The sequence below is a fragment of the Anomalospiza imberbis genome, chromosome 4, assembly GCF_031753505.1.
Source record: "Anomalospiza imberbis isolate Cuckoo-Finch-1a 21T00152 chromosome 4, ASM3175350v1, whole genome shotgun sequence".
NCBI classification, from domain to species: Eukaryota; Metazoa; Chordata; class Aves; order Passeriformes; family Viduidae; genus Anomalospiza; species Anomalospiza imberbis.
In genome coordinates, this window is record NC_089684.1 from 16,069,152 (window position 1) to 16,357,509 (window position 288,358).

General features: G+C 39.2%; 8 protein-coding genes and 1 long non-coding RNA gene across 11 annotated transcripts in view; 4 read left to right on the forward strand and 5 right to left on the reverse strand.

Moving 5' to 3' along the window:
- Positions 1-35,993: 35,993 nt before the first annotated feature.
- LOC137473362 (uncharacterized) lies at positions 35,994-36,943 on the reverse strand. Its single transcript, XR_010998719.1, has 2 exons — positions 36,506-36,943; positions 35,994-36,396 (listed from the first exon to the last, which is right to left on the reverse strand). It is a non-coding gene; the product is annotated as an uncharacterized lncRNA (long non-coding RNA).
- A 16,626-nt stretch (positions 36,944-53,569) lies between these two features.
- Positions 53,570-69,231, reverse strand: RBM46 (RNA binding motif protein 46). Of its 2 annotated transcripts, none has more exons than XM_068187238.1 (6): positions 69,061-69,231; positions 66,599-66,760; positions 62,606-63,073; positions 60,662-61,441; positions 56,515-56,574; positions 53,570-55,147 (listed from the first exon to the last, which is right to left on the reverse strand). In XM_068187238.1, exons 1-6 carry the CDS (start codon positions 69,089-69,091, stop codon positions 55,122-55,124), a joined length of 1,527 nt encoding a protein of 508 aa, XP_068043339.1. In that variant the 5' UTR covers positions 69,092-69,231; the 3' UTR covers positions 53,570-55,121. The 2 variants fall into 2 exon arrangements, with proteins under 2 accessions (XP_068043339.1, XP_068043341.1); XM_068187240.1 differs by lacking the exon at positions 69,061-69,231 and adding an exon at positions 68,987-69,020.
- Positions 69,232-83,767: 14,536 nt separating this feature from the next.
- On the reverse strand, positions 83,768-85,162 carry LRAT (lecithin retinol acyltransferase). The gene is made up of 2 exons (XM_068187224.1): positions 84,474-85,162; positions 83,768-84,002 (listed from the first exon to the last, which is right to left on the reverse strand). Exons 1-2 carry the CDS (start codon positions 85,014-85,016, stop codon positions 83,850-83,852), a joined length of 696 nt encoding a protein of 231 aa, XP_068043325.1. The 5' UTR covers positions 85,017-85,162; the 3' UTR covers positions 83,768-83,849.
- A 3,989-nt stretch (positions 85,163-89,151) lies between these two features.
- On the reverse strand, positions 89,152-147,449 carry LOC137473313 (uncharacterized). Its single transcript, XM_068189195.1, has 19 exons — positions 146,885-147,449; positions 146,557-146,657; positions 146,124-146,193; positions 144,963-145,093; positions 143,208-143,296; positions 141,957-142,056; positions 140,266-140,309; positions 139,025-139,102; positions 130,175-130,371; positions 127,898-127,962; positions 127,518-127,624; positions 124,287-124,398; positions 120,883-120,985; positions 110,269-110,308; positions 109,195-109,246; positions 102,884-102,995; positions 98,627-98,710; positions 96,966-97,089; positions 89,152-92,033 (listed from the first exon to the last, which is right to left on the reverse strand). Exons 1-19 carry the CDS (start codon positions 147,447-147,449, stop codon positions 91,913-91,915), a joined length of 2,295 nt encoding a protein of 764 aa, XP_068045296.1. The 3' UTR covers positions 89,152-91,912.
- Positions 147,450-155,399: 7,950 nt separating this feature from the next.
- FGG (fibrinogen gamma chain) lies at positions 155,400-160,584 on the forward strand. Its single transcript, XM_068187225.1, has 10 exons — positions 155,400-155,523; positions 155,619-155,663; positions 156,098-156,281; positions 156,394-156,487; positions 157,435-157,565; positions 158,202-158,335; positions 158,470-158,654; positions 159,286-159,563; positions 159,910-160,079; positions 160,446-160,584. The coding sequence occupies exons 1-10, from the start codon at positions 155,449-155,451 to the stop codon at positions 160,458-160,460; spliced, it is 1,311 nt and encodes a 436-aa protein (XP_068043326.1). The 5' UTR covers positions 155,400-155,448; the 3' UTR covers positions 160,461-160,584.
- Positions 160,585-165,206: 4,622 nt separating this feature from the next.
- On the forward strand, positions 165,207-171,909 carry FGA (fibrinogen alpha chain). Of its 2 annotated transcripts, none has more exons than XM_068187237.1 (6): positions 165,207-165,344; positions 167,138-167,266; positions 168,119-168,302; positions 168,587-168,732; positions 169,663-170,728; positions 171,074-171,212. In XM_068187237.1, exons 1-5 carry the CDS (start codon positions 165,294-165,296, stop codon positions 170,725-170,727), a joined length of 1,575 nt encoding a protein of 524 aa, XP_068043338.1. In that variant the 5' UTR covers positions 165,207-165,293; the 3' UTR covers position 170,728; positions 171,074-171,212. The 2 variants fall into 2 exon arrangements, with proteins under 2 accessions (XP_068043338.1, XP_068043337.1); XM_068187236.1 differs by having other exon boundaries at positions 165,208-165,344; positions 169,663-170,716; positions 171,074-171,909.
- Positions 171,910-173,670: 1,761 nt separating this feature from the next.
- Positions 173,671-180,390, reverse strand: FGB (fibrinogen beta chain). Its single transcript, XM_068187248.1, has 8 exons — positions 180,301-180,390; positions 178,590-178,793; positions 177,686-177,869; positions 176,868-177,095; positions 176,182-176,295; positions 175,521-175,643; positions 175,051-175,336; positions 173,671-174,184 (listed from the first exon to the last, which is right to left on the reverse strand). The coding sequence occupies exons 1-8, from the start codon at positions 180,373-180,375 to the stop codon at positions 173,956-173,958; spliced, it is 1,443 nt and encodes a 480-aa protein (XP_068043349.1). The 5' UTR covers positions 180,376-180,390; the 3' UTR covers positions 173,671-173,955.
- A 5,377-nt stretch (positions 180,391-185,767) lies between these two features.
- Positions 185,768-198,793, forward strand: PLRG1 (pleiotropic regulator 1). The gene is made up of 15 exons (XM_068187226.1): positions 185,768-185,902; positions 187,610-187,716; positions 187,940-188,082; positions 189,151-189,204; positions 190,434-190,527; positions 190,936-191,026; positions 191,223-191,324; positions 192,206-192,298; positions 192,649-192,798; positions 192,907-193,008; positions 193,512-193,614; positions 194,190-194,298; positions 195,778-195,917; positions 197,425-197,618; positions 198,588-198,793. Exons 1-15 carry the CDS (start codon positions 185,894-185,896, stop codon positions 198,645-198,647), a joined length of 1,551 nt encoding a protein of 516 aa, XP_068043327.1. The 5' UTR covers positions 185,768-185,893; the 3' UTR covers positions 198,648-198,793.
- Positions 198,794-221,319: 22,526 nt separating this feature from the next.
- DCHS2 (dachsous cadherin-related 2) overlaps positions 221,320-288,358 on the forward strand; it is a 104,249-nt gene continuing 37,210 nt past the window's right edge. The window contains exons 1-6 of the mRNA XM_068189196.1: positions 221,320-223,137; positions 264,440-264,631; positions 270,846-271,077; positions 284,142-284,378; positions 285,702-286,721; positions 288,086-288,261. Of these exons, the coding sequence (XP_068045297.1) occupies positions 221,320-223,137; positions 264,440-264,631; positions 270,846-271,077; positions 284,142-284,378; positions 285,702-286,721; positions 288,086-288,261 (3,675 nt within the window). The remainder of the gene's footprint in view (positions 223,138-264,439; positions 264,632-270,845; positions 271,078-284,141; positions 284,379-285,701; positions 286,722-288,085; positions 288,262-288,358) is intronic.

Sequence of the window (288,358 nt, forward strand, 5' to 3'; positions counted from 1 at the left end):
CATCTGCTATTCTACAGATAAAAAGAGCTTCTTCTTTTATTCAGGTGTGTGTAATGGCAGTGATAATAATAATAATAATTTGACACACATTATGGCAAGGACAGTTTCCATACTGTGTCCCCATAATTTTCACATCATATCTGCTGCCAAAGAAAGAATTTAGAATCCTTATCCTATAGTTCCAGATCCTGCTGACACTAGACAGAAGACTGAAAATCTGTGCTTGCCTTGCTTCCCTCTTCCTGGCTGGGATCCCTTCACCTTGCTGTGGGCACCCCCTTGACAACCCTTCTCTTGGAGAGAGAGGAACTGCACTTCTGGGATCCAGGACCAAAATTCATTTATTGTCTCTTTGGCAGGCCCTTTCACAGCTCCTCCATGAAACCTCCAATTTTTATTTTTTTTTAAATTTTAAAGAATATTCAACCCTTGCAGGAAATTAGCCTCAAGTTTGCAACTTTTGCTTTAAGGATCTCACAGTTTGCAGAGATTATAACGTCTGTTCTGTTAATCATACGGATATTTGTCATACTGATGTGGCAGACAAGTGTGTGTTCTTTATGCCCCAATCAGGTGAAGTTTTATCTTAGATTTATGAGAAAGCCACGGAATAAAAATACATCCTAAGTCTATTCCTCAGCTTTATCTTGGCCCAACATATGGCAGCATACTTTTAGATTGGTTAATCAGAATTCCTCAGGCATTTTAACCTGTCTAATACCAAAATCATTAATCTTGTGTCTGTAAGATACTCTGCAGATCTGTTATCACCAGGCACACTGCCTGTACTTAGTAAGCAACAACAGTGGATGAATTTTGTTTGCAAGATTTTTTCCAGACATATAATCATCTCATCTGATCTATGTTTCTTGCTGAGATTTCCCAATGTATTTTGTTGAAAATAACTGTAATATATCTACTTTTTTAGTAGGAAAATTCTAAGTATTAATATTAAAATGTGAAACTATGCTAAAGACTGGGATCAAAGATACACTTTGAAAAGCAAAATAAAGTTTTATCATTCTGTCAAGAAAACACATGTTTCTGTAACCTACTTAATTGGAAATAAGTTACTAGACTCTTAAATTATGGATTAATTTACATATATCTTCCCTGTGAAAAATGGGTATACGCATAGCAACTTACATTTTCCTACATCTATACAAAGCATGCATGCACATGAGGGTGCCAGTGTGTAAGGGTGGTAGACTCTGGACACATTATCTAACATTTTAAGCTGAACAGAAGCATCCCTTCTACCTTAAAAATGTCTTAAAATTTGCATTCTCTAAGCATTGCACCCATCTATCAACCAGTCTGCAAATATTTCACTTTCCCACAGAACCCTGAACAGCCTCCAAGTGTCAGCTTTGGACCTGGCATTGGTGTCGCACTGCTGAGCTGTGAAGTGTGCACTTTTCTTGACACAGGGCATCCTGATCACAGAGAGCTGCTCGTTGGAAAGGAGGGGGGTAACAGCTCACACGTGCTCATAGTTGTTCATATTAAGTCACTGCTCCCCTCTATTGACTTCTAAGCCAAGGAGCTGAAAGAAGCAGTTTTATAACGCTGCCTTAGCTAAAATCCAGCCAGACACAGGATAAAAAAATCAAAAGTTTCTGAGATCAGCCTGACAAGCTGTGTCATTTATCTTCCTGCTGGCACAAAGTCTATTACAAGGCTGATGGGCAGGCCCAGGTCGTCAGTGTCATCATCCCTCACACACCAGGCAGAGGTGAGGCTAAGGAATTGTGTTTCCTGTACAGAGGGCTGGCAGGACACTTGATTGAATACAACTACCAAGTAAAACAGTAAGGTGGCCTTTACACATCCCCTGACCCAAGACACACTGTAAGTGCACATCTCCAGACAATTTATAAATTTTTTTGCCCCTTTATCACAAATAGCTTAAAAATACACTTCTAGAGAATTTCAGTCATCATGAACTCTCTAGAAGTCAATAGAGTCAGTTCCTCTGCCAGTCTTCAGTTTTCAATGGTATTATGTAGAAAGGGAAGGCTGGAAAACAAATATAATTTTGTATAATTGGGCACAAAACCACATTTACACATTCAAGTATATTCCTTTATATATTCAAACATTCTCAATGCATTTCCTTTAGGACTGTCATTTGTGCTGTAGTCAGCTTGTTAAATTAAACCCAGGTTACAAAGAGAAAGGCAATTATCTCTATCAAAGGGAATTAAATTTAAAAAGGACTGAATCAGATGCTTGGATTAATGTGAAAATGCAAGAAGTGTTTATAATCTTTGCTCAAACAAGGACAAAATAAAAAGAGCAGTGTTGCTATCCATCCTTCAAAATATATCTGTAAAAATTGAAAAGTGAAGCTTTTGGATTGATGTGTTCTAAAACAGTTTGTATCACATAGTTGCCATCTATCAGTTGCCAAACACTTTTGCAATTTAACCATCATATATTGATCCTGATGAAACAGTTACGTGGAAAGAAGGATGTCCTTTCAAAAAAACTCTGCAATGAACTTCAGTGAAATGATTGTATAGTGCTTTGCTGAGCTGAATCTTGCAAAAACCAATTCAAGCACACATTTTTTTAAACGCCAAGTAACCAATTACAACATTTCCACTTCAAAAAGAACTATGGAAAAGTTCTGCTAAATGCAATTTCATTATTACATTAAAAAATCAGGAGGTAAATTATCATGGTAAATCAACTATGCATATAAAATACAGTACATATGTCAATGTATGATTAATTACATGCCAATATAATATAACAAATGTATGGTTAATTGCATTACTTATTGCAATCCTTACATTCCTACAATAAATTTAAAATTCTAATTATTTTAATAATTAAATCATTTTCAGAAACCCTGACACAAGAGGCAAATTTTTATTTTGATTATATTGCAATCAACCTAATGGTACTTCCTTTACACATCATTAAGCAATAATTTATGGTACAGTGCAAACTAACCAGATTAATCCTAAGAATATCAAAACTATTTACTTATTTTGAACATAATGCATATTCCTTTCGCCTGAAGGCAGTGAAGTGAATTTCTAGCTGATGTCTTAAACAAAATTTTTAATCTGATTTTGGTTTTACCTCCCTATATGTTTCCCATATACATCATGTTCAATGCAGAAGGGCAGAATGGTTGGAATTGGAAGGGACCTCCAGAGATCATCCGGTCCCACTTCCCTTTTTTTCTGTGCTCTTTTAACAGCTGCCATACAGTTTTAATCATATCTGTAGCATACTTCTAGCACCTATCAATAATTTAGCTATTTCTTATAAACTATTTAGAGATCAAGTCCTAGTATAAAATGTAGCCAAAACCACAGCCTTTTCCTGCCTGAAAACACAGAACATGGGCCCAAAGGTAGGTACAGGGCAGCTGGGTCTTGGGCTCAAGCCAAGGGCAGGTGAAAGACCTTTCAAATATCCTAACGTGCAGAAACACTCAACATCTGGATCTCAGAAGGATGACAGCTTGGCGATGGAGCACAATCACTGCATGATCTAACTAGCCCGCAGTGCAACGTTAATATTTTACTGGGGAATTTAACTGAATATTATGCTTAATTGACTTTATGGAAATACACTAGAGTGGTCCTTCATATGTACAGTTAAAATAAAGGTACTTCCTAGATTCCTAGACTGTCTAGTTTGTGCATCTGATACATTAGTTTGGCTAAAATTTTGGCTGATTTTTCCAGAATGAGCTGTAGAAATACCAGAAATTTATTATCTCATTTAATTTCATTTTTCATCACTAAAGAATCCATCTGTTACACAGGCTAATTTTAAATCTCCTGCACATGGTGAGGGAGCAAAGCTATTTGATTGTGGATGTCACTGGATTACACATTTCATGCTTTCCGTGTCCCATGGCATGCCCCAGGGACAGTACAATGGAACAATGCTTCCCTAAAGGAAGTTCTGCAGCTGGATATTAATACCTTATTCTGATGGAATAACAGTTCCTATTTGTTCAAAATATGATGTTTTGTTTGTTGTGATTATTATGGAAGTGTACTTCAGCGGTTTGGTCACCCTTTTAATAGGCAAGAATTAAATTTTTTAGCAAGAAAGGAAGTCTGCCATTTGTTCAAATTTGAGCATACATTGGTACATGCAATAAAATAAGCTCCACCACCATCAACTTCTACTCCTGTTTAATCATCCTTTCACAGAGGCAATGCTGGAGTAGGATTAACTTCTAATAATTATGAGCCAGTGAGAAAATTCACAGACAGGCTGTGGCTCAGAACATAAACTCAGCATGTGAGATACATCCAACGTGAATATTATCAGGTGAAGTGGTGGAGAAAGCTAAGGGTTGGAACTTAACATATTTTTTCAGCATACCAAAAAATATAAAACTTCCCTTTCTTTCAAAAAGATAGCTGCTTTTAGCACAGGAACTCTTCAGAAAGAGCTGAAGGATTTGAGAAACCTGGAATAACTCTGTCATTTTTCCTTAACTGCATGTCAGTGTTGAGGCTGTGATTTTTATATTTAGTTGAGCAAGAGTCTTGCATGTAACACAGTAACAGAAGAGCCAATTTAAGTCATAGTGTTGAAAGAAACAGCTGCTATTTGAAATTACGTATTTTTGCTTTTTCTCATGTTTTAAATGTTAAGTAAAATAATCTGTCCATTGCAGCCACACCAAAGGGATTATTTAGTCTAATGTAGCAATCAGTTGTTAATTCCCATTGCACCTTCAGTTCCTCTTGTTTTAATTTCACTCACCACTGCTCAGGGGGAAGAACTGTTTCTTAATATACTATCTGTGAATCTTTTCTACATCTACTAAGAAAATACTACTGAAGCTGCTCTGCTTTGCAGAAAATATTTAAATATTCCCAAAATAAGAATTTAGACCCAAGCCTTAATATGTTAACCATTGGACCAAAGTGTCATTCGAATTCTCTCCTGACAAACAAAGATTCATAAACTTAAAGAACTGGCACATCTTTGGCAAAATAAAGTGAAGCCCACCTTTGAGGACTCATAGTTCAATGGTTAGGCACTGACCTGAGAGGCAAGAAACTGCACCAGATGCAGTTCTTGCTCCAGATGCAGGCAGTTCTGGGCCCCAGTAATCAGGCACAAATTTGGCTCAGCACTAAAAGCCTATGGCATGAGCTCTCCAAGGTCAAAATATTAGATGCCACTGATTTAGTGAACAGGGTGTTCAATTTTTTACTTAAAGCTATAGCATTAGTGCCATCTCTTAGAAATTTAAGCCTTTTTGTCTCTTTTTATGCATGATGTATTTTTCAATGTATTTACTGTTTAAAACAGAGGTCATTTGCCATTTGGTTTCTCGGTCTGTTACTGGTTTGCTTTTTGAGCTTGAGTTAGTACTTCACTTTTTTCAGCCAGCAGAATAGATATTATGCTATTTTTCACATTCATCCATTTCTGAAAGCTAAAGTACAGCTGGACCCTAAAGATGTTGTTCACAAATTTACAAACCCTTAGGGTTTTCATGGACACTGTAGTTTCTGAAAGACATTTTGAGTAAATGAAGTACAACATCATCTTCAATAAACACAGAATTGCAACCAAAAAATCTTCAGAGAGCTTTTTTTTTTATATATCCATTCTCTAATCTGCATGATTTTAATAGAAAAAAATAATATAGACCAAGCACCATGCCATACAAATTTGTCTTGAGCAAAATAGAAACACATTGCTGTGGGGGAAATGTTCATTTAAATTGTTTCCATTGTACCCGCTTCCTCAGGTGCCTCCTACATAATCCATCTTGGTATTTCTGCAATTAAGTCAAGTTCTTTAACACAGTAGCTTTCTTTCTTCTCTCCTCCTGTCAGTCAAACCATATTAAAAAAATCTTCTACCCTAAGCCAGGTAGCTTGCTGTAAAGTGCTTGCTTTTCTCTTGAAAAACAGACATGATGTGAAACCCTCTGCTTGGTACACGCTGTCATCAAGTCACCTGTGTGGCATAATCCCCACCCTGCTATGCAAGAAAGGCATCTTGTATTCAGCTGTCTGTCACTTCTTTATGGTCGTTAAAACTTTGATGGAGTCAGTGAGCCAAAATAGAATGTGAAAAATAGATGATCCTTTGAAAGCTTTATGAAAGGGTACCAATACATGCAGTCATTTAAAGAAAAGTGTAGTGTTTAAGTATGAAAGGAAGAATGGCTATCACAGAAGAGGCACGCTGTTTTTGCTTTCTGTAAGAATAACATGCTGCATTTTTGGTTATATCTTAATGAAGATAAGTTCTCTGCAGCTCAATGGCAAATTTCTTGTAAACTTTATGCAAATAAGTGAACTCGAAACAACTAAACATTTTCATTCTACTAATTCATTTAGGCATTATAGTGTAAGACAGAAAAATCTGCCCTTCTTAACAGAAGGAGGAAGAGAGCAAAATTTCCGTCTTGGCTTTCTTCATTAAATTATGCACATTGTCTATTGATGCTATAGACACTACTGAGACATGTTGCACTACTGTCTATTGATTACATACATAATTTTATATATCTGCATAACTGAGACCCTTAGATCTATGTCTACAGTTATTGCATATATTAAAAAATAGAAAAATACAAACCCAGTGTCATAACAAAGAATGTCTTTCACTATATGAGACCTTTTAATGAAAGCTGTTATTAATGGGACTCAGAGAACTTCGATTTCCCAAGTGCTGAAGAAAAATCCCCAGAACATGTAATTTCTTAAACATTTAGTTAACTTCTGTTTTAATTAAGAAAGCAGATATTGTGTGCTCCTGAATTTGAGTTTCCACATGCATGTTTTACATGGTTTCAGCCATCTTTCCCTGCAGCCTTGAGGACTAGAACATTTCTATCCTTATAATGAAATCTGAGACTCATTAATTCCATGCCTGCAGAATTTGTCATAAATGTAGCTGGACTGTGAGGTTACCAACAAAATCTTGAGAACTGGCCATAATGGCACAGCCCAGTGTACTCAGAGTAGACTAATGGGCCAGGTCTGGGCTTCCTACATCTTCACAGGCCAACCCAGCAAAATCTTCCCTCCAGCTGATTATCTCACTTGGGTTTTATTTTGGTATCACCTCTCCAGTCAATTCATTAATTGATGCTTGTTAACTAGAGAGTGAGTTTGCAGTAAAATGTGGGACATTGAGACATGCAGGAGCAAGAACTGTAAAAATGCTTAGCATGTGTGTGTCAATTCTTGAAATAAGAAGTGAGCAGGACATGTTCTCCTGATATTCGCCGAAGGTCAGTATTTTCAGAAGTTGTAACTGTAAGACACTAGAAAATGTAGACATTGCACTTCAACAATCTGCAGTTATCTTTGGGATTCAGAGAAGATGATATCATGAAAAGAAGAATCCTTTATCCTTCCTCCATAAAGAGCTATCCTAAGGAGATATCCTATCCATGTTTTTGACTTAAGTATCCTTTTACCACAAAAAAGATTACACACTAATAACTGTCCACCAACATACAAATACCACTTGTGAGACAAGTATAATATACAAGTTTTAAAGATAACAGCTACTTTCATCTTGATAGTAGAGCTGAAGCTGACATGAAGAACCCATGAATATGAGCATGGTTAAACCTAGAAATTACCTTTGAGTAAGTCATTTGGTCTCTTGAAAATTGAGACCAAATTTCTGCAATTTAAAGCAATAAATATGGATGATTAGAGATCTGCTTCAAAAACACACTTCTGACCTAACCCTAAAGTACTGGAGTACTGTACTAAAGTACTAAACTTTAGTACTAAACAGTAGTAAAGTACTGTTTCTCTCCTTTACATAAGGTGCTCAGCAGTATTTATCCATAATGATTAGAGGTAGTGTGCACAGTATTAGAGAAGGAAATCAAAAGGACACATTTATTGCTTGCCCTACTGGCTACATTCAAGAAAGTAACTAGCAACAAGACAATGACAGTTTTTAAGGTGGATTACAGATTCTTTAATATATATTTTCATGTAGTCAGCATCATTACAGCATATATTTCATTTCCTCATTTTTTGGCATACAGGTTTTATCAAGGAGATGTGAGAATTTTTCTTCCAAAAAGGTGTGAAGACATGCATGGGCAAATTCTGATTACAGCTGAAGTGTGCTTTCACACCTCTATATTATGTTTGTTTGGTCATGTATGTAATGACTTCGCTGGAAATTGTGTACAGTTTGGTGGTTAAACAAACACATCTAAAGCAGGAATAAAAAAATGAAATAAAGGTATTGAGCTAGAAGAGAAAGGCCCAGTGTTATATTTTGGAGATGAGAGGAAGCAGACTGTGTAACATGGGAAAATGAGAATGTGGAGGGTATGGCTGTTTTGTGATTGCATGCATGGCATCTACGCTAAGTACAGCAGTCCCTGTTCATTAGAAGTATAAACAAGTAAATCTGCTGCCATTAAAAGTATATAACAGAAGCATTTTGTGTTACCTTCTTTTTTCCATTTCGCCAAACACAGTACAGTAGGTATCGTGTGGAAACACAGGCAACTAAACTCTTTCTCAAAACCTTCTCTGTTCAATGTCAATTAGTTAAATTCTTTAATTGAAGGAATCATCCTTGATTTACCTAAAGCTAAATGAAATATTCAGCCATTAAGAACATTTCCTTCCTCCAGCAATGGCTTTCTTCTCATGGACAGCTCTTTGTCACTGAGTTTCTCCCACATTAGTCATGGATTGTTGCTCAGCAGAAATCCTACTCTGTATATACTACAGCAACCAAAATATCTGATTATTTTATCTGTATTATAGTTTTTAAGCTACAGAAAAAACCCCCCAAAAGTACCTCTTTTCATGCTGCTCATTATATACGTATATGCAGACAGGAATAGGCAGTGGAGTATGAGGAACACATAGCAAAGCAAAAAAACATGAATGGGTCTCATATTCCCTTGTTATGAGTTTGGTATGAAAGCAAGAATTACAAGGTCTGATATGCTCTTTGTGAAAGCCATCGCTGTTGCACAATTCATAAAAATACAATTATTCCTTTAGGCTGCCACTTGTTTTAACTCTGCACTTCTACTATCTTGTACAATTGGAGATGGTTACAGACTCGTGAATATAGAAGGTCCACCCACTGCCTCAAAACCAGGATCTACTGTCCTTAGGCCATTCGTTGCACATTTGTCTGCTGAGTACTTCTCATGGTGGGAATTCCTTCACCTTCCCAAGCTACATACTCCAATGCTTTGCTTATCCTTGCTAGCACAAATGCTTAATGTGTAAGCCAATTCCCTGTTGCAATTAAAGACCAACATGTCTTGTCCTACCCTTAGCAGAGACAGGAGTAAAACTTGTTAGTAAAGACTAGATTTTATCTTATTTACTGCAGCCCCTCATATACTGATTTTTTTCACATCCTTTCCTCTCTTTTCCCTTCCATTCAGTCACTCCTGACAAAAATATACCCTCTAATACACTGACCCTCATCCCTCAGAGAGCTTGCCTCGGCTTTGTAAATTAACTCATGTGTTTCTTACATTTGGACATTCAGCAATGAGTACCCTTTTTCATTAAAAGCCCAACACGTGCTGAATAGAGTAGGATTCTTTCACATGCTCCATAGATTACAGCCTCATCTATCCATTACCTTGTGGTGCTTGCCTTGCTCACTGCAACATGACATTGGTGACCCATAGCTGATGTGAGTCAGAGTAAGTTTAAGATCTTTTCTCTAGAAAAAAAAAGGCATTTCATTAAAGTAGTGAAAGGAGCTGCCCTTTCACAGCAAAACCTAAAGTAATGATAAACCTAAAATGACCTCTTCTTAGACCTACAATTTTGCACATGGAATTTTGGATGCAAAACCAGAAGAAACACAGTAGAAAATCTTGCATGTTTTTATTGACTCTTGAATGGGAGTGTTTCTGAAAAACACTTGTGCTTGAAGTTTTGCTTTTACAGGACTAGAATCTATGTTAAGGCAAAAAGCCTTATCATTTGAAAGCCCAAATTTCAACACTGAAAATCTTGCCTAGCAAGTATCAAGTCGCGAACTTTGGCATTTCAAAACCGATCCACAAGAAATGAAGCTGACACATGAGGAATGTATGAAGGCAGAGAGAAAAAGGCAGGGAGTTAGAAATTATTAAATGGGTTTCAGTTTGAATGAAGTTCTTACTAAAAAGGAACAAAAAAATACATACACTGAAGGCTTGGAAATGGATCGTGCACAACTCTTCAGTTCATCTCTCTTATGTCAGCAGTTTTCTCTTTTGGAGAGGTCTGCTTATCCTGTTGCCAGAAGGTGCCTTGTAGATACTGCCAAGATGTGCAAATCACATCAAGCTACTTGAGTCCAAGCATTCTGACAGCCCCACTGCTTTGGCAAGGGAGCTGAGCAGGACAAAGAATGAGGAGCTCTGCTCTCAATTGCGAACACACTTTGCTTACAAGATATGTGTTGTTTACTGATCTCAGCCCAAATAAATTCTCCATTGGCTCTCTGATGGAAATTTTAACCAACTTGCAAAATTTTATGTTGATTTTCAATTCTTTGTCTTTATTACTTTAGTGTAATCCTAGGGTCATCTCAGCAAAAAGCGTGTAGGTCTGTTCCTGGAATCTACACCTATTTTTTCATTCACTTCAGGTACCTCTAGGAATAAAGTTGAAAACAGACTTCAAAAATTAAATAAGAAACTTAGTAGAAGTTTCTAGAAGAACTTCAGTGGCTGATAAAAACAATTCCTGAGCAGTCAATTAATTAATCATATTTCAGAAAGGGATTGTGATTGATTTTGGTTTTTTTTGATGCTTGCAGGCATGATAAATAAGTAATCTGAGGACTAAAGTCAGAAGATGAAGAGTTGTTTATCTGAGCAGTGACAGCAGCACTGGGAATACAGTAAATAATTCTAATAAGACCCCTGACTGCAGAACTGCTGTCATAGTGTTCCATAAATATACCACAGCTGTAAAAATACTGAATTTATACTCTGAAAAAATTCCTTATGAATAGTCTCTTCTACTAAAACTTTTCCCCAGCATTAGCATCACACTTTCTTGTGGACCTCACTAAGAGGCATAATGCCCTCTAATTCAGTTCCAGCATTACCAAAAATCTGGCACACTAAAGTTTGAAAAATGTGTTCAATTGTCGCATTTTCAGGGCTGAGTTGTGCAGAGTCTGAGACAGTGAAATCCCTGATAGCTTTAGGAAATACAGGAGAATATAATTTGAATTTCCAGAAGAGATCCAGCTCAAGACAGTCTTTCTGGACTCATTTGGGCAGTCGGATTGCAGGAGCAAGCTGGCGGTCTGTCCTCTGTAAGCCTTGACTGCCAGGCATCCATCTGCCCCAGCTCTGCTCTGTGCCAGCTCTGCTCCCTATGTCTGCCCGTGCCAGTGGGTGGATGTTGCAAGCTACAGCCCAGAGACAGGCCCAGACACCCAAAGGCACATGGCCACGTGTGCAAAAACACATAGCTTGTGATTAAATCTGTCTGTAGTTACAATAACGGCAATGGCCAGACCACCAAGGATAAATGAATTTCTGTGGGTGTGACCAAATTCAGCGCAAAAGGCCACAGGGTGAAGCTGTAAGGTCACAATTGCTGAGACTTGATGGCAAGGAGAAGATAAGTTAGCAAATTAATGGGTCTGCCTTCTTCCCAGTTCCATCAGTAAGTGTCTTTAATGCTCTTTAATAACCAAGGTTTCTGCTCTAGGAAATCACGGAGGGTGCATTTGAAGAATTATTTCAATCTAGCACTGCTCTAAAAATTGAGGACAGATGCTAAAGCTTTAAGGTGTCTTTTTAATCCACTAAAGAAAGAAGAAAAACTCCTAAGTACTTTCTAGACAATGAAGAAATATTAAATTATTAAAGGTCTGTGTTACAAGGTTCTACATATCATTATGTTGTAGCAGCTTGGGGCATATGAGACCATATCATGGACAGTATTGGCATTTAAATATACATTTTCTTTCTTGTATCTATCTGATTCTTCTTCTAGATCCATAATAATAGTAGTAGCAATGGTAATAATAATAGTAAAAATGATTCTTACATCTTTATTTGAAAGAGGATGAGCAGCCTATCCACATGGGATCAAGACATAGTGATACCAACAGTGATGGGAGAGTTTATAAAATATATCCTGGTGTTATTGCACCCACTCAAGCTCCAAAGAAAATTATCTCCAATATTTTGTACTGAACACTTATCAGTTGCTTTAAGGACATTGCTGTTTAAATTTTTTAACTACAAAATTACAAATAATTGAAGATCAAAAGAATTATATTAGCATGTAAACTTTGTCTATCTAATAAAATTAATGATAGCAAAGATAATTGACCTGCTAATGAAAAATAGTTGCCTCTGCAGAAGAACAGCTAATGCTATATTTATTAAATAGGGAGATTAAGCACACATAAGGATTCATAGTGTAATAAGCCATATATGAACTGGTATTGTGAGAAAGTCATGTAAACATGCTGTGTTCATTAGTAAGATTCCATTTTTAAGATTTCCAGATTTCTGTAATTGAAAAAATTAGAATGCATATTTGTTTAATAGTTTAAGCATATTTTATTGGATCTTTCATATTTGTACAATACTTTTTGTTATTAGTAATAATCTTAAATAATTTGTTTTAAAATCTGAGTTGTGTCTTTATCAAGGAAGTTCAGTTATCTTCCACTTTTCATCTATTGCCTTGCTAAAAGGAAGAAAAACTGATTTTTTTGGGAAAAAAAAAACCAACTTAGTAGGTCAGGAAATTCATCCCATAGCCTAAAAACACAGTAAGAAAAAAAGAAAAAACAACCTCTAGTGCGCACCTTGAAAAGAAAGCCTCTTATTGTAATGAAAAGGAAGAAAAAATTAGCAAGTGTCTGTTCTTCCAAAGCTCATTTCCAGCTTTGCCATGCTCGCCATCCCTGCTGTAACCCTGTGACCGCACACAGCAGGCAGAGCTGCTAGGGAGAGTGGCAGTGTAAAATGAGGATAAATGGCTTACATGCAGCCATTTGTGCAATACTGGAAAGCATTTCCTGCCAGCAACCATTTTCAAAGTACAGAGCTGGAAATGGGCAGAAAGCATGTGCTTTTGGGAGAAGAGGAGTTTTGTAAAGTGCTGCCACGCGGCTAAGGGCACAGAGAGCGCGTGGTGCCAGGCCGAGCAGGGAGTAAAGAGGACAGCCACCATCTTGCTCACAGCACGACATGACTGTGCAGCTAAAACCCACCAATTTCGAGGGCTTAAGACGGAGCTGTGTCTGTGGGGACCCTGGCACCGTGCCTGGCCTGTAAGTCCCAGCGAGGGTAAGCTGTGTCTCAGCCTTAGACCAGCTCTCAGGCTTCCTCCAACAGCGCAGACCTCAGCTGGTTTCTGTCAGCCTTTCCAGGCAGACAAACGTGCCGACCTCCCGAGAGCAGCGCTCCTGGCACGCAGCCGTTTGTCTGTCCAGGTGTACGGCTGCACACAGGGCATCTTCCAGCAGGAAGCACAGGCCCCTGTTAATGGAGCCAGAGCAGCTCCTGAAGGAGAGCTCTGTCTCTAGTGAAGCTCATGCGTGGCTCCGTTGCCTGAGGCGTGAGACGTCTCACCTCATCAGTCTGTTTAGAGGTCTTCTGAAATGGATTCTCCAGACGTGGCATACCTGCCACGTAAGGTGCGGCCAACAGAAGGGAACCGCTAAGCACACAGCTTTTCCAAGAGTCTCGTGAGTGTCACCCTTTCAGTCCAATACAGCACAGCTCACCAGGAGAGGAAAGGACAAGACCTTCTGTGCAGTTTTCTGGTGTCTCATTCCAGCCCTTTAACCCTGTGTCCGAGTATCTCCCTGTATTACTTCAAATATAATCTCTTTTACCCTCACTAAACTATCCCAATCTTGTTCCCATCCAACCTCACACTCCTCATTTGGTGCTGGGCTGCTGGTTGCTACCTCTGAGCAGCGCCTGGCATGATCCCATCTCCAACATCTCCTGTTACACTTCTATAAAAGCATTTTCACGCCTTTCCTCATGCTGCTTCTTACTTTAGGGAGGCCACAGACACAGCTATGGCGTTCTTCCCCTTTAAGTCCCTATTTAAAATCTTTCTTTGTCTAGAAGCTAACAAAGCAATTAGCCACAGTTATGCAACAAGGATGCTGTTGGCTGTCAGGATGGCTGATCTGATAACATTTTTACTTATATAATTTCCTTCTTTTTTCCATCCTCTGTCTCCCTCAAGTACATCATGCGTTGTCAGCTGTTGTGGATTTCAAGCATAAGTCACTATTTAAAGTCCTATTTTCTTTAGGTTTTGTTCTGTGCCTATCACAGTCAGGCCTCTAGTGGTAGCCTGCTCTCCTTTACTACTAAAATACAAATTATTCTGTTTGGAGAAATGTTAAAAATACACCTAATATTGAAATAATTCAATAATACAGTAGCAATGTAATTAGCATATCTCCTTCTCCTTTCAGATTAGTTATATTATTTCTCTGGAGCCTGATAAGAGATGATGAGGTACAAGAGAAGGTAAACCCATCAATACTTAACCCACACAACAACACTGTAAGGGAGACTTGTCAGAGTACCAAATATTTCTGTGCTGTGGGAATTTAATTATGCCTTGCCTGCTTCATGGGAACAGTAACCTAGATACAGAGAACAACTGATAAACACAACTCAATATTTGGCATGTTCTGAACATTTGTATTTCAGAGGAAATTATTTGAATTCATTTTTATAGATCATAAGCTTGAAACTAAATTACAGCCACGGATTTTGGCTCAGCAGAGTTCTCTGAACTGTAACAGCAAAGTCTAAGATAGGGTCTGGAGTTTTTAGCCTTCCAGAAAATAGAATGAAACTTCCCTTTCTTCTTATAACATCAACCCAAACCCTGTATGTTTCACTCGATAGCAACATTTTTAATTACAAATGTTATTTTTCCATAAAGTTGGACTAAGTGAAAAAGTGCTCCAGGCTTAAAGGAATTGCTACAGGTTGGGAACAAACGATAAACAGTTTTGTTCAGTCATTTTATTTGTGTACAGGAAAAAGAAGAGATTCAGACTGATTTATTGGGAATATGTCCACTTCATAAAGAATAAATGCGACTGCTTCACACTTTGTTTCCAACCACTCGAGATTTTCTGATGAACATTATACTCTAATTTTCATGAGCAAATACAACTGGTAACTCTAATTGTAAAAGTATACCTTCCTTTTTTTTTAATCATCCTTGCAAGTAAAGTGTCTTCAAGCCTCTCTGATTGATAAATGAATAATGAATTTAGCTCACTGTGACTCAGCAAAGGAAAATACACAATGTGAAAAAATCAAAGGTACTACTAAATTGTCAAATCAAACATAACCAAGACAGTTTCCCACCTACAGATGCTGTAGATTAGCACTTGGACCACATACTTATCTTGAGTATTTACAACTTCACAAGCAAAATGGTAAAAAAGCAACCTAGATTTGAAACTGTTTTTATCACTAGTTTCTTATGCAGAATTACAGCACCACAGGAAAAAGGGACTACACCACAAAGTCCCTTTCACTTTGCTTGAAATTTTGATAATATCACAAAGGAACTTCAGTCTGACACGATCTTATTTGTATTTCTTAAAGGATAATTAAATTATTTTAAAATTTAACACACTTCCTGTATCAAATTCCTAAATTCAGCTGAGCTGCACTCAACACTGGGCTTGCAAGGAATCAGAAGAGAAAAATTATTTTTGTTGTCTTCACCTTCTCTGGGTCTGACAGCTGCAAAAGCGTCTTTCAGGGCCCACTCATTTCAAGGTGCTTCAGATTTCATCTGTAACATTTCTGTTTATCCCCAGCAATTATACACTTATCAGGCTGACTAAAAAAAAATTCAAAGAAAAAATTTGTTCCACTCTGTTAATGAGTTTTCAGTATATCTGATATAGAAGTTATGTAGTTATAAAAGCCATATAATCCTGCAATTAATTATTTTCTTTTCTTCTATAAATGATGCATAAAGTTTTATTACCAAAAGAAAGCAATAGTACTCTAGTCCCTGAGACATTAAAACTATTCGGCATTTAGGTGAGAAAATGTATACTTAATTAGGATTACCACTTGAACTTTCAAAATACAAGGTATTCAAATTGTTAGTATCCACTCTAACCCACCTGCAGGTTTTTTTTTCTTGTCTGATCAAGCCCAAAATAATGCTATTTTTAACTTTTTATTTCTGGCCTTTATTGCTTTTTATTTGCAACAGTTGTATGCCCTGTTTAGCTTTAGAATGAAACTTTACATAGTCACTTGTCATCTTTCTCCACATTTTTTCTTTTTTTTTTTCAAATGATGGGTCTTAAGACCGCCAAGCTTACACTTAGGAGAGATTGGTGAGTGAAAGCTGAAATTTCTTAGGGGTGGGTACCCCATGCCACCCAGCCTGGAAAGACACAGTGGTTCTGGTTGCAAGGTAGAAAGTTGTGCATGCCTGTGAGAGTGCAAAGTTGTCATGTAGGCTAGAAATCAATTCTTGTGCTGATACCTACTCACAAAAATTCACCCTCTCTTAAAGAATCCTCCATTTTAGTGTTTTACTACTTTGACACCACATTTGGTAAGTTCTTATGTATCCTTGTCCCACTGTCTTGCCTAAGGAACCTAAAACATCAGGAAAGAAAACTGCCCAGTGTTCTTCAACGATCACAGAAATACACTCTATTTTCTACTTCACAAGACACTGCATCACTTTTGCATGAAGCAGAATTTCATTATTTTGTGCCTCATTATTTTTATACTGGGTTAGCCACACAAAAGCCATGCAAACGTTAAGTTCTTCCCACATCCAGTAAAACAGTTCAAAAGCAGATGCTGAAGGGATACTTTAATCATTGGTTTTGCCGAATGAAAATCATTCGTTTTGCTGAAATAAAAGCCAAGGCTTTCACTTGTCTGCTAATAATTAAAATTAAAACTGAATTGCCACCGTTAATTAAAGCTAAGTCACAGATTCCACTGTATTTCAAGATAACTGTACTGTTACATTCCTCAAGACTGCACTTTCTTTTTGGAGAAGCAAGAGTTATAATGCTGCCAAATAAATTTCTTCACCTTCCATGGAGAAGTATGTAAACAGTGAAATGGAAAATGTTATATAAAAAGAAATGAATCATCAGGAAAGATTTTTTTTTTTTAATTCATCAGCATGAAATTATACTAAGTTGGAATCTAATCAAGTCTTTGCTATAAGCAGAATTAAGGGTCAACATGGTATCTCCTTCAAGTTGGATACATTTTGAGTGTTTTCTGTTCAAATAATTCATTCCATTCATAGGGTCCAAGGTCAGCATAAAACAACTTTTCTGAGTAATAACTAAGCAGAAACAAATTATATATTGCAGAAACAACATTTAATCAAAGATATAAACGTTTATCCAGATATTTAACTCAGGTTCTGAAGAACTGTTTTGTGTTGGCTTTTATTCATTCATTTGAAATTCAGAGCGGCCTTAACGTAGACTAAAATGACAGATTGAAAATCAAACTAACATTATAGAAAGTAACAGATGGGAAAAGGAGAGGTTTAAACACAAAGCTAAATGCCACTGCTGGAAATTAAGCACCACCAGAAAGAACAAAAAGGAATTTATACAAAGGATAAAGTCCAGCAACTGAATGGTAAGAAACTCATAAATCCTTCAGTACAACATTAAAAATTAAAACATCTGCTTTTACTATAATTATTACAAGCACCCAGGTCTAGTGATTTTTATGTATAAGGCCATCTCTCTAATCAATACAGAAGCAGCTCTGCAGATGTGGTATCCACTCCAAAGGTTTTGTGCAGTTTGAAATCTTGCAGAATTTTTATATACTTGAGTTTAGTTGTTAATGAATATTTGGGCTGTTGCTTTTCATCCAACTTCTCTCTGTGGCCATGCTTTCATATAGGAGGTTTAGTGTCAAATAAAGGCCAAACTTTTAGTCTTGCAACAAAGTCAAAGACAGAGGCGGGAAGAAGATACCTTATGTAGGAACTTTTTTTGTTATGGTTTATTTTGGGGTTTTTTAAGTGAATGGCTGAGCTGTCATCACTCAGGACTGAAACAGATCTTCCTGGAGAGACTCCCTGCTGCTTGGTGTGCACCACCCCACCTACCCTGGGGAAGGGAACAGAAGGTTTTAGCTCAGTGACCTGTTCCAGTGGCCTGTCCTAGCAAACAAACACCCAGCACAGCTGGTAAATCCAAGCACTGTTCTGTCCTCCAGGGTAGAGCAGACTCTCCTACACTGCAAGAATCAAGTTTAGGAAAGTGTAGCAGTATTAAAGAGGACTCACAAAAAAGCCATCAGTACTGTGTCATTTCTGTGTGCTTTACACTTTTCTGTCCATATTTTGATATATATCTGATGGACATTTTGACTTGTACTAATCGATTATGACATCGTAAATTAAAAATAAAACTGAAAAACATAAATTATAATCATGCCTACAACTGGCTAAATAGGGGAACATGAATTGGAAAAGCTGCATGGAGGATATAAAAGGAAAACTGGTGATTCAGAGTGAACCTAATTTATCATAGGTATGCATGCAATTGTCTGCAGTTGCAGCATTTAATTAGGACCCTTGTCCTCGGGAAAATAAATTGAAAAAATATTCTTAAGCCTGTCCTTTAATAGACAGGAAAATAAATGTAAAAATATCTTTAAAGTTTTTAACATTCAACTTTAATGTATAATTTAGTAGGGCAAATAAGGCAATTTATATTGAAATTTTGTTATACATAATAATTTTTTAAAAAATAATTATGGTATTAACATTGTGGCTAATTAACATTGTCAAATAAATTTCTTATGTAGTTAGCTACCACCAGCCACCTTCCTATCTTATTGGAATTTTTTTGAACATATCAAAATTGAAGTATATAACACAACTGGGATGATAAACTTTCAAAAGCTTTCCTTAGTCTGGAATATATCAGGAAATGTACCAGGAGAGTTTCTCATCACCAAAGATCATTCAATGCCTTTTGTTCCAATCAAAGGACAATGAGACTATTCTGAAAAAAGAGTTTTTTTGAGTTTTTTGTTTCAAAGAAGGATTTATTCTAAATTGTCCTTGTTTAAACCTATTTGCCTAAACAAAATTAAATACCTTTTCAGCTGTCTTAAAAATCTCAAGCCTCTCTTCAAACCCTTTCACTGTCTTTCTTTCATCCACTGCATTAGATTTTATCTCTGTGGATGAAATCCTGTTCCATACACACATATGCATGTGCTCTCTTCAATGTCAGGAAACCAGCTCCAACTCAATCTGGGTGGTTTAATCCTTTCCACAGAATATTTACTACCAATATATAAATCCTGCTTATGTTCTTCTCTTACCCTGCATGTGCTGACCATACTCATCCCTCTCTTTCCAGTTTATTATTTCTCTAAAAAATGCTTTCCTGCACTTCTCTCCAAAGAAATGCTAATTTAATAAAACAATGAAGGTCTATAATAATCACTTTTATTAGAACCACCATTGTTTGTATGGTTACACCTACTCTTTACAGCTCTTTAGTCCATGAAACCCCTAAGAGCCACAGCTCTGAGAGGAGCAATTGGTAGCATTTCTCATGCTACGAGATAGCCTTGGGTACTGCTGATCCAGTCATCCATCAAGGATTCCAATTCCTGTTGGTATCAGTCACAACTTCTTGACCTTGCACAGTGGATTTACATGAAAGGATCTTCTCTAAATCACTGCTTTATACTTTCTGTGGCAGAAACTTGATGAACATTTTGACATGGAAAACAGATGCTGGACCTCAATGAAAACAGTCATTGCATTTAGGAACAATGCATTCATACTTTCCACACTCCAAAAAATTGGTACATCTGGCAGAAGTCTTCAGATTCATTCTGACAGGCACATGCTACTTTTTCAATGTACATAAATTTTCCTTACTACTATGCTCTGATCTACTCATGTGGTATGCAAGGTGCATGAACACTGGCTGCTCTCTACTTATCACAACACTAATAAGGCTCTTTCCAGACCTGGATCCAAAGATTGGAGGCTGAGCAGGGATTCCATTGCAATGAACCAATTTCTGTCCTCAGGTCTGCCACCACTCGTCCAGGTACAGCCAGTTGCATGAGGGCAAATGTGCTCATGTCTTGCCTGATGCCAATACTGGTTCCTGGAAGCAAAGGACTGTATAAATTACCTATGTATTTTAGCAGATTGATAGTGTTCTAGTCTGTCTTAGTATTCAAAGCAATTTTATTTTGCCTGTTTCACAGTTAACTCAGAAAATGTGTGCTGGTGGGTGATTTATTCTTGCATGTGACTGAATAAACTAATCCTTCATTTGAAAGAGGTTTTAGGCTGTTAATAGGGAATACATTTCCTATATAATAAGAAATAACTTTTTTTCTCTTTCGTACTTAGGCTTCAGCTTACAATGTATTGTGTTTCTTGATTGCAACTTTTGTGTGTTGGTCTTTGTGAGATTTCACAAATGAAACCTCTTGCTGTGAGGTAAGTCACTGTTCAATTACCAAAGAACAGTTTTGCTAGAGAATATACTACATTTCTTATTGTATAGCTTTTTAAAATTCAATATAAAAATATCACAATACTCTGTGATGTGTTATATTTGTTTTTCTTGAATTCAGTGCACATTAGTAACCCTTTCACTGATAAATATTTTCCACAGCCACAGAGTCCTTGCTCACACTGGCTGAGATTCTGCTGTCTTTCCTTGTGAGAGCACTGTAGGCAGTGTAGCAGCATGCAGTGTGTAGCGCTTGCTCAGCTTCCTAGAGGACCTTTGTTCTTTCAAGAGTGTGCAGGTTTTCTTCCAAAGCTACATCTCATATCCAATATCCCTTGGGAAGCTGCTGCAGAGACTCCCAGAAGTTTTTCCCTAGGAGGAGTCTTTGCTGTCCACTTCATATCATGGTGTGATTTCTAAAAGGTATTCATTGCACTATCCATGACCCATGAATGTGGGTCAGTTTAAAATAAATTTTTGTAACAACCAAATTGGAATGTAGTCAGCATTTAAAGGAAGGGGAAAAAACCTCAAGACTCAGACTCATTCCCCTTCATTACTTCACACCCCCTCCCTCCCCAGAACCAAAACCTCAAATAACCAAAACCAAAAAAAAAAGCAACAACAAACAATAAACACGTAAGAAGATGTGGAGGAATATAGTCCATCTATGCCAGAGGTGGGTGGCAGGTGAAGATGATGGGAAAAGGAAAAGTGGTAGATGGCTTGGATGAAGGAGTCCATTTACATTTATTGAATAAAGGTCCTTGCAGCTGAACAAGGTCTCCCCTTGAAAGTATTTGTGTCCAGTAAAATATGAGAAAAATGTATTTGTCTGTGCTATTCTGGTTCCCACATTGACCTTATAAAATGAGAGTTTCAAAATATCACACTTCTAAATGAGAAAAATATGTAGCAGCATAAAAAGGCTTCCTCTGAGACAGAAGGAGAAATGTAATGCATAAGAATTTATGAATGTAAAGTGGCAGTTTAAAATCAAATATAGCACAGATATTTGAATTTCTAGCACAGGAAAGATTAAAACCCAAAATATCACCAAGTTTTTCTAATAAATAGTTTTTATTTGCTACTCAGAGTGCCTTGTAGGAATTCTCCAGAACTGTCAGAAATAAGCAGTTATCTCCGTTGGCAAGTACGTTGCAACATATATTCACTATAAACTGTGAAAATAACTAATACAAGTGACATGTACTTCCCATTCTTGTCAAGTACTCAGATTGGCAATTTTCATAAAGATCAAGGAGGCAGACAATGTTTAAGATTGTTGTTTCTGTGTGTGCACATATTTTCCTATTTGGTCCAAACAGATTTCCTACAAATCGCAACATTAAATCACTTCTGTTAATGAACCATAGGGTGAAACTCCCCTACTGGTCTTACAGCTATGAAGCAACAAACCCAGTCTGGCAGAGTGAATCATAATACTTAGCCTCTGAAGAGATAACTCTAAAAAGAGAGATGTAAAAGTCAGAATCACATTTATAGACATTTCCGTCTCCTGTTTCTCCAGCTGCACCGAGTGTGAAAGGATTTAAGGTCAAATCCTCACCAGGCAAAGCTGTGTATGCTAGTGCAGCATGAAACGACCATCCTTATTATCACAGAACCCGCTTACAGTGAAAAAATGAAAAATTTCAGTAAGAACAGCTTTATCAGAAAAGGAACAACTAATTCTAAGAACATTCATGGGTGAGTGGTGCTTCTCTAAAGATGATAACAATGCCTCAACAGAAGCAGTGCCTCCTTGGATCAGTTCATTGTCTCCCTTATCTGTTACTTCGAATATCTTGTTATTTACTGTCAAATATTACCATTTCTTTTCAGCCAACTAAAAATTAACTGAAGAGTAGTTCTTTTAACCAGTAAGTACACTTACAAATGAAAAGTTTAGCAATAAAACTCTCAAAAATTTGGAAGTCATCATTATTCTGAGGGTATAAAAAGGAACCACTTCTTCTGATTTATTTTCACTGTACTCTTAGCTATAATGGATTCACAGGCTTTTTTTTTCCCTTCTGTGAACTCTTTGCTCTCAATTCTTCTGCGCTTTGTGGGATCTGTGTGGATGTGAAGAGCATGCACAGCCCTGGCTGAGTGCTTACAAACACTAGCAGTACACATGAAGGAAGCAATGAACTATGCCCACCAGCTTCCACAGACTCTATTGTAGAAGCCATAATTTTTTTTTAATGTCAGCAGAAAATGGTGTTTTGGGCAGAATAATAAATTCTTCAGCTTTGTGACTTAGGACTGAAACATGCTTTATGAAGAGCTTGGTCCATGTTTGAGATTTTTACTCAATATTTTTTCCTCTCCAACTTTCTGAAACTTTGGTGTTTGAGAACAAAATTCAGGTCCCCTCCAGATCTGATATTAATTATTCATAACTGGTTGGAGTGCTCTAGAAGGAGGCTTGGCATTGTTGCACCTCTGAAGATGCCAAGAGCTGAGGAGAGGGGTTCTGGCTCTGACATTTCCTGGCAAAAGACGACAAACATCTGCCAGCTCCACCACCAGTTTGAAATGTGCTGGAACATCTTGTCTGTATCCTTCCCCAAGCTGTTGTCTTGCCACCTTACACACATCAACATTGGGACACCTAGATGCTGTGTCAGCTTGGACCCCCAAGAGGACTGTCACACACCCCCAAGCTTAGGACCTTCACTTACACTCTCCAAGAACCATGCTCTGTTTTCAGACCTGTGGATTAGCATCTCTAACTTGCACAAGGAAATAAAGGAAGGCTGAAGCTCAGACACTGCGAACTCAGGACAGCCAGTGGGGGTACCAGGATGTTCCAAAGGATCTGCTGCTTCAAATCCTCTCCTGTCTTGCTGTGATCTACACCTTATGGTAAGAATGAGCAGCAGTAACATCCTCAGTTCAATCATTGCTCATTCAGGGGAATGGCCTTGTTAACAATTTATTTTTGTAACAATATGTAAAATAATTGGAATAAAGAAGCAGTGTAATTGAAACAAAAAGAGTGGTGAGATGCTTCCATGATTAAATACGGCCATATCATTTGGAGTTAATCCAGTCACCCTAGAATACATTTTCGAAGCTAATAGCTGAATTTCCACGTTCAGAAGTTTGTTATTCTTTATATGATCAGTGGGTTCTGGTGGTTTTATTTGATTGTTAGCTTTATAAGTGAGAATTCAGGGAATTTAAATAAAACATGACATTTTATCTATGGGAAGAATGATCTTACTTTAAAGATTAACCTGAAACGCTTTTCTACTCTTTCATTTTCGTGGACGGGTCAGAGAGTCAGGCTCATTTGAAAAATAATCCTGGACAAAAGAGGAATCCTAGAGGTTTAATTCAGTCTTTCCTTAACTTCACTGGTACTAAGCCCTGTCCTAGATGAGCCATGGAAGCAGATCCTCTTTCCGTTCTTGTGCCTCCAACAAAAGCCTAAATACAAGAGATCAGCATCAGAGTATCACAGCAGTGACTTGAACACAGAGAAATCCTGGATGCAGCTGGAGATATGTATAGGCACAAAAGATATAAAATAAGTTAGGGACTGTCATGCAAAGCACCTTCAGGGACTTGTTTTTCCATGAATGCTGTTTATGTGGTTCATGCAGTGATATTCATTAAATATTCTGAAGGCTATGAAAGGGTCAAAATTTTTACTGTTGTTTTATCTTGCTTTCACATGATTAATTACTGCCTACTTGTTAGAGTGTTGGAGCAGCAGCAGCTCCTGAGGGAAGCCAGCCTTGACTGGTTGAATAAGCACTTTGCCAGACTCTAGCAAAGTGGAAGCAAACCGCCTCTACAGCAAAAGTGCCTTCTGACTTACCAGCCACATTCAGACTGAAGAATTTTGCCTGCTTCCTCCTCCTGTGAAGTGTCAGGCTGTCCCTTCAGAAAATGTGGGTAGTAATTAGTGCAAAACCTAAGCAGAAATGGTCTTGTTCTGAGTCAATACCACTCCACTTCGAAAATCTTGTAGCCATCCCTGTACCAGACCTCAAAGGCTGCTCACAAGGCTGGCACAAGAGGCTGCCCAGACTCTGATTTCTCCTTATGGGCTCAGCTCCTTGATCTAACATGGGAGAGGAATGCAGCAAGGGCAGTAAAATAACTTATGCTGACATGGTAGCATTGCTAATAATATCTGAACACGTGTGTATGGTTATCAAGAGAAAAAAAAAAAAAAGAGAGCCTTTAGAAGACAGAAATACTTCACAGGTACTGCTAATTTCCTTTAGAATTACACAGTGATCACAGCACCTTTTTTATTGCTTTGAAGATATTTATCTTAATGCTACTAATTCTTACATAATTATCTTTTTATTGAAAAAGTGTTTGTCTAAGTAAGAATCAACACCATGTATTAGTAAACACTAATACTACTCAACTTTTAATTACAATACTGCATTGATTAAATTAACTCGTTGATTTTTTTTCTCAGTGTTTTTATCTAGGATCTCAGCCATCTTTTTTACATTTTTAAACAGTTACTGAGCCACATATGTCTATATGTACATATGTATTTTTACATGTAACAATTAATTGATTAGAATTGCTGCAATTAACAGCCTACAGTGATGGCCCACACAAAGGAGATAAACATCACTTCCACGTCATAAAAGTAGTCACTTAAAATAGCACAGTAAACAAAGGACAGATCAACTGTTGACCAAATTAAGCACCTCAGAATGATCAGTGAAGACAAACCAGTGACATAAGCTATCCCTAATGCAGTCTTGGAAGAAGTCCGACAAGCCAGAGCAAAAGCCACACCTTTGAAACTTTTCAGAAATATCAACACTCCTTTAAGAAAAAGAAACAAACAAGAAGACAGCGACAATTGGCTGAACACTGTGCATTCTAGAGGCAGCTTAATTATATCAACTTTGGATTAATGTCAGGGATAACAACACTGACAGTATCAATCATTGCTAGAGCTTCTTTTGTGGATTTTACATCAAGAATAGGCTTTCTAACATTAACTTCAGTGAGAGCTTGCTGCTGAAATCTGTCTTCCCAGTTAAAAAAATGTCAGGTGTGAGAAGTGGAAAATAAAATGCTCACAATACCCTTGTGTTTCTCCTGGTGGAGAAACACATTACAGACCCCAGTGGCAGGCGATTTCTGCCTGAGGATTTTTGCTGACAGCCAGTGCATTTATTGATTAACACCACATGAAGCTCAACAAAAGGTCTAATAACAGACTACTCAACACATTACCTGGGGATCTATCTGGATGCTTAAAAATCTAGTACAGGCATTTGGAAAGGATTTGTCAGGGCTCTGGTTCTGTGGGACCAAGTTCTGCTGTGGTGGCGATGCCTGGCCCTGCCTGCCCTGGCTTGACCCTATTGCTGCCCTCACCTCCCAGCTTTCCTTCCCTGGGGAGGAGCCCAGATTTTTCTGCATCCCCACAGAGTTTTGTAGGAGATGATTTTAGAACATCTCTTTTAAATGTCAAACCGCTTTCCCCAGCTGAACATGTTACATGGTAATGGGTTATTTCTTGGCCCTTGGTTCAAGGCCAGACAGCACATTTTATGCTCAGTGTGGGAAAAGGAGTGAAATTTTTCTTACCGTCCTGTTTCCATTCTGTTTTGTTCTGTAAGCAGAGTGATTACAACCATACACCAAAAAAGGCTTTCCAGCTGTGGAAAGTCCCACAGGAGAAATTTTGAGGAAAAATTGCCTCTAGAGTATTTTGCTAGAGGGTTGATCTCTGCTTAGTGCACTGTCAATGCAGATAACTGACCCTCTGAGAAAAGCACTGCTACACTGAACTCCAGATGTGACAGCTGGGAGGATAAAACAACATTTGTGACATTCACATGCCATCAAACACCTGACCCTCAGGAATATCACCTGTCCCAGTATCTCCAGTGGAAACATGATACCAGGCGTGGCCCTTCCCAAGGTGTATCTCAAGGAGGTCTAAACATAAGAGATAAAAACACATAGTGCTAAAATGGTGAAAATGACCTAAAGATATTTCCAAGAAACCCATTAAATGCTCAAGATGTGCTAGGCTTCTGACAGCAGCTAGCCACATCCAGATGAAATAGAACTGCAGCTGCCAGAATACAAGGACTGTGTGATTTACAAAATGATTTCTGGAGGTCCTAGCCTTGGGCTCAATATTGATTCACTTTCTATGTCCCGGACAAAGAGCAGTGCTCAGAGAAACGTGTGATGCACTTTTCTGAAGGCTTCTTATCATGGGACCAGGCCAACTCTTATTTAGGGTGTTTCCAGTAGGATTTGCTCAAAGCCTCTGTCAAAATATCTCAGCACTGCTCTCAATAATGATTAGAGATATTGAGAGGTTTTTCATGCATATATAGATACATGAACAAATACAGATACATCATCCAAATTTCCAGTGTTTTTATCTTTGTATAGATTGCAACACCCTGTGATAGTATTAGATAAGAGTAACTTGATACTCAACACTTCACCTTATACCTGCACCCCCGTCCCTAATCCATGGGACCAGCCATGGACAGCACTACGATTCTCAAAACACTGAAAAAATTCTAGCAGCTCCTATCCCCTCCAAAAACACAATTTAGCAGAATTATGTTTTCTTCTTCCTTTCCAGATGTTCAATTCACACAAGCTCCTGGACTTCCCTTCCCCCAAAACCTCCTGATGTGAAGGCTGGATTCAGTCCAGAAGCAACAAGACAAGGAAGAGTTACTGACCAAAGTGCAATTTACTCCAAGTTTTCTACATCCCTTAAGTCCACACTGAAACCTTCTGTCCTCTTATTCAGAAAAAGGATAATGCTGGAGGCAGTGGGATACCAGCAAGAGGAGGGGAAAGGCAGGGGTAGGCAATGCTGCAACCAGGACTGATGCAATGAAATGTCCTAGCTCCCACCTTTTCTTTCTGGCTCCAGACACAGCTTCAAAACATCTGAGGCAGCAGGAAAAATTCAATCCAGCAGTAATTTGCAAGGGAAATACAATTAGTGCATCAAGATTATTTTACTAAATGATTTCTTTTGCTCCATCACAATAGTGCCTTCCCTGACTGCTGCTAAAAAGGTCTGTAAACTCCACAGGGCTCAGGCTGAAAAACACCACTAAGAGTTACTTGATGGCTGGCTTTTCTCACAGAAGCTCTGCTGGAGTCCTGTGTCTTTGAGTAAAGCATGTGCACCACTACCACACACTAAACCTTTCAGAAAAGCTGTGGAGAAAGAAGGGCTGCCACTAGGATGTTTGATATGCAAGCACTTTTCTGCATCCCAGGGATATGGAGGACATTTTCCATTGTTTTTTGGGTTTTTTTTTTCTCCTTTTTGTTTATTTCCTGAACCAAATTGCAGATTATTTTAAAATCTTTTATTTTGAACTAGCAGTATGAATACTTTTTAGTTTATCTAACTCTGACATCTAGTGCCTAGGTCCACATCACTTATTAGCAGCAAGAAAAGCCTAAGGCAGCCCTAGAGACTAAGACACTTAACAAAGAGAATATTACATCAAATCTGTGTTGTCTTGCACAACAATCTCGCACATCAAACCGTGTTACCTTATAGTAAGTTTGTTCCTGAGTTCTCCTACCAGTTACACTGGCTTTCTAGAAGCAGTATCAATTTCAATAAATATAAAGATGTCTAGTGGAAAGAAAGTTTCAAGCTTTGTACGAGAGTTCTAAATGTTTTAAGGGAATGTCACTTTTCAAGAAGTGACTGTGTTCTTACATAACTCCACCCTGCTGGGATCCCACCTGCAGTGCTGCATCTAGCTCTAAGGGTGTCCAGCACAGGAAGGACAGGGACCTGTTGGAGCAAGTCCACAGGAGGCCACCAAGCTGATTAGAGGTATGGAGCACCTCTCCTACCAGGAAAGGCTGAGAGAATTGGAACTGTTCAGCCTGAAAAAGAGGAAGCTTGGGGTGATCTAATTGCAGCCTTCCAGCACCAAAAGGAAGCCTAGAAGAAAGATTAAGGGAAACTATTTACAAGAGCCTGTAGGGACAGGACAAGGGAGAATGGATTTAAACTGAAACAAGGTAGGTTTAGATTAGCTATTGGGAAGACATTCTTGACTGTGATGGTGTTAAGACATCGGAACAGGTTGACCAGAGAGAGAAGCTGTGTATGCCTCATTCCTGGCAGTGTTTAAGGCCAGGTTGGACTGGGCTCTGAGCAACCTGGCCTAGTGAAAGGTGTCCTTGCCTATGGCCAGCGGATTGGAACTAAAGGATCTCTGAGGTCTGTTCTGACCCAAACCATTCTATGATTCCATGATAATGGCTTTCTTTGCACTACAGGTACCAAAAACATGATTATTTTTGTGCTGATAATTCTTTTTCACAGAAATGTTGGAAGATTCATGGAAGAAACTGTTTGAAGAAGTTCATTAGCAGATACTGTCATTATAAACACCGTTTCAGCTGTGCTTTATAGTATGCTACATACCAGTATTTCCTGGGACTGGCCTCTGAATCTGAGCTTTCTTTAGCAGCACTCCAAGTTTTTGACATAGCTTTTTGTGTGACTAGTTTATCTTAACTTTCAAAGTAAGATATATTGTCAGCTACTCAGACTTATTATAGCTCCTACCACCTCTTTCTCTGATAAAACACCAAAACAGATGCACATTAGAGGAGAAAGGAATTCCAGTAGAAAGAACATGAAAGCAGAAGACAAGCTGTCCCCAGATACAGCCATCTGTGATAGGCACAAAACCTTAGTATTTAGTATATTTAATACAGTTGTATTTTTACTTAGAGCATATTTATATATATATATGTTTATGTTTATGTTTATGTTTATGTTTATGTTTATGTTTATGTTTATTTTTACTTAAACATTAGTGATTTTAAACCATATCTTTATTTAATCATTATTTAGTCTAAGACACAAAACCTTAGTACTTCTGAGCTGCAGTGAAAACTATGCCCCTTTGTTGCATATTTCCCATTACAACTAAAGTAAAACATGAGTTACCATGCAGTCCCTTCCTGCAATCCAGTGCCAGAGTCTGTCCGTCCATCCATCCATCCATCCATCCATCCACCCATCCATCCACCCACAGATCCGTGCAAGAGTGAGTGAGCCTTTTCACTGATCTCATGTCACAAATCTACTGATGGGAAGGGCTCAGATAAATTAAGTTACAGGGAGTAATATAACCTGGAGGGCAAAGAACATGAACTCCCCACACAACTGTTTCTGACCAGCAACAGTGACTGTAGGAATTCACCCATTCTTACCCTACGGAAGTTTGAAATTCAGAAGAGGGAGAGGAAAAGAGAGTGAGGAGCAGGTTGCATGCCTTGAACACACCACTGGGTCAAGAGCATACTCAAGCAGTTACCAGAGAACCATTAGAGCACTGTAGATCCATGTTTTAGCTTGAATTATAATTAGTGCTCACATAAGACCTGTTGCTAATACAAAGAAAATTATTTGCAGTTGTAGGAGGCAAACAAAGGGACTTGGGCTCTGCCTGTACCTTGGACTAAGATGCTAAAGCCCTTTGCTTACTTACAGAATATCATATCAAAAGAGCTGACAAGAAATTTGTAAGAGTTAACTTCTGTGGAATTAAAAAATGCTAGAAATAAAATCCTTTTACCAAAGATGGAGACGACTTTTCAATTCAACTGTTGATTAATGGCCTGTTTTGATCAAATATTTAAGCCATTCTTGTCCAAACTGCATAAAGATAGAAAAAGACTTATTAAAAGAGCTCTCTGTGTTTCTTGGCAACAGATTGTTTGGTTTGTCAGAGTGAAATGCATTTTCATAGGACCTCTGGTGGAGCTTAGTAGTAAGGTCACACACACAAAAGTAATTTGACTTGGCAGTCCAAACTAAATGATTGCAGAGTGATAAATGATAACACTACATTTTCATATTTATATAGTATTTATATTATTTGTATAGTAACTTTTAAAAATAGTAGCACTTCTAGATTTTCTGTAACAGAACCCAAAGAACTTACAGTACCCCTAGAAAGACAATCTTGTGCTATGCCAAAATGGTCAACAGGGACTTAGACCTGAAAGGAGTCAGCCTTCCCACAGGCTGCAAGATATTCTTGGCTTTTCAATTATATGAAAATCTGGGACACTACAAGAAATAGATGTGTCCTTTCTCTGTATTTCCTCCTCCCCATTCTTGAATGAATAAATTGGGACTAATCTTCCAAATGTTACAAGCACAAGAGTTCACTGCCCTTCCCGTGCTAATGATACGGTGAGTGCATGGTGTAGTATGGCAAAGAACACAGCATGTGATCAAGGCTATAAATACTGTGAGCACAGACACAACTCTACACATGGCCACAGCAGCACATCCTTGAAAATTAATCATTCCTTATATAATATATACTCCAAACAAGTCACCTCCAGATATTTGAATATAAATATTTGTGGCGTTACAAGGTTTTATGATCTCCCACATTTATCAGTTGTTCATTCCTAGAGCACAGGACTTTGAAAGAAATCAAACCTTTCGTTACAGAGAGGAACTCAGCCTTAAATGGTCCTTAGGTCTTCCCCAACAATGGACCTTAACAAACAGACATCACACCTTAAGCAGACAGACAACAGACAAAACTATATGTTACATCAGTCTTTCAGATTTTCTAGTTGTGGCTGAAGATTGTCACCAAATGCAACCTCTGCTGAAAGCATCATCTCATCTGACTTTAGACCTTGCTTTTTAGCTCAGCTAAGCAGTTCTAGCAATAAAAAGCCAAAACCTACAAGCAACTTCTCTGAACACTGAAATTTCGGGGTCAGCTCTGTTGTTGAGATGAATTTGCCTCAGCTGAGCCATTCAAGGGAGTAATTGTCTCCTTGAAAACCAGCAAGTCTCTTCCACTTAATAACAACTGAGCTGCCAAAGCTTTTTGTAATCTTAAACCCATCAGCAGGTTTTTCAGAGAAGATGCCAGACCAGCAAACCCTCCTGCGTAGTGTTATCTGTGTGCACCAAGTACAAGAGTGCAGCCCAGAGGAGGGGTGGCGGCAGGCACCGCAGTGTGATGCACAACGCTGCAATGCCTCAACATTGCCCTGGCTTGGGGGATTGATTTTGGGCTCCAGGGCAAACTGAAAGCAAACAAAAATGCATTTGGGGTCAATCCCAATGTTTCCCTCATCAATATTTTGATATTTCTTAAACACCACCACTGATGAGCTTGGCCTTGGCCAGCAGTGGGTCTGTTTTGGAGTTGGCTGCTCCACTGGACATAGGTGTAGTTTCTTGCACCTCCTCACAGAATTCTGTGCCCACCCCCTCCAGCTACCAAAGCCTTGTCTCACAAACACAACACAGATAAAGAAACTTTACATCTGAAACCTTTTTACCAAACTTTAAAAACTAGTATAACTTGTACATTAATGCTGATTTTCTATAAACACATTTAAAATTTAAATTTTTGAAGTTTAGGGTTTTTCCACTATGTCAGAGAAGATGGTGACGCCTTCTCTCCCAGAGAACCCAAAATATAGTTTGTATATTATTTAAATTAATAACAAATTACATAACTAGTAGAAGTAGTTTTATGTTACAGTTTGGGAAGGAAGCAGGAAATACTGATACCTTAGGGGAAATGCAAATAGCAAAATGTAATTAGTCATATTAATTTTTGGCCAAAATAATAGATTTTGTATCTACACACATTAAAATTTTACTAAGTGACAACAACTGGCAAAGATTTTCTAATTGTAACCAAGAGACAGCAATAATGATGCTTGGCTGTTGCACATCTTATGTCAGGCAGTGCATTTTCTGAAGTGCTGAGGAGACTTTGTGATGGGTCTCAAGTCAGGTCTCAGGAGACAAAGCATCTTTTGAAAATCCAGGATCCATTCTTGAACCACTCTAATGCTGTTCCCCAGCATTAGTCTGACTGACTTGTGATATCTAATGTGAATGCGTGATCAACTCACAGCAAGGGAACAGAAGCTCTGTCATATTAAAAGAAAAAGGGAATACTGTACAAAACTGGCTTTTTTCAGTGAAGATTCACAGCACTCTACGACTGACTTCTGTTTATACTCAGTGCCGCTCATGGCTTCTCCAAAAATTTAATTTCATCTGAGTGTAAGAAACCACTGCAGAAGTAAACCTTGCTGGCCACTCACAGATAGTTTCAGATATCTCCTGCTAGTGATGGTACCAAAGTGCAGCTTGGCTCTGCCTCAGAGCTGATCGGCTGAAGCAGAGGTTTCACACCTCCTGCACACTGTTTGGCACCTCTGCAGACTGCAGCAGCTAACACATGCAGAAACCAACCAGCCAACCAGCCCATGGTCTGGCTGCATGGGGCACCTGGGACTTTCTTCTCATGCTGGAAGATCTTTCAGACACAGTGTAGGGCTACCGAAACCTCTGCAGCCACCAGCAGAGGTGTGACAGTCCTGGACACATCTTGGAGCCGTTTCTCAGTCTGGGGGAAGAGCTGGGATTGCTTGTGGCAGAGCTGGCAAACAGCTTAGACTAACAGAACAATTTCAGAGTTAATTTCTTTCTGAAATTGGCACATTTCTCAATTTTCATGTATGTACATGTAGATTTAGACATAGTCTTAAGCAACTGTTTTCCTCTGTAACAAATGCTGTGAAGATAAACTCCCTGTATCAACACTGGTAGGCATCGTCTGCACAGCAAGGGATCTTTAGTTTTTCCTTATTCAAAGACTACAGGTCCACTTGCCTGCTGAGTCTTCATCAGACCGGGATGATGCCAATTTACAGACTTCTTTTTGTTGAAGAAAATATGTTGATACATCCTACCAGCTTCATTTTTCTTCCTATACTTCTTCTGCACTTTTTTTTTAAATTGAAGCAATAACACTGAATGCAAAGGCAACCTGTGTAATTGTAAATACTATTTCTAGTTGTACTATGAAGAAATATACACTTGCACTGTTGTCATCAATATTAAAAACATACATATGAATTTCTTTTGGAAAAAATAAAATATGGATATACTGATGGTGTACTTCAGGGCTAACCATCAAAATGTGTAAGAGTAATTCAGGTATTCAGAAACTGATGCATTGTTTAATCATATATTTCAGAAACAACACTTAAAACCCAGCCTTAATAAATGCAAAATAATGAGTGCCCCTCCAGAATTTCTTGAAAAGTTCTTGTCCAGAATAATCAGATTGAATTCATCTCTGTGAAGAAAGTAAAATTCCCCCCATGTGAGCAGAAGCTTTGGGGGGTTTTAGTCAGGATGACGGAATTTCCAGACAAATTACCAAGAACAGCTATCCTTACTAAATAACTCTCCAGTTTTTCTATGAACTTGGACCAAAATCCATAGTTAATAGTCATGTTTTCCTCAACCCATAACTCAGGGCAGCAGTACTAAAATGTACTAATTTGAGCTAACTCTGCTACAGGATTTCAAGAAGAATGCTTATTTTTTTCCCCTTCCTTTGGGAGGTTATTTTAAGGTGTCAATTTGAATTTTTGGTACTACATCAAATCCTTCTGCAGAAAAGCTGTTTCTATTCTCCACAGGACTCTTAAATGTAGAAGGAATACACTTAACTCTCCACAAATTGTAATTTTTCCATCATCCTATTACTATAATTTTCCACGATGGTCTTGACAGCCTTCTTGGCTCTGCCTTACCAGAAGAAAGGGGTTTTATTTCATTTGTTTTGTCTTGATAACTTTTTCACCATGAAGGATGTGGCAGCCTTTGGTACACACAGCTTGCTTTGCAGCAGAAAAGAGAAGAGCAGTAGCTGTGGCTACACTGTGAAAACATATCTATTTCAGAGCTCTGTATTTCATGGGAAGAATAATAACTGCAGCAATTATAATAATGGCAATAATGTGTGCAGTGACATTTTACAACACAGGAAGATTTTCAGACCAGCCTTGACTCCAAGCATCCCTGTGTGACAAAAAATGCCCCTTAATGGTCCCTGACTGAAATGTCCTGTGTAGATGAATAAGGATCCATATTTTTTCTCACAAAGGCTACCATCTTACTGCAATAAATCCCTCTATCAGCATGTCTCTCTGGACAACATGTGCTGCTAAATGGCAGTCGCCCTTCATAAGCTCAGAAAATGGAGAGTATTAAGTAATGTAGCAATATAAAGCAATTCACTAGGAAAATGTACAATGCAACAAATCTGTTCTGCCAATTTTAGATGCTTCATTGCTCCCTAGTGCCTTCCTCCAAGGTCTGAACTGCAGTGGTACTTCAGGTAATCCCAGTTGGAGCAAGGCACTCATGGAAAGTGAAGACTTCTGACCTGAGCTACCCAGGATTCAGGCTGTGTCCAGCAATATTTCCTCTGCAGTGTAAATTATTCTTATTGTGTCAGCTCAGGACACTGGGAAAGCAAAGCATTTAGAAATGGGATATCATGTCCAATTTACCATCATAATTGTTTGGGAGAAGAGAGACAACTGCTGTGCTTTTTCCGCTTAGCCAGGAATGAACCTGCCATTTTGGATTTTAAAGCCAATTAATCATGGCTCAAATCAGTTTTGATCAGTAAGCAAACGTTTCATTTCATTCCTTGTATAACTTTATTGAAAGCAGGAGTCAGATTTTTAAGACTTTTTTGGTTGGATGGTTGGTTTTGAGAGCTATTGCCTTCCAGAAACAGCTGTTTAAGAGGTCAGTGTGTGCTGGCAAAGGTGAGCACAGCAAAACTCCCAGGCAGTGAACTGCAGCATCTGCCCTGGGGAGATGGCAGCTCTCCTCATGGAGCACAAGATCATCCTACCATTGTTTCCTTCAGCTTTACAGTCTCAGAGAAAGCTTCAAACTGCATCCCTTGCCAGAAGGCATTGAGAGGGATTACAGGAGAGACTGGACTCTCAGCAAAGCAGCTTGAAGGACATTTGATGAACTTCCTACAATCAGGAGCTCACAGCTAGTCTTGTGCAAGGAGAAGGTTTTAGTGGGTTTTGTTGCCCCTGCACAGGATTCAGAGCAGCTGGTAGGATTAAACACTTACCATTCCTTTTCTGCTGCACCAACAGTTTTTGCCATCTGTATGTTAACATCCTTAGCTTTATAACATTCAGTGTTATAATTGTATCTGGGAGCTGAAAGATGACTGAAATATAAGCTTTTATAAAATGAGCATTTTCCAAATCACTGTGCCATGAAACAGTCACTTAAGCTAACTGGAGAAAAAAGATACCAGTTCAGAAGTTCAGATGAACTTGAAAACAAAAGATCATACATGAGGAGATCAAACATCTCATTCTGTTCTGTTGAATCAGTACTCCAGTGGGACAAATGGCTCAAAACTGTGCTAGAAAGCCCCAGAAGAAAAAACGAAATCCATTCCAGGCTCAGTTTATACCCATACTGAGCCTGACAAGAGATTGCCCGATCAATTAGTGCAGGTCCTTACTCAGCAGGCAGCTGCCTTGTAGGTCCTGCAACAGTGAAAGCCTGTTAGCCCACCTTGAGCATCAGGTGTCAGCAGAAATAGCTGCATGGAGGGGCCAGCAGCTCCACACTTGCAGGGTGAATGGAAATACTCAATTTCACTCGCACTTGCAGCACAGCACTGCTGCATTTAAGTCAGTCCCCAATTCTGAAGGCCTTGAAATAACTGTGCAAAATTGTAAGGTAGTTATTAACACTGCTGGGGAAAGTAATGCTGTAAGAACCCCTCAACAGGTTCATCTGTTCTTTTCTTGATCTTCCTGCTTTAAAAAGGCTGATGACAAACAGAGGATGATACTCTTTTGCCTACTGAGAGATCCTGTGTATTGAAGCTTCAGCTCAATCATCTGTGAAGCTTTTCAGAAATCTTCAGCACTGCAGCAAAATTTAGCATGGATTAGCTTCCAGCTGGGAAAATAATAGGTAGAAGTTTTCTGCCTTTATTCATGGGAGAACAAATACATGGATATCTCTACATGATTTCTTTTCTGTGTATAAATAATTGACGATAAGTTGATGGGGGTGAAGGTGGTAATGATTTTGAAATTCAGCCCTGTACCTGCAACAATAGTATGCTTAAATCTTTTGGCCTCATACCTATATTTAGCCTTACTCCTTCAACCCAGAAGAGCAAAGAAATTACTACAGTGAGCATTTTTTATCTGAAAATTTATTTCTAGGTCGCTGCAGCATTTGCAGCACCTAAGGTTACATAGAAAGAGAAACAAAAGCTTGATATTTAAATTCCATGGCCTCTTACAGTCTGTTTAAATTACTGCAGATCAAAACCCTGTGTAGCCACTGTGAATTACACTGGAAATGAGCAAAACCTGTGATTGCCTTGCTCAAAAATTTAAGGTCATATCTGTAACAGTTTCACAGAGTTTTGGCTCAGGCTAAGCATGCTTAAAGCACAATTATGTACCTGGTTCTCCTACAGCTCAGGCCAGGCAGCCCCCTTGCACAGAGCCCTTATGGGAACATTGTGAAAATCTCAGGAGTGTGCTGCTTCTTTTTCCAGAGAAAAAGAACATTATGCCAAGTCCTCAGCACCAAAAAAAAAAAAACCCAAACAAACAAAAAATAAATTCCCTGGGGGTCCTACAGGACAAGCTACCCATTGCTGTCAGCTGGGGCTTGGGTGGGTCAGGACCCCAGAGGGATCTGACAGGGCTAACAGTTTACAGCTGAGTGAGGGGGTAGGCAAGACCCTGCACTGAGCTGTGCTGGTCCTCAAGGAAAAGAAGCCACAGAAGCATATTTTCTTATTGCACTTGGGGAGTTATGATGGATGTGCACTTTTGAGAGCTCTGTCAGGTAAGGGAATACCATTTTTATGTGACTTTTTTCCTGAGGTGGCTTTCCCATTCCTTGTAGAATGCTAGTATACTTTAAGCATCCTTGGTTCTTGTGATGACTGGATTTTACTGGTGCTCTAGTTCCTACCTATGTTGTGTCCCAGCAAGTTAGTTCTCAAAGCCATTGCCAGTGAAGAGCATTTTCACCAATGCTCTGGTCCATGATGTGGTTAAACTGGGCGTTAAATTCTGGCTGCAGAAATCCTGTTGGAGCAGGTGAAAAAACAGCTTATTTATAGCTGAATGGTTTGAGCACAAAGTACTGGTTGTTTACTTGCTATGTAAACTGAGAAATATGAATACCCAAGCTCTGTTTTTTTTCTTCCATGGTTGTACTTTTTTAGCTGTTTTGCTATGATGCTTGCACCTGACAGGTTGTGCTCTAGTGTGGGAGGAATAAGTCGGAAATGTCGTCCCAGAATATCCCTCTCTGTCAACATTTAGGGTTTTTTCAGTAGGTCTAGAAAACTTCACTGTTGGGAAGGAGAGAAAATGGTCCACCCTAATGTTTTTTCTATCTGAGGGAAACACTGAGGGAAAAAAAAGTGCCTGTGCAAAGCGTGTGGGGGGTGGGGAAATGTGGGAAGAGAAACAATTCACATATTTACATTCTGGGATAAGGAAATGATGATATTCCCCAACACTCCAGTTGATAGTACCACAGTGGTAGCTGATTAGAAGAGGAAGCATTTATGTTAATGATCTTATTTTGTGATTCAATTTCTTTCAAATTCTACCATCTGTTTTAAAATTCATGTTTCTCTTAGGACACTAATAAGTACACATGGTTTAATGCTGCATGCTAGTCACCAGTAGCTCTTGCTGATTTAAATGAAAATTGTATTTTTCCTCAATCTGGTCTGCTAGATCTGGTCCCTGTTTGAATTACAGTTTCTGGAAACTGCTGGAGGGAGGAAGATATATAGCAAGATATGTTTGCATGTCTCTTCTGCTGTATTTGGAAATGGTCTGTCAAAAATGAGACTGAACTTTGTAATGTTTGGAATTGTGTTTTGGGCCAGGGGACTCATTTGTGGTAGGCCAGTGTCTGGCTTTCTTCATTAGCTGCTGCATGGCAGTTTTCATGATTAAAAGTGGCACTGTTTGGGTATTTGTTTTATAAGTGAAAATTTATCTGGCTATTACTAAACACAAGTCTTCCAAAATGGCCATATAATTAATCATAGCCAGATGATATAATTAGTCATAGCCAGATAACTAATTTATTGGTGAATGAGAAGTTTCTTCCCAAGCAAGGAAGGAAGTCAGTGGTTTTGTGAAACTCTTATTAAAAAGAGGTGAATACTTTGCCTTCAGGTTTTGTGCAAAACTTTTAATATCTAAGACCTTTGATGGCTATGACACAAAACTAGTCTGATGGTGGAAGTTTTCAGCAACATCACACCCCCTCCCCTGAATGTAAGAGTTTAAGTTTTCATTTAAGGCTTTACTGCAATAAAAGAGCTTGTGTGAATGTGTGTGTGAAACATTTATTTATGCAGCTGTTCAAACTGATGGCATGGACCAGGCAGGTAACAGGAGCAAATATGGGGTCCTCAGCTCAGTCCCACAACAGAAACAGAAACTAGAAACTTTTTTTTTTGATAGCCATGTGAATGGCCATCACTTTTCTCTAGAGCCTGCAATAAGCAAAGAATATAGTCAAATGCTGAATTTGGCTGGTTCCTGCAGATCTCTATGACTCACCTCTGCTAAAATTAGCTAATCTTCATTTGTAACTTCTTGTTGTAAACACAGTTAAAAAATCCTAGAAGACCAATCAACATCAAGGGAAGGTGACGATTTTTTTTTTCTTGAAAGCAAACTTGAAAATTTATGTCATTTACTGGTGTCTCTGATAATATCACAAAATGGAATGTGCATGAGCAAGCTGCATTATTTTCTATCCCTCCCTGGTATCACCTCAGACTCACTGCTGCTGGGTGATACGTGAGAAGATATAAACCCTAAACAGGAATTATTTTGCTGTAGGTTTGAATCCCCATAGACAGTACCTTTGTTCTATAGCAGATGGTGCCCAGCATAAAAATGTAAAAGTTAACATTAACCTTGCCATTTAAACTCTTAGTGACAGACATAGTCATTATTTTTTTAACCAAAATAAACTTCAATAAATATATATTTTAAAAGTTAAGGTCCTTCTTTTAGTTGTTTTCATGTGAAACCTTTCTCTCTTTGAAGGCAATTGTTGAGATAATTTTTGCATCTGAAATAACAGCTGCACTAGCCAAGAGACTTGTAACAGGTTTTGTGCTACAGAAAAATAGACACATCTTCTCAAAACTATGGATTCCTTTTTCCTAAAAGAGTGACCCTTAACTCAATTTTAGCTCAGTTCAATTCATAGTTGGACATTAATACTAAGCAGCTGAAGAAGATCCCTGGATTTGCATTTTTATGCCTTTTTTAGTACCAAAAAATCATCATGAGTAATTTCATTTTGAATGTAATAATAAAACTTAATCAGAAATAACTGTCTTTAATTCTGAATGTTAGAAATCATATACAACCTCATTTGCAAAGAGGATTAGATGGGATCTTTTAATGCTCGTTGCATTTCATCTGCTTTACTAATAAAGTATAAATACTCATTTGAGTTATGTCAGGCTCACTAAGCACCTGATCCCAAGAGATGCTGAGTATCTGGGCCCATGTGGACCGCCACTGAAGTCCAGCTCCAGCGCCACTCCTGATTTCTGAGCTGCCTGCTTTAGCTCTTCTGCTGTCTCTTGTCCTGGCTTTGGTTATATGCAGTCAGCGTTCCAAGCTGGCCTCCAGCATGCTGCAGTTCTTTTGATGTTTGCGCTGAAAAAGCATGCCGTAGCTGCAGCAGATTTCACAGGGCATCAAGCCTGTGGGGGCATGTCTGTACTTAGGTTTCTACTTTGTGTAGTCACTTGGGCCTTACATGTGTGCAACTAATTCTCTGTTTCAGGAGGCATTGTATAACATGAAGTGAGATAAAGTTTGCAGGTGTTTGTGTCCTGCTGGCGGTCATGGGTGGGGAGTAGAGAACAATCACATGCACAGAAAAATCTGGGATTTCAGCATCAGTACTGAGTGAGTCATGCAATGTAACCACAGCAAAAATTTGTCCACTCGAGGTGTCGCCAGCCCCCACCATTTGATAATATAGACTGTTGGTGGAAATGGTGAGAACACTGCTTTGGCATGTGTCATAGTCAGGGGTTTGCAAAATACTACTAAAAATGCTGCTATGAGGTGAGACCTGAAATGGGAGTGGGTGGGGAAACAGAGGAAGAGGACAATGTGTTGGGGTAACCAGTGCAAATGGGACAGTGATGGCATGAAATTGCTACTGCTACCTCTGCAGTGAATTCAGTGAACTGCACTTTCATACAGGGAACTGGAGTACAGAAACAAGCTGAAAAGCATATTTCAGGTAACTCCATCCAAGCAGTTTTCCTTTTAGTGGTTTTTACATCACTACAGTGCAGCACTGTGCCAATAAATGAGATTGATAGCCGTTCTCCTGGATCAAAGTGCCTCAGCAATTATCCAGGATAGCTGGCCAGTTTTCCTGGGTCTGCCAGAAATAGGCTCTGAGCCACATGTGGCGCCTTTGGAGCAGCAGGACACCCTGGAGGTTTCTGACTGTACGAACACAGGGACACATCCAGTCGTGAAGTGGGAAAACTGAGGAAGTCATGAAGGAAGAAAACAGCTGTAAGTTGTTTGCACTGAAGAAGGGCTCACCTGATATACCATTATCACCAGTCTCCCCTGGAGATTTTCCTTAAGAAAGTGGGAGCCATTGCTTGAGATGAGATGGGCAGCATTGCTGGAGAAGGTCTGGTGGTGGCCAAATTCTCTTTCTTGGGACAGACTGAGAGGTTTTGTAAGTCAGAAGCAGTGCCCTTGCTGTCCTGGGCAGGTTGAGCCTGGGAACTTCCCTGTGTGTGTCTCTGCTGCTACATTTGACAGATAGCTCTGCTCAGACAACTTGTAAAGACAAATAGAAACAGTCTTGGAGAAGTGGGAGAAAAACTAAATGGATGAAAAATACCCAGAGAGTCCTGTGTTCATCCAACCATGCACTTACTGCAATATTACAAACTTCTGAGACACCTCAAATTGTATTAAAATAATATACAGCATGCTTGATAAAATTTTATTTCTCTGCTGGTTTTTGAGATGCCGGAGTTCCCCTGAGGCATATTTACAAGTTTCCTTTGTAACTAGTTCAGTAGGAAAACATTCCTTAATTAGTTAGAGAGGGGGGTTTTTTAGCTCCAGCAGCCAAAGCTCAAAGCAAACCCCGTGACAAAAAGTTTCAACATATTGATAAAAGTTAGTGGTGTTGGGGTTTGAATTAATTATGTATGTACTAGGGCAAAAAAAAAAAAAAAAAAAGGTTTGCCCTTCCTTTTAGTACAGGGGGATGGAGTTAATTATTGCCTGTGAACTTCAGTGAATAGACAACTATGCAAACTACCTAGGCAAGAACACAGGAGGAGTAAAACTGACCATAATTAAACTCTGGTTGGAAAATGTGAGAAAGCCCTAACTCAGAAGTGCTAAGCTCTGGGACAGACCCTTGTCATAGGAACTGAGCAGTGGTGGTCAGCAAAAGGAAGGGGACTTGGTCCATGGAGGGAACAGATTTGGGCGCTCCACTCCCTTCACTAGCATCCTTAGAAGTCTCATGGTCTTCTAAAAAGAGAAACCTCTACTGTGGCAGCTCCCTGGTGGTGCTTGTTTGAAAAGAGCAAAGAGCTGCTAAATCAAGTCAAAAATATTTCAACTGTCTCATTTTATCTCCATAGTAAGAGACTAAAAGTTTCTTTGAGATACAAACCAATAATGATCTATGCAGTAGGTATAGAACTAGGTATCTAGGTATAGGTAGGTATAGAACTAGGTATCTAATAAAAGACATAATTATGTTTGCTAGATTGAGTCTTTTGTAAGCATGTCCCAGATCATGCTGAGATGCTGATCAGGCATGATATCAGGAGATGTGAAAAAGACAGAAGAAAAATATTTTTAACTGGTTTAATCTAGCTTGTAGCCCTCTGTTGTTCTGTATTTAAAGCACTAAATATTTCACAGATTTCTTTTTTTTTCTGGTCATATAAAACAAATATTCTTTGGTATAGCCTGTGAAAGCAGAAAGTGGACTTCAGCTATGCCCTCTAAATGAAGACTTGTACAATCACTTGCTACAAGAAAGGTTAGTTGGAATTTCCTTTGCTCCAACCCATGACCATTGCTTCTTGTGTTTTCACTGTGCACCTCCAAGAAGGACCTGCCTGTCTTCTGTACATCCCTCCCCATCCTAGTGCTGGTGGCAGCCATCCCTCAGGTCCTGCCTCAGGCTGAGCATGCCCAGCTCTCTCTGTGGCTCCTCGTGCCTGGAGTGCTCCAGCACTCGACCATCTCAGGAGCTCCCCACAGAGCTCCCTCTCTCCTCTGTACACACAGACAGCGTGCTGCAGCTACCCAGCAGGGCAGCTGGTCTCCCGGGTTAGGTGCAATCCTTTGCCCCACATGCTGAATCCCTTTTTGCTGAACCCCACATTTTCCTCAGTCACGACCTGCACTGCTTTGTAGGCAAGATCAGTGCCTACATCTTGCTGAGGATGACACTTGACAGAAGAGAAGTACTTCAGAGTGATACTGGGGTAATTTGGGATGAGTGAGCTGCTCCATCTTCTTGTTGGCATTCTATGCGTAAATAATATGCCTTTGACCTACTATTCTTGTAAACAGTGGCTTGATGATGTTCCCTCAGTAGATCAAAAGGCTGTGACTTAATGTCTTTCCTAATGTAGACAACATCTGACATGTTATTGCTGAAATGCATACTATTTATAGTTTTACTTGTGCTTTACTATTTTGTTCTGAACTCCAGGTGACTATTGACAAAAATAAGACTACTTTTAAACACTCTCCAGTAGGCTTCTCCTAATTTTTTTTTCATGAGAAGTTTAAAACAGTTGCTTGTTTCCTTTTCAGTTGGAGGCAAAAAAAAAAAAAAAAAAAAAACCAACCAAAAAAAAAAAAAAAAAAAAAAAAAACAAAGAGCATATTTCTAACCCATTACCTCTTCAAAAAATATTAATGATAAAATTTCAACATTGAAATATCAGATCACTGAAGTCAATGGCAGCAATTTTATTGCTGAACTTTTTTACACTCTTTTTCCACTAAAGGAAAGGGGCTGAATAAGTCAGAAATGTGAGTATGTTGCCTGTGGGAATTTAGTTTAATTCAGTGAAATCCTTCCCTATGACAGAATCATGTCTTCCCCCCTCTTTTGAACCCATTTTTTAGCCTATTTCAATTGCATATATGATCTCAGATTATGCAAGTGTGGTATCAGATAAACACCTCCACAGTGGCAATACTACTTAGACTATAGGGCACTTCCTTTAATAAACTTGGCTGTCACCACTGGAGTGGTTCCATCAGGCTGGAAGGATCTTTTCCAATTTCTTTAATGAGTTATAGGGGATTGTCTGGAGGTAGAGAAATAGTAGCAGGATGGATCCTGCCACAGGAAGCAATCTTACTCTTCTTTCCTTGCTGCTTGCATCCATGAGTAAACTCCCCCATGCTGTAGATTTGGCCGTCTTCTTCCACAACTGGATGGATTTCAAGCCTGAGGAGAGCAGACTGAGAACTGGGGAAAGGAAAAGAGGCAGGGGTAGGCTTTGTCCCTCAGAATACAATAGCTTGGATAAGTCTTTGGTAACCTATTTACAGCAGACTACACATGTAGAGGGGAGGTAAATTATTAAGGGCATAGAGAGCTATGACTAGCCAAGATTACTTACATCTAAAGGCTGAATTTGCAGCATCTGTGCTAAAACTTTTCAATCAAACCTTTTTGGCTTCAGTTAATATTCCTGATGAAATCTGAGGGGCAAGAGACACAGGAGATGGTGCTGATGCTGCAGGGCTATCCCTTGGGAGTTGCTTCCTGCCCCTGACTAAAATAAGCTGGCACTTTGAGCATAATGGTGTAACCAGGACCCAGGGTGTGCCTCATTTTTCACATCCCAGGCTACTGCAAAATTATAGTTCATCTGTCTGGGCCAATTAAGTCTGATATTTAAAAGGCTGGGGTTTTTGTTTTCTTGTCAGATGAATCCCTTAGCCAAAGAGTTAGAATTACTACTTTTCACATTAATATTTTAAAAGTTCATTTTCTGTGCCTGTGTGTTGAGCTGTCAGTTCAAAGCAACAGCAGTGTAATAAGTTGTTCCTGCTGGAGGCAAGCCAGGGGAGTTATTCAAAACGTAGTGAGAACTGATAGAATCTGGCTGCCTTAGTGCCTTGAAAAGGCAGTCTTAATTTCTTTTAAAATTGGAAGTTAACCAAATCCCTACCTTTTGAGCATTAATTTTGCAGTTGTGGGGTTCTGCATATTTACTGTCCCTGGGGTTCCCACTAAGGCAGGTATTTCCATGGAGCTGTCTTTGGCTGCCTTGGAGACCTGGCAATGGCAGCATCCCTAGACCCAGCTCGGGAGGGCAGCACCCTTCTCTGTGTCCTGGGTTTCACCTGTGTAAGGATACTGCTGGCTTTCTCTAGTAAACTTGTCCTCAACAGAAATAATTCAAAAATTATAAAAAATCTTCAATCCAAGCCTTGCTGCTTTGCCCTTTGTTTGGATATTTCAGGGTATGGAAATGTATTTATTACACATTTACATTATTACACATTAGTGCACATTTTTCAAAACCAGACGTTATTTTAAACATTTGACATTGAGTTTTGGCTCTGGGGTGTTCTACTGTATGCAGGCTCTGGTCCATCACAGATGAACAAAGCCATGGCAGACTTGACACTGATTTTGTCATCCTTTAGGGTTAGTGAATGATAGGCATTCACTTGTTATAACTGATTAATTAGTTGCAGAACAGAGGCTTTGTCCAGTGGAAGCCTATTCTGAAATGTTATTGCAGTAAGTGTCTTTGATTATGATAATATAATACTTCGTGAAAAAAAATTATTAGCTCATATTCATAAGAGAGTCTGTTTCCTGAAAGCCTCAAAAATTCTTCACTTAGTATCAGGCATTGCGAAGTTGGAGACAAAAGTAGCCAACATTTTTTAAAAAATAGACATCTTTCATTTCATAAAGCTGTATGTTAATTGAATAATCAGAGCTTTCATCGTCTCCCTAATTTAAATCACCATTTGTCATCCTGTCATCGTTGGCTGATATGAGTAATGACTGTTAAATACTGCTTTGTCTGGTACCTTGCATGTACAAGGATTCAATATGGTACCGTATTTCACCTCTTACATAACCGCTGCTTTTAGTCCTGCCACTGAGCTCAGCTACCTTCAAAGCCTACCTTGAGCTACTTTTTCCCATGATTTCCATCAGGATTTTTTTAATAGGAATAGTGTGGTCATATCAGAAATTCAGTTTAATGGTAACAAGGTTTTGAAAGCTATGCTGTCAGGCTTGCACTCACATTCTTCCCAGCTGAGGTCTGCGGTGCTTTTTCAGCACAAGTCAGCATGTGGTGTGAAATTTCTAGTTCCACAAAAAAAAAAAAAAAAAAAAAAAAAAAAAAAAAAAAAAAAAACAACCCTGGAAGAACCTAGCACAGAAGTCACAAGCAAGCCTGTTTTCTTGGTATTTTGTTTTGTTTTGTTTTGTTTTTTCCATATTATAGGATAATTGCTTAAGACTTTAGGATCTGATTCAGATAGGACTTAAGAACTGTCTTTTATGTTTTGATAGGATATGTAAGAAATCAGTGTCTTCATTTTGCTCTCCAAAATTCTGATGTGTATTTTCTGGAAAAAATAGTTGTAGAATTATCTCTTTTTCTCTTACTAGAGTGCTTAGGCAAATATTCATGCTTAACTTTCATAATCTTTTCTCTAGTCCCTCTAGAATTACCACCCCTTTGACAGTTTTCTCCAAGCTATATAAGAATGTCCTTGTTTTGGACTATTTTTCCTCAGGGGTAACATTTTCATATTTTCAGGCCAAGGCATCATGTTACTGTCTGTCCTGCAATCTTTTCTCATTGATGACTGGAACATATCTAGGTTGAGGACGCTTTGTAGCCCTAATAATATGTTTATTTTCTCATTTAAGTCAGGATTTTAGATGGGGATCTGGAATTATCCCAACTCCTTGACACCCTGTCTTTCCTGCAGTCAGATACGTGAAACCTCTCTCTCCCTTCCTCTGAGCTCCATGGTGCATCACGGACTGTGCTTAACCAGATCTGGGTAGTCCAATGCCTCTGGGCATCAGGAAGCATCAGGCATGCCCAAGAAGACAAAGCTAAAAGAGAATGAAAATGCAGAGGCAAAACCAAGCATGTTTTAATGTGTATTGAATTCTTAATTTGTACATTAGAAATAAAATCCAACTGTGACTAACTGGACATAATGCAGGAATGGATGTGAAATAGCATGGAGATAGAGAGCATTGCTGCTCTTGCCCGGGCTAAGCAAGACTGGCAGAGGCATTTACACTGTGCTGGGGACAGGATGGAAGTTTGCAAAGAAGGAAAGGAAATCCACCACTAAGCTTCCCCTCTTCCATAACCAGGAAAGATCTCGCCCTACTGTTCTAGCTCTGCATCTGCTTTTGAAAAACTTCAATTGACTACCACTTAGAGGCTGATTTTACAGGAGCAAATTTCTTTCTGTTAAATGGTAATTTCTTTCTGTTACGAAGTCTTTAAAGTCTGACAGTCCTTCATCAAGTTGGTTCTCTGGAGAAGTGATTTCTGTTGTGCAGCATGAGCTTTTTAGTGAGAATAGCTAACATGAACATTGTGGAAAACTGGCTGTGTCCTGGGTTAGGGAATGCAGCCTGGGACTGTTAGCAGTGAACTGGACTTGCATGGTCTGTGTCCTTCTGTTTGAAATCTCATTTCAGAAAGCTGTTCTTCACTTTGGGGATTTTTACCCAATATACCTCTGCCACTTGGAGACCAGTTTAATGATGGACTCATATACTTCCTCTACGCTTTGATTCTAACTTCTTGCAATCCTCCACTTCATTTTCAGTAGAGACTTTGTCTGCCTTTGACCTGAGTTTGTTTTATACATTACTCCATCCACTCCTTGTATCTTCCAGAATTAGCCAGATAATGAACACTCAAAGTGTTCATTCATCAGGTGTTTAAGCAATTGTGCTTGCACACTTAAAATAATTCTACAGACACTGCACTACCACAGTACTTGTTTATAACATACACTAATACAAAATATATGCAAAGATCACATGGGACCATTTTTCCACTTGTCAAAGGCTTAGAGAAATGGTAGATGCATTAAGCTCTCCATTTGTAAAACAACATCTGTAAAAGATTACTCACCATAAGAAGAACTAGATTACATTCGATATTCTGCAGAAATTTGTAATGTAAGCTTCCAACAGCACTCTGTTGCAGACTCTCAAGGATATGAGAAAACATAACAAGTGACAGGCACAGCAGAACTGGCAGGAGCCCATGTGCTAGTGATGCAGAATTCATATTCAAAGTGATATTCTGGTACCTTATCTCAAAAGCACTCTTAAAGATGGACATAGTCTGTTTGAATTAGTCTGGAAACACATGAGAGAATATTTTGATATGAAACAGTGTAACTAAGAAACATTGGCACTGATTTAAGTAAAAGAAACAGAATAAATATGCTTGAGGACTCTCCTGGGGTTTGCTTTTCTTTTTAAAGAAAAAAAACAATGTCAGTTGACAAGGAAAAACTATCAAATAGTTTTCACTTAAATACAGAAGTAGACTGAAGCCTATTGTGAAAGAGTAATTAAGGATCAAGGTCAGGCTGGATGGGGTGCTGAGCAACCCAATCTAATTGAAGACGTTCCTGCTCACTGCAGGGCAGAGTGGACTAGATGACCTTTGAAAGGTCCCTTCTGACCCAAAGCATTCAATGAATCTATGACACAGAAAAATATCTGAGGGGGGAAGAAATGTCAAGAAAGGCCCACAGAATTATGGATAGCAATGAGGAGAGGAGAATTTAGAGAAAGCTGATGAGAAAGGCAGTTTGAGATTCAGCCTGGTGGACTGTCTTGGTAATTAGGCCAAAAAGAGAAAACGTACAATATAGTGAAAATGCTGATCATAGTTCAGTTTCAGAAGCTGTAATATATCCAAGTCTTATCTAAACTGATTTAGATTGTTTGGGTAGGATATTCTCATTTAGAGTCAAACATCTGCTTTTTCCTAGCATTATGAATCCTAATAATCCAACAGGTTTTCAAATGTTATGAAATAGTTATCTGTGTAATGCAATTAAAAATGCCTACTGGTACTCTAGATTTTTATCCCTACTTTTCTCATATTCTCTACAATTCCCTCCCATGCAACAGTAATTAAACAGTCTTTTTATTTTTTAAATTAACTGTTAAACTGCCACAAATATGACTAAACTTTAATTAAAGTGGAATTTTAAAAATGTTTCCCAAAAATCATTCATAACGTTTTTAACACCATACTGATATGAAGTTTCCTTGAGTTACATTGGTTGTTCTCCTCAGGCTGCTAGTACATATATTATTCCTTTATTAGATGCCTCCCCTATCTCTTCTGATTCCCGTTTGACAAACCATACACTAGGATGTGAACATATAAAAAAGAAATCTTTTCACTCTGTCTGGCAAAAAAAAAAAAAGGTTTTAAATTACTGATGGTTAGCTTGTAATAATGAAATAATGAGACTTTTAAAACCTTGTGGGGTGTCTGATTAGGTTGTCCTCTGTAGTGAAGACTTTCACTATCCAGAATTGTCTGACATCTCCCTATCTCAGCGGGCTCCTGAAAACTTAAATAGCTTAGCAAAAATGAAATCATATCTCATACAGGAGAGTGACTTCTTTTCATTACAGAATGGTGGTATATCAAGCAGTTGAAATGGATTTAACAAGCTCAAATTCAGCATGAAATGGAACAACATACTTTTCTGGCAAAGAATTCTAGGGTAGAACAGCAAAATTCAGCAGACTCTCTACTACAGTAGAAATCTTCTGCTAGCCTTGCACCAGCCCTAAAAGCAGCCATGCCTGCTTGATTTTGTCAGGGTTCACAGTATGGGTGAAGAAAACTGGAAGCTGAGCTTCCTGAAGACTGTAGCACTACAGTCTTGGCCAGCTGTGTACAGAGGCATTTGAGGGTTCACTAAATGTCTGCCCTAACTGGTACAGCATGCACTACACCTCCCTCACCCCCTAGCATTAGAAGAGCCTAAATAAGAATTGTTTACACTAATGACAATATCTGAGCCCTTAAAGAATTCCTCCTCTGCATTCAAATGAAAATATTTAATAGTCTTAGATTTTTTTTAAATACATGTATTTGTTTAGATGACTTTCTCAGGCAGCCAGACATACTGTCCTGTGAATGCCTGCATCCACATTTATCCTGAACTCTCCAGTGAGAGCATCCAGCTTCATTCCTCTCAGAAAACTGAGACCAGTGTTTCCACCAGCAGCTTAGCCCCTACGGTCTGGTAAATTGGAGGCCACACCCCTCTTTCAGAAGAGAGAAATCAAAATCAGGGGAGCAAGCTCTGCTAACACCCAGCTCTCACCAGGACTAGCTTGTAAACTCTGCTGCACAGGTTCACTAGAGCTAAATAGAGTTGAACTCCATCTGCTCCATGGTTTGCTGGAGTCCCCCTATAGTGTTATTTACAGTTATTTTCTAGTTACTTATATTATATACTAATATTTAAGTGCCCCATGTGGTGGTGAAAAGACAAGCAGGAAAATACAGCTGACAGCTATTACCAGTATGTAGAGCTACTGGTACTAAGAGGTGGTTTAGAAAATTTCTTAAGCTCAAAGCCAGAGTGGGTATCAAGAGTTTAGGAAATACCCTCTGAATGCTGGAGAAATCAGGTATTTTTGCAGTACAGTACTGTGCCTGTTTAAAGTTAGGATACCCTGTACCAATTAATATTGCAAGATTCAACTCCTTGTGGACTTTGATGCCTTTCTGGAAGCTGTGCTTTCATCAGCTGTTACTGAGCTTGCTCCCGGGCAGCATGTGAAATGGGATGATGTGTTTGGAGTGCTGGACAAACTGGGTGATGTGACTGTTTCCTCTGGCCCTTATCTACTGCCTCCATAGCTTGAATTCTTGACTAGGATGAATGGATAAAATAAATATGATTTCATGGGAGCTGAAAACTGTATGGGTTTTTTAAGGAAAAATATGTAGTGAATGCCTTAAAGAATGTTCAGGTAGTTTTCTCTCATGAATGTTGCTTTAGATAGTAGAGGTGAGCTTTTGGAGGATGGGGGTTGTCTTTTTTACATTCTTGTCTAGTTTCAAGAAAAAAAATAAAACCCTTCATCAGTGTTCCTATGATCATTGTTTTCACCCTAAGACTTTGAAAGCTGCTCACCACCCCTCCTTACAAAGCTAGTGCTACAAACCAGCTGTTAAACGTTTTCTGACTTACCTCTATCTCTGGCATAAAAACCAGCACATTAAAACCCAAACATTTTGGATTCCATGAACAATATGGCCTTCCATTTTCTTCAAGAGATAACTGGAATTTGGTACTTAGACCTTTTTCTATGGTCCTCCAAATCGGTTGCCATCCTGTAGAGATCCTGAAATGGTTTGCTGTTTTTTGCTTGCACCCAAGCTCTTCACTCTTGAAGTTTCTGAAGCATATCCTCCTTTGTCAGAACTACTTAATTCCTGGAAGACTGATTGTGATAGCTTCCTGCCCTTTCCCAAGAGAAGCTAGTCTTCCTTAATTATGCTGAAGTTGCCAATGTTAAATTAGGTACCTACAAAAACAGTGTCTGAATCCATTCTCCTACTCTTGTCTTCCCTAGGAATGTGCTGCAAATACTAAACTCTGCCTGTGAAAAGGTACTGAGAAATGGGAAGAATTGCTCTTTTCCTCCCTTGCTGTCAAATGTGTAGAGCAGAGACAGAAAGACCTGGCCGCTGCAGGGACCAGTATTTGCATGAATTTTGTTTTCATATACTAGTGAATACTTCCCTCTGCAGGAAGCTTTAAGCTGATAGCAGCCACAGCCTCTGGCAGTGTAGGAAAAAAAATGCTCAAAGCCTGAAATGGGATCTTATAGAAGATATTTGTGTTCGGAATTTCACCCACCTTCAAGCAGTACATAAGATTTTCTTTCCATTCCCATGAGCAGCTATTTGTATTCTAGAATTCTAAAAATTTGACCTTACTTGACAGTGGTTGCATTGTTAAATGCTTCTCCATGGTAGCTGTGCAGCATCTGCACTGTATTGAACCCCTCAGTGTTACGACATCCATTTATTTTTGGAAAAGGCCTGTCCCATCTAGGTCCCACATGCCTGCTGCCATTCCTGCTAGCAGGTCCCATCCTGGTGGCTTGAGCAGTGCTTTCATGGCAGCATGGGCCTGGCTCCTGAGGAGATTAAGGGCTACTGATGCAGTCTTTGATTTTACTCTGTCTCTTAAAGTTTAGCCACAGACAGCTTGGAATGATTTCTAGCCATGGGGGCTCCTTGTTAGTACGGTGAACAACTGGTTGGTAGAGAAAAGAATGCTCAATGACTGCTTTAAGCCTTCCCTTTACCTGGCTGTTTGGGGCCTGGAAGGCTCTAATTGCAGGAAATCTGTATTTAAGACTGCTGGATCATTACCTCTTTTCTTTCCCCTGGTCTAAGTTGGACACTAAACAGAGTGAAGAGATGATAAACTGATCATTCTTTGTTATACATGGCAACTGCTGTCAAGAAATTTGTTGAAAGAGAGGACTTAGAACAACTGACTTCTTGAGGATTGCATTTACCTCAAGAGTGTGCATTAACCCAGTATCTTCCAAGTGACTTGCTCTTTAATGCTGTTTCATATTTAACATTTTTAAATTCCCATTAATTTACTAACTCTTGTTCATTGTTACACAGGATGCTAAATTTGGTTCCCCCATTCCAAACAAGGTAGTAATAATATTAGAGAGAGGAGGGAAAAAAAAAGGCAAATAGATGAAAATGGTAACAGTAAGAATAATTGAATAATTACCTCCTTTTCTTATTTAGGGCAAGTTTTTGATGCAGTGGGCATAGCTCAAAGTAACAGAACTTTGCTTCACCAAAGTCAGTGACCTCTACATTCAGAGGGCCTTTTAGTTTCTACACCAGTTACAGGACAGGGTCATACACCAATTTACTTTTTACATTATACAAAAGTATGCAAAAAAAAAAAAAAAAAAAAAGGTAACACCATATTCTATCACAACCTTTTCAGAAGTAATACATGGTGGTTTATTTTCCAAAGGTTAATAAGCTCCAGTGAGATTTTTGTAAGCATGAAAAATATGTTTGCAATTCCACACTGATTAGAGATTTCTAAAGATGTATTCTAAATAAACTTCAAAAAGCCTGAATTACAGCAACAGTGTGCTACTGCTGCTTCAGCTGCTTATTCCTTACACCACTGTTCTTAGCTGTAGAACAAAGAAAAATTCTGCTTCAGGGTTGTATTTGGCTGGCATCAACCTAGTACTCATTACACTCAAATGCTTGATAATGGTTTAGTGCTGTCATTGAAAATAGTTGCCAAGATAAATGCTCATGTTAATAATAATGGGATTTGCTAGTTTGTAGCAAAACTGGTTTGTTTTTTTTTTTGCCTCAGTTGGAAATCTGATCAAGAAGGATGTTACACACCTGAAAAATGCAATCCCCTGGCTTTCCACAGTACTGGGCAGTACCTCCTTTTGTTCACTGAGGAGATACTTTTGTTTGCAGCTCTTCTTCTGGTATTCACTCTATTATTATGCAATCTTTGCACACCTTGGCCCACAGCTCCCTTAATTAGATAACAATACCAATTTTACCTTGGTTTGCTGGGTCCAGATTTCCATCAGAAATGCAAAAACCTGCATCTTCATCAAGACACTTGAAAAATAAAATGAAGCTTATTTCAGCAGTCTGTAGACTAGAATTCTCAGGCTGCCAGAAAAATACTTTTACATTACCAACCCATGTCTTATCAGCCTTATACTGTGTCATTCTATCTCAAACTGGTTTTTGTCTTGGCCTTAGGAACCACTTGGTTTAAACGCGGATTAAACAAGTTCCCCGTTCCCTCTCCTCAGGAGTTTAGGAAATCCTAATCTTTTAACAACTTTCACATGCGATAAAAGCTAATCAACTAGCTTGCTTTTCAAGAATTACTTTTCTTTTTTCAAGTCTTCACTCAGCCACTTAATCACCCTTCCTTTTTTTCAGCAAAGCACTGGAGCTCTGACCAAAGCTTGTTATTACACAAAGCAAAGTGAATCCTGCAAAGTAAGTTTGTGAAAGTACCATGTCTAAAATAATAATTTATTTTCCTTTTACACACACCAAATATCAACAGCATAAATTTAATATAAATGTTAATTCGTGTACAGAAGTCAAACACATTATTTCAACATTAGAAATTGCAACATGTAAAAGAATTATTATGGAGCTACTATCAAATGCAAATAAAATGAAACTGCTATAACTGCACCTAAATTAACAGCAAAAAGGACAATTTAATATGGTGATGAAATACACTGAACCAAAATACATAGTGGACCACAACAGTTGATTCCTTTTAAGAAAAATTATTCAACTTGAAATTTTTCCATTGCATTGTTTTCGGTCTACATAATATTCCTTTCTGACAAACAATTTTCAGATCCAACAGCTTACAAACAATTCCTGCATAGATGAGGCCCTTAGACATTTTAACCACCTGGTCCATTCCTTGTCAAAGAACTAAAACTACATATAAAATTCCAAAAATAAGAATGGTCTACAGTATTAGTTTCAGATTGTTAAGAAGGTAAAAAAAGGTTGTTTTGTCATTCAATAAATAAAGCACTTGACTGAGAAATGCCAAATAGTCACAATAAAAATAATGATGGCTCACTCAAAATCTATTACATATATCTGATTTTAAAAATCAAAAACTACTTTCAGTTTAATGCTAAACAATGTTTTTTTAAGAAGAATACGGCCTGATTAGAAAGTGAGCAAGCTGCTGTTCCACATGGCTACCACAGGCAAGCACAGGTGCTGGTTTCAAGGGACAGCCTGGATAAAAGCAAGGCCTTTATGAATTGGAAAGCACATGTTTGTCCCAACGGGGAAGTGCTAACAACAGGAAACACAACTTAGTGAGCTCTACATAAAAGCACGTGTAATCTGTATGTCAAGACTTTTTTTTGCCTGTTTTTGTCTCCAAGAATTAACTAAGGTATTGAACCACAGTGTTATGAGTTCAGTAATGTAGCCTGACGGTAGATTCATGAAAAGTCTTTCAAAATACCAATTTTCCATTGATGTACTGCTATATCAGAAGCAAAGATTTTATTGGATATGTTCTTCCTATAAAATTTTGCATCAAGTTAACGGAAGCAAACTTGCAGATGGTATTTAAGTCTCATATTATGCATGTTTATGATTGCTAGAATGGTGTTCATTGTTTTGTTGGTGGGGTTTTTTAACATTTGTTTAAGATTTATTACATGCAATAGAAGCTGAAAAAATTCTGTGTGAAAATACAAGAATAGGAATTGTAGCAAATTGTTTCAACACTAAATATAAATTACTGGCATATAGACTATTACAGGTAATAAAAATCTTTTAAACAAATTATATTTTAAAACCCAAATTTAATCAAACTAACCAAAACAACTTAACATTCGATTTCACTAATCTTTAAATTGAAATGCTTAATACACACGCTTTGAAGAATTATTCGTCAATAAAAATGGAATGTGAATTTCCAGTAATTACGTATCATCGGGTTGTTCTTTTTCTTTTCATTACAAGATCCAAAGCAATAAATTCCAAACTCCTCTTCTTCAGGGATATTCAAACCAAGTAGGGTGTACAGTTGGCTGTGGAAAGAGAGGGGGAGGGGGAGGAAAGAGACTTTGATTTGAGCAAACATACTGCATTATCAATTTCAAGATGGACTTAATAGTTAAGATAATGCTAAAACAAAAGCATTCACAGTCTTATACCAATGCTGTGTTCTTCCCTTTCCTCTGCAGCACTAACACTAACTCAAAATAGTTAGGAAACTGTTTGGTCAAAAGCTCAAAGGGTTGATTTTTTTTTTTTTTCCTGAGAGCCTTAATAGTTTTGAGAGACCCCATTCTTCAGTACTGAATGCATTTTCTCGTCATATATACACACACACACTTTTAACTGAACTTCAAAATAATAATCCTTTGTTTCACCTTCACTGAATGCAAAATATTAATGCAGACAACCCTCAAGTGCATATTAGGTCATTGTTCCAAGCTATATTAACTACATACATTATACATATTATAGCAGCAGTCATTCATATTGCATATTTACCACTTTAGATCAGAGTCTAAACTCAACTAAGCACCAAGTTCTGTCTGATGAACACTGCACAAACAAAACTCAACTTCATTGTGATCATCAGTGGGGTAGAAGAAAACATGTTAATTATGTCCTGTTTTGAAGTGACTGACTCTATGGAAGGCAGACAAGTTATTTCACAGATAAATGAAGTCTGACGTTGTTGTATCTGTCTAACATATTCATTTCCAAGTTCTCTTACATAGACCAAGATTTACAAAATCTGTATTCCCTGTCCATTAGCAGCAGCTGAAAAATAACTGAACCTTTGGGAAATGTTCTGGGTGCCTGGGATTAGAAGCTTCCAGCAGTAAAGTTAACACAGAGCATGGATTTAATGCCATTTTCAAACTGCCTTGTAAGCTTTCAAAAATCATTCTCACGCCACTCCAAAAAAAAAGAGAGGCCTCAAAAGTGACAGATGTACACACTTAAATTCATCCACAATAGCATATTAAAAAAAAAAAAAGTCAGAGGAGACAACAGTCTCTTTTACATGAAACTGACTAGCCAAAAAATAGTCCTCCAAGCATCCAGAGTAGTAAGAACTACCACTTTTGTACATGAATTTAAACCCAAGCTGAAAGGCAAATAATTAAGAAATGACTGAAAATTTACTCAGAGACATTTTAGGAATAAAAACCATAACCTTCCTTTGTGCTGCACAACCAAGAAGAACATCAAGACTGTGTGATCCATCAGCAGGTATAGGGCAGTAGAGATATGGTCTCCTTTGGATCTCTACAAGCCTTCTTAGAGCTGTGTCTGTGAGGGAAGTACAGCTTCAACAAACAGTGCAAACAGTGCAGCTAAGACAATGTCACTGAGAGGGTAAAAAGCCACAATGAACAATCCTGAGAGGCTTACTCACCTTTACTATCCCACCATGCTGCATTCAGGGACAGCAATGTTACGTATGCTTGTTCAGGGGCTGTAAGAAAAACCATTATATGTAAGTGATCTGATAAGGATTTCAGATTTCTAAATTCATACTGTTAAAAAACTTCTTATACTACATTCCGAGCCTTTCTAAAGATCAATAAAAACCTCCAAACCATGAATTACCACTTATCATCTGTATTTGCTAAACAAAATCAGCAACTTCTGTATTTTTTTCAAATATCCTACAATTTGTGGCTGTTGATTGTTCCAAGAGCAATATAATTAACTTTGATAAAGCAAACCATGGCAATGTTTAAGTAAAGAAAATTCCTACAACGAAACATTAAAACCATCTCACTTGACCTTTAGGTTTGATGTCCAAAATCTAGAAGAGCAATCTACAGATACATTTGTTCTGAGACACAGATGCTAAATACAGACTCTTGAAGTAGCTTATAAAAGTTATATCCATGACTTGTAAATTGCTACTGCATGCAGTATTTAATATGTTTAAACAAGTGAATTCATAGTAGTAAGATACAATGCCTCCACTTATTTAAGTACCATTTATTCTAAAACTTATATGAGGGGAACTGGAAGGAAACTATTATTTATGTACTATAGTTAGTTATTAAAAGGCTTTTCCTTGAAGATTTAGCCATATATTTTTCTTATAGATACTTTAAAATATTCTCTTCTACCTAGAAAAATAATTTCATAAATTGTTCTGGGAGATATAACATGAAATAGCATGTGTGAAAGTGCAAAGAACACCCTATAGTGGAACACCCATTTAAAACCTGGCAGATCCCTGAAACAAGAAACTTTACTGAAACTTCTCCCATTTTTCCCCATCACCCTTAAGTCAAACTCAGTAGGGAGAGAATTTCCCAAGAATCAGCCTTCGCTATAGAGAGTATTATCTTAAGGACTAGAAATAGGTTCTGACATGTTCTGGTATTTCCTTAAACCAGTGGAATTCCACTAACAGCAAGTGAAAACCAACCAACCAACCAACAAATAGTTTTCAAAAGAAGGCTCTACTTTCCAGCCTTCAGATATTTACTGGTAATAAAAAAGGGAGGTGGGAGTTCTCCAACAATTCAGAGCATATCTACGCAATTTCACATTTTCCTCTGCCTGTACTTTGAAGACATGGATGAGCCAGTTTGGTTCTGTAAGCTACAAACCTACATTACCAATTCAAAGGACCTGAATGATAACACCACCTCTTATTCTGGGATTGACTCTGTGCTAAGACTGTTTCTGGACCACAGTTGGACTATCAAGTGTGTGCTAATTACACAACTATACAGTCTCTGAACTGGAGCTGCCTCACATTTAGCCAGCCTCCTACAGGCAAGAGTACGAAGCCTTACATGTTTTTCTAACTGGATGCCACATTTAACAGCCAAGCACCATTTTGCAATTGACATTAAAGTGTTGTTTAACTTCTGAAGGCACAGAATTACTTGTGCAGAAAAGCGATTCAAGTTAATAGCAGAGGTATTAATTCTTCTACAGGACATTCAGGTGTTTCCCTATTCTGTTCCCTATCTCCCCACTCCTCCTCCTGACAACATTCACCTTCTGAAATTTCAACCTGTAGCTCTGCTCCCTTTCTCATAAATGGACACCCAGACATTTCACACATTTAGCCAAGCCTGAGTGTTTCCACTCCCTTGATCTGTTGGTGATTTGTCTAGTAACATTAAAATACAACTTATTAATCTTTCCCTGACAGCATAGTTTTCTGTTTTCTAAAAACCATGATTTTCAAAATATTCAGGCGACACCAAGTGGTTAGTTGTTGTACTGCTATCTGCTCAGGACTGCTGTGTACCAGTAAGGTATAAAATTGTGTAAAAACCAAGTATTCTGTAATGTGTGAAAGGAAGTACAGAAATGCATACAACAACAAAAAAAAAAAAAAAAAAAAAAAAAAAAAAAAAAAAAAAGCCAGAATGCCTTGAGATGCCTTGAGATTATTAATCAAAGCAGCCCCTTCTCAATTTACTTACAACAGTTATATGCTTTAAAAAGAAAAATAACAGTACAACCCAACCTGTATACATCATCAAAAATTCAGTGGCCAAAAAATTATGTTCCCGTAAGAGAAGTTACTTACCGGAAAGAATGAGTCCCTATGTCATCTTTGTACACTCATGTGTATAGTAAGTTGCTTCCAAGAAACACACTCAGACTTTTCTCAAATCACTGCTAGTTATCAAAAAAACCCCAGACAAAACCCCAAACCCCAAATAAAAACCACAACCCATACATCCATCAGCAGCATCAGCATCATTCAACACTTCCACAAGAAGGAAGGACTCTGTCACATCTAGCAAATTGTCTTTACCTGTAGGTATTTCTTTCAACATAGAATATATACTAAACTGGAACAGAAACAACTTCTTTAGATTAGATAGGGAAAAGAAATTGTACTTTTAGACTCCTTAAGTCTATGTTTTAGCATCACAACAATTCCAACATCAAAACGGGGTTTTTAATCAATGTGAAAGATGTGTATCTTTTAAAAGTCAGCCTTGCACGTTTGCTTCAAATCAGGGCTCTGTATGCTCTTTTCAGGCCCAAATCCTCATAAACCAGAATGCACAGAGGCCAACAAAGAAAAAAAAAAGTGTTATTCAAAGATAACAAGACAGCATTACTAGCACTAGGCCATTAGGTAAACAGCTGTAAAAAGCAAACCTGGTATTTGGGAATTCTGCTAAATACCAATTCACATTAACTGTGATTGTATGGCACAATCAAGTGTTAAAAAGCTTTAGAATACTATTAATTTAAATCCACTTTAAAAAGTTTTCCCTACAGCATTTGTAATTATAACTGAGGAGATAAAAATCTCAACACGTACTTTCTTCATTTTTTTTAATAGTCTGCATTCAGGATTTGCCCACAGCTGTGAATAATCACTTTTAATCTAACTTTAATTGTTCTCTTGATTCTTTCCCAGAGAAGTACAAGAGAGAAAATAACTTTAGGTAACAAAAGGAGCAAACTGGGCAGGTACACATGGTCAAGCACAAAACCTGTAACTGTCTTTATTCTTCTTTTAAGGAGAGCCTCACACCACTATTTTGAGTTTTGTACCCTTTTTATCTTTGTATTTAAGATTACATGGGTTATAAAAGTGTGGCCCTAATTTTCCTAGCTAAATATGGAAACAGACACTCAACTAGTCAAATGCCATGTGTACAAAACCAGACACAGATACTTAGCCATTTATTATTCAAAATCACTTTGGCCATCTGAAAGCATCACCTTCTAGAGGTGTCCCACTAATGTAAACCAAGCACACCACTGCTGAAGTGGACACAATGTATAAGGCTTTGTGCTTCAGAGGTTCTCCTTCCTCTAAGACCTTTTGGCCATGCCAAATCCAAACCCAAGGAGAAAGTAAGCAAGAAGAAAAAGCTTGTTTACAATTTAGTCATGCATTGCAAAAAAAACAGCATCACAGTCCAGCCTGAAATAAGTCTGCTGTGAACTTATCCAAAGGAGAAACCTCACCACAGCCGACATACATCTCAAGAGACTTGCAGAACAAGTGCTAAGTAGCAGTATTAGGAAGAGAATAATGGTAACACTATTTTAACAGTGTACTGCAATCACTTTTCCAATTCACCAAAATTAGAACAGGTGAGGGAAAAAAACCCAACCAAAGGAAAAAAATCCCACCACCCTACCTACGAATTCTATAATATAAAAACTCTCCCCTTCTAGTAATTGCATTCTGATTTTTAAAAAATGGAACATATATAAATGAAGATGCTAGAACACAGACTTTCAAACAAATTTTCAGCACCATAGTCATGTCACAGATGACCTTAAACCTAAGTTACTTACACGTCATCTAATTCTTCCTTATACATTATTCCAGTAGATAAATGTAAGCAAAAAAATACCCTGGCATTGGACTGCTTAGATACTTACAGTGTTTTCTCAGTGCTCTCATCTAACGGTCCAGACTCAACTGACACAAGAACCAAGTCTTCTGTAGAATACTTTATACAAAACACGCATGTGCACCAAGATATGTATACCAAGAACAATTTAAAAGTAACTTTTATAGCTTCAGTTCTTCATATATAATCAAAAATGTTTGTGCTTACCTAGGTGTGAAAGTGTGAACTGTGCTGCCAATTCCTTTGCATCTTCTACTGTTGTACAGAGTTTTTCTGGCATGAAATAATTCTGGGAATCATCTGCAATACTAGAAATAAGCACCCTGTACACCAAGAGTATTTTCCCATCCTGACTTGTGGTTGAATACAAGCAGTATTCTGGTGGTGCCCAGCTATTTTTATGGCAAAAATAATCCAGATGCATTACTGCAGAACTGAAGTGACTCAGCTTTAAAGAATACATACTAATTGGAGTAAGCTTTATTCCTGGAAAAATGTGGTATGTACTTCTTTCAACTTCAGGAGGGCCTGGACTGTGCTGACCATTCAGACGAACTGAAAGACTTGCTGGTTTCCCCAAGGATTTTTGAGTACCATCTTCGTTAGGAAACCCTAAGAGGTTTTCAGAACTGGGACTTATCTGACCATTAAAATGTTGCTTCCAAGAACCTTCTTTGTTAACTGGCTTTGCCAGTGTTACCTCAATACTGGCTCCATCAATGCACTTTCCATTCATTATAGACATAGCAGCAACTGCATCTTCACGGTGGAAAAAATGAACAAAAGCATAATCCCTCAACTTCTTCACACGTTCAACTACTCCTGGCTTAAATTTGTTGAATTCAGCTTTAATTTTGTCCTCTGTAGTAGATATCATTAAATTTCTCACATACAATACTTTGACTTTCTGCATAGTTTCTTCATCAACTACTTTCTCAGGATCTGCCCAGTCTACTTGAATAGTATGACCCCAGGGCTGGAATGTTCCTATAGCAAAGAAGCATTACATAAATAAGAAACATGCAAAGGAAAGCAGAATCATTCTTATCCCCTACCTCTACAAAAAGCAAACATGATGCATACCACAAGAAACTGGGTTTTGCTGCCTACATCTACTAAAGTGACCTGAAATTGTTGAAGTAAATGAGACTCTGCAAAAATGACAAGTATTCTGATACCCTGGGGTTCATTAAGCACCATAAGCTGCCAAAACACTTTGTGACATGCACATACACACACACAAAAGGAGACCAAAAGTAATGTATTTAACTAGCTACTAAACACAGCCTCTTCAATAATACTACCACTTTAAAAAGCATGGGCAACACCTGGAAATAATAATCTAAATGTACAGATTCAGAATAACCCTTACTCTATGTTGCAGCAGATGCCAGAACTAAAAGAAAAAAACCAAAAACAAACCTGCTTTGTTACTCATGTCAACCCATTATTTTGCATATCATACTGGTTTATTTTCCATTCAGTGATCTGGAGGTATTTCACCCACCACTTTGCAAATATATATATATAAAATATACCAATTACATGTTGAATATATTACATATTATTACAAGTATTATATTGATATTCATTATAGATTTGTTATTTTGTATATTGTATATACTTTTGCATATTTATTTTCTTTTTCTTTCAAAATTATTTTCTAGTAAAATATTAAAGACCTACCTTTTTTAAAATATGAAACATTCATGTATTTCATAATGATGAAAATAACATTACTCAGGACAACCCACAGAAAATATCGGGCACATTCAAGGCACATTCCTTTCTAAGCTCACTTCTAAGAGAATTTGAGTGCAGAGCCTTGTGCATGTAAATGAAAACTGAATGTTTGCCCATGCAGATACCTATTAGCATAAATACCTAAATTACATAAAACTGATGTCTATTTTTTAATTTTCAGAACTACCTAAGTTACAGCTTCTTAAAAAATAAGTTAAAAAAAACCCAAACCACAACTACAAAACATAAAAAATAAAATCATCCTTAGCCAAAAGGCAATACTGCAGTTTTGTAACTCTCAAAACACCTTAAAGAATGCAAAACAGAAATGATCCACTATCTCATCCCCCCACAATATGGAAATAGATGCTCTCCATAAAAACTCAGTTTAATTACAAATAGTTTTACCTGGGATTAGCTGTCTTCTAGCCATTGCAGCTGCTCTGTGAGATTCATATTCTACAAAGGCAAAGCCACGATTTTTAGTTTTGTCAGTGGCATTTGGATAAACAATGACATCCACCACTCCTTCTGTAACTTTTTTCATTTCATTCAGTATTTCTTCTTTCTTTTTATCTTTAGGAATTGCTCCAATAAACAGTCTGCAGTTGTCCAAGCTTACGCAGACACCAATAAACTTCCCTGGACGAATTTCAAAATTATTAAGAATCTTGATGGCCAGCTGGGCTTCCTCTTTAGTGGAGTACATCACAAAAGCATAGCCTCGGTTCTCACCACTGAATTCCATCATCAGTCTGAGCTCATAGATCTTCCCAGCTCTCTCGAAAACAGGAACTAGCTCATCTTCATACATATCACGAGGAATCTTACCCACAAAAACTTCACATCCACGAGGTGGTGGAGGACCTTCCCAACCTTAAAATAAATTGTCCAACAGCAATCTTAGTACAAATGCACATTTCCCCCACATCCAGTTCAAATGTGGGAGTTATTTATTTTTGGTCTCAGCTGAAAACTAACACATTCTCCTCTATTACGTCTTATTTCTTTTATGTTTAAATTTTTTAAAAATGCCAGAAACCCACATTTTGTATTTCTAGAGTTTCTATTTCAATCATTTTATGCCACTTACAATTTTATTTCAGTTATTAATAAAACTGATATACCTAAGAAAGATACCTAGGTAAGAACTTCAGTTTTATTTTCCACTACAATGCTTTAAAGTTACAAAATGTTTCTCTGCGCTTCTTGTCCCCGTATTTTTATAAATTTTGCTAAGGTCCCCAGTGTAGCACTTTTTTTTCTTCCTTGACATCATTCAAATACTGCAAACATTTTGCTTCCACCTTCATTCATCCAATAAAATACGACTCCCTAAGAAAAGCAGGATACAGAGCCAAATTTCCTGCAACAGCCAAAAAGACAGAACACTTTTACCCTAAAAACAGACCACAGTTTTCACAGGCAGTAGTGGATGGTAGGAAAAAAAGAAGCAAAAAAAAAATCCACACAACAAATCAGTCTTTGGCTAACATCTGAAAACTGCAGAACATCTATGCTTCTCTCCTTAAGCCAAGGACATTTAAACATTCTTTTATATCGCTGCCATATATACTGAAAAATATGTTCAACAGATAATGTAAAGGTGTATTTATGCATTGAATATTATGGAGTTTTAGTCTTCAAATACAGCACTCCATTTTCTCAAAATAATAAACAAATAATTTTTTAAAAGTTTGTTTGGCTTTGTTTCTTTTTTTAAATTAGACAAATCAGTTAGAAGGTTCATAGAAGGCAGACACTCAAATCATGACTAAAAGCTTCTCCTAAAGGTTTTGATGAGGAAGGTTTTCTACAGGAGAAAAAGCAAGGAGTACAAAGATGGTAGAAACAACTAACACAAAACTTAGTGAATACTAGTATGAAATGACAAAGCATAACAAGGCAAGGTGAAAAATAATTACTCTTAACAAGTTAAGGCAAGAAGATAATTAAGTAATATACTTTGGTTTGAAGTTCAGAATATATTAGATTTAGATGATTTTGTAATTAAAACTTTTTCCTTAATGTATTGTCAGAGAGCCTGTAATTTACTGTTGAAAAAAATTAGCAGAATTGAGATTTTTACCTTCTCACAAAATCATTTTTTATCTATAAACTGTACAGAAAGAACTACATGGCACACAGGGAAGCTACCAAGGCATCAGAACTGACATGCATTTTGGAGTTACACTGCCATGACTTATCTAGGAAAAAGCTTGGCTCTGCTCTGCACAGCATTGCACATTTTTATCGTTTTCGCCTTTATAAACATCTCTGACCACTTCAGCTGAGGTCTGACTGGACATGGCAGCTAACACCATTTGCAAGCTAGTACTGCCATCACTCACATCGTGCCAGTCCCTTTCCACATAAAAACAAAAACCAACTGTACACCATTTAGGAGCTCCAAAGACAAAGGCAACTGCACACCTCAGTAGATAAAAAATGTGCAGGAGTAATGAAATGAAATAACAATCTCTATTTATTAAACTAGATAAACTTTTACCATCCTTCTCAGCCCAGTAAATGAACAGTGATTCTCAATAAGCAAAAGCCACTTATCACACAAAAATCCCCCCTTCTAATTTTAAAGCTGCATACTAACCCAGCAGTACAGCACATTACTGCCAACTGGAATTAGCCTCTGACTCCTGACTTAAAGAAAACTGGTCTGTGCCACATTTGCCAATGAAGGACATGTACTTAGCAAAGCAAACACGGAAAGTTAGTCAACAGCATTCCACAAGTAGCTGACAGAATTTCCTTGACTGGGTACTTGATTCATCGCTGGACAACAGAAAATGGGACTCCTATTTTTGCAGCAGTTCAATCAACATTAGTCATATTCCCCCCACTGTTAAGTGGCCATGTCATCTTAAACTTCTATATAATTCTAATGACTCACGAGCCTAGTGACATCACTGGGTCCACTGCTTAGACAGCAGCAGACATTGAAAATTCACTTTCATCTTTTTTTTTTAAACACTGTACAGATACATTTTTCACAAGTGGCATACACTAAACAAAAGCTGTGCCAGGTAAAAACCTGTAAATTTTTAGGGCAATTGTCAGCCACATCTGCTGAGAACAGAGCTGACAGTGAGATTATCATCTGACAGCAACACAAGCTTACAGAAATCACATCTTAAACAAGGAAAATTCAGAATTAAACACTTCATTTATAAGATACTATAATTTCCTACAAGCCATCTCAAACATTTAAGTATTACCTGGCCTACAGCCATTTATAGTAACTCAGAGTGACTTCCAACCTAAACCAAAAAGCATTTTCAATGTCCTATGAAAATAATGAAGATTTGAAGAAAAGATATATACCTAACATCAATAAAGAGACTGATGGAAGAGATACCTTGTCAAACCCATCTAGTTTCAGAAAATATTAATAAAATTAGCTTTGCTAAACAAACACACTTAATACCATCTAATGTTCTAATTAAAAGACATTATTAAGTAAAAGATGTATAATAATTTAAGAATAATTAAGTTCTTTTTCCAGTGCCATTTTCAAAAGAGTTTCACAGGGCTTCCTTTTGCTATTTTATATAGGCTTAGTAAAAGTAAAGACAAAATGTAAGACAGAAAAACTTCCAGAGAAATAATTTTGATGCAGCATTTACTTAAACTCCATACAACAATGAGTAAATAAAGTTCATGCTTATGAGCGTAACTTATAAAGACATGGGATCACAGGCCACAAGTGAAAATGAACTGAAAGAGCAGCACAAGAAATTTTTCTTCTTTCTGCTTGTCTTAGTGCATAATCTGAGTCAGAAAGAAGAGTTACTGTATTCCATGTCATACAACCAGGCTTAGTAGCAAAATTCTTGTACACTGCTGATGTCAACAACACTGGAAAAATTATTCAAAATAAAAGAAATATTTTATTGTCAACTGTGAAACAAAATGAGTTAATCTTCACTGGTGCTCTCTCAGAGAACAAAAGCAAAAAAAAAAAAAAAAAAAAAAAAAAAAAAAAAAAAAAAAAAGCTTTGGCCAATTCAAGTGGTAAGGTCTAAGAGAAGACACTAAGTAGGTTATGCCTCTGTCACCAACTTGTTTTTCCCTTCTGTGTCCCTAAATGTTTTGAAGCATGTTTTCAGTCAAATGGAACACACTTGGCTTTGGGAATTCCACATTTGCTTTGCTACCTGTCAACTTTAGCTAGTTTTAAAGCTGTGACTTTTTAAGTGCACCAAAAGCAAACATTCCACACAGTCTAGCTGAAGAGATCTTAAATTGCTGGAAACTGTAAAACACATCAGGACCCTCCCATATGTGTTGAGTTTCTTAGACTGTTTCCTCAAGCTTCTACTACTGGTCACTCAGTATACACAACAAGAGGCTACACCAATTTTCAATGTCAAAAGAAATGCTTACCTGGTGGAGGACCACCAAATTTTCTTTGCCCATTTTGCTGAACCATGCTGTATCCAGTCTTCTCCATTAGGGCAAGTAAAGCTGCCCCATTTTGAACACCACTTCGGATTTTGTCACATCCATTTGCTGCAGCTTTATTGTCCTGACGCATACGTGCAACAGCTTCAACAGAATATCGCAAATATTCCAATTCAGCAAATTCTGAGTTGCTATGTGCATACAGAAACTACCAAAATATAAAAAAACACTGAGGCTATACTTGCCTATTTACTGCAACTTTGTTTAGCATGAAGCCTCAGTCCTATATCCAGACACTATCACCTGTGTACTTGCTTTCAGACCATTGTTCTGTAGCTGGAATAATCTGGAACTTTACCCACTACAGAAATATGTAATGTATTTTTCCATAATCTATATTCAAACTCTCCTAAATGCTATCACAGCTAGCACAACCTAAGTAGCACAACTATTTTTAAGAATGCTGCCCTTCAAGTAGAAGAATGAATTCTTTCATAAACCATGTCATCACAGTTGTATAAGGGACCAATAAGCTACTCCAGGTGACAAGTTCCATTTTCTTATTACTATATTTTATAAAAATGCCAACTATTTCAAATTTGTATTTTAGTATTAAAACACTGGAGGAACAACTTAAGTCCATGCCCAGTTACTATAAAGAAGTCAAAGAACTCATGAACATAAATAATTTTGTTAATACCAATGTAAAATTAAATTAGGCAGAACAGTCTGGCAAAAGTAAAGGTTTGAAATAATCCCACCCCTGGAATCCCTATTTTCATGGCTTTATCCATTTTCATAATTTCAAAAACTAAACCTTATCAATATGGTTGCTGCTGCCCTATCTCCTATTTCTCTGGCATGCCAAGATCTCACCCAACAGCTTTAGGTTTCTGTCACCCAGGTGATGAAATACCAGTTGACAATTACCAATTTTACTAGTCAAGCCAATAAAAAAAATCTCAAGTCAGATGTTTCTTTCATTGCCTCTTATTCCTTCTGCAATTTTATTTATTCTTTTCCCAAGATTATCTGCCCTAAGGTCTGCTTAGGCAAGCAATCTTTTTCATCACTTCAATCCTTTGTCCAAATGCCATTTCCAAGTGCTATGCCACTTCTCGAGAAATGCTGCCCAAAAAATCATCACCAGAAAAGTAAAGGTATCACTGTTGTTCAGTGCCCCTTACATTTTCAGCTTTCTTAGTCTTCAGGCTCAGGCTCCAAAAGACAATGTCCTGAGACATCAACAGTTTACTTTTTATAAGAAAAACATTTAAAAACAGCTTAAAGTTCACACAAACATTTCTTGACAACCCACTATTATTTGCTGAACAAAACTTAAGTTTTTAAATATATTATAGACCAAATTCATGGAATGATGAAGTGCCTGGTCCCCTACTAGATTTATGGGTATTATGCAATGATATTACTAACCAGAGGTGACGCTGCAGCTTATTTTCCCCACTCCTGCCCCAGCTTTATAATTTCAAATGTGCTTTAAATCAATGTCATTACTAAGTGCATTTCTTTCACAACAGCCTTCACATGACAGACCCCACAAATCCTTCAATTAGAACAGTGTTAACAGTTATTTTTCCCACCCTAGGAAAAGAAGACTTTTGGTGGGGATATATTTGTCTTTTCATCAAGCCAGTATTCACTCTGGGGCAGGAGTCCATGCAAGCAACCACTCCCAAGTTTAAATTGTATCTGTCACAGGGCACTAAAAAAGCCAAGTTTTTAACCAAACTCCTGGCTTCATCAAAAGGAGATTCCAGAAAGCAGCAGGGCAAAGCACACACAAGACAAAAAAAAAAAAAAAAAAAAAAAAAAAAAAAAAAAAAAAAAATCCCCGACAAGTACGAGCAGAAACAGCATAGCTCCATAGCTCCCACCTGCTAGAAATGGTGTCCCATCTCCTTCCAGCAAGTGAATTACACTTACTGCGTTTCACAGCCCACAAGCTGCACAGTGATTATACAATTAGGAAATCTTTAGGCAGCTTCAGGCCTAACACGGTACGGAGATGACAATGAAGCTGGAGCGAGGGAGAGGCAAAGTCATTTTCTCTTTGTCTCGGCGAGTTCAAACAGCCGGGCCCGAACGTCCTTACGTTATCTGCAAGGGCAGCAAGCGGGCACCAGACCGGCACCGCGGGAGCTCAAAGGGGCGAAGCGGCCCGGAGGAGCTGCAAGAGGCATGGCCATGCAGAAGCAAGGCAACCTCGGGCATGCCCCGGGCACAAACGCGACGAACGCGAGGAAACACAACTGCATAATAAGGGAATAATAAGGGGTGGGATAATAAGAGAAGAGAATAAACTCAATCGCCCCCCGGAATCTCCCTGCGCTACTCCCCGCCAACGCGCACTTTCTCCACACCGCTTCATCCCTCATCGCGCTGCCTCCGCCTTTCCCCGCGGCACGGCAAGGACCCGAACCCACCACTGCCCCCAGGCAGACGAGGCCAGGGCATGACTCCGACTCCCCGCAGTCCCGTCGGGAGCCGAACGGCACAGAGCGCTGCCCAGCCGCCGGCGCGGTCAGCGCCTCATGCGCCCGGGCCCGCGGGCACGCGTGGGGTTTCCCTCGCTCTTCACCGGCCCGGCCAATCAGCGGCCGCGGAGGGCGGGCACGGGCACAATTGACAGGCCGTGCCAGCCAATAGCAGCGGGGCAAACGTGCCCGGCGCGCGAGAGCTCCTTAAAGCGGGCGACGGTTGGGCGAGGGGGGACGCGCCTGGCGCGCGCGCCGCAGCCGCCGCTGGAGCCGTTGGGAGGGCGCGCGCTGCTCCCGCCGTCGGGGCGGGCGCGCGGCGGCGCCGCCTCAGCGCCCCGGCATTCCCATTCCCATTCCAGCCGCCTCAGCGCCCCGGCATTCCCATTCCCATTCCAGCCGCCTCAGCGCCCCGGCATTTCCCATTCCCATTCCAGCCGCCTCAGCGCCCCGGCATTCCCATTCCCATTCCAGCCGCCTCAGCGCCCCGGCATTCCCATTCCCATTCCAGCCGCCTCAGCGCCCCGGCATTCCCATTCCCATTCCCGTTCCAGTCCCGCTACGCGGCTGGAGGTGCCAGCCTGTGAGCGCGCCCTTACCGTTTTCACAACCTGGCTGGTGTTTGTTTTTTTTTTTCCTTAGGCTTTTATATGCTCCGAAGTGGCATATTTGGGCCTTTAGGATGTGCTCTGGCATGTACTTGTGCCTTAGGGAGTGTTTAGTCTTGTTCAGGTCCGTGTTGCCAGTAATACCAAAGTGAAATATCACTGATTCAGTGAGGCTGGAAGAGACCTCTGAAAAAGCCAAATCTAGCCTGAGACCCAACACCATCGTGTCCGCTAGACCCTGGCACTAAGTGCTGCCTCCTGTCTTACACAGGGATTGTGGCTTGATCACCTCCCTGGACATTCTATTCCATTCCAATATTTGATCACCCCTTTTGTGAAGAAATCCTCCCTAAAGTCCAACCTAAACCTTCCCTGGGTGCAGCTCAAGGCTATGTTCTCTTCTCCTGTCTCTGGTGGCCTGGCAGAAGACATGTCTGGTTTCAATCCCTGTTGGCTCAGTTAATATTTCAGTCTCTCAGAAATGAACCCCATGAGCTTCACAACAACTGCAGCCACTTGCCAAGCCCACTGGGTTGGAGGCCCTGCAGTTCTGGCACTGCTCTTGAGCTCCCACCACAGCTCCTTAGGGCTCACATAGCAAGGCACACAAAAAAATGTACCAGGGTTAATACGGGGTGTGGGATTAGCTTGCAAGTTCGTCAAGTTGTTATCATAATGTTGTGGCCCGTTTCCCCCATCTATCAAATTAAAGTCTTTCAAAATCAATATGCTTCCACCAAAAACTTCTCCCCCTCCCTCTTCCTAAGGTTAACATGCTCAACTGGACTTAGTAATAAGGCAGAGAAGCCACGAAATTTTACCTTCAGGACATGCAAACTCATCTTTGTTATGAATATGTTCCAGAGCTTTTAGGAATCTCACTTTAAATGTGTACTGCCACAGAATTGCCACATTGTCATATTTGACATTTAGTCATTTGAGTTTGCTTATTTTTTGAAGAGAATGCATGTTACGCTTTTATTAATAATGGCATGTTACACTTATTGTGTAATTTACAGATGGTATGTCTCCATTTAAAAGTTCTGAATGGCCAACATACCAAAGCTATTGCCTTCAAGATTAAATTTCACCACCTTTTCATTTCAGGTGCTTGTTCAGTTTTTGTTTGGTTATTTCCTTCCCCCCCCCCCCCACCCCGCATCTAAATCAGCCACGAAGCCTCTTGTAGGAATCAGTTTGTGGTTTATTAAGTCAAATAAAGCTTGTGACATTTTGATTGCAGCTGTGTGTCCCTGTTACCTTAGAGACTGCTCACTCCCTGGCTGAAAACTCCATGTGTCTCAATTGTTATTGGTGGTGGGAAATACTGAAGGAATACAGGCAGTCTCTTTTAGATGAAAAAAAAAAAAGCCACCCAAACCCACAATTCCTCAGCATTTTCTTTGTATTTCATGTAAGTGACACTTTACTGGATAGGTTGCCATGTACAGCCATTTCTGGAGTATAGTAGAAGGTCTCAAGGAAAACATACAAATTTGCAATCAGGTTTTTCACTTTATGGCATGAATGAAAGAGAATGTTAAAATCACTGAAAAGTATTCCATGTTTATAATCTCTTATTAAACATCAAAGGTGAACATAGGAGCTAAAGACCCCTGCCTTTCTGAAAGAAATTAATGATCCTTTTCTTCCTCATGTGCTAGTTGGGTATCAGAGTTCTAAATGCACCCTTGCCCACAGGTGTGACCTGCTTTTCTTTGACGATCTGACTGTTTACTATAATTAGGCTTTTCTAAGAACAACTGTTTATAACCTGTATTTTTCTTGGATTTTGCTGTGACTCGTAATAAAAATCTGAGCTAAATATTTGAACTCTTTTTCCCAGTAAGGCATAATTTACAGGGGAATGTAATATTTTTATTAGGAATTATATCAGATAACTTCAGGTCTTCAGAAGAGATTTTACACACCTGAAAGTTTTATTCACTTGTTTTTCATGAACTTTTATGAAAGAATGGGAAAAAAATACCAGGCCCAAAACATGTTTTTGGTATTTATCACAGCATTTATTTTTTTAGTGCTCTATTGAATCAGTACCTTAGGACATAGCTGTTTAACTTTCAAACCTGATAAACAGAAACTTAGTGTAGGATTATTGTACAAGAATTACAGCATAATTTACCAAAAAGCATTTGGCACCAATTCTGGTTAGAAAATTACCTTAAATTGGAAATAATATACTGTTTGCCCCAAAGCTTTATACAGTTCCTTTTAACACTGAGGTCGTTTCCTTACTAATGTCTAGTTGAAACTCTCACGAATCTGATGAATGAGGAATGAGGGCAGAGTCTTGCCAAGATTATGACATAGATTCCTTTGGCTAGATTTGAAAATGTGAAAGAGGTCTTTTCTTACACATTTTATTTTATAGCACTGTACCAGACGGTGCTTTTCCTTCCAAGTTATTTTAGGTAGCTGTAACACAGAAGTCCTTGATATTTAACTTCTGTTTTATTACAGTGCTAGCAAGTGCCACCATATATATTCCTGGAGTGGGCAATTCCTGCAGTTGTAATATAATTTCATAGAAGCATTAGATTTTTTTTGTCGTGTAAATTTTGCTATGGCCTGGAGCAGAAGAAGAGCGTATGCAGTATTTCTCTGCACTCTGACAGGTTTGATATGTAGGTAGTAGAAATACTTTAAAAGCAACCAGACATCCTTTGAAGTATAGACAAAGGTCTCTGTAGAAAACCTAGACATAATATGATTGTAAATCTAATTATAGTAAACTGTCTGGAAAGACTTCATTTCAGTCAATCAGTCCATTTTATTTTGGATTCCACTTTATCAAGCACTGCAATACTTGTTTATTAGGATTCTCCTAACAAGGCATCCTAGTGCCTAAAGGGTCTTTCATCTTGAAAAGCATGATTTGTTCTCATTCCGCTTTCTGCCTTAAAAATTGGAATCTATTTTTATTATAAAATTACAAGATCTAATATTGCTGAAATGAGCATTTGGGGGGAACAGAATATCAATTATAGGAAAAAATATAATACAGACTTCCTTTTTGGTAAACCACTTCGAGACACATGCCCCATGATTTTAACATGCAATGTTAAAAGATATACAATGAAGATGAAAAACTGGATCCTGGAGCAAGTTCTGTCTTCACTTAGATGAGTACAAATGTCAACAATTGCACTGATGTAAATTGAATTAAATCAACTTTAATCCAATATTGCTGAGTGTGGAGTGATGTAAAATGTGCATTAACAAAATGTATAAAATCTCTTTTCTTGTTTTTCCCCTCATTAGGTCCAGAACTATCGCTTTCTGTTCTCTCTAAAAATCTGTGCCCTTCACAATAAAAGCCATGCACTTTATCACTGAGCAAAATGGCAGTTTTCTGGCAATACAGCTAAGCCTGAGAGGGAAGGAGCAGAAGGGAACTGCTGAAAAAGTAACACCATAGAGGGTTGGTGGGAAAAGTGGTGAATGTCAGGAAAGTGAAGTGAGGGAAGGGCCAAGGGAGACACAGAAAATCCTGTCCTGACCTGACCACAGCACTGTGGTCTTTTGATGTTCCACCATCACACAATGCTTTCCAGTCTGCTTTTTAAGCAGATGTTCAAAAACATTCTGAAACAGAGATATATCCTCTTCACCTCTGTAGAGGAGGAATTGAAGAGGATTGGCAAGAAAATGGCTACTGCCTCAACAAACTTGAAACCAGTGTTTTCTCCACAGAAAGATGTGAAGCACAAAGAACTACAAATCAGGCTTCCTTCCTCACACCACTGGTGTTTCAGTCCTCACCAAAGGGCTACAAAAGCACAGTGCCCACTCAGTTTTTTATTTCTCTGTAAATATTGCCAAAATTACTTGAATTTACAGTATTTTCTGTGAAAATCTTAAAGCATATCTCAGCACTGAAACCAAATAGGTGTTAAACTGTAAAGTCTTTGGTCATACTGAATCTGACCTAGACATTAAGTGGAAGTTTATCAGGGAGTCTGAAGACTTTTATATCACATTAGCTTTTGAATATTAAATAATTATGGAAATAAATTACATTGAGTGCAACACTGGAAAACAAGATTTCATTCTACTTTTCCTAAATTTAAATATTTAAAATACTTCTTGAGTAATTTGAAAAGTGGAAAAAGAGTTCAGTGTTTCTTTAGATTGCTCATACTTGGCTTTGAATTCCTGCTTATACTGAGAATCCTAAAAGGTATTGATGTATCCAGTTCACATCCTCGAAATTTGCAGTCCAGCTGCTGTGAGTGGCTAGCTGGCTTTTAAGTCAAGAAACTCTTGACTGTCAATACCAATTGTAGTTGAACAACTTACAGTGCTCCTATGTAATTTTCTTTATTAGGGATTTAGTGCTCTGCTTGGAGACAAAATTAAGGAAGCCTGAAGCAATGTTACCTGTAATTTTGGGTGTTTTTTTCATTTCTATATACACACATATTTTTATATTTTTTTTTCTTATACACACACAGAATACCACAATTTCTCTTTAAGGTTTCTTATGGTATTAAGTACAGCTAATAGAACGGTTTTTAAATGCTTTTCTGTATCTAGTTATTGTCTATCCTACAAAGCCTAGGGACACAACTAAAACTGTGGTGAAAAACTAAACTAAGAATCACTAACTACATCGTGAGCAACTATATACTGTAGTAATACCTATAGTACTAACTATAAAATCAGTGTTATGCAGCTTAACTGTTCCTTCCCGATTTCTGGTTAGATGGTACACCAGTGAAATAGGAATTCAAAACAAAGGTTTCTAGAATTACTGAGAAGTTATATCGACTTAGTAAATATCCTACTTACTCGTTCTATAAATGCGAGATCCACAGTTAACTTCTCAATTTGCTGGAGACGGTGCATTTTCCTGACTGTGTGAGAGCCACTAGGTGGGAGTATGTTACCTTAGAAGGCGCTTGGTCAGCCACGGCAGCTGTAATTTTGGAGGAGTTCCACCTCTCTCTTTTCCTAGCAGCCGGGAGATGCTGCAACTCTCTTCACACCATGTCGAGGTGGTGGGGATCGTTTTAGCATTTTTCGACGCTCGTCTCCACACTGGATGCTGGAGAGATGCTGCCTGCCTCGCTGCACCTCTGGCCCAGGAGGACATGAGCTGGGGCAAGCAAAGCCAAAGACTTCATAGAATCATAGAGTGTCCTGAGATGGAAGGGACCCACAAGGATCATTGATTCCAACCCCTGGCCCTGCACAGGCCACCCCAAGAGTCACATCCTATGCCTGAGAGTGTTGTCCAAATGCTTCCTGAACTCTGTCAGGCTTGGTGGTGTGACCACTTCCCTGAGGATCTGTTCCAGTGCCCAGCCACCCTCGGGGTGAAGAACCTTTTCCTAATATCCAACCTAAACCTCCCCTGATGCAGCTTCATGCCATTCCCTCAGGTCCTGTCACTGGTCACCACATCACCACAGAGCAGAGATCAGTGTCTGCTCTACCTTGACCACTCACAATGAAGCTGTAGATCACAATGAGGTCTGTCCTCAGTCTCTTCTCTAGGCCAACCTAAGTGACTTCATATGACTTCCCCTCCAGACCCTTCACCATCTTCCTGGCCCTTCTTTGGACACTCTCTAATAATACTACAAGTGCCACCCTTCAAAAAGTCCATCTTATATCCAGACAAGGAACACAAGCTAATTACGTAGACAGTTCTGAGGACCCAGGTGAAAATAGATTCAGAGGATCACCTTGCTAACATAAAAGCTAAATATAACAATTTTTTTAAAAGCCTTGTTAAAATATTATAAGAGCCAGGCATTTGCCAGAGAGAGAACTGGAAGGTGATAAAAAAAGGGTCTTTTGAGGAATTAGGCTATAAAGAAAAAAAAAGTTATAGTAATATTCAACACAAAAATGATAGAGCAGTTTTCAAAGTAAGCTAGTTCTTCTAGTTCTTTTTCTAAAGGAACAGAGCCTTGCATTAGTTCTAAACTGAGAATACAATAAAAGGCATTTTAGTACAGATAAGTAAATTCCAAGTAACGACTGAAGGATGTGTGTGTGTTCAATTCTAAAGATCCAGGATGAGACTGTTGAACTAAGAAGTGTAATGTGTAGTACATTTTGGAGGGCAGCCATGGTAGTAGAAAGATGGTGCCAAATGAGCTGTTTCCCAAAGTACAACTTTGTGGAAACAGCAAAAACTCTGATTTTTACATCAGGAATATCTGAGCTGTAAGTGGAAAGACTGTGAGTGGAAAAAAAAAGTACTGCAAATGATTATTCATAGTTTCCTGTAGTACAAGAATGGGAGGGACAACAGATTTTTAAAAAGTGCTTTTTCATATATCATAATTTATCTTGCCATAGAGTCTTTCAAAGGTCAGGCTGATAAACTAAAAATTAAGTAAGATAAGTTCACACAGGGTAAGAGTACTAAATGTGATTAAATGAATGCAAGCTCTAAAGCTGGAAGTTTGCAAATTTTAAACTTCTGAGAACATATCAAGAATCCATCTGTACCTGTGCCCTGTCCTCAAGTGTTCAGTGTTGCTTATCAGTGGAGAATGATACTTTGCTAAACTGACTTTCAGATGTTGCCAAGGTCATTCCCAATTTCCTCTGATGGTAAAAATCTGGCCCTCACCTATAAGCTCAAGGTGCTCAAAGGTAGTAAAGTTGTTAACAGTGTCTGGTTGTCTTGCTGCAGCTCTGGATTGAAAGTCCAGTTTTCCTAAATAATAATGGGAGTAGATTTGTTCACAGAAAAAATCTCAGAAGCCACATAAAAGGTGCATTGCGTAGACCAACAGAAAATTTGGTAGAAAAAATGGCGGCATTGCAAAACCAAATGTGACAGCTGCCTGAAAAGATTTGAAAAACTACAAAGTAAAAAAACAAAGCTGCAGAGTTGTTGATGTGTAGGATTCTTCTTTCTATGTAAAGTTCATTATTACTGGGGGTTCATTTCTGAAAATCATTGTTAAATTTTCGCAGGTACAAGATTTTGCAGAAGTCAGGGAAATGGTGGCAATATTTCATATTTAATTTTGCTCTCTAAGAAGACAGTAACAAAGCTCCTATTGGTTTTAGCTGGAAGAAACATAACCCAGTGATTCTGTTGTAATAAAGAAGCCTGGAGTACTACCTAATTATAAATGTAATGCTATAACTTTTTAACTGTGCAGTCCTAATTATGGAACTTTTTTAAGACATTTATCTTATGATTTTTTTTAATTAGGGTCAAATGTTTTTTGTATAAATAGATATCTTGCTCACACTCCATGTTCTCTTCCTGCTCAGTTATATACTGAGCTCACAATTAATGTCACAAATCCACTGTCTTTCCCATAAGAACAGACTGTTGTTGCAAGTACAGATTTGTATTTAATTGCCGCATTAAGCAGTCTGTTAGTGAGCTTTCAATGCAAACATTCCACAAAATAAAAATTGCAAACTAGAAAATTACTAAGGGAAAGTAACTTCTATAACTGGTTTGGGTGGATATTTTCAGCTTGCTAGTAAAAGTCTCTTTGCAAGTCATAAAAACCTCATTACAATTTTGAAACACATTTCATGACTATGCATCAGCTCTACTGCCTGTGCAGTTCTCAATGCTTTAACACTATTAGTTACTGGAATTGCTCAAAGTCATCAGAAATAGAAACACTGTTCCTTGCTGGAATTTCAGTTTATCAGCCAAGCAGAATTACTGCTTTCTCCAGGCAAGTTTTTGAAAAGACATTATACCCAGTCTACACCCTGTCTGTCAATACATGATGAAACTGTCATTCTAAAATAGTTACTTGTACACTGGAGTGGTTCTTTCTTGCATACAGTGTGACCAAACTTACTTGCTGCCAGAAACTGGGAGTAGTAACTAAAAGAATACAAACAGCTGTCTTTACCATGCAATCATCCTTGATAAATGGCTGAAGTACTGGATGAAGAAATGTTATTTTTACCTATTTGTCAAGGCCATGTCCTAGTTTATTAAACATTTGGATTTCCAGAGGAGCTGAGGTTTGTCTACATCCCAAGGGTGATGAAAAGATGAGTAATGGGATGTAGTAACATGACTGTGGATATCACAGGCTACATCTTCATGTATACTTCAGGCTGTTGCAACCTTAAACACTTGACAGTCTGAGATGATTTGCAGCCCTAAGTGAGACCTTCAGGCTCCTCTTCCAAAATTTGAAATACTTTGAAAGGAACTCCTGAGATACCGTCAGAGCTGCAACGTGTGTAATTCACCCAGGAATAAAATGAGGCTTGGGATGGAATTAAAACAGTCAGAAGTATATCTGCATGATTCAGATCTCTTGCTTCAGGTGAGCAGGTATGACTGCAATACAGGACAGGGTCATGAAACGTTATCTGTTCAGGCTCCAAAAGAGACAGAGCTGGGATAGATGAACAGCCACCTCCCCCTAGGGCTAAATGCACTGCTTCTTTTGTCATCCTTGGCTCCAGGCTACTTACACAGTGCTCTATCATGTCATTTAGACACTAAATAAAGCAGTTGAAACCAGGTGCCTCCCTTCTCCTGAATATTCACTTGGAGCTACCTAAAATCCACTCTGCAAATATAAATGTCAAAATTTACTCTGTTTAATACCTAATATTTCCATCAGGAGTGCCGGAAACTCCTCATTATCTTCACATCCACATATCTTCACTTTTGATTAGAACTAATTACTAATTTTCTGCAAAACTGCAAAGAACATGGGTGCAAATCTGAGTTAGGTCTCAGCCTATGCACAAACAGAACATAAGGTGGTTTGGCAAGTTAAGCAGAGCATTACCTTTCATTTGAATGTATTCATAATTACGTACTATATTATGCCTTCTTAGCCTCATAGAACTCTGGTTTCACAAGCAGAGAAAATGCCTTCTGGGGAGAAACCATGTATTTTATTTATTTGGTATGTCTAATGCAAAAAAACCTACAACCTTATGCAAATAAACTAAGTCCTGGAAGTAGCCAGAAATCAGAGAGATGATTGTTCCCACATCATGGGGGCCAACAGACCATGAGAAGTGACACCCTCCTTTGGAGATTCCAAACAGAGCCTGTTCCAACACAGAGTGGACAGAGAGCCATTCTGCACTTCTAACTCAGTCACAGGTGTTGCCTGACTTTGTTAAAAAAAAAAAATCAATAATCACTGTTCTGACCATGAGACTAGAAATAAAAAAGGTGAAGGGTAGCCACCCCATAGCCTTATCCAAAGTCTTGTGAAGTCCTGCAGGATGGACTGAGAAGGTCCTAGGAACAAGTCTCCCAAATCCCCAGAAATGCTGTAACCATCACATTTTTTTCCACTCTTTGTAAATTATTATTGCTGTTTCCATTCAAAGTGCTGCTCAGCCGGGAAGGGGCTCAAGGTTTTGGTAACAAATGGGGATGCCTACCTTAAAATTCTGGCCAGGATTATCAACTAAACAAGGTCGCAAAATAGGTTTGCACATTTGTACATGGTCATCCATGTTTGCATGATTCCAGTTGCAGCACCTGGCAGCTGGTGCTCCCTTGGAGCATGCCTTAGGTCAAGGCAGGCCAGGGAGGGCTACTCATAGCCAGCAGAGGTGAAACAGTGGAGTAGTTCAGCAACATACAAGAGTCACAGTGTACCACCACACAGTCAGAAGATGGACCAATACCTATTTTATTTACTAGGTTAGATTACAGCCTGTGGCATTGATGGTATACTTCAATTTAAGGGAAGGCAAGTTAATCCTTTTAATCTCTGTGCTAACATGCAGCCCCACTGCAAGCCTCCTAAACTCCAGCTGGGCACAGGAAGGCAGACAAAACACTGTGGCCTGCATTTGAGTCTTCAGGCACACACTTCTGCATTTACCAACTGGTCCTTCACACCACACTTAATATGCCCTGTCCTTGCAAGTAAAATAAATCTGTATTATCTGCCTATCACATTCCCACTGCTTTGTTCAGACCAAGCACCAAGTTGTAGGTGTTGTGATATAGTTGTAGGGGACTGTGCAGCTGATTTGCTCCAAATCACACTAGCACAGAGCAGCCACCAACAGTTGTACAGTTTACAGACACACAATACAGAAGAGGCAACTTCTGAAACAAAGCCACACAGCTAAACAAAGTTCTCTTATAAACAGGGAAAGCATAAAAAGCTACAGAAAGTCTTACAGAAAGTTTTCTACCCTGTGAGACCCAAAACAGTAACTCCAAATCCCCGGTTTTGTGACAAGACAGAACGGTGGTATTGGAATCAATTTAATTCTGACTTAAGCCTCCTAAAGGTCTCCCCACTTGCCCCCCTTCTCCCACACTCTCTGAGCACTCAGGACCATATCCTAAATGTTCTCTTGACTTCAGAACTGAAGCTACATCACAGAACACACCAGAATAATTTTTTTAAAAGAAATTATGCCTAAAAAAGCCTTCAAATACTTTTAGTGTTCCATTTCTGCAGGAGAGGAGATTGTTTATTCTACCAGCAGAATGCTCTGAAAGATTTTTGTAAAGCTGACAAGAAACTGGAATGCACTACAGCAAAGAGCTTCAAAACTTCTAAGCTTTTCTATCTTCACTTCTCATTGGAAAGCTCATTCATGACAGTTAAGTACTCAGATGAATAAAAGTCCAAAGCTATTACAAGGTACAGTGAGGCAATGCTCCAAGTCACCCGAGAACTTTCATTTCAGTGGATAAAGGAGATGCTAACTAATGACTGTCTAACACAGTTCTGTATCATCCACTGGTGTGTGATGCTTTATTTAATGTGAGAACATGCAACAAATAATACAGCACCATATAATTTCTAGAGATCACTGTTCTAATGTTTCTTGTTGCTGCAGTTTGTATTCTAAAACCTGTCTGGATGATGTCAAGTCACACACAAGTTTAATTCCCTCTTCCCTACCCCCTCAGCCTTTAACAAGTATTACTATGATTTTGTTTTCATTAAAAGCCTCAACAGTATTTATATGTAGCATTCTCCTTCAGCACAGAATACAGAGTGAAATCAAGCAGCAGATGACTGTTCACCACAGAATGAGTAATCACCTTATGTTCCAAGCTAAAATAAATGCAAACAGAAAACCAGAAAGCACACTGTTCTAATGTCTTCATTCAGTAACTTACCTTTTTCGTTCATTTCTTTTAAAAAAGGGTTTTCTAAAAACATTTTGAACCTTACTCATTTTATTTTTGTTTTCCTTGGAAAGCCTGAAGTGAAACATCTATCCTTTAAACCTGATATCTTCACTACTTGCCTTTTCCAGTGGCAAGGGGTGATGGTTATCCTCCTTCATTACGTATTCTGGTTTAACCACACAGCTTTTCAAAACAGCCCCCACAGCTGTGGCTCTGGATTTACACTGCCCATCACCATCACTTACAGTTACCAATGAACAATTTCACTTCTAAGCACATACATTTCCCCAACAGCTGAACTGCTCCACAGTTTTCTGTGTTTTTCTTATTATAACTAGCTCCTTAATTTCAATGGCATCACAGTTGAGCTCAAGTCTGAAATGCAATGCTCCAGCTAGTGCTTATTTTTACTCAAGTAATTACAGAAAAAAAAGTTGACACTGACATTTACCAAAATATTTCAGAGCACAAACACCACCCGCTGAGCTGAACACGAAAATTCATGCCTGCTACTCTTGTTTTTCTCCTCAGAGTATGACTGATTTGACTCATGCCTGACTTTAACAAAATTTCCAGATCTTTGCTAGAACTACAGTTGGTAGGAAGAATGCCTAAACATGCAGCTGAATTTCTGCTCCTATGCCATTATTACTTGTCTTTGATGAAAGGATACAGCAAGACATTGTAGACCATTTCATAGCATTTCATAAGTTTAAAACTTTTTATGCTGAAGGAAAATTCTCTCCTAATACATCTGAAAGCCTGCAAGGAACTGCTTTCATTTCTTTCATAGACACGTATGAAAATCCCAATTTAGTCAATCTGGATGCTTTTTACTCAACAGTGTTAGCAGTGCAGGAGCACAGGTCCTTTGATACTGAAGCTAGAGCAGGAACATTTCTCTGCCTTCCAAGAGTCCCACGTGTGATTCGGTTATTGGTCATGACCCTGTTGTTTATTGTATATGTGGATCGTAAGAATTGCTGGAATTCTTATAAATCCCAATTAAATAAAAGGAAAGCCCACCTGTAATCAGACACCATGTAACTGCATGTTAATGGCCTGTTCAGTGCCCTACTGGGATATCTTAGAGTAATGCTACAGCATTATACTCAATTTCAAGAGGTCAATAGACATTTTTAAATGAATAAAATGTATATAATTACAGTTATGACTACAGCTCATGCCTTATTCACAGCAAGTAAAAAAACTACATTGGAGTTTATGCAAATATTACTAATGCATACTATATGAAAAAGTAACTTATGTTAATTAAAAAACACCTTAATTTCAAAAGTTTACCAGAAACAGTTACACTGAGAATTGCAATCTTTCAAAGCAGAATAGAAGCTGTTTACAAGAATCCAGCAGTAATTGATATCCAGCTGCTTGGAGCTGAGCTGCCGACTGAACATGTGAAAGCTGGGCTGAAATCCCCTATTTGATGGCAGCAGGAGTCATGCTGCTCTTTCCTATGAGCTGGAATTTCACCCCAGTCTTTACATTCTTCATCGTTTATGGTGGAGCAGCCAGAAGATGACAATTAGAGAGTAGCCAAGTAGACTCTCAGTTCTAAAAATCCAACCTTCAAGCATTTGTAAGGTCTAGGGGAAGGAGAAGGGGGGTTTATAGCACAGTTAAAAGGAGTCTCTCTAAAAATGAGCAAGTGGCCATTTCAGCAACAGAGCTGATGGTAGGACACTGCACACCATTAATAGAAGTAAATCTGAGGTTAAGTCCTTGGTAAAGACACCATCATATTGGCCTTTAACTAGAAAGGAAGGCAAGCACATGTATGCACACAAGGCATTCCAGAAGCTGAACAATTTCTCTGCATACATAAAAGACCTTGCTAATAAAAACAATAGCAAAGGTTTTTAACATTTAAATAATTGCCTACAGGAACTTCATTTCAAATCTGACTTTATACACTCTTGATAAACTGAAAGGCCTCATTATTGAAGATAAAACGTTTCTAGCACCAGCTACTGCCTTGAAAGTGAATACTTACAAGAGATGAGTATAGGAAGACATGTTGTCTTTCACTGAGAAAGTGTTTTAAGGCAATATCCAAAATCACAATACAGCCACCACAGAAACTGCTCCAATGATCCCTGATACCTTTCAGCACCGACACAGGTTCCACTGCTGAGGAATGGTAGGAACTAAATTGGTGTCTGTCCTCCTCCTCCCTGCCATGTGCCCTGGAATGCTGGAAATGTCCAAACATCTTTACATCACTACTTGACATAAAGAAAGCAAATTTCTTCCTATGGCTCCTAAATCCCTCTGTAGCCATCTATATTAGCCATATTAGCCACTATCACTGGCAAAGAAATTGGTGAGGAATTGCCATCTTTCCTTATCACTAACTGAATTTAAAAGTTGTTCAATAAGGTAGCAAGTGTTTACACAGTTAATGCAAATGACAGATTTCTGAACATTTCCCAAAAGGGAAATGACTTTAACTGGTCTGGCCAAATGTGCTCCTGCAGCACCCAGCTCAGGGTTGGCTTTTCTTCTTTGCAATCAAAAAAAAGAGTCAATTTACTTGCATTTCCACCAAGGAGTATTTTAGGAATGGAGTCAGTAATTTCTGAATATACACTATATCTATAAAGGAAGTGGTAAGCAGTTTGTTCTCCATTTCCATCGCTATGTGGAACTCCATCATCCATTTTTATTAATAGTTATGGCACCCAGGTATGCAGCTAAAAAACTGAAGAACATGAAGGATGTTATTAGAATCATTTTTGGCTAAAGACAAGGAGCAGAACTGCATCGCAACCCTACTTTTTCCACGATTTAAAGGTGTGTTAAAATATACCAAGATTTTCAGGAAATCTGTTATTTGGCTTACACAGTAAGCTATGCCTTGTGCACTGTGTTCTAGACAAAATTGTATTTTAAAATGGTGCACAAAGTTAAGAAACTTTACATGATGCCAGTGAGTAATGTGTGCTTTCATAAATACAGTAGTATACATCCTATATACAGACACAGGATGGAAGACTCCAGGAAGGCTGTTAGCCAGCCATCCACAGAAAGAAGGGAATGAAGATGGTGGGGAGTGTGGTGGCGGGTGCCACACCTAGGCAGACTATTGACGCTAGTCCCACAAGCACCGATGCGAGGACGCTCCTCTGGTCCCGAATAATCATCTTCACAGTCTCACAGAACTGGAAAAAAAAAAAAAAAAAGAGTGCAAAAGATGAGATTTAAAGAGGAAAGCTTTAGCTGTAGAGCTGGCGATGCCCACTCTCTTGGGACAGAGCAGCGGTTGCTGCCTCAGCTCTCACACAGGCTTTCCGGAGGAAGGGGAAGAGGAAAGAGCTGGACTGGCACCGCATCACCCCCAGCATCACCCCCAGTACTGCCTGTGGGTCCGGCTAGAACCTGTAGCTTCAGAGCATTTTAGAAGCGTATTAATTGTTCTACTAATTCAGCTTCGCTTTCCTCGCCGCTTGAAGCCGCAGTCCCGAGCAGCTCCGCGCAGGCGGCACTGCCCGCTGCGGGAAGAGCGGCGTCGGCCGCGGCCGGGCCAGCGGGAGGTACCGGCACCCCCGCCCGGGGCCCGCGGCGGCGGCCGGCCCAGCTCCGGGGAGCGGGGTCGCCGGGGAAGGGCAGCGCCGCCGCTCACTGGGCCGTACCTTGTCGGTCTGGAAGCTGACGGGGGCTCCGTATCGGCAGTAGGTGACGAAGTGCTCACAGTTGTTCCAGAGCAGGCTGTAGGCCGTGGCGCCCACCAGCTTCTCTGCCCGGCGGGCCGCCTCCTCACTGCTCAGCACCTGGTCCTCGAAGAGCCGGTCCATGTGGTTGACCAGGATGCTGCCGCCGTAGGCGAAGTCCTCCACCGTGTCCACCCGGACGCTGGCCGTCCTGGCGATGACGCCCAGGATAAGCCGCTTGTTGGTCACCACCTGCTGGATCTGCCGACGGTCGCTGGTGATGGAGGGCAGGATGTCGGGCATCAAGTGGGCGACGCGGTTCTCGCCCAGGTATATGCCGAAGTGGATGAAGAGGGTGCGGGGCACCTCCAGCAGGTCTCCTCGCTTGAAGCAGCTGGTGTCGTAGTAGCCGGGTGCAGGCGGTGGCGTTTCCCCGCCGGAGCCCGCGGGCAATGGCCGGATGTGGACGAGGAGCATCAGCTTCTCCAGCAGCAGCGAGGCCGCCTGTGGCACCGGGTTCTTCATGGTCGCCGGGGGAAACCCTCGATGCCTTCGAGCAGCTCCTGGCCCCCGGCACCGCTTTTCTAGGCTACCGGCGGGGCGGGGCGGGCACCCGGGCCGGCCCACCGGGTGAGGGGCGTGCGGGGAGCGCCCGCCCCGAGGACCGGCCGTGTTTTACTGGGGGCCGCGGCGGGCACCCTCAGCCAGCCCGGCATCCCTCGGCCCGGCCGCGGCTCGGCCCTCGGGATGGCGCGGTGCCCGCAGCCTGGAGCCACCCGCAGCCTGGAGCCACCCGCAGCTCCGCCCCGTCTACCGCCCGCGCTGCCCAGGTAGAAGTGCACGGAAAAGTGCGGGTAAAGCCCTTCACCCTCCCCGGGGGGAGCAGCGAGGGGCTCTCGGGGCCACAGCCGCTTCGTGCACCTTCCCCCGCCGGCGGGACCTGAGGGTCTCCGGGTGCCCGCCCCGGCCGGCAAGCGGCGACCAGATCGGATCGCGGGGCCGGGCGGGCTGCTACGGTGCTCGCACGGCGGCGGGACAGGGGAGGGAGAGTCTGTCTTCCCTGAAAGGCAACAGGTCTCCGAGGAATAGCGGCAAGTCACATTTATAAATTAATCCACCCCAAAGGTCCGCCACCTAACAGTGGGAGACGGCGGAGCGGCATTCCCGTGCGTTCAGTTTCAGGCTAATCCATTATGCAAAAGGCTAAATCCTGGCAACGGAGCCCACAAAAGAGCAGCCCTGCCAGGTCAACAATGCCGCCCCGATCGGGGCTCGGAAGTTTCAGTAACCAAGCAGATTCCCGCCCCTCGGGGACGGCGGGATGATGGATGGGACAGACATTAATTTTACCTGGAAGATGACAGGGCTCGGAGAGTGGCAGGGGAGGTGGCCATGGCTGCAGCCTTTCACCGAGTCCCCGCCGCCGCGCCCTGGCCCGCTGCCATGGATCTTTGTTCGCGCCGCAGCCGCTCCGGCCGGAGCTGTCCCTCCGGCTGCAGGGGGGGAGCTTTCGCCCCTGAGCCACGCGGAACGGGCGGAGGAAGGGGGAAAGAGGAAGGGATATGCGTATAAGAATGATGGAGAAGTTTGGTAGAGCATCTTCCTTTAAACTCGGGCAAACACTGCAACCTCAGGACGCCAACTACGGAACGGGGAAGCGGGAAGAGGAGCTGTGGTGATTAACAGCTTGGCAGCTCTCCACAGGCAAACCGCGTTGAAACAGCAGGTTATTTTTCTCTCCTCAGTCACTTTAAACTCTATGGAACACGAATGAGATCTCTAGACCACCCCAGAGCTGTAGAATCCCTTTGGTCACACCCGCAAAAAGAGAAAATGTTTACTATCCCTTTTCTTTCCATTAGCAAATAACTGTGGTATGATTCGGAAGGCAAAGGGGATGCAAAGGACCTAGCAGGTGAGAGCCTTCTACCCTCACAGATTCTGAACCCAGGTTCAGGATCTTGTAAACATGAAAGCTCACTGATGAACCAAAAGCAAGTTTTCCCACTTCCTCAGTAAAGAAAATATTTCAGGGGAGGGGGTTACTTCACTACTTGTCAACAAAATACAATGGCTAGTACCCTTCCATTTCCTCCTGCCTGGAGCAGAGAGGAGCTTCCTGGGAAGCTAAGACTATCCTCAACTTGCTTCACCTGCAAAGAAAGAGGCCCCCCATAAGCTCTTGTTCACTTGCTGATTACAGGCCAGAGCCCCAGCACTGCTAACAGAGGGATCAGGCCTTCGGGATTTTCTCTGGAGTCTCAGCCAAATTTTTATGCAACAGAGGCTTACCCTTCTCAAGACCCCTACTTCCCATCACTTACAAAAGAGAAAATACCTTTTAGATGTAGCTTATGATGCTTGTACAGGAACAGTGTGGATTAGCCACCATTCACACATGATTATATTAATTAAACCAGTGTATTTTCAAATCCAGATGTTAACATATTTGGAAGGTTTGAGGCTTGTGCTACTAGTAAATAAAAATGGGGGGGGAGGAGAAGGAAGAAGTTCTCTTTTTTAACTAGTGCATTTTTTGATGGATGAGAGAAAAAGGAATTTAAATACCTCATCCTCATAAAGGGTCTCACCCATTTAGTGATGTTCACAGCAGGTGGTCCAGAGCTGGAGGCACAGAAGTTTGTCAGACTCCACAAAAAGTCATGGCACAGAAAGGTTCCTGTCTCCCTCCTGTGTGGATAAGCACCATTCCTGCCCTGCACTGCCATCTCAAGCCTCCTCCTCTCCCATTCCCTAAAGCTGTCTAGGGAGTGTCTGAATGGTCTTTGCTGAAATCGGTGTTAGAAATAGGTAGGTCCTACAGTTCAGGTTTCTTTTCCCTGTCCAAAGGTAGGTAGAGGAATTCAATGAACTCTCAGGCAGATACAGACACTTCCCAATGGGATCTTTCACAGGGAGGCAACCTTTGTTTGCTTTCTTCATGTCAGTTAGCTTTAATCCTAAAATCACCAGGGTCCATTTCAAGTAAATCCAGAAAGGAAACCAGGATGAAACTGAAGAAGAGGAATTGCCATGGGAAGGAGACTCAAAGTCTTACTGCATGGGAAGGTTTCAAAGCAATAAGGTGAAAGGTGTGACATTTCTGCAGTATAATTTCCTCATGCCTCAGGGACTGAAGAGCCTCCTCTCTCCCTCCCCCCAACCACTCACTCACTCTCATGCCCAGAAACCCCAGCAAGCAAGCCCAAAAGGCATTACAGAACCAACGGGTCTGTGGAATCCACGCAGGTAATGAATGCTTCACCACTACCTTGCAATTGTTGTGAGCATTACTGTGTGCAAAGCACTTAATAAAACACATCAAAGTAATTCCTGAATGAAACAATTCAGATTCTTGAAAAGCAACCTGCAACCCAACATTTTCTGCTTTCAAACCCAAGGGGCTGCACAATATTACTGTCAAACTTCCACAGTGCAATATAAGATATACTTAACATAATTTTGCATCTGAAAGAGGGAAGAAAACATGTACTTTAGTGGAAAAAACATCTCTACTGGAGATGGCAAAACCAAAAATATACATTGTGCATCAAACACTGGCACATCCTCCTTGGTGACTCTGTAATAGCTTTTGTACCTTTAGTACACAAATTTAAGTGGTAAATTCACTGTGGAATATTAAATATAAACATAAAATAATTGAGGAAGTATTTGTTTGGACTGTTAATTGTTGTGGAATAATTTAATGATAAAGCTCATGCTTTATTTTTGATAACTAGGCTGAGATGCAGTAAGAAAGCTGTGAGAGGTAAGAATGCAGCCTTTGTTTAGTAGTGCAGATGAGCCAAAGTATAAAAACTTAAGAGGTGTAAGCCAGTTTCCATTACACTGAAACTCCTGTATTAGAAGGAACCTTATTTTATGCACTAGACATTACTATTTCCATCCTGCTCTCACAGCTAACACAGTAGGGAAAAGGCAGGAAAGGCGGGGAGTTGGAAGGGTATGTTCTTGCCTGTATGAGGAACAGACCTGGTTTAACAAGCAGGCAAAATGAGTTTTTTAACTGACGGAAGTTAAACCAATGCTGACTGCATAGATGCTTACCTTTGTGTATATTTTACCAAACCTCTCTCAATTAGTCAAGTTTTACTTTCAGATCATCTTGGACTGCTGAAATAAGCATAGTTTCATGAATTCAAAATATGTTAAGGCATTCAAGAAGAATAACATCTCTGGATAGGGATTTTTGGAGGGTATAATTTGCAAGAAGAGTATCTGAAAAGCAAAGCCATTTAGTTTAAGCTGATCTGCTGAAAGAAATAATGGACAGAAAACATGTTTGTGAAAGATGGTTTAATAGCATCCAAATGGGCTACTCCAGAGATAAAAAACAACACCTTTGAATTCCCATATCCAACCCATTTGAACACTATACCATTCCTTTCAGCAAATTACAGCTTCCATTACAGAGCTGTAAGTGACCAGCTCTCCAGCAAATAGTATCATTTGCTTTTTTGGTTTTTGTATTTAACAAAGACTAGGGACAGAACAGAAAAAATCTGAACAAAGAAGGGAACCAATGCAAGCAAGACAATGCATAAAATTGCAGACAAGTGAAACAACTCCAAACAAAGAACCTCTGAACTAAGTATCACTTTCTTCCAGTAGAAGAAACCACATAAACAACTAAAACAAATTTATACTTTATAAATGTTCACTTTTATTCAGAAACTTATTGCCTACACATTTCCAGAGTCACTTAAGCAGCATATTGAGTGAACTGCAAAAATTCATTGTAGCCTTTTTATCCTTGTAGGTTTGCTACTGAGGTCTATCACTTTTTCTACTTCTCTCAATAGGCTTCCAAATTATTAAGGAGCATCTTCGAACAAACAATGACTGTAAACATAATAAAACCTGCATGCCAGTTTCCCTCTGAAGTTATTAACTTGGCTATTTTTCTGCAATGAAATAATGACTTATATTTTACAACCTGACAATCATGTTATACACATGGACAGTACCTATGACTTGCTCAGGCAGTAATTGTTTAGATGGATAAAGCATTCATTTATGATACCTTCAATTCAAATGAACAAAACCACAGAAAAGGTGGGAACAATTCACTGCGTAGTCCACATTAGCAAGCAAGAGGCTAGGAAATTAATAACAGTCATAGACAGCACTGGAAATTTAGGAACTACCAGGTTTGGTGACAATTAAAGTACTTGTTTCCATAATTTTGTCTGCTATTAGTTTTGTCAGCACTGAACAATTAAAACAATCTCACCAAAAGAAACAAAAAGATTAATTACTGAATATAAAATGCCTGAACACATGGAGTAATATTTTTATGGCTTCTGCAGAGAAAATACAGTTATCAGAATTTCCACCTTGCTATTGTCCGAGGAAGCATGATACAGATTTTTAAGTCTCTTCTTAATGAGATGAAGTTCCTAAGTATCCCAATTTGAACATGCTAATCATATTGTGCAGGAAGGGAGATGGAGAGGTGTAACTGGGAGTCAGAAGAAAGACAGTATACTGCATTTAACACGGTTTTCCTTCACAGCAGAAGACACCTTTTTGTGGGAAGACACCTTCTGTGCAAATGACAGTCAAATAAACTTAATCCACACATTACTCTGCTGCACAAATCGAGGATTTAATAGGTCTGGAACAAAACCACCCAGCCCTGCTTCACCTCTGCCAGGATTGCACCACCACAAGAAGGAATGAGTCGGCAGACTCCCCTTTCCTCATCTTCAAATTTATTACCACACTAAGATCTGCAACTTGCTACTACTCAGTGCTTTCAAGTGAAGGATTAATTAGTAAAAGATATTGGAAAATGTAATTAAAAAGTCTGTAATTAACCAGACAAAGTGTTGGAAGTTTGGTGGATCACCACCAAAGGTCAGCATTTATGACCAGTCACTGTATAACAGTACCAATTATTACTTTTCTTTATTGCCCAGCAGGGAAAACTGTTCCCCAGTACCAGACGGTGCTGCCTTCCCCGCAGTGCAGAGCAGGTTACCCAGCCTCACTCACTGCACAGGACAGACACAGCTGACAGGACAGCAGTCCAAGCGATTTTCAAATAAAGGATGAGAGAAAGAAAAGAGAGATGGACGGAACAGAAGGTAATTTCCATCTTGAAATAAAGATTATCTTGTCTCATAATTAAATGTTATGTTGCAATTTAAATAATTCTATTTTTCAGGAAATAGATTCTTCATCCATTATATTATCTAGACAGGAAATGTTATCAGGCACAGACAAAGCTATTAGTCTGGTATTGCTGAAAACATTTGCCAATCTGTGCCATATAGCTAAACCAGTGAGAATAACTGTCAAATTTCTACTCTTTAACCTTAAAAAAAAATTTTCATTCAAGAAGCCAGTTCTTGTTTATAATATGTTTTTATACCACTTAGTGTTAAAAGCATATATATTAAACACCTGTTATTCTATCAGCGATTTTAAATCAGGAACATTTTTAATCTGGAAATCCAACAGCATCTGTCCAAGTGCTTTACCCTGTAAGAAAAAAAAAAAACAAACCAACATTTTATTTTACTATCTAAATATACCATCTTTTTAAAATAAGTTTTTTAAAATGGTTTCATATGAGTGTTTTTCCTATAATCAGGGTGAGAATTCATTCTAAGTTTCTTGAGTTTTCAAGCATACAAATCTAAACAGACTGAACAGTGTCTTCCATTTATTAGGTACCTAGTGCTAAAATCAATTAATTTGGGGTTCAATTCTATCTATTCATACATAGCATCACCTTACTTTGTGAGCAATCTTCTTGACTGTGCTGAAATCACATGCACGTGAGCATTTCTGAGCCTATGAGCACAGCTGTATAAGCCATAGCATTGCTCAGGACCTCATCTTCAGGTTTAGATGTTGTAAGTATTTAATATGCAGATTATACATTTTCAAAAAAATTCTTACTTTCAGATTCACATAAAATCATGAACACAAAAGACCTCATATCCATCTGCTTTTCATGTTTACATACATTATTTATCAGTATTTTAACTATAGAAGGCTTAGGCTAAATGAGGAGTTGCCCTACAGCATAGTTCCTGTATATACCTGGAAACAATCAGAATTGTCTAGTAAATCTGCATTTTTCAAAATGAGAAAAAAAGTTTCTGATATTAAATTCTGAAATTAGTTTCTGGTAAACTAATTTTGCTGGTGCATCAAAAAACTGGTAGTCTTCAAATCAGTAACGCTCTTTATGATGTGCTATCTTATTAGTACACATCTTTTTCACCAAATATTCTAAGTCCACTTTCTACTTTCCTATGTTGTTTTCAAACCTTACAAAATTAAACAGACAGTATCTATTAACAGGAAATTAAAAACAAGTGGAGTCAAACCCCAAACTTCACAGTTCCAGCCCAAAAGTTGGCTATAAAGAGACTCATAAAAGATGACTACATTAGAATTATTGCTTTGATACATGCCTGTGGGTCACTTCTTAGGGATGCTATACCACCACCACCAAGGGAATTCTTCAGAACAAAATTTAATCCATGGATTCCTGGTAACTCATATCTGTAAAATAAAAACTGCATATTATTTTTCAGCAGATTTTGGAAGAAACACACGTAGAGAACATAAAAAAAAAAACCCGGCATGCAAAATTCTCATGCTTCTGATCCCACTGCTGAGTCAAGTCCAAAAGATAACAAGATTAACACAAAGCCTTACCTGCCTTCTTGTTCCTTCCTCTTACTCCAAATGACCAGCCCTTAATAGTTTTAAAGCTGGACCATAAGGTAATCATTCTCCTCTATTCAAAACTCACCCATTTCTAATAGGGCTGTTTCAAGAGTTCGTTCTTTCTGTGAGTAAAAGTCCATATCTGCAAGCCAGAGGTTCAAGATCCAATATGAACTTGGACAACACGATGGGCAAGTATTTTTATTAGCTCCTAGTTCTGATACTGAAAAGTAAAATCACTTAATTCCTGGAACTCACTTTTGCTACCAAATGCTGCCAGCTAATTGGAGAGACACCTTCTTCATTACTAAGAAACATCTATGAGTCACTACATCAAGTCTTACAACGAACAGATAACTTTATGGCAAATTCAAATCAGAGCTTTCCTGGAGCCATGTACATTGTTCAGATAAAATTTTATTTTAGTGTGACAGACCTATGTTTCTGTTCCATCGCCACTGTAAGCATTTTTCCATCCTTGCTTTTGACTGGTGCAGTTCCAATTTGGAAACTTCTGTAGCAGTTGGCAAATGGCTCTGTGGTTTCGTATTGTTTCAAATTCCATAAACAGGTCTACAGTATATTTCCATTTGCCTCTCCTTGCACTGTTTTGTCATCTTCCTTCTATTGTTGGTTTTCTTTAGTTTTGCTTTCCTCCAATATTTTCTTCATTTAAGTACCTGATAGTTTTGCTTTAATTCCACAGAAGAGGATTTAAATCAGAACTTCATCAAGCCATGAGGAATTAACAGAGAAAGCTGATATCCAATTTAAATCCTGCTTCCTCCAACATCACTTATTTTTTAGTCACCTACCCAATCTTCATCTGTTTGGGACAGATTCTTTAAATCTTTCCCCTAATACAGGTGGAATTTCTTGCAGTGTTCTTATACTGATGATTTTGTCACTTTGAGATTTATCTCTTTCAGTTCCTTTTGAGCATTGTGAAAACCATAGCTGTTACTGGTGCCCTGTCTGCCCTTTTATCTTGGGCATATGACCTTTCCACCTCTTGTGGAAAGAGATGATTCTGCTGAGCAGTCTGGCAATCACTTCAGTTCTTGTTCTACAAAGCAAGTAGTCATCCTAGTGTCCGTCTCCCAGGCAAAAAAAATTAAGTTTCTTCTATTTTTTCATTTCCACACTCTATTTTAATATTAGTATTATTAGTTCTTATTAAGAAAAAATAAATGGCATCAGCCTTCTGTTGCCCTTTCTCAAAAACTAGCTGACAGGCACCATTATCATGCTTAAAGACAAATCCACTGGGAAGGCAAGAAAGTCGATTAATCCACCAGTGCTCTATTAGACAACACAAATATGAAGAATAAAGCAATTCTACAATAAGTTACTTATCTAATTTACTGAATTTAATACCATAATCAACTATATAGCACAACTCCAGAAAATTTTCTAAAAAGCGAAATAAAAATTTCCAATCACCACATACCATGAAAGCCAGAGATCTACCAAAGCAGAGCACTACACTATAAATTTTACTCTGAAAAGCTGGCAAAGATTTCCAGGCAGCAAAGAATTTCACAACTGGAGGATGTCTCCTCAAGAACTAAACTGATGGAATTTCAATTCCTAGTATCTCATCTCTCAAAAGAAATGTCATGAAGATCAATCAGAAAAAACAAATCAGGAGAAAAACTGAAGAGCATATACAAAGAAGTGCAAGAATTTAATTTCACTTTCTGCAGTAATTTTGGCAGAGGAAATAAGTAATACAAGCAACAGATCTTAATTTGGAACACTATAACATGGCACATTAATTTTATTTACTTTGAGAAAATATTTAGAGTGGGGTAATGTTGCTAAAATGAGAATGACAAAATAATGTATGAAGGCCAGCATCTTCACTCTTTTAAGACTTGTCTGAAGCATCTGAGCATCCAAAACATTTCCACACAGAAAATAAACTTGCACAATAAAAGGAGGAAAAACAACTATAACCATTATAATAGTCTTAAACAGCAACAATAGATTAACCAAAATGCTGGCAGGCATTTACTCAGCAATGTTGAACAATTTAAGCCTAATTAACTGAGATCTAAAGGAAAAAAATTATCTAATTGTACAACTTAATTAAATGTTTTAAGAGCTGCTTTTAAAAAACACAGTAAACAAGCCTTTCAAAGAATACTCTGTGACAGAAACCAGTACGACAAGGAATAGTCACTGTTCTAGCTGAATTCTTATGCTTATGCACAATGGAGTGCCTGCTTAACTACTTCCTTTAAAGTGCTGTCCATAACATTCAGAGAAGTCAGGTTTTCCAGTGAATTTCCCATTAAAAAGCATGGAAATAATAATGATACAAAATTATTTAAAGCATTTAAATCAAGGAAAAGACATGATTCTTTTCAGCACAGGAAACCAGGAGCCAAGTCCATAGCCTTAAAGAAGTGTTTGTATATGAGATATGCTGTAGAGAAATACTTATTTTTAACATACAAATATATGTTAAAAAAAAGCCATCTAGAAAGATCAGCATCCACATTCCTTTTCTTCAGCTCTTGGTGAAAACATTGCATAGAAAAAAATCAGCTGCCAATTTTTAATACTTCTGAGCATTGAAACGTTCTCAAAACATTACATATACCAAATTTCAGAAGATGCAAATAACAAAATCTTATAGGACAGTTTTACTGTCCTTCTTAAATGACTGACCTAGTACCACTGCATAAAAAGTTTCTTGTTCTGTATCTTAAGATACCCGGATCTGTTAAGAATGTACTCCAGCACTCTACTTTGAGAGGCAATCACCCAAGGATTGAAATATCATCTTTTGCTATTATACCTGCAGATCTGGAAGTTTATGAGTTTTTTGTGATCTTTACCAAAATAATCCCACCTTTTCTCCGTTCAGTACGCCAATTTAATGCCTCTCATGAAAAAGCATGAAAGGCAGCTGGTTAACAGACTCTGTTTTGCAGTAAGTAGAGCCATGGTTGTTATGTTTATAGTAGCAAAACTAATACATCGTTTTTAACTACTCATCATTTAAATAAAGGAAATGAAGGAAAATCAGACAGTAAGACAACTCTTTTTTAATGACAGTTAAAACTAAAAAATAAACAAGTAATTTAAAAAGAAACTACACAATCTGAAGCACATGAGCATAATCCCTATAATCCTAAATATTTCCACAAAAGGTTTTATTCTTTTTCCCCAGTAGCTTTCCAATTCACTCACAGAGCTCCATTATCACACCATTAAAGGAAGCCAAAACCACAAACAGATAATCTAATTAATCAAATTAATTTGGCTTCATCCAGACAGAGCAAATCTCTACTTTTATTTATGAACATAAACAGCATTAAGGAATGACAATGAATCAATTTCTAGAAGGATCATTAGGAGACATGACATTGTTTATTTCTTCTCATCTCTGCTCTGTTTCCAAGGAAATTCAATTATAATTCTTAGTATCACATTTTATTAGACACATAGATTTGTTAGCACTTATGAAACAGTGGGTGAGATCTGCGCTGAGCTGCTTATGAAGACAAAACCAGCACTTAATAATTCAAAGATCAGGGGTTAAAGTAACTCCAAGCTCTCTCTGAGCTTTGAGCAGTACCTTTCTGACTCAAGATTTTTGAACAAACAAAAAGACAGTCAACAGTTGATCCACTACCCATGGAAATACATAAAGGATTTTGGCAAAATCTCCTTATGTGCAGCATAACTGACTTTGTATCAAAACATGTTTTAGAAGACTTTAGAAGAAGGTTTGTGGCAGTATTCAGCTTTTACTTGTTTTCAAAGAGATAAAAAGGTTCAAAATCTGCTGACTGTTTTAATGGCCATCCTTAGGAGAGCGAGCTTCATTACCTCATGCTACAACAAGAGCAGTGTATGTTTCATTCAGTCCCTAGGAAGGGCCCTGAGCATCAGCCATGCCACAAAAATAAGAATGTTACATATGTTGTCTGCTGGCAGAGGACATTCTTTAGTAGATGAGCATCAGCCATGCCACAAAAATAAGAATGTTACATATGTTGTCTGCTGGCAGAGGACATTCTTTAGTAGATGAGTATCGCAGAAGTGTGCTGTTCAGGATGTATTCTCTTTCAGATTTTAATAGAAATTAGCTATACTTTTTCTCTAAATTCTGGCTTGGCACAAAAATTCATGGCACAAAAGTGGCTGAGAGTGAAGTACTAGAAGGAATACTTTATCTAAAGTGAGTGAACTTCATAAATATTAAAATGCTTTGCAGAAATGAGACACATTTCTGATGGACCACCAGGTAAGTTTGGGCTCCAGACTACAGTGGCTGTGTGAATGTCTTTCAGGTAGTGTTTTACAGATTTCTAGCTCTCAGTTCAGCAGTGGCTCAGAGGCTTGGGAAGATTCAGTTACCAAGGCTCCTGCAGTTCCCAAATGGTGCAAAACCAGTGTAAAGATAAATTTCTCAAAGGGCATTGGAAGCTATTTCTAGTTGGTAAAGACATTCTGTACTGGAACGAAACAAAGGAACAGCCCCAACACTACTATGCTAATTCTGAGAATTTAAATGCCTTCACTAAACGGATTCACGGCCTTCGTCCAGCTTCGAGAGAGGCCCAAGTTCATGTTCTTTCTCAGTGACTGTGCTCAAGTTGTTATTTAAAAAGGCAAAGGAAGATACATCAAAAAACCCAATGAAAATACATATAAGTTTACAATATTTATGTTAACATATTTTAAGGTAACTTCTGATAGCATCATGTATCTACCATACAACTATGGGCTGTGCAGCAAGCTACTTACCTTGTTACTAGCTCTTCTTCTGGTTTCTCATGCTCTAAAAGGTGTTGAAAGTAATTCTCCAGGGCTTGAGCAGTTAAAGTTTTCTTTAGGTATGGATAGTAGAGGGGATGCCGTGCTATCACACCTGTTAGGCATTAACTAGCATTAGCTGAAATAGGAACTGTTAAACCCAATTTGTATTTATCCTTTCAAAACCAATTTGAGGTCCTCTGCTTAACTGAAACTGTACACATGGATCCCCTTTATTGAGCTTCTGAATAAAAAACACAGCAGTATGACAGCTCTCCCTCTGTCAGTAGAGATGTAGGGTGGAGCATGACACCAAAGAATACTAAGTTACCACTAAGTGATCACTGGATTTTTTCTGCTCCAAACAGTCCCTGCCACTGAAAGACACCTAAAGAACAACATCATCACAACAAACAACCCACAGGCAATTCTGTTCCCTTAAATGGCTTGCAAGACTTAGATATTTAAGTAATCACAATTAACCACAACAAGCAATGATCAGTGACCAAAGGTTTGGTCCTTGCCCCACCTCTTGCATGGGATTCTGACGTATGTATGACAAATCACAATTACATTTTTATTACTGTAAATATGTTTTATAAGCTTCAGCTAATTTTATGCTGAAGCTGAGGTACCAGAGCAGGATCAGGAAAACAGCTTTGTATCACTGGGACCTTTCTATCTGGACTTAAATTAGAGGTTAAGTTTGTTGTTGTTAGTGTTGTTCCTTAGAAAACCAGCAGCGTCTTTGTATCTGAAGCAGTCTATTACATATACATCATTCATGACTTGGCAATGCTACACTGCAACAGTGGTCAATCATGGAGAAAGAAAAAGAAAAAAAAGGAAAAAGGAAAAAAAAAAATCAACATTGCTTCATTCTTCAACCCAAAAAAACTAGTTTCACAAACAAGGACAAGAAAACTATATTCCTGAATACAAATGGACAAAATTCATCAGTTTTAGCATGACAGCTAATAGCAAATCAAATCCCAAACGCACCTTTAATTCATACTGAGCTTTGAACACCACACGCTCTCATCTTCCAACAAGTAAGAGAGCCAATTGTTGCATGCAGAAGTAAGGAATAGAAGGAATTATTAAACAATGCAAGAAGCAGCACAATCAATGCAAAGAGACTGCACACTGAAATACACCATTTACATTAGCAATATAATAAAAACATTCTTGTACATATGAGAACAACTTTAGTATTTCCTAATACTGTCAATGTTTTAGCCATAGACGTGTTACAAAATTAATGCATGAAAATATTATAAACGATCAGACAACCAAGAAATTATATTATGTAACATATATATATGAAGGAGTAGCAACTGATGTGTAAAAGAAACCTTAAAAAGGCATTTCTTAACTTCTGGGAGTTCAGCTTTCCAACCCTAAACAAAAACCTTTCTTTTTAGTATGACATTCTAGTATTTTTCTTAGTACCTCAGATTACAACAGCTGCTAATCAGAAGACCACAGATATTTCATTAGTAAAACCCAGACTCAATATATATTTTCTTTTGTTTCAGCACAATTATAAAAAAAGTTCAAGTAATGTTTAAACAAATTAAAACTAGCACTTGATATGTAACTCTTATGTGAAAATGTTACATCACTTCAGAAAGCAAAGGAAAGAAAAATACCTATGTTTGCAGAATTGCCTTTGTCTCCACTTCTAGTATAGGCAAGCTCTTCTAAGCGGTAAGTATGTGGACCACTTGGCAGATCTGTACAACATAAAAATGAATTAATTTTAGTGGTGCTACAAATAATTGCATATTTTGAAGGAGTAACTGTCAGTTCAAGTGCATGCTTTTTGCATTGTTTGCAGTACTCTGAAAACATAGCCAGTCTTTCTCACAGGAGCACCAAGACAAAAAGGAGGTGAGACTGGGGAACATTATAAAGTTGATCCCTCCTGCTCCAAAGCAGGAGGCATAGCAGTTGCTTGTCTTTTCTTGACTAGCCAGTAACTTTTGTCCCCTTAACACACAGATCTGTTTCCAGTGCAGGTGGAAAATACCTGCAGTTGTTCCTGTCCTGATAATTCAATAACGTCTGTTTAATCTGCTAATGCCTGTAGAAAAACAGTAACAACTTAAATTCCTTTTCAAGACAATGCATCTCTCACTTGCATTTGCACTATACAGCTTCTTATCCAGCGGTATAGAAGAAACCTAAGATTTCTTTTTCAAGTTACTGGTTTTGTAAAAATCTTAGTATTATGTAAGAAAATGTATGCTTTCAAAGCCAGACTTGATTTTCTAACTTGTCAATGTCTGAGTATTCGATGTTCAAGAAACACTGAGGTTGTTGCAGGTCACTGAAAGAAGCTGATATGAAATATTTTTATCCATCAATGTATCAAAAAGCAAACCCTCTCCCATCCAACTCCAGAAATTTAGTATTGTGGGATTCACACAGCATATATACCTGAGGTTTGACAGTTAAGTTACACAGCACAGACCTCTTGCAATTGTTGATTCTGAGAGTAGTAGGCTGTCACCATCTAGCTCCTGTACTCTAAAGTAAGAGATGAAGCACCCACTCTGCTAATGAGTTTGAGTTAGTCACTGATCACAGCGTAAGACAAACTTGAAGCATGGGCTATATCCAAGCTTTTAGGCAGTGAGAATCGAGTAATGTTCAGTCAGTTTTGCTTCTGATCCAACTTTCCTATGGCCATATGAACTCTCCTGGACTCCTTGGCTTTTCAGTCTCACCATCAGTAACAGAATGACCTCCACTCCTGACTCACCATAAATTTCTCATCCCTCAGTCCTTCTCTCCTCTGTCCCCTTCCTGTCTTTTGTTTCATCCTTCTGGACACAAGTGGCGGTTCTCTCCCTCTCTCTGCTCCTTGGCACCAGCAGGGGGAATATGCAGGGCAGGCAAGTGACAGCCTTCCTGCTTTGTGGCAGCTTCTGGTGCAACTGCTGCTAATGGCAGCCAGAAGAAGCAAGTTAAAAATGTCCTGAATTTAAAGGAATTGAATATACAAGGTCTTGTAAATCAGTTATGCTGGACTAACTTTATGTTGCAAGGCACAATGCAATTTGAAAATACATCAGTCTGTCCTTTTTGTACTATTATTGCTTCTGCTGAGAATACCAAACTATTTGGTTTGGGGTTTTTTTGCTTCCTTTTTAAATTTTGTTTTAATTTTAGGGAGTAGGAGACCCAGTATTAAAAACATTATGCTCCAAATGCTGGCCTAGGACATCACTTAGAGCACAGTGCACCTACTATGCAGGCATGAGTAGAAATGTAGTCTGTGAACTGCATCAGGTGATTAGGTACACCCTGCCCTAGCCTAATCATACTTCCTGCCCACAGAAAATTGCTGAGACAGACATGAGCCAGGCTGACCTGGGTAAGAGAGAAATTATGTCCAAATCCTACTGGCTGCAGTTGTCACTGACCCTGTCTGTGGCAGTGGCAGCTGGACAGATCCCCCAAGTCCATCTGGATATGGGGTGGGAGATATATCGGATAAAAAAATGCCTTAGTATGACTTCACATGTAATTTGTACAGTCTGTGTTTGGTTGAAGCAGATCAGTCAACACTCACAAGAGGAGCTCTGCTGGCACATTTGAGTGGCAGTAACAAGGAAAACAATAACGAAAAACTAGGGGCTCACCACAGCAACCTCTTCTACTGGCACACCTGCATACAATATACAATGCGTGCATATACAATTCAAGCCAAAATGTAGTGCTTTTTCAAAGGCTGAAATTTGACAATATCTAAAATCGCATAAGCTACAGAAATCTTTTCTCCATCAGACATTTTACACAGTCAGTCTCTGACAATCTGCCTTTAAACAAAACAAGTTCAAGTCAGTGCTTTTGGTGTTCTCATTTATTACTACCCTAATTGATTTATCTTTCACAATCTGTTTATCAGGAAATTGTTTTCATTTAATAAACATCTTAAACAAATCTAAGAAAGAATTCCCTTCAAAGCTAGGGAAAATGGTGAATACAAATTCCACCATCCCAGAAGCACATCTAGCACATATTTTAAATCCATTTTCACATATTTCTCTTATCTATTCAACAACAACTAACAGTCCCTCACCCTTGAGATAACCATGAAACTAAGAAAAATACTCTCCTCCTTTCTAAATGCTGACAGAAAATGCTTTAACAGAAGCTATTCCTTTTACAGTCTAACCCATTTGTCTTTCTCATCCATGCTGTCTTACATTAAGCCACAGAAGTAGGTAAGTATTTAGTCACATGGAGAAAATATTTATATTTACAACCAAGGGCAAAAGTTTAGAGATGCTTCTCAGGGGAAACAACCAGAGAAGTTCTGCTCTCTCTCAAAAGAGGGCTTTTGCCTGAAGAATTCAGTAGTTAACTGCTGGTGTCAGGCACCTCAGAAAGTTTTCTCAAGTTATAAGAAGGCAGTAGGGAGTCCAATAGCTTTTTGCTTCTCCAATATTTAGCATTGTAGTCACCTTGAAAAAAACCCCAAACCTAGGACCTTTGCTAACCCTTTCATTAAGCAAAACAGTGATTTCCTATTCCTTAACTTGCCCAGTCTGATGGTGCAAATACCATGCTGCCCTCCTGAGAACTCCCAGGGAGCTGAGAGATGTTGATGAGACATCAGACTTCCAACAGACATAAGAACTGAAACCTACTTAGGAGTTTAAATTGTTTCCACATGACACAAATCATTCTATTGAAGAGATGTTTGAATAGATGGGGGAAATGAACACATGCATGGCAATCAGGCATCCAACTATCAGTGGTTTTCATATGGCAATAAACACAAAGTCATGTATGTATTTCAAAATTTCTCTATGTGATACAAACATTCCCTTCTAACTCATATTAGTTGTTACATTATTCTATTGCTAGTTTTGAGAAAACATTACTCACCTTTATCTAGAATCCAAAGTAAACCTTAACATGTAAATGCCTTAATAGCATTTATGTTTTAAGTATACACAGACTTTAATACCTGAATTACTCTTTCACCATCAGTATTATTTTCAGAAATTTTTCTAACTTGTTATTTTTAGGTAGAGTCATCTGATTCAGATTTTCAAATACCTAGCCTCAGCTTTAAATTAATTCTCTCAGTTCTCTGGTAAGCAGAAATAAGATAATGAAGACTGTTTGGACCAAAAGGGAATGATGGCGCTTGCTATACTTTAAGAAATACTGTATATAGTTCAACCATTAGAAGTAATAAAAATTTTCAGGTGTCCAGCACTTTTAATAATTGCTTGTATGAGCAACTCTGATTTAACACTTCCTTTTCATTGCAGACATCCTGACCTACTCCATTCAGCTCACCAGTTCGCCCTTAAGGTTCTTTTCTTTCTCAGATAATTTGGTTAGACAAGTCTAGCACCAACACAGCAAGTATCATGCTGGATTACTACCCCAGAATGGTTGTTTTTAAAGTCACAAGTTCCAGGTTGATCCCGTTCTTATTAATTTTGTGAAGGCTGCCATATGGAACAGGAGTGAAATTTAATTATCTAAGCGCTGTGAGTCCGTAAATCATTCTGTTCGTCTGTCCTCTATTCTGAACGCTATTTTGATGTAAGATAAACCCACCTATTCCCAGGATCCACAAAAACTAAGATTACAGTATACTTTGAAACCAGATTTCAATTTCAAGCCAGCTTTACATGATCTTCAGTTGTGTTTAAGGCTCAGAGGTTTTTGATAAAAATTTACTTCCATACTTGTTATAGTCTCAAATACATGTTATACTATATGACACTAATCACCTTCCAAGAAAACAGTTTGTGTTTTGCAACAGCCATAAAAATGTATCACATAAGGAGGCAAAGTATTTCACAGACAAAATCTAACACAATTTGTCAGAACAAAAATAGCAAATGATAAATTCACAAGTACAAAGATGAACATACCTTTCAATTCACTGCTAATCTTGGGTAGATCAAATGAAACCACCTCATCTGATGTAAACGTGAGATCCTCCTCAAATATCTCAACATGCTGCCCACTTAAAAATAGGTTGATCTGTACAAAGAACACAGATTTTCAAGCAGTCAAATCAGAAATCCACTGCAATGTGAATAAATAAAGCATATTCCTAATTAAGTACTGATCTAGTAGACTTCCAGTAATAGCTTTATGGATAAGGCTCTGTTGCTCCCTGTTAAAAGGTCACAATACAGTAACAATTCATTATAAACCTAAAAGAAATCTTTGTTTTGGGAAAAAAGGGCATAAAATAACCCCAAAGGAATGCTCCGTCCAGTTTGGTATTTTTTAAAGGAAGACAAATCTCTTTCCATCTCACTCTATATACTGCAACACTGCATGAAATTTTGTGTCACAACTCTTGATAGCTGAATCCCAAAACTTGAGCATTTCAATCTTTTCCAAGCTGCAACCCCCCTTTAATTCTTAATGTTGCTGTCTGTATTATAGAAAAACTTATCTCTGCATTCTGTGTTCATCTTCAAATGTATTTTCTGAAAACTGATTAAAAAATACAGCAATACAGGAATTTTGGGCTTGGTTGCTGCTCAGTAGCAACACTTAGAGTGCACTCTAAGTCAAGGACTTTTCAGTTTCCCATGCTCTGCCAGCAAGCAGATGCACAGGAAGCTGGGAGGGACCACGGCCAGGACAGCTGACCTGAACTGGCCAGAGGGATATCCACACCAAAGAGCATCATGCCCTGTACATAAATGGGGAGAGTGGGGAGTTGGCTGGGAGCTGCTGATCACTGGTGGGGGACAAGCTGGGCATTGGTCAGTGGGTGGAGGGACACTCTACAGTGCATCACTTGTCTTTCTTGTGTTTTATTCCCCTCTTTTTTGTCACCTCCCTTTTAATAATACCAACAACTACTACTTTGTTTTAATTATTAAACTGTTCTTATCTCAACTTGTGTGGTTAATTTTTTACCATTTTTCCAATTCTCCCTATTACACTGGGGAGGCAGGAGGTGAGAGAGTGGCTGAGTAGCACTTAGTTGGCAGCTGGGAATAAACCCTGATAAGCCTTTTTCATGTCCAATGTGGGGCTTAATACGTTGAGATAACAACAGATCTCACTAGAGCATGTTACAACAAATTTCTTACAAGCATTCATTGTATCAGTTTAATAGCCAGTGGCAACAATGACTTATTTGCTCTCAAAGTTGATGTGTTTGTTCTTCAATTATGTACCACCTTACTTGCAGTGTGTGTTATCTGTTACAATGTTTATCACCCATGGAAATTCGGCTGAGGTTATCAAGCTGTACTTTGTAACACTGGCTAATGATATGATATAATTGCTGGTTGTGAAACCAATCTGATACTTGCATTCAGCATTGCTGTCATCCCTGTTCTTGGGAGTCATCTATCAGAAGCTATTGATAATTATACCTTTTACCTTTTCTCTTTGGAAACTCAGACCATGGAGGGGACACACTTCCCTTCCTCTTCCCCTTATCCTCCAGGCTAATTACAATAGATCTTGAGTATTCTGAATATCCTGAGATGCTCAAACTAGCATGTTCCTATCATTATGTCTTCACAGAATCAATGAGATTGGGAAAGACCTCTGAGATCATCAAGTCCAACCTATGATCCAACACCACAATGTCAACTAGACTTAAGTGCCACATCAAGTCTTTCCTTAAACACCTCCAGGTACGGTGACTCCACCTCCTCTCAGGTATTTGTAGTGTGTGGTAAGGTCTCCCCTGAACCTCCTTTTCCCCAGGCTAAACAACCACAGCTCCCTCAGCTGCTTCTCCTAAGACTTGTGCTCAAGATCCTTCACTAGCTTTGCCAGCTTCTCTGGATGTGCTCCAGCACCTCAAAGTCCATCCTAAATTGAGGGGCCTAGAATTGGACACATGACTCAAGATGTGGTCACACCAGTGCTGAATACAGGGGGATGATCAGTGCCCTGGTCCTGCGGGCTACACTATTGCTGATACAGTCCAGGATGCCATTTGCCTTCCTGTTTAAAGTTTAAATAGCTATTTAAGACTATTTCTCAGAGATCAGCCTTGCAGAGAAAGACTTGGGCGTGATGGCTGATGGAAAACTCAACCCGTTAGTGTACGTTTGCAGCCCAGAAAGTCAACCGAATACTGAGCTGCATCAAAAGGAGTGTGGCCAGTCAGTTGCAAGAGGTGATTCTCCCCCTCTACTCTGCTCTTGTGACACCCCACCTGAAGCATTGTGGACAGTGCTGGTGTCCCCAAAATATGAAGGACATGGACCTGCTGGAGCAAGTCCAGAGGAGACCATGAAGTTCATAAAAGAACGGAAGCAACTTCCCTACAAAGACAGACTGAGGGAGTTGGGGCTGTTCAGCCCAGAGAAGAGAAGGTTGTATGGAGACCTCATAGCAACCTACCAGTATCTGAAGGGGCCTATATGGAAGCTGGAGAGCAGCTCTTTGTCAAGAACTGTGGTGACAGGACAAGGGTAATGGGTACAAATTGAAAAAAGGGGAAATTTAGGATATTAGGAGGAAGTTTTTCACTGCGAGGGTGGTGAGACACTGGAACAAGCTGCCCAGGGAAGTCAGGGATGCCCCATCCCCAGAGGTTTTCAAAGCCAGGCTGGTTAAGGCCTTGAACCACCTGGTCTAGTGGGAGGTATCCTTACCCACAGCAGTGAAGGTTGGGACTAGTTCATCTTTAAGGTCTATTCTAACCCCTTAACATTTTGATTGTCTGATCTGCCCTGAGGCTGGATTGTTAAGAGTAGCAAGGGGTATGGGGTGGTAAGTGCAAATGCATAGGATTGTGAACACCTTGCATTTTGGAACTTCACCTTTGAACAAGTACAGAATCCAGAAAAACTAGTAAAATATTTAGAAAAAGTATGCTGTCACCTTGGCAATTCCAGAGAGACAGATCACTGCAATGTGCTGGCCCAGGCCTACCAAGCTCTGTTTGACACTATTCTTCTTAAGGGGAAAAGAAGACCTCTGGATCTGATGATAAAACAAAAACCCTGCAGCTACTCCAACCCCAGTTACAGGCACTGCAGAGGAATGAGAGCACTAACCCCTCCTAATTATCAATCACTCTGATATACAAGAAATGGACACAAAACTCAGCCTACAAGGGAGGATGAAGCAGGCTCATCACAAAAACAGGAGAAAGGCAGAACAAGATACCTATCTTTAAATCAGATGTGGGATATGCAAAAATATTTCACCTGTCTTCCAGGTCAGCACATCTGGCTGCTGTGATGCTGGGATAATGGAGCTAGTAGCCTGTAATCAGAGGGTGTGGAAGCCAAGTAGCTATGATCACTTTCTAGGGAAGGGGGTATTGACAACTGGACTTGAAAAAGGGGCCTAGGTCCTCAGCCTCTGAAGAAGACTCCTGTTAAGTCTGAAGGAAAGGTATCCCTTGAAGGAAAATGCTGTATGTCACCCAGATAAGAGCACCACAATGCAGGGAGCACCTCAATTCAGTTCTTGAAAGAATTAGCCATGCTAGAAATGATTTATTGTGACCTGACTAATGCGCAGATTAGTCAGGTCAGATGCAGATGAAGCCCTATTCCCGTGACCCACAGGACAGCAATCTGTGTGTGGCACATCATCACTGTATCCCAAGTGATTGGCAGCAATGACCTGGAGAGACAAAGAGGCACCTGGCGTGGATCAAGTGGCTCAACACCTCCAAAAACATGGGATAAAAAAAAAAGTCTTGCTCCCCAATATATATATATATATATGGACCAGTATCTCAGCTTTTAACAGTAACCATCCTTTTGATCAAGAGGAAGGATGTAGGAAGTAGACACACAGCAGGCTACTCCTTCAGTTTTACCTCTGGGACCACTGACAGGACATGAAGAAGTGGGGTGGAAGTGAATGGCATTCACTTCATCTGTATTGGAGGACTCCCATTATGAAAGATTCAGACACAATCAGGTTAAACTTCCAGAATAAAGCAATATAAATGAACTTAGCTACAGCAGTTATCAGTGCTCAGTTGTCAGCAAATGCAAAATAACTCTACTCAGCACTCTTTCTTAAGATTGTCCTTAAAGAGTAACTAATAGTGACTCGCCTTCAGTAGGTTTGCTGCAATTTCTCCCTATGTAAAAGTTTTAGGTTACCTTCAAAGCACACATAGAAAACAGCTACTATTTGAACTGTAAAATCACTGGTGATCTATGATAAAATCAGTACAATTGTATAAAAGCAGTGAAAACAACAAACAAGACATTGAATCCAAACTGACACCCAGAAAGGTATTACCTAACACAAAAGAAAAGAACCCACTGTGGCAATGTTAACATAACTTGTAATCTGCTTATGGATTTTTTTTTAGTTTTAGGTCAAATGCTGACCTAGAGTAACTAGACTCTTTGTAACTGGACTTCTAATTTAGAAAATCAGTTAACTCATACCATACTCACTCTGTAATCTCTTACTGGACAATAGTTTTAAAAACATGGCTAGAATTTTGAATCAAGGACTTGAATCATACCACATTTTTACCCTCAATATTACTACAGGACAACAGTGATAGGAAACACTGCATTTTGCTGACAGCATATCAGTGCCCCTATCAAATTAGTTACACAGAGCAAGGACTTTGATTTTCTGTATTGAAAAGAGTAAATGCAAGACTGCTTTCTTTCCTTGTTAAATTAGTTTGCTGTGTAATCTCAATAGCATTTTACCAAGTCTGGAATATGGTGCTAATTAAGTAAGTTAATACTGAATTTGAACAACACATTGGTAGGCTAAACTTCCATAAAGATAATAATTTCACACTAAACTTCACAAAGACAAGCCATTTGTGTAAGGCAAAATGTAAGTGATGATAAAAGTAATTAAACTTTAGACAACAAGAAAGGTGGGAGTTTCTTTGATGTTTTTCCACTGTGAAGAGATTGTAATTAACTCAGATTTAATAACTAAATGGCATCTTCTGTGTAAAGTTGTGAAATTAAAATATTTTCCTTTAATGAAGAATACTACTTAAAGAATAGGGCTTGGTTGTGCTAAGCACTGTATGAAATCTAAAGAACAAAAACAAAACAGTCCCTTTCTAATCAAGTTATTTTGTTTGTTCCCGCTTGCCCATTTTTTCACTTGCTGCCTGTGCTCCTAAAGCTTCCCAGAGCCACCCTAAGCAGAAGCCTGTGGCCTAACACAGACCAACATTCCAGCCTTTGGCCACTTTCTTGAGAGTGGATGGGTGAGAAGGCTCTTACTGAGTAATAGGATGTCTTAGCATGAGAGGGATGCAATAGTTACAAGCTACCTGAAAAAGAATGGCATATATTCAGTTTTGTCTGCATTTTCTAAAGGATAAATTCAATATCTGACAGCACTCAGAAGAACAGAGACCATGTTTATAAATCCAAGCAATTTATGGTTTCAGCAAAAGCAGTTTCTTCAAGTCTATCTTAAAGAAGTCAAACTAGACAGGGGTACCTGCATCACAGAAATTAAGTAGGCTCTAGATTAACATGTCATCTTATACTGTAATGTCTCACCTAGGGCTGCCTAGACATCTGAACTGTAAATTCTTGGACTGAAAGAAACTATTGCTATGAACTGAACAGGGCCACAGAGTCACAGGTTCCTCCATGATAGCACAATAGTAGCACAGGCTTTCATAATTTGACAGTTTTGGTAATACAGGCAAGAACAGAAATGACTACTTCTATTTTAGTAGAATAGATAGGGTATATGGAAGAAAAAAGGCCCAACTCTCTGTTAAGGTAAAACCTGTTGAATCAGAGGAAATTTAATGATTTTAGTATTTACTTCCAGTAGTATACACAAACTACACCACTCCCCAAAAACTAAGAAGATGTATCCAAGTTCACAATAATAATGTTCCACTCTCTGAACACCCAACTCCCTACTCTTTTAAGAGACTGCATTAATCTCCAAAGAAGTCTACAGTTTTCTTAAACACTCTTTACAAATACAGTAAAAATAATTCAAACCTACAATTCCAGGAACCTGAAAAGAGAAGCTGCTTCAGTTTTGATGTAAGATATTTCAAAATTCACAGTAATTAAAATGGAAGGTTGGCGAGTTCAACTGCTGCAAAACATTCTGTGTGAGTAACATTAGTCTCTCAGGAAATATTTTTTAATCAAAGTCACCAGACTACTTTGCAGTTTTATTACTGAAAGTCACCAAAAAATGCCAGAATCAGCAGGATTTTTCAAATTACTTCCAAGAAAACAGAAGTCAGACTTCAAGCAGTAGATCTTACCTGAACATTGCTTTTGGGATAATAGAAGAAAAATGGCTTCAAAACCGGAGACCTAGACACACAAAAAAACAAGCATAAATGCATTTACCTAGAAATTCATGAAACTTGCAGATCATATACTTTTAGACTATTCATATACCAAACACGTAGGAAATTAAATCCATTCAGCTCTGACTAGCAATGGTTTTTCAACCAACTTCAGAAGCCTGGGAAGTGTAAAAGCTCCTTAAATTCCATTATTAAGAATGAAGATTTTGTTTAAAAAACTGAAGAAAATTTTACTGAGAAGAAGTAGCCAAAACAGTAAAAATATTTTCTTGACAAAGTATGTACTTCTTGACATTGAAGTCCACTACAATGTCAGTAGCTCTGCATTGATACCTAGGCCAGCTACACAGGGCTACTAGAAATACAGCCACAGGTTCTTCTCCCACCTTCATGTGCAGTATTTGCTAAATGACAGAAAAGTTCTAGATGAATAAGCATAAAAAGGTGAGGATATAAATCACTGCAAGATTTTAGCCATATCTAGAAAGAAAGTGAATCAAGCCAAGTTTTTTTCTAAACATGCTCAATATTGCTATGTTCAGCTCAGTCATTAAATGGTTTCATGCTAAAATTTTGTGGGATGTTCTGGTATTTGACCTTACATTTCTAGGTGAAGTGAACTCATACAAATGTAAATTTGGTGGGCCCATATTCTAAACCAAAAGCTACAAGAGAAAACTGGTCCAGAAATTTGCATGTATTAATGTGGTCGAGCTCCTGGCAAGCTGAACTTGCCATGAAGTCACATTTCGAGTTTTCCCTACAGCTCATTAAGCAAAGACACTGCTATGAGCTGATCAGAAACCTACATAACTCACATTTAATTCAATAAAGATTTTTTACTATTTGCATGCATCTCGTACAGCACTCACTATTATCTTGTATCAGTTACTAAGCACAGAGTGACACAGGAAGACTTAGCTGCTTCTGTGGTTGCTGTCCCAAGTTGGGGAAGCTTGCAATGGTGACTGGTAGGAACATTATCAGCACACATTACAACAAGTTAATGATCAGGAATTAACTTACACTCTGGGGCGCCCTCCAACAATTCCAGTGAGGCCAGGGGCTGGAAAAGGAAATTAAATTCACAAAAGAATGGTTAAAGCCCTCTTCAAAGCATCAGAGCTTGTGGCTTACCAATAAATGCAGGGAAATCTCTAGAAAATTACATACATTGTCATAAATTAACAAAACAGAACACTTTGTAAAAGTTAAAAGTTAAAACACATAACTGAATTTTAACAAAAGTAATTTAAATGTGCAAAGTGTGAACTAAATCTTTAGAATCTTCTTCCAAATACTTTGTATACAAATGCCAGTGAGGTAATACATTTGATAGAAAAATAACTTTGCTTTAGGTTTTTTTTTGTCATTCTTCTTTTATTTACTTTCAAAAAGAGCAAAGAAACAATTTAGATGGACCATGGTTTCTTTTAGTACTTGTTTAATATGACTTTGCTTGTGTAGATTAACTGTTTCATTTGAATCACTCTCTCTAGCCTTTAAACTAACTTTGCTTTTTTAAGGTGCTTGGTACTGCAGATCCCATTCTCTCTCTGTGGTACAGAGGCAATTCAGGGGTTTAAGGCACTAGCATGAGCCCAGATCTCTGGTAAGCCAGCACTGTATTATCAGGCTGCCAGGCTCTACTATCATTAACCTATCTGCCCAGATCAGTATTTCCAAAAGAAACAGTTCTGCTCTCCTCAACCTGAGCATAGCTTCTCACCCTTCTGTCTGGCATGGACAGCAGGAACACATGAAGCATCAGAGCTCCAAACAGTATTGCAGGGGAAAGAAACAGTAAAATGTATACATTACATCAGCCTAGGAATTAATTAACAACTATGTTAAGCAGTCCATTTAAAATAAGTGTTGTGGAAAGCTGCCCACACGGTATATTTGGCCAAATTAATTCTGGCTAAAAAGGGCTTTATGCTTTCTGCAGATGTGAATTCCCTTAGTTAATGCTCCAAGCAAACTAGAAGCCAGGTAACTGTGCTGTTGTGATACTAAAGCTAACAGTGATGAGCTTTACTCCACAGCAGGCTGTTCTAGCTTGGATTCAGTGCCTTGTCAATGTGGACACATACCAGTAGCAGCAGAGATTACACAGCCTTGCCATATTCATGCTCATCAGAAGCAACTTCCCCAAAAAAGTCTATGATGTTTTATAGTACACACACACAAAAAAAAAAAAAGCCTTCAAAAGAAACAGCATCACAAATAACCACCTCCCTGCTCACTATATACTGCTGAAAAAAATGTGGTAGTGGATAGAAAATGAAAGAATTCCTTACGTAAGTGTTACACAATTTTAAATGATCCAGTGAGCAGTGAGGTTTCAGCCCTATACATCTTACTTGTGCACTCAGTCAAGCAGAACTGCCAAACTGCCACTCAGCCATAAAACCAGCTGCAGAGATTTTATTGAATTATGTGCCTAGTTTGTTTATTTAGGTTGCTGAGGAGGGTGGATACATTTAAGGTCATGTTGAAAATACAGGTCCATAAAGCTAGTTAAATTATCTGTGGATTGTCATATGGGTCACTTCCTGCTAGGCAGGTGAACTGCTCATTAAGGATACCAGACTTTGCTCCAACATGAATTTCAACTTCCTGAAAGCTTTTAAAGACAGCTCTTCATTTGCTTGCTTTCACACAAGGGATCTTGATTCCTACAACAAAGTAGTTCTCAACATAGATAAGAACACAGTCCAAGTAAGAGCAACAAGTGCTCACACCTCGAGGCTAGGTTAACTTTCTTCTGCTGGTCTTTCAGAAGTTCACGAGCACAAGCTACTGTAACAGCAGATCTGTCTTTGGAGGGACTACAGCTATCCCTGCAACTGCAATACAGGATACACCAATACCCCAGATGCAACGCTATTAAGTTCTGTGCAATGATTATTGTTTATGTGACTGTAAATATGATGGAGGCAACTTTAAGTCAAATTTAATTTTATCTATATGAAATTCCTAGTTAAGCTTCAAGCAGAGAAGACAAAGCAAATCATAAATTACTGATTGTAAGCCACAACCAGTTTGTTAGTTCGGTAAACAGCACAAAAGCACTACACCTCACCTCAACCAAGGTCTCAGATTCCTATTATATTTCTCCAGTAAACCAAAAGAAGGCAATGGAAGGTGTAGTGCAACCAAGTAATAATGAACTTGTTACTGTGGCCAGACCTGCCTTCTGCTAATTAAATTATGATCTGCTTGGATCAACCACTGTCCCAAGAAATCTTCTTATAAAAATATCTCCTCATGCTGTACTTTATGCTTACATTGCATTGCTTGTTTAAGTATCTGTACAGATGCCCTCCCTCCTTTCTGGAAGGATTATGTTTATCTACAATGACACAAGCAATCTGTCATACTCATACAGAATATCAATCAGGCTGCAGTCTCAAATTGCTAAGATTCTCAGCTAAACCGAAGCTCTTGATCTACTTTCCCAGAAACTTCACATGACCATTTTTTGTCATCAGAGCTCCATTCCTTAGTGCCTCAAGGAAGATAAAAGTATTGTCTCATCTGCTACCACTGAACCTCTTGAACAAGTTGCTTCACATCAAGCTAATGAACTCACCACCACTTTCTGCTACCTTCTGTGCCTCAGAATGGCATAAAACTGATGCACTGCAAAATGGGGTGATAACCTTTAGATGGGAGACTTTCCTTTCAATGCATCTATATATCCTGCTAATCTGTAGGTACAGTATTTGGCATCAAACTGAATATCACAACACTTATTTTGAGTCAAGCATTTGATCCAAAAGCCTTCCATTTTCTCAAGTGGTTGGGGGCCAAGCCTAAAAACTACAAATTCTCCAGGTGGCTGGGCATTTTAAACCAGTGAGTACTGCAGATAACACCACTGGGATTCCACTGTTTTTATTAACTCCCAAATATATTACATGGCTGGAAAAACTTCAGGCAGTAAGAATAGTAAATCTACTCCTTTCTAGGTGACTAAGCTCTGGTATGGGACCCTTCCTTTGGATTCTGTGTTTAGAAGTAAAAATCTACACTGAATATATTAAATAAATAAATAATTGGTTAGAAAGTACTTTGATTAATCTGCACAATTCTTCATACAGTCTTATCCTGTCTTTTCATTTTATGACTCCTTCCCCTAGCCTACTTTATGTCTTACTCATTTTCAGCCCAAGTATCTTACAAAAAACAAACCATCATCATCTGTGTATACATGTATGTACAATTAATTATTTGTCAGGTTTTCTTCCTTTGTGTCCATGATTCTTTCAGCGCACCTGCAGACTCTCACATTTTGGGTCCAATGGCAAATTTGATCCAAATCTGAAGGGCACAGAGGAATCTCAAGAATACCAAAGCACATTAACACACCATGACTGGTACTCCCCTGTGAGCAGAGATGTAGGAACAGATATCCATGTAAATAATACAAAGTGAAGCCTAATCAGGATACACTCCTTGCTTGACTGTTTCTGGTTTCCCATGTATGTTTTATCTCTCCAGCTGCCTCTTGATCTTTTTTATTTTCTCACCCTGTAAAACCCATGGATGGACTTGAAAATAACAAATTCTCCTAAAAATCACATATGATGTGCTGGAAAACACAGCAAGTTTCTGATAAATTTCATGAGCAGGAAAACTAAAGTGTACTTGGGAAAACCAATGTTGCTCTCAGTTGGGGCAATTCAGGGAATGGATCCACTGAAAACCAGCCTTGGTAAAAGATGCATAAAATCAGCCCAAATAAGCACCTTTACATTTCAATATGTAGAACCACCATCTTCTAATAAATTATAATTTATGTTATATATACCACACCCTGTAACATGCCCCACAGCAGAAAAAAACCCTGGCTGGCTACAACTTGAAATCAACCTGTGAGATTCAAATTTTCAGCAAAACAAGCCTCATTCCTTCCAGCTCTCATTATTCCCCACTGGATTTACAGACAGTGGAAAAGCCTGATGTTTTACCTCCTTAATATTCCCTCTATCCTATTCCAATCCTACTTGAATGGTCACACCTAATTTTGGATTATTACTTCTTATTCTTTAATCTACTTCTGTCCCCAAAACCTTCTGTACAATTCTGTACATTTTTCAACAGAATAAACCATTATGCAATATACAAAGGATGCTAGACTGCGTGAAGCATTTTGTAAAATGCTTTGGAGCAAAACAGCATGAAAATGCTCCAACTACTTGAAATCTAAAAAGCTTTAAGAGCTTTAACTTTAAACTCACGGCCTTTTTTTGAAGTTTCACAGAATTTCAAGATACAGCAATGTCAATTGTTGAATAGCTTTCAGCTTTTGACCCTTATACTTCCAGTGACTGAATTAGCTTAGCCAATAGGCTATTAATGTATTTACCATATATTCTAAAGAATGAAACATGTTTTTATATATAAAACCAGACAAAGTAGCCCACTTGTCAAGCATTATTTTTTTAAGTGATCAAAAGAGATAAATCTGAAATATCAGGTTTTATACTCAGCAGTTCTTAGAATATGGTTGATTACCAGTATAAAATGCATACAATCTTTTTTTACAGGGGTCAATTTTATGTTCTTAATTATTCTATGTCCTCTGAAAACAGCAGATAAACTATCTTCTACAGTATTATTCTCAAAAAAAACAGGGACTGCAGTAAACTGCTACAACAAGGACATTTCTAAAAGTATCTTCCAACACACTTAGGACATCAGTCAAAATATTTACATATACTCAAGCACTTTAAAATCTCAAGTTGTATTAACCAGCTGTCATCTTAGTGTCAAACTCCGGTCATTTTAATGTGAAATAAGGGTCAGCACATGATTTCAGCTATTAGTAAAACATTTCTTAGCTACTGAACCCCTGTTAAACTAAAAACACCAGATTCCCACAGTAAGGCTCTTCCTGAGCCTCTTCTATACTGCATTTCATTCAGAATAAAGTATCTGAATTAAAGAAGACAACATAAAGACATTAAATCAACATAAATTATTTAAATTCTAGCCATCTGGCTGACTGGACTATACATAATGAAGAGATTTTCACTGAGTATTACAAACCAGGTCTGTGTTTGCTAGCTTTCATGAAGTGATGGTGAACTTCTATGGACTGAATGTTGTAGAACTGCACTGAACTTCCAATGGTTACTACAGGTTTAAAAATCTGAGTCTATGTGTCTAGGATTCTCCACTTCCAAACACAGGAATCTCACTTTACAGAACAGGAAAACACCTGTGAAGACCCCACTATTAGGACTGAATAAATTTAAATCTCTCTGTACGGTTATTTTTTTCAGGAGACCAACATGCATAAAGCCAACCAAACTTGCTGCTTGCTGATAAAAAAAAAATCCTGGCTATTATCAACTTTCAGACTACTAAGGACTAAAAAGAAAGAATAAATTTATCAATTAAAAGGTTAAACACAAATATTAATTGTAAAAATATATTAAAGATGGGATAAATGTCTGTTTGGTGCTTTTTTTATAGTATCTATCCCTTTAATTTCATCAGAAGAGCATAATCCAAATGAAAACTGATTAAGCGTTTGAACTTGTGAACTAAATACCACACTCAACAGAAGTTTACAGAAAATGTCTTCATTCCAAACAGAAAATAAACAACAAATCACTCTCCAACATGGCATGTCTATATACAGTAACTTCAAATTCTTCTCTGGGCTTAAGCGTCTCATCTGCAGTTTTAGTAATACTTAAAAACAATTTCTGTGAAAGTATGCTAATGTGTCCTGCTGAGCCTTACAAAGGGAATTTTAAAAGAATTAGGAAAAAAGTTAGGGAATATCTATGAAAATCTCAGCCATTCATTGTTGACTATGGAAGCTTCTTAAATGCAACATCTCAAAATTCTCTCTTGCAGGTCTAACTCCTTGCATATATTGCAGAGCACAAACACACAGGCTTCAGCCCATTTCAACATATAGACAGCATTCCTTCTTTTTATGCAGAAGATGCAATTTCATAAGAAATTGGGAATTTCAGATCGGCACAATGCCTTTACATGGTTGTCCTTCTACTAGTGTGGAGGGGAGGGGGGAGGAATCACAGTTTAAGCACTCTTAAATTGATCAGAATCTATACAATACTCTCCTTTTATGAGGTCTGAGTTTTATTATCCTTGACTTATACAAATTCCTAAAAATTTTATCATATCCAAAAATCATATGCTGCAAACTAAGTCAGAAGTTATTAAATACTGACATTAAGACTCTGTATTTGCTAAAAAGCACATCTGATACTCCAGACCTAACATCCAGTTTTAAGTCTCTGAAGTGAAGCATTATGAAGATCACCCCTCAACAAAATTATTATGATGTGATTTTTAATTACAGGAAGGAAAAGAAGTTATTTTAATTTTACTGTTGTTCCCTGCAAAATCTGAAAAACCGCAACTCAAAACTCCCTCCAAAGTTTATCAGGCAAATAGGTAAAACATTTTGACTCAAGTGATTTAAATTCAGCCTAAGTGAAAACACCAAAAGTAAGCATTTAGTACTGATTATTAAAGAAATCAACATCTATTTTACATATAATTCGTAATTTTCATATTATGATATTGCCAAAATAAAACTACCAACCAACTCCAGCTGACAGCTCCACAAGTAGTGACTAGCAGGCTAAAACCACCTGATGAAACACCAGAAGTGACAGTGCTTCTGGATTTCACTATAAAAGATGCAGCAGGAGGTCTTGTGACTCTCCACCCTTATTCTGAACCACAAATCTCTTTTCTCAATCTGTCTTCTCCTCTACTCCCCCCGTTCTTAAACTTTAGCCTGTTTGGTCCCCTCAAATATTAGTGGAGTTGCTTTTCAGCATTTCTTACAGGGAAAGCAGAACCAAGGAGTCTTGATTCACATTCTTTCATAGTTATGCTTTCTTTCACTATCTCAGGAAACCATCTGTAAAGCAGACAGAATACTTTCCAATGCTACTAGATGTTAGAAAGCTTAGCTGATCATCTTTACACAACTTGCTAAAGGTTCTTGGATGAAAGGTGCTCTATTTGAAGATTATCATCTGTACAAATGCCTACACATCACTTAAGAGTAACAAGCACCAAACTGCTACTGATGGGAAAGAAGAATATAGTTAAAAAGAGTACTCCTCAACCACTAGATACAGTCCAAAGTATTTCCCTTTTTTTCCCAGTACAGATCTGAAAGTGTACTTTGTTTTTTAAAGGTCACTCTTAAATGTCCAAAATAATGGAATGAAGTGTTTCAGTTCAGGTGACATCATTCTGCAAGTCATTAACTTCTCCTTCCTCCTTGGTGTCCACTATGAAAAATTTATAATTTGTTCCTGCTTTTCCTCTGTTCTTCATTAAAAAGATATGCAGAAAAAGAAGGAAGGGTTACTTGCAATGACTCTCATAGCTACTATCTCACCTCCTGGAAGTGAACTAACACAGGAGAGCTGGGAGGGGTGTGACCAAGCTGACCATCTTTGAAACACAGGACTTCATTGTTTAAAGGATTTTCATCAGGAAAAGCCACTCATGCTGAAAATCTCACTTGGTGTGTATCCCCACAACTGCCACCATTTTGGCAGAACAAGGCCACAGGTATTTTTATTCAATGCCCAGCGAGAAAAAGTGGTGCAGCACTGTACAGCATGGGACCTCAGGTGCTCACTGCCCAGAGCACTTACACAGGGCATGCAAGGCTCAAGTTCTGGGCTCTCTGCCTGCGGACAGTCTGACCCTCCCCCAAGGGTGACCATACTGCCATGGGGCGTGCTCTGCCTCTCACTGAAGCTGTGACACTCTGGAGAACTGTAATCATCTGCAAAAATATCCTGGTGACATAGAGGGGAGGGAAAAAGCTCAGGGAAAAGGGAGAGGGAAATGAACACCAGGTGCTGTTACTAGAGAATTCACCTAGGACAACAATCTCAACAGTGTTAGTTCTGGCTTCTGTTCCCAAGATCACTTACCCATCTCTAAAAGTCCTGTCTATGGAGCTTCCTGTTTTAAGACAATTAAGCATCAAGAATTCCTTGTTGTGCTCTTCACAGCACAGACTGGAATTCCACACTACTGTCAGAAACTAAGCATCGTTAAGCTGATGCAGTTATTAGTACACCATTAATTACTGCTTGGCAGTGTTGCAAAATTCTAAATCTCACTGAAGAAAGAAAAATTAAAAACCACTGCTTTGAATATATTCCACATCAACAAGTAGCTTACTAAGCATTTAGATCCCAAATCTGACCCTTTCTCTGCTTACATAAGTTTATGGGCACAGGTAATACAGAAATTTACCACACAACAGCAAGTGAAAGAAGTGACTGTACAAACCAGCCCCCAATATATCTTCCACAAATTAAAAAAAAAAAAAAAAAATTACTATGTACTTGGAAGCATGTCAGTAAACAGCCCCCATAGCATTTGACAGTAGTCATTTATGTCATGGAGGCCAAAAACCTTTTTGCAGTCCTGTACCTACAAGGAAAAGTGCTATTTATCACCAGATGCCTCGGATGATTCCAGAAATAGACTCTTTCCCACTGCTGTTCATTAGCAGCAGCTCTACAAACCAAAACAGATTTTTTTTTTTTCTGAGAAAAACTTCTACAGGATGTTCTAAAAAGCTTAAACTGTTCCTTTAGGAAACAAACTCAGCACCCCAACCATCATCCACACAGACTGCCTAACCCTATTCCACATAGGAATGCATTTGTTTCATCACTGAAAGCCCTGATAACAAGAACAGAAAGTTTGCCAGCCACCTCAAGGCACAGATGTTCACAAGTTACAGTAACTCCGTTTCAATTCTACACATACTTCACCCAACCCATGTAGAGCAGATTTTTCACTTTTTCATTCTACAAAGATCAGTGGTAGAAGGAAAAAAATGGAACCCTTAATAAAACTAACACTTTCAGACTTCAAACATGGTTTAAATACACAGTAATTGCTTTATAAAAGAAGCACAGATTAAGAATGAAGAGACAAGTACAAATTCAATAGTTTTGGACATTACAAATAAATAATGACTTTAAAATCCACACAGCTTTCTTTAATGCAAAAGGATGCTTTCTAGGGCATTGTCTATGCCTACATAGAATAAATAGAATAGAAAAGGAGAAACTACTTCAGTTATGATTCCCTAACTAGTTACAAAAATGATAGTTTGGTCCAGCTGAAAATACTATCCTTCTTTCATAAGGAAAACTCCAAGTCTTTAGAAGCAACTTACATCTGTGGTAAATGCTGACCTACTGATGAGCCTTCAGAACTGGACTCACTGGAAAAAAAGAATTAGTTCTTTAATTGCAAAGCAACACCTAACTATTCCTCCATTAATCAGGATTTTAGACTTGCTATGGAACTTCAGAGTTTCAGCTTAAGCCCTTGGAATCCAATTTTGAAGATCTATGTAAATCCTAGATTACATAGATCTTCATTAAGGTATGCAGAAGCATACAGATTACATAGATACCTTCATTAAGGTGTGCAGAAGTCACTGCAAAATATCTAAGCTCTAGTCCCCAAATGAGACTGTCGAAATTTAAATTCATTTAGAATGGGTAATAGAAGTAGGATGCGTACTCATGATTTACGCACAAAACACAGGGATGAGCTTAGAACTCAGTTATAGCAGTGACACCTAAGGGACTTGGGAGTAGAAGAGAAAAAAAAAATTGCTCAAAATAATCACACAGTAGGTCCCCCTAGAAAATTTAGAGAAACCAATGTACATGTACAAATATGCTTTTTTTTTTTTAATAAACATTTGGCAAGCAACAGAAGCACAGATCATTTCACATTACATGACCTTCAAGCAAATACTTAAAAACATACCCTCAAAACTAAGATGGACTTAATTAAATTCCAGTGGTTTGATTTTACCTCACACATCAAATAAAAAATAAATCTTGCAATAGTTGCAATGCATTACAAAATCAAATTCTGAGGACAGAATAATTTGAGGTTAGACTTAATACTGCAGGATGAGAATTTAAGTTGGGTACTTAATATACACTGTGAATTAAGTAAGATGCGGACTGTCAGCATCATCACTGCAGTATTAAATTTTTTAAATTATCTACGCTGTAATTACTTACACAAGCAGCTATACATGAAACAGAAGTACAGTAGCATCAATAAAAATCCTTTGTAGTAACACCAGATAATGAAGTATGAAAAGAACCTTCAAAACTCTCAAACTGCACATCTCTTCATAGACTGCACTGTTATAGCTGGACACTGAAGTATATTTTTGCCAGTTGAGTAACACTTGGTGTTTATTGCCAGCAAAGTCTAATAGCATTACAAAGCTTTAGGAACATGGTAAAAAAGTAAATCACTGTTGCACATCAGTGCAGTCACATGCAGGAAAACAAATGGATGAGGAAAAGGAAAGAAGCCAGGATGTAACAGTAGCAGCAAGGGAAGAATAAAGAATCTAAAAGGAATACAAAGGTGAACTTTGAAGACTTTTATTTTATCATTCTGCTAATGTCTTTCTCATTTCTACACCAAGCTTATATACCTTTAAAAATCATTTCATTATGAACAATATAAGGAGGCTTAACATGACTAAGTTTTTGGGTGCTAGTCATATTCAGAGAATAAAAAGTAACTTTAAAATTCTTAGAAGATTATATGAATAATTACCCATGCCAGTTCCAGCTGGTGCAATCTCTTTGGAAAAGATTTCTACAGCTTCTCTTTGTTTATGGTGTACAGCAAGCCAAATAACAGCTTCCCGAGGTCCCTGCTACAAAAAGGTTGAAATTAGATTAGCTTAGATGCAGAACATTGGTTAAATTTACAAAACTGAAAAATAACTGTAGCTCAGTATTCGAGTTAAATAATTCTGTGACTTTTTATCCACCATCACTACAATTTGCTGTTAACTTTTCATTATCTTTATTTTGAAATACCATGGAGTCAACTCTTGGGTATTTCAAGTCACTAGGGCACTGTGCATTTTCTCCAGCATTCTCTAAGAATCAAGTACTGTAACTAACAATACCAAATACTTGGCTTCACTGTCGGTAGAACTGGCAAACAAAGTTTGCTCTTATTCTAAGCACACTGAGAGTACTCTGGGGCCAAGTTAGAGAGCCAGGTTCACTTCTCTTAGCATCAGGAAGGAAGCAGATCTGTCCACAGAAAAGAACTCAAACCTAATCCTTAGGAGATAAATGTAAGAACAGAACTTGTAAAAATCACCATATTTTCAGAGAGAAGAGCAGATGCTCCCTCTAAAGATAAACCAAACGCACTCCCTACTCTAGTCAAAACACCTCTCCTTGCAGATAAGCAGTCTCTCATTTCAAGTTGTACTTCTCCAAAAATACTATTTTCAGCCACTGATGGATCTACTATTGGAATCAATACACAAAAAATATGCAGCCATACAACAAACCCAACAAATGCACTATTTTAATATTCAGTGCTCCCAAAGCTAACATAAGATTCATTAAATTACTACAAGTAATGATCAACCAGAAATATTCTTGCAAAAAAAAAAAAAAAAAAAAAATTCATGCATTTACATCTGCTTTCTGGTTCTAAACTGTACCATATAATCAATATTCCATTTAAAGTTCCATGTTTACCTCCTTGCCTGCAAATGCAAGATACAACGGTCTATGAAAATAAGCTGAATCCTGTTTTGAGTGGATGAACCCAGTATTAAAACTGGGTATATATACAGGCTGAAGCAATTAATCCTACAGTATCAGAATTAAAATTTTTAAAAAAAGCAGCAAAACAAAGTCTGAACAATGTTTTGGAAATCAATTAACAAAGGGTTAGCAGAAAACTGTCAGAGCACATATAGTTTCTACGTAGCAAACTCTAATGCCTGACGTACTATTAAAAAATAGCTTAAATGAAACACATCCCGGATTTCCAAACCACAAACTCACTGATGCTGTGCTACTGTCATAACTCCTTCCTCCCCAGTATAATATAGGATACTAAAAATCAAACACCACTAAAATTACTCAGTGCTGATTCAGGTCCCTTTCTAGCTCACACTGGGCTGGTGCTGACAAAGCAAGCTATCAAGAGTGACAGGCAGCAGCCACATCAACAGGCAGAGAAGTCTGAGAAAAAGAAGTGCTTGCCACTCTTTCCTATTTCTCAAGATATTTTGTGTTGTCAGGAACAGTCAATACTACACACACAGTTCAGACTACAGGCTGGGAGACACAGGGATTTCACAGCTGCAAAGGCTAACCATTGCACCAGTTTGACAGGTGTGCATGGGAAGTAGTCTAGCCACACCATATATTGACACTGAGCTCCAAATGTCGTTCAGCTTACCCTGTCTTGGTATTCACTTATGTATTTGTTTCTTTGCTTCAAATTTAAGTGATAGAACTTTCAAAGCAGGCACTATTTTCCTTATGTGTTAATATACTGCCTAGCATAGTATGGCTCTGGTTTTGAATACTATGATTTGTAATCCAAATAACCAAGTCTAATTTTGCATGGAAAGACATAGTAGGAAAGAGTGTTTAAGTGACTACATTATCCCTACCTGAAGGTCCAATGAGTAAATGTTTTCCTTGGGATTCTATGACTTTGTATTTTAAATGGAAAAGCAAACTCCACTCCCTAACCCTTTTTCTCAAACTACCACGGCTGCTTTCCAGATGAAAGCTCCCCTGGCTAGTTTCTTCTAAAATGCTAGAGAAGCATGAAGGGCAATAGAGCAATTTCCTGTATTTCAGCCTTAGCTCTGACATCCTGTTTTAGGCATGGATGAGAAGCACATACAATGGCGATAACACTCTGTTTACTTTTAATATAAGACCTGGGAACTGAGGTTGGAAATACAGAAAGTACTACAAATACTCTTTCAATTTAAATATATATTTAATGTACTATAAGCAAGGCAAACAGAACAATCAGGAGGGAGAAGCTGCACTACTTCAACTCATTATTCACTTTGTACAATGAGACAGAAAACTTCCTATACAACAATTCATTGAAGAATATACTACAATGCATAATGATAAGGAGTCGGTACAAACAGAACAGAGGCAAGCTGAACATCTGGAACATCTGTTCCTATGTTTAAGAATTTTGATTCTGCACTCTTACTAAGACACTTAAAACTGTAGGCTTCATGGTCCTGAAATGAAAGAGACTACATTATAAAGCTCAGTCTTCAGGAAGCAACTCTTGCTGCTTTGTGAAAGAAATTGAAACTCAAGCACTGAAATGAATACCTGCAGATATAACTTGACTAAATTCTAGAAACACTCAATTTCACTAGTAGGAAGTCCACTGTCCTTCTCTACACCACATTCACATTTCCTTTAGTTACAAACGGTTGGATAAAATGTTGGCACTTGTAAGAACAAACTCAGAGATGAGTTTTGCCACGTGTACCTTAAGAGTTTTGCAAGACTGCCACTGACAAAGAAGAATTAAATGCTACTGTTTTGGAACAAACTAAACTGTCTAAATATTTAAACTGTATCTAAGTGAGGACATGATTTACAGTCTTCTTCCTTTAAAAAGGACTTTCATTCTCTAGATTAGGAAAACAGACCATGGATATCACAGCTGCAGTGGCTTTGGCCATCATTCATATTCTTACATATGCACTCACAGTGCAGAATTACATAGCTGAAGATTATTTCTGAAGCAGTACTCACAGACAAATTTAAACTTGTGCAGGCACACTAACGCTAAGATTTCCTGATTGCAATATTTATAATGTAGTGTTTTTGCATTACATCTAATGCAATTTAAGTCTACACCACAGAAGTTATTATAATAAGGTACTTCTTTAGCAGACCATCAGAACAGAGCACAACAACAAATCTCACAAAGATTTTGTAGGATTTTGTATCAGCTTCTGGAAGACCCAATACAGCAACGACCTTGTCACTGTTAATTTTGTACATTAAGTAGTGACAGTGAGTTCTTTGCAACATGAAGGGGTGAAATTCCCAAGATGATAATGACTTCCTTTAAAGTTGTGGAAAAGATAACAATATGGAAAGATTAAAAGAGGTCAGTAAAAGTTTAAGAACACTCCACTGCATACTTACACCATCTATACTCCTTCTAGCATGAGGTCCGTATGTATCTTCAGACCCCAAAACCTGTACGTTAACTGCACTGTAATCTTCATATCCAAGCTGGCTGAAAATAAGACGAGTCCTGCAAGAAATGATTTTTAAAATTAGTAAAGTGTCTCAAAATGATTATCTGAAGTAGCCCTGTGTGGTCCACAAACGTTAACTCTGTCAAGTGGCTGTAGAAAAGATTTTATCAGTTGAAATATTGGAATTTTGTTAGGAAATATATTTTGCTTGGTGGAACAAGCAACATTTTTTTGCTTTGGTGGAACATTTTGAACACACTGCTAACACTTCATTGTTGTCATAAATATAATCACAACACCTGAAATAGTGAAGCAATGTACAGAACATTAATACAAAACTCAATTTTTTAACTGCTGTAAAGAGATGGAAAGATGTTCACACAGTAGAAATGAGTCCACCTTTATTTCTGATGAGATAAAAAAATAAGAACCTCATTTAAGTTAAATAAATTTGCAAACTGTGCCTGTACTAAGTTATTTTAAATTATTTATCTATCAGCATTACAGTTACAGATATTACAGTTCAAAACAAATTCTGCGGGTCATTTTTAGCCATTTCATGTATTAGTAATGCAACAGAGAATCATGAAAATTAAAAGGACACCAGAGACTACTTCAAAAAGACTTCTTCACCCACATATTGCCAAATGGCTTCTGCTTGCACTGATGAATAAACAAGTAATGGAGAAGTACACAAGAAAGAAGCAAAAGAAGTTATCTTACAAGCTGCCAAAGCTGCTCAATATCTTAGGCTAACAACTAATATGACCTGCATAAATGAAGCACATTAAATCTGTGTGCCTTTTTCTGCATTTGTTGCCACTAAACTACTGGACAGAACTTAACCTAGAACAGACTGGAAGCTGGGTAGCTGAAAGATCACGGCTTTCGAATATCCTCTTGAAACAGAGAGACCCGGACAGACTCTATCAACGGCCTGAAGGCAACTGCACGAAGTTCACTCAGTTAGGCAAAGCGCTGGGTCCTGCACTTGGGTCACAGCAACCGCAGGCAGCACCACGGTCTGGGTCAGAGTGGTCTGAGAGCTGTTTGGCAGAGACTTTCAGGTGCCTGCTGACAGCCAGATGAACGTGAGCCAGCGTGTGCCCAAGAAGCCAAGAAGGCCAATGGCATCCTGGCCTGGATCAGCACTAGTGCGGTCAGCAGGACCAGGGCAGTGATTGTCTCTCTATACTCGGCACTGGTAAGGCCACACCTCAAATCCTGTGTCCAGTTTCAGGCTCCTCACTTTTTCAGTCAACTTCCTACATTGAGGTGCTGGAGCGTGGCCATAGAAGGGCAATAAGGCTTGTGAAAGGTCTAGAAAACATGTTTTACAAGGAATGGCTGAGGGACCTGAGGTTGTTTAACCTGGAAAAAGGCTACAGATGAAAGGAGGACGGTACTGAGGACAAGGCTGGTTCCTTCTACTGTGCCTGCAAGTGAGAGGAACAGAGGAAACAGCTTGACCTGAGACAGGGGAGATCCAGATAAGGTATCAGAAAAAAATATCTCCACTGTTCAGGCTGTCAGGCATTGAAGTAAGCTTCCCAAGGAGGTGGTGAAGTACCATTCCTGGAGGTGTTTAAGAGATGTCTGGATTTGGCACTGGGTGATGTGACTTAGGGATTATAGCAATGGAGCTGAGCTGATGGTTGGACTTGCTTATCTTAAAGGTCTCATCCACCCTTGACAATTCTATGATTTTGTAAACAGAAACCAGTAAAAAAACTGATGTCAGCATTTCTGAAAGAGTTATATAGTTGCTGATAGAGCATTCTTTGAAAGGGATCAGAACAGCTTAAATCTTATTCTCCATCTGGGCTGACAAACACTAATTTTTTGATGTGTCAAAGAAACAATTCCACATATTAAGCTGTTTAAGACTACATTTGAGATACGGAATGTGTTTTTGTATACTGTAATTTTCAAAACAGAGAACTTGCCCACAAGCATGCCTAATGGGCTAGAGTCCACTTCTCACACCAGTTAGTCAGCCTTCAACTACCTCTCATCATCTTTCCTCTGATTACCCAAGAGAGCATAGCATACAGGCTGAATTAACTTTCTAGATGTCAGAGACAGCAGCAGCACTACAATCTGTTTCAATCAAAGATTCACATAATCCAGTCTGAAATAATGTCCAAAAGCAAATATGAAATGGAAAACACACCATTCTATTTTTTTCCTAAAATAAACACCTAGCTTCCAGAAAGATGGCTTTTTAGAGGTTCTGAGTCTCCAAGCCTTTGCATTTACCACTTCCTAAAGAGCTTTTCCATAACTTGATTTTCTCAACAGCTCTTGGACACGAGCTTTTAGCATTTGCAATTACACAGTCCCTATCAGCCTGCTCTTATCTGCCATATCTCTTGAGGGAAATCAGACAACTCCTCCTTCCCCACATGTGCTGCACACAGGCACATGAAGAATCACTCCAAGTAAAACCTGGACTTCTGACTTTCCAAGTGCAGTTTTTCCATGGGTCTACAACAGGATGGGGAGGAAGCTTTATACAAAACATGGCACAAGGAAATAGATCTCTTAACTAGAAAGACTGGAGCTACTGGAATAAGCACTGGGAGACTCCTGATATGGAATTATATTTAAGAGGAATTCCTCCTTGCCCAAATATACTGGCATGACAATACAACTGAAAGTTTAACACTCTGTCTTGGAATTGTAACTCTGTTCTAGGAAAAAAACAAAACACAATCACTGGGTCACATTTTAGAAAGTGTGCTTTAAACACAAATTCAGTCAACTTCCACTTTTCATGTCAGTAAGAGCTATCATAAAAAAGTTCTGTTAAAGTTGCTGTAAACTAGTTTCACATGGGTTTATCTCTGGCATCTAATAAAATTTAATCTCCATCACAGCTTGTTCCTCACTAAATTCAGTTTCTCTCCAGCCATCTATTTTCAAACCTATTTGGCACTTTTCTCACTCTGTCAAACCTAACTGAAGTGCAGTTACAGACTGAAAATGGGTTTCTTGAAAAGGCTACTTAAGTCTTGAAATATCATCCCTATAGAAAAACTATAATCCTCTAAGATTCTTAAAAGGTTAGTAATGTTGCCATCATGTGTCACTGTTCTATTTTCATCACATCTGGGAGGGGGGGTGGGGGGGTGGGAAAGCAACCCAGAACCCTTTCCAAGACTCAAATACCAACCTTTGCAGAATAGCTTCTGCAGTGCGCTTTGCTTTTTGTACTGCCTTTGGGCCTCCCACTGGACAGACAGCAGTAGCTCTGAAGCCATCAAGATAAGTGGCATTTACCTAACGATAAAAGGTTCACAAAGTTACATGGAATTCAGAACTGACAGGCTATATAAATGCTCTCTGGCAATCATTATCTATACAAATACACACTTTTTAAACAAAACAGGTTTTTCTGTATAAAATAAGGTTTGCCTTTTCCAATTTTCCACCTCTTTCTTTTACCTTTGGGGCAGAGAAGATGAGGAGAGCGCTAAGTTTTAGCATTGTCTCAAAAATTTAAGATTTTTTAAAATCAAACTATAACTTCCATGCCACAAAATGAGGTAATACCTTATAAAACGTTGAAGGAGGCAATCCTTTTGCTCCACAAACTTTCACTGCTCCACCATCAAAACCTATAGTGGTTAAAAAACAGTATTTCAGCTTCTTCACTGTAACTTCAAATCCAGTCTTTTGTGACACATATCAAATGCACTTAATTAAAAAGCAAATCATCGATAGCTGTACTGCCACAGAAGAGAGAACCTTCCAGAAAACAGTCCTTCCTGCCTTAGAAAGAACAGCAGCAAACTGGTGACTGAATTTATGTCTGCCATGAGCCTTTTAAAAGGGCGATTGAAATGTTTATTCATGCACTTAAAAAATACTTAACAAAGAAAGCAGCCTTAGGACATCAGAGTCAATAGTTATTTTCCTCTCAATATCCAGTTATTGCACACACACAGAGCATATAATTTACTGCAGCTGGCTGCAGTGGATTTGGTAAAGAATCAAAGCAAGATGAGAAACCAGTGCGAGCTATTGGTTGAGAGCTTAATAAGTGTAGCTTTCTTATCAATAACAGAAACAGAATGAATATATGTTCCAGGGCAAAAACCATGTTCAGTATTAGGAATATTAATGCAAAAAAAAGCAGAAAATTGCTGGGATGTCATCAGGTTCAAGCTTGAGCTGGAGAAAACCAGTAGGTGCTACTCCTTGAAAATCAGCAGTGCAGGATTGGCACCTCATGTTTTAGAGCCAGAATTACAGTGTAGTTCACCTGTGCCTGTGTTTGCAAATATTTAAGAAGCAGTTCAAAGCTTTATACAAGTACTCTGAAAAGATAGATCTGAACATATCTAAAAAAGTAAATGTCACTAGTACAAATTTTACATACCACTCAAATAACATCATCGCTGTCTCTCAAAACTGACATGAAGTTAATTTAACTCTCTCAATATAGAGCTACATCCCTCCATTCAGGGTGAAGATCTGGGAAAGTTTTGCATTCCAGGTGAAAGCATAGTACAAAAAAAGCCATATACCACAAACCAAATGCATAGCATCCATTGACAAAAAGAAAACAAGCACCTCTCAGCTCAAACCCTGCAAGTAATCCAGCAGGACAATAAAACTGGCAGTATAAACAGCAAAATTAGATAGCTTGCCTGTTTTTACTGGTGTACGTGTCAAAGCACTTCAAACTAAAATATTTAAGCAATCTGACCATTTTCCATCTGTTATATTTCTAAGAGGACTAACTGAAAGTTCATGTGGAAGTTCATCTTAAGTTCAAACATGTCATATCAGGTCATTTGCAAGCTAAAAGTTCATAGGAAGGTTAGAGTTTCTTTTTTTAAAAAGAGAAAGACTAGGGGCTAAGAGCAACAAGCTGACCTTATCAGACTGCCGTTTGGTTATGTTGCATGAGCAGAAGATTCACTGTACCATGTTATGTACTTTTTTACTCAAGCAAAATATTTTTTATGTTACCACATTTTCAGTTTTATCCCAATAAGTTTTTAATTTGAGGTTTTGATTGTTCTGAGCTTTAGAAAGACACTTGGCATTCTGTCACAAGTAAGTTTCATTAGAAGGAAAAAAACAGAATATAGATCCAGTAAAAGGCAAACTTTAAATGACTGTAGATAAAATTTTTTAAGCTGTCTTACTCAAATTACAGCTCTTTGAATCTGTTAAGCCTGGGGTTTCTTTTGTTTTCCTTTTGAAGGTAAATTCTGAACATACATTATATCCATCTTTAGTCTACTGGCTGTTAAGTATTCTAAGGATTGCAAATGGATTTTTTAAAAAAATATTCTCTAGTGGAAATCTTGTACCTAATCAATCATTCTTCTACCATGATCCACCTAAATGTCTAAGAAAAATGCCATTACCGAGTAGTGCTTTGGAAGATACAGCCTTTCATTGTTACCAACACTTCAAGTGCCCTAAGTAAAACCATGTACAAAGTATTTTTTTGAGAAAATAAATTTAGCTGCAGTGTAAAAAAACACTGAAATCATAGTGATAGTCTTAATGTTGTTCACACTGAATACACAGTTTAAGGAATTGACAGGTGCAAGACATGCACTAAAAAGTAAAGGAAAAGGAGCAATGATCGAAAATATAAAATAGTCAACCAGAAAGATAAATTAGATTATGTTTAAAACTTGTAAAGGAATTTCTAGCAGAAGTCCTTGAAAGTATCAGTTTAATACAGCATGACCCTAAGGAACTGATTTAATAAGAAATATGCAGAGACTACATGGAAATTAAAGCAGCTGCTTCTGTTTGATAACACACTTCATTGACACAGATATCTTTACATGAAAGAGGACTAACCTGGAATTTCTGTGATGGAAACCTGGGAAAAGTCACATGTAACATCTGGTAGAAGATAGCGCTGAGGATTGCCCAATTCATACACCAACTGCTCAGCTACAGTGCCAAAAGAGATTAGTCCCCCTGTGTCTGGTGGCTTGGAAAGTATAAAGTCTCCTTCAGAGGAACATTCTACAATGGGAAAGCCTATGTTGTGCCTAGAATATGAAAAACATTAAGGAAAAAACCCTATAAATACAAAGGGAAAGTGAAAAGAAATATTAACACCACACCAGAATTTCATACTAATGAATTAGCCCAATTAAGTAAAATCTGTCAAGAATTATAATTTATCTGCTTGTTTGGAAAGAAACATATACTGAAACAGAAGTCCTGAACAAACTGCTCAACTGAAATAGTACAAGGATTTAGTCTATTGTCTGGCAAAGAAATGCAGATATAACAAGAGATACCACTGGCAAACATGGATGTAGGGAAGGGAATGGAGAAGGACACCAACAGAAACAGTTCAAGTAAAAAGAAGCTGAAAGAATTAGAGGACTACGATGAAATATGCAAATTTCGAGTAAAATAAACCATGGTTAATTCTAGCCTCATTTGGCTACAGCAGCACACACGGCACGACAGTGAAGACATCTAAATACATCTTGCACTCTGGATTTGTAAAAAGGCAGTCAAAGCAGGAAGAACAAACTGTGCTGGGAACCTCAGAGACAAAGGGAAGTAGGAAACAGAAATAATCACACCTACAAAGGATAATTTCACATATTAATAATTAATTATACACAGGAAAGTAATAATCTGAAAACAGAAAGACATGAAAGTAAAGATCTTCAGCACACAGAAGACAGAACTAACAGAAAATTACAAAAAGAAAAGCAGTGAAATTACAGACATGTTCATAAATTAAAATATTCTTCTTCCACATTCTCACAAGCAAAATATACAAATAGTGATCAAATAACTCATAATAAGAGGCACATACTGGTCATTACAGCAGCAGGGCAGAGTTTTCAGGATTATGTGGACAAGACCCAGACATCTGCTTTTCTAGCTAAAAGGCTTTCATTTATTTACAGAGAATTTGTGCAAAATTAAGAACTCCAAACTTTTCAGAAGTACGTGAGAATTAAAATTAAGAGTGCAAAGAGTCTTCTGAAAAGTCTACCTGGCTCCTTTCCCTCTCACAGGATGCCCAAAATTTGTGCAAGTGTTCCACAACATAAAATGAAAACAAAAAGAAGAGTTAAGGAGATACAGTCCCTTGCAAAAGCTAAACTGTTCCAAAAGGGTCCTAATAATGAAAGGTGGTGAACTTTACCATGCTCATTTAAAGCCAATGACTTTCAGGTCTTTCATACAAAGTTAAAACCAGTTAATCTCTCCTTTTAATTATTTTTGGGTGGCAGCAGTAACAATGTGCTGAACATACAACTGAATTGGTTATCAGCAAAGGTTACACGAACACAGTTTGTATAACATAAATTCATAAATTCTGAAAGTAAGTAAGCAAAAATACCAGTGAATTCTTAAAGGGACATTTGTAAAAGCTCATGGGAGTTGGAGCAGATTCCTTATCATCAGGAATATTCAAACATAACTCCAGTATTTAAAAAAAAGGGGATTAAGACAAAAGACCTGTTACCAGAGATCAGCAACTTTTAACACTTATAGCAGACAAATTTGAGAAGTATGGTAGCTGGTGGACACCTAGAAAAGCCCACATCAAATCAGTTAAGATAATACTTCATTTGACTGGTCTTTGAACTATTTACACCACTAAAAAGATACAGGAAACAAAAAAAGCCCACTCTAGCAAATGCAAAGAATTTAATGGAATAAACACTTTCATATACAGGGTATTGTAGTGGAGGGGGGGTGGTTTGAGGGGAAGAGGAGAGGGAAAAGATGGTAGTAGAAGTATGTAATATTCAAAATTTTGAAGTGTGACATAGAAAAAAAAACAACACCCAAAGAACCCCTTAATTCTTGATCTGGAACACTAACATATGGTAGCAGACTAATGTGTAATTATCCTCATTTTAGATGCAAGGAGACACACAAAGGAAGCATCATCATTTGCCCAGTTTAACAAAGCAGGATCAGTGACTGAACAAGACTAGAATTAAGAAGCTTTTGCCCTCTCAGTTCCACGTTTGTGCTCTTGACCCTACCACCTATCTGTCCTGTCTTAAGGCAACAGTATCAAGTGCCCTGCTTCCAGGCTCAAGGCACCTTATTCAGATCAGGTAGCCAAAAGAGACACCACTCGCAGGAAAACAGATCCCCCAGAGCAGTCCATCGCCCTGCACTGACAGCCAGCGTCCCTGCTGCAGCCCACTGTGATCTCAGGCATCAGCACACACAACTCTTACAGTACTCCCCAGCAATCTGTTTCGAAGGAAGAGCTGTAGACACTCAACTTCCTACTCTGAACCACTGAGTCTACTAACATTGATCCAATTTCATTTTGCCCAACGTGCACCCTCAAAACCCCTTGGAAAACAAACCCCAAATACAATAACAAGACAAAGTGAGACATTTCACCCCCGAATATGGTCAAAATACAGCAGGATATTGTTCCCCCCTCAGGGAACACTACCACCTAATGAACTTTTGTGTATGGCCAGTTCATTGAAGATGTGTGCTCCCCAGGTTATGCCAGCCCTGAAAGCTTCCCTCACCTTTTTAACAATTCACAACATAGGGATGCAATGATCTGGGTAAGAAGACCCTGGATTCTACCTGTCTCGTAACTGGGTGACTGTGAAAATAAAACACCCAGTCCTATCTTATAGCAGATGGCAGTAATAACACGCATTAACTTACACACTTAAGACAAAAACCTATTTTGTAAATTGCTACAGGACGTTACTTAAAATTAATTTTCACCTTGGAAATAAATTGGTCTGTCACTCCTGCAATACAGTCAAATGACAGCTACTTAAACCTGGCATAAAGAACTCCTTAGCACTCCTGCCTGGCTCAGGTATACCACAGGCAGCATAGTCACACCATCATACTGACCAGCACCTCCACTTTTAAAATATTGAGTCTTCACCTGATTAACTTGTAGGTTTTGCTGAATGACTACACAACCTATGACATCTGCTCTGTGGGAAACATGCCAACCTCAGGCTGTCCATAACCCATAGCCAAGCTGTACTTTTGTATAGTGCAGCAGGGGAGCAACTACAGAACTATGAATTTTAGCAGCAACTACAGTCATGGCCTCTAAAGGTACCTTGGCAAAGTGTCATCCTTCAACAATAAAATAATTGCATCAGTTTAGTGACAAAATCCCTATGCAAGATGAGGCAGTAGCAAGCAATGGAAACAATTCTGAAAGGCAACTAATACAATTAATTCTAATTAAATTATATAAATTAATAAAATACAGTACTAGAGATAAATATCAAGTACTAGTTTAAAAATATTTAAGCAATTCTTTCAGCACAGGGTCAATATAAAGAAGTAAAACGCATCAATTTGTGAGAGATGATAACTAGCATTCTTTAATCCAAACGGTCCATTTCAGGTTGCATGTTTGCTACTTAGCAAGTAAATATATTATATTCTATATAAAGGTATATATAATATAGACACTAATAAACCAGAGCACTGAATGAGACCAAGCTAAGATTACACCTCAGAAAACCCCTCCAAACTGGGCCTAGATAGGAGTTAACAGTTAAAGCAGGTCTTAGTGAAGACTACAGCACAAGTATAACCAAGTTACAAAACTGGTTTTGCTGCTGAAGCCTCCATCTCATCAACCTTCTCTTACAGCAATCAAAAATCTGAGTTTTCTGTCAAGTTCTCTGCCTGCCAACAACTTACTCTTGGATTAATTTTTTCCATATAAAATGTTGTTTTTTTTCTTCAGCTTTGGCTTTCAGAGATGTTACAGTTTAGGGGCATGTCACAGGTGATAAATTAAGCTGTCTAAGCAAGGATCTCCTCCCTGTCTACTCTGGGACACTATTCAGAAGCCTCTGAGGAGCCATCAAGACAAACTTCCTCCTTGTTTTGCCATACTTCTTACACCATTTGCATTACAAGGAAAGTGAAATCCATGACCAGTACTTTGGCTCAGGGAGAGAGACATTGCTTGAGACAGGACACGTATTTCTCCCCTCAAAAGTGTCAAATCCCTCAAGTACCTCATTCTAGCCACTACTGCTCAATGAAGATTACTGGCATCAGAAGATGGGACAGGGAGTGTAGCACACTTACTTGCAGGGGAAGTTGCTGCGAGAATGAAAGCAAAACCCCAGAGCAATGCACAGTGGAAGTGAACCAGGATCCAAGTAAGCTGTGGTATGAACTTTTAGCTTTACAGTTGCCTGAGACGTGACTCAGTGAATGTCACACCAAGGAGAGCTCTGAGTCAAGCTTCTCAACTCCTTAGCTATGTATTTTAACCAGAATGCTACCAGGCAAAAACCAGAAGCTCCTACCACTTCTAGCGGTGTTTTGACAACAGGTTCAAAACTGATAGTACATCACGCAAGATCAGCACAAACTTATAAAGTAAAGGTATAAGCATCTCTCTACGTGTAGGTACCAAAGTGTTTCCTAACATGCAATTCTGCTTTAGGCAAGACTTACTGATTGCCTCATTTCTCCCCTCTGATGAGGGCATTTCAGACTGTGTCTTCTACCTCAACTTCTAACGGTCAGACAATTTCAGGCTACACAGACCAGCTGCCTGGTGTTCTCAACTGCCTGGAACAGATGGTGCTACAGGGAAAAAAAAAAAAAACCACAATCCACGCTGCTGAATGGGACTTGCATGCTGGATTTTGTTCTAGTCCCAAATTCAGAAATCTGGATCCAGCCCTTAAGAGACTACAGCTATTGACTTACCCTTTTGGTCATCCCAGGCCAGAGGATTATGCAGTCTCAACCACTGTACACTCCTGGCTTAGGGCAAAATATCAGTGTTTATCATCTCCTCAAAATGATAACTCTACTGATCAGACTTAGTTTATTCTCTCCTGCATTTCAAAACAAAACAAAACAATGTACTAATCACCCACTGGCACTAAATAATAGCAAGAGACAACAACGTCTGGGGAAAAATGAAATTAAATAAATAGAGAGTTGTGAATTATCAATGTAGTTCTGGCAGTACAGTTCATTTTCACACATGGCATGAATTCCCCACTGGAAGCTGTAGACAATGTAATGTAACGTCTGGTAATAGACATTAAATAGGGAGCAGTGATGTATTATCACTTCTGCTGACCCTCTACTGATGTGCATTGCTGTATAAATAACAGAAAAATAAGTGCATTTTTTGATAACACTAACTTAAAATCAGAATTAAAGAATGCATATTACTCTTTCTATTGACTATGAACTAATGGTTTCTTGCACTATCTCTGCTAAACACCAGAGAATCCACACAAGAGAAGAGTAAAGCACCCACCTTCGCACTGGAAAAATAAACAGCACCTATCCTCTCTACCTGTCTTCATGAAAACTGGACAAAGCCTTACAGCTTCAAGATTGCCACCTGTAAGTCAAATGCACTAAGGAGATACACACAGCACAAATCCCAGTGCCTTAAGTGAACACAAAGCAAGTAAGTTTGGCTTCTATCAACTAAAGTAACTTGGAGAGTCACAAGCTGGAACATGCACTTCACTTGTTTTACATTAAAAACTTACTTTAAGGAGACAGCAAAGGAAATGAAAGAATAGCTTAGGTTTTAATAATTAACCATAAAATGGACACAATATACCCTCACAAATATTTTCGAGATTTAAAGCACCCTTTTGCAGTGGAATTGAGTTCCCAGAAGTATCTGCATCAAACATTTCAAGAAAATTAAAAACAAACAAACAACACCCCCCAACCCCAGAACATCAAAAACAAACCAACTGAACTATGTTGGATGAATAAATTGGATTCAATCCAGTGCCTCAGTACTCACTGAGACATGATACTATATGCATAGAATGTAAGCTCTAACTTGCCTGGCTTAATTTAGATCAATTAAAGTACTCTTGTTTACAGAGTTAATTATTTTTGCTTATGCATAAACAATAAACAGATAAGATTTATAAACTTGAAATGCAGCAAATTCTTTGGGCTTTGTTTACAAGTTAGAAAAAATCATACCCATCAGTCCTTCTGAGACAGAAGAGCCACAAGGATTACTGTTCTTTGAGAGAAAAAAAAAACCCAAAGACAGTAAAAAATAAAAATGACCTCAGTTGGAGGCTAATGAAGCTCACCCTGTACAGTAAGGAGTGAGGAGGAGAGAGGCTGCCCTCCAGTGTTCAGTTACCACACCAGTAATTGCAAGGGATGGGTTTTCTGCTCTTGGGCTGCACAAAAGCACTCATGGAGTGGGAAACTCATATGAGAAAGGCACATTAATGATAAACACAGATTTAACTTGTCTTCTCTCCCCTCCTATTTACTGATTTAATTGAGCTGGTTTGGATTTAACATTAGGTACCACAGACACATTGATTTATTGAGATCTGAATTATTTTCACTTATTTTTAGGAGGCTGCTAAAAATGTCATTTTTTCTAAAGGAGGGAGAAATCATTAATAGACACAATCAAGTAACTTCTGCAAACTCTGTCAGAGCTCTGTTGACCTATTTGCACTATAGACTGCAGGTATGGCATGTTCTGGTCACTGAGACACCATGTTATTATTGTACATTATTATGAATGCATTATCTGCACGCACTGAAAGCGGATTCAGACTGTCTAAACAATGAAAGCCCCAAGCCAGCAAATTTACTAAACTATTAAATGGGAAACACATTTTTCTGCATCCCAAGAGTTTTCATAATATCTGCCCTCCATGCTTTTGGGCCTAAATATAGCAAACTACTATTTGTCAGGAAGCCAATATCTATCCAAATAATCTTCTCCCTGCCTTCCTTCTCCCCATATTCTAAGTGGATGTGCTAGATCACAATTCCACTTCAGTTAGTGAAATGGATCTCCACTCTACATCTCAAAACTTAAAATCAAAGCTCACACATTATTCTGGTTTTGACTGGTTTTAGCAGCTTATCATACAGGCTGATGTGTCACATTATTTTATTTCAAGAATTTCATCAATTACATGTCTAAGACTCAAAAACTGCAAACAAACTGATTCGTTTTAGGGCACCGTGATCAATTCTTGAGCGGACTTAAACTGAAGGTAAACAAGTAACTGTTACATTAGCACAAATACAGTCAGGTATGGTTTCAGGGTATGTATATATATTGCTGGGGACAAGGCTAACAGAGCAGTATCAGCTGTTAAATGTCTATGTTCTTTAACAGAGATTCAATTCAGCATCAGTCAGCTCTAAGCCACAAGTCTACTATGATTTTAGACAAAGTCCTGTGATTTTACAGATACAAAACTATTAGCTATGCATATTTGTGTACATAAACTCATCTGTAAAATGAGCTACTCCCACTCCAATAGCTCACAATAACTTCATATATTCAAGCTTCTTTTCCTTTTTAAAGCCAGATTGACACTCCTCACAGCAAAATCCTGAAAAATAAAGACCTATCAAACATCTTAATAAGAAAATTAGTATTCTGTTTTTTCACTTTGATTCCTTTATAAAGCAAGGTCTTCTGGAGTCACAGTTACAGAAGATTTTAAGAAGTTCCATAATGCAGCATAATTAAATTATTGGGAGAGACATCAGAATAGGAATTGCAAATTTCCAAACCAAACTTGTTACTATAAACTCTCTCCTTTGATTTCCTATAGAATACAACAGTGAAGAGCAAGTGCAGTTTGCTCAGTAGGCTTCCAGTAGGTGAGCAGAAATGTCCAATCCTGTTTGCTTCAATGCTATACCTGCATTCACCTTTAATCAGCAGTGCTCAGGAACTCAGAAAAGCAGCACACATCTTTTAGGATCACACTGTGAGTAAGAAGCAGGCATGTCAAGAAGAAAAAATCCAGGCAGCCCTATGGCTCTTCAGACAGCAGGGCACAGTCCTGCTGGGTCACCCACCCGGACCAGAGTCAGCCTGGCAGCAGGAACATGCTGTGTTAAAGCACTCTTCTCTCCTGCACCTCCCTGCTGCTCTTCAGCCCTCTCCTCCATCACACAGAAGAGCTGCCTTTCTCATGATACTGCACAGGACAAGACCCCTCCCTCTCATCCCAATAAATACAGAAGTAACTACAGCCAGAACTATGCAGAAAATATGTTCCCCAAGTACTTTTAAACTACTGTTAAAAACAAGTTGGTAAACAGGCAGACCCTCAGTGGGCAGAACAACACACCTACGTGTAACTCTAATTCAATAGTTCTGAACACAAGACACACACAGAGCTTTTTGAAAGGACTGACCATACAACACATTTGTGTTCATCAGGTTATTCAGCAGGACAGAACTATGGCACATATTCATACCTACCAAAGCAAATTATGTGAAATTTTTGACCAGCAAGCATCTCTGATTTAAGTGAAGACTACTGTAACAGTATCCAAAATATCAATATTGTCTTTTTCAATACCATCATACATGAAAGTCAATAATAAATCGTTTCAAAAAGCAGAGGATACTGCAGGAAACAGGAAAAATAGTTTTGAAGGAAAAAAAAACAATCAAAGGGCTAATTTATTTTTCAAAATCTGCAGAAGTTAACAAAAGAAAGACCCTATCTGACCAAAAAGGAGAACTTCAGAAGGGAAAAGAGAACTTCTAGAAAAGTAATGTTCAGGTGGCAAAATATCAAGAGGCCCGTATTGTGTCCCTAAAAAGAGAAGGGTAGAAGCAGTTTTCACAACACAGATACAAGCAGAAAGCCTCATCTTTGGTCCACTACAAACATGCATGTTGGAATCAAGTTTACCTACCAGTCTGGTACTGTGTGCCAATCAGTGAATATTCCACCTGTACACTGAGCACCACATTCAATGAGATGACCTGCAAGACTGGCAAAATGGCATTAAAGCAACTAAGTATAATGCAAAATCAATTTTTACAAATCCAGCTTTAAAATACAATGGAAATAGAGCTAAATAACAAAACATGCTATTTTCCTCCACAACTATCTAATACAATTATGAATTATACACTAAGCATAACAAGGGATCCTGAAAGATAAATAGAGTGTTTAAAGGACAAACTTTTACAAGAATTTTCCTACAAAAAATGAATACCTAGAAGATTACCTCACACCTAAAACCAAGGTTTTCTTAGTAATTTCAAATCTTGATCTAAATTCAGTATCTTCATAGTCTGCGCTATGTGTAACTAAATAGACAAAGACCATTTTTAAATGAAGAGACAAAAAAATCTCACCTCCATGTATTATGAATTCACCACAATGTATTGTGATTATGTATTACTATTTTCAAATTTTGATTGCAATAGTTGATAAATATTCAACAGATTTATGGGGAAAATCTTCATCTCTATCATCCCCAAGTCAGTGGAGCCTGAATGAATTCCTCTCCACATTTTTTCTCAAGCAGAGGTTCAAGAACACTAACACTAGGGTGTGCTCAGGCTAAGTAATCACTCTTCTACAAGGACCTCAATTCAGATACATGATGCACAATGTTAAATTAGGTGGCATGATTTTACCCCTTTCTGAATCAGGTTCCTAACCTTAGGACTACAACAAGGATTTGTAAGTGGGAGCACTGACACTGAGCTTAAACAAAACAATACCAGGATGCTACCTTCTGTCCAAACCTGCTTTTGTGCATCTTTCAGAGTAAGCCCTCCAACCACCCCAACTATCAACAGTGGCAGCCAAACAGAGAACCCTGGGAATCAGTGGCCTGTACTATAAGATTTCATCTCTCGACACAAAATGAACGGCAAGAGAAAGTTAAGCTGTTAAATAAAAAAAAAATCTTTCAACCCTTTCTTCCTTTTCTTATATTAAGCTGGTTCCAGAATAAGTTTCTGTAATTTCAATTCCAAGAGAGAGTAGTAAGTGAGCCTTGAAAAAGAACTCGAAACCTAACAAGAACATGCAAATAAATTAATGCAATGGTAATATGAAAAATTAGCATGTGCTGAAAAAGTTGGTATTTTGACATTATGATATGAAATATAGATTTACCCCATTTCTTATATCATTTACCTTCCTGCAGCTAGCAAGTCATAGTCATCTCTATTCCATCCAAACTAGAAGAAAAACACAAATATTTTAAATACATAGAAGTTTCATACAGCACAAAAAACTGCATACAGTATGTTCGTTGCTTTGAATAACAGTGCATTGGATATATTTTAAATCTAAATAACAATAATTGGCAGGCACTGTACATGGATTTGAGTTCCTATACAGCAAATTACCAAAAAAAAAAAACAAACTGACACATTTCAGTTTTGCTACTATTGATACATCCCAACAAATTTAAACGCTGAAAACCGTACCTCTTCAAAAAAACTGGAAGTGCAACACCCATATTACTAAAAACTGCACAACCTACAGGTTGAAAAGTATAGTACCTATCTTGTGTCACCTGGACAAACCACTGCTTGTCTTCAACTTTTGAAAATTATCAGTTCCTGGAGTACTACCAGTCACCCTCAAAAACTGGAAGTATGCTTTCTGTTTAACTGGAAGTTTTAGCTAGAATCTTTTCCCTGAGTCCAACCTGCAAGCAATACAACAATTGACTCTTATTTAGCACTTTGCAGAAATCTTCCTAAAACCCTTCCTAAATAAATTAGATAAGGTCTCTCTGGAGTAGGTAATTCACACTGACAGTTATTTTGAGACTGTAAACAACTAGGAATAATATAGGAAGTCATAACGGAAATTATAAATGGAAAATTAATTAGGCAGTGTTTGACATGCATGAAGTCAAAAGAGTATGATGTCTTAGAAAGTATGTTTTTAACTACACACATACCTTCCTATTTTTAAATATGCACCAAAAGAAAGCTTCTATATTTCACCATGTGTGATCCTTCACAAAAATTCATGAAAACCTATTAAAAACACTCCAGAAAACTACACACCATGCTTGTATAATTTTTTGAATTTCAAGGAATTTCAGAAATGTTGTATTGAAACTTGACTACTTTAAACAAAACTGCTTACTCACTGAACAAAAAACCCCGGTGTTTTAAACCACCTCAAACGCTACCCCCCAACCAGAGTGAGCTCTACTATCAACACTCTGTGGTAAAGAAAAATATACTTGCACACCAAAACTTGCAGAAAGGCTTGGGAAAAAAACCCAAAACAAATGGTAAGAGTGAAATACTGTTGAAACAGGCTAAGACTTCCTAAATTTCACCCATGCTTTCCAGCTTAATGGTATACAAGTTAACAAATATGCCTGCTATCAATTTAGGAGAAGTGGAAGCTGACAACTTTTCATGCACATAAAAAAATACAGATACTTGTCGTCCTGATTTTTTAAGATTTTCTAAAGCCTTCTGAGTTTACATTCTTGTAGAGAACTTTCTCACGCAACTTTCTGTGAACAACCTATTGTTTTGCATTCTTTCATAGAGGTGAAGAAATTTGATAGACTGGTAGTTTGTCCAGTGTCGTTGGAGAGGTGGCGCGTTCACCCTCCAATCCATTGGCACCTTTTGAGAACTATAAATGACTGGAGTCAGAGGAAATAAATTAGTCTCTTCATCGTGACCTTAGCTGTGGTGCATCTTTTCTTTTTTTGTGTCCTCTGGTGACAGATACTCATTATTTTTAATTTAGTATCTACATTTTCATAAGGAACAAAAATTGTCTGATAACGACTGCTGAATATTCACTCACATATATTCCTTAGCATACAGAAATTAACTTGTACTTACAGAATGAATGAGTGGTCCCAAGACAATCCCGCTGTCAACACATCTGCCCGTCACAACAATATCAGCTCCAAGGTCTAGAGCTCTGCTTATTGGTCTTGCTCTAAAAATGACAAAACACAGCAGCAAGTACTTTTGTGTTTCAAAGCATCATTTAAAAAACAGCTCCGACACACACAGCCTAAAAAACACTGAAATTGCCTAGGAAATCAGTAAAATCTACTTTAACAACCAATTTGTCATTAGGTATGTACATCAAGTGTGTTTTAAAGAGCAGTCATCAGGGCACTATCAAATTCAGGCACCTAAATAACCTAACTGAAACACTTCTCATAACATCCACAGAATCTTTCTTGAAGAAAGCACAGAGAGGGACATTTTTATCATCCATTACAGAAAAGAGTGCTTTTCAGAGATTCATTAACTATTTAATTTTTAGATGAGTGTATAAAGATGAACATTCTTTAGGGATACAGCCTGGTGACTTAGCCCACCAATTTTAAACCTTTCAGGTCAATTACCTAAGTGATTTAAGAACTCGCAATATTGTGCAACTTCAAGAGCGCTGTGCAAGAACGGGATCACCAGGATCATCAACTGGAAGGGAGTATGTGACCACTGTCTCATCACTCACTCCTTCCCCATTACTACACCTGATTAACATTTATTCATTTCAAGTGGATGGTGACAATGAAAACTCAACTTCACAAAGAGGTAGCTAGAACACCTGCATTCACAGACTTATGGAAACCCTAAGTATGATAAAGGAGGGAAGGGAGATCTTTCAAAACAAGTGACCATCCTGAAAAACTGGTTTCCAAAATTTCAAGAGTACAAAGCCTGGCACAGAGTTCAGAGCAAGCAAACCTCCCACAGCACTAAATACATCCCAGTACTCGAATTCCTTGTTTGCACTTCTCTAGTTACAACATAGTAAACTACTCCATTCTGCAACAGAATACTCAGCATATGAAAAAGCATTTTTGCAGTTGTTGTGAGTGAACTAAAGCTGTTTTGGCTTGAACTAAAACCTGATGATTCACAGATGGTGCACTGCTAAGTAGTCATAACTTACAAGGTTATAACTAGAACTTATCTACAAGTTACAAACATTTTTTTTTCTGGTTGCCTGAATAATTTAAAGATGAACCTCATATACTAAGTGGTTCTAACTGCAAAGTAAAACAAATTTGTGTATTCAATACATTAAATTTAGTTGCTCATAATAAAATATATCATACTAAAATAACTCACCCAAGATACACATTCATGCTGTGAATATTCTCTGGAAATTGGTTGCCACTCTCTAAATCAGTGATACCAGCTCCTTTTAAGTTCTCTTTCTGTTAGAAAAGAAGCAGAACACACAAGCAATGAGTATTTTGAAGTTTCTACTGTAAGCCTCTCATTAGTATCAAACAATAGATCCACTTAATAGCAACTCTAAGCCAAGTATAATTATTAAAAGTATTGATAATACCAATCAGTTGAATGGCTAAAAGCCTTAGATACACTTTTAACCACAAATTTTCCAGCATGCAGAAAATTAAGGTAGTCTTTAAAGAATATCATGTTCATTTATGTATGACTAACAACAATGAACTGGTGTATTTCCTAGGCTTTAAATGGCCTTTAATTGCTGTAGGACTAAATAAATCAAACCCTGTAAACAGAAATGTACCTGCCACATCTGCAATGGTGTCATGGCCATTAACAAGGTTAATCCTGGAGCTTCATACAGTACTTAGAATAAGTTGTGTTTCCAGAAAAGTAGGTGGGGGGAGGGTGTGTTTTCGACCATGAATTAGGCATTAGCTTGGCAATCCAGTGGACTGAGGGGACAGTGACTGCATAGACACAATGTAAACTGTAAATACTAATTTACAGGTGGGATCTGTAGTGTGGGGAAAAAAAACGGCCTTCCACTCTGAACTAATTTGGTATTCTATGTTAATGATTTAAATCATCCAAACCACAAATAACATTTACCATGTTTCATGTATCAACAGTTGAAGTTGTCTGTAGACCACAAAAGTTGTGTCTTTTTTGCTCCTGTAGGTTATGTACTGGCAACAGCACAGAAGACAATGCAATTCAGATCAGACATGTCCATAACAAGCTAAAATAACAACCACTGCTGCACCACTAATGAAATTCTGGCCCACAGACCATAATTTCAGTACAGCAGAAGCTTCTTAAGAGGACATCCAAGCACCACACATAACTTGCAAATAAAGAATCTTACTTGATGATCTTCCACATTCAAGAGCATGCAAGGGGTAACAGATCCTATGCAGATAGATAATTTTCCAAGTTACAGGCAGATCTAACCACAGTGCAAACCTCTCCTCTGTTAACTACTATTATGTATAAACTCTTTTCCCAGTAGCTTTTCAGGCATGGCCAACATCTTTTGCAGATTTCATAGATAAAGTGTAATTCTTTAAGTAAAAAAAACCCAGGTGTTTAATCTTTCAATTTTTTTTTTTAATATTTAAACTTCAATCCTCTCACTTAACCTTACCTTACCAGCCGTAAACTAATTACTTAAAACAAAAAAAACCCAGCTATCTATAAACAAAGTAACATCAGGAAATGCCTGTAAACCACTAAAAAAGCTAGAAGGGATAAACATTTGAATGTGTGGTAGCTACACCATAGTCAGAAGAATTAACAGGCATGATTATCTAGTTTAGACAGAAGCAGAAACAGCATGTAATAGCTTCTCCTGAAGAGCAGGCAAACCTTACAGCAGATACACATTTTGCTTCAAAAAGCTAAACAGAAGACCCACAAGCTTATAAAATTCACCCCCGCTCTATATGAAGCGGCAGATGTGCCAAGACTTATATTTATGCATTAAAAAAAAAACCTAAAAGATAATGAAGAATAATGCTTCTGATAGTAGAAGACTACTGCATAAAGACACACAACGCTCCTGTGGGACAGTAAAAGCCACCTTCATGCTATGCAGACTTGTGCTACTATGGCTAAAACAAAGTGAAATACCTCACTCATCAGATCATCTCCAGCAACAACAGCTATTTTCAAATCGACATCTGCTTTCCTTGCCACCTCCTGAAGGGCAGCTGCACAAGCAAGTGGATTCATTCCACCAGCATTACTGATGACACGAACGCCTAACAGGAAAAAAAAAGGCAAATAAAGTTCAGTAGCAACACTAATCAATCACCTGTACTTTAAAAAGTGTGCTGAAACACAAGCAAGGTATCACCTTCACAAGGTAACAGACATTCTATCAAGCAAAATACAAAAACCACATTAAAATAAGAACCACATTTTACCTGTGAAAGGATCAGAATAAGCCAGTACAAAATTCTTTAGAGAAAAATAACTGCTATAGATATTTCTACCCTTTATGAATGGAAGGAGAAAGTGACCAGAAAGACACACGTAATGAGGCAGACAGACAGCATCAAACATCTTCGACAGGAACAGTAATAGACACTATAAAGCTTTACTAATGTAAACAAACAAACAAAAAAAAAAAAAAAGAGTGGAAAAGCACATTGTAGAACTATGGGAGAATTTTGAAAAACTTTAATTACCTTGAAAACGTCTAGATCTCACATTTTAAAAATATCTGTAAAGCAATCTGCCATTCACAAATTGAAGCTATAATAAGAAATATATGGAAATATACGTATGTATTTACAATTGTAACAAATACCTTAAATCAACCCAATTTCACCATCAGAACAGTACCCCACATCAATTACAATGGGATTTTTCAGAGAATTCTAGAATAGTTTGGATTAAAAGGACCTTAGAGATCACCTAGTTCCAAGTCTCCTGCTATGGGCAAGGTTATTCAGAGCTTCATCCATCCTGGCCTTGAACACTTCCAGGGATGGGGACAACTTCTCCAGACAACCTGCTCCAGTGCCTCACCATCCTCACAGTAAAGAGCGTCTTCCTAGCATCCAATATAAATCTACCCCAGCTTATGGCCATTCCACCTTCTTCTATCACTACATATCCTTCTGAAAAGTCAAACTCTCTTGCAAGTCCCCTTTAGGTACTGCAAGGTACTCTAAGATCTTCCCAGAGCTTTCTCTTCTCCAGACTGAACAGCCCCAACTCCGTCAGCCTACTTTCATAAGCACGTGTACTGAATTAACATACAAACTCATGAAAGGAGTAGCATACCTTTCCTGTGAATATCTTTTATATAGGGAGCCATGGCAGTGGAGACAAAATCCGGAGTGTAACCTAAAGCCTGAAATAATTAAGAGCTGTAACCATTTCTTACAGGTAGGTTAACCCAACCCCTCTCCTTGGTTAACACGGAGAACAGAGAAGAGCAGCCACTTCTCAAATAATACCATCGTTCAGGTAACACGATGGGAAACGACATGAATACTTTCACTAGATGAAACTGAATAGATGCAAATAAATGCATGCGAATAAAAAGTATACTTAAGAAACGTATCCCCGTAACCAGGTAAGTCTGGTTGATAGAGGCTTTATAAAGGTTTATAGAGACTTGGGCTGAATGACAGCTCGGGAGGCCGCAAAGTACCGGAGCGCACCCGCCCCGGCCAAGCCCAGCGCGCTGGGGCCGGACACCGGCTCTACTTACGGGAGACCGGGCCTTGGCGGCCGTCAGCAGCGACATGGTGATCTCGGAGAGGTAATCGAAAACAAGGAAATCCAGCTTCCCTCCGTACAGCAGCTGCGGCACTGGCGGGGCAGGCAAGGCGGCACCATCAGCACGGAGCACCCCCGCCCGCCCCCACCCCCGGTGCCGGCCCCGCCCGGGCGGGCGGCGGCGGCTCCGGCCCGGCCGCTTGCGCACCGGGGCTGTCTACGCGCTGGGTCCCCGCCGCCCGCCGGGCTCGCCCGGTCCCCGCCGCCCAGCCGGGTCTCCCCGCCGCCCCCCGAGCAGCCGCTGCCGCCCCACCGCCCACCTGCGGCCGCCGTGTCCCCCCAGAAGCCCGAGGCGCAGCCGATGCGCACCGCGGCGCCCGCCGGGGGCTCGCAGCCCGCGCTGCGCCGGCGGCTCCAGCGGGGCGGGCGGGCGACCGCCCGCAGGAGCCGCGGGCCCCGCAGCGCCAGCAGCGCGGCGCAGCTCATGGTGGTGGCGGCGGCGGGAGCGGGCACCGCCCCGGGGCGGCCGCTTAACAGGGCCGGGGAGGAGCTGGGGCCTGCGGAGGCGATTGGGAAAAGAGGCGGGAGAAAGTTTATAAAGCCCGGGTGCGCGGGGAGAGCACTGGGAGCCGTTCGAGCGCAGCGCGGTGTTAGCGGGGGGTGTGTGTAGCGCCTGGGAGCTGTAGGGCAGTGATGGGCCCAGCCTGAGGCGTGTCCGAACGGGGCCTCTCTGGCTCGGGCTGTGCCCGGCCCCGTGTTGGACACGGCTCGGTGGCGCGGCTGTCGCATCCCCGAGGAGCTGCGGGCTTGGCGAGCGCAGCCGTGTCGCCCCGAAGCGTGCGGCGGTGTGTCCGGGCAAGACCTCGGCCGTGGAAACCCCGTCATGAGGCTCGGGATAACGTCAGAAGCGTGTCAGATAGCCCCGTTATGGAATTCTTATTAAACCTTTTCCTCCTCCCTAAATACAAAATGTGTTTATTAAGGAATAAGACTTACTGTGTGGGGGTGCACGTCTCTGTTCTGAGAGAAAGCGTTTCTCAGGTCCTGGACTGAATTTCTAGCCTGTGGACCAGAGGAAAGTGTCACCAAGCCCGGGAATTCCCTCGTCCAAAAGGAGGAACGATTTCCTAGTCCTGGTGTCTGAGAAGGAGGGCTGTCTCTGGCTGTCTCCGCAGAGATATCACACACAGGCTAATCGTGTACAGGTGCTCCAGAGCGAATCCTCCGTGTCTGACATCAACGAGGGCTGTGCCTGAACCAGAGTCTGACGTGCTACTCTGACACAACAGCCTGCCCTTCCTTGACAAGTACACTTCTATTCCAAGTGGGTTTGAATTATATCTTGCAAATGATACGTAATAAAATTGGGAGTCTTTGCAAGAGTGATGAAAAATAAAACGTTTGGTGTAACACTGACAATGCTAAGTACGTGGTAATGATGAGAAGGGGTTTTACTGATGTAAAATTAGCCATGTTGAAAATAAATAAGTACTTTGGGAAATTGTTGATAAGACTTCCAGTTAGACTATTTTCAAATTGTGATTAGAAATAATGCAGTTGAGAGAAGATAGGAAATAATCATGCTGTGATCTCAGAATTTGGTTTCTTATTTAGAAAGATACAATGTTTTCCTCTGGCAAAGAAGGGCTATAAAGCACCATTTTATGTTCTCCGTGCCCGAGTGACGAACAATTCCTGTCCTAATCTACTAAAGAGGCAGAACGATGGAGGTCATAAAGAAAGAAAATTCGGTTCCCTATACAGATTTTTATTATTACACTATGAAAGTATTTCATTATTCTGTTGAAAATTTGCAGATTTTGAGTCCCTATAAACTAGTAAGCATGCAAATAATCACAGAAAGGGAGAACAACCATCAGGACTCCAGAGAGCTTTGTCCTAAATATATATTTATTGTAGCTCCTTGAAGTCAACTTTGAAACAAGAATCAGAAGTACTGTCTGGTACAAAATACATGGCTATCTGTATAGACATAAAGACAGATGCTTTCTGTAAATGAACTTTAAAGTGTCTTCCACGTGTGTTTTGATACGGAATGCATTGCAGTCACATGCCAGCTTATTGCAGCGTGGCAGGAAACATGGCCAATCCTCTGCAAGTCATGCAACCCTCTCAAATCCTGGGGTGAAATTCAAGTGTGGTTCACCTTGGCTGGGACACTATTACCAAAGTGCTGCAGTCCTCCCTTCTGTGCTTGAACCCATGCAGAAGAAATGCCACTCACTGGTAAACAGAATCATTGATAACCCATGGATGTAAGTCAAAGCTCCACTGGAATGGGTTGGGCCAGGTTTTCATGCTGCAAACTGAACTCCTGGGCGAGAAGAGCTGGCTGCTGAGGCCAAGGGACCGGTAGGTGGCTGTGTTTCACCGCTGTCCGCGCCCTCCTCGCCTGCAAAACAATCCCTGGCCCCAAAACCAGCCGCCTGCTCCCACCAGCATCCTCTGTGCGTTTCTGTCTCTCCAGATGAACCGGGCATTTTATCTACATTAAGAAATAAATATTCACATGTACATGTGTACGTTGGTGAATCCATCTTGAAATCTAGAAGATGCTTTATTCTTTAACTTCTCTCAGGTATTTTAATAGCATGGATTTTGACAGCCACTGCTCATGGTTCAGGGGAAGGACTGGATCTTGCTTTGTCAGAAACCATTTCAAGGTCCTTATGGAACCTTAAACACAATTTTAGCAAATTTGTATATGGATGTTGACAGCTGTGTGAGACAATTACTCTCCAACATGTATTTAATATTAAGACACACCCATTAGTTGATCTCCCAAAAACGCACGGAAAGGATTTAGAATAGTTTCCATTATTTGCAATGGTGTAGTGAAGTGATAAAGGGATCAAAGCCTGCATTCTGTTGGTTCCTACAGCGAATGTGTTTCTTACCCAATTTATATTTGTCCATAAATAAGTAGACTATTTAATAAGCCTATTGAGATTCCAGCAAAGTCATCAATTTTTCTGAGAGTAATTTATTCACTACCTCTATCCTCTCCATTTCACAAATTATTTTATTAAAATATACTGAATTTTCATTACCATCATCATTCCAACCTGAGCAGTAATGATTAGCTCAGAGCCCATTATTTCATACATGAGGTTAGCATTGTTTTTAATGAAAACAGGCAAATTATATAGTGGTTCTTTTCCAGGTAGGCTTGGGAAACAATGCTCTGCAATGGTCAAGTCTTAATTTTGATATTTTTTGAGATGATTTAAGAGATTTTAGGAACCGTTTATTGCTCTTTGAGGACGTCAGATGGCACTGTGTGGTTGTCAGTGAAGCTGAAAAGAAACCACAATGACTAACAAGCCTGTGTGGAATTCACAGACAGGAGGTGCTAGTAAAGACTTGAGTGCATTTGTGACCTGTGTAGGGGATATGGGTCAACAGTAAAAGCTGTCACAACTCACTCACGTGATAGGAACCCATTGCTTAATGCAAAATTTTTAAGAATAAGCCAGAATTCCTCTCAAAATTTGTGAGAAGAAAGTGGGGGAAAGAAAAATCTTCTGGCTTTATTTCTTATGCCAGAGAAAGAAAAAGACTACAGATTAAAAAAAGAAGAGAAAATAAGATTTTTTTTTTTGCTCATGGTTTACATGAAGATAAATCTGAGCTTCTCTTTCCTTCAGTGATCCTAAATGCTTATATTTACATTTAATCAGCTAGTGCTATTAATGCTTCAAACTTAAGTCTGTGCTTCTCTTCCTGTAAACAGATTCATGCACCAGCATGGAGCACAGATAATGTGTAAAAGAACTGTGAAATTCATTCTTCTACTTCCATCATCCTGAATTAATGGCATTCAAGCCTTATCCTGGAAGTCAGGGAGGACAACACAGAGTACATTTTTCCAAAACAAATACACTTTCTGCTATATTTCTAGGATTTTTCTGGCAGTCAGGCTTCCTCTGATTGCTTAAAAAAGTACAGGCAAAGTATTTCACCGGCCAGTGGTTTCTTGTGAAATACATCAAATTTTTGCTGTATTTCCTTTAATGTTATTGTCAATAAATTCCTGTTCAAACCAATAATATCAGCCTATATGTTTGATTATTGAAGTAGGCTCTGTTTAGTTTATTGAGGCTCTGTCCTCTCAACTAATTACAAAATACTCAGCAAATATTTGAATTTACTACTTATCTCATTCCTACAAAATGGTGCATCTCTTTGTTTAACAAATAAGTTCACTGTTCTTGCCCTCAAGGTAAAGTATACACTGCAATCTCTCTTCTGCAGCCAGTCTGAATACCAGCCTTTTCTAAGTGAATCAACAGTTGAAAATGGTTTCTGTAGATCAGTAAAGACAGAGAATTTACTATGTTGCATCAAATACCCCTAAATAAGGCACAAACAACTCAAAGCTCAATAATGATGTTTCATGGAACGTGGTTTAGGGCTTTGTAGTAAATTTTTAGAATGTCAAGGTACAACGTCCTGTACTACAGGACTCAGAAAAACCTCAGCTATGACAAAACAACAGAATGAGTTATCTTCTGAGTCATCTTGACTTCATTCCTTTACATCACATTCCTTTTTTACTCTTTATACCTTAAGATTTGAAAGAAGTTTAAATAGAATCTTTAATGCATCAAGTTAAGTAAGGAGAACTAACTAATCAGAAACACTGTAGGATTTTTCAAAAATAAGGTAATAGCTCATTCAAACGATCAAATATCTGGTTTATGGATATGAGGTGTCCTGATGATTAAGTGTCTTGATTTTTGGCCTTTTAATTTTAACAAATTTATTTAAATTTGTTTGTAGTGATAGTTTAAGTCAAAATAAGAACTGTGTATTAAAGCAATAACCCTTGGTTATTCTTTGCAAAAAACAAAGCATCTTTTATGTTATTAAAAGTGCTGACATGAACAGTCGTGAATCAATGTAACTTCCATGTTTTGATATAAGAAAACACATTAGCCTGTAAGTATTAAAGAATACACTCTAAAGTGTGTATTCCCAGTGTGGAGGCAGCAAAATATCCCATAATTTCTTTTCAAAATGAAAGGTTCTGGCTGATATGAAGTACCTATATTTTTTACTGTTCTTCACTTAATTTTCAAAGAAACAATTATTTCCAGCCAGTGTTTGAGCTGAAGCACATCAAGTACCTGTATTGGTGTCACAAGCGTAAAGAAATTAAAGGCTCTCCCTTGCACAGCAACCGATTTTTGTTGACTCATTTCGTTTCAGGAAGGGTTGAGGGAGAAATGTGCTGCACAGAGTGGACTATGCAATTGTAAAAAAAATGTTGCTATTTACCTTTCTCCCACATTTTGAAAATTGAAAGAGAAAGATAAGTTACAAAACTTTTTTTTTCATTTTCACTTCAGTGCACTTGGCTTTCTTACCCACCATCAGCATGGTTTCGCCACTAGACAGCTTTTTAGTTGTCTCTATTTCTCATCATAATTATCACACTTAATGATTGAACTAGCAAAGGGGATTTTGCCCACTAATCTGTTTAGTAATGCAAGCAGGGTGATACATATTGGAGATGGATAGCAAAGCATTGTAGGGATTTTTTTTTCATTATTTACCGTTTGGTATTTTTCCATATTTATTTATTTTTAAATAGGAAAATTATCTTCTGGAGCACCTAAAAATGCAAGTTCATGTCAAGTCCACTGAGCACTTTCAGTTAAATAGTCATAAAAGCCCATTGAAAATCTTAAAACTCATCACTAAACATTTCTAAAATGTTGTATACTGATTTTTCAGGTTAGATTCTTAAGGCAAGTAAGTATAAGCTAAAAAAACAGATGTGTTTCCAAGGCAGCCATAAGGATATTCTGATATTCAGGAACTAATTTACAGACACAAACATGTTTCTTCTGGTTTGTTTTTCTGACAAAAGATTTTCTATGAATGATGGGCAGGTGTTGGCTAGTGTCCCAGTGGCTGACAAAAAATACTAATCAATATTGAATTGAAGAAAGCTCTTTCAAACAAATAATTATTCACCTTTACTCTCTCCTCAAAAATAAATTGCAGGAAAAGAGTACACTGAGTTTGAGAACTCTTCCTTCCACCTGTGCTACCACAAATTGTTTCTCATCTGTTACCAAACCAGCAAACAGATTTACTGGAAAGAAAACACTGGCCAGAAAATCAACACAGCTAAATTAGGCTGGACACATCTGAGGGTACAATTAGGTCTCTAGCACACTGGTTTGGTAAGTGGGTCAGCTGTTTTGCAACCAGGACTCACCAAGACAAAATGGTATATAAGAGATGAAAAATACCACGTAGTCATTCCACTAAGAATATGTATTGCTTTCAATTTAATTAAAAGTAGGACTAAGATCTTTCTAAGTAATGAAAAATGGAATAAAGGAAGAATATTACTTGATTAATTACTCATGACCATGTAATCAGTAAAGCAAACAAAAATTTCCTGAGGTTTAAATATTTACATCTTCTGCTGAGAAGTACCATAGTTGTAACCACAAATACAGCTAAGCAACACTTACAATTGCAATGTGCAAATATTTGGTAATCATTGAAGCAATGTTGAAAATTTGCTCCTTCATCAATGTAAATATATACAGTGATAATTTTGTGTAACATCAGCATCTGACTGAAAATTCAGGTTTCCTATTCCTAACCCATTTCTAGCGATAATGATCCTTTTGTTTCTCCCACCAATTAGACATTTACCTTGAACACTGCAACTCTATTTATATATTGTTATTATGTCGTTATAGCCATTCTCACACTTTAATTATAAAATCTTGGGGGTTTTAACGCAAGATTAACTAGGATTTTACTGCCACAGTTCACTGTTGTCATCTTCTCTGACACGTGAAATTATTGCCTAGGACATGAAGACTTTTTTTTGTTGTTGTCTGCTACCAAATAGTCTTTTGACAGAGTTTCAAGCCTATATGTAGTACTTCTAGTGACAAAAGGGAAAGATGTGTTCTTTATTCTGTCAGAGGATGAGGGATACCTGAATTGTGCTACGTGGTTCACCTATTGCATCATGAACAGTATGTGCCCATCTGTACTCTGCAGTGTACATCTGTGTTAAAGCTGTTACTTAACAAAGTTCATGCCCGCAACCAACTCATGCTATCTTGTCATATCTAAGGGAATCCTGCTGGTGCACAGCCTCTGGAATGGTATCTCTAGGACCCTGTGGACCCTTGTGCCATGACCTGCAAAGATGAAGCAAAGCATGCTCAGTGTATGAGCAGCAGTGACAAGGAGGTTCAGCGGTGGTTTCCTCGGTCCATGTTAAAGCACCAGTGAAGCAACAGTAAAAAGCACAACAGCAGATAGACTTCTACCCAGTCCTAGTTACTTTATTGTCATACTTTAGGAAACAAAAGTAACTCTGTAAAAGGTGGAACAATGTCCTATTTTTATCAGTAAGGTCAATGAGAGCACATGCTGCACATGGCTCTTGAAGGTAATTAATACCAGATTTGGAAAGACAAACTTGTAGCATTGGTCATCCTTTGGAAAAGACTTTTGGCAGCCTGGCAACTAACTCACTGGTCATCAGTACAGTTACTGGAAAGCTGACTCTTCCAGGCACAGTGCTTCAGTCTCATGTAAGTGTCACATCAAACTGATTTTTAGCATCTTAAATGCTCACATTTCCTTCTGGCAATATATGGGTGAGTCTCTGAACATGATGGGAACCTTCTGTTTGATCCAATTTGACCAGATTAAAAGAGGATATACAGGTCAGGAATTCTCCATGTTTCAGGGCATAATTATATCTACTCTTCTCATAATCTGGTTCCTATAGAATGCTTTTTTTCCATTTTTAAATACCTATTAAGCCAAGTTGAAATATTGATCCTGCTGTTCAGAGACAAAGTCATTTGCCTGAAATCACAAAGCTGACCCCAGAAACAACAGATCTATCCATAAGCCCCATTCTCACCGTTCTTCTCATCATTTGGTCAAACATGTAACAGAGTCAAAAGCCTCATTCAACATTGCCTTATCACACATTGTGCTGTACAGGCACAAAATCAAGCTTTCTCTGCAGAAGCCATAGTTCACGCACCAGGTCTAGGTCATGAGTGGAAAGGTGTTAATGCTCCCAATACAGAGAGCATGCAAAAGGACACACTGAAGTAATTTGCTGGAACAAAGCCCATGGCAGAAGACAGGGCTTGTCAGCACTCTTGTGGCAGTATTGAATAAGGCAGATACCAACAACATTAACTCCCCAGCAAGCAAGCATTGACCAAAGTCATTGGAATGGACTCACTGTGTTGAAGGATAGGGAACATTCATACTTTCATTGCCTGTGAGAAATACCACAGACTTCTTTTCCAGATAGGCCAGTGCCCAATGACTTCACACCTTTCTCTGCCTCAGTTTTTGTCATCCATAGAATTGGGAACATGGTGTTGAGTATCTTTGCAAAACATGTACCATTCTGTGGCGGGAGAGGTCTACATAATCCCAAAATATCATTTGTTGTTAGGCAATTGATAGTTGGTACAGATAATTCAGATTACTACTGTGGCTTTTCCCCGTGCTATTAGAGTGAAACTTCTGCCAGCCCCTGTTATGAAGCCATGTGTGAGTTTGATTATGCTTGTGACTGGGTGTAGCATCTCCATGCCTTGTCTCACCTTCCTGCCTCCCCTGAGACCCGGCTGGAGCAGAAATCAGGCAACTAAGTGCAAAGCGGGTTCTGAAAAAGGGAGGAGCGTATGTGCAAATTCTGGGAATCCACCTCAGTTGCCTTCCCCACCTCTTCCCACCACCTCCCAGTGCCCGCCCCCAGCTTCAGCCTGCTGCCTTAAACTGCTGCCACCCTGTGCTGGGTTGAACATTCTGGGCTGCTGACTGCACAGCTGCCCCCGGTGGGACAGACATGATGGGGCTGAGGCTGTGCAGCTGGGCTCCCCTGGGGTCTCTCCTCTCCCTGCTCTTTTCTACCAGCATGGCGGTAAGTGAAGAGACGGTGTTTAGGAAACTGCATCTTAGCACAGAAAGTGGTCTTGGACAAATTCCACTAAAAACGGCCCTCTTTCTTCTCTTCAGTACATTGCTACCAGAGAAAACTGCTGCATATTGGATGAGAGATTTGTAAGTACCTGAACAATTTTATTTTATCTTAAGAATGTAACCAAAGCTTTTCTATGCTGACTATTAACTAGTGTTATCTCTTGAACCTCATCATTGTTTTCAGTACTTATTAAGTGTGCTTTGCTTAAACCTGTCATTTACTGATAGCAGAATATGCTTGGTAAAAGTGTATGGGAGGCTGCACTGTGGATGAAAGCACATATCCAGCAGATGCTACAATAATGGTATGCACTGTTTTCTTGCTGTGTGCACATAGTGTGAAAGTAAACTGTTTCTGAAAATTCAATTACAGCAGACAAAGTCTGCTGCGAATGCCTGCCCTTTTTTATCCTTATCATTTGTGTCAGCAGTGTCTGAAGTTTCCTTTGCTCAAATATTCTGCTCTGCTTGCTTTGCCCCTGAAACATTGCCAACAATGTCTCTTTACTCCTCAGGGTAGCTTCTGCCCAACAACTTGTGGCATTGCAGATTTCCTTAGTAAATACCATCCCACTGTGGATAATGACCTGCAGGAAATGGAGGGACTTTTGCAGCGGATTTCTAACGCCACAGTAACAGCAGACTATCTGATCCAACACATCCAAGGCCTCTATCCTTCAGAAAAGCAGACATTACCAAGTGAGCATATAAAAATACGTACACAACTGAAAAATACTATTTATGTGGTTTTCTTTTTTTTTATTTTTCTTTTTCTTTTTTACAATTATTTTGTACCTTTTCTATTTTACAGATTCAATTGATGATTTCACTCAAAAGTCCAGGAAAATAATTGAAGAAATTATCAGATATGAAAACACTATATTGTCTCATGAAAGTACTATACAGTAGGTATCTTCCACTTCTTTTGTCAGTGACAATACAAACTGTTTTCTTTCTGTTCCTTTGTCAAGTGCCAAAAAGCCTCTCTCAGAAAGGTTTTTTGCGTCCTTGCGGACAGTTCTGCCCACACTGCTATTGGTAGCTGCCTAGCAAGACACAGAATGATCATGAGGATCTGATACTGAATTCTCTGCTCACCTGGATAAACCATTAATTGTGCAAGAAGTGCAAGATAAGAATGCCATGAAGCCTGGCAATATTTTTATTTATGTTTCTCCTGCTGTGCCAGCTATCCTTAAAATATTTTCATGACCTTTGGAGGTCATGAGTTTTTGCTGTAAAGCACAGTATGTGGAATGTTTGTGCAATCATTCACTCTGGTCAGTTTTGCTGCATATATACATTAAAATTACTTCAGTTACCTAGTTCTAAATCATAAGTAACTATAAACTCAGTGATAGTCTTTTATAAGTTGACATGGGAAATAGAATTGAAAACATCATTCATGTTTCTAAAGCTTAAGGATATATTTTTTGACAGGTCTCCCCTTCTATGACATTATGTCAAAGATTATTTAGGCATTCTGACACTTATTTAGAGCGCATATGTTTTACAAATACATCCATAATTGAAGAGGAGTTTATAATTTACTTCAGGAGAGCAAAGTAAAACTTTCCATAGAGTTATATTAATACATTAATTAGTGGTGAGAGTTTTGCTGATTAGAGTCAAGTTTTGCATATGGTTAGGTATTGCATGAGGTTAAACATGTGTTTTCTTATCTTGCCTGTCCTTAACTCTTTATACAAGTGCTAATAGAGGCACCCCATTTTACAGGGGTGCATGTAGCAGCACGTTAGATACATGAGGCATGTATCTAAGGGAAATGAATGAGTATTACACATTCTCAAACAGTGGATACAACAACCCATTTTTATGTCTCTCTGTCCAGACAGTTGACAGATACACATATAATGAACGGCAACAGGATCACAGAGCTGAAACAGAAGATTGCCCAGCTTGAGTCACTCTGTCAAGAGCCGTGCAAGGACCAGGCTGAAATTCAGGAGACAACTGGCAGAGGTGTGCAGAATGTTTCCTGAATGGTGGAGGCTTAATTCAGCTGCAAGTGCTGCCACTTGGCATCACAGCAATGATTTACTTGGAATCTTATGGGTCATAGACTTCTGCAAAGATATATAAAATTGCAAATTGTAAAACCGGTCAGTACAAGTTAGATGCTCTGCAGGCAAGGATTCAGGTGGAACTTAGTTCTTGCTTGGCCTTTTTGGTTAAAATACAATTATCCCAAAATGTGTGGTAAACATGAGGGACATGACTAGAGTTTCCATGGACCTGGGACAAAAAGAATATAACTCATTATCACATTTCTACTAAGCCATGTGGAAAAAAAATTAATTATTCCATTAGATCCAGAAGTATCTTTCTTTGTTGCTGTGGAAATAAATGCAATGACTGTTTTACGCTGCTTAAACTCTACGTGAGATTAAATTCATCTTCACCTTACCAAAGTCCTGTGACCCTTGGTAGTATTTTTAAGGCAATGACACTGAAGTATGTGGACTAAATATCTAACTTGGCAGCAATGGTATTTAGATAAATTGCATTTCTTGCACTAAGAAATTTACACTATAAAATAAATGCAAGGATAGAATTGTAGCTCGATTGAAAATGATCTTTGGAATATCTTTACTTCAGATTGTCAAGACATTGCAAATAAGGGTGCAAGGAAAAGTGGTCTGTACTTTATCAAGCCTCAAAGAGCCAAGCAGTCATTCCTAGTCTACTGCGAGATTGACTCATATGGCAATGGCTGGACAGTACTACAAAGGGTATGCCACTTATGTATTATTGCTATAAACAAACTTTTTGCATCAGCACTGTTTTTATTTACTGACATATGATGCATATCTTTTTGACTGAGGTTATTATTTTTGGTTTTGGTGTTCTTGGTTTTTTCCCCCAGAGACTGGATGGGAGCGAAGACTTCAGTAAAAATTGGGTTCAGTACAAGGAAGGATTTGGACATCTGTCTCCAGATGACACCACTGAGTTCTGGCTGGGCAATGAAAAGATGCATTTAATAACTACACAGTCCACTCTGCCATACACCTTACGAATAGAGCTGGAGGACTGGAGTGGCAAAAAAAGGTATTTGCTTATGATGCTTCTGTAAATGACAGCTTAAAACCTACTGTTTCCACTGCTTCATCAGTTCGTACTGATAAAAGGTCTCTCTTAAAAAATTATGAACTCTTAGACCAGCTAATGTGTGCATGGAACTGCTTTGGCTCCTGAACTTACAGCTGTGACAGCAGTCACTGGGTGTAATTTGTTGCCAGGCACATGTGCCTGTCAGAAGGCCACATGTTGTCAGCACTCATTCATTAGGCAGAAAGAATCAGTTTTCTTCTCTTCAAGTTTCTTTGTCTTACATATCTTATGGACTACGTGATTATTGGTCAGGTTCTATTATTTTATTTTCTATTTCTATTTCTATTATGAACCTGGAAGATTATATATATGTGTGTGTGTGTTGATAATGTGGGTATTTCATACATCACTAAAGACTAATAGTCAGAAAATATGTCTGGTACTGGAGCACAAAAGTTGATTGTATGTGTGTCACTGAGCTGAGGCCCAGTCACATAAAAACAGTATGTTTTAAAATGGTAGGATGCAATAAATGCCTTTTCTGCAGTTTTAACACTGATGCATTTTTCACTTGTGCATGTGCTGGGAATGCAGCATGCTCATATTCAGCACTGCTTTCTGTTCACAGCACTGCTGACTACGCTGTATTCAGAGTGGGAAGTGAAGAGGACAAGTATCGACTGACTTATGCCTACTTCATCGGGGGTGATGCCGGGGATGCCTTTGATGGATACAATTTTGGGGATGACCCAAGTGATAAATCCTTCACCTACCACAACGGCATGCGGTTCAGTACCCATGATAATGACAATGATAACTACGAAGGCAACTGTGCTGAGCAAGACGGATCTGGGTGGTGGATGAATAGATGCCATGCTGGCCACCTCAATGGCAAATATTATATAGGTAAAGGTGTCTTCTAAGTGCTTGTAGTCCAGGACACCGCATTTCAGTGACAAAGGAAAATAAGTCACATTTATAGAGTACACTTTGCCTTCTGGATTTCCCAAAGCTGGCATGGCCCATTCTTTGCAATAATTGTTAACACCAGTAGTCAGAATTTTTGACTGCTCTCCATTCCGAAGTGGGAGAATCAGTCCTGAGAGAAACAAAATAGGGGGAGAAAGGTGGTGAACAGGGTCTGTTAGGACCACCAGGGATGCCATGGCGGTGTCAGGACCGGAAAAATGTATGGGCACAGTAACTATTTTAGAAAGCAACCAACTGTTTTGCTCCAACTGGTGTTTCTTAGGTGGTGTGTACACATCAGAAGATGCTGGTCCATCTGGATTTGACAATGGCATTATCTGGGCAACCTGGCGTGACCGGTGGTACTCCATGAAGAAATCTGCAATGAAAATCATCCCATTCAACAGACTGTCAGTAGATGGACAGCAGCACAACTTAGGCAATGTCAAACAGGTTCGACCACAGGGTCAAGGAGATCTCTTAAATGAGCACAGAACATTGTAATAATTTCAAACACTGAGCATGGGCAGATGAAGTTAAGCCCACTGCATCTTAGAGAAGTTGGCTTTCCCATTTTGTCACAGAAGTATTAGTATTTTAATTTTAGTGCACCTTCTACATTACTGTTTCTTTTAATGGATAGATAAATGGATAGTCTCATGATCAGGAATAATCCCTTGCCTTTGTGTATTTTAAATGCTGCATTTTTAATTCCCAACTAATATAACAATGTATGAACACTATCAACGTGTCATCATAGCCCTATATACTTTTTTCATTAGAAGAACATTAAAATACTCTTTTTTTTTTCTGTTTTAGGTTGGAGACGCATAAAGGACGATTTGAAAAAGACCAGTTTGAACAAGAAAAGCAAATCTTTTCTTAGACACTGAACTTAGCAAACATTACAGAGTTCAGTTTTGACTATAAAGCAACATTGACTGTAAGATACTCAAAACTCTTCCCTGAGCAGTGCACACCTTTGTAGATGGTTGTTTTTTTTTTTTTCTGTACACATTCTCAATACATTTTTGATTATTACAAAAAAAGTCTGAGTTTGTTGTCTGTGGTCTACAGCCAGCCAAAAAAAATAAAGAAAACTTTTGATAGTTGAATGAAACCTACTTGATTCAGTCATTCATGAATTTCACACCTTAAGTTCCTGCTCTTTGTTAGAGGCATGTGTTCGACCTATTTCTTCATAAATGTGACTAGTACCCATAAGTTTTCAAGTCTTCTAATAAAGTTGTTTGGTGACATAGATCAAAGTACATAGCAACTTGAAAGTAGCCTATTTTACTGCTGAAGATTATTTAACTTAGCTTACTGCAAAGTAATGAATACATTTTCAGTTGGGATGTGCTAAGTAGTATTAGTGACCAAGAACAGGTATTTTTTTAATTATCTGGAGTAAAATTCCAGACCATACATATTAACAAGTTTCTCAAATTTTATGAGGAATAAGTTTCCTTTGCTCTATGACACATAGTAGTACACTGTACAGCTATTATTCCCATGTAATCCTCTTTTTTCACAAATATTTAAAAATTACTTCAATGTATTCAGTGCCATGCAACCAAAAAATGTTAAAATTTCCAGCAGAAATTGATTACATGTTACTTTCTTTCTCTGGATCTGCTAATAATTGTATTTTCTTTCTCTGGATCTGATAATAATTTCCCATGTGATTCACATAAGCAAATCTGCAGCACAGATCACGACCAGCAAAGAGTTTGCAATGCTGTCTGAATGTACCTCCTCAAAATCTGATGAGTGCATTTGAGGGCTGTGTTAGCAAACCAAATTTGGTTGGTGGAGAAATTGCTCAACAAAAGATATACCCAGAGCCAGAAACTATTACTATCTCAAGCTGATGCATTAAGAAGTGAAATAGGAGGTGTTCCCTGGTCTTTATTTTTAGCTGCTTATGAAAGACCAGAAGTTTGCCTGGTATTCTCTAAATAGCACATTCAAGTGCTTTATTTTAGAGACAGAAGGACATTGCAGTGATAGAAGAGATCTTACAGTCAGTTTGTGCTGCCTCAACAGTTTTCCAGTTTTGATGCCCAGATGTCTGGTGAGGCTGGTGCTGAGCATCTTCCCTGGATCTGAGTCTCCACATCATGATAAACTGCCAGGTCCCTCTCATTTTTAATTAAGATTTTGACATAGTTGAATTTTTACTCTTGGGCCAAAATCTAAGAGGAATACAGGTTTCTCAGGAGAGAAGAAATCATCATTAGCTAGGGTCAGGTGAGGTTAACAACAGCTTGAGAGGAGGGATGACCCCTCCGCATGACTGAACTGGTATATTTGCACAAATCTGTTGCACCCATGCAACCAGTCATGATGCACAGCTCGCTGCCAGCCTTGACACTCAATTCCTCACCAAGCAAAGCAATTTTCCTGAACATTTTGTGCTGTAAGGCCTCTCCTGTGGCTCCTTGGAGCTGAAGCAGTATGTGTAAAGAGGCTGGAGAGAAGGATGAAAGAGAAGGGTTGGCAAGCCCAGTCTACTTCTTCTGCAAATAGCCACTTGAGTAGCATTGGTTGAGTCCCTTCCACTTTCTGTGTTCAATTTATGCCACCTATGACATGACTTTAAGTTGATATTATTTATATATTTGCAGCATGGATTTTAAAAATATTCCTTTCACCTCTGTCAATTTGATATCTGTATTTACACTCTGCTAGATCAGAATTGTTATTGCCTCTCCTGGTTTAGATTTTGGCTGCGATTTGATGGCAATCTGCTGTAATTACACACATTACATGGATATGAGCTGGCATTTTATGGATTGCTCACCATAACTAAGGTTGGCTTATTCTTCCAGTTGGTTTGCTGATGGGTGTTTTTAAGTTTTCACAAATCATTTTAATCTCTGGAGTGGAGCATTTGCTCCAGTGGTCAGAAGGGTCAGAGTCAGCGAATCCAAGAAGCCTGATCTTTCAATGAAGTCCTATGCCAGAGTTAAGCAGGGAGTCTGCAGGATCCCAGCCCACTGTTGTATTCTTTGGGCCCTGAAAGAAATCTGTCAATCTGTGCCTCTGGAAGCTCCATGCTATGGTATCCAATACCCTATCTATCAGAAAGAGGCCAGAAAAGACCTGTTTTTTCCTAACTCTTAAAAATAGAATAATACTCTCAGTATTATTTTTTTGCAAGCTAGTACATTGCAATTGAACTTACTGCCCCAATTTTGTATACTGAGAGCTGAGCATATTTCTCTTTTCTAAAAATTTTTTTATCATACGTGACCCTCAGACTGTAGCCTATAGTAAAAGTTATCTGTATTTAGAAAAAGCTGTACCTCTCTATAAACTTTATAAAAAGTTAATTAAAGGATTTGGTGGACTTTGTTTCACACCTTGAGCTTGCAGTGACTCTTCCAAAGGCCAGTGTAGCACAAAACAGAGGAATCTCACTCCAAAGGCAAGGGGAAAAAAAAGTGAATGAGGAAGAGGTAGACAAAGAAAGAATCAAAGTGGATGAACTGCAGGACTTCTGGGATATTGCATTGGGAAAATGTGGGACAAAATGCTGGGATTGACTAGTAATGACTTCAAAAGGGTTAGGTAGTCTGAGGAGCATATGAAGAGGAAGTGAAGATGAGAGCTGAGTCTGAAGGAGAATGAAGTCTAAGACAGAGCATCTATAGACAGGTCATGAATGAGCAGGCAAGAGGAGCAGAAGATACCACTTGGAAGCTGGAGGTAGGGCAGGAGGCACAGAGAGCACTGGGCAAAAAAGGTGAGGCTCACATCTAGGGCACACAAACCACCTCTAAATCCCAGACTCCCCGACTGTTACTGTGGCATTCAGCCAAGAGCAGGGCAGATGAAGTGGTGGACTGCACTTCTGTCCTTTGATCCTGAATTAAAGTTAAATCCAAAGTTTATCTAGCTGTTGGCCTCCAGCCTTTCAAACAAACACTGGCAGAAGTGACTGAATGATTGCAGCATGAAAGCAGAGGTACAGGCTGAAGGTCAGGCACACAGATTCAGCCCCTGACTGTAAAGCCTGAGAAGCTCCTCCTTCACCCCAGCTTCCCCCAGCCGTTATCTTTGCAGCAAGCAGGAAACCCCTCTTAGTTTACCTAATGTTTATGATCAGATATCAACTTCTATCCAGTCCCTCTAGCCTTGGTGGCCAAGTTTTACTTGGACCAGAGTTAAGTTAGAGCGTCACCAGAGAGCTGTGCCATCCTTCAGGGTCAGAAGAGGTCTGGAACATGCTACTTGCCATGTCCCCTGTAACCCTGGCGACCAGTGCCTGGAACACTACCTAACAAATTGTCACATCCTATGTTAGCATGGTTGAAAAGGCAGAAATTCTTCTGGTTTATGTGCTCTTACTACTATTGATTTTTAAGGGCTATTAAATTACAAATATAATGTTATTATTGATGATCACAAAATCAAGCATTGACAAACTGGGAAAAGTTAGAACCCAAGTGACATGTCATGTCTGCAATATGAAGGATGCGTTCTTTAGCTGTTGCATAGATTGTAACACATACAGTTAGCAGGACAGGGTGGGGCACAGTGGTCCCTTACTTATAGCTGATACCCTGCGGAATTAGGTGCTATTCCTGCCCTGATCACCCAGTTCCTGTGGGACCACAGGCAAGACATTCACGTCTCAGAGCTGGCTGCCAGCTGTTCCCTTTGAGCCGTGGTGCCAGCAGAGAGAGGCAGCTGCCAGCAATGAGATCTGCACATTGGGTGTGCTCTGAAGACTTCAGACTATCAAAATGTATCCCAAAAATTAATGACTACTTTTTGACTTAACCTTCTCACCAGGTTTCTACAACTGTGAAACGGGGAAAATTATGGCCAGGGAATGAAAGTAATGTACCATAGGAAAATCCTTGAAGCTTTAAGCAGTCATGGTTATGCTTAAGCATGGTTAAGCTGATGATGCAGAGCATCATCCTACAATGAAAAAGAGTGTACAGCTCTGGGCAGATGCTTGCCTGTCGAGCACCATCCCCATGCTCAGTGTGAGGCAGAAGGGGTTCAGTGGAAGAAATGTCATATGTGATCCTGTGGTAAAGCACAGTCCATGACTGTATGCCCAGGGAGAGCCCACGAAGGTTGCACCTGCAATTCTTGTGCTCCTGAGCATGAAGATCACAAGCTTGTGATTTTTCACTAGACTTTGGTGTCTATTATAGAGTCAAAAATTGAGTTTTTCTGAGTTTGTGTGGGAGAGTCTCCATGGACCTCAGTAGATTGTGTTCAACACCAACATGCAGGCAAAGCAATGACTTCCTTTTTCAAATATCAGCTCTTTGTTTATGCAGTTAAATGCCCATCACACTGTGTGTGTTTTCCAGCAGGTAAGCACTGCTGGATCCCACTAGTGCTGACATACATCTTGGTTGACTGTCCAGTTACAAGAAATAGTTTTAGACAGATTTTTTCCTGGAATTCTTGGTGTTGCCCGCATGTTGGCGTTGAACAAACTTATCTGGAGCAAATAACACCAGAAACTTGTGCAAGAGGCCTTAAGTAACCACTGAAGGGGGAGGGGGGCATGTTTGTTTTTTCTACAAACAGAAGAGAACATAATGATTAATCTCAGCTTCTCATTCAGGTTTAAATTGCACCAAAAGAGTGGCAAAGAACATCCTTTCAGTTAGAGTTCTTGCTCTTCTCCTGAAGATGATACCTGTGAGGATCCTCTGTGTGCTCCTGTGCCTCAGCATAGCCTGGGTATGAATTTGCTTACTTGATTCTTTTTATATCTTTCTGTTTTGAATAGTAAGCATTTATTTAATGTTCATTCATGAGATAGATAAATTTTGTCCATCACCTAGCTTGTAAAATTCAGTGCACACACATATGCAGCAGCTTAGTGTAACCACTTCACTGACGAAGTTTCATCAGTACTTTTGGAGTATCCAGCCCTCTGTAGTTTTGCTTAACTCGGTTTTGCAGAATCTGCCAGGCTTCAGGAGCAGCAAAGCAAATCCATTAACATGAATTCAAACATTCATAGGTGATGCTCTAAGTCTTAAACATTACTAGCTGGATGCTAGTGGCTCCAGCCATTCAGGAATTTTCATGTTTATTGGGATGAATTGTGCTTTCCTTTGGACATTATTTCAGCAGGATCTTCTACCTACAAATGACACACAAAACCTTTATTATGAAAGACACATTTAAAAACAAGGATTCTTGTAGCAGCAACATCAGCTTAAACTACAGCTAAGTAGGAATCAAATTTTTGATAAGGAGATAAAATTGTTTTCAACCTGTACTAATATAACCTTTTTTTTCCCCCATTGAGGACTCAGTCCATAATCTTATGTCATATACTTTACGTTTTTCTTTGTGACTGTTTTTTTTTTTTTTTTTTTTTTTTTAAGAAAGAGCTTGTTTTAACAAATGACAGAAATTATAGGAAGCAGTTGGGACAAAACAGAAACAGTCATATTGGAGTTGTCAATACCTAAAGGGCATTTTTGGATATATGTGCTACTTTTAGGGGTCACTTGGGCCAGATCAAATCATTAATTAATCAAACTACTGAATTTGAATCTGCTGATTTTAATAAAAACATTCCAGTTCCTCAGAGTGGTTCTGACCCTGGAGATTAGAATTAAGATCACTTTCTCAGCTTCAGAATTAATCATCAATCATAATAAGAAGTAGTCATTAATATTTTCAAGCATTAATTATAATGTTTGAAAAGCACAAAAGGTGTATAGAGGATTCCAGTCAGACCTAATTATGTCTTAAACATAGCTTTCTTTAATTAAAAAAAAAGGAAAAAAATTATGGTCTTTTACTAAGTGATAACACTGCAGGAATCTTTATCGTGTTTTGGCCTGGAATTAGCTTGTATATCACTTTTTCTTCTCAGGTTTGAAGAAAACCTCAGCGTATTTATTTTTCTTCTTTCCACTAACACAGTGAAATCCATCCATCACTGAAATTGTTTTTTAAATTGTGTTAGTAGCTTTCTTGCTCTTTTCATCAGGCAAAACCATGCTACAAGCTTCCAGTTAGCAACTGTGATTAAAATCAGAAACACTAGTGGAAAAACTCATATATCTGTAAGCTACTTGTGTGTAGACTGAAGGTGGTAAAGTGACAATAAGAATTTTAGAGCATTGCAGCTTATGGGAATAGTATTTTTTAAGTATTTATTTTTAATTTTCCAGTTTCAGTGTAATTTCAAGTTAATTTTATATTTACACACAGGACAAACTCTGTGGAATGGTATTATCATAATATCATCACTAGCTGAGCATCACTAGCTATCTACATAAAAGCATTAATTTTAAGAAATGTAAAGCTTTATTCTGACAAAACAAACAATATCATATCTTACAAGAAATGTTGGAATAAAATCCTTGCACTGTTGGGTGTGATGCTTACCGGATGGCTGCGATTGCCAACAACCAGCTGAGTGTGTGAGGACACTGAGCATTGTGTTCCTGCTCTCTCAACAGCTATTCACTGAACCCTGGTTTTACTTTTTCTCTTTTTCCTCCTGGCAGGCACAAGATGGAGAGAGTACCTTTGAACAGATAGGTGGAGGAGTGCGTGGTCCCAGGATTGTGGAGCACAAGTCCCCGTCCAGCTGCCAGTCTGAGAAGAGCTGGCCCATCTGCGCGGATGACGACTGGGTGAGCGATTGACACTGCGGGGACAAGGGGGACTCGTCCCTAGGGCACCCATGGGCCTCAGCTGGATCAGCAGCTGGATCACTACATCAGGTGCCACAGGCCACCACGGGGTTAGGGCTGAGGTAACACTTCAGGTCAGGGCAGCCTGCACAGATGTCCTGTGGGAAACAAAGGAAGAAAGGGAAAAATGAAGACAAAAGAAACAGGGAGATGTTTGCAGTGGTGCAGAATGAGAAGAGAAAGGAAGTCTGGAAAAGAAGGATTAAATAAACGAAGGCTCACCCTAGAAAAACATAAGAACTGTTTCTTTTCAGAATTTTGGTATTGCCACTTTTGGAGTTCATAAAAGTAAGGTACCAGAAAGAGAATTGTGAGAAAAAGAAAATAAGTAGCTAGAAATCACATACACTCACTAGTTAATTTTTAGGAAGTCAGATCACAAGATGCTCAGTAAACTTTTCACAATAATTTCCTAGATGTCTTTGCATATAAACTACTAATTTCTCTCTTTCTTGCCTCTTGCATCTCAGTCATTTTCTATTCTCCATTTATTTGATGACTTCTTGGCAAAGAGCTTAAGTCTGTCAGAACATTAAGCTTTTCTGAGGAAAACTTTTCTTAAAAATGCTAGCCTCTAACATCCTCCCTCAAACTGGATGACAGACTTCTTACAGCAGATCTTTAGGAAATATATAGATATACAAAAAAATCTCACCCATGAGGAAAGAGGAGAGGGGAAACTAAAGGTTTACTTGTTCCACACCCCACGGTTATGGCAGTTTCTGAGTACGTGCTTCACAGATTCCATTATACGAGGATTTTAGCACAATTATTTCCCTCTTTCAATTCTAGGGTACCAAATGTCCATCAGGATGCAGAATGCAAGGACTGATTGATGAAAAGGACCAGGAATTTAGTCACAGAATAGACAAAATCAAGAAACTGCTTTCAGATAATCAAAACAACTATAAGAAGTCCAATCAGATAATTGTGGAAACTGTAAGTGCACTAAAACCAAACCTGGACAGTGCTCAGGGTGAGTATCTCGCACCCAGTTTTACTATCCAGTACTGAATTACTACTTTTTTGTGAATAAGCCATACGTAGTGAAAGTAGGGGCTGCACTGGATATTATTATCAGCAAACAGAACAATCATATTAATAGACTCTTAACTAGTTATCAAAAATAAATTTAATCTGCTCAGTACTATGAGAAATATGCTCTCAATTATGTGTTTAATTACATATTTTTAAATATGATACATATTTAGGAAAGAAAAGCACATGGGCATAGCTGACTGTGAAGCATTTTTGTTTCAGAGCTTGATGAGACTTATGGTCGCCTGTCAGGAGAACTGAGACGGAGAATTGTGACATTAAAGCAGAGAGTTGTCACACAAGTGAACAGAATTAAAGCTCTGCAGAGCAGCATCCAGGAACAAGTGGTGGAGATGAAGCGCTTAGAGGTAGGTGTCTGCTATGCACTTCCCATTCTCTCCCGGCCTTAGCTACAGAAAGGGGATCTGTCCATTATGGTGAGCAGTACTCCAGCTGGGAGAAAACATGGTACAACTCTCACAGGACCTGACTTGCTGAGACAAATCCCCAAATGAGTTGCTTTCTATCCATCCTGGTTTTCTACTTCTGCTCTGTAGGAACCAGCGTGAGTTCCATGAGTTCCTAGTCCCATCTGTTGCTTCTCTCTCAGGCCACAAGGATGCTCCCTTTGCTGATAACTGCTGCTATATGAGGCACTTCTCCTCCTGGAAAGAGCTGTTGAGTAGTTAGAAAAGGGACGTGCTCTGTCCATCCCCAGTACTGCCACTGCTGCCCACAGCTAAGGTTGGCATGAGAACCTGTGTTCCCAAGTTGCAGCCAGTTCGTCTGATGGTAATGCAAGGAAAAGTCTTGGCACAAGCAGTGGTTTTGCTCAAAGGCTCATTTTGATTCCTAGAACAGAAATCTATCATTTGAATCATTTGAGAAAGCAATGGTAACCCCAAGATGTCAGACCTCACAGCAGGGCCATGACAGAGTCTTCCCCTCTCTTTGGAGGGCCCATTTCTGTCCCAGTCCCCATGGACCATGTCCAACTCTGCAGCACTCCTTCCAAAACCAGGAAGACACCTCTAAACCCCAAAAATAAAGGTAGCAGAGATTGGAAACCTTCTACAGTGTTCTTTTGCATGGAACTCACATGCATGGTGCTTTTGCACATGTTGTATTTACAACGGAAATAAACCTATGATGACATCAAAACAGAACTTTGGAAAAGCTCAGCTGTAGGTGGGAGGTACTAGGGCAGCTCTCACCTTTCCTCTGTTCAGTAGAAGATATCCTTGCTTGAGAAAGTTGGGAAAGCTCCCTAACCAAATTACTTCTCTCTGATTATGTAGGTGGATATTGATATTAAGATACGAGCTTGCAAAGGAACCTGTGCTAGAAGTTTTGATTACACGGTGGACAAAGAAAGCTATGGCAACATCCAGAAGCAGGTTGCCCAAGCCAACTCCATCAACTTGCACCCCGAGCTTCAGACAACCACCTTGAGCACACTGAAAATGAGGCCACTTAAGGACTCTAATGTTCCTGATCATTTTAAGCATAAGCCTCTGCCAGAAATGCAAGCTCTGAACATAATTAATGACATCAAGCAGATGGAAGTGGTATTAGAAAGACCAGAAACAGACACAAAACCCGCCCGAGGTGACAGCTCATATCACACAGCAGAAGCAAGGGGGGATGAATCTTCATACCCCAGCAAATTAGTTATTCCTACTCATGGGAGAGAAACCCTTAGTCTGGAAGGCAAAACCTCCTCCGCTGTTCGTAGATGCACCAAAACTACTACCAGAAAAATCGTCTCTGGGCCTGATGGCCCTAGAGAAGAAGTAGTTGAGAAAACAGTCTCTTCTGATGGCTCAGATTGCACCTATTTACCTGGAAATGTTGGAGGGGAAGGGAGTACCTACCGTTTTAGTGGTGCAGATGGCTTGCACAAGCTAGAGACTGTATTCCCTGAGCTAGAGTCATTTTTTGCCCCTGACTCTCCATCCACTGCTACTAAGCACGTTAGTGGATCTAGCAGCTTCACAACCAGCAGACGCACACCTGGCACAGGCAGTAGCCACATAGGTACAGGAGTATCCAGTCACTCAGGGGCTTATGGGGGAAAAGACAAATTTGGCGACTTAGGAGAGGAGGAGGAAGATGACTTTGGAAGACTTCAGCCATCTGGATTCCCATCTGGCAGTGCAAGTCACTCCAAGACTGTAGCGACCAAGAGCAAGGGAGGCTCTACTTTTGAAACCAAATCAGTAAAGATCCGTGAAATAAATGAGCAGCTAGGTGGGTTGGAACATGAACAGAGTGCAGAGGATACCCCAGACTTTCAGGCACGCAGCTTCAGACCATCAGGAGGGAAGCGAAGGACACCCAGCACTGGGAAAGGTAGTTATTGAGGTAATGGAGCCAAACTCCATCCATAACCAAACTGACTCATTGATTTTAGATACTGAAGTACAACAGTGTGATGATTAAACGCAAGCACTGTGTCTGTTACCACCTCAGAAACAAAAGGGAAAATATTTAATTAATACTCAGGTGCTACATAGACAATTCACAATTTAAGAAATATGTAAAGTTTTCTTTCCTGAATTCTTTTTAATGTTGCCTGTCACTATACCTAGCATATTCCAAGATGTGTTTAACAATTTTCCTCTGAGCTATTGGTGTTTGGATTCCTCTGAACCTTTTATTAAATTTTGCTGATATCTTCTGTCAAACCAGATCAACTTTTTTTTTTAGACTGTGATGATATCCGCCAGAAACACACTTCTGGTGCCAAAAGTGGCATTTTCAAAATCAAGCCAGCGGGATCCAATAAGGTTTTGTCAGTTTATTGCGACCAAGAGACCACTTTGGGAGGATGGCTATTGGTCCAACAGAGAATGGATGGATCAGTGAATTTTAACCGGACCTGGCAAGACTACAAGAAAGGTTTCGGCAGCGTGGATGGCAGGGGGCAAGGAGAGTTTTGGCTGGGCAATGAACACCTACACTTGCTGACTCAGCATGATACTGTCCTTCGGGTAGAGTTAGAGGACTGGGATGGAAATGCTGTGTTTGCAGAGTATCTTGTACGGGTAGGGTCTGAAGCTGAAGGGTACACCCTTGCCGTGTCTTCCTACGAGGGCACCGCCGGGGATGCCCTGGTTACTGGCTGGCTGGAAGAGGGCACCGAGTACACATCCCATGCCCAGATGAAGTTCAGCACCTTTGACCGGGACCAGGACCACTGGGAGGAGAACTGTGCCGAGATGTACGGGGGGGGCTGGTGGTACAACAGCTGCCAGGCTGCCAACCTCAATGGCATTTACTACCTGGGGGGCCACTACGACCCCAGGTACAATGTCCCCTACGAGATTGAAAATGGCGTAGTCTGGCTGCCATTTAAAGCCTCTGACTATTCCCTAAAAACTGTTAGAATGAAAATCAGGCCCATAGAAACCCTGTAGAAAGACAGGCCTTTAATGCGTGTTATGATTACAAGTTGAAAAGATTTTTTTATATATGTATGTATGATGAACCTTTACCCTGTGAATTTGAAGGCAACTTAGGACATTTGGAGATTAAAAAATAAACAGTGATTAATTATCAAAAAATACTTTTTGGCCTTACTTTTAACTGACAAGGAAATATTGATTAAAAACCCTTTTGATATGAACTTTGATTATGTCTTTGGCAGCTCACACATTGACTTGAGATAAAATTTTTAATTTGAATTATTTACTTCATTTTAGGGGTGTTAAATAAGTAAAAATATTTAGAAGTATGTTCACAATGAAATCCTGCCTCTACTAACATGGACTGTGAAAGTCTAAGGAAGTTCAACATTCACAGTCTCACTTCCATTTCAAAGGGAGCACAGCAGCAGTGGGAGCCAGCTCTCAGACAGAACCAAGTGTGGTGTGGGTTCTCACTTTTGCCATAAACCCAACATGGAGTACATTTTGATAAAGAATGCATGCATTTGAGGACTGACTTTAAGAATCTCCTAAGCTTTGATTTTATAAATATGGACATAGAACTTCCATCCCATTGATGAATCCTAGACAGCTTACCATGCATACTTGCAGCTTCAAAATAAGACAACTCCATGATAAGTCATCAAAATGCAACTCCCAAAACAGGCTATTATTTTCTAGCAACCACTAAAAGGTTATGACTCTAACCAGAAAAAGCAAGATGAGGAACTACCTGAATGTTTCTCAGCACATATGCCAAAGAAGAATTCTTCTAAGGGTAAGGGGCTTAAACTAGCTTGCTGACAGTGTGTGGTAAGGATCTTGTAGAAAAAAAGCTGGCTGGATGGAATATCAGTGATATTGGTCACACAATTACAGAAGACCACATTGTATTTACCTTTATACTTTATGGCATAAAATTACACAATTATTTACACTAAGTAATATTTCTGTGCTTCTAGAAAGAGGCACGAGCAAACTTCCTTACCTGTAATCTCACTGACATGTTGCATACCATTTAACAAGATCATCAAATACTGCAAAAGCAGCTCACTTTTAGCCTTTTTTTTTTCAAATACAGCCACTGTCTAATCTTTTCAGAAAGATTGCTGAAGAGCATAGACATCTTTACACTCACATGTGAGGAGGGGGTCTGTGCTTTTGGAAAATGGGTTTCCACTTGCACATTAAGTTTTTGTTCCTTAGCCTCAATGGAAGCCTGCCTGTGTGATGCTGAACACCCATGTGCTCCTTTAGTGAGAAGCTGCCATTATGTTTCCTTCTTGTCCTCCTGGGCTTCACAGATTAAATAAACACTAAAGGTTTCAGGTGGGATCCATCCACCCCTAGTAATCTGGGTCTCTTCCTTTGTGGAGGAAGGCAGACCCCTTTGAGAGATGTTCATTCTGTCTACCAGGGTTGAGAAGTCTTGTCTTTGCCTGCTCAAGGGAGCACAGACTACTAGGTTTGGTGAAATATTCAACTTCCACTACTTTATGACTGGAGACATTAATTATTCTACTCCCATGATAGGGATTGTGTAAAAAACCTATATGTGTGGAAGCAAGTACATGACCATGTCCCAAAAAAGGACATATTTTATCCAGCAACAGGATTTGAGCCAAGGGACCTACTGGTTTGTTCAATACTCTTTTCACTTTTATTCCTTCTCAACTTGTTACACAGGTAGTTACTGTTACTTCTATAATACAAAAGAAGATAACTGTCTCTTATTTAGTGGAATGCATTTTCTTCTCCCCAGATTATGCATAAATACTTTGGAATAATATTAAGAATACTTTAGTTTTAAGACTTCATTAGTTTTTACAAAACATTTAGAAATAATCCTCTCCCTCTTTAAAAGAGATACAAAAGACCTTTGTAAAAGAATTAAACAAGTTGGTTTTATTTTATGAGTGTTATTCCATAATAGTTAATTCTGTCTTGTGCACAAATGAAAAATGGGAAAAATACACTTTTGAGTTATTTTCATCAGACAGATTTAGAGTTACATTTGACATAGCTTTTCACTTTAGGTCACAATATGGTTGTACGTACAGATTTGGGTCTCATATATAAAGATAACACTGAGTACCATGCTAAAAAGATAACCACGTACAAATACTAAAAGAAAATCCCTGATTCTGTACATTTTGATAATGGTTACTGTGGAAAGTATGGCCGGATTTTCATGCTCATCTTCTTCATTGAATACCACGACCCTTTCCAGTTCATCCATACGATACCATCATCTGTCCCATGTTTTGCCATGTCCCAGCTGTAGGTCCCTCCCCAGTAGTATCTGCCATTGGGGTTGGCTGAGTGGCAGCGGTTGTACCACCATCCACCACCATCTTGTTTGGAGCACTGTTTTCTTGGATCTAAAGTTAACCTGATGAGGGGGGGAAAAAAAAAAAAGGCGTTAAGAGTGACATCTGTAATACACGCTAACAGATCGAGTACACATACCTGCCCGTGCACTGAAATTTTCAAACCATAATAAACAATTTAAGTTCTTGCTGAACTTTCTACAAAGGATTGACCATCACAAGCGTGTGCTACACAGTGCACTCAGAAAGTAAAGCAGCTAAGAAAAACAAATCAAACTTTAATTGCACCTCTTGGGGAATGTCATTTTAATTTACTGATTGATAATTACTGTTATTTGGAGTTCATAATGATAATTACAATAGCAATGAAATTTAAAGGTAGAAAGCATGTATGTCTTCCCCAACCTAAACAATTCCTTTATTCACGAATATGTAATCAGGTATTAAGCACAGGTCAGAGATACAATGCTCTATTTTCTACTTTAGAACTGAATTCCTGTCTTCTGAGTAGGCAGAACACTGCTTTTTAATGGACATGCTACCTGCCTTTTTCCTTCAGGACCCATTATATTTTACTGGAGTGAGTACCAATACTCTTAGTTAGTGTCCTCAGCACTGCTTCTGTTGGTCCCTGACTATGAATACATTGCATCCAGATTTGCTGCTTTGTCTGTGGTAAGTCATTCATGGAATCAATAAAATTCAGCATGCTTACTTCTTACTTGGTTGTGGACTGTCACTAACCTAATATATACTTTTACCTATCCTTGGCTATGCCAAAAGAACTGCATAGACATTTAGCTGGTAACTTGCAGGGACATAACATATTTTGACATACTACAAAATGCTGTGAAAACTAATGGTAAATTACAGAAATATTCTATATTCAGCTCTATTTTTATTTAAAATGTCCAGTGCAAGTACATACCATCCATCATTGTCTCTGTCATAAGTACTGAAGTACATGCCATTGTGAATTGTCATTGTCCTGTTTTCTCCATGTAATTGGGAAGCTCCTTCCATCAGCGCATTGCCTGCAGTGCCTTTGTAGTTACTAACTGAAAGCTGATACTTGTTTCCTTCATTCTGTATGGTGAAACCTCCATAATGAGCTGATACTTTATCACCATTCCAGTCCTCCATTTCAATTAGAACTTCGGTGGGCCCTATTTTGGTAAGCTGGCTGATCTTGTCATTTCCAAGCCAATATTCACCTGAGAAGGAGCAAGTGAGAGTTCTGTGAAACAGACTGCAATATACTTCAAGGCAACTTTATTATTTGCCTATAGGTCTGCTGGAGTGGATTCGTTAATTTTTAAAAAATCTAAGAGCTCCAAAAAATAGGAGAAAAAGGTTTCACTAAGAGCTGTTCTTTGCATTTTATGCTTGGTGTTTTACCTGGTGTATCACAGTAGTTCTTCCCTCCACTCTTTGCAACATTTCCAAATCCTTTTTTATACTGATCCCATACTCTTCCGAAATTAACACTGCCGTCCTGGCGGTTCTGAATCAAAGTCCAGCCTGCAGGAGCAAGAGTATTTAAATTAAATTACCAGTACAAAAGGAGGATCAAACATTAAGATACAGCCCTTTTAACTTCGCCTCAGGACCAGAGGAGCATATGGCTTCCTTGCAGCAGGTCCTTTCACTGCTTTTGAGATCAGCTTTCCCCCTTTTGCTCACACTTAAGTAGAACCTTGCTTCATAAGGAAAGGTGGAAAAAGCAGAACTTGAAGGACAGCCCTGGTCTTTTGTCAAGTGCATTGGAGCAGGGTAAGAAATGAGCCAGGCTGTCCTTGTCGGCCCACCTATGCACCATCCATGATGGTCATGGTAAGATACATACACAATTTATTTCCAGTTTCACTATAGAAGTATCCTATTCTGCAACAGCAGATGACCTCAACAAGACTTCCCAGAATGAGTCAATCAGATTTAATTATCAAGTAATTACAAAAGGCATAATTTCATATTTCTTTCTATAAAATACAAATTACTAATATGATTTTGGTATCATCGATAAATTAATATTATCACAACATAGCTATTTCACACTAACCTCCATTATCTGTTTCCATGTCACAGTATACTCTGTATGGCTTGACGAAAGGATCTGGCTGGATGAGGTACATTTCGGATGTCTCGCCTCCCTTTCTGATGATATCCTCACATTCTACAAGAATAAAACAGAGACTGTTACTGAAAGACCTGTGAACTTGAACAGTTTTCTTATCTTTTGGTTTGCTGTTATATGGGAACAGTTTTAAATATCTATACATAATATTTTACTTTCATTTTGATTTCTGTATTACATCAAGTGAAAGAATCATGGAAAAAAGATTACTGCACTGTGCAGCTTTTCCAAAGAGGAATTTCTGAAACTTCAAACTAAATGATGCAACACTGTATACCTTACAATGACTTCTTGAATTAGACAAGCTTTTGAAAGAAGAACCTTTCTTGACTGAAAAAAATCAAGCGTACAACTATGATAGTCACAAATTCACCTTACAAAGGCCCTGAAGCACTCATATCTTTAAAATCCTACTGGTCATTTATGAAGACTGATATTGGATAAGAGGATCTTTGATCTGACAAGTATAGTGATCCAGAAAAGATTTTTTTTTCATCTAGGATTTCCATCTTTCCTAATACCCTAATCAATTGTACAGGTTTCAGATGCATCTATCAGTTTGCATAGTGACATAAATGGGAGAAAATATGTCATTATATTTGAATGAGTACCTTTGCCTGAAACCACAGGAATATTACAGGAAACAGTACATGGGGAACGGCAGTAGTCCACCTGGGTTGCAATGGCATTTTCCAGTTTTTGTATCTTTTTATGTAAAGTATCCACAACTGCACGAAGGACCCTGAGGCTGGATGGGATATTATTGTCCAGATTATCCTTTATATAACTATACTGCAATTCCACTTCTGTGTTGTACTGAGAAAGTAAATCATCATTGTCTAGAAAAGCAAAAAGATGAAAAGCAGATTAGTTTTCAACATATTTCCCAGTTAGGAAATGATGAAGAGCAGTTTATGACACTCAGTTCATTTATAATTTGAGATGCCACTAGGAAGGAACACAGGAAGGGCATTTCTTTTGCTTACTTTTCTACAGTGTTCAAAAACTATGCAGATACTCTCAAGGAAGAGGTCCATGTGTACTGTTGTTTCTTTGCTACCTAATAGATTTATCAGTGGTGCTTTACACTGCCAAAGAGCAGTAATTCCCTTCTTTCTGGGGAGCCATGGTGCCAATCCAGAGGCTGGTCATAAATGGATTGGATGGACACAGGAAAACAGGTAAGGGGACATAGGAAAACAGGTAAGGGGAACATGTTAATGATGTACATTTAGAGGCCTCATATGAATCTTTGCCTCTCTCAAAGGATGTTTTTAAGGATTTAAGAGGCCACAGTCACAGAATCCTGTTTTGCTAGATATTCCATGGTATTTTTGATTTTTTTAAGAAGTCCCACTAAAAAGTAACTGTAGGAATGCCAGTAAGACTTCAATATCATTTACACTAGTAGTTCATAGAAATAGCATACCTTTTCTTTGTTTTTGCCTCTTTACCAGTTTATCTTCTAGAACGGTCACATATTCGTAGAAAGTTGAGGAGCTGTCAGAAAGCGTGTTCACTTTAACTTTTAGATCATTAATAACTGGTTTCACTGTTTTTTCCTGTTTTAGCAGTGTAGTTCGCAGCTCACATCCAGTTGGACACAGCACTCCCTTAAAAGAAGGAAAAAGGGCTGTGAATAAAGAAGTTCTAGTCCCATCAGTGAACAGCCATACCTTTGAACACAGCAAAGAGTTTGTAATGTGAGAACAGGTATTTTAGCATCTAGATAAGCTTTAATAAACTTCATTTGCTGGCAACTTCCACACTCAAACTTGTGCTTTGTCACTAAGATGCCTCCCAACATTGTTACAGCTTGCATTTTCCAGCAGGGATCATAGCAGAGACAGTGTGATAGACTGCTGCAAGGGGTGTGCTGGATGTCAAGCGTACTTGTATGCAGTAAGAGCTACAGTGGTGACTGAGGGTAGACTAGAACTACATTTTGAAACAAATTTTAATAAAGACATGGGAGGATGGGGTTTTTTTGGTCCCTAGGGTTCCTTAAGACTGTCTGAAACTGAATCCAGAACTTCTGCAGAGGTTTTTTCTGTCCTGAATAGTTACCTATGCAAAACCAGGTGCAAGGCACAGGCTAACCCACAGACACTTCCTTTTCTGGTTTACGGTTCAACTCTCATCTCCCCATCTTTGCTGTAGGCTGACTTTGCTATTAATCCCATGCAGTCCTGGCAAACCCAAGCAAAGTGAAGAAAAGCTGGACTGCTTTAAATGAATGATTGTCCTTTATTTGGCAAGGAAAACTCCCATGTTGGCTGTACTAGAAGGAAAGGACAGTACGTCACCAGCTGTCTCAACAGCCAGACACCCACCAGCTCCTCCAGCGCATGCTTGCAGCCTCCGGCATCAGGATAGACAATCTGTTCCTTCTTGTCCCCCGTCTTCCCCCTCTTCGGGGGCCGGGGTCGGTATCCAGCCCCGCTGATGGGAGGTGCCACAGGTCGGAGCGTGGGCGCCATTTCACGCCTTTTGTCCAGGGGTCGGTGGCCTCGAACGTCAACCACGGGGCTCTCATCCTGCACAGCCAAGGGGAGACGAAACTCGCTGAATCTGGGATGGCTATTGCAAAAGAGGATGCACAGGGTGGAGGCATCCATTCAGCACTATTTAGTATTTTAAACAGCAAGGAAAACCAGGAAATGGAATGAAAAAGCCCTAATGGAAATGTTATACTGACATTATGTAAAAGTCATTGCTATCCCCTCTCTTGTAAGACTAGTCACATTCTCCATACCTAGATATAGATAAATTAAAAAGTCTTCAAACCAAAGTAAAATAATATTTCAATAGCCAATTTTGACCAAGGAATAAATCTTACATAGTTCAGAGCTACTAAGCACCATGAAACCTGAAGTAGTACACTATAAAAAAAAAGTAGACATCCTAGGGGCTAAGAAGTGTATTCAGGAGCACATTTTCAGTGTCCCAGATTTTACTGGGCTACAGGAATATTTGTAAAGTCTCAGAAAATCAGGCCACAGTCAAATACATCATCAGGTCTCAGGACACATACCAGTTGTTAACTGGTGAAATTAGGAAAACCATTTAATAACATCTCTCAGAGTAGGTTTGTAGAGCTCTCTCTGATACATACGTTCCCCATATCTACCAGAAATGGCAAAGCCTAAGAGGCTGAATAAGGAAAACAGGCCTGGTCCCTAAGCATTTTTTCAAAGAAAACCATTTGAATTAATAATTGTTTGAGCTACTGAATCGAAACCTACAGTCGTTTCCAATTCCCCTCAGACTTAGACATTTGAAAGGACACAGCATCAGAGGCTTCAAGTAGTTTCAAAAATAAGCAGCATATTAACACAGAATTGCTGAAAACACAAAATTGCTGAAATTTAACACATTAGTGTTATCAGTAGTCAATGTGCAGACACAAGTGCTCAGATTGTCTGAAAGTCTGACCAATTTTTACAGGGATTTTCAAACAATAAAAAAGTGTACCAAGATTCTAAATTGTGTTTCCCCCAAAATATTTTACTTAAACCATTATTTTATATTGATTCTCATTGCTTTTCCTTCTTTTTAGCAATTGCTACCTCTTTATTTCCAATGTTAAGCTGTATGAACTGGTAGCTTGTTTGGTTTTGTTTTTTTTTTAATGTCTACTGACTCTGCAGAAAAGTTTTTACTGTCTTTGAGACAGGACATGATTAATTACATATTTCTACTCCTTTATACCTAATACTAATTGTCTGTAACATCATATGTCAACATTGCTCAATTAGTATCCTTAAATAAATTCAGCTAAATAACTAATCTTACCTAATCTTACTAATCAAACATTCTTCATTCCCTACAGAAAAAGAAATAGGAAGAAAATATCTCCAAGCTCAGAAAATAACTATTATGGAGTTACATATAAAAAGTCAATTTTTTGAACAATTCAATCGGAAAAAGAATATGCACTGGATTATCTTTTCCCATAACTCACATAAGCTGAGGAAGTCTAGCATGCAATTAAATTAAATTAATTATTGATGACTAATTATGAATCAATATCAGCATTACAACCTCTTCGTCATAGTCAAGAGAGCCCTGGGACTGAACGGAGGAAACACAGAGCAGGAACAGCAGGAGCAGTTTCATGGTGCTGGCTTGCTTGAGCAGCTCAGTGATCTTCTTTTTTCATCAGCTCTGACAGGGAGAGATCTCCTCTGTTCTTTTATATATATGCAGCAGCACTAATTTCCAGCTTCACAGTGATAGGGTCAACTCTTCTGAGCAATCAGAGTTTTTTGTTAATATTCAACTCTTCACTCTGTGCCTGAATATATCAGTTGTTGAGCAATTCCTCTGGAAAACTCTTATCTATATGTCCCAGAGACCTCTATTGATGCTGGCATCAAATGTATGTTCAGATCCTTAAAAGTACCTCCTGCTCAGATTACACAAGGTTACCATTTTCTCAAAAATCATAAGTGTTTTAAAGCAACTGGAAAAGTGAATGGCCAAAGAAAAAAAAAATTATTAGATGTCATGTTGTAATGGGTCCTTTTTTTCCCCTGCTGAAAATTTGAATGTTTCAGAAATATCATATTAAAAGTGAAGACAACTCACATCATATAGATTTCTGCATTTTTCTAAATAGTTTGATGGTGCCTGATAGGTATGCAAATCTTTGAGTCTTTTAACATAAAAGTGAAAAGAAAGGTATATTATATTCATGACATTAATAATTTTGAATAAAAGCAATATTTTGATTTATTAAAGATCAGCTGAATACTGTAAGCATAAGCCAATATTATTCATTATTCCATTAATATAGCCTTGTGATATTGTAAATGAATTAAAATAATTCAATTTTACACATTAATTTGCTGGTTTCCTTTTTTAAATACAAAAATTACATCTTTCAAATATTATTTAAATAATGTCAATAATCTTTTAAGAGAATAACAGCATGAAGTTACTTGAAATCATAGTGAAATACTCAAACATACTTTCTAATGTTTTATAGGAAGTTGCATATCACAGCTCTCATATTAGCAGAGTTTTAACATTTCAGTGTGTTTATATCCTGTGATTTTCTCGGGCATTATAAATTACTGTAATGCACTGAATTAAATTAAATCTGCCAAGTGGGAGCCAGCACACTTTTCTGAAGTCATTCATATCAATGTCTGAACCAATGAAGGGATGTAAACTGTGGTCTGAGCTTCCATTTCAAAGACTAACTTGATGGAGGGGAGGATTTTACAGGAAGCAAAGTTAAGAACAGCTAAAATGTACTGGTTTAGGCCTTTTTCCTGTATTCGTGCTGTTGTCAGAATTCTAGTAAACTATGGAGTTTCACAAAATATGAAAACTGTTTAACCTGACTGGTTTAATTATTAAACAGTTTGGCCCCAAATCAGCCATGGCTCAAAGAGCTGAAACTCTGCTGAATTGGATCTCCTGCATGAGGACATCACCAACACTATTAGATTTGGAAGAACACAAACTTCTCCCTACAGACATTAAGAAATCTGTCTAAGGCCAAAACTGACATCATTAACAAGTTATTTCCACTTATGGATGCTAGCAAAGATGTTATCATTGATTTTGGGAATATCCTAACTTTTAATACAGTTTTCCCTCCATGTATCTCTGAGGGAAGTTCAGTCACCCTCATCTTACATATGGAAGGGACATAGTCCTTGAACCTTTGCCCAGGGCTTATGAGCAGCCTGTGGGACAGTGGAACTAAAACTAGGTCTCACTATTCCTGAGCTAGAAACTCAAATTATCCCAGCTCAGTTCACACAAATCTTAATTAAATATTGATAATATCAAGTGATATTTGTGCAAAATCTGTTTTTAAACTATCAGCATGCTCTGCAGTAATTTATGGTGTTCTCCTTCAGGCATTAAGCTCTCTTTAGCTCCTGATGGAGAGCCCTGGTTGTGTCTGTGCGGAGGCTGTCAGACTGGATGACGAGGGTTGGTGCAGGAGCCACCAAGCCAACTGCAGAGCCCCATCATGGGAAACCCCCAGGCTTATTCTGCCTTCAGATGGGATTTCCCCTTTGAAATTCAGCCTTTGACCCTCCCAGCTCCAGTATCTTTCATTGGCTTCTCTAGAAGAGTTGGGTGGTGGTGTCTCCATGAGGATTCTCCATGAGAAACACGTGTATGTCACACCCCAGCAGGCTGGTGGCTATGTGCCAAATGACCAGATGCTGCAGGGCAGGGATCGTGTGACTGTCCATCTGGTAAGCAAGGGCCTTGTCTGCGCTGCAGAGGTTGTGCCTGGAGACTTTTATCAACAAAAACGGTCCAAATTTGGACTGGCATACAGAGGAGGCTATCCTGGCAAACATACACACATACAGGAAAGCATTTTGGCAGCAGAAGTTAAACTCCATTAGTGTCTTGGTTATGAGATGTGATTTTACTCTCATGCTTGCAACCATTACAGTCAGGCTGACACTTTATAAGGATTGAATAAAGCCTTATGAAGAACCAAAACTATAGCTTACATTTCTTCTAAAAATGGTATCAAAGAAGCACTCTCTTCAAAACAGAACAACCTCTCTTCCTTCATACTCCCTCCTCCAACTCACATGGTTAATGAGAAGGTGTTCCCAGAGCTAATGTGGTGGTGACAGCACAGCATGTCTGCTAGAAACTGCAGGAATACTCCATGTACCTGTTGGTGTTCCAGGACACCCCTGTGTACAGTATTTTTTACTAAAAAAGCACTTACTGGCAGAGGCGCGTGTGTGTTTTGAGGAACGACTGTTTGCTCGCTGCCCTGGTGTTTGTAGTGCTGGCCAGTGATGCAACCCTCTTTACACAAACCCCTCGACCCAGGCGAGTCGTGATCACCAGATCATGGCTCTTCAGAGCTGGATGGATCCCCAAAAGAGGTCTTAGGGAACAGAACCTTCTTGGATTACATTGAGCTATAGTGTTTCAATTTAAAAATAGCTGTTGATTTAGAAATGTTCTTTTAAAACAGTTGTGTTGTAATAGTGTCATCCTATGAAAAAGAATATTGTAAACTTAAACGTTCACCTCTGCTGAGATGAACATCCTTCTTATTTGCTTTTATTGGTAGCAAATATTACTTCAAGGATTTCTTGTAAATGATAATGAATGTTATCTCCATGTTCTGGGAGCAACATTAATGACTTTGGCTTTATTATAACACTAAAAGTTCATCCAATTTGCTAGTCACCTTCTATGAAATAGTGCTTGTAAAAAACATCGTTAGCTATTTCCAGAATTGCAGCTGTAGCTGACATGCAAGCACACATCAAGAAGTCATATGTAACAAAGAAAATTAATGAGGTGCATATTCTTATTAATATTACTGACATGATTTATTGATGTTCCAGGACTAAATTTCACCCTAGGCTAAACCTTTTGGAAAAAAAAAATTGTCCTCTAACTGGATTCTGAAAACTCTGAAAAGATTAATTTGTCTTCTGAGTTTCTAAAGCTTTACAAGGATAACAAGAAACAAATTCAGATTATAAATTTCTGAGGGGAATGTTTATGCGTAAAAAAAATTAGAAAAACTACAGCAACTCCAGGGCCATATGAATATTTCTATTAATAGTAATAACAAGTGCAGACAAGTTTTCATGCTAAATATAATTTTTTTTGCTACCAGAGTGCATATTTCAAATTTTGTTTCCCTTTAAAAGGCAGTGGAAATAAATCTGATTTCTTTCAACAGAAAATAGGAAGGAAACAACTCTATAAACAGCCCTTTAAACCACTTGCACACATCAAATCCACCAGTCAACTGAGTGATCAAGCAGGCACATGCTACTCTGCGTGCAACTTTAAAAAAGAAAGATAAACCTGTTTGAAATTCCTAGCTCTCCCCAAGTTTCCTTTCAAAAGTTGTGTATCCTCAGTCTAACCTCATCAGCCCAAGAGGATGTAAGAGACTTGCCCCATTTTGACACACTGCCCTGTGGAGTTTGCACTCTAGGTTGCACTTTAAGCAAGGACAGACAAAGCTCCCTCTCTGCGAGATGCTGTGCTGGTGTTTATGGCAAGCTCTGAAATCCAGCGGGGATTGCCAGCCACACCAGAGGGTCTACCAAAATAGGCTGACTTGTTTAACATGAAACCTGGCTGTCTTGGCTTGAAACTGAGCTGGCAATAGCTCCCCACCGCTACTGCCAATGTAATTGGCATCTCTTCCCCACCTCTACCTAGAACGGGAGCTGGGGCTCAAAGCTGCTTCAAGCACGTTTCCATCACTGCATCCTAAATTACTAAATACAAACCACCAGCACAGCTACCAGATGTGACCCACCAACTGCAGAAAAGACACGATATTTATGTCAAGCAGGCAAGCTGCGTGCCAGAAATAATCCCAGGCTAACGCTGTCCTGTAGCTAGTAAAGACAGCATGTTTGAACCAACTACGTTGCACTGAATTACTTCTAGCTCAGATTGTTTTGTAAACTGTTCACAGCTCAGGCACGCAGGCAAGCAGAGTGAGTGGCTGGTTTGGTAGTGAAGAAGAGCATCATGATGGAGTGGCTGCAAAAGATGAGTGCCAAATCCCAGCTACTGCTCAGGAGGTCAAGACTTCCTGGAGCTAAGAGCAGGTGAGTATATGTGGAGAAAGTGGGTGCCTATTTGAAATTTGCACAAATGCATTTGGTTATTCTGCTCACAAATGGAAGTGAAATCTTTGGTGGAGTAACGCAGTACGTTCGGAAGAGAATTACAGCCTCTGCCCTTTCACAACCAACACTCTGCCATGAAGTACAGGGGTCGCCGGCTCGTTCACGTTTCACTCTCCATCGCCGGGAGGTCCTGTGGAGCCAAACTAAAGACACTCTTCCAAAAGAGCAGCCATAATGGCTAACATCCAATATCGCCGCGGTTCAACACTGGATGGCTTTACCCCTGAGAACTCACGAGGAAAGCAATACATGAAACCTGCAGCTCCAGGGCCCTAAACACTGGCGAAGTCTGATAGTTTCAGACCCAAAGAAGCGGGGCTGCCCAGCTCGGGCGCAGCCCCTCACCCTGAGGAGGCGGCGCACAGGCCCCGCGGCGGGCCGGCGGCGGCGCGGCGCCACACCGCCCTCTGCCGGCCGCGGACCGCGCCGCGCCGCCGCCGGGGACACCGCTCCCGCGGCACGGCCGCGGGATGGCTCAGGCCGGAGGGACCGCAGGGAGTGGGGTCACCGGGTCACACCTGCCGGAGCACGCAGGGCCATCGCAGAGCCCGCGGCACAGCGCTGTGGCCATCTCCAGTGATGGAGACTCCGCCACCTCTCTGTGCCGCTGCACCATCCTCTGCACAGTGGAGTTCTTCCCCATGTTCAGGTGGAACTTCCTGTGCATCAGGTTCTGCCCACTGCCTCTTGTCTGCTGGGCACCACCGACAGAGCCTGGCTCCATTCTCTTGTCACCACCCCTTTATATCTTTGTACACATTGATGAAGTGACTCGCACCGGCTGCTCGGCAGCGCCAGCGGGGCTCGAACCCGCGATCCTCCGTACAATGACTGGAGGTGTTGCCTAAGCCCCGCCCCTCCGCTTGGGGGCCTCCGTCCATTGCTCGCTTGATGCGTCACTTCCGGTCCGGCGCGGGAAGCCGCCGGAAGTGGCTCCGTAGCGGCCGCGGCAGGAGGACTTCGGCGGCGCCATGGCGGAGGTGAGGGATGGGGCAGCGGCCCCGCGCGTTCACTCTGTCGCGTCCTTCAGACGCTCTGGGCGAGACCAGGCAGCGGGAGCGGGTTGGGGCCGGGCGGGAGAAGCGCCGCCCCGCCCTGCCCCCCCCCCGCCACCTTCGCTGTGCCCCGGGTGGGAAAGGCCGCTGTAGGGCTGCTCCGTGGCGGCCCCTGCCCGGTTCGACCCAGGCACAGCGAGGTGCTCGCAGAACGCAGCGGGTGCGGGTCATCGGAGTGTGCGTGTCTGGGGCGGGAGTGAGCAGCGGGCAGCGGGTTTGCTTTGCCAGACTTGTGCCGAATGCCGGTGCTGGGGGCCGTGGGGCACAGCGTCGCCAGCTCGTCAAGAGGGCATTGTCCCGCTCTGCTCTGCTCTAGGGCGGCCCCACCTCGAGGGCTGGGTTTTGTTTTGGGTACCACTACATCAGAAAAAGGTATAAAGATATGGAGGTGAATGGTCGGAGTGAGGAATGGATGAGGTCATTTGCCATATTCAGCCTGGAGAAGAGGGTGAAGGGAAACCTCATTTCAGTTTACCGCTTCCTCTTGAGGGGAAAGCAGAGGAGCAGGCTCTGATCTGACCTCTGTGGTGACCAGTGACAGGATCCAAGAGAATGGCCTGAAGTTGTGTCAGGGGAGTTTTAGGTTGGGTATCAGGTAAAGGTTCTTCAGCCACAGGGTGGTAGGGTGCTTGAACAGGCTCCCAGAGAAGTGGTCGCAGCAGCAAGGCTGACAGAGTTCAGTGAACATTTGGACAGTGCTCTTGGGCGCAGAGGACGTGCCTCTTGGGGTGTCCTGTGCAGGGCCAGGAGTTGGACTCGATGATCCCTGTAAGCCACTTCCAGCTCAGCACATTCTGTTCTGTGATTGTGGGGAAGTGATGCTGTGGTGTTTAACCACCAGAGACCTACTGCTGACTCTGTTACCCCGTAAGGGAAACCTCAACTTTTTTGTGAGGCCTTGGGAGCACGCCTGTGGAGAAGGCCACTGGTTTTATAGGTTGTAGAATCTTTACTGTGGGGTGAACATCATGCACTTCTGAAGGCATGTGGGGCTGTCAGGGTTATAGAAGAAGGTGCAATGACTGCTGCCTGATGCAACACTTTGAGCTGTTTTTTTTACAAAAAGCCTCTTTCAAAAATTACTTGCAGAAGTTTCTTCCCTGTTGGGGAGACACAGTGGTACCTACTCCTCTGTTTGTGGTGTCAACAGCTGCTGTTGTTGGGTGGCAGTTAGCCATGTTAACATGAAGTGGTACTGTATATATAAATTCATTCTTTTTACAGTGGTAGTGAAGGAAAATTTACAGTTTGTTTTTTTTCTGAATTGGTTTCTATATTGCTTACATATAAAAACAGAAATGGGGAGGATGTGGGATAAAAGCTTTTATGCTCATGGATTTGTCATGTAAATACCAGTGCAGAAAGTTTGATTAAAGTTTTTGGCTTGCTTTTCAAAGTCTTGTAAGTTTTCAAGGAATAGAATACAGTTTTGAATAAACACCGAAGTAAAACAACTGACATAATAACTTAATTTTTTAGTTTCCAAGAAGATTAGTGTCTTCTGTGAACCGATTGGTTGCATGTCATATAACAGAACTGAGAAATTACTACTCAGTTCAATTTATGTTTCAGTGTTCAGTTTTTTATTTAAATCTGTTCAAACTTATTTAAATGCTCTCTTCTTTATTTTAGGAAGTCCAAAAGCATTCTGTGCACACACTTGTGTTCAGGTCTTTGAAGAGAACCCATGACATGTTTGTAGCTGATAATGCCAAGCCTATCCCATTGGATGAAGAAAGGTAAGTGCTGCTGCACTCAGTGAAGTTTTAAACTCTGTCAATGATTGCTTCACCCAAGTCAAAAATTCAGATGTTTCTGTACTGTCAACAGTGTAGTTTTGAGGGGAGAGAAATATTAGAGTTGTAAAGTAAGTTTTGTGACATCCACTTTAAAATATTTCAAAACTTGGTAACAGTTCAGCAAGTGGGGTTCAATGAGGATTTTGCTTTCCTCTTGCCACAGTCACAAGGTGAAGATGGCAGTCAAGCTGCGCACGGAGTACGGCTCAGTGCTACACATGCCCACGCTCAAAGAGAACCTGAGGGAGAAAGGAGGCCCCAACACTGGGGATCCCTATGGACACAAACAGTATTCTGGAAATCAAGGTTAGTTTGCCCATAGTGCTATATTTGTCCTTTCTTTTGTAACAGTCTCACTGATGTAAAATCTGCAGAATGCAGTACAATGTTAATCCACTGGAGATAAATGCAGAAATCAAAAAAAAAAACCCTTTTTTGGTTGGTATTTTTTTTGCTAGCGTCCACAGGTGGTAAGTGATTCAGAAAAAGGGGAAAGCTGCTTTTAACAAAGGAGTTATTAGGTGCTGTGGATTTTTATAGTGATTAATTGGTAAAAAGAGTAATTTTTGGTAACGTTAGTGTGTGGTGTACTTAGGTGTTAGAGTTGAATAACGTATTTCTTATGTTTGCATGTTCATGATGGTTAAGGACATGCTCTTTGGTTGACTTTTGTTTGTTTTGGCATTTTTGTGTGTTGTTTTTTTGTTTGGGGTGGTTTTTTTGTTATTTTATTTCATAGTATATTTACAGTCTTGTAGCTGTGCAATTTTTAAGCCAGAAAATGCTTTATTTCAAATCTGTAGAGTTTTTTTCAATATATGTTTTATGATGTATAAAATGTGTATTTATTAGGTAGATCCCATATGAAAATTTCTCTTCTAAAAGTGCTGCCTCATTTTGGTTGAGGTAGTTGATATTCAGTTGATACTGAGATTCTGCCCAAGGTGCTTTATTTGGAAGTATTGTGCAAGTGAAACATGTTGAGAGAGAATGAAAAATCTTTTAAGAGGAAAAGTACCTTTTTCAGTTCTGACAGCAGACAACCAACTGACTAGCTTACATTTCAGACGCCCGTGCTCTTTGAGTACATGGTATCTGCTTCAAAGGCAGTATGAAGATTTTTTATTGAGTCCTGTTGATGACAGGTAGCTTCACCATTCAAATTAATTATTTTTTACAGTTGTGTTTTCTAAAATGGAGATAACCAGAACAAATTAAATTAATGACAATGAGAAATTTCTAAGTACATTGGAGGTGGTTACCAGTTTCTTTTGCTGTGTATGATCTGTCTTTTCCTCTATTTGCTGTTTGAGTGCATTGTTTGCAGTACAGTATAAAATGTAATCATTAATAAAACATTCTCTTGCTCTTTAGGACAAGAAGTTGAGTATATGGTAACTGGTACACACCCATACCCATCTGGGCCTGGTAAGTAAAATTTTGCAAGTGTTTTATGGATTTTTTGAGTTCCTGTATGAACAAAATGTCATCCTAGCAGGAGCAGGCTTCCTCTTCATATGAATCCATACTTAATAGTAGTGGAATGTTGCCTGCTTTTCATCGCCAGAGCAGAAAGGTGCAGGTTTCACCACCTTGCTCTGGGGAAGAGACTTAAGGGTGTAATAATTTTAGTGTCATGTGATTTTGCCTGTGATTGTAAGTGTTATGTTTCTGTGTTGTTACGCTGGCCATTGCTCATTGCCATTGTTACTGATGGATCCTGCTGTGTTCTTGGAAGAGCTTGGTTTTAGCGTTGATCGTTTATTGTGCCTAAGTTCATTATGAGTACAGTGGAAAACCTGTTGTCTTGATTTATAACTTAACAGATGTGAGTGTTCAGTGGACCCTCAACCATTGAAAAAGCAGACATAGTTGCTTCTAACTGTGGGGACAAGAATTGCTCACAGTGGCTTCCTTAAGTTTAGTGCTCTTTTAATAGGATCTTTTATATCAGGGTTGAAAATCAGATTTCTTTCTTTGCTGTTTCTTGCTTTAACCTGAATATTTTGCTTAAATAGTGAGTTTGTTGTCAACTGACAGAAGATTGGTTAGGAAAGTAAAGCAATGAGTTAAATTCACCAGTCTGCACCAAAAGTATACTTCACAAAGAGTTTTTAATTCTTTTTTAGACAATATCTGCTGTTCTTGAGATAAGGTTAAAAATCTGAAGATGTAGCCTGAAATTCTCACTTCAGTAGGAGAACCTGTTGTGGTTCTGGTGCCACTGTGTGATGCCAAACACTGCATAGGGATGGATTACAGATTGTACTAAGGAGCCTAAATTAGCAAATGCTTCACAAGATTGTTTATTTCTGTGATGTTTGGATTTTTATAGCAGTTAAAGATGGATTTAAAGATGGATCCTACTCCTAATTAGACTTTTTTTATTTGTTTCCACTGACACAGTGTTTTATACTCCAGAAATTTTAAACTTACATATGTAGTAGATCAAGATGGAAAGGATTTGTGCCAAAATAAAGAATTTAGTAGATTTGAATTGGATGTGAAAATGTTATTGAAGGATGAAAGTATATATTACAGGTGTGTCAGGCCCTTGTTTACAGGTATATGTGTATATATATGTTTGTATAATACACTTCTGAGTTCCTGTTTAAAGGAGTTGTCTTTGTTTTTTATGTCTTTTTTTTTTTTTCAAGGTGTGGCTTTGACAGCAGATACTAAGGTCCAGAGGATGCCGAGTGAATCTGCAGCACAGTCCTTAGCTGTAGCACTTCCTGCTTCCCAGTCCAGGTACTGCTGACACTGTTTTCTGTGGGAACTGCAAGGCAAATCACAGAAGCTGGGATAAGAGCTAGCTGGAGTAATTAGAATATTCTTAAAGAAACTGCTTTTATTGTGGGCAGTCATTGTTTTTCTGGTTTTTTGTCTTTTTTTTTTGTTTTTTTTTTTTTTTTTTGTCACAAGAGGGAGTGGGTAGAAGTTGGGACAAGGGAGTTTTTGTTTAGTTGGAAGAGAAAAACGTGAAGCTTTGTGGTATCTGTACCTTGGGGTCGTCAGGCCCTGGGCAGGGTGCCAAGGGAGGTTGTGGACTCCATCCTGAGAGGTGTACAACACTCAGCTGGGTGCAGCCCTGTGATGCCTCATCACTTAGCAGGAGAAAGTCGATTGCAACTCATGAACCATTTTCCCTCCCCCTAGGCTGGATGCAAACCGGACAGCTGCTGGTGTGGGTGACATTTACAGGCATGCTGGAATATCTGAGCGTTCCCAGCCTCCTGGGATGTCTGTGGTGAGTCTCTTGCACGTCTGACGAGAACAGGACATGGTGTTGACCAGATTGCTTCTGGATCTGCTTGTGTGTTAGGTGGAGATGTCCTGACTGACTAAATTTAATCAGTATTGAGAAGGCAGAATGAGAATGTTTTAGGCTTTGGACAAAGAGATAAGACACAAACCAGAAGAGTAACCTTTCTTTTAACTTACAGGCTATGGTGGAAGCTGGTGGAAACAAAAATTCTGCATTAATGCCAAAGAAGGCTCCAACTATGCCCAAACCTCAGTGGCATCCACCTTGGAAACTGTACAGAGTAAGTTAGAAATTATATGACATGAACGTGCATATAAAAGCAAACTTACTCTGTGTAAGACCTCAAATAAATATTTTTGTTCTCATTCACAAAAATATAATCAAATATGATTTGAAAATGTGATTGAAAAGTGATTACAACTAATTTGTGTATACCCACAGTCTCTCTTTGAACCTCTTTTTTACTCTCGTAGCTGTGTTATGATAAATTTGGTGGAAGGTTTGCTGTATTTCTGCCTAAGAAGCTTTGCTGTGTTTTGAATCTTTTGAAATGAGCTGTATGACAGTACATGAAACATGACATCCAGTGAAACCAGTTACGGCGTTTGATTTTAGCTGAATGACTTTGGAGAATTTAGAGAAACAGGCTGCCGAAAGCAAAGCATGTGTTGGCAGAGTATTTCTTGTGAGATCAGTGTCCATTATTTTATTATTGCAAAGTGTCCTACTCTCAGATTACCTCTGTTTTGGGGAAAAGAAGATGATGGTGTGCTTTAAGAGGTTATTATATGGAAATGTGATTTAATAGCCAATATTTATGTAATAGTTCTTTGTATAGCTACTATACAGCAGCATAAGGAATTTGCTCAAAACAGTCTTTCTCTGCAAAGCTTCAAGTGTTGGAAGTGTTATGGACTCTCAAAGGATGTGAAAAAGTTGCTTATATGAACAGGGTCTTTCTGTATTGCAGCTTCCCAAGTCTGGTGTATGTAAATTTCTAGTTTCTCCTTAACTGAAGTAGAAATCAAGTTGTCTACAGATCTGATTTTACATTTGACTTTTCTTGGTGAATACTAGCAAATTTCAGTGTTGGAGAAGGAAAATTACATCAAAAGGTATTGTATTATTTCTGATATAGAATTTTTTTTGTTCTTTCTGAAGGTTATCAGTGGTCATCTGGGCTGGGTGAGATGTATTGCAGTAGAACCAGGAAATCAGTGGTTTGTTACTGGCTCTGCTGACAGAACCATAAAGGTAAGAGGTTGGAAGAAATGAGTGACAAAGTTGGCAGGGGGTGGGGGTTTTTTGTGCCCCTCTTATTTAAAAATGTTTCCTGCCCTTGGAAGCAATTTCTTGTTTACTGTTTGTGGAATAATGAACTGCAGAACATTTTTTCTTTTATTACCTTTTCATAACGGATTTGTGGAGTAGTACTAGTTCTTTTTTTTGAGAGTTCATATATTACATGGTAGTATCTGCAGAGCAAGTGTTTATGTGACTGTATTTTTAACTTACATTGCAGCAGGATCAGTTACATCTGGGCTGTTCACCCAGATTCACTGTAGCTTTTTCCTGTTTACCTCAAAATATCTATTTTGGTGCAGATTTGGGACCTTGCTAGTGGCAAATTGAAATTGTCTTTGACGGGACACATCAGTACTGTACGTGGGGTGATAGTAAGTGCAAGAAGTCCATACCTCTTTTCTTGCGGAGAAGACAAACAAGTGAAATGCTGGGATCTTGAATACAATAAGGTAAGCTGCAGTTTCTTTAACTGAAGGAATTGGTGGTAGCAAATACAGAAATCAAAGCATTTAGAATATTCTTTCAATTATTAGTTTGCGTGGTTTTTATTCATCTAGGTTATCAGACATTACCATGGACATCTAAGTGCTGTTTATGGCTTAGACTTGCATCCAACAATAGATGTGCTGGTGACATGCAGCAGAGATTCAACAGCACGAGTAAGTATAGCATTGTTGTGTTTTAACATCTTTATGTGTGTAATTCAATATCTTCATTTGTGAAAACAAGCACTTAGCAAAAGTTATCATCAATTTAGATGAAATACTAAGACGATTTGTGTTAGCTTTGTCTTATATTGTTGATAAAATTGAAGCCCAAATGCATGAACATGCCATGTCACTTCAGGATAATGCTTTATTTCTTAATTTAGTAGGTAGACTACATAGTATATGTGAGATTGCTTTGAATTTAGAAGGTAGTATGGGATTATGGTGACTTGAATTATCCATATGCCTGGAAGTTCACTGGCAGGTTCCTGCTCCCCTTGAAATTTGCTAGCTGAGGCAGTTCTGTAATAAATGGTTAAGTGAAAAATACCACCTAAATACCATTTTTTAATCTGTAGGACTGTGGCAAGAAAGTTATGTAAACAATGACAGTGCCTAAAATACATTGAACAAACACCTGTTACTAACCTGACATATTTGCTGTGAATTCATAGATTTGGGATGTAAGGACAAAAGCGAGTGTGCACACACTGTCAGGACACACAAATGCAGTAGCAACTGTGAAGTGCCAAGCTGCAGAGCCACAAATTATTACAGGTATAGTAAGTGTGGTTTCATGATTAAAAAATCTAATGGTGAATGTGTTTGTTCAGTAGTTGTGTGATGTTCATAATGTTATCTTGGTGATTTGCTCAAATCTCATACTAGTTTCTGTTGAAAATGGGCCATGCAATGATTATTGCATACTATTAATGGTACGTTTAGGCAAATATGGCTGTACATTGTTTGAATGCTTTTCTGCACTTCCTTTTTTTTTTTCTGATGTTTTCATTTGTGTTATAATATATATTGAAACTTGCATTTTCTGTAATATTTCAGTTCTCCCCATTTCAGTTAAGGAGTGTCCAGTACTGTGGTTAAGTGTTCATTTTCATTCCCATTATGTCAAAATCCAGCTTTGCAGTGTGACTTCTTAAAGTTATCCCGCAAAACTGGACACTTTTTAAAACTGAGTAAAAATACTTTTGCAATCTGGCATCTTCTTTGTCTGAGGTGGCATTTGCACAGTATTTATGTCTCTCTCACATCATTCTGGCTGCCTTAGCAAAGTAGTGATGATAAAATCAAAGTGATGATTTTTACTATTTTTTTAAATTTTCTTCTCATTGCAGGCAGTCATGATACTACCATACGGCTCTGGGACTTGGTGGCAGGAAAAACTCGTGTTACTTTAACAAATCACAAGAAATCTGTAAGAGCAGTAGTGCTGCATCCAAGACAGTAAGTTTTCTTTATTCTGTTACACTTCCACAGTTTTTTGAGAATTTAAGAGACCCAATGTGAATGATCATCTAGAATGGTAGAGCATAATAATGTGAGAAACTAATGCACTTAGGATGATGCAGAAAGGTACATATCAATTATCAAATACATTTTACTGCACTCATTGTGCTTCCCTGGTATTGGCATTGGTGTACATTAGGAATCCTGAGAATGCCTTATATCCCACAGAATTACTTATGTGTGTGCCTTTCATTCAGTCCTTAAAACTCAGTGATATGTAAGGCTAATATTAAATATGTAACTGATTGGTTGTGATCAGGAATTGCAGTAGTTCTGTAATATGCCAATGCACACATGTGATTAATGCTTAAGGAGACAGTGATGAATAGAATGGTCTTTCTGTTGAATATGTGTTTCACTGCATAAGACATTTCAATGTAACTGGCCTTAAAAAAACCTCAGTGTGAAAACTGAAGCTTTGAAGCAGATGTTCTTGGAATTGCTCTGAATTTAGATGCTGTATTTTGATGCACAACAGTTGCCTGTTTAGATCCCCATTAAAAACAATGGAGAAAAGGAGTTCACATAGAACTTGATTACTTCTGCACCTTTAATATGTTAAAATTACATTTTGTCATTTCTATCAGAAATTCAGAATCTTAGATATGAATAACCTCCGTTCCAGTGTGTGCCTGAAAAATTGTATAGCCTTTTAGCTATAGAATAAGCCTCTATTTTACTTACATTTTTAAAAAAAAGTAATTCAGGTTTCAGCTTCATCAATTACAACTTTCTGAAAATAAACTTGAAGTGTTCTTGTCAAATGGTCAGCCTATAGTTCAGTATTTCTTTTTTTTTTAATGTTGTGGTATTTTCTCGTAATACTCAACTTTTTTTATTTGTGTTATCTTTTAAATAGACAGCAAATTCTTTGGATATTGTGGCAAATGAAAGTATTCCTACAGGCTACCCAAATAACCATGTAACTGCTTTCACATCTTAAGGAAATTCTTATTTTGCGGTAACTCGGTGGAAGAAATTGTCTTTCGTAGTTACATTTTTGCAGGGCTTTTTCCTTGCTTATGTAATTTTGGAAGACTAGCCATTAACCTGTGCTTGGGGCTTGTTGCCTTTATATCCTGTTACTTTTGCTGATGATGCCCTGATACCTGAAAATTTGCCAGAATAACAGCTGAAGAGAACTTAATGTGCATTTTAAATATTTGTTTGCATATTAAATCCTACGGCACATAGGATGTTACAAAGTTTAGTTTATGAAGTGGAAAGAAAACAGTAGGAATAAGTAATTCATGACTTCATAAAATTGCTTAATTTCATGTGAAGTAAACATGTCAGAAAAGCAGTTTTAATATTAAGTAATTTTGCAACTAGCATTTAGCAGTAGTTTTAATGAAGAACATTTGCTCTCACTACAGCTATTTTGAGCTTTAATATACTGTGTTTATTTTCTTTCAGTTACACATTTGCATCTGGTTCTCCAGATAATATTAAGCAGTGGAAATTCCCAGATGGAAACTTCATTCAGAATCTCTCTGGTCACAATGCTATTATAAATACACTGGCTGTAAATTCCGATGGTGTTCTGGTCTCAGGAGGTAAAAACAAGAAATACACATTCCTCTCCTCTCCCCCATGTACATGTGGCTGGAGGTCCTTAGGCAGGGATGCTCATGGAGCTCTGCTTTACCTAGGCCTGTCAGCCTCCTGCAGGACTTCATTTCATTTCATAGTAGGGCCACATTCATGTCCTTGGATGTTTCTGAGCTGCATGCAAATAAAATAAATTTGAAGGACTTGTAACGTACTGCATGGAAGAGGTTTCCTCTTCTCAGCTGGCTGCTGCTGCAGGGCTCCAGAGTCCATCTTTTATGATCTGCTGGTCATTAGTGCCTCCTCTAGAGTTAGCTGCATGTTGAGGCAGTGAGACTGGATAGAGGATGTAGAAGCATCTTGCTGAAGGTGATTGGGAATAAGGCACTTGCTCTAATATGCCCTTGGTCCTGTAGGCTAGGGATGTGGAGTGAGATGGAAATGTGCTAAGCAGGAGTTGAGAAACAGCCAATTACATTGTCACCTTACTCTGGTTATGTTTCCAACTATGTGTAAAAGGGGCCCTTGATTTTAAAATTTAGATAAAGCTGTATTTTACAAATGGCTCATCCCCAGTAAGAACACAAACTTCACAAAATACTGGAATGGACTTACATGTCATTATTTTTATTTGAAGACACTTTTAGAACATCCTTTTAAGATTTTTTTTATGTTAGTAGTAGCTGAGTCCTAAAAAACACCTTCTCCACATAAAAAAAACCCTATTATCATTTTACTAATATTAACTGCGACTTTTAAAATGTTAAAATTTGAGTATCAATTCTCCCCTTTACATCCTCACGCTATCTACAGCAGCTTCAGAGAAGATGATGCTGAATCAAAAGTTGATTTTACCTTGAAGTTTTCTACTGTAGAAGCACCCTTCTTGAAACATCTGGATTTCTAGTCTAGCTGGTATCTGTGGAGAAATTTAATTTTTAATAGCTCTGTTGTAGCTAGATAATGCTTTTGAAGGGTATTGGGTTTTGTAACTGAAAAATTTTCTTGAGAGCATCCTTCTGAATAGATTTCAGATTGCTGTGTAGCAGCCCTGTAGCTGATGCCAGTAGCAGCAATACTGGCAGTGGTTTAAACTGGATTTGGAATAAAATCTCTGCAAACAATGAACGTACTTTGCATTAAGTAAGAGTTCTTAATGTTCTAATCTCTTTGGGAGGATGATGCCTCCTCATTCAATTTCAGTGGAGCTTCTGAGCAGGGAGCTTGATATTCAGAATACCAGTCCTTACTGTGCCTCCAAAGCAACTTGCTGCAATTGCCCTGTGATGTAGTGTATCATCTCTCTGGGTTATCTGATGAAAATCTGAATGAGATTCTGAGGAAGGAAAAGAGCAGAAAGTAGGAAAATTTATAGGGTGTACTGAGGTATTCTACATGGATGTTGTGTGATGTATTCCTGATGTATTTACTACTTGTTCATGATGCTGTTTTTAGAAAACACATAGAAATTAACTGGTCAAAATGCTAAGTTTGTTTGTTTGTTTGTTGTAGCTGATAATGGCACTATGCACCTTTGGGACTGGAGAACTGGATACAACTTCCAGAGAGTACATGCAGCTGTACAGCCGGGTTCTTTGGACAGTGAATCAGGAATATTTGCTTGTGTTTTTGACCAGTCGGAAAGCAGATTGCTAACAGCTGAAGCTGATAAAACCATAAAAGTATACAAAGAAGATGATACTGCGGTATGTCAAAGTGTCTTTTTAAAGTATTTTCATATAACACATGTCTATAGGGAACATGTTCAGACTTACTTAATCCATTTTGTTGAAATTTGAAAGACCGCTGTATTAGCATTAACAGGAGAGTAGCTAATTTCTGCATTCCTAATTATTGTTACATTCTGTAGTACAAATTAAGTGTCAGGTCTGTGAACTCTTACTTCTGTGAAAGGCCTTTGTGTTGAAGTTTGGAGAAATCTGAATACGATCCTGTACATTGAGTTTTGAACCTGGTGGGAAACTATGGGGGGTTATATTGATAAAAACATGGGAATCAGCAAAAGGATTGCACTTTTAAGGTTTACTGTGCTTATTTATATGATCTGGATTAGTTATTACCCTTGGCAGTTTTTAGAATTTAGAGTCAAGAGCTTATTTTCAAACCGTTATTCTAAAATATGAATTAATTTACCAGTGGAGAAGACAGCAGATGATTGTACAGTCTATCAGTGTATGTCTTCCATATAAAGAATGTAAGAATTTTTATTAAATATTGGAATTTTGCAGTGAATTAAACTAGGAGTAAGTTTTAGATATAAAGAATCAGGAATTTTTTATCTGTTTTGAAGTTGGGCAAAATACACTCCATGACATCTACCAATACTGATGTAGGTATGTCTGTCACTGGCAACTCCTGTTCATGTGCATTGATAACCACAGCGTTGTTTTGGAAATGCCACTGGCAACCTAGTCATTTTCCATGTTGAAAAAAAAAAAAGACAAGTACAGAACAAGTATTGCTATGTACTTCAGACAGTGGGATGATAGAAATTTTAATTTGGGTAAATTAATTACATTGTAGATTAAGTATTAATAATGCTACATATGAAATAGAGTACATATATTTCATAAGTAGTATTTTAAACTAAACCTTCATTTTAGGTGAGTTTCAAGTTTAAAATAATCCTTATGAGATTTTTTATTTCCTTTTAGACTGAAGAAACCCATCCTGTCAGCTGGAAACCAGAAATTATCAAGAGAAAGCGATTTTAGTGTGGCAACATACTACTTCTGTAATTTTGTTTTGGCTTTCCTGAGAGCATTCAGTCACATTTTGTTCTGCCTAGGACAGCAGAGCAAGAAGTCAGCTAAGTCATTGCTATTTCAACATGTTTTATAATAAATTTTATTTCTCTTTCTTTTTGTCTTTTTTTGTTGTGATTCCAGCAAACCAGTTGAGTCTTAACTTTGTGGAGCATGCATGGTTCATGAAAAAGATAGGTGTCCAGGTGGTTATTTTTTTAGACTTACACTCAACAGATTGTTATAAAAATATTTTGATGAGCTAAGTTGCCTGAAATACCCTTGCTTGACCTCAAAAATTAATCACAAATTTATGCATAGAAGTCATCTTCTGGAAGTTCCTTGAGGACACTTTCAGATTTTACACCAATGTTTATTGTGCATAGGCTAAGTCTAGACTAAATTAGAGTTACAGAGTAATTTAGAAACAAGCAGAACAACACAATAATAAGATATAAACCTTGTTATAAACACAGCCACTGAGCATTGCTGTGCTGTGTTATTGAAGGAAATGGATCTTCGGAGTGTATCTTTCCCCAGGAAAGTGTTCAAATGGAAGCACTCATCTTCACTTAGTTATTTCAGAATGGGTCTTCTGTAGCAAGGACCGCTGTCAAATCATTTTGTTTGCAGGACCAGTTGACTTTCTTTGTAGGTGAACTGTTTGTTTTTTCCAGCTATCTAAAGCATATATGACAGTAGAGTGCTGTGAACTTTTAAAACTCAGCTAGAGGAAAAGCTCTTAAGTCATATAAGCCTTATATTATAGGTTGCTGTCTTCCCATGATCTTAGGAAGGAATTTAAAATAAACTGTTACTGAAAGATAGTTTGTACTTCTGAAGGGACAAATCTTTCACTGGCTCTACAAATAGTCACCTAACAAGCAGTAAACATGTAAACCTCCTTGCTACTGCTTATCTGTGGTGTCTGTGCTGCTCTAAAGTACTTTCTTTTCAGAGGGCAGTGGAGAAAATCATTGTCTTCTGGCCAGTCCATTATTGGCAAATTTGCTAGCAGTGTTTATAGCTGCATTGGCAAGTTTTACACTGAGTAGATGCTGAGAATTAGTCTGTGGCCTCATTGATACAAAGCGCTGATGTCAAGCACTTCACAATAATTATTTCTATTCTCTACCAGTTTGACTTCTTTCAAATCTAGAATTTATGTTCGAGAAGAGAGTTATTAGCAATGTAATTTACAAAAAGCTAGTAAAACTAAGTGTTGTTTATATTATGACAATTTTTGTCTTTTTTATGATACATAGGAGGTCTTGTATTTATAATCTGAATGTTTGACAATGTTATTTTAAGGGAGTCCATGTTGCATAAATAACTGAATTTTAGTTGACAGCTACTATCAGAAGCAACTTCACAAAATAGGAGGGGGAATATTTGGTATTTATGAGTTGGATTAAGCATCCTTTATTTGAGTGGTAGTTTGAATTTTTCTGGATCTTGATTACCATTCTTTCCATGTTAACTAATATAACAGTTAAAATCCAGATTGTGGCTTATGCATGTTGTATACTACTACTAATGCTTCATTCCAGAAATCAATGAATTATTGGTGTTACACAGAATTTTGTTGCTCACAGTGAAATCCTCTTTAGGAAAGCAGAACAGAGAGAAACAATTTAACTTGAAAAGAAGTGGGATTGTTGAGGATTTTTTTTTCGTTTCATTTTGTGTTGGGTTTTTTTAAGAAGTGTCTAATTTTTTTTTTGATAGCCAGGAAGGAGAAATCACAACTCTCGCTACGGGCCACAGTTCTAGCATGTCTTTTCTGTACTGGCACTTTTCTTTAGAAACGGCATTTATTTTACTCTTTATAATTTTGAAGAGAGATCAGAAAGTCTCCTTAAGAACCTGTGTTTCTTCTCTGGACTTCTTCAGGAATCTGATATCTTAGGGCAGTGGTTACTAGAGCATTTCTTTTTTGTGGCCTCAGTAAAGATTTTGTTTATACGTTAAAGGCTTTGCACTATTAATTGGGATAATGTTTCCTTTTTGGCCCTAGGATAGGCTGCCCCTGTTCGAAGTGTGATTTTATTTAAGTGTATTCTTCAACATTTGATTGACTTGTTCGTTTCCTTCCCAGAAGTTTTTTCTTCCCCTTGACAGTAATGTGAATATCATCACATGTTTTTATGTAAGTATTGTTTATGGTGCATCAAGATTATCAGATTTCATCAAAGTACTTCTCTGGTGCTGAGTAAGCCTGGATAGTCAGTTGTGACACACATAGGCCTGATCATGTAGGATATGCAGTGACATTAGGTTTGTCCATGTCAGTCATAAAATGAAGGAAAAGAGGAGGATCTGATCTACTGGATGGATTATCCATGCTTCTGGGAAGGGTCACAATGCTATGTCAGTTTGAGTAATCTTGAATGGGAGTCTAATCACAGAGAATAATTATTGTCCTTAATTTCATAAAATTTGATGTTGTCTTCTGTATAGGATTAAATCATTTCTACCACAGACCCTGAGATTTGTTTTATACTGTGTATAAAATTGCAGAGAAGTGAGGAAATGGGTTTTGTTTGTAACATAAAAAAGTGGAACTGGTAAAAGTGATGAATTTTCAGATCACTCTTTGCTTATACTGAAGCGTACAGTGTAAGCTGAGCAACACAACAGTGTTGTAGCTGCAGGCAACATGAGAGTTGTGCAGAACAATATGTATTTGGCAGCTGAAAAATTTACAGAAACAACTGTCTAACAGTAGCTTCTTTTTAGTTTTGTTGGATTGGAATTAAAGTGCTATACCTGATGTAAGCGACAGCAATTTAGCAATCAATAAAACCTTCCATACAATACGAATTCATGTCTTTTTTCTGTTATGGTTTTTATAGTAAGAAGAACAAAAAACAACTGTATTGAAGTGAAAGTAATTCAGTATCAACATAGACTGTTTCCCATAGCACAGTAAGAAACACTTTTGCACATCAGCTGTAATGGGAAGAGAGAAACTATTGATTGCTGTTTTATGCAGAGCTTCCTGTCTGCATGAAGGGATTAGCAAAACAGATACAGAATTGTTAATGCATTTTCTCTAGCATGTTTTTATAAAACATCAAAACACCTCTGGAGTTAAGTGTGAGTTCTAGGACGAGTTCTGGGTGAGTTTTGTGGCAGGATCATCCCTTAGGTTACTGTCTTCTGTTGCTGAATCTGTGTGGGATAGGCTTTGTAACACTTAGTTGTGCACTTAGGTCAGTAACATGTTACCTTCTTTCAGGCGCATGTTAGCACCAGGGTTTTGTTAACCTTTCTTTAGGGTTTCTGTTTGAATATAATGAGTACACAAGCCCCAAACTTGTATCTAAATGGTGGATTAATTGGAGGCACTCACCTGCAAATTAGACCTCAGCAGTAAAATAATTGAGCTAAATGTCTGTCTCCTTGCAAGGAAGGTTGAAATCACTGCAAGAAAACTGTAGTTGAAAATGCTTGGGAAATTTGTATTGTGCTGGGGTGTTTTTTCTTTCCACACCATACCCTTGTGTTTGAGAAGTGCAGGTAATATGTGAAATGCTCATTTCTGCCAATGTGTTTTTGCAACCTTTGCTTTATTTTTTCGGGAGAGCATGTCATTGCAAGGCATGTCACCTTTAGTCTTTCTGCTCCAATAACAATTCTTGAGTTTTTAGATGCTGCAAATGTCTTTTTTTTCCCAGGTGATGCATCGCTAAGAGAAGGGATGAAGGGTTAAGTCCTTCAGAGCAAGGGAGAGTCAATGCAGCATCAGTATGAATTATGAGTACTAAAGGCTACATGTAGAGAAAAATAAGACTCCCAGAGACCAGATGAGAAAACTGTAATTAACTGAAACCTCTCAGGGAGGTGAAAAGGATCGTGGAAGAACTGAGACTAAAGGAGACTAGAGCTATTATTTGAAAACTTGCTATATTTACCTGGCAGGCTGGAGTAGAGGAGGCATTTCTGGATTAGATGAGTATAAATGGAAGAATGGAGGAGCAGGTGTGGGTTAATGGTGGTGCAGCCAATGGTGATGATGAAAATGTGGGCACCTTGATGCAAATAAATCTTTTTACACCAAGCTAGAAATGCATTTCTGAAAAGTGCAGGTGTTGTATGTATCTCATATTCCAGTGCCCGCATGCTCCAAATTATAACTCAGTATACTATGGAAAATTCGGTGGCAGGTGAAGAATTGTGGAGCACTGCAGGATGATAAGTCTGGAGGGATTTGCAGCTGCACTGGGATTTTCACTGAGGAAGCACTTGCAGGTACAGTTCTAAACAAGGCTTAAAAGTAAAGTGTGAAGAGTGAAGCCAAAGTTTGCATGGTGAATATCCTTAAAAAAGGCTAATTTTTTAGAGCTGATTCAATGTAGGGATTCCCTTACAACACTGAGTTGTTTTTTTTTTCTGACAGGTAAGTGGTGAGCTGAGGAATGAGAAGTGAGTTTATAGCCACAGAATATCATGCTGACAGGATGCATTACTGTTGGGAGACTTGTCATAAGTAAGAGTGTAGTTTGTGCAATCAGAAAAACTTTTGTGCTACATCCAAAAGTGTTTTGTTGTTTGTTTTTTTTTAATCTGGGAAAAGACACTACAAATCATAACATGACTTAACTATTTCCAAGTAAATCCCCTTGACAAGCAAACTTCCTGCACTGACAACTAGAGATCTGTTCTCAATAAAGCAGCAATACAGATTATGAATATAAGAACTCCATACAAAAATTTGAGCTTCAGCTGCCAGATGAGTCATATTTCATGTCCTATAGGTATATTAATTCTTTCCTGCTCATTCAGTGTCTTTTCTTCCCATGCAACATGCTAATGAGCATGTTTCTTTCAAAGAAAGCTTGGCAGTGCAATCCGACCAGAATCCATTAATTCTGTTAATGACTTTGTTCTATTTGGAACTGTAAATCCCAGTGAAGGAGTTTTGTGTTGCCCTAAATCAAACTTTAACAGGGAATTTGAAAGTAATTAGCAATCAATCACAGTAGCTAAATGAAAGCATAGATAAAATTGCTTGCTGCTCCCATAAATTAATGTAGTGAAGTGCAGTTTATTTGTTTTCCTGGGCAAACCTGATTTTTTTTCCCTTGTTTTGTGATTTTTAGGTGAGGTTGTAAATGTCCTTTAATTATAGCAAAGAAATTAGAGCAAAGAAAACGGCTCCTGGTGTTTCTGAACTTTTAATTGCCATGCAGTTGCCAGTTCAGTGATGCAGTTTTTCTGGAGTAATTAAAATAGAAAGACTGTGCTTAAAATGGCACAGTGAGTTTCAAAGACTAACACGCTGAAGAGAAGGTCAACACACTGCCTGTAACATAACCTTGTGGCAGTGCAATTTTAGTTTTGTATTCTCTCACAGGTTTCAATTTCTCAGTTTTTGTTCTTGGGAAACTTTAATGGTGAAAACACTGCTAAGAAATTGGAAGCTATCTCTAGCCCGTATCTCCAGCCTGATTAATTATAATCTGGTAACTCCTTTCTTTTTTCCCTTTTCCCCCAAACTTGTCCTGGCCTTCTTCCATCAACAACATCCCTGAGGAGCCTGTGAGATCCTCAGCTGTTCTGGAGAGCTTCATGTTGGCCAGGTGCAGTGAGCAGTGCTATCGATTTTTCTTTCAAGTCCCTGTGTGATTCAGCCTTGCTGTATCAAACATTCTGACAGAACTATGCAGGGGGAGTGTTTTGTGGTGGGAAGTTGTTCTTGGAGACAGAAATTACTGACTGAATAGCCAGACATGCAACCCGATGTTGATAGATAATAGTTCTGCCTCCATCCTCACAGTTCCTCTCACCCTACTTGATTCTTCTTGAGAAATCATAGTACTGCAGCACACTGTGTATAAGATGCACCAGTGGTTGTTAACAATGCCTCACACTGGTTTTAATAACAAAATCTGACAACAGTTTCCATATTTGTAACAGAAAACAGGCAAGTGGTAAAGGCTGAGACTGAATGGGGCACACACAAAGGAAACCTAAACCAAAGTGAGAAAGATGTTCAAGTAAATCATGTCTGGGTTTTTTCTTTTTAACATGTTCAGCTCAGCATTGTGCCCAGTAGCAGTCGCTAAACCTCAGCATTCCACTGAGAAAGGTTCAGGCCAACCTGGCTGACTGTCCTGGCAGATGCTTTGTGTTGGTGAAGCTGAGATGGGGATATTCTGGTGGAAGAATCCCAAAATCTCTGTGAGTGAAAAGCTGTCTTTGTGATAAGAAAATGTCTGGCTTTTTTCTGTTTCACAATTTCTTACTTTCTTAAACCCCATAAATAGTTGCCGTGAATAGTAAACAGATCTAGTATTGCAGGTAATAAAGACCTTTAAATTGTGGTCAAACTTCTAAATGGTCTTAAAATTTTGGACTCAGGAATATTTCAGGACATACAAGTCTCATGATAACACAGTACCTATAGAGAAATGAAAGAAAAAATTGCAGGCAAGGAGCCATTACCAATAATGGTCACAAGTAGAAAATGGGAGAACTTTCTACTCTGGAGGATATTGTATCTCCGTACATGTCTTCCAAAAAGAAAAGCATAAATGTCGTTGCTCTGTTCAAAGGGAAGACAGAAAGGATGGTGAGGTGAGGTGTGTTTATAAAATGAAGACCCAGAACATAAATGTCTGTCTGCTGTTCTGTGTGTGCCTTACACCCTGCTTATACTGCAGCAGTTAATGTGAAACAACTCTGGTGATAACTGATACCTGTGTGGAGAGGTGTGTGGGATGTGACAAACAGCTAGTGATTGTCTGCAGAACACACCTCACAGTTAACCGCTAGGACCAGCATGTTTTAAAATAACACAGCTGTTGCCACTCCTACCTCAGGGCAATACTGTGTTTTCACATTGTTTTCCTTGCTTTAAGACATGTCACTTCTCACTTTTTATAACTTGGTGCTTTTCTCTCGTGTAGACAGGACCAAAGTAGTATGTGGCTGAATTTAGAAATGTTCCTGTATAAAGAATACACTTTGCTCATCCTCTTTCCTTTTCTTTCTCCCCCTTTTTTTTTTTTTTTTTTTTGAAAGGTTTTCCTATAGATTCTCACATGCAGTTCATGTGAAGTCACTTCTCTCTTTTAGTACAAGGGGAACATAATTTGTATTATGCAAGAGAGAATAAAGGTAATGTTCCTTGAGAATCTTACCTTGGAAAAAATTAAAATGTCTTAGCCTCACGTTTTGAAGATAAGTAGTTATAGTCAGCTAAGCCTCTTGCAAAAATACATTTGATTCTCAGCTTTTAAAATTCCTTTTCAGTGCTTTTAGTTTTCCTTAGACTGCTGTAATTTCCCCCTGTGCTGAGTCTGATTAGTACAGTGGTCAGCATAGTGGGATGCTGCTTTCCTCCTTCCTGCTTGCGCTCTGTCCTTCCTCTTTCTCAGCCTGCCCTTTCCAGAATGGAGGGAGGTGGTGGGCAGAGACAGAGCCACATCACTGTCCTCCCAGCCCAGAGCTCTGCTCCTTCTTCCACTCCTACCAAAAGCCTCTTTGTTGGCTCATGAGCAGAATAAAATATTAATCTGTTGTTTCCCTCCTGAGCACCAGAGACCATCAGAGAAGTGAGTGCATTACAGAAGAAATGGGTTTCTTGATACCTAGAGGTTAGAAAGGGATCACCTGCTGGAAACACTGGAGTTGTGTTTATAGGGTAATGTCTTTAAAATTCACTGTAGAATTTGTAGAGACTCTAAAGCTGTTTTGCTGACAACTATGTTGTTTCTCCTGTCTGAAAGCATCATAACAATAAGAATAATGGTTGTGATCTAAAATTTGACACAATTATAAGGCACACTGAGCATGGAGTTGCATTTTTCATGTTTTCCACCAAACAGCTTTGTATGCTCTTTTTTTTTTTTTTTTTTGCATTTGAAATGGGACTGAGACGTGTCACTGATTCACTCCATTGGATTTCTAAATTTTTTTTGGCAAGGTCAGTGCAGTTTGGGAAACAGAAATTCTACAGCTGCTTTGCTCATTGCCTCCCTGCAGTGGTCATTGTCCCTAACAAATACACAGCCTGAGCAGTTACAAAGCATAGCACAGAAATGGATCCTGCCCCATGATGCTATGCTTAGTTCTTGTTCAGGGGCTCCACGACTGTTGTTACTTGCAAAGCTTGTTTCTTACAAATCTCTGGGGGTTGCTAGGATGGCATTGCATCCAGGCCATTGGTCCTAATACTAGGATTGAAGCATTTTTGCTACTAAAAACCAAAATGTTCCCACAGGGCTCAAGGTGGTGTAAGCCCTGGGGGCTGTATCTCAGTTTGGAGGTTTTTGCACAGGTACTGAGGTAGATCCAGCCTGTGCTGCTCCATACATGTCCCACCTCTTGCCACCCTTTCCTAGGAACTAGTGGCAGTGACAGCAGCTTCAGCTGGGCAGTGTCAGATATTTGAAAATGTGCCCAGCTCTTTGGGCTGTTTGCTGCCTGATCATCCATCCCAACCAACACACACTACCAAAACCTGGCCATGCAAACCCCATACAACCATCTACTTTTCATGCTGGATATTAAGCTTGGAGAAAACAAAGCATATGCACATTCCTGAGGAAATAAATTTTGGGAAGCTAAATTTGCAGTTGCTATTTCACATTCTTTTCTCCTTTTAAATCAAGACGTGAATGTTGTGATATGCACTCTGTGTGTATGGTGACCCTTGCTGTTGCATCCCATAACAGGAGGAGAGAGAGGAAGTGTTCTTGTATTTGCTTTGCTCTGAAGTCTTCTTTGTGTTGCCAAAATTTCTTCTTTGGCATTTTTTCCGTATCTGGCTCATTGAAGCCATGCATTTGTTTTCCATTAGTTGCCTCAGTTAATATGATGAGTTTCTTTATTATTATTTTTAAATACTGCATTTTAAATGAAAAAACACCCTCATTCAATGGTCTGATAAACTGGTGTAATTTGCTGTCTTTGCCTCATATCCTTCTTTTCACTCATTTTCCTTCTTTTTCTCTTTGATTCACATCTTTGAGCCAGCTTTGCTCATGCATACATCATTTAATGTGTTTTCAAGTGTGTGGTACTGCACACAGAAACCCCCAGTGTGAGCCCAAGCCTGCCGTGAGCTCTGCCCAGCTGACCTGTGTGCTGAGAACAGGACACTGGAGGTACCAGAGACAAGATGGTGAAAAGAGCAAAGTGTGAATAAGAAGCTCTAACATTTTTGAAATATCTGTCTTGGCTGGTTGATCGACTCACTTTCCATCTATTTACATTTTCCACATCTGTTCTGGGCTTTTTCTCCTTTGACAGAAGGAAGTAGAAATAAAAAATACACAAGAGAATAAGTATTCAGAAGTAACACTGAAGTGAGATTTTTTATGTGCTTTTTGTGTCCTATAAACCCACTGCAGAAGTAGGGCCAAAGGATCAAACCTCCCAAACTTCATACTATAAAATTTCCTCTATCAAACCCCTAATTTTTCCTCTTTTCCCTTAGGAGAGATTTCAGCCAACAGATAAGTCTTGAGTCTTGCCTCATAGACCAAATAAATCCACCCAGCATACACTGGCAGAGAAAATTAAAAGTTACATTGTCCTTATGGCTGCATTTTGTAAAATGTCTTTTCTCTGCCAGCACTTTTGGTCATAAGCCCTCTTCAGCAAATTCTGCAGTTACATTTGTGCCCTGAATCTGCTAGTCATAACAGGGGAGGTGATTTCTACCACACTAAGTGGTTTTGTATTTTTGTATAATCAGTAAATGTTTATTGGGGTGAGGCAGCCAGAGAGACCATGCTGGGCATGCTGGGATGGGGTGTTTCAATTAATTCTGAAATGTTCTAACTGCATTAATGTACTGCTTCTTTCTTTCATGTCCTTTCCCACCTCAGAAGGTGATGAACCAAGGGATCAATATTTTTTCTGACTAAACACCAGTTTAAAATTACAGTTTGAACTATTTTCTCATTATTGTGCCTTTGCCTTTTCTCTGTGTTTCTTCAAAGAGGGAAAAAATCCCCAGGCTGAGATATTAGCTGAAGAGTTTTGTCTCTCTAACAGAGAGGTCAAAAATGTGAAGTGGCTTCTGAACTTGGGCACACAAAAGCTCCCTGCATTGAATGGCTGCTTTAGAAGTAGGTTTTGAAGAGGGAATTGCATCTCCCAGCACTCTGGTGAGGCTTTTCAATATGTTATTTGATGGGCAGAGGGAAAGCCAGGCATGAGTTTACAGAGGAGTAATTTAGTAGGAAATCAAAGACTCCAAAGAGAGAATTTTAACACTCTTCATCCTCCCCCCAAAGATACTTATTATCCCAGTTATCTTCACCTCTTGAGGAGTTTTTTACCTGTGATCAGCAGCAGTTTGATGTCCTTGGATATGCCGTGTTGCTGTCCGTGACTTGAATGCATGGGAGAACTGGCTGCAATCCCCAGATAATCACCCATGAACCTGCCTGGCCTCCATGCCCTGGCCAGAGGCAGCCCTTGGCAGGAGCCTGCCTATGTCCCAGCCTTTTGTGATTCACTGCCCAGTTTATTGGTGCAAATTGAGACAGCTGAAGTTAACTCACAGAGACATGAAATGCTGGCCAGCATCTTGTCCTGTGGCTGCAGGGCAGCAACCCGTGTGGAGAAGCAGCAGAAAGCTGATAGGCAAGTCATACACTGCTGCCAGGATGGCTAGGCATCCTCTCTGAACACATTTTTCTGCCCCAGTTTAATCTCCCTGGTGCTCAGGTCATTGCCCTTTTACTCACTGAGAGGAGTTTTGATGCATTTCCCCATCCTCAGCCTTTCCACTTTGCCATTTATTCTTTGCTTCTTGATTAACTGTGTTTGAAATTGGACACAGAGGCATGTACAAGTGGAAAACCAAAGGAGAAGTCCCAAACTGTGCTGTTACTATTAATGGCAGGGCTAGCAGCCAGCGAGTTCACTTGGTTATGCCAAACCCAGATTAGACAGTACAAACCCTGACAATTTGGTATTATTTCTGAGAAATTTTTCAGTCTGTTTTCTAGTGGGGAGACAAGACTGCATTTTGCATGAAAAGAATAATTTTCTTTAGCTGTTGAGCAAACACAGAGCATCTGCCTAATATATATATCCAAGAAAAAGTAGGCAGAAAATGTTCATTTTGGAACTTAGTGGATGAAATTTTGTCCCTTTGGAGTAAATGGGAGATTTGCCATTGACTCCAGTCAGGCAGGCGTTTCACCCGATACTTTTTACATATGTTTTTATATGTTATGATAATTCGTGAATGAACTAAAATAGTCCTGTAGAGAATATATGAGGATTGTTCTTCTCTGGCTTAGGGGGAGCAGCCTTCATTGATATTGGGGTCCTTGGAATGAAATATGGATAGGAGAGTCTTTACCATATCAACAATACATACTTCATCTTATATCTCTGTTTTGTGTAATCCATCAACAGCAGCATTACAAAGAGTTAGCTGAGGAAGGAGCACAGATGGGAAGAAAATGTTTGAAACCAGATCTGAAGGAGGCTGAGGTGAGTTTTCTGGGTGGGGGTTGTAATCAGCAGAGAAAGAAGAGTATCTTGCCCTTTGAGGGTGTCTGTCTTAGGCTGTTCCAAGTCTGTGATCCAAAGGCCTAGTTGGGTTTCCAACCTCATTCTGGCTGGATTTCTAAATGCTGAAAAAATCATTAGTAGCCAGGAGATCTTTGGGGGATTTATTTGTTTGTTACCTGGCATGGGGAGATTCTGAAGAATCCTTGTGGACACAGACCTTGTCATTTCAGCCAGGTTTCTGCCTCCCAGCATCAGGTTCCTTCAACATGCTCCTAATGAAGATGCATCTTCTACCTGATGAGAAGCTGATACCCATGGACATTATGGGCTGGGTTTATCCCCTGTGAATGCACGATGCCTGTGCTCCACAGTCTGTTTTGGCCACCTCTTGCCTTGATTTGAGTATGTTAGTTTTGGCCCGGAAAGTTTCAACAGTCCAAAGGAGCTTGTCCCTTCCTGGCTCAGCCACCTGTTAGTGCTGGCCCTTGGCCTGGAAGGCTGCTAATGCAAGAGAGAAAAGGGGTAGCTGGAGAGCCATTTGTGTTCTGTTTCTGGAAGAAACTTCCATTCTTGTCCTGGTCAGAACATCTCCAGGGGATGAATAAGTGGTTTGGAACTTAGAGATGGAAAGAAAGAGGATGGAAGTTAATGTCATGATATTTTCTGTTTCAAGACTCGGGTTAGGTAATTGGGGGAATCCTCCATTACTGTAACTGCATTTAGCTTAAATATGCAGTGAAGTGACCACCTAGAGAAAATGAAACCATAGCTAATATAAAGCCCATGTAAAGCAGAACATGGGCAGATATTACAAATAATTGGTAGGATAAAAATGTTGGTTGACTGCAGAGTAGAGAAGTCCCAAACTTTTACTGACAGATCTGCTTTGCCCAGCTCAGGTGTGAAAGTAGTAGAGCTGTTTGGATAGTATTGTGTGCAAGTAAATAAGCTTGTCTTTTCAGAGCAACTTGGGTGTCTTCCTGTTGCTGTGGTATGACTAATCCCAGCCATGATAATTTGCTTCCATGTAGTTGAGAGACATCTGTATTTCCAAGTGGATCCTACAGTTATGACTACATGGCAATTATTGCAATTAAAAGGGTGTGGTTTAAATTAAAAGATTATTTAAGTGCTCATTGCTAAAGACTTGCGTCTGTTTAGCAGCCTAACAGTGCACAGTTGGGAGTGGTTCGGATTTTTCAGTTCCCTGGTACATTACTGAGTCCTGAATTCTAGCTGGTACTTCTGCTATAGCCCCGTCCCTTTAACTTAGGCAGTAATGGCATAAAGTTGTTGCAGTAAATAAAGATTTCAGATAAATGCTTTAGTGTTCAAGCAAAGAAGCCTTTGGGAATATTTCAACTCATTCTGATTTCCTTTAAATATTATCTTGGCTACAAAATACTACTATTTGTCCTTGCAATGTGTTTTGTTTTGGTTTTTTTTCCTGGAAAGCTTTAACACAAATTCTCTTGTATAATATTGTCATGTAATAAATTTTTGTGGTTTGGCTGATGTTCTGGTTCAAGCCTGTTCTAAAACAGAAGGAAGAAAAGTAGCCTAAAATAGCAATCAGAAGAGAGATTTGAGCGTTATGAATTATTTTCTATTTCTGTCACTAGCTTAGCACTCGGCTCAGTATGCCTTGAAGTTGCAGGAAATGTTTTATTGATTTTAGTAGATCTTGGTTCAGGTGCATTTAATCTAACCTTGGACAAGTCAGGTGCCTTCTGTGCTTGGGACTGAAAAGTACATGTTCTGCTTACCCCTCCATCGGATCACTATAAAGCTTCATTCATTCTCATCTGTAGAGAGCTTTAGGGCTTGTAAATGAATGCCACTTTCAAAAGTACAAACTATTATTTCAATGTAGATTAATTCATTTTACCTTCCCACCAGCTGGCAACAATCTGTTTAGTGCAATGAAATTCTGACAGCCTGTGTCAACAACTGAAAGCAGCTCATTCATGACAGATAGAAAAAAGGAAGAGAAAATGCAGACCTGAAATCTTCCCCTAGCAGAGAATGGCTTTGTGTATGAAAATAAAAATTTTGTCTATCATTTCAAAAGGCCCTCTCATAAAAGAAATGCATGTTAAATTAAAACTGCTGTTATTTTTTCATTCCATTACACTACAGACCCCTCCTGGTTCTTGATGAAGAGTGAGGTGAAATATCACACGACTGAGCTACAGAGAAAACAGCAAGCTGTTCCAAGTGCATAAGCCAAAATGAGCATTCAGAGAGAGATCACCCTGTCATGAGCTCATGCTGGCAATATGTTTTTTTCTATGGGTGTAAACTGAGATTTGAGACTGAAAGAGACTCCATATTCAGCCCTGCAGGAGCACTTTTGTGCATGTTGTTTACTTTAGAATAAGTGAGGAAGTTGTGAACTGCTCCCAGACCTAGAAAATTACCTACAGCCACAGCGAGTTCGATGGCCTCCTCCCCTTCCCTCCCCACCATGCAGCAATAAACTGAAAATGGAGTCAGAAAGCAAGCATACAGGTTTTACTGAAGGGACAATGTCATTTTGGCCTGTGTGATTACTTGGGTTTGTGTGGTGGTCTGAGCATTTTGCCTGTTTTCTTTTGGGAGGCGGTGGGTAGATGTAGGTTTGTGGTGGGCAGAGGCAGGGACATGGTGGTCAGGGCTGGGAAGCTGAAAGGCAGAGTGAGTCCCTGTGTGGGGCAGGCATGATCTGGAGCCTGATGTCCCTGCCCCTGTGTGACAGTGGGGAGCCCATCTGAATCATGACTGGGCAGAGCCCAAAGTCAGCAAAATGCCCAGTTTCTCTGTTCTCTGAATTTTCAGTCAAATAAGTACTGTGCTGTAAAGGAACAATGCCATTTGAATTCACTAGGATATTTTATGCCCTTCTCAGTGCTAGTTTACTTGTGCTAGATGTGAGCAACACTGGGATTTCTGGTATAAACTGCCCCTTCCAGGCAGTCACACCTCTGCCTGAGGTCTACTCCCAGCAGAGTGTGATCTGTTGCATATCCTGTTCTAGACCTGAACACCTCATAATTCCTTTCAAGAGTGTCATATCAATCTTATTGGTAAAGTCTGAAAAGCATAGCATTAATTCTTTTCCTGGGTGACCTAAAAAAGGCTAGTAACTTTTGTAAGGAAAAAAATGTATTTAAAAATAGAGGCACTTTTCTAATCCTTGAAGTGTTGGCACTCAGTTTTAGAGTATGGCTGTGGCTGGAGGCATCGTGGCACTGAGAGAGGCTACCCCAGCTGTGCTGTACTCAAGACACCTACTCTGATGAACATGTTTAGGAATCCAGTTTCATTTTACTGATGGCATTTTTCAGTGCAGTTCAGAGATGGGATGCATTTTGAGTTATTTTGAAAGAAGCAACCACAGAATGCACATGGGTTTAGAAGTCCTGCATTCCTTTTACAGATGCCTAGTAGTCTTTCTTTTTACTTTAAATACATTACATAAGTTTATCTTATGCCTTACTTAAAGGCTTAAGAAACTTCTCCTTCCTAACCTCTTTGGCTGAGTTCACTCTGAAATACACTGATTTCTGTATTTACTGCAGTATGATACATGAAAGCATTGCAACCCATACCTAGGGTTATGTTAAAAGTAACATAGTCAAAGATGTGAATATTCATGAATACTCTAGGAGTGATGAAAAAAGCATTTAGAAATATATTTTTATTGACTATTTTATGGTGGGGAACAATCTGCTGGGGTAACAGTGTGATTGATGTCCATGTTTGAATCTTTAAAATTACTGCTGTGATGCTGTGATTTCAAGCATCTCATAGTTGACATTCCTACCACCAGAGCAGAATAGGTAGCTAAAATTGGTAAAAGCCTGTGTTAATTTTACTGTTGAACACACACACACAAAAAAAAAAGGTCAGCAGTGAAATACAACTAGAACAGGCTGGGAAAAGCAAAAGCAAGCAGGAAAAAACAAGCCCAAAGCCATTGCCTTGGGATGCAGGAAGTGCAGGTTGCATTGCTGATGCCCTCTGTGACTGCACACATGGAGTGAGGGCTCCACAAGGAGCTCCCCAGCCCAGTGCATTCACTGTCTGTCATCACTGTCTTTGCAGAACTGCAAAGACTGTTTGGCACTAGAAACTGTGATGGTGAGATGGTTGGGGCTATTCCAGTATATAAGCTCACCTTGGGTTTGGTTTTTCAGGCTGGGACCTGTTAGGGTGGTGCTGTGACACATCCAGCTGAAGAGAAGGTTCAGTTTCACCTCAGGGGTCTCTGTCCATAGCAGGATGTAAATGTGCCCTATCTTAGTATCTGCCTGCAGTCCTCTGTGGAATGGTGATTATGAGCCTTCTCAGCCCCATAAAGACTCTGTAGTGATAAACCCTATAAAAAAAAAGATCTTGAATAATTCAGTGGCAGCACCATAAAAGTAGGATTTCCCCCTGCTGACATGAAAAGGCTCGAGGAAGTTGTCAGAACTGCTTTTAGATGCCACTTACATGACCTAAACAAAAACAGGCAATCAAAATCTGTCTCCAGCACTCAGTCTGGCTTACTTTCAAATAGGATTCATTAATTAAGATTTGTACACCTAGTAAGAATGAGTGCCAATGGAGAAGGTGCTAGGTGCTCCACTACCACTGACCAAAATGACATGAGCAGAATTACTCAGCAATTGTACAAATTGGCATTTGTATTACAGCTGCCAATACAAACAAATCTGCTACAGGAGGTAACACAAACATCTGCTCCCCTATAGCTGCTGGGGAGTTTTCACCCCATCCAGCCACACCTCCAGCTGTCACCTCCCCAAAGAAATACGTAGTACTGCATAATACTGTGTGCCCTGAAAATCAGCAGGTCAGGGCACTTCTAACTGGGACAAGGAGGATTGCTTTGTTCTTGTGTATTTATAGCTTTGTCTTAATAGACTGTTTAAGAAAACACGTGAACCTTTCAGGAATGTAATTGTGGTAGTGTCAGCTGTAGCACAGCAGCCAAAACTCAGGCACCAAAACTCTTTATGAAATTATCATCTGGAAGAGGAATACAAAGGCTCTAAAACTGCTGGTGAATTCATTGCTTTTAGTGTTTGTACACGTGAGAGAGAGAAAATAGCCAGGGGCATTAATTCACACGTGGATTATGGTATATTTCACTTTTAAAAGCAAAGCTCTTTTCTGATTTACAGCTATTTAAAATAATTACTTAGCTCAATGCAGCAAGGGAATCAGCTGGCAGAGTGGCTTAGCATATTAAGATACAGCTTTATTTGTAGACCCTCCCTCCTCTCAGTGCCACAAGTCCTCAGCAGAGACTTCAGCTGATGAAGTGATAGCAGCAGGTTTCCAGTCTCAAGCACACTGTGTGGGCTGCTCTTCTGTGATCAGGGCAGCTGCCCTGGGAAGCTGGATTTTCACAGATGTGAAAGCCAGAAAGGAACAGCCTAATCGTTTAGCCTGACTTCATTTTACTCGGTAATTCCTGCCTAAAGCCCTGTCATTTGTGGCTGAAATAGAACGTGTCTGTTAGCTGTCTAACCTTGATTTAAAGACTGCAAGTGACAGAAAGTGCATCCTATCCCATGGCATGCCTTTGCAATCGTTCTTGCTCTTTGCATCTTGTTTGCAGCTTGAACTCTGTTACTGACTTTTAACTTCCAACTACTGCATTTTGGTTCGCTGGAACACGAGTGCTGTGCACAGTGCTGGCCAACAACATCAGCTAACTGACATCACTGAAGGGAAATCTGGGAAGAGCTAATTCAGAGCAATCCTTTGCTTGATGACTTCTGTGTCTCTAGATATGGTTGTAACGGTTTTGTTTTGCATGCTCTCAGCCAGTTCTTGATTTTTAAAGCTTCAAAGCTTAGAGAGAAATAGATTGGGTAGTATAGTATAGGATATCATATCCTGTAGATATGGAATAACTTTCATAATGCTGTACTTACATCCCTGATTTGAGGCTGCATCCAGATGAAGATTATCTGGATTTGGAGCTCCTGCAAATGTGTTTGGTCATTGCATACTTTCAGTATCATCTGCAGTTCAAACACATCAGATAACAAGATTTGGTCCCATTTTTTTTCTCACATCTGTGTCTTTTGCTCTTCTACACACATAGAATTTGTCTACTGGATCTGATTGCAGGTTGTAATCTATTATTGTGTGAGAAAAATTGATAATGTAGATAATCTCATAAATTTTATGTGAAAATTCAACATAGTGGTCAAGGGAGATATTATATCCAAGGAGTATTAAATCCAGCCTGGGATATTTTTTTCCCACTTTCTGGAGCTACCTTTCAGGTTTTAGAGAGGCCACCAAGGTCTGGATTCAGCAGTGGCAAGCAGATGGCAAAAGACAGCTTTTTGTGGAATGCAGTCCATGTAGTGGGAAGCTCTTGTGTGTTTATTCCTGGCCTGTAAGGGTGAACACTTTGCTATCCTAAAGAGATTGCTTCAAATCAGCTTGTTGGAATAACAGACAGCTAAAGAAATAAGCCTTTTTCCTGTTTTAATCCCATATCATGTTAATTACAAATGAGGCAGTGAACAGCTATCAAAAATGAGGTCTTTTGGATAAAATCTCATTTTTAGATTAATTAAATCTGCGACCAAGTTTATAAACTAAATATAGGTATAGATATAAAATTTGTTAGGATGTCAAAATCTGAATGAACACCTACCTAGTAGAATCTAATTTAATTATGTTAATATTTATTTTAATATTTTATTTGATATTTTCTATAAACATTGTTCATAATAAAAGATCAGTTATATATATATATTGTGCGTAACAAGAAATCCTGCTGCGGATAGTGGGATAAATTTAACAAGTGTAGGACACAGCCAATTTTTCAGGAAAATCTCAGTATATTTGAGTAATCACCTTGACAAGTGACTGGATTTGCAGCTGGGAAGGTATGTAGAAACAGAATGGGATCGACAGCAAAGAGATTAATGAAGATCCAGAAAATGGAAACACAAAATTGGGACAGACCATTAAGTTTGGTTGACACCATGTGAGATAAGTGGACTAGAAATAAAGTTAATGTGAAAATATTGATTTGAGTAATCCTACTTAGATGGTTCTGAGTGACAAATTCTGAAGTAATTGCCCACAGAAGGCAGCAGCAACATGCTCTATAGGTGGAGTGAAGGCATTGTGGTATGTCTGAAATGAAACTGAAAAATCCCACTACTACTATCTGTACTACAAACAGTATGAAAGCCTTTCCTACCTTTGAAGACTGACTCGGGTATATTATTTCTAATCAGATTCTATCAAATACACAATTTTTCCCCAGAGAAGGCAAAGCATCTCTTATTTCACAGCAAATGGAGTTTGGCAAATTAGCTTGTGATTAAGAGTTAAATGATGGCTACCAGGAAAAAAAAGAATATTCGTAATTACATTTCTTTGCATTTATAAGGAGAGCAGTCCCTTCATAGTTTTTTATTATAGTAACTGTGACCAGCCTCCATGTGGTCACCAGCAAATCTTTTGTGCAGCTGACACTCCTTCAAGGAGGTGTTGCTGAAATCAATATATGTGTGCCTGGGGAGCTATAAATAATGGAACACCTGATGCTCTGCAAAGTTAATGCTTTCTCCATATATCACATATTACAAGCTGAATATCCATAGTGACCCCAGCCAGTGAGGCTGGAGACAAACATCCTTTCTTAGATCCAGCTGCAATAGTTGAAGATATTAGTGCTTCCCCACACCACAATTTTGCCAGAAAGCTGATTTATATGGGCGTTCTGTAACCCAGCATAGGAAAAAAAATCACTGGGGTTAATGGAAATCATTGTTTCAGCACTGCTTAAACTAATCTCTGTCCTTAAACTAAACCCACAGAGGATCAGGGGACACCACCTGGTAGGCAGAAATGGAAGCATGGTGCCCACTGGCTGAAAGGCAGTAACAAGCAGCTGAGACCATGCTGTCTTCAAATAGCAGGAAATAACTTCATGGAAAATTTTTCAGGTTTTATTTTATTTGCTCTGTCTGGAGCAGTTCAGCCACGCTCTGCCCTCAGCTGGCTGCTACCGCCCATCTAATGAGAGCTGGAATGGATCCTGCAGCGCTCCCACCCTGCGTCAGCCCCGAGTCAGGTGGCTTGGCTTAAACTGCTACTGCTGCTGCTGCTGAAGATGGTTTGCAGTGAGCCAGCGAGCGGCAGAAAAGGAAGTGGTCATACTGCTTTACCACCTCAGGCATGTCCTCAGCTTGCGAGGGTCACATCTTCAGCTGCCACAGCTGTTGCGTGGGCGAGGCAATGTTTGTAGGTAGAATTAATTCTGTTATTGCTAGACCTTCATGGTTGGAACAACACTATCTCTGTTTCAGTGATCTTTTGCACTCTAGTGTCATACCCAGCTTTAGTTTGGTATAGTTTAATTCTCCTGGAAGGGAAAAGAATTTCCAATTAATCCAAGGAGGATTAAGCTATAGTAAATTGTGATTTGCAAATATGGGCTGATTAAATTTGAGCAGCTGATACAGCTATCACCTTCCAGCTTCCTTCCTTGCTCCTTTCCTGGAGGTTGGGTCCCTGCCACAGGACAGCTGAATTTGGCATGTGGAGCTGCTCGGGAGCACCATAGTTCACTGCCTTGCATAGTGGATTAGATGGATGCTCATGTAGGGTTGCTTGAAGACATAGGCTTAAAAGTGAATTCCTCTGCTGTTCACCTGCCTACACAGTCAGAGGTGGCCACCTCCAGGAATGGAATGAGAGAACAGCAGGCAAAGTAACTTTCTGCTGTCTCAGCAGGCTGGCTCACCCACAGGCAATCACTTCTAACTGGAATGCTCAGGCATTTTGTGTACTCTAACATCCCTCATCTTCAAATAATAAGCTTATCCTTCTGTCCACTTCTCACACTGGAAGACTTCGTAGGTCTGAGGAGCTGACAAGTGTCTTCACTATGAGAGCAATCTGTTGAGGATGTAGGAGGTGGCTAGCGCACTAAAACTTGACACCCTGTTTCTCCTGGGATAATGTCATTGTGTCAGTTTCCTGCCGTGTCTTAGAACTGTCAGTTCTCTTTTTTGTGTAGGTCAGCATGTCGCTGAGAAGATGGGGAACAGCAGGGGCAGCTAAATATATCCAGGAGATGGCAAACATCTCCTCAAGATTTAGAAACTTCTGTTTGTGATTTGTGGAAGAAAAGAATGAGGTCATGAACATGGCAAAAGAGAGGAAAAGAAAATGTGTAAGAAAGGAATGGAGCAAAGAATAGATTCAGGGAAGGCAGAAATGCAAAGAAAGTGAAAGAACACTTACGAGGTAAAGCTCATGCTCACAGTAGGCAAAACATCTACAGTGTCTTGAAGACGTAGTATTTCTGGAAACATGCTGTAGTTGGGCAGTGCTTTCGTATGACTTTACTTCATATAAAACTGTTAAAGTGTCCTAGTTTCACAAAATACATGAATACTGCCAGAACCACAGAAAACTACGTCAGTCTTATTTTCCCCCTGCTATCTTTATGCATGCTGTATCTGAATACAGAATTTTGCTCTTTAGGCACTGCCTGACCATGTCAGCAGCAGGTTTTGTTTAGTTTTTTGGTGAATGTGCCTGATGGAACATGATTCACATGTTTTCTTAGTGACAGCATGGGCTACAAGGGACATGGCTGTTTTTCCAAACTTGCTGTGATTCAGTGGAATTCAGGCATTTTCATATTGAACATCTGTGACTTGGGGAGGATCCATGTGTCTTCTCAATGAATATGAAGGAAGCTGGCAAGGACTTCTGCATTTCCTTCTTGCTTCTATGCTTGTAATTATCACAGTGTATAAATATACAGAGACTTTCTCAGAATATGCCTAAGAAGATCTGACAAGATCTAGCTTTGCTCTGCCCCGTTTCTCTGTGTAAGGAGGCAAGTCAGATACAGTGAATGTGATCTCATGTGTTCCCCCTCCTGTCCATGCAACAACACACATGCACTAGGATTTCTAAACTTACATTAGAACCTAGTTCTGTCTATTAACTCAGATATGTGGTATTGTGTAGGTCTCAAAAATGTTGGAAAAAAAATCCTCTTCAACTTCTCCTCACTGTTGCAGTGAGTTTGTTCCTTCCTTAGAGTGCTCTGGTAGTGTACTTCGGTAGCTCTTCCATGACTTGGAAAAGAGGCAAATTGTAAAAAAGCTTCCCTCTCCATTGCCCCTTCATTGGAGAGAACTAAGCTATAGTAACTCCTCCTGCTACTGTCTTTGCCCTGATTTTACTTGTCTGTCCTAGGATGAATTTACTTTTCTCTGAACAGCTGTTAGGTTCTTGCCAGAAATGAGAAATTAAGTTTGTAAAGGATCAGTGGGAACAGCAAGAGACTAGTAACCACTGAAGTATTGTACTTGGCTTTCATGGATAGATGGATGGTTGGTACTTTGCATTTCTATGATACTGTGTATTCTCGGTGTCATTGAAGAAAAGCATATTCATTCTTAGACCATTCTGAGATAGATATGGGAGTCAGGAATAGTAGTAAAGGAAAGAAGTTCTGGTCTTGCTGAAACTGATTGAAGTTTCTACTTAAAGCTTACTTCTGGTAAATGCTTTCCTGCCATGCTGAGTTACTATTTACTGTCCTAGTGCTAGGATAACAAGCAAGCCTTTTAATGGAAAATGAGGACCAGAATATTAAGGCAAGACAAATCCTTGCTGAACTGTGCAAACTCGTTTATCCTCGCAGATTTCTGTTTCAGTTAAATTCTTCTCCTTCACGAGCCATGCTTCTGCATCTAGAGGCAGCCCGTGCGCTAGTCACGCTTTGCCTCATCAGCAGGAAGCCAGCTGATTCCCCGAGTAATCAATTTCGGCGAAGACCTCTCCGGATCCTGGGCACTGGAGCCGAGCCACACCATCCCGACCCAGCTCGACACGTCCGTGCGTGGGGGACGCGGCCGCCCCCCCGGGCGCTGGGTGGGTGGGCGGGCGGTGGCCCCCAGGACTGCGGGGGGGGACGGGGGGGGCGGGGGCTGCGCGGGGCGGCGGCGGCGGGAGCCGCTCTCCCGCCCCTCGCACACGCTCGTCCTTCCCATCACCGGCGGCGGCGTTCGGGAGTTGTTCCCGCGGCGGCGAGGCGGAGGCACCTGCGTGGCGGTGGCGAGCAGCAGGGTGCAGGCTGCCCGCGATGCAGGCTTAGCGGCCCAGCATGGCGCGGCGGCTGCGGGCCGGCAGGTGCCGGGGCGGGCAGGGTGGCGCTCCCCCGACGGGACGGGCGCTGGCGCTGCTGCTGCCGCTGTGGCTGTGCGCGGCGGGCGGCAGCGCGGCGCCGGTGTATAACCTCAGCCTGGCCGTGGACGAGGGGCTGCCGGCCGAGACGCTGGTGGGCGACATCCGCGCGGGGCTGCCACCGGGCGCGGATCCGCCCGGGGGCTTCTTGCTGTCGGAGGGGAGCGGCGAGTCGGCGGTGCTGGCGGACTTCCACGTCCAGCCGGAGACGGGCATCATCCGCACGGCGCGGCGGCTGGACCGGGAGCGGCGGGCACGCTACAGCTTCGCGGCGGCCACGCTGCGCGGCGAGGTGGTGCAGGTGGAGATCGCTGTCACCGACGTGAACGACCACCCGCCACGCTTCCCGAAGGACAGTCTGCAGCTCAACATCTCCGAGCTCAGCCCGCCCGGCACCGCTTTCCGCCTGCCGGCTGCCCGCGACCCCGACGCCGGCGGCTTCGGCACGCAGGGCTACGCGCTGCTGGAGGAGGGCGGCGCGGCGGGGGAGCCGCCGCTCTTCCAGCTGCGCTATGTGCGGCCGGAGCCGCTGGAGCTGGTGCTGCTGCGGCGGCTGGACCGCGAACGGGCGGACGTCCACCGACTGGTGGTGGAGGCGTGGGACGGCGGCAGCCCGCGGCGACGCGGCCTCCTGCGGGTGTCGGTGCGGGTGCTGGACGAGAACGACAACGCGCCCGCATTCAGCCGCGGCGAGTACCGGGCGCGGCTGCGGGAGGACGCGCCGCCTGGCACCGCCGTCTGCCGCCTGCGGGCCACCGACCCCGACCTGGGTGCCAACGGCGAGGTGCGGTACGCCATCAATCGCCGGCAGAGCGACCCCGACGGCTATTTCGCGGTGGAGGAGCGCAGCGGCGTCCTGCGCGTCCGCCGCCCGCTGGACCGCGAGGCGCGGGCCCTGCACCGCCTGGTCGTGGAGGCGCGGGACGGCGGCGCCCAGCCCGAGGTCTCCAGCGTCCTCGTCTCGGTGGCCGTGCTGGACGTGAACGACAACCGGCCCTCCATCCGTCTGCTCTACCTCACCGAGACCGACGGTCCGCGGGTCTCCGAAGGGGCGCGGCCCGGCGACTATGTGGCCCGAGTCTCCGTCTCGGACGCCGACGAGGGCGGCGACGACGCGGAGGGCGACGGCGGCGGCATCGCGCTGGCCCTGCTGGGCGGCGACGGCGCCTTCGCGTTGCGGGCGGCCGGGGCCGGCGTCTTCTTCCTCTGCGTGGCGGGGCCGCTGGACCGAGAGAGCCGCGACCTGTACGAGCTGCGGCTGGTGGCCACGGACGGCGGCACGCCGCCGCTCTCCGCCGAGGAGCCGCTGCTGCTGCGCGTCGCCGACCTCAACGACGAGACGCCCGCGTTCCCGCAGCCCCACTACCGCGCCGCCGTCTCGGAAGCCGCCTCCCCCGGCACCGCCGTGCTCCGCCTCAGCGCCTCCGACGCCGACGAGCCGGGCTCGCCCAACGCCGAGGTGCGGTACGCGCTGGAGGGCGACGCGGCCGCCCTGGCCCTGCTGCGCATCGACGCGCGGAGCGGCGCCGTCAGCACCCGCGCGCGCCTGGACCGGGAGCGGCAGGCGGCGCTGGAGCTGCGCGTGGTGGCGCGGGACGGCGGCGTCCCGCCGCGCGCCGCCGCGTGCCGCCTCAGCGTGCGCGTGGAGGACGCCAACGACAACGAGCCGCGCTTCGCGCGCGCCGTGTACCGCGCGCGCCTGCCCGAGCACGCCGCGCGCGGCCGCCGCCTCCTCCAGGTGAGCCCCGCACGGCCCGGCCCGGCCCGGCTCGGCCCCTCACGGCCCGGCTCGGCCCCTCACGGCCCGGCTCGGCCCCGCACGGCCCCGCACGGCCCGGCCCGGCCCGGCCCGGCCCCTCACGGCCCGGCTCGGCCCCTCACGGCCCCTCACGGCCCCGCACGGCCCGGCTCGGCCCCGCACGGCCCGGCTCGGCCCCGCACGGCGCTCCATGGCAGCGCCGCCGCGCTCCAGCACTGCCGGGAAGCAGGGAGCGCGGCAGGTGGAGCGCAGTTAATCAGCGCAGCCCTCGTACCGCCATCCTCACAAGTGCCCTGAGAAACGCGTTCCTTGTCCCGTTACACTTGTAGCGTGGGTAATGAGCACAGGAGCTCAGGTCTTCAGAGGGAACCTAGTATGGTTAAATCATAAATCAATTAATCAAGCCTGGTTAAACCTCAGAGGGAGTTAAACCAACTGTGGTACTTCTGAGGACTTGAGATGGTCTTCAGAAAGCCGGTAGGACCCGTCCCCGAGGGCATCACCACCCAAACTGAGCCAGAGAGAAGGGCAGACAGTGTAACACACAGTGGCTTGAAATTAAACTGCACTTCAGGGTCTTTGTGAAGGTTTCCGAGCTTTCTGCTAACGATGTGAATCAACTCACCCTGCGTTTGCAGAAACCGATTAGTCCTAATAGAGGGAAATGTTCTACTTGTCCGTAAACCCCCCTTTTTATTCTTTGCAGGTGAGGTTGAATGGAGGCTTTGGAGGGCCAGAAGCTGACAGAGAGCCCTTTTGCTTTTAGTTTGGAAAAGCAACGCAGAATGTATACCTTTGAAATGAACAAAGCCTTTTCCAGCAGAAGAAAATTCACAGTGGCTGGGCCTGTGAATGTTTCTGAGTTTGTGCAGAATTTACATGAATTTGGGAAAAAGCATTACTTAAAGAGAAGACCTAGGGAGAACTGCAATGTGTTTCCTCAGCACATTTGATGAAAAATCAATCTGTCTTTATCTTCAGTGTCCTACTAAATTCATTTTCTTCTTTTCAAATCAGGAATCATTAGTGATATTTTGGGTCTGACAATAGCTGATTGGAACAAAAGGCATTTTCTTCTCTCTATAATTTTTTCTCTTTTTTCCAGTTGTTTTCTGAGCTCAAAAAGTACACAGTTTGTACAGCCCTAGTACAATTTAATCTGTAAAAATCTTGGGAAGGTTGAGAGCTTTTCATTTGGTATCCCAAGCCAGAAAGAAAATCCCATCACTGCCCTTTCTTTTTCCTTCAACACCACGGGGAAAAAAAAAAAAACCCAACTAAACAAAAACCTCAGAACATCGTGCACCGGTGGCCCCAGGAAAGCCCAGAAGGAAAATAATAACGTAATTTTAGGAGTCGGCCGTGTCCCGGGGAGGAGCGAGGGGCGGTGCGGCAGCCCCGGCGTCCGTGGTGCTGAAAGGCAGCGGGGCCGGCGCCGTCGGGAGCGCTGCCGCAGCCTGACACCGCGGCGGGGCTGACGGATAGCGCCTCTTTGCTTCTGATTGACGCGGCTGGAAGCCTCCCGAAGGGTTCCTGAGTGTTTCAGAGCGAATAACCTGTAACTGTGGTTTTACTATTTTTTTTTTTCTTGAATGTTTTGATGCATGAATAGCGCACATTTTCTAGGGCCACAGGTGTCATGCACTGTGATGTCATGGGCGTGGGTATCACTCACGGTGCACTGAATTTTGGAAGTGTCACCATGCTGCCATAATCCTGTTTAGAGAGTAGAAAGAAATAGTCATGTCCTGGTAATGATCGGACCAGGGGTAATAAAGCCAAACATGAATGAGAGGGAGGCATGAGAGACATGCACAGGAGGAACAGCAGGTGAGCATCCTATGGCCTGCTAGCAAAGGAAGCTGGTTCTACTTCCAGGATCATCGTAATGATGCCCAAGTTTCATAAGACATTGTGTAGCAGGCTTAAACTTTACACATGTCCACCTTTTACAATTATCCTCGTATCTTTTCCCCCAGGAAAGGTTACCTTCTGCTTAAAGTTTGTGTGCAGGAAGGGCTATCATAAAGCAGGCAGCTTAATTTATGTTGCTCTGGGAGTTACAGTGAGTGATTAGAATGTAGAAAATAGGTTTTGGTTTGACCAAGCTGTTTTTTCAGGGTCTGTGTTATGAGTCTCGGCTCCAGGTGGGCTCATGAACTTCAGAGCTAGCATGAGAAGGAGGTAGCCATGGACTCTGTTATTGCTGCTCCTGGAGAACAGGAAACAAACCAAGATATTGAAGGAGGCTACTCATGTCACATCTTCCTCTGCTCCACAACCTGGGAGGAGGTGATAAACATTTGGTTTATATCTGAGTCACAATCATGATACCTGGAAGTATTTTAAACCCTCTAGCCTTTTCCCTCTGCAAGCAGGGGGGCTCTTGCAGTAGGACATTACTGAGTAGTCATGTTCATCAGTAACCTTTGCTTGGGGATCAGCTGGTGACAAACCATTGCCTCATACACCATTTCTCTAGAGCCTTCTACTTTAATGCTTTGCTGTACCTCTGCCCAGCCACTAAATAACTGCACAACTTGTTCCTATATGTTCTTGACTGCATGTGGATAATGGGGGATTTCATTTCTTCTGGGAAGACCTTATCATTCAAGTTATCTCCATTTCCCCCCTACTCTCCACAGGTATAACCCATAATATGTGCTAGTCTTGTGAAATGGATCAACTTGCATGTAAGTCTGCTTTAGTGGTTCCTGTTAGTCTGTGGGAATTCAATTACAAGAATTAGCCATGTACTTAAAATACATAGTTTTCAACCACTTGAAATACTGCTTTGTTCCAGGAATAATTCTGGGCTTTTCCTTGTGGACAAAAGGCTCTCCCTTCCAGTGCAGATTGACCAGTAAGGGAGAATCTGAATCCTGAAAAATAAACGGAATTTGTTTGCATTAACTAATATAAGAAAGAAATGGGGTAATGTATCCTGATTGTATCCTCAGGGTAGATAACGCAGGTGGAGATCAGAATTCTGAGCAGACAAATGGGAGAAAGTTAAATGAAGAAAAGGGAAAATCAGTGGGAAAGTAGTGGCTTATCATACTTTAGAAAGTAGAGCAGATGTATGCAGTGAAAGATGTAAGTAGAATTTTGAAGTCAATTAACAGCATTTGTTTAACTTTGGCCTATTTTTTGACACTGAACTTCTGGTTTGTTACCAGTTGCTATAGGCACACCTTGGTTAAAATATAAGCATTACTAGTGGTATACTTAAAAAAAAAAGGTACAGGAAGATAAAAGTGAACACAACCAGAAATAAATTGTAGATCAAGGCAATTTGCAGTAACTAAAAGGGAAGCAGCAGAAGCACTCTTGGTGTGTTGTGATGTCTGCAGACATTGTAGTAATGCTTTGATTTTTGCAGGTGTATCAGAATCCTGGTTTGTTCATGTGCAGGTACTGCATGTAAATTTTGAGTGGCCACTGGCCTTAATCAGTTATTATGATGATCTTTCAGCATAATACAAATCTATTTTCCTGAAGATCTTCAGCACGGCCTAGAAATGGAATAAGATGGAGGAATGAGTGAGAACTCATTGGGTGCTCTCCTGTCTTTCTTACTATACTTTCTCAAGGACCAATGTGATTACAAATGTCCACCAACTGTTGAGTGATGGTGGTGATTATGTCCTATTTCTGCACTTTTTGGTGTGAGCTTGACAATTTTACATAGATTTAGCATCTGATGATATGTAACTCTTTGATAACTGCACCTCTGTGGCCCAAGGGTAAGGGGGTGTGACAAAGAGTCTCTCTTCTGAGCCATCCACTTATTCTATGAATTAAGAAATAAAGCTTTGTCATAGACCTGCCTTGATAATAGAGGTTTAATTCTGATTGCAAATTTTATTTTCAAGCATTTTTTGGTGATTGTAATGCTCCTCAATACTCATTGCTATGGTTCTCTTTAGCACAATATATCTCTGAATTATAGTACTCTATTGCCAGATTTGTCAGGATTTCCTGTCTTCTAGCTGAAGTTGAGTACTGAAAGGCAATATTCTTTCTCTCTCTTTCTGTCTCTGAGCAGGCTACAACTTTATCTGAATTAGGAGAAATCAGCACATCATGTTGGCATCATTTTGCCTGGTGTTTTTTACCTAGATGGGATGGAAACACCACATTCTTTTTCTTATTCTCTACAGACTCCTACATAAAAGAGTATTTCCCTTACTGGCTTCTGCAAAGGTTAATGATTTGGTGATGGTGACAGCTGTCAATTCGACTAATATTTTGAACTTAATGAAGATGTTTGTTTTGTGTTATACAGCACAGTACATTCTGTGTATGTTTGGGGCTTGTAGGTTAAACTTGCTTGCACTGCCAGAATGTGCTGTAGCTCGCAGGGTACAAATGTGTGATGGCCATTCTCTAATACTGCGCATGCATTCTTATGAAAAGTCTAACAACCTATGTACGTGTAATTGCATATTGAAGAGAACAATGTCATGACTTAGTAACAGCCATGTCAGTAGCTTTTTAGTAAATTTATTTTATGGTGTATTAGAAAATTCATGTTTATTGGCTTTAGAGTCATCTCTGAAAGAGCAGAGGAAGAGAAAAAACATATGTTATCTGGCAAATGGTAGAGACCCACATGCATTCCAGTGTTATGACAACTTGCACTTTTCTGGTCCATTAAGGAGGCTGTTTCAACTTACCGGGTAGAGCTTCTCCGTTCCTTTTATTTAAAAATAACAGACTTTCTGATATTGAGATGGTGGGAGGTTTATAAATGCAATGACAGCAAAGATTTTGTTTATTTAAAGGTCTTAAAGCTAATCTAGGTATGCCAGGAATTATGGAATAATAAATCCATGAGATTTTAGAAAATACTATTTAAAGGTATAATATATGTAAGAAGGATGCGTGTAGTTTGAGGATTTTTTAAGTGCTTAATATATTTGAGAGTTGTTATTTGTACTTTCTTGAAATACACATTTCCAAGAGCTACTTGCAGAAAGAGAGAATTCTAAAAAAGACATTATAACATGCATCTTCTCTAATTTTTCTCTGCCTTCTGCAAAACGAGAAAGAAAACTAAGAAGACAAAAAGGAAAGGAGGATACATCCCTACTTTGAGGGATGGAGACTTAGGGATTGTAATTTGTCATTGAGATGCTAAGCAGGTAGCATCAGCATTGGCTGCAGACCATATTTTTCATCCTTTGCTTTCCCTGAATGTTGAAACAAGGAGTTAAAGGACATTCCTTTCCCTCATGGTTTTGGTTCTGGATCATTTAAGCCACACTGCAATTACTGAAAGCAAAAATGAAGCCAGCAAAGATGGTTCATGTGAATTCTAAAGAGTTATGAAATCCAGCTCATCCCTGTTAGAGGTAAGCCAGAAAGAAGCTAAAGACGCCATGCCATGCATTCCTCTTCTTGAGCTCTCCAGGTCTTATTTTCACTGTATTCAATTTAAAGTCAGATGCAGAAAAGACAGATTTTGTTTGTCGACTTGAAATGCTACTGTGTTTTAAAACTAATGCAATCGACAACAGAGAGACCAAACCACAGACTAAACTACAGTAACAGCAAAGAAATTTGTCATCTAATCTGTAACTATAATGCAAAACTATTTATTTGTTCTTCCAATTTCTGTTCTTATACTGAGTCTGAAAGCAGTTAACATGTCATCATTTTTCTGTTAGATGTGTAATTTTGTAGCAATTATTTCTTTCTAAACTCACAAGAAATATCCCTTCACAATCCAGAAGCTGTTTGGTAGATTCTCAGTATATTATCATAGCTTTGTGGGTATAAAATTGGTTTTCGTGGCCATGCACAACTTTTTGTGATCTATTAATATGTAGCTTTAGGAAGTGTGGGTGGTCTGGGCTCAAAGATAAATGTTTCTTTGAATCTGTGCAGCAGTAGTAGGTGGCCATGCTGAGTTGATTGCAGGAAGGACAAAAAAAAAATCAACCCCCAAAAAATATCATTTTAATCATTAGGTATCTTCAGGCGAATGGGAACTCTCCAGATGCTTGATGCTTTTGTTTAAGAATTCTCTTATGGTGGCCTTTTAGCATTTTAAAAATAGAAAAGCTGTTCCATTTAATAATGAAAGCATTTGTAAGAATGAGACTTGGTTCCTTGATGCAATCCTTATCTGGCACCAAATGGGTGCTTTGTAGATATAAGAAGCTCTGGTCCTGGGAAATGGGAATTGGAAGCCTTTCACTTTTCCTTCTCTTAGTTTGTGGTTACTCTTATATGTGGAAGGTGTTAAAGTTTCAGTGTCTTTAACACCTGCAAAAAACCAGATTGCCAAAGGTAATTGCCCCCCATCTGTATAATAAATCTACAGCTGTTTGCTACCTTAATCTACAATTTTGAGAACGTATGAAATATTGAAACATCAAAAACACATCGACATGGAGACATTTGGCTTTTATTTGAGAATTAAAAGTTATTACATTGTTAAAATTTAAGAACAAAAACATTAAAAAAATTATTGCAGTAAATTACCTTTTTTTCCCAGTTCTCAGGAAAATCTTTTAATTGATGTCAGCAAATAGGGTCTGGAAACAGGGAAGTTTTGAAAGCTTATGTGTGGCTAAGTCCAAAATTTTCTGCATACTTTAGTCTATAGCTGTGGTAGGAAAAGAGGCATATGTGATAGAGATATTCTTGTTGGAGAAATTAGATATGTCCCTAATCATAGGAGTAATGATATTAAAAAGTCTTAATCATAGACTTTATATTGCAGAAAGTTGTGTATTTAAATATTAGCTAATAGACTACTCAGAGCACCAGTAGCAAAGATAGAGTCCTTGAATACCTTTGGCTGCTAAATTTTTACATTTTTATGCAGCATAATGAATAACATTTCTATTAAGTGTCCAGCAAGAGTTCGTTTATAGCCACTGACCTTCAGGAGTAATGGTCATAAAATGCTTTTTCAGGTGGAAGTCATCCCAATTCAGAAATGGATGGGTTTTGCTGGTGTTCACTTTTATACAAAGAATTGGCATCAGCAGTTGTCTTATAGTACACTAGAGCAAAATATTAATAAGCTGTAATTGGATGGATGGTTGGTTCTGTCAATTTATCAAATATTAGTAGCATTTTATTGTCCTTACAGATTTTCATGAATTGCTGGGTCAGCAGAATGCTTAGTCTTTCCTGGAAGGCTTTAGAGCATTGGGAAACAGATGAGTTTGGAATCCCTTAAAATCCACCTTACTATACAAGCAGATTGACACGCAGCAGGATGAGCCTTTTAATTTTACTTCACAGCTCAGTTCATTCTTGAAAACAAACTTCTAGTTGCATGCTGGAAAAAAAAATCAATTATTTCCAGAGTCTGCATTTTTCTTGTAAATTTGTCTGAGCAATCTGTACTCCACATTGAGTGTCAAACTATTGTGAACACTTCTCTAGTGAGGAGTGGAGATCTCTGTCCAACTGGTTGTTCAAATCCTGCTGCAGGTGTGAACAGCATGGAAGCAGAGATATCAGCTAACAAAACTCTTGGGGGAAAAATGTCACACAGCTCATTTGGGACATGTGTTATATGCAGGAGCCAGTGTATGTATTGTATCAGAGCAATATGCCATCTAGCCTAATATCCTTCTTCTCATAGAAGCAAAAAGCATACATGCTGGATGAGTGTAAGAGCAGGGCATTCTTGATGTTTGACCATTTTTAGCTTGAGGACATCCTAGGCAAGGTAGTTTCTGCACATTTGTAACCCTGAATGGATTTTTTTTTTCTGTGAAAATTACCTAGCCCTCACCTCAGCATTTCCCAAGTATCATTGGCCCTAATATGCAGTGGTGGTGGGTGTGTCAATCAGCTGCCTATTCCAGGAGAAAGCACCTTTTACTCTCAGCCTAGAGACAAAGAGAATGGTTGGTCCAACTCCTTATGATTTCACACATCTGCTGTATCACCTCTCCATTCATTTCCAGTACTCATTCTTGTTAGCTGAAAAAAAAAAAAAGAAAAAAAGGCATTTGGCCAGCAGCTACTCTTTAACACCAAATGCTGAAATATGCCAGTGGTGAAAATATAAAATTAAGCCTTGTTTACAAAGGAAATGTAGCAGAAGAAAGTTCACATGTTATAGAATGAATAGAATATAGTGCCCTTGCTCTCAGTCTATGAGAAAAGCATACTAATCTGTGTAAAAAGGCACTTCTTTCAGGAGGAGTAATGGATTTTTAAAATTATGCTCATAAATCACAGTTCATTCAATCAGTTCTAAGCTCTTTGAGACAGCTATATAAGAAGCTGTACAAAAGCATTAATTTCATTGGCACTTAGGTGAAATAATTCTTCTCAGAATATTGAATTGCATGGGATACCTGTCATGCCTGGAGAGTGGTGGTGTATTTAGCATTGCAACCGAAGATGTGCAGCTACTTCTCACCTTCTTGTACTGAACTACTCTCCTATATAAACTTGTGTTTATAATTTTATATTATATATAAATAATGTGCAAGTGATTAAATAGCTCTATCCTTTCTAACAATACATGACCAAATGTAGTAACTGTAAGCATTTACAGTAACTACTAGTGCATGCTAATGCAGAAGGGATGTTTGTAAGTACCTGTGTGCTGTATATAAAATACAGCACACAGATATAAAATCTCTGCTGACTCCTCTGGATAAATACTTGTTAAGGGTTTTTAGGGTAGAGGCAGGAAATATGTACCAAAGTAGGTGGGTTACTGGTTAAGTTGTGTTGTGTATGGAGTCAAATCATATTCCTCAGTTAATCCCATTTAAATGAAATAGGGTAAAGAAAGTTTTAACTGGGATTTCTTTAAGTAGGTGAACTTGACAGTACAACCCAAGCTTCATTGTAGCATCTGACAGGGAGAGTTAGCAAAACATGTTTTAAGGGACAGACAGCGCTTATGTTGCAATCCTTTTTTGTGCCTATTTCCTCACTTCCACAAGCTTCCCATTGATAACTTGGGTTACTCTGCATGGGTCAAATCTATGGACTTTGAAATGCTTTGAAGTGCTTTGTTTGGAAGTGGGTTTTCATTCTATAACTGAAAGTACGTTAGAGATGCAGGTCTAGGTTCTCTCTCTTCCTGTTTTCTGTACTAAATGAAAACAAGCATTACATTTATGCCAGACCTTACTAGTTCCATTTCCTGTGGGATATTACTTAAAATAAAAATCAGGATAGTCGTGCCTATTTAGTTGTACTCATAGGCTGCACTGCTTTCAGCATAAACTGTTGCAGTACTAACATTATTTGCTGTAATAAAAGCAAATGTCCTAACTTCCAGCCCTGACAGATGTCTCAATCTCCTGCACTGACCTTGTGTAAAGTGTTTATGTCTCCCCTTCCCCCTCTTGTCCCCAGCTCCTTCCTTCATGCAGGGAATTAGGTTGTCATGCCTATGTCTGCTCCACTTCCACTGACTTGTGCCTACATCTGGTAATGGGAAAGGGGCAACAGGAAGGGCAGTTTTTAGCTAATGTCTGACTAAACATATGCAAGACAAACAAGTTGTGCATGCTCTTTTTTTAAGAGTTATAAACAAACACATATGGTTTAATGCAGTGTCCAAGGAACTGGGTGTATCTTACCAATCAAAGAAACTGCTGCAGATGACTGCCCTCTGCTTCTGGTGCATTACCTTCTACATGACCATTTGTTTTCAGTTGCATAGAACCCCAATAACTAGAATTTTATTCTACACATTCATTTTTTCCTGCTTTGAATTTTGAACTCATGTCCAGGCATACCAGAGTAATGATTTACCAAAGCCTTTTTTTCCATGTGTTCTTCTGTATTGTGGCATTAATATTGGACCTATCATTTGTATGAAATTATTTTCTCATAGGCTGTTATCAGTCACAGATACATTGATATCTTTATTTCTGCTTCTTTACATCTGTAAGGTCACATATTAAACACTCTGCATAGATACATAGACACCTAATTATTTTTACTTAAGGTTATTTCATTAATTATTGGATAGGCTATTGCATTTTTATTAATTAGGAAATTTTATAGATACATTTCAGTTTGGTACTTTGATCACTATGATGCTTAATTGACATTTCTGTAGGATCAAGGTATGTTTAATGGACATGGACTCAATGTTATTCTTTTCTGAAAAGACTGTCTTATGATGCTCCCAAATGGAGGAGAATAATCTCTTGGAGAGAAGTATTATCCCTCTGTTAATGCTTAGCCATCCATGGGACCATAAGTGCATGTGGTATAGATAGGTTTTTTTGGTGTACTACTAGAAAATGCATTCATCTCAAGAATGTATCAACTCAGAGTTTAAACTTTAGAATTTGCAGTTACATTCCGGGGAAGGGAAGCATTAGTAACCTTAAAGCACCAACTCAGCACTTGCTCAATACAGTACACAAAACCCTGAAAACCTGTTTTGTGTTCTGTTCTGCTACTGCTGCTCATGAAGACATCCAACAGAACCTGATTTACAGCATTTTGCGAAATTAAATCACTGAAAGCCCTTTGGATGTTTTGGAGCATACTGTGCTTACACTTGTAGTTATTCTAGTGAGGCTCTGGGGTAACTGTTCAGCACCAGTAGTACCAAGGCTCTCTTGGTGTTTGGAGCCCCATCAGGATCTAATGGTGCTAATGGATCTCATGGTGCAAAAGTAGGGCAGGGCAAAATTTGCTCAAATTGAACACTGTCTATTGAATCAGACCACAAGATTTGGTAATGATGTGTTTTAAAATAGACAAAACCTGGTGTTTCCTGCCTCTGTCTTGTGCTTGTGTAGGTCTGTAGTAATACTGTACTACAGCGTTACTCCAGTTGGTGGCTGGACAAGTTGAGAGACAGTGGGGAGAACTGGGAGCGTCTTTTCAAAAAGCTTTTGTTGTTCAAACATACAGGGAGCTCAGGAACACATGCTGCAATGAAATCAGCCACAGCTTGTTCTTTTGGGGGGATTTTCAGGTTCTCTGCATGTTGAAAATCCCACTTAATTTAATGTGTGTCTGTGAGTTTCTGAGGGGAAGAGAGTGCTGTGCGCATGACACTGTAGGAGCAGGGGGATGAAACAAACGAATACTAAACAAACTAAATGTGATCTGCTTTCCCAGAGCAGAGCTCCCAGAGAACTCTTTCTTAATGTAACACATTTTAAAACAATGTGTTGCTGTCACTAGTAATAGTAGAATAATTATTTTCCCCAAATGTTTAATTTGAAAATGAAGTCACAAGTTAGAAAATTCTTTTTCCTTTAGTTTTATATTTGTATAACTTCTAAAGGATTAAAGAGAAAGCATTTAATTCTGGTTTTCAAAAGAAAGAAGAATGGTAACCTCCCATGTATTTGGCCCTTGTTTGTTTGCTTGCTCCCTTTCTTACTGTGAAAGTAACATTCCATATCCTGGAATTAGTTTCTTTTCTTTTTTTAGCTGTCTTTGAAGTTGGTGTCTTTAGCAATAATTTTGGCAGGGGTACAGTTTTATAATGATTTTGCTATGATACCAGACTGCTTTTGTGTTCTCCATTGATAAAAAACAAACCCCAAGGCTCTTAGGTTTGTAATATTCAATTAAAAAAGTAATGTTTACATTTTCTCAAAACTAATCAAAATTTTCATTGGTTGTTTTTTTATTTTAATATCCACTTGTGTCTCTATCTGAGGATGGGGGAAAGACCTGACAGCTGAAACAGCCTTTTTGAAAGGCTAACTGCTTTTAATTTTCAGAAATGTTTGTCTGAAGAGAGGACCCTAGCCAATATTTGGGAGTTAGACTAGACCACGTGTTACATTTACAGAACCCTGTGGTTGTGGGACATAAGTTATCCCTTGGTTTCTAAAACTTAATTGTTGAAATGCCCTGTTCAGAAATCACCAGAAAACACAAATGTTTTCCATGCCTATTACATCTTATTGGAAGCCATTTATAATGCACTTTTTGAGACTTTGATTTTATGCTATGCCATCATTCTTGCTAATCGCTTCTAATGGAAACCATGTTTTAGGCCTACAAGCATGCACTAATTGTGGTGATTTTTACTAGAATGTGTGGATGAAAATTAGAAATATTGGTAGGGATTATCAGGTGCAAATCTCAGTACCCACCATCCCCAGAGGCTCCCAGTGACTAAACCTCCACTTGCCTACCCCAAATTTCTGGGAAACATATCAGAATATCAGAACTGATGTGTCTTCTGAAATGCATGGTCAGGCAGGTGTTTTCATCAAGCTCTAGCCAGACCACTGGACCTCTCTGCTCCATCATCTATATTCAGTGTTTTCCAAGTGGACAAGTTTTTTGCAGAGGAATGTTGGTACTTAAGTGGTAACATCTCACCTAAATCAGTTAAATCAGATTGGATTTATCCTTTTTTTATGCTGGATCACTTTAATTTATAGTCATCCATGTTTGTGGTTATTTTCTTCAGTTTCCAAGGAATAAATTCCCAGGTCACAGCAAGAGATACTAGTTTTTTTGGTATGTAATTTCATATTTTGTCATTCTGTATTTATTACTTCAGTCTTCTTGTTCTTCTGTATGAAGATCCTCTTGATCTCCTAGACTGGTAGTGCTTTCTAGTTTCAGGAATTAGTGAATGTTATTGAATTGCTTATGTTCTGTTTTTTTTCTGGTTAATTAATAGATTTCACAAGCTGGTTATCAATACAACCAACATATTTGTTAATTACCTTTTTTGAGACAACTTGTTTTGATTCCTTCTTTACCTAGTTTTATAAAATATAATTCTTTGACTAAAAGCTGTGCTGTCTGTACTAAGTAGTATGTAAAGAAATGTGATTTCTATTGGTTGCTTTATTAAATACAGATCAACTTTCTTCTGTGCCTAGAAAAAATCTGTTATTGGAAGGACACTGAAGTACTTGGCAAATGTTTTGTCTTCCTTTCTGTCTTTATTCTTTGAAAGTTGTTCTAATAGTCTATTTAAGTCAGGCTGATAGGATTGTAGTTTCCACATTCAGTTTTTCCCCTTTTTCTGTAGTCCCTCCATTTGATATTTTTAAGAAAGATTGTTTTGCTAATATCTGGAATGGTTATGGCTGCAAACTTGCAGTTTGATTTGTCTGTTTTATAATAATTCTATATTGGGTCTTCCCACTTGGAATGCTGTTTGAATTTTACTTGTGAGGACCCGTTGTGTCCTCTCTGTAGTTATGCTGGCCACAACCACTGCTGATAGCAGAAGTGGGGAAGGTACTCCTTCCCCAGTGGCCAATTAAAATGGCCAATTTTAACAGCATGCTCTCATTTCATCTTAGTACACACATTTCTCTTTATTTTCTTCTGTCCAGGGATACCTATATTTTTTTATAGAAAAAAAAATCCCTTCAGTGATTAAGTGAAGTTCTAGGCTTTTCTCATATCCAGCCCTCTATTTTTTTTTTTTTTTGGTCTTTGTTAACTGCTCATTTGAGCATTATGTATTTATCACATAAACTTTGAGATACAGGCTGTTGTTCATTCCTCCATTTAATTTAAACTTAAGTGATGATTACATGGTCTGAAACATTCAAGTCCAATGGCTTTGCTATTTTCATTGGTTTATGAGTCTCTGAGAAGTCAAAGGTTCTTATAAAGAAATGATTCCTGGTGATATTCTTTCTCCAAGAGCATGGTAATTCTCTCTGTATATCTTCAAGTCTAGCCCTGGGGCCAAGGAGACCTAGAGCAGATACTCAGCTTTATTCCATGTGATGCTGAGGGAAAGAATCCACCAAACAGCAGACTATCCTCTGAAGCATTAGCTCAACACTTTGCAGCTGTTAAAATCTCATCTTTTTGCTCTAAGGACTAACCATTTATGTTTCTCTTGGCTCATGGACTTACACATGAATTCATTCTGTTTTTTTTTTTTTTTAATAACATACAGGTTAACTGGGGTTGCCAGTAGAGTTCCTCCTCTGGTGGGACATTTCACTGGCTTATGTGTTAGGGATTTATTTCATTAGGCCATTCATTCTTTAAGCCCCTGGAATCTGAACCTCTGTGGGGTCTCTAAGCACCTTCTGGAGATACCATAAATCTTTCAAGTGACTGTTGGGATTCAGCCCAGCTCCTCTTGGCTTCTGCACTTTCTGGCTTTTCTTCATAACAAAGCTTTTCTGACATTTTGTTCTCACGTGAACTTATGTGTCTCCAACTAAATAAGACCACCTTCTTTCTCCTGTCTAAAAATTACTGAGATTGCCCCCTATGTAGGCTTTTCTTTCATAGCTTTTTAAGCTTATGTTTTATCTGCTCAGTGAATTTTTCTTGCTTGGGTGTTCTCTGCTCTCTCCACTTCCTCCTTGTGGACAAACAGGAGAAAACTCTTTACTGACTTTAATCAATCTCTCTCAATGAAGCAATTGTTATTCTTAATGGCCAGTTGTTCTGTCTGGTTGGAGTGGTATGGTTGGAAATAATGTGTATGAGAGCTAGTCAATTAAAAAAAAACCCTAGTATTTATAAAACAATTTCCAAATGTCAGACAAAGTTCATGAGTTGTTTACAGGGAGGATTCCTGGACTGTCACAGTGAGTGTGGATATTCTCATCATGCAGTACTAAAATTGCTTTTCTTGGGTGGAATTGTTAATGAAGCCTTCACAGAGCCTCAAGAGGCGGACAGTCATCTGTCATATTCCTCACCCTGCTTTTAAAAATCCTCTAGAAAATTCAGGACCTCTGAATATTTTGAATATCTGTAATCTCTCTTAGAATTAATATTCAGTGAATTAAATAAGATACATCACTATAAACAAGAGATAGGATCTCTGACTTGGAAGAATAAGAATCTCAGTTGTATTCCTCTTGAATCTGTGAAGTTCTTAAACATGAATGTAATTGTGGTTATATTTCAGCCTACTTTTGTTTATAGCTTTGCTGTTGCATGTATGAAATGGGAAAAAAGATTACACAGGTAATTAAAGTCCTGATGGAAGGTTTTAAAAACAGTTTTAAGATAATAGGAAGGAGGCAGACTAACAAATATAGAGATGAGACTGGAATATTAAGCTTCCATTCATAGTGGCTGGGAAAAAGAGACATTGTGTAATTACCATGGTGCATAGCACCCTTTAATACCATATAAACCTAGAATAATTTTTTTCTCTTTAGATATCTGAATGCTTTTTACCAAGTATACAGTAATAAGACCATTCAATATTCTTTCCATATTCTTTTGCAGCAATAAAGTGGTAGTGTTAATTCTTATCCTTTAAAATATAATAAAAAATGGAATTCAATATAATACAGAACCGTAAGTTGAATTCTAGTTATTTGGCTACTCTTATTTAAAATGTGAACTTTGAGAACACTTTTTTTTTTTTTGCATAGAACTCCTCTAGAATCATTCCTCTCACTGGATTAGTTCACATTCTCTTCACGTGGACAGTCATTGCAGGCCTTGGAAACAGTAATGTAGTCCACTAGTCCACAGATTTAGATTCTGGGAACATTGTATGTATTGGTGACAATTGCAGGGGGATTTTATATCTCCAGAGAGTTACTAAGCTGTAAGTGTATTGATCACACCTAGGTGAGGCATCAATGATATGGATGATCTTTATTTGATATATTATTCAAAACCTTAAAATACTAACATTGATTTGATAGAGCCATCTTTAATTTGTTCTTTCAATCTGTGTGTTTTGGAGTAATTTATCTATTTCCAGTAACTCTGGTACCATTAGTCAGTTCTTTTAGGTGGACTTTTTTTTTTTTTTTTTTTTTCATTGTCAATATGGCTTTGACATTTAGACCAGCAACAAAAAATAAGTAGTAGCAGGATTTGGCTGTTATCTTCTCTGGTTCAAATCCCCAGATTTGAATTGGCTCTTTTATCACACTTACTCTGGTTCAGTGCTTTAGGTCTTATCCTGCCTTTTCTGAGCTGAAAAATTAATACAGGCTTTCACTTAGAATGATCCTGAAACTTGTTTCACTTTTTTTTTTTTTTCTATTTCCTATTAAATATGAAAACATGAAGTTAACAAGATGCTGCAGGCTGAACAAAATGTTGACATCCTTTGGAAATAAAGCATATTTTTGATCCTTAATGAAGCAAAGAAGTTAATAAAGTAAATGTTCTATCTCTTTTTTTCCCCATGATAGCTCAGTTGTTAATTCACTCATAAAGGGACACAGGCAGAAATCAAGCTCCCATTTTCCTTTTTCTGAAAAGGGGTGTGTGATATGTGTAGGTGAAGGCTTTTCTTGTACATTAAAACCAGACAAAATTCCATATATCATATATGTTTTCCACAATTACAGCTGTGGACCTGTGCTTGGAAAGCACTTCTAGTCTTAAAGGTGTTCTTAATCATTGTGATATTAATGTAGTGAAATGCTGTACCATGCCAGGATGTTTCCCAGGAAACTGATTATAATAAATCCAGGACACAAAATTCATCTTGTGGAAATAAGAGAGGAAAACTGAAAGAGAAAGAAAAGTCCTGGACAGTAAAGCAAAGTCCTCTCTCATAAAGGAGAATTTACTGTGAAATTCCAGTTCTTTTTGTGCTTCCGCCCTACCATTGCTGTTGGTTTATTTCCCCCAGAGGCCTCTTTAATACTGAAAGCCTGACTTCATTATCTTGAATTAATTAGTTCAATGTAAAGTGGAAAACCCTGACTATCAGTGATTGACTTTTGAGGGACCTGTAGGGAAGTTGTAGAAATGGGTATAAAAATGTGAAAGTCTTCAGGAATGCTTCTGCAGGATTAGCTGCAGGGAAAGGCAATGATTTACTTCCAAGCCTAATGGCTTTGTCCAGGTGTTAACAATCTGAAGGGGGATAGTTTCAGCTGCAATCCCTGTAGTGGGATATAACACTTCAGGCAGTTAATTGCCTAATAGATTTAATTCCTGCAGGAGAGATTACTCATGTAGTCATTTCCATTCCCTAGAAATTTCACCTGTTCAGAATTTAATGTGCCCCTTGCCTTCACTTGCCACTTAGCAGACTATTCTATCGCTGACTTGTTTACTATCTGTTAGTCTGTCCCTGGTTATGTGTTGTGAGCAGGAAAAATGGATTACTGGACACAGTAATTGCAACACACTAAACCTGTGTGTTGCAATTAAAACCTCTGTAAGTGTAGATAGCATCCGGAATGTCTATGGATCACAAAGTTTTCTGGTTTTGTAGTTGTATGTTGGGAAAAATCTTTATTAATATTGGGTGTTTGAAAGTCTCACAGACTGTGTTTTCCTTTGACAAATACAGCCTTTTTGTGAACTCTGCTTAACTAGAGATTATGCTGTTGTTCTCTGCAATTAGAAATGAATGGGTTTAAGAAGTTAACTGTAGTTGTCTTTATTATCCTATTGTCTTTCTTAATTTTGCTAGTATCTGAAAAATATTGTTAAGATACTGAGATGTGGTAAGGGCATGCCCAATTTAAAATTCCCCAGCTGAAGATCATTAGGACAATGTGTTACAGTTATCCTGCTACCAGATGAAAGTAATCAACTATTCTGCCACCAGCAAGCTTTATTATTTGATTGGAAAGGTCCCTTTGCATATATATACCAGGTTGTGGTGAGCTTCCACAGCAAAAGTTAGGGGATTTTTTTAACTTCTTAATGGAGGTAGTGACTATGTTGCCTTTTTTAAGTCCAGCAGGTACTTAAAAAAAGATCTTCAGTGAATTTTAGGTATCAGAATTTTCCATAGAAATTGTGCAAAACAGTGCACTGATTTTTCTTGATGATACTGATGTTTGTAATAAGGGGAATTAAAAGTAATTAGCTACCTTTCCCTCTCTGGTCCAGCTCTAAACCATGTTTAGCCTTATGTAAAGCTTTTGTCCTCTAAAGCCTCAGGTTACTGATGCTTGTCTGCATTTGTGCTTTCAGGTAAGGCCATATTAATGAGCAGCTTGAATGATAGTGGTTAAATCAGAATGGGAGAGAGGGTAATTTTTTCTTAGTACTCTGCTTTAACTACAGAACTTAGTCTCGTTTCTTCTGTATTTTTAGGACTTTTTTATCAAGGTGTCTAGTATTTCTACCCTAGACCATGTGACTAGTTTGTTTTTCTTATTTGATTTGTAACTGAAGCTGTTTCAGTTTCTTACATGGGTCTTCTATGGTCTGTCTGGACAGGTACTTTCCTCCCAAATTCACTTGTATAAAACACAGGAGTTTGCTGCACTGTGCTTTATCCTGTGAAACTAAATTTTTCCAAGTATCCAAAGAGACTTTGTTTATTACATGGGGTTTTCAGTTGCTGACATTAAGCTTTTGTGTTACAATATTCATCAGTGCAATAAAGCATTAGAAACGTTCATAGCATGAGCCAGGATGGTGACTTGTTCTGTGTGCTAAAAAAATTGTTCCTACAAAAAACATACTTTTAATAATACCACTGGCTTTTATGTTTGTCAGCAGTATCTGCATTTCCATCTTTTAGCAGTCAGGAACACTTTAGTAACATCAATGCAACAAATGCAGAACACTTAGTCCTGTCATGCTTTTTTTGTGTTTGGCAGGGTTTCTGTTTTTCTAATTAAGTCAAGAAAAGATGCAGTTTTGGTTTCTTTCTTGACTTTCTGTGTTGTGGTTGATAAATCTCAAAGAGTTCTGCCCAAGATAGTGGTCAGTCTGTTTCATTCCTGTAGAGAATTGCTGACACACATTAGCAGACTTTTCCAAGCTTCAAAGATTAGATTATTAAATACCAAGCTTCTCTGGTTCTGTCAATGTTACTATTTCTTCTAGCAGAAGGTAAATTTTTCTCCTGTGTTTCTAGACATGATGGAGAAAAAAAAAAATCTATCTTCCAGCCTATCTATTCCTGTCTTAAGCCCTTGAACATTCCAGTAGCTAGGACTTTACTGAGACATTTAAGTACCTGTAATTATGTGGTCATCTGGCTTGTAAATATAAAGAGGAAGACAATATTTAACTTTACCTCTGAGGGTTAGTCTGAGGTTTTCTACATAATAATGTTTTGTATTGTGAGCTTTTTCTCTGTGTCTCTGATACTGTGAAGAATATCACAACTTTGAACAAATTTTCTGATCTCTGTGATCTGTCTTTAGATGCCTCTATAAATTAACAGCTGCTTGATTTCATTGTCAGAGTCCATAGATGCTTAAGATAAGAATCAAAGCTTGAATTCTTTGGTAGTAGTGTATAAGCAGGAATTAAAAACTTTGAGATTATTTAGTTGATAGTAATTGTCAAATTTCCAGGTGTCTTTATTGCAGAAAAATTCCACTCCAGTTGTGTACATAGCCTATGTATCTTTCAGATACAGTTCATCAACAGCAGTCCTAAAACAAATTTAAAGCCATACATTTTATACCTTCAGGATGACTGTGGGCAGTATTTTATTACAGAATGAAATTGGCTTTCTTCCGGAGATGAGCAGCTGTAGTGTGTCCAAGTGCCTTCATCTGAGGAGCTCCAGAACCAACAGGTCAGCTCCTATTGTGAAAAAGAAACCAGCCTCCCACTTTCCTTTGTAAAACAGGATACTGATTCGTCACGGTGAAATCAGGGCTCAAAGGAGAGTGAGAAATTTAACAGCTGCTTTTAGTTTCTCTTGAGAAGGCTCACATGCCTCCGTGAGACTTGTGGTCATTGTCTTTAGGCAGCAAGAATCCTGACTGCTTGAAAATACTGGATATTATTCTCTGTGCTGGGGTGGAAACTCTTTCCATGGCTGTTTATCCTCAGCTTTGACTGTGGATGATGAGTAGGTGTGAGTAGACTTGTTCTCACAAGTAACTTGTTCTGATGGCTGTATAACAAACACACGAAGGAAAGTCCACTGGGCAGAACTTGAAATAAACAGTAAAAAGTACTTTTTTTTCATGCTGGCACTATATGCATGGCAGGTAGAGTTATAGTAGAGGAGTTGTATGCATTATGTTCTGGGACAAAAACAGGGAGTGTAGCTGCTGCTTCTTGGGAGTTGAGAGTTTATGGAACAGAGCTCTGGTGCTACCTGCTTATTCAGACTCTTGGATGGGATGCATGGCACTGCAAGATGATATATGCAAAGAAGTCATTAAAGTGCAAAATGAAGCACTGCTGTGTGACATTAATGACTGGAAAATGAGCACATTAAGTCTAATTTAGAAGACTTGTTAATGTCCTGTGGTTTGTTAGTGTGAGAAAAAAATTCTTTTTTTTCTTAAGCACATTGAATGATACTAGAAAAATACTGTTTTTGTAAACCCTCCTTTGGGTGATTTTTGTTTAGTAGTTACATAACTTCTTAGCCTGTTGAAATGGCCATATTGAAAAGGTGTGGTGAAGTATTACCTTAATAAGTTTTAAGGTCTCCTCTTCAACTGTGTTCATGTGGTTTTGAAAGTGAAGGGTTTTTTATGTTTGTGAACAAGAATACTTGAACTTAAGGGATAGAATTGTATAAATAGGGTTGAAAATGTGAGACTGCTCCTCCACCTCCTCAACATTTTGTCAGCTCTCCTTCCTGTAATGGGTGCCAACAATGAACTTTATTTCAGCCCTGAATGATAGTAACTCTTTTGCTGTAGTTTCCCTCCAGTGATTCTGTTCTTTCCTTTTCCTCACCTTGTTTATGTAACTGTGTTATCACCAAGTGGCCCTCCAACTCTCCAGAATCTGCCAGTGCTTCTGAAAGCCTTCACTCTTGCACTGTGGGGCCTGACTGAATCACAGCTGAACATTCTTCCCACTGAACAGCTGTTTCAGTGTTCATTGCCTTGTTGAGAAGGGAAGTTCAGTAATCATCTGGAACAATTTCATTTTGTTCAAGGGAAGAATTTTTTCAAGGACACATCTTTCTTATTCAGAATTTAGTGGTGCTTTCAGCCATGGTTCTTGTAAGCCTAGTATTTGACCTGCTATTTAATGGTGGAGTTAGTCAAAGGAGAATAAACTGGAAGGAGATGTGCTGAGTGATTGTAACTGCTGAGCAACTGCTGTGCTGCCTTTCAGTCTGGTAGGAGCCCTTCCAGGATTTGAGGCTGTGGTGTGTTCAGTTATCTACTCCAGTGCAGTCAAACTTGTGAGGTCTAAAGGTGGAAGAACTTGGGATCACTGTGGTGAAGTCCAGCTGTGGCAGGAATGGACACCACCTACCCCCCAAATCCTTCCATCTCCTCCCCCCACCCCCACAGCTGTTCTGACTTTGAGAGTTTGGGAGGGATGTTAAATTCAGATGAATACCAAAGCAGGTAGCCTAGTATTCCGTAGGGAGTATACATTTGATATGAAGGATACTTGACAGGTGTTAGGGTTTTATAACAACTCTTCTTTTCCACTAGGACAATCTTAGGATTGCTATGGTTCAATCAGCTGTCCACTACATATCCTACATCTTGGATACCTGTGAAATCATGCTCTTGTATATCATAGCAGAGAGGGATGTTGGCAGCACATAAGCCATATTATTTAATTTTTCCCCAGTGATTTGGGGGAGAGGAAGAGCAGGAACACTTGGGTTTTCTGAAGAGTTCCAAAACCAGCTCACCACAAGCCCAATGACCCCTGCAAGGTGTTTATGGAAGTAACATCCTCAGCTGGGAGGAATCCCACTTCTTGGCAGCTCCTGAATAGACTTGGAGGCAATTCTTGTCAAGTGTCTCACTTGGCTTCCTCAGGAACTGGGAGTTTACAGACAGTAAGTAAATTAGGGAGTTGAATAAATGGATAGCCAAATATAGTGTGCTTCAAAGGAGATCCTTCTCAAAAGATTTTTAAAAGGGAATATGACATAACTGAAAAACAGGGGGGAAAAGGTAAATTTACCCTGATCTTAAAACCCCAGATTGTTAAGATGAGCTTTGTAGCATGTTACAAATGAACAGCTGTACTTTTATACCTTCTTAGCCTTCATGAATGGGACTGGGTATCTTGGACTTGTTACTGCTGCTTCATTTGTCACAGAATGCACTAGGAAAGAAACTAGTCCTTTTGGCAGCCAAGTGAAAAAGAAAACAGCCCACAACTGTACAGATAGTGAAACCTCTGTACTAAAAGTGGGTTCCTTTGTGCTTGGTGCTGATACACTCCAACAGGAACTTGTCCTGTCAGAGTAGAGAAGGGGTTTCATTTGGCCAGGGCTTGCTGTTTGGGGCTTTTATGGGAACCAAATGTATGTTAAGGAAATATGTGAGAGTTTCCCACAAAATTAATAAAGTCTCATTAGACTTGTTGATATTAAAATGTCCAAATGCGGTTGTTCACATGACATTATCTGGTTGCACACAAAATGACTGCTGTATGACCTTTAAATTTTGATAAAAGTAGTATGTGATTGTGGACAGGTTAACCCAATAGACAAAATAATAATAATTACTTTACTGAGTGGTTAAAGCTCAAAAAAGAGGGAGAGTAGATATGTTTAGGTATAACCTAGCCAAAGAAAATAAGGACCAAGACCTCAACAGCAGCTCAGATTTATGGGATTCTGATGCTCACTGAAAAAAGGGGCTAGTATCAACTATATACTAGCTTAAAATTAATGCAACATTTGTGATTTTGCATCAGTATTGTAACTATATTTGTGTTGTTAAGCATGTTAATGTGAGACAGCTGCTACAGCTTCATACAGAGACTATGTCCACATAATGAGCTGCTTTTGCATGCACCAGAGAGGATCTAGTACTAGTCGTACTTTAAAGTGGTGTCATGGCACTAAACAAGCAGGTTTTTCTGATTTACACTGATTCAAAGTTCAAAACTGTAAATACTTCTTATCTGCAAAGCAGCAGAAACAGCTTTCCCAATTGCTGTTGGTAACACATGTGAAGATGAGAAGCTTTTAAAAATTGTCAGTGTGTCTATCAGTGATTAGTAGGCCCATGGATGAAGCCAGATGATCTTTGGAGTTAGCATAATTCCTCAAAGAATGCAGAGGAGCTGCATATAAAGTAAAACAGATATAGTACATGCATGCTTACCACAGTATTTGTTAACTAAAGGCTGTGACTTTCTACACTTGATCTTTGACTTATGTAATTTGTCCTTGTGGAGTTATTAATTTTGCATTAATGAGTTCGATTTCAAGGTGAGATCTCTCTGACAGACCTGCTTATATGATAAGCAGGTATTCATTAAGGATTTAAATATTTTGTTAAGGTTTGCTGTCATATTACTTACTTGAAGTGACTTTGTTTCCCTGTGTTTTGCAGCAAGAGATATTTTTCACTTCTGTCATGGAATTATCCCATTCACTATTGACATACTGTCTTTGCTTTTGATTTCACTTTTACAGTGGGAGATTTTATACTTAATGCATGAACTGTACAGTCTGTTTAATTCCAGAAATGTCTTTTTTTTTTCCTTATGGCACTCAATATTTTGGCATTGGCAGCCTGAGCTGTGGCCAGGGGTTTTTGTAGTGTTATCATCAATAGGAGCAGTCAGACTGGAAGCACTGGCCTGTCATGAAGCTGCAGTCCAAAAAACCTGATCAGTAATTCAAGGCTTCCTATAATTCCTTTAGTTGTTTTGCAAACCATTGCCAATATTTATTAGTAATTTATTTTTATTGTCTTTGGGTACATTATCTCAATGTGCAAGTGGCAGATAAATACATGCCAGCATGCTTTACTCGTGTTTTATCACTGACACTACTTGCCACGGAGTGATATTATTTTCTATCCTAGGTGTATAATGAGCCTTGATAAAGGTACAAAGTCTACATTTGTTTGCCTTTGAATGACAAAATGATGACATTATAAAGCTAATTTTTTGGAAATTTCCTAGTCCATGGCTAGCACGTTAAAAAATAGTGGAATTCTTTGCAAGGGGAAAGATTATTAAAGGAGGGCAAATATGCGATGACACAACTTGCTTTGAATTTTGTATTAAATCTATTTTTATTAATTTCATAATGAAGAAATTGTGTAAGATTTTTTTATTCGTGAAACTTCTTAGTTTAAGAATTTTAAATCAAACACTGAGATGTATTTCTATAACTAAAGGAGTTTGGACTGCAGGGAAGCTAGAGCAAATAGTTATTTTTCATCAGATTGTAGATTAGATGGCAGTACAGAAAGGAGATACTTGCAGGGTAGAAAATAATGCTGAGAAAGAGATCATTTTCTGTGTGCTGGCCTGCAAAAAGGGCTTTCCTGTTGTCTGGAACCCACAGGTGTTGACAGTGGGGTTGGTTTCAAAATGTTTTGAGTGCCGTCATGGTTAGTTCAAACCAGTCCCTCAGGATTTCATGCAGTAATAGAGAATACTGCCTGTGCTGGGAAATTGATTTTGACATACATTTTGCAAATGCCTTTGCATGCTAATGTGGTAGTGTTATTAAAATCCTGTATTCCTTGTGCTTCAGAACAGTTGGAATTCACAGCAATGTTGCCATTTTTAAAAAAATCTTTATTATAGAATCTGTAATTTTGTTTTGCAAATTTTATTTTTCTAGTGTAACTTCATATTAATTTCATAGTGGAATTTCAGAGCTACTTACCAGCCTTTTCTTAAAACTAGGGAAAATGGCCCCACCTGTAACTGCATTTTTCTCCTATCCTATCTCATAGTTTTACAAAATGTTTTTGGTTTTTTTTTCCTTTGGAGAGTTTCTACAATTTTCTTTCTGTTCTTTAGTTGGTCTCATCCTATTCTTCCTTTACCTTCTTTTATGTTATATACTTTGAGATTTTGGCCTGTGCCCGTATATTTACCAAACAAATATGAACTTGAATTCACTCTTGGGATTTTAAGTTTGCTACATGTGAAGCTGCACATCTTCCTGGAAAAGCTGTGGCAAGCAAGAGCAATGCATAATGCTGTATCACTGTCTTTGCATGAAAGCTCATTCTTCTTATTATTACTTGTTTTATTTCTTTACACACCAACAAAATTTGAGTGGAATTTGTCCTCTTGTTTAATTTACTCTAATATTTAAAGTTATCTTTCTAATGTGGTTAGATTAGGTTCCTAAACTTTCTCTTGAATTTTTGTTTTTTTTGCCTGCTGGTGGGCTGACATGGAGGAACCACAATGACTTCAGAGAAAGTGGATCTTGGTTCTGAAATTTTCTTGGAAATTGATGCTCTTTGCTATGAATGGGTGAATTACTCTAATTTGCTGGAAGTGCATTTTCAAGGAATCACAAAAGAGACTTTTGCATGGTGGGCTGTGAAAAGCCAGATGCTGTAGCCAGTAGGGTGTTATTATTGAGGGCAGCTTTAGCACAAAGGGCTGTACCACTTGGTACTCGTGACATGTACCTGCTTCTTTCTCTTAAGGCTGGAGACCTAGATTTCTGTCATCATATTGTTTTCCTGGAGTTTTGTGCTGAGTTTCCCCTCTGCTCCTTTCCTATTTCTGTAATTCAATTTCACAGCACTGTTTCATAGAACTCAGCCCATGAGTTGATATTGCCATAGCTTGTATTCATTATCATTAATTGTAGTAATCCAAATCTTGGCTTGTCCTGCAAAGTATGACTAGGCAGCTTCTGGTTTTGAAGCATTCTGTAGCTTTTTAAGTTGTGCCTTTGGAAGATGCCTATAGAACCAAGTGGAAATGAAGTACTACTTCACAGAAAAAAAAAAAGGGTGAATGGCCACAGGATTTAGTAGAGGATTAGTTTGTAGTTCTAGCTTTTTGAATTCACTGCAGAAGTAGACCAAATCCTCTAGTGGAGAAGGCTGCAGGAAATGACACCGTGATGTTGGCATTGGACAAGTGATAGAATCAGAGGATGATGGGAAGGGTCTTTTAAGGATTAAATTATGCCTAACTCATGAATCTATCTCCTTTGACTTCACTGAAATATATATAATCAACTCCCATTCACTGTAATTATGTGTTCTAGCACAATTGCAAAAGACACTTCCTTGCCTTAACAGCTTGGACTTCATGTAATAGAGAAGTGGTAGTAGTACGTGTCTGAAACAGTGCTTTGATTTGCCTGATATTGTCTCCTGATAATGACAATCTTTTGTGAATAAAGAATACCACACTACTTATGGACAGTTTTCAGAGACAGAAAAGCCATTTTCAATTGCCATTAGTGAGAGGAAAATAAATGTAAATCTCATTGTTCCATCTTATGGTGCCTTTGGAAATTGCCTCTCTGGCAGAGAATGTATTGTAACTTCAAAGGAAGTTTTGCCCCATAATGAGAATACAAAGTATCGTTTCCGTTGTTTATTTTTCTATAAATCTCTTTCCCTTGCTTACTTTTACTTGCTTATTTTTGAGTATATTGCACAGCCTAGCAGATAATGATTATAATCAAATAGCTGGCGAGAATGCCCCGCTTTGTAGCTCTGTCTAGCTCTGTTGCTGTCAAGAAGCAGTTTCTTTCTTCACTGTAGGCTGTTTATGTGTGTTAATGGTGAAGAAGGTCTACCAAGAATTATTTAAGACAGCTCACTGTTCATGAGCTTTGGTTGTTACTGTTATGGTCACTGTATTCAATTATTTCTAGATGTACTTCCATTCTGCATTTGCTTCGAAAAACACTCATTTTATATGAGCCCACCTGTGCTCCCAGTGCACACGACATGCATGACATTACCAGATGTGTGTTCAGGCTGAGGCATTGGTTTACTGGTGTGGAAGCAGCTCAAATGACAGAGCTGTGAATTGTAATGGAGCACAGAGCATGGTGGCTATATGGAGATCATATTTCTGTTTCCTGTCCCAAAAATCTGCATCTGCATTTACAATACCTGACTATTAAAGTGCTCAGGCTTCTTTCATTCTCCAAGTATGCATGTGTAGAACTGATGGACCAGATGGAGTATGCTTACTTTGTGACAGAGCAGTTGCTTTACCACCAAGCCACTCTCATCACAATTAATTCTTTCATAAATTTTTGAATTATATTTTGTAACATCTTGTAGAAAGAATCTCATTTAGTTTTTCTGTGAAGATGGCTTTTTTTTCACTTTTAGGTTTCACCTCTTTGGAAAGTAGTTCTTTGATAGTAGCACATGTATGTATTCATGATCATTTGTTTTGATTGGATTTTTTTCCCCTCTGTGGAACTGATGTTTTCAAAATGTCAAGTTTAAAATTTCAATTTTTTTCATTTAAGACAGTGGATGTAGTCAACTGTATGACCCTTTCTGTGCCATCACTTTTCTGCTGGAGTTAATTTGAGCTGCAGAGGTACTGTGCTCACTTCAGACCACGTGAGTTGTTCTGTAATTCCATAATGTCAGTTTTTATTCTTTAGCCTTTCTATGAGTTGGTTTCTGTCCTGCTCCATGCACCGTTATTGCATCCTACCTTTCACTTAGCACACTGGAGGCTTCAAGTGCTACAGTAAATGGTGTATTTTCAAATTTGAAACAGCTGCTAATTAAACAAGCTCTATACTTTGTGGTGAAGTGAATCTCAATGTCAGAAGTTGTGGAGATATGCCACAGTGGTGCCTGTTGGTGCCAGATCCAACAGTGATAAAGGTAGACCAACCAATTCCATCTTCCTTCCTGATGGAGGACTCTGGTGCATTATTCAGGGTCAACTGAGAGTAGCTCAGTTAGTCAGAGCATGGTGCTGGTGACACCAAGGTCATGGGTATAATTCCATTCATTTAAGAGTTGGACTCAATTCTTGTGGGTTCCTCCCAACTCAGAATATGCTGTGATGGGTTGAGGTCACTCCTTTAAGAGATCACTTTGTGACTTTTAAACTTTCGTGCCTAAGTGATCGTTAGAAGCAATTAATTATTAGTCATTACCAACATTCCCACAGGCAAAAGGGACCTTACTGCAATCTGTGTGGACAAAAGCATGAATGGATATCAAGGATTAGTAGATCTTTATCTGTAGAAAAGGATCTTTACTGGTACTGCTCCATTATTTTTCTAGGACAATGCTGGCTCCATACTTATTAAGGAGATGGATTTTTTATGTATGATGGGACTCTGCAGATACATTAGCCCAGCTTCTCAACACAGGCTGTGACTGATGTCAAGTGTTTCCTGTTTCAGAAATGGGAAAGAGAAGAGAGACTGGTATTGTTTATCTTGGCCAGAAAATGAGTAAAGGGACACCAAGTAAAGGAATTATGAAATAATCGAATATTTCAGTGTAGATATTAGGAGATTTTCACTCATTGTCTAACAATAGAAAATACTTCATTGCTTTGAAAAGGCATAAATTAAAAAATTATGAGAACATTCTTCCTGGGAAGAGGATTTGTAACCATGACTTTTCTTGGCAAGGTTTTTTTTTTTTTTTGTTTTTTGGGTTTTTTTGAGAACAGTTGGATATTTATGGATTTAACACAAGTAAAGACAGTTCATTTAGAAGAGTTTAAAGAAATAATAAACCCGTGACCTTTGCTTATTAGCCTGTTTAACTATTATATTCACATTGAGCACTTCATGGTAGAGGGGAAGAGAATTGACTGTGCAGTTCTTGCCTCTTGCTCTTCAGATCTTCAGACTCTGAAGAGCAAGGTCCAGTAACCAGGTCCTGCACTAAAGGTTCAGTTGCTCTGCTCCAGTCTGGAAGTTTTAAATCTTTATAATGTTCCTTCAAAAGCTACAGCTTCACTTGGGAAGGAAGGGGGGAAAAATGAGATTGTAATTTGGTGAGACAAACTAGGAAACGAGCTCTGATTCTGTGTAGTGGAATGAGATCTCGAGAATAAAATATGCTGGCGTATTTACAACCAAAGTGGAAACCAGTGGTGCAAAGTGGAAAGAGCACACAGAAAGAACCCAGATATTCCCATCTCTCTTCTGTGTTCTCTCCAGGGTCCCTAGTATGGATGAAATATGATAGTTCTGTTGTGAAACTTTAGTTGCTGTGATTCCCATTTCTGTTGTTTAGCGGGAGCCAGGTCTACGCAAGAAACTGTTTAAAATGTTAAATTAAGAAACTGTTGCTATGTGTCTGCTGTATAGCTGCTGGTGAGGGAGAGCTGCCACTCTCTGAGGAGGTATAGGAAAGGACAGGACCAGGGCTAGGGATGAAATGGGATGGCAGCGGTTGGGAAAAACAAGCCACTTTTTTGGCCATATGGTAAAAAGTTCCAATAAAGGCAGTTGAGAATAACTAACATCATGGACAGGTACCAATAATATGCATGAAAGATGGAAGCAATTGAGAGCAGAATCTCATTATTCAGCACTTTGCTATTCTAATGTGTCTTTTTAGCTTCTCCAGAAAATGGGGGAACATTACACGGCAATGGAAATTAAAGGGCTACAAATTTAGCACATATATATGACAAAACTGCAGGGATCCTTCTGGTTTAATCAGAGTGTCTGGTCTGTTTATAGTTTAAATACCATGGTTCAAATAGTCTCATCCATTAGTTTGAGAAAAAAGTAATGAAGAAATAGGGAATGAGTTGTCTAAAAGCAGCACATGTGATAAAGTGATTTAGTATTAGAGACATACTGTCTGAATATTCAGGGAGGCCTCAATCCTCCCAAAAATTATGGATGTATACATTCTACATATACCAAGTTGGACATACACTTCTTTTTGGAGTTGCTATGTTTCTAATTTTTGTTTCTGAAGAGCAAATACTGAAGAATTTCTCTACTTGCCAGCACAATCTCATTCTTCTGATCACTGAAGTCAAAATTCATTCCAGTTAACCTTTTAATAACTGAAGGGGCTAAATTCAAAATGTTCAGAACCAGTTCCCAGAACAGAGTATTTCCTTTTCCTAAGAGAAAACAAAAGACTTTGGAGAATTCTGGAGCTGAGCAAATGGACCTAACCATCTGATTTTCATCATCTTCCACTTCAAAACAGCTGGCTTCTGCTGTGCAAGAAGTATAGGAACAGTATAGGACTTCAGTGTCCTGTTTTGAGGAGAATTCCTAGTCAAATGAAAGGGATGCTTGTGTCTGTACCACTGATGTGGCCAATTTATACCATCAGCCCCTTTCATTTCCTTCCCAGAACTTAATACATCTGTTATTTTTACGAATTAAAAATTGCTGCTGGTACACAGTGTGCTTTCCTTTAATGTTACACTATGAAACTTAGTCACTTTCTGTGCTTGTGTATTTGCTTGAACTATTCCCTTATATGATGTTCCTGTAGTTATGGGGTGTATTTTGTAAAGGTGTTAAGGTTTGTCAGGTACTGGATCATGATATTAAGTGCTTATGAACAAAGGATAAATGTAGGAATTGGAGTTTGGAATGCATCTGTTATAATGGTGGGGGGAGAGGGTGGTGTCCACTTGTGCTGCAGGTTCATGACCCTTTCTATTTGGCCCTGTTAGTTGGCTCAGGACTCTTCTGGCTGGAGCTTTTGTAACTTTGCATTTCTGTGCGGTGCATGCAGCACAGTGGGACAGTCTGTTCCTGGGTTCCCATCTGATGGAGGTGCATCCCTTCCAGTGACAAATGAAATATTTGTCATTCAGTGCACAGTCTGGATGTGTATCCTGACTTGTGAATATATAACATGCTGGTCTTGTGGCCACTGTGTAGGTAGTTGGGTTTGTGTGTGGGGGCTGTATGAGCAGGCACTGATTGTAGAAGGAAAGGTGCATCTCATGGTTTCATTTAGACATGCAGCATGGTCTGAAAAGGGCATAGAGTACTTCTGGCCCCATCATTCTGAATGACATAGATGTTACTACATTCGGTTAAAGATGTATCTTGTGAAGGAGAGTGTATATGCAATTATTTTTATTATTGATGTGTATGACTTAGTTGGAATGATAATGTGTTTCAGGTAAATTTTACTAGCCCTTCATCAAACAGAATTTCTGTTGTATGAATAAGTGTAATTCTCGTAATACTAACCAGGACTTTTGGTTTGGGATTGGGAACTATTTTATGGTAAGCTCAGTTGCAAGTATTGAGAGTGTTTAAGAGCTCTGTCTTGTGTAAAATTTATAGTGGTGAGCTTGTCATGCTTCTGCATATTATTGTTCAAACATTGTGGACCGTAGGTGATACCCTTTAACTCGTTGGGAGTGGCTCTGCCACCTCCACATAATCAAAGCTGGGCCATCTGAATCATGTTTGTAAAATATGCAGCTAACTTAAATTGAAGAACTTGTTGGTTTAGTTATGTTTATTGTGCACTCAGTGGTTATTAGGAGATATACAAGATCCTTCACTAATTTTTAGTCTACAATGAACAAAATATGAAAATATTTTTTCTCAAGTGCTGTGAATACAATATTCAAGCTGTGAGTTTGGCCTGTTTTAAATTTTCCATAAAAGCAGAAATGAAATAAGAGAGCCCTCATCTGCTTACTTCCAAATATAAATAGGACATGATTTATAAGACTCCAGTTACACGAAATGTATGCTTTCCTTAGAAGAGAGTTTATTCTTCTTTTAACACTTAAGAACACAAGATTTCACAGGCAATAACTGAAAGTAGTGCAGGCCATATTTCTGAAAGCCAAGCTAGAAGATGCTATTATTACTGTGATTTTGGACATAGCACGTTAACAGATATTCAGGAGTCAGGACAGAAGAGGCCAGCTTTCTGATGGTATTCTAGAAGGCATTTCATATTTGTTAATATTTAGTCTGTTTAAATGAGCATTCAGATTCTGGGCATTAGAATGCAAATTGATAGAAGCCTTTGACTTCATTTACTTATGTTCTGCAAAGCCTGTCTTGAAGTGGTGTTCTTGAACCTCACCACGGTGATTAAAATAAAATGGGACAGATGATTTGCTGTTTATCTGACTTGTATTAGTACATTTGCTCTAGTCATTAAAAACCTGATTTTTCATGGATGAAATAGAAGTACCCGCTTTTCAAGAGTGTGTGTATGACTAGGTAAATTAAACAAGTCCATTGTAATTTAACTCCTTGTCCTGGGTAGCAGTCTGAAAGGTAAATATCTGTAAAAATAAAGTATGGGCAGTAGGAAGCCTGCCACTATTAGAAGAAATGAATAAAATGAAACAGCTGATGCTATGAATAATGCAAAAGAATCGAACTTTGATCAACTTGATAGTTCTGTAATTGTTTTTAGATTTTTTTAAAATTAAGACTCCTTCCTGATTTATGGAAAGGTGGTGACCAGTCAGCTCGCTGCTTTGGCAAACATCCATGTACATTGCATGGAATACCCACAGATGTAATACAGATGTGGGAGGGACTGGGCTCTGGGTTGACCCTCTCTGACATCTTCTCTGGACTTGAGCAAAACTTTACATTTTCTGAGATAACCTTCTGCTAGGGCTTTATGGACAGGTTTCTTCTCCAGTTACTGCAGGCCTTCAGCTGGCCTGCCTTACTACCCTTTCTCTGGTGTTAAACCACCATATCTACCCAGGGAGTGCAGCAATTTACAAGTATATTTGTAAGTGGCAATTTAGGTAGCCCACACATAGTCTTTGCTTACTGTAAAGGTGCAATAACAAATCCTTTCAGGCTGACAGCAATGTAAGTTTGAGTTTTTAATATTGGCTGCTCACTGATACTTGCTAATGTGACTCAGAAAATAACTAGAAAAAAAAATTTCCATAATCTGACTATATACAAATAAAGCTACTTGGGTTTCATTCTGTCTTCTTTTTCTTTAAATGGATTGCTTCTCTTAGTGATCTTGTTCACAACAAAGCTCTGTAAGTAGTTGTAGCAGTCCAGTCAGGAATATTGGTTAGAGCATTGTGGTTTGCAGGCAGGAATTAGCAGCTCAGACTGGTTTTGGGACTTGGGAAATGTTTGCACAAATGTGTGTAAGTGTTCAGATTTAGCCTATCTTAAGACTATGCCACTGCTTAAAGAGCGTTTAGGCAATTAGCACAGAATAGGGAAATTTTTGTGCTCTGCTGTTGCTTGGCAGAGGTATTCAGTCTTGGGGCTCTGTAGCCTACTAATGAATAAAAATGGATTTGTACTTAAACCCTTAACAGTGTATAGCAAGATTTTAGCATGTTATAAAATCTAGAATTATAGCAGAGTATGTGAACAGCATTAACAATTGGATGGAGTTGCTGTCCCTGAAAAGTAGGGGGTTAGACTTTGGATGATAAAATAAGGCTTTAGTCATGCAAATATTTGCTAGTTGCTGTTAATTCCTTTTTCATTCCTCAGAAATGCATTTTTTTCATTTCTGTTCTTTCAGTTTACATAGATGATAAAATTAAATTATTTTTTATTTGATTACATTTGCACAATAAGAAGGAAGGCAATGTAGACCGAACAGACTGACAGAGTAGATGGTCCTTTAAGCAGACATTTTTGGGCTGGAACTCAGGCTTTTTACTCCTGAAAAGACATTTTTTAACTCCTACTCTATCATATGATAAGTAGGCATTTAGCAGTACAGCTGCTTGCTATGCATTTCGACATTGACAATTGTATTTTGTAGCTGTCCAGATCCTATTAGTGTAATAAGAGCAATAAGGTCAGGCATTCCAGGTTGGATCTGCCTCCCAAACCTCTGGATCTTGGCTTACCTCAATGGGATCTAGCTGCTTGTGCTGTTTTGCTGAAGGCATTGTAGCAAAACTTAAGGCATGTCAAGAATAGCTGCATTAAACTAGAGTGAATTCAGGCTCTGACTACCATCAGAGCAGGAACTGCAGATTACAATACAGACTGAAATGCCTAGTTCTTCCAGCATCTGGACTTCACTTGCTGAATAGTGTCTGGTGGTCAGAATGAAAGAGTGATGCTGTAATGTACTTAAGCTGTTTTCTCCTCCAGTGATTTTAATTTTTCTTGCTTTCTGTAGACTAACTGAAAGCAGTAAATCAAACATTTGTCAATATTTTTTATTGGCAGGTTTGTTCACAGTCATCAGTTAGATACACAGAAGAGCAGAGAAGGCAAAAAACTAAGATCTCATTATCGTTCATCATGTAAATTAAGTTTTCTTTTAATTTGTTTGTTGTGGGGAAGATAATGTCATAAAATTCAGTGTATTATAAAGAAGGCAAAAATCAGTGCAGTCTTTTATGAGAGATTCATATGTGAAGCGGGGTTAGTTTTACTTTGTTTTAAAACCATGTGGTTAATTGGAATTTCTGTACAACTCATGGGGGCACAAGTGGGAAAAAAAACCCCAAAATCAAACAGATGTAGTTGTTTGAAAAGCCAAAACCAAAAGCCTTATCAAATTAAGAAATGTAATGTTTAGCTGAGGTCACATTCTGTCCTTGAGCAGAGAGGCTGCCTGGCTTCGGTCTCTGCTTGCATTTAGGCTTTCCTCTTTTCACTTGAAAGGCTGTTGAGAATTATTGAATGCTTTGATGGGACTTGGTTCTTATTAGCACCTCCATAAAACTGATGGTAATTTCTGAAGTGAATTGGGAATCAGCATCAGCTTCAGTGCAGGTTAGCAAGGTCATGTCTATATAGTGCTTATTGTGAGTTGCTCAGCTGTGGTAGTCTCCATCCAATAGCAGATCAAAAGAATGCAGAAAGACTGGCATTGGTCAAGTCCATTGGCCTGACCAGCACAGTGAAGATTTTTTTGCATCAGAGCAAGGATGAAGACTAAGGATATTCTTATTTGTTAGGGATTTTTTGGGTATCTAGTACCTGTGGTGGTTGCAAAGTAAGCATCAATGCCAGTTGAATTAGCAGCTTAAATTTCAGTTGTTATTTTAATTTGTGACTTTCCAGATGTAGCCCAGTTTGAGAATGAAGAATGGGGCTTTTTCTGCTGTCAGTGCAATTGTCAAGGACCAGCTGTTAAGGCCTCAGGCAAACAGTTCCTGTTCTTGAAGTTAAGGCTTATGCTTTTAGGACTTCAAGTGGATCTGCAGCTTTATTCCCATTTCCCTATGTTAAACCTGCTGCACTAGGGAGCAGGTTAATTGTGGGTGCTGAGGCAGATAGATAAAATTCCAAAGTAATGTATTTATTACCCTCTTTAGGTTTGGTGTCAGCATTATTGTCTGCACTGCCTCAGGCAGCTGTGAGGTAGAGATCATTGGTTTGTATTTGATATGCTATTTTCTCACTAACCAGGATTGTAAGTCAGAGCACTGGCTTGAAGACATTTGATGATGTGTGATTGTGGCAGCCTGCATGCTAATTTATCATACAGATACACCCAAGTGACTTGAAAAATGCTTGCTACCAGTAATTTCACTGCTAATATTTCTAGTCACATTTTGCTGACAACATTCCACCCACTCAGACTGCTCCTCTCCTTCCCTGTGGTTGTGGACCTGGCATGAAGGTCTGGCAGAGCAGATGCTTCCACAGTAGTTAGCCATTCTGGTGGTGCTTGGGCTGCCTACATGAGGAATTAAAACACTTCTCTGGTGAAGGTCTGCCATCAGGTATTGCTGTACTGCCTGGAACAGGCCTGCTGTCCTTCAATATGTCAAATGTAAGGATGCCGGGTTTTGTGCTGTTGATGACTGCAGGATCAGAACCATGCTTACACCATTGATCAGCAACCTAACTCTATCACTGAACCTTTTCTTTTCAGCTCCCTGGTGGTTTCCTCTTTTTTTTTTTCCTGTAGTTTAAGAATTGTTTTCACCATTTTGTCTATTTAGTCTTGTCTTACAGTTTGAATATTGTGCAGTACACAGTCATAGAATCACTAAGAATGGAAAAGACCTCTAAAATCACGTTCAACTTTTGACCAAACACTACCGTATCAAATAAACCATAGCACTAAGTGCCACATCCAGTCATTTCTCGAACACTTCCAGGAAAGGTGACTCCACCGCTTCCCTGGGCAGCCAGTTTCATTCCTTAACCACCCCTTCAGTGAAGAAATTGATTTCCAACCTGAATCTCCCTTGGCACAACTTGAGGCTATGTCCCTTGTTCTGTCACTTGTTACCTGAGAGAAGAGGCCAACTCCCACCTGGCTACAGCCTCCTTTCAGAAAGTTGTAGAGAGCAGTAAGGTCACCCCTAAACCTCCTTTTCTTCAGGCTAAGCACCCCAGATCCCTCAGCTGCTTGTCATATAATTTACTCTCTAGACCCTTCACCAGCTCAATTGCCCTTCTCTGGACATGCTCCAGCACCTCCATGTCCTTCATGTAGTGAGGGGCCCAGAACTGGACAGAGCACTCAAGGTATGGCCTCACCAGTACCAAGTACAGGGGACAGTCATTGTCCTGGTCCTGCTGGCCATGCTCTTCCTGATGCAGGCCAGGACACCACTGACCTCCTTGGACACACACTGGCTCATATTCGGCTGCTGTTGACCAGCACCCCATGTCCTTTTCCACTGGGCAGCTTTCCAGCCTTTAACCCTGCACAAGGTTGTTGAGACCCAAGTGTAGGACCCGCCACTTTCCCTTGCTGAACCTCATACAATTGGCCTTGGCCCATGAATCCAGTCTGTCTACATCCCTCTGCAGAGCCTTCCAGCCCTCCATCAGATTTCTCCACCCCCCACCCGCCAACTTGGTGTTGTCTGCAAACTGACTGAGGATTCAGTCAGTCCCCTTGACCAAATTATTGATAAAGATATGGAACAGGGGTGGCCTTACCCAACTGGTTGCAGCACATTTCCCACCACTGTCTGGACCCGGCCATCCAGCAGGTTTTTAACTCAGTCAAGAGAACACCTCTCCAAGTTATGGGCTGCCAGCTTGTCCAGGAGAATGCTGTGGGAGGCAGTATCAAAGGCTTTAATAAATTGAGTTAGACACATCCACAGCTTTTTCCCTCATTCGCTTGGTGGGTCACCTGCCATAAAAAGAGATCGGGTCAGTCAAACAGAACCCTGTCTTTCCTAAACCTGTCCTGGATGGGCCTGATTCCCTAGTTGTCCTTAGTAGTGTAGTACGCTTTTATTTACCCTATATTCTGATTTTCTTTAAAATTGGCTGCTGGCAATTAACTTACTTTTTATTATATCAGTAGAGCTAAAACAATTAAACAGATTTATTGTGCAAAAAAGAAATGCTTAAGCTCTGACATTGAGTCCACCAAACAGATTTTAACAGCTATGAAATCTGTATCTTGGTTAGCTGAAGTCAAGTGAAGTAAATTTGACAGAATATGTGGTATGGGAAAAATTCTTATGCTGTGAAGAATTGATTTAATACTTCTTAGTCTCATTTAATTGCTATCACAGATGACCACAGTGATGACTTAACTTGACCAGATGACCTGGTCTTTCCAGTGGTCTGGTCTTATCTGAAAGATGTAAAATTAATCTTGGCCCCTCACATGTGAAATTCAGCACTGCCAATCACTCATCTTTAAGGTTGCATACTCTAAATCCTAAAAATTATTTTTATATAAGTTCTGAATATTTGATCTGCAAGTAATAGGATTTTTTTCTGTTGTGGTTTTGTGTGCACAAGACATTTCCCCCATTTTGCATATAATGTAAAATATTTGCTCTGCTTTTCAAAATACATTCATTTGTTAGGAAATAATATCTAGGAAGCAAAATAAAGAAAGGTACATATAACCACAGGGACTTCATTTTAATTTGTTGAGGCTAAAAAGGAGTGGAAATCATAAAAAACAAACAAAAAAACACCAGAAGAGTTTTCTCTTAAAATGATTTTGTTTAAAGCAATGTGGAATTTAGTAGCAGATCTATTTCTCGATAATCTTGTTTACTATTAGTTTATTGGTTACACTATTCAATGCCTGTAAAATATGGGGACATATTGCCCATTGCTATGAGTTGTCATCATTCCATTGAAGTGAGTGGAAGCAGCTGAAGATCTTTGCTTTCTGTAAGCTCTGAAGCCTCTCCTTTCTCAGCATAGTGCTAAAAATGGTTTTGTTCCCTCTTAAAGTGTACTGCCAGCAATTTTTTTTCCCGTTTAAACCTGGACATGTATTACAGGGTTGAAGTGCACATGTGGATGAGGAAATTAGGGTAGTTACCCCTAAAATCACAGGTTCTTTGAGATCATCCCCTCTTTCTATATGCAAATAGAAGATTATTTCTATACTTGCAGCACTGCTGAATTTTATTTGTCTTCTTGCACCCTTTAGTATCTACCACTTCACACTATTTATTATCCTCTTGCACTAGTCTGTCTGAAGTCAAACAGGTGGGTCAGATTTTTTTACTTGTTCTGCACAACATTTCTCTAGAGCCCCATGTTTTCTCCTCCTGAGAGGATATCTGAAGTCTGACCATTTTATTGGTAGTGTCAACTGGACAGAAGAAACATTTTTTCTTTGACAGATTTTTAGTCTAGGCATTGGACAAGCTGACCAAAGGATGCAGTCTACAGGAAGCATGACTGATGGGAGAAGTCCAGCCAGGAGCTATCCATACAATGACTCTTGTTGGCTTTAAAAAAATGTTTCTTGGGGAAATACTTTGTCCTGAACTTATTCCCAAGTTTTACACTCCTTAAAAACTTGGATGTTCAACTTACTGAATTGAAAACATATTTTGTGAAAGGAGGAAGACCTTGGGGGCATAACCTTTCCTTTTCTTCCCCTTTATCTCCAAGATTCCAATTTTGTATTAGGCTTGTCAGAGGTGTTACATATTTGGTACTCTCTTGCCTCCCACTTCTTCAAGGCACATAAATCCATTCAACTCCATCACCTTTGTGATATTGCTAACATAGAACACTCTTGATCAGTCCACTGTGAAAATTCCTGCTGCTGCCTTCATTTCCTCCTGTTTGGGCTGTTGTAACTCACAGCTCTTGGGCAGTTAACAGCTTCAATGCTCTGTAGGATTGGTACTCACAGTTTGCTATCACAGCCAAACATTTTTCAGACAGTGACTTTAATTCCCAAATCTTCAATAACTTGGTCTCTTAATTGTGTCAAAAAATTTGAATTTGTTAGCATGTGTTCACTGAATTCCTCCTTCTAAATCAACTCGCATTTAGTTGATAATCTTAAGGGTCTTTTTTCAGCCTCAGTGATTCTATGATCATAGTTAATAGCTTCCCTGACCTCAAGTGTAGTGCCATTCAATGTCAGATCTGTCTGTTACAGGAAATTTTTCATTTGCTTTTAATTCCTGGGCTTCCCTCTTCAGATCAAAGGTTCCATGGTGAGTAATTAAAAAAAGGACTACTAAGTGGGTAGAAATTGAATGGATGTGAGGTACTTGAGCAGAGAGAAAGATTATATTTTTCTCCAAAACTGGATGCCACTTAGTTCTGCTGCCTGAAAGATGATTATAGTAATTTAAGTTGATCACAGTTAGACCTTTAAATTTGCATAGCCTTGAACTGAAGCATTTTTATTTAAATTCATCACTCATTATGCCTTTACATGTACTGCTCAAAGTCTGAGGACTGCATAATTTACTACAAAGAAAACAAGTCACCGAACGTAATGAGCTAAACTTCTAACAATACCCTCAGATTTCACCTGCAATTAATCACTCATGCTCAATTGCAGACAAAAATGTTAGCATTTACACATGTAACTACATGTAGGCACAGTCAGACAGAACCTTTCAGTACTATCACCCCTGCTGGATTTCAGGCAAAAGAAATAAATTGAAATACTTTTTCTCAAAAGGGCCAAGTAATTATTGTTCCATAACATTCGGGTGGTAGATTACTGAGAGCACACTAGACATATGTTCTGGTCTTGGTTTTATGACAGAAATAACAAAGTACAAGGCTGGAGAAACATGCATGTCGTAGACTTGATTTACATAAAGCTGTAAAGCATTTTTAGGACTGGATCTTTGATTAGCTGTGTGTGATTGTGAGTTTTGCCTTTAAATGGCCCAGAATGAGTGGTTGGACCCAGGTCAGGAGTGGCCACATGTTGCACACTGTGCAGCTGTGGGATGCAAACTGCAAGGGTGTGAAAAGTGCATGAAGGGCTCTGCAAGCACAAGACTCCCCTAAAGGAGCATATTTTTTTGTGGAAACTGGTATGACGGCCTTTGGCATTGTGAAAAACCTTCTTATGGGAGGAAAAATGTTATGGATTATGTGGTGCAGTTGCAGTGACACTTCTGAAATACAAAAAATCTTAAGTTTCCATGAAGAAATGGAAAAGTCTGAAAAACAAGCAAAAACCAAACCACAACAAGCGAAAAATATCAATTTAAATAATACGTGTATCTTTTGGGTTGTCATTTTAAAAATCTGATTGATGTAACTTGTATAGTGTAAGTTTTAACTCTATGATTTGAATTGGCACTTTTTATGTGGTTTCCCTTTCCCCACTTCCATGCTTTTCAGCCTTCCCAAGACATGTTTTGTTCATGTGGTTTTAATTCAGTCCCAGCTAAGTATCTTAGTGCCAAAACTTTTCCTGTGCGGGCAAAGAAGGGAGCTTGTGATGCAGGCACAGACTGTTCTTTATGGCCATTTTTGTTCTGGTAGGAACAGCAGCCAAAGGCTGTTCTGGGTCCCATGGCCAAATGACCTGGCACAGCTTGTGTCCATGCAACTAAATTAATTTATATCATCCAAACAGGATGACCCAATCCAAATTTACTTCTAGGAATACTCCCTGTCCTGGACTGTTTCTTTTGAAACTCTACCTAAAACTGTGCCAGATGGCTTTCTGTACAGGCAGGCACGTGCAGACCTCCACCTCTGCCCTGGCTGTGTTGATGGCTGTGGGTCTCACCTTATCAGCCTGTGTCAGGTGCAAGGCACTGACTGGCGCAGGTCTTGTCTGTGAGCTGCCACCAGTTCTAACACTTGGGCTTTGTGATACTAAAGTTTCCAGAGTTCTGTTAGGGCCTTCTCTGTAAATGCCTCTGTTAAGGCATTGTGCTTGTACAGATGGGCTGAGGGAAAACCCACAGAAATTACCATTTTCAAAGAAAAAGTAGAAAAGGAATCCAATTGCAAAGGAGAAATTATTTCTGTCTCCAATAATGGCAAATTAGAGAACTGAAAATACTGGTTTTCTTAATGCGTACATAGTTTTCACTTAAGTTTAGAAACATTTTGGTAGAAAATAATTTATAAAAATATCACAATAGAACATGCCAGAGAAGAGCCAAACTTGGCACAAAACACTTGTTATCAAAAATCTTAGGGGAATACAATTGAAGGAGCAACATACAAAACTGGTGTGTTTATCAAATATCACCTGTGAGTCAAAAAGCATGAGTGCCACCAAGTCCTCTTTCAAGTGAAGACTAAATTAAGATCTGGGGAGTCTTTTATAGAATACATTAGGTAAGGATGTCCTGCTGCACTTTTCTGATCTACATGTGACATAAGAGCTTTCTGATTTTTCCCTAAGAGCTACCTTCACTGGTAAAAATAACATAAAGGGAAAATACTTTAAGGTATGGCCTACTGACATGGCTGAAGAGTATGGCTTTTCCAGTCATGAGAAAGGAAGAAGATCGGTATTTACACTGTCAGTAGCTGAGATATTTTATGAACTGCTGGCAGACAGCTTAGGTAGATGAACATGTTTGTATTTATTCTATGTATACACATTTGCTTTTACAACGCAAATGGGTTCAAAAATTACAGACACTTTATTTTAATGAGTGATCGTTCACTGGCTTCATTTTTATCTTTGTTTTCTCCCTGCAGGTCAAAGCAACAGATGCAGATGCTGACCAGTTTGGAGAAATTGAGTATTCACTTTATGATGGATTTAATTATTATGAAAAATCCAAAGCTTTCCAGATTGACCCACACACTGGTCAGATCTTTGTGTCTCAAGACATTGACAGAGAAGGAGATCCAACCACTTATGATCTTTTAGTAAAAGCTACAGATGGGGTAAGTTTCACCTTTCTACACTGCCAGATTTGTGAATGTATTTGCAAATTTGTATTGTTTGCAAAATTGTATTTGGTATACTTTTAAATGAGAAAGTAGCAACTATGTAAAAATTGCATGAATTTGGAAAAAATGTCTTGTTCTTAAAGAGAGCAGAAAATTATATTCATGAACTGTGAATTTTCACCCAAATTAATAAATTTGGTTGGGAAATACCCAATGACTTCTAAATAAGGTTTGGAAAAATGTTTCTGGGATGTGTTAGTCCTTGCTAATTTTCCTCCTCCAATGGAACCAGTGGACGCGAAGTTACTTCTGCTGTCTGCTTTCAAGATCACTGCAGCAGTAATAAGACAGTACCATGGGCTAGAACTGAATGGCTACTGTGGGTGGCAGTGACTTTCCTGGGTAAGTTCCTTGTCCTTTCTAGCTGGCTGTGCCATTGCTGCTGCTGTGGGTGGGTGCAGCCTCCCTGCAGCTGCATGTCTGAAAGTTTTCCTACTGTACGAGATCTAGTGCTTGGAGGTGAGCATTCATGGTACAGCAAGGGTGGGGTAGTTGTATGTTCCTGAAATAGTTCATTGCGGATCCTGGCAAGGAGGGTGAGTTGACATTTGCTGTGGTGGGAACATATAAAGATGTCTGGGAATGGACACGTTGCCCACCTGATGCCATGTAACAAAAAATTTTGCTAGTAAGATCTAGAAAAATAATTGAAGAGAAGTATTCATTATATTATTTTCATTACAAAATATTCATTTTGTGATTTGCAGTCTGAAGTGGTTTGCTTTGTAAGGCCCAGTTTGTACTTGTCTTTACCTTCTTCAGCTTAATTGTGAATTGTGAAGAAGATGAAGAAAAGGTTTATTGGTTCCCTTCAAATGTTAAAATTAATATAAGGACACTTTTTGAAATGTTATTCAGGTCACATTTTGCAGTACAATTTGTGCTGAAAAACATTGAAATTCAATTATTTCAGGCTATGCAGGTTTTATTTCTTACTTTGAATATTAACATTGCATTTAAGATAATGTCCTAAGTGTATCTAATATAATTTTTTTAAAATGCAGTTGTGTTAGAAATGCTGTATTTTTCATTAAAATGCCTCTCTTTTTTTTATTGTACACTGAAGAAACTTAGCGAAATATGATTTCTGTATTCATGAGTAGATTACCTTAAATAGCTGCAGTTGATGGTTGTATTAATTATTTCATTTTGGGAATGTAGCCATTGAGGGTATATCTGTTTTGTTGAATTCAGGTATTTGTTAATAGTTAAACAATGTTTTGTCTTTAGCTGTCCCAATTCAGTGTTCATTTCAGAGGCTACAGAAATATTCTTTAATTAATATTGCCTTTAGCAGTGTGCTTTTTCTTCCTCATAAATTTCTGTAGAGCAGAAAAAAATACATAAATATATTTGAATGTTTGTTTCCATACTCGTCTGATTTGAATGTTTAATAACTTAACCCTACTCATTGCAGGGTGTTTGGACTGAACAACCTTTGAAAGGTCTTTTCCTACTCAAACCATTCTATGATTTTAATATAAGGATATAAGAGTGGGTTTTTCCATTCCATTCCTGTAATGTCTATAGCAGAGAGTGGGTTTTTCCATTCCATTCCTATAATGTCTAATATCTGACCATTTTGGAATTTCACTTGTATGTGATTTCTGTCTTCAAAATTTATACTTGAGTATATCTATCCAAACAAACTTTGAAGAGTAAAGCAGTCTGTATTGAGATGTATAGCAGCAGAAAATTAGGCATTCTGCTATACTTCATAATTTCATTTTTCCTCTCATTCACATGTTTTGAAGCTGTATAAATGTAAAGGAGACATACACATGTCTGGAATATCAAGGTTAGTCATTAATAAAGGGTATGTGACAGCAGGACAATAGCAGTGAAATTCTTAAAAGTTTTTATGCTATTCAGTCAGGTAAAGAAAATTATTTTGAAAATCTGAAAGAAAATATGTTGCATGACAAAAAGCTTGATGTCTTAATTTTTTTAGTTAAATTACAGCTCTATTGATAAATCTTACGTTAAAGGAAAATGGCCAATGCATTGAAACTATAGGGAATTTAATTTTTAAATTACTCTGTCATTTATCTCTATTTATGGACCTGGTGTTTTCAGAAGTTCAGTAATGGGGATAAAGGGTCAATTTTTATTGCCTTGTTTGTGACAGGCAAGGCTTGATCGTTTTACTGGAAGTCGGCACTTTGTAGAAGTTTGCCCATCTGACACCTAAATACTAAAGCACCTAAATTCAATATCAGCTTTTCAAAGTTTTTAGTGCACCTGAACTTGTGTTGACCAACTTTCTACCTTTAAAGCAGAATTGTAGTAGGATATTTATCTTATTTCCTGACATTCTGCTGCTGATTTTGAGTGATTAAAGATGTTACGTGTGGGGCTCAAAGTAGAGGCTGTGATCAGGGAAGAAATGTGCACAGAAAAGAGAGAGGAAGGATAAAAGGTCACTTGTGACAAAGAAGAGTAGAGAGATGAAAAGGAAAGAAAATAACACAGTTAATTAGAAAAGAGGAGGAAAATAAAGTATTTTCCAGGTGGTGTGCAGTTTATCTTACTGCAAAACTATCAGTTTCCTCCACCTGTTCCTGGCTACTCCATTACATGGCTTTAGAACTTGTCATGTCTTTTATGCATTGTGTAGAAAATGTAAGGAGTGAACTTGAATTGCACACAAGAGCCTTTGGAGAGACAGGTGGAAAACAGCTTCTGTTAAACTGGTTTTAAATAAACATCCTGTGAGAGCTTCTGGGAGCACTCTCACTGATTAAGCAACGATGAAAAGAAGTATCCTTGTCTCTCCTGTATGAAATGGTAGGTCTTAGCTTTTCAGTTGATTCATCATCACTGCAAAGGGTTCAGTGCACCATCAGCAGGTGTGTTAGTGACTCTTACTGCCTTTCTGCATAGAGACACTTTGTCTCTTGCTTTTTAGTAATCCACCCTGCCTATCCAATTTTCTTTGTCTTTTACACTGGAGCAATTGAAACCTAGATATAAACACTTGACACTCACAGGCAAAGCTTCTGAAGAACTTAAGGCTTTTGAAATAATTGGAGACATCTCTCCACTTTGACAGCACTACTTCAAGATGACATATCCTTTAGGTTTACAAAAAAAAAAAGCCTTTATGTCAGAGGTTCTGTATCTAAACGTTCAGCTTGGAACAAAAATTTGACAGCATGGTTCACTGACAAAAACTTTAGAGACTGTGATGAGAATCTTGATAGAATTTTACGCATTTTACAGCACAGAAATAAAGACATACATCTGCTCAAAATAGCATCACTGCTACTTATTAAAACAAAGAGTTTCCCTTGCCAAAGGCAAGATAATATATTTTTTTTAAGACTTGATAAAGAGGTCTACTAATAGCCTTAGCTGTTCACACAGATTTGATCCTTCTGAAGTAATGAAAACATTAATTGTTGTTATTTTGACTTGATGGTAGTTTATGTCCTCTTTTTCTTCCACGAGGGACACAACCCTCAGGACTCTGACAGACAAGTCATTGTAATTGTGACTTTGTTGCACCAGAGAGTACAACAGTAGTAAAAAATACTTGCACATTTGAGATAAGGGATGTTAAAATGAACAGCTGTGGCTTTATGTTGCTTGTTAAAATGTTTTGACAAATGTAATTTTCTGTCAGCAATAGATCTTATATAAGTCAGCCTTCATGTTCTGGAAGATAAATGTTTTGCTTGCTTCTGAGTAGATGGAGTATATCCACATAATTAGAAATAGGAGTTTTAGTTCCTTCTCAATTGGAATGATATTTTTTTCAGTTGTCAGAGCAAGAATTGGGCCACAACCAGTTACATTAAGTTATTAAGTAAATATCATATTTAGCATGTGAAGGTATACACTGCTCCTTCAGGAAAAGAAGGTTCTGTCTCCATCATAAAATTTGGTCAATTTTCTTAGAGAATAGATTTCCCTATATACTTAATCAATTTCAAAAGACTTTTCAATTGTTGCATAACTCTGTATCACAAATACAAATTGGCTGAAGAATGGGGTTTGGGGATTTTTCATGTCTGTTTAGCAATAATGAAGCTTGAAAGAAGCAGTTTAACACAAGCTCTTGTGAGTTTGGTTTCACGCTGTTTCAACCATCTTTTTTAAGATACTTTTTATTCTTGATCTCACTTCTTCCCTGGTCCTCTTCCCTTAAAAATACTTCTGATTTCTGTTCTAAAGTACCTGAAAGCCATGGACACACAGAGCATATTCTGACAGTGAGCAGAGCACGTTCCCTGCCCTTCCCCTGCCTTCCTTTCCTGTGATGGGATTTCCTTTTCATGGAAATCAAGGTACTGGAGAAGGGGCTTGCCCTGACATGGGGATGTTGGCACTGGGCTCACTGCCATCTCCATTTCTCCATATTGGCATATTGGGGTTTCATGGCAGTCCCAGTCATTTTTAGGCTGACTGTCCTTTAGAGTCCTGGTCCCCAGGCAAGAGTCCTGGCTGCTGGCTGCCTGTGCAGCAGCATGAGCCCTGGAAGCATGCCATGCCTTGTTTTCTTCAAAAGCACACCAGGAGGATGCGGGATAGATCTCCTTCTTTGTGGGTGAAACACAGACACGTGATGCATAAGATCATCTTAATTTTCCACTTACTGGAGCATTTATGGGAAGGTCACTGCACCCAATAGAGGTAACATTACAACACAGAAGAACAAAAAAGTCGGGACAAAGCAAAAAATCACTATGGAAATGTGAAAGTAAATGCTGATAGTATTTTTTTTTTTTCAAAAATAAGTCTGAACCTGTGGACACACTAAGCAAACCCTCAAAAATAGTTCTGTGGGAGATTGTTATATGGTAGGGTAAGTATAAAGGAGTCATATCCAGTCTGAATCCTTGGATAGTTTAATGAAGGTCAGGTTTAAAAATAATTGACGTGAGCAATTGGATGACAGAATTAGAAAACATAGTTGGTTTTGGGTTGGCATGGTTTTCTCTGTATCACAGCTACTGTGACTGCAAAATGAAGTTTGCACGAGCTCAGCATGGTTTGTTGTGTGTGTGCATGAACATCTGATCTGTGTCAGCAGTTCCTCAAAGTGACTGCTACAAGGACAGCACGCTCAGTGGACTTTGAAGAGCTCAAGATTCTTCCTCCATCTGTATTTTAAATGTACCACATAAACCACATGCAGACTGTACATGCCTGTGCTGCCTTGTGCATCTGAACATGCTAGTGCCCCAGAATTCACTGTTACCTCTGCCACAGTGGATCTGCTTTCTTTTAAAAATGTTTGTACTTCCTATGACTACAAAATACTCTTGGAAACATGAACTCCTCCAAACTCATGGAGAGAGTCCTCTGAGAAGTAAATTGCCACCAAGTTCACTCAGGTGCCTGTGGGGTCTACACCTCAGTACCCAGAGAACTGTCTTTTTTGCAGGTTGTCACAAAATTCAGTGCTTTGTCATAGCAAATCAGTATTTTACTGTAGCATAGTGTGATAAGCCAGCTTGTAGTTCCTCCTTTCTTCAGTTTCACTCCAGAGCAAGGCTAAATGTGGTCCCATGTGGTATTTTAGTGGGCTTTTGTAGGGCATCTGTCAGTAAATTGAGCATAGGTGTCGTAGACAGCAGCCTGACAGGTCAGCTTTTGGCTGTCCTGTACTGCTTTTAGTCTGTGTCCCTGGTTGAAAAAGCCTCATGTTCACCATTATGATGGTCATGCTTTTACATCTGAAAGTCTCAGAGAGAAGTTGTTCCTGCTTTACTGGAGCACCACAGTCACCTGAGGGGCATGTTTTCTTGGAGCATAAAGCCCTGACTTTTATCTGTGAAGGAATAAGTGGTGTGTTGGAGATGTCAGCAGAAGCATGTGAGGTTAGACTAGCAAGGTTTTTGATGTGTACTGCTCATTAGCATTAACAAAATTGACTTTGTGTTCAGGCCTCACCATTGTAGAGAAGCTGAATTTCTTTATGAACTCCATCAGCCCTTGGAGTTGTGCTGAGCACATGGCTTGCTTCTGTGCAGTGTTTTGAGGTATTGCAGGTACTGTAATTTGCTTTTAATGGACTTTTTCATTGATTAATTTTGTTGCAGCATGCTCCATTTCCTAATGATGGACTAAAGCCAGTTGTGTACCATCCTATTTTAAAAACTGATCTTGTTCTTTGGGCTTTTTTTTCTTATTTATCCAACAGGGTGGTCTGAGTGCCCAAGCTTTTGTTCGCATCGAGATAGAAGATATTAATGACAATCAACCTGTTTTTGAACAAGACATCTATGTGACAAGCATCAGCAATCACACACAGCCAGGAGCAGAAATCATCAATGTTGTGGCCACAGACAGAGATTCAGGAATATTTGGCATTGTCACATATGAATTGGTCCCAGGAGAATTTTCTTCTTTTTTCACAGTGGATACATCCACAGGTACTGTATGAGTCTATGATTCAGAAAGGTGATAATTATACAAGATCTATATTTTCCTTGATGATGCTTTGTGTATTTGGAGCCATGTCACACAGGTGAAAATTAGGTTCTGATGGAAAATAATTCTAGAGGTAGGGGGAGGATTTAGGTTTAACATGAAACATTTGCAATCACTGGAATAAGCAGAAAATGGAAAACATAGTACATACTAGCACAATGAAGGACAAAAAAGCATGCCACTTATCCACTCTTTTCAGCCCTAAATCTATTGATCATTGTAGGATATAATAAAACATTACCTTTTTTTACAAAAATATCTGCATTTCTGAAATTCTTACAGCTTATTCTTGAAGAGCAATAAGCTACCCTTCAAGACGTTCCTCCTTTCATTTCTTCTCTGTTTCAGTTCTAATCTTCCTCTATACTGTGCCAGGATAAGTCCTCATTCTGCTCAGTCTTACAAGGCATATTTGCCTCTCTGTTTGACTCAATGTTTAGCTTTGTAAGTGATTGACTAAACTGAAATTGCCATTTTTCTTGAGGGCCAGCCCTTGCATGTGAATGTATCCTGATCAACAGATGGTCATGGCACAGATTATGATATATGTTTATATGTTTTAAGATCTTTTTCAACTGTGATACATGTGTGTATATATTAGCTCTTTGGCATTCAAAATCTTGCCAGGTTCTGTTCTTTCAAAATGCTGTCTGTTTTTACACAGTTCCCAAAACATTCTGATGAACAGAAGAAACTAATCTTCTTAGGAAGTTAGGCTGCTTGTCTTGGCTATTTCAGAATTTATTTAACTGTGGACTTTAACTACCTGTCAAGTCAGGTTCTCAGGGGCATAACTGATGTCAAAAATACGTAGGTCAGTCAATAATTAGGGAGCTGGATCTCCACAGGCATTTAACTGGTCATTTTAAAACTGTCCCATCAGGCTTGTTGAAGAGAAGTGCCCCTGTGGATCACATTAGCAGCACTGGCTTTGCAGCAGCCCTCTGCTGAAAGAAAGCCTTTTGTAAAGGCTTCTTCCTTGGATTGTGACCTTTTGGCCTCTCTTTCCAGTTTGGCACTTTGTATAGGAAAAATGTCATGCTTAATGATGAAGACTCTATAAGCTTGTGAGTTACTATTACCTCGTGGATCTATCATGGTATTTTATCAAAAGCAGACCAAATTCAGGGTGAAGTTGCTTGAGGTCATTATTGCTGACATTTCATGATGAGAAAAGCTCTTAGGTCAGACACTATTCCCAGCATTATAGTGCTTGGAATCTGATTGCACTTAATCAGATCTCCTGGGTAATTCACAAGGTCAGACTGTGTCTAATTTTAACTTATTAATATTAATGCTGTGGGCTTTTTTTTTTCCTGAATACACTTTTTCCATTTATATTCTTCCACATCTACTGACAATAGGGCTTATGCTGAATCATAGTGAGGCAAATGATTTTTAAACTATAGAACTAAGAAAAAATGAACATTTTAAATAAAAACAAAAAAAACCCAAAAAAACCCACAAAAAACAACAAAAAACCACATTAAAATTGCCAATATATCACATAGAATTTTTGCAGTCTTTGAGCTTGAAAACCTGTTTGGTGTTCAGAGAGAGATGAAACAAGTGGCTCACTGTTAGGGCACAGAGGTTTTGAGCTCTTCCTCCTTACTTCTTGTTGCAACAGAGACGTTTTCCAGTGCTCATTGTGCTAAAGCTGTCTTCATATGCTCTGATATATGGCCTAATTTAGCTGTGCCTCTCTGAAGGTTATGTGAGGGACTTCATCTAGTTAGCTGGACTGCATTTTGTGGACAGAGGACAACAGACAAGTATGTGAAAGAACAGGCATTCTTCAGGAGATGGATGCTCAAACCAGAAAGCCAAATGAGATGATATTACAGTTTGGTCTCTGTTTTTCTGATCTTATGTGTGTGCAGTCTGTTTCTCTTGTCTTCTGCATTTTTTCCCATTTACAGTATGGCATATTCTGTTTTATCTGGTCTTCTCATAATTAGAGGACCTAAACAGAAGGACAATGATGGTGTTGGAGAATTCTGTGGATTTACCTGCCTGATAAGTTTTATTTTTTAAAATAGTTATTTTTTTCTCACTGATAGAGAATTTAGAAAGGAGAAATTAAAATGAGTGCATTAGTAATTTTGACTTACTATGTTAATTATAACCTTTAATATTTTATGTGGACAGATATTTTCAGTATTATGAGATTCAAAATAATTAGTGGCAGTGTGTCACATTACACTATGATCCATTAAAATAATATGCAGGATAATGCTCCTGTCCATGACATATGCAATTTCTCTCTTTTTTTGGCATTTTCTTTTTCTTGGCATGAAAATTTATCTCACTGTAATTTTCTTCAGGGGTGTTTGTTGAGTGCTGCAATTAGAATACTCACTAATTTTTTTTTTAAATTTTTGGAAGATAAATGGATAAAACAGTAAAATAACAATTGAAAACCAAATTCTCCACTGCCATGTCTTGCTTCTGGCTCTTGTTTGCTAAAGCTCTTAGTTTTTCTATGAGCTGTGTTCAAAATATCCTACCAGCTGGTCAACTCCTCACTATGTAGAATATAACAATACTGCTTTTGATACTTAGATATTATGAGGTTGAAGCACATCCAGGCTCTTTGAAGGGGCTCCATGTTTTGTTTCAAGTACTGGGACATGTGGATGTTGTAAATAGATAAATTCACTGGGAGTGGGAAGGAACATCCTTTCATTGACCAGACAGACATTCCACTGATTTTTTGTTTTCAATTCTAAACAAGATTTTATTCATTATATTTGTTTGCTGTTTTAGCTTTTAGACACTGCATTTATTGTTTGCGATATGCTCTTGTCCTCATAAATAAAATTTATTGTGTTTCCATTTTTGAAAAAGTTGAAGTGTTTTTCATTTGATTGATGATAGACTTTCCACAAGAAAAACCACTTTAAGAACTGTGTAACTAGAAAAATGTATGGATAGGAAACTATAAACCAGCTAGTCTGCTGGTTCGTGACTCTTGCTATCGTTTGTTTCTAGTGTTGGTGTAAACAACATCTTGGCTTCATTATGTTGCCTTTTGTAGATATCTGATCCATGCATGATCTATGAACAGTACTTGTGAATTGATTAGAACAGGGCAAGTTGAAGAGCTCTTCTGGCTAAGAAACTGTTTGAGCTATGTTTGTTTATTTCCCCATTGTTACCTAACAAGCTGTCTGAAAGACAGTGTATTTATAGTTATGGCTGAGCTGGTAATTAAAAATGTAAGTCACAGGATGCAATCATAAGTGTGGCAGAAAACCTATGCAGTGCTTGACTTTAAGACTTTAGGATTAACAACTGAATTAGTAAACTTCCATTACAATAAAAGCATTAATACTTACCTTCACCCAAGGGCATGTAATTAATTTTTCCATTGATCGTAGTGATCCCCTTTTCGAGAGATTGGTAAAAAGATGGTTATCATCATCATCATTGCTCTGGTTCAGGGAAGTTGTTTCAAACCGACAAAATTAATAATAGTCCTTGAAAATTATTCTGGACCAGTGTGACTTCATGTGTCAGTCTTCAGGTAAACAGTCTGGTCTGTTCATAGCCTTAAAACAAATCCCCTGGCTAGTCCCTGGGTGCAGAGAAATCTTCCATGAAGGCTAAGCAAAAGGCAGCAGCCTCTGGTTTGTCTTCATGTAAGTGTATTTGTTATTTAAACCTAGCATGAAAACCACGTAGAGAAAATATCATTCACTCAGTGTATGTTACAGCAGTTTCAGCATTTAATTTAGCTTCTGTTTCTTTCAAATCTGTAAGATATTTAGGCTCATGTTTCTGTGATTCCTACCTAAATTAGATGCCTAGAACAAAGGCTATGCCCTTCCTTTTGTGTATTTTATTAAGAATGTGTCTGTCAATATGGCTGATAGACCTGGGCTGGATGCCAGGTGCCCAGCAACATCACTCTATTACTCCCCTCCTCAGTTGTGCAGGGGAAGAAAATGATGACAAAAGGCTTGTGGGTCAAGAAAAGTGCAGGGAGAAATCTCTCAGCAATTACTGTCATGGGCAAAAGAGACTCAATTTGAGGAAATGACTTTAATTTATTGCCAATCAAATCAGAGGAGGGTAATGAGAAATAAAAACTACATCATAAAAGATGTTCCCCCCCACCCCTCCCTTTTCCTGCACTTAGCTTCACTCCCAATTTTCTGTATGTCCTCTGGCCCTGGCAGCGCAGGAGGATGGGGAATGGGAACTGTGCAGTTCATCACAGATTGTCTCTGCTGGTCCTTCCTCCTCACACTCTTCTGCTCCAGCACAGGTCATTTCAGCAGGGTTCAGTCCTTTAGGAACAGAATGATCCAGTGTGGATTTCCTGTGGGGTCACAAGTCCTGCCAGCAAACCTGCACCAGTATGAGCTTCCCATGGGGTCACAGCCTTCTTTGGGCATCTGTCTTCTCCAGAGAGGGGTCTTCCCTGGGCTAAGGGTGGATCTCTGCTCCCCTGTGGACCTCCATAGGCTGCAGGGGGACAGCTGCCTCACCATGGTCTGTACCACCTCCTGTAGCCCCCACATGGCCAAACCCTTGGCACATAAACACAGTACACTGAGATACTTGGAGATCTCTCCATTGACTTGAGGATACTTGGATCACCCTTTTGTTATAATACTTTCTGTTACTTATTTAACCAAAAAAACATTTTGAGGAGAACAGACAAGCCTTGTTGCAAGAACTTGTTAGTAGTTGAACATTAAAAAAAAAAAAAAAAAAAAAAAAAAAAAAACCAGCACAGAACTACAGCTCCTGCAAAGTGAACATTCTTTTGTGGAAATTTTGACTTGCTAAAAACCTACTCCCTTTAAGATGCACTCTGATTTCTTTTTAACAGAAGAGCAAAGGGCATCATGTGACTAAAATGTCCTGTAAAGGATGTAGAGCAGCCTAGGAGCTTAGTCTGTTGGTGAAGAATAAAAGGATGAATACACCTAAAGATCATGCAAATTTAAGAATATAAGAAGTACCTTAACCAAAAGTCAAATTCCATTCCAGCATCTTATCACTTTAACAGTGCCCAGTAATGGCACTGAAGAGGAAGAGGAGTTGTGTAGAGCTTGTACAGAATAGTGCCTCATTGGTATATGTTTCTTGTGGCAGTGTATATTTCAGTGCTGTACTACTTTAATTATGGCACTATAGAACCATATGTAAATGCAATTTAATGGCAAACTAACTTACAATAAATTTTGATTTGATTCAGAATAGATTCATTCCAGTTAAGGATGTTGAAAAATTAAGTTTTATTTAAAAAATAGAATTGTTTTTTAACTGCTGCATGTTTGGAAATTTTAATTGCTTTATTTTTATTGCAGTACAGGTTGAAAAGTCATGTTGAAATACCAACATTTATTTTTATGGGAGAAACCCCCCAAAACTTTGCTTAACTCTATGTATTATACAGTGTTTAATATATTGCAGATTTTACTAGGCATCAAAGTAAAATGGGGATGCACCCTTTTTAAAGAAAACAAGGCCCATATTTATGATGATTGATGATGTTTTCGTATAGTATTGTAGGAAAAAATACTTTATTTTTAAACTACTTTTGGCATTTTCCTACAGCATGTAGTACATTTGCTAAACATATGAAGATCTTCACATAAATAACATTTAAAATTTGGAGTGCTTTATTTTGGAACATTTTGAGGCCACTTCTTTTTTTAAACTGCAGTTTCTTTAATTACTGTCTTTCTGATCTGTCATATGATATTGATAGCATATTTGGAATGCTGCAAATCAAAGTAATATGTCTGAGACATTGGTTTAGCACAGTAAGTTTTCACCTTTGAAGAACTTTGTTTGAGTTAAATCAAAAAAGAAAAATTAGTGGTCTCAGCTGACTTATATGTGGGCATTTACCTTCATTGAGATCTCACCTAATGACAAATTTACCATAAAGAATGCAAAAAATAGTATATTGTCTTAGAAGCACATGAAACTTGCTGTAGTAAGTGTAAGGGTGCAGATTTTGACCCTGAAAGAAAGTTGTGCAGCAGAACAGAATGAGAAATTATCCATACTGCTAGCTCCTAATGTATCTTTTTGTTTTTTTTTTTTTTTTTAATGTATAAAATCCAACAGAATCAACCATCTACAAAGGGAAATATTCCAATTAGTTATGTGCCAAAAACTCAACTATGCAATAATGGAGTGTACATGAGATTATTGTGCATGAAACAATGCAAAGTATTAACAAAAATACTCTAGCCCACCCCCCTTTTCTCCTAGTTAAGCCACTGTCAGACCTCAGAAACAGAAGAATCCACCAGAAGAGGCAAAGAGTGAACTTCCATGGCATTGCACAGATGATGTGGGCTGATAAAAAAAATTGTGAAAAGGAAAAAGTTATGCCCATTTTAGAGGAGGGGAATAGTGTGATTTTTATCCACTAAAATTTAGATGAGCAACCCTTTTCTTTGCTAGAGACTGCAGGGGTCTCAGAGTACAGGACATATTTACTGTACTTTGTGTTCTCAGTTAACCTAAAGAAAAGAAGAAAGTGTCAGGTCACACCAAGGGAACAGACAGCTGTGGTACAGTGTTAGAATGAATGTAGCAGGGAAGTGTGTGCAGCAGAAAATTAGTCCATGTAAATGAAGGGCAGCATCTGGAATGTTTTTTAATGCTCTTAATATAAGAACAGTAAATATATCTTCTTTACATTATAGCAGGCTTCATTCTGTATCTGTCCTGATATATCTTTTTGTACGGTACTTTCCAAAAAATACCATCCCTGGTTGCCATGGCAGTTGAGTTTTGTTTCCAGGTTATGCACTGAGCTATTTTTGGATCTAGAGGCTGGCAGTTTGATTGAAAAGGTCCTTGACTAAAAAGACGTTTTTGGAAAACTTTGATAAGCTAAGCAAGGAAAGGCGACCTCTTGAGAAGGTGTGGCAGAGTTGGAGCTGTGCAGATTCTGGGGGGAGGTCTCTGCCTTTGTCTTTTAAAATACAGCAGTTTACCAGGCCAAAGTCCTGCCTGCTTACTGGTGTAAGCTTTGATTTCTGGATGGACTTGTGTTTGTGTGAGTGTTCACCTTGTACACAATCAGACAGCAAACAAGCTCTGAGTTACTATTAGGTCAGATTTAAGGAAATAAACCAGGGCAGAAACAAAGATAATCTCCTTGTGCCAGCATATTATATCTCTTCAATTATCTGTTTTACTGAAAAAGTAGAATTTTCAGAAGGAGTTTTCTTGGTGTTGCTTATTTGTTTGTTTGTGGTTTTTTTAGGGAATAGTTATTTAAACATGTAATAGTACAAAATAGAGAAAGCTAGGAGGCACCTGATCTTCTAAACTGGCAAACTGTAGTCTCTAGGGACATAAAATTTTGCATCCCAAATTACAAGACTTTGTCTAAAAAGCACTTGTGTAAGAGAAAACAGCCTAGATGATACAAAACCATTCTAGTACTAAACTCATTTTGTCTAAATCAACATTAGAGGCTCTTTTGATCAATATTAGAGGCCAGTGCTCAGGTGGGCATTCTGTTTGTGAAGAATGGAACTACTGTAATTAGAAAATCATATTTTATGTGTTGATGAATTTTTCTTAGCTCACTAAAACTCTCTGTAACCTATAGTATTTGAAATAGTAGTGTCATGCTTCTGGGGGAGCTGCAGTGTTAAGACTGCTTATGTTACTTTATAGATCCAGGTACTGGTTTGTTATGTGCAGACTCCCTGACCAGACTAAGCAAATTCTTGTGATTAAACACAGGATGTTTATATAGTATTGGTTGTAGACACTAAGTCCTTTTATATCTATTTCTCTTTCTAAAATGAAAACTATGAATTGAGCACAAGAATTTGCTACAGAGGGGGCAGTGTTGAAAGCATCTGCAGTGCAGGGGTATGAGACCTGTAAAGTACAAATGTAGCTAGAAGATTGATATGGGTTCAATCAGTTATTTACTACAAAAACATTCAAACACTGAATATTTTCAAACTGAAGAAGTCCTCTTCTTTGCTGAAATGTAAACCAGCATTTGTGCCATTAAAAGTAAGCTTTTTAAAGACTTTTCATATGAGGTGAAGCTGTTTGTATTACAGTAGGTAGATTGTAAATAACAATATAATTCCTTATTAATTCCTTCCTTCCCCTGGCTGTTATTAAACCAGCTGTTCAGTGTTTTTGGCAGTGTTGCTATGGTTACCATCAAGCATGCAGCTTCACTAAAAAAGGTGCATTTTAAATACAGGTGAAATGCTAAAGCTGGAACCTGTATGCAGTGTCAAGATGACAACATAGGCAATGAGCTGAATAAACTTAAATAGAAATGCAGATAGCAATGCAGCAGAACCACTATCATTCTTCATTAAAACAATGCTAATTTTAATGTTAATGCAAAATGCACACCTCCTCACTGCATTGATCTTCTGGAGGATCACCCTGTTTGTGCTCATCTTGAAGCTTTTTTCTGACACATAAAAAGCAAAGTTGTGCAAGCACCCCTGCACTAGGAAGCTGCTGAGCTAGGGTGGGTGCTCTGGGCAGATCAGTGGGTCAGGTCTGACCTGCACAGTAGTGAACAGCAGGTCCAGTGGCCAGCTTTGAAGGTGAACTGGGGTGAGGAACCATTTGGACCTTTTGGCCATCTGCTTGTTGTCTGAGCTGTGTCAGGTGATGCCAGCTGGCTCATCCTAGGTTATTTGCTGAATAAATAGTGCTATCATTTAAAGTTTGTTGGGGTGTTTGGTTTCAAGGGCTTAGCTAACACCACTGGTAACTGTAGATTTGATTCCTCTTGCCATGTTCTAAAGTTGTTTTTTATTTTCAAGAACAATGATATAATATTAGAAGCCATTTAAGTATGCATAGCATTGCAATCCAGACCTTGTTACTGAAGTTAGTGCATCCTGATTTTTGTCTTTGCAACACTTGACCAAATGTGGAAAACATTTGGTTTGCCTACAAATGGCTATATAGGGCTGATTTTTGTTTTGCTTATGTGAGAACCCTGTGCAAAAACAGATTTTCAAAGTGCTCAGATGGAGATGTGTGTGGAAATCCTATTGGGTTAACCAGTATGATTTTTTCCCATACAAAAAGTTCTTTTGGTGAGTGAACCTACTTTGATGCTGGATGCTGTTGTAAGATTAGGACTGAACACAGGATCATGAATATAATAAAAAATGTATTTTAAAAGAATCATTACATGTGGATTCCTGTCTCCTGCCTTTAAGTGTAGAAAAACAGCAGTTGACCCACTTGTGGAATAAGGTGCACCTCCACAAAAATAAGAACAGCAAAACCCCATGAGAAATTTTGTCATTGCTAGAGAATGGTGGGTGGCACAGAGTCCTGTCCTTCATTAGTGCATTTGCACTTTGTGGGCGAATAGGCACAAAGTGAAGAGCAAGACTTCTTGAAAGTTTCTGCTCTACTATATACAGTGAGTGAGGAAGTATGAAGCAGATGAAAGAGCTGGCAGTCATGATTTTGCTTTCAATAGTACTAGTTCTTCCCAAACATTCAGTCCTCCAAACCACTGTAAAGATTTCTGCTAGCTCTTGAGCACAGATTGTCCTGCAGCAAAACATCTGTGAATTCCAGCATGGCTGTGCTGACCTGCCTTGGAGCAGAGCTGTTCCCAGACTACATCCTGCAGTGGCAGTTGCTAACATGCATCCAGCATTGCAGGTTCTGCCTGAAATCTGTATCCAGATCATATCCAGGCAGCAGGCAGTCTGTAATCATGCTTTTGATTTATAAGGGTTGGGATCTGCAATCAGTTATGCCCATGCGGATCTAGTCAGGAAAATGAGATTGCCAAGGGGTGAATGAGGCTGGGTGTTAATGCTTCATCTGGTGGGTAATTATAGGATTGTTCACCTGTGAAGCAGAATTGATTCCAGCTCTCTGTCATGCAGAATAAGGAATTAACCAGAGCTAAAATCTTCAAAGCACTGCAGTGATATAGATAATGATTTGAAAAATGGAATGTTTTTAAAGGCAGCAGATAAAACTATTCATTTATATGGTGAGTCAAGCCATAAGAAATGTGTCACTTTTCTTGAAGTTGAGCCACAGTTGTGTCTTTGTGGTCCTTTGTTGGGAGTTTTGGTAAAACATTCCTTGCAGAGGAGCTGTCTCATTATTCCCTTTTCATTGTCAGTGTTTATAGAAACTGTTTTTCATAATGGAAGAACATATTCTGTACCACAGCAACCTAATTGTCTTTTAAGTCTCTGAAGCCTTGAATTGCAGGCTGCAAATGATTGTGGTAATAACAATAATAAACCTCAATCTTAATTACAGAATGGGGAAGAAAGGAAAACCATGATTCATCTTCAGCCTGTTACTTAATGCAACATGCCTCTATTGAGTTTGACACACTGAGCCTGTGACTTTGACAGTTCCTGCTCCTTGCAATTTCCTCTGTTTCTGCCTTTGCAGTGTAGTACTTGGGCGCCTCCTGCACCCTACTGCAGCAGATGAAATGCACCCAGCCAGCCTGCTCTCAGGTGTGCTGGCAGCTGCTTTTGGCCCAAGTGGTCCCGACTGTCCATTTTAGTCACAGTCTGCTGTTTTACCTAATCATACAGAAAGTGAAATCCCAGATGCTGCTTTCTTCTACGGCTTCTTTCCCATCATGTGGTGCCATAGTAGAGCCTAATGAGGCATGTTCACCAACATATGGCTGAGCTATCTCAAATGTCTCTATAGATTATGTATCACCAGATGCAAAGCTAATGCCCTGTCCTACAAATGCTGAAAGAAACAGAATGTACACAGCTAAAAGTCAAAATGAGTTATTAAATTTCTGCATACTACAGTTTTTGAGGTTGGAGGGAACCATATGGAAAACACATACTTCTTACTTGGATTCTGCTCTTGTTCTTATGGTGTCTTGGTCCTGCAAAAGAGAGCTGAGTTGGCAAGATGTACTTGCCTATTACCCTTTTTCCCTATGACACAGCAAAAGAATGAAGAAAGAAAACAAAATATTTTATTAATTTTCTTTTTGCTTTCTGTAACTCAACTGGCATGGAGTATGCTGCAATATGTGTAGATCAGCAGAGAAGGAGCTTTGGTTCTGAAATATTTCTGTTCATCAGGTATTCAGAGCTTCTGGAGCAGAGCTCTGTTTGCTCCACCCTTTGCCAGAGGATGTTCTGAAGTTTTTAGTTGCTGCTCCGAGAGTAAGATTTTCAGTTTGATGCTTTATTGTAGAAGTTTTCCATTTCCAACATACCTCTTCAAGTATCTAAAATGAGAAGGATATATATAAGATATATTTATGATGTAATATATGATATATATTTATATCCTTGTCAATAGAAAAATATCCAGTTGGAAAATTAGTAACATAGTCCATTTGATTGGTTTAAATTAATTGGACAGAAATTATGTTAAAAATCCATGTATATGTTTATCCTCTAGGGAAAAATAGTTAAAACCCTCTTTCCTTCAAGCTACAATTGCTCAAATTACCTCAGAAAATACCAAAAGTTTATGTCCTTGAAGGACTACTTTGTTGAGCTGCTGAAGTAATCATAAAACTCAACCATCAGAAGAAAAAAAAATTTAAAAAGCCAAAGTAAGGTTGTTTCTTAGAATTGCCTCAGTTGTTAGCAAAGGGTTGTTGCTGTCAGTTGTTATCAGTACTGAACCCTGAATCTGTCTGTATGTATCACTGTTGAGCTTTTAGTGTGGTTGTCACACTGGAATAAGCTTTCCTTTTTGTTAGTGAAAAGCATTTTCCCTTGATCCTGAAGACCCTTTTACTGCATTTTAAGCATGTCAAGACAGTTTATTGTATTGTCCTAGCAGCATATTTGGAAACCATATTGCATGTACATTTGAATATTTATAAGAATTTTATGTATTTTCCATTTTTCTGCTTAAAAATGGATTGTAGAAAACTCACCCTAAATTCTGAGAAGATATATTCTCATTGAATCATTCATTGATTCTCCTAAGACATTTTGAGCTAACTCTAGTTTTTCCCTAACCACTAAAAATCCAACTTGAACTGCAGACATCATCCCTACTAAACTTGTCTTGACAGCCAGGAAATTATAAAGGTAGCCCAAAGTTTAAAAGTTTGGTTTTACTGAACCAGAGGTTCTGTGTCTTTACCAGCTTCTACAAAAATGCAGGTATGTAAAAGGTTGTCCCTATTAGTTGAATTACTTGAATTTACTGCAATTTTACTACTTAACACACTGTGATTCTAGCATTTAGTGTATATTTAGTTAAACTCACTCATTGCTAAGAAAATTTTTCCTGCATTTTGGTCACCTTTCATCTTCATTTTCATGTTGAAAAATTTACTTCATAAATCGATTATCTTAAGGAATGTACTTCCAAAGTGCTATATTTTGGGACTGAACATTGTATTTTCTTTTTCAAATAATTACTTCATAAAGTTTATATAAAATGTAATTGTTAGCAGCTTGCAAATTCAATGGACCTTAAAATTCACAGTTAAGGGGTATTTTGACAGAAACTTGTGATCAGACTGCAGGTGATTGCTTCCCAGATACTTCTCACAGAGGCCCCAGCTCCTAAGATTTATATTTTGGGGCTTTGACTCCATTTGTGTGGATGTTTTACTTCATGAGTTACTTAAGCAGAATGTCCCTAAAGCCTGTTTGAAGTAACATTAACTTTACCATTTGCAAAGATAAATTAATCTTCTGAAACAACACTTTTTTTCCACCCCGATGCATTTCCAAATTGGTATAGACTAGTAGTAAAATTTAGCATTGTTAAAGATTTACCTGAATCTGTGTTTCTAAAATTAGAATTATGGACACTGTGTTTTGAAACAGAACTTGCTGTCTTTCAGTGGCTTGGTGAATGGTAAAGATCATATACTTTGAAAATAACATGGCTCTCAAAAATTGAATTGGGAGTGCTGATTTTTTTCCACATGGTCTGACCTTCTATTAGAGTAGCAATACATGTTGAAACTATTTTGGCAGCCTGCTGAATTTTATCTTATATGTCTATTAAATGCTATTTTATTTCTGTGTACTTTCAGGAATAATTTACCTGACTTCAGCTCTTGGCCACCTGGCACATTCTGCACTCTTCCTGACTGTTTCTGCACGGGATGGGGGTGGCCTTCCCTCTGCCAGCAATGCAGCTGTCACAGTAAATGTCCTTCAGACTGTCTTGGTCCCTGCCACATTTGAGAGATCCCAGTACAGCTTTTCTGTTCCAGAAGATGCACCTGAAGACAGCGTGATTGGCACCGTAAAGACCAGAGAGCCTCCAAGTAAGTCACATTCTCAGTGAGAGATTATGTTGTATTTTTGTTGTGACCATTAACTGGAAATAGCTGTAAATGATTTTTTTCCCCTTAAACCTCCATGCTATTCATTCAGTCTGTCAAGCATTAAATAGAATTTACCTTTGGTATATACAGCAACTGGTGTAATGGCTGCTTTATCAGGATGCTCTTTAGAACAGTTGGAGATTCATGGTACTGTCCTTGGTGGTCCATAGAGATTGGCAATGGCCTCCATTTTCTTCCTGATGGATCTCTATAATTGTAAATGAGGAGATAGGTTTGTGAAGGTTTAAGTAAATGTGACAGTCTGGTTCATGTTAAAGCATTAGCCATGCAAGGCAAATCTCAGAGCAATACTTAAAATCAGAGAGTATTCAGAAGTTTCAGAGGATCTGCAAGAAGTGCTCCTGGCCACCCCTCAAAAAACCAAACCAAAACCAGCCAACCAAACAAAACCCCACATTATCTCAAATCAAGTGGAGAAGTCCAGATGACTGTTTGCAGGACCTTTTGAAAATATATTTAATCCATCTGGTTTTGTTATCATTTGTAAATGGAAATGGATTAGCTCCTGACAGTCCTTGGTCTTAAAGAGCCCTGTCCTCAGAGCTGTACATATTTGGTTCCTATGCAGAGCAGTGGGATCTGTAAGTCCACATAATAGCCTGATGATGCTTCTGTAAATGTAAGGTGGTAGATGGCAAGGTTTCACACGAGCTTGATTAGTCAGCTCCTCCCACTTCCTTCTTTTGGGAAGGACTGTCCTCAGGGTGGAGACAGCAGCGGTGGGGTGGCCTTGCTAGTAAGCTGAATCTTCAGGCAGCTTGTGCCTTAGGTAGCATCTGGTGTATAAATGTTACAACAATGGTCACCCATGAATGGTAAGTTTATTAAAATACATTTTTATTTCAGGGAACTGCCACCTGTTTCCTTCCTTGCTATAGTGAATGCCTGTGTGTAGTGAAATTGCTCCCACAAGACTAATTTATAGGTGTGTTTTTTCTGTATTTTAGATCAGGGAGAAACAAGAGGCTATTATGTGATTTTTTTTCTATAGTTTTATAATACCAGTGTGATGAAAATCAAATAGTGTAGAAGTGGATAAACTCTATACATTCATATTTTACTAAAGGGCTCCAGAGATGGGAAGGAGGAAGCATAAAAAGCCCAAGAATGTCAAACATCTGTGTAGTTTACATTTATTCCATTGAATTTAACAGCATGCATTCTCCCCAGATGTTCATGCCAATGTTTACACTATCACTTCAATTTTTTTTTTTTAATATTTTTTGTTGTTTCCATTTCTAGATTCACTAGGAGTGGTTTCTTACAGAATTTGCTCTGGTGATCCACATGGGAAGTTCTCTATCGACCCCCAGTTTGGCATTATCCGCACCAAGAAACAACTTGACCACGAAGCTCAGTCTGTTGTGGTGCTCACTGTTCAGTCACAGCTGGGTGACTCCCCTGTCTACAGCAGCACTCAAGTCAACATATCTGTGACAGACATCAATGACAACCCTCCTGTGTTTCTTACCAAATCTGATAAGGTAACCATCTCACATACCCAGCCTCCTGGCACTGCTGTCTACATTGCTCATGCAGAAGACAAAGACAGTGGCCTAAATGGGGCAATCAAATACAGTATTGCAAGCAAGCAGTCAGATGCATTTGGCATTGATCCAAGTCTTGGAGTGGTAAACCTTACCAGGACAGTGTTGGCAGAAAAGCAGCAAGAATATACTCTACACATATCAGCTGAAGACTGTGGAAGTCCTCCTCTGACTTCTTTGCTGATGTTGACAGTGGTTATTGAAGAGCAGAAGATGGGCCCTACTTTGGTTTTCCAAAGCTTGGTGTATCAAGTAGAAGTTAGTGAAGCTACCTCTCCAGGTGCCCAAATACTTCAGGTTCAAGCACACTCGCTTGATCCACACAGTGTTACCTCCAATCTGACATATTCCTTAGAGCCTAGCACTGATTCTGTTGCATTTGGAATCAGCTCTGATACTGGCTGGATTTATCTTCGGAAACATTTGAATTACGAATGCACACAGATGCTGAGTTTTAGAGCCTTGGTCAGCACATCTGAGGACGAAAACCTTAGGCAAAATGCAAGTACATCTATAATAGTTAATGTCCTGGATGAAAATGATCATTCTCCCATGTTTATGCATGAGAGCTACTTCTTTGAAGTTGAAGAAAATCCAATTCCCAGTGGTGTGGTTGGCACCATTACAGCTGTTGACAAAGACTCAGGAAGAAATGGACAGCTTTCCTATTTCCTCTTGTCTGATGGAAAGTATTTCAAGATGAATTCCAACACAGGTAGCATTTTATGATTTGTAATCTGCCTAATATTGCTTTTGGAAAGCAGCCTTCCCTAAGGGTACAGAAGTAAAGTATAAAGCTTCCAGGAACTGCTGGGAATCTTTTTGGTAGATATATGAATATTTAACTCAGAGTGTCACAATTTGGGGAATTAAATAAACCAAATATATTTTCATGAAGAATGGACTAGCCCTTAGGATTTTTTTTTTCATGACTTTGTTCAAGTCACTTGGTCATAAGTTTCAGTGTTTGGCTGAAACAAATTAAAAGGAAAAGTTTTATGTTCTAGCTTCAATAGTTCAAAAGAGAAAATTTTTGCCTGTGATCAAGTTCAGTTGTAAAGTACCAATCAGCCATAAGTAACTATAAAAGTACTTATGAAGTTAGACAAAGTGATTTAAAATACATGTGGATGTTTCTGTAACTGACATCAAAAATGAGTTCATGGCATCACACAAGTCAAATTGGCTGAGAGAAATTTTTCACAGCATAGGGGGTACTCTGCAGTGAATCCCAAGTGCCTCAAGTAATAGGGGTTATGTCTATACAGTATAACACCAGAGACCAGAGCATGGAGAGCCTAAAGGAAGGGAATCCTTCAAGTGATACAGGCACAGTAAAAAATCCAGTTTAGCAAAATTATACATATAGGAAGCAATGATCTGCTGTTTAAAATTCCTGTTTCCAGATGTCCAGTCCCCATAGGGAGTGAATAGGCTTTCCCAGAATTTCTCTGTATGAATCTCAAAATAAAAGCAGGTTCCTTTTGAGTACACTTATGGAAGTTTCAGGCAAGCAGAATACTTAGGAGTTAACCAAGAATATTTGAAAAAAACATGTGGTTACCTGTGTGATGAGCTTTGGTCAGCCACAAATCTCCGGCTATATTGGGTATGGCTAAGCAGACAGGGAGAAGATTGGTCAGATCTATTTGCTGGGTTTACCAGAATGTATGGGAGACATAAAGGTTTATGATTAATGTACATAATTAATAAAGGCCCCTTGTCAGCAGTTAAACCCCTGTGCTCATGCATTATCTGTGCTGGAGTGTGGTGAAGGCCAGATGGATTTCTTTGGAAGGTCAGCACTTTGGTTCATACTGTTTTATACGTTTGCTCTGGGGCACCCAGTGTACAGTAAAAGATGTCATAGGGCACTAAAGTGCATATGCAAAACTCTGATTGACAGAATGTTTCTACAGGATGGGGTTTGGAAAGCTGAGGTTTTCATGTCGGGGATCAGGTGTATCAGAGGGCACGTATCATTATTTCACATTAAATTAAATGCATAATTGCACACACTGAGTGCTAGCATACAGTAAACACCTAACTGCATTTCTCCCCCTTTTCCTTGGCTGCCAGGTGAAATCATAAACTGGGCGGCGCTGGACCGCGAGGAGCGGGCGCACCACGAGCTGCGGGTGCTGGCGACGGACGCGGGGCAGCCCCGGCGCAGCGCCACGGCCGCTGTGCACATCTCCGTGCGCGACCGCAACGACCATGCACCGCGCTTCCCGCGGGGGGCGCTGCGCCGACAGGTGGGGCGGGAACCGCGCAGCGCCGCCCCACGGCTGCACCATGACCTGCGGGTCCTCCCAAACCAGGCACTGCACACCGCCAGATCTGACGGGTGGC

Bases quoted from the DNA above. Each gene is read 5' to 3' on its own strand.
- RBM46 (XM_068187238.1), bottom strand. From the start codon at position 69,091: ATGCCCTGGCCTCGTCTGCCTGGGGGCAGTG. The intron at 66,761-69,060 runs GTGGGTTCGGGT...ATTCTGTTGAAG, and splicing joins TCGTCTGCCTGGGGGCAGTG to CTGTTGCACGTATGCGTCAG. The intron at 61,442-62,605 runs GTAAAACTATTT...TCTTTGCTATAG, and splicing joins TAGAAGACAGCTAATCCCAG to GAACATTCCAGCCCTGGGGT.
- FGB (XM_068187248.1), bottom strand. From the start codon at position 180,375: ATGAAACTGCTCCTGCTGTTCCTGCTCTGTGTTTCCTCCGTTCAGTCC. The intron at 177,096-177,685 runs GTATGCTATTTC...TTGCTTTTCTAG, and splicing joins GAGGCAAAAACAAAGAAAAG to ACAATGATGATTTACTTTCT. The intron at 175,337-175,520 runs GTAAAACACCAA...GCTCCTTCTCAG, and splicing joins GAACTACTGTGATACACCAG to GTGAATATTGGCTTGGAAAT.
- PLRG1 (XM_068187226.1), top strand. The intron at 193,615-194,189 runs GTATAGTAAGTG...TTCTCATTGCAG, and splicing joins AGAGCCACAAATTATTACAG to GCAGTCATGATACTACCATA. The intron at 195,918-197,424 runs GTAAAAACAAGA...TGTTTGTTGTAG, and splicing joins TGGTGTTCTGGTCTCAGGAG to CTGATAATGGCACTATGCAC.
- FGG (XM_068187225.1), top strand. From the start codon at position 155,449: ATGATGGGGCTGAGGCTGTGCAGCTGGGCTCCCCTGGGGTCTCTCCTC. The intron at 156,282-156,393 runs GTGAGCATATAA...TCTATTTTACAG, and splicing joins AGAAAAGCAGACATTACCAA to ATTCAATTGATGATTTCACT. The intron at 158,655-159,285 runs GTATTTGCTTAT...TTCTGTTCACAG, and splicing joins GACTGGAGTGGCAAAAAAAG to CACTGCTGACTACGCTGTAT.
- FGA (XM_068187236.1), top strand. From the start codon at position 165,294: ATGATACCTGTGAGGATCCTCTGTGTGCTCCTGTGCCTCAGCATAGCC. The intron at 165,345-167,137 runs GTATGAATTTGC...TCCTCCTGGCAG, and splicing joins TGTGCCTCAGCATAGCCTGG to GCACAAGATGGAGAGAGTAC. The intron at 168,303-168,586 runs GTGAGTATCTCG...TTTTTGTTTCAG, and splicing joins AAACCTGGACAGTGCTCAGG to AGCTTGATGAGACTTATGGT.
- LOC137473313 (XM_068189195.1), bottom strand. From the start codon at position 147,449: ATGACGGGGTTTCCACGGCCGAGGTCTTGCCCGGACACACCGCCGCAC. The intron at 143,297-144,962 runs GTATTTCACTTT...CTTTTCTAACAG, and splicing joins GAGATGATCTGATGAGTGAG to AAAGAGAACTTAAAAGGAGC. The intron at 102,996-109,194 runs GTAAGATCTACT...TTCTTTGTACAG, and splicing joins ATCCCAAAAGCAATGTTCAG to ATCAACCTATTTTTAAGTGG.
- LRAT (XM_068187224.1), bottom strand. From the start codon at position 85,016: ATGAAGAACCCGGTGCCACAGGCGGCCTCGCTGCTGCTGGAGAAGCTG. The intron at 84,003-84,473 runs GTACGGCCCAGT...TTTTTTTTCCAG, and splicing joins TCAGCTTCCAGACCGACAAG to TTCTGTGAGACTGTGAAGAT.